The sequence below is a fragment of the Echeneis naucrates genome, chromosome 11, assembly GCF_900963305.1.
Source record: "Echeneis naucrates chromosome 11, fEcheNa1.1, whole genome shotgun sequence".
NCBI classification, from domain to species: Eukaryota; Metazoa; Chordata; class Actinopteri; order Carangiformes; family Echeneidae; genus Echeneis; species Echeneis naucrates.
Window position 1 is genome coordinate 19,859,155 of NC_042521.1, and position 234,434 is coordinate 20,093,588.

The 234,434-nt window shown below is 40.8% G+C and overlaps 2 protein-coding genes across 3 annotated transcripts; both read left to right on the top strand.

Moving 5' to 3' along the window:
* The first annotated feature begins 14,038 nt into the window (after nucleotides 1-14,038).
* On the top strand, nucleotides 14,039-17,236 carry ssr2 (signal sequence receptor, beta). 2 transcript variants are annotated; one of them, XM_029514298.1, is made up of 6 exons: nucleotides 14,039-14,126; nucleotides 14,789-14,949; nucleotides 15,247-15,345; nucleotides 15,747-15,855; nucleotides 15,954-16,031; nucleotides 16,814-17,236. In XM_029514298.1, the coding sequence occupies exons 2-6, from the start codon at nucleotides 14,789-14,791 to the stop codon at nucleotides 16,922-16,924; spliced, it is 558 nt and encodes a 185-aa protein (XP_029370158.1). In that variant the 5' UTR covers nucleotides 14,039-14,126; the 3' UTR covers nucleotides 16,925-17,236. The 2 variants fall into 2 exon arrangements, with proteins under 2 accessions (XP_029370158.1, XP_029370157.1); XM_029514297.1 differs by lacking the exon at nucleotides 14,039-14,126 and adding an exon at nucleotides 14,596-14,688.
* A 41,244-nt stretch (nucleotides 17,237-58,480) lies between these two features.
* On the top strand, nucleotides 58,481-218,550 carry thsd7aa (thrombospondin, type I, domain containing 7Aa). The gene is made up of 28 exons (XM_029514874.1): nucleotides 58,481-58,571; nucleotides 114,243-115,419; nucleotides 118,173-118,421; nucleotides 123,089-123,270; nucleotides 140,052-140,207; nucleotides 146,484-146,684; nucleotides 151,292-151,486; nucleotides 155,980-156,220; nucleotides 160,977-161,092; nucleotides 162,079-162,211; nucleotides 163,228-163,331; nucleotides 164,839-165,033; nucleotides 168,222-168,488; nucleotides 177,154-177,332; nucleotides 177,474-177,479; nucleotides 177,667-177,800; nucleotides 179,009-179,162; nucleotides 182,459-182,600; nucleotides 182,682-182,797; nucleotides 182,899-183,016; nucleotides 186,192-186,337; nucleotides 187,458-187,632; nucleotides 199,728-199,901; nucleotides 200,569-200,664; nucleotides 202,729-202,811; nucleotides 203,401-203,614; nucleotides 206,483-206,570; nucleotides 218,342-218,550. Exons 1-28 carry the CDS (start codon nucleotides 58,481-58,483, stop codon nucleotides 218,427-218,429), a joined length of 5,220 nt encoding a protein of 1,739 aa, XP_029370734.1. The 3' UTR covers nucleotides 218,430-218,550.
* Nucleotides 218,551-234,434: the final 15,884 nt, after the last annotated feature.

Sequence of the window (234,434 nt, forward strand, 5' to 3'; positions counted from 1 at the left end):
AAAGCCAGGTTCAAGATGAATTTGAAACAGGGGGACACGGTGAGAATATCCCGACTGAGGGGAAAGTTTGATAAAAAAATACGAACAGAGCTTTACGGACGAGCTATTTACAGTGTCTGGTGTATAAACGCAAAGACTACGATTACGAACCTATTGAGGGCACTTTTTAGCCGAAGCCGAGTTACAAAAAGTAAAGACGGTTCCCAATAAGCTCTATAGAGTGGAGAAAATTTTAGCCAGGAGGGTGAAAGGCAAGCCTTGGTGCAATGGAAAAATTGGCCCGAAAAATTCAACAGTTGGATCAGAACTGACGATCTGAAAAATATATAAACAAATCCCGCAAGCCGTCCGTGTACTCACTTCATCTTATCCCTCGATTGTACAAAAAAATCATGAACGGGACAGATAGCGAGGGTTTTTACATCACCCTTCCCTCCAACGCCAGCCACAACGTCTTTAAAAATAATACGGCCTCCATTTTCCAGGTGGGTTTACATCAACACATTGATTTAGAGGGCCCGTGGCATGTGGCCTTGACGGCAATTTCATACCCGCACACCTGGTTTAACGTACCAAAAATGCGGGGTACTTTGATTGGAAAAAGAAACCTAAAGAGGCTGAGGAAGTGGTGGAAGAGGTGAAGGCCGTTCTTCTCGTAACGAGAAAAGGCGATGTGCAGGTAGCGGCGGTTGCGAGCGCGTCCAAGAAAGAGACGGGGGGTCGTCGTCAAAGATTTACGGAAGGTTATTACAGAAGCGAATTTTGGGAAGGCCGAGGGTAAAAAAAACACAAAGGAGGCCTCAAGAAGAAATCAGTCGGAAGAAACTGTCCTAAATGGAGGAACTCGCGCTCCAGAGAAAATAAATAAATATATACAAAGGATGGTCTTATTACACCACAAGTCGAGCGAATGCAGTATGGCGGAGCTGGATTTATTTTCAGCGCCCATGACCCAGCTGTCTATTGATGTGGATAACGGAAAAATACGGAGGTTTTGCCTTTATCTGCGATTACAGACGGCGGCCCCATAGAGTTTTTTTATACTGGGAGACACAACACCTTGCTGCACCCAGGGTAAAAATCACCAACGCTGATGGTACGGGCTTGGCCAACGATGCCCACGTGAGCCTGATCAATTACCCCTTGAATACAATTTTAGTCAATGCGACGTTATTCTGGGAGACAGATTGATATCGCAATCCAGCGCCACTCACCCGTACAGGGCCATGATAGAAACCTTACTAAACTATTTGGAAGACGCCTTAAAAAGTAAGTTCAGCGCTGGGTTATTCTACAAAGACAGGGCCGGTGCTATTGACTCGGTGGTTGTCACCAACGGGCCCAACAAAGGCCTGTGCGAGAGGGCCGCTTTTACCTCCGAGTCCAAAGAGGTCCACCTGCTGGGACTTCTCCACGCTGACATATTTTTCAGCAAGAGGCTTCTTTTGAACGCGGTGGATTTGAGAGTCAAGCTCACCAGAGCCAGCGACGCCTTCAGCCTCATGTGCGTCGGTGACACCACCTATTGTTTAAAAGTGCTGGGAGCCTCTCTGTTTGTGAAAAAAGCGACCGTGTCCCCCATGGTGCGTTTAGGACACGCCGCGGCCTTAGCAAAGGGAAACGCTCTCTATCCTTTGGCCCGGGTGAACGTGAAAACTTATTCCATCCCGGAGAATTCTCAAATGAACTTCATGCAACAACATGTTCCTGCCTACACCCCCCCCCCTCCAATGCCTGCCTCTCTCTCTCTCTCTCTCTCTCTCTCTCTCTCTCTCTCTCTCTCTCTCTCTCTCTCTCTCTCTCTCTCTCTCTCTCTCTCTCTCTCTCTCTCTCTCTCTCTCTCTCTCTCTCTCTCTCTCTCAACCCAATCGGTCGAGGCAGATGGCCGCCCCCCCTGAGCCTGGTTCTGCTCGAGGTTTCTGCCTCTTAAAGGAAGTTTTTCCTTGCCACTGTTGCCAAGTGCTTGCTCATCAGGGGATCTGTTTAAATAAATTTATAAAGAGTTTGGTCTAGACTTGCTCTATATGTAAAGTGCCTTGATGTAACTTTGTTATGATTTGGCGCAATACAAATAAATCTGATTTGATTTGATTTGATTTGATTCAAATATGTAACCAAGAGAATCTATTTCTGGGGAGAATGCCCAAAATACGTTGTTTTGGCAATGGTGCACCACAAAGCTTTCACAGGTAGAAGAGACTTGTCTCCGTTCAATTTTATCCACAACGACGTGGAATACATGGCCCTGTGTTGTGATGGGAGACAAATTCCGGGCAAAGCTTTTCAACCTCAATTTAACCGAGGTGTGTCCGTCAGAGAGTTTTACAACATGTTTACTGCCACAGGGAGACATTTGAAAGATTTACCTCTAAGCATCAACAGGGTAGAATTTGAGCAGGGCTAATTTCTGTTTGTCTTTAACCTCAATGCCACTGAAGATGCCGACGCCTTATCGCCTGTTTCCAACGGAAATTTAAGGCTGGAAATGAGATTCAGGGTACCGTTACCTTATACCACCACCCTGATCGTTTACGCTTGCTACGAATCTATTTTGGAAATCAACTCCAAGCGACAAGTGTTGGTGGATTACTACTAAAAGTCAAACCAACGCAAAAAAAATCAATAACCTTCAGCTGGAAAGTCTCATGCATCATTTACTGGGAAATGTTTTATGCGGGGTTTGGGCCTCGGATCAGTTGCCTTGACTGACGTAATCTTTCACACTCCCCGTCTACATGATTGTGAACACACATCCGGAACACAAGCCCAGAGAACAGTGATTGGTCCTTACTCTGGAAGAAGACGGAACAGGGACTTTCTTCGACTCTTTTGGATTCCCTCCTGATTTTATATACTACCCTAAAAAATTTTAACATTTCAACGGCGTGGCTCAACTCAAGGCCCTCAGTAGAGGAGCGTTTATTGTTTATACGCACCGACATACTGTTTTTCCAAATATGTAAATGAGTTCACTTTGTTTTAGGCACATAAACCACTGGCCACTGGCGAGGTAGTATTCCCAACCTGAGTCTGAATCTTTCTGGACAGGCGGGTGTGAGGTCCACCAATAAATAACCGAAAGGTTCTCGAGTAGCGTCTTCAAAACTTTGAATAAAAAAATCTTTTTGACCAGGACATATTTGTTGAGCCAATACGTTGATTTGCAATTTATCCCGTGGGTTTTTAAACAGCACCAGGTAATTACTGTTTAAGCTGATGGTGCGACTGTATTTACCTTTGTAAAATACATTTTGGGTCAACAGCATCACGCTCATATTTTTAATGGTGTCTGTATTGCGTGAAAATTCTTACCACTTCTGGATGATCGGCCGCTTGTAATAACACGTCGTCTAATATAATGAGATGGTTTTGTTGAGGGGGAAATAATTGAACGTCTTCAAAAGAATCCGGCAGTCCTTCAACAAATTTTATATTTTTATTTTTTTTTAGCAGTTCAACAAGGTGTGACATTTTTTAAATTCCAAAAGGCAAAGTACGACTGGTAGGCAGCAACTGTCTCTGGTCAAACAACGCAAAACCTTTTCTGAAATGAAGAATTTTTTTAAGAGAAATCCCCTTTTATCCCTTACAATGTTCTGCTGAGGGGATTGAATGAACCCCTCCCCCTCCTGCTCCTCCCCCTCTCACCACGCTGTCTCACATAGCTCTCCACCAGTCGTTTGACGCTGTCAAAGTTGACTCTTTAACAGCTGTCATGCGTCTGCGTAATACCTTTGACTTTGAGCACCGCTTTTTTCTTGTTCCTGGTTTGATAAGCGTAACTTTTAGGACCGGCTGCACCAAATTCTTGCATGCTGTCCCTGTCTAATTCGTCGGTCAATTCTCCCAGGTAGTTGCCCAGAGGCAGTGTGTTTTGGCCCTCTCTAGTGGTGTTGTGGTGACTATTCAAAAAACAAAACTTGTCACCTGTGGTGGTTTGGGATGGTTGTTCTTGACTCGACTCCAGGAAAAAAAAAAAAAAAAAAAAAATCCCATTTATTTGAACCAAAAAAGGATAAGGTAAATTGACAGAACAAAAAAGGGATTCTACTGTTTCTCTGGCTGCTGTGTAAAAACTGTGTGTGTCCCACCACCACTCAACTCAAACTAATCAACACTTCTGATCAACAGCAGCTGGGGCACGGCTTGAGGTAAAAGAAAATAACTGAAATATACTGCACCCCATTGGAAAAGCAAATACCTGCACAACACAAAAAAAATGGCTCCTACACACCGGCCCCATAATTGTGTTGGTGTGCACTTACAATTATATAAAAAAACATATTTCCAAAAGGAGCCAAAAGAGTCCATGATAATAACAATGTCGCCCACAGAAAAATTCCTTCGTGGCTTTGTCCACTTTTGTCTTTCTTGGAGCAGTGGAGGGTATTCTCTTACCCACCGCTTCCAAAATAAATCTGACAGGTACTGTACCTGTCTCCATCTTTGTTTGATGTATACATCACTATCATCAAACAGTCCAGGAGGAAGAAGAGGTTTGGCTTTCAGCAGAAGAATGTGGTTGGGTGTAAGTGTTTCCAGGTCATTAGGGTCATTGGATAGTTTGGTTATTGGGCGACTGTTGAGAATGGCTTCAATTTCACAAAGCAGAGTGCAAAAGCTTTCATCATCCATAGTTTGCTGTTTGACAATGGAATACAGCACCTTTCTTATGAGGCGAATAATCCGCTCCCATGTTCCGCCATAGTGAGATCCAGCAGGAGGGTTGAATATCCATGCTATTCCTCTTTTTGCCAAGGCACTTTGAATTTTGTTGTAATCTAGGGCTTTAAGAGCTTCCCTTAACTCTCTTTCAGCTCCAACAAAATTGGTGCCATTGCCTGACCTGAGGTTGGAGACTTGCCCACGTCGACACATGAACCATCGGATGGCATTTATGCATGAATCTGTTGTTAGTGAGTGGGCTGCTTCAAGGTGTACTGCCCGACTAGTCATGCATGTGAAGATTACACCATACCTTTTGACCATGCTGCGACCTCTTTTGATGTCAATAGGGCCGAAATAATCCACACCTGCATTAGTAAATGGTGGTAAATCTGGCAGGAGTCTTTCAGCTGGAAGGTCAGACATTTTTTGTTCTCCAACTCTCCCTTGAAGACGACGACAGGTAACACAATCAGCAATGATTTTTCTGCAGGCTGAGTTTGCATTTGTTATCCAGTAGGTTTTTCGAAGTGTAGATATCATGTGATTGCGTCCAGCGTGACCCACTTGCTTGTGAATGTGTTGTAAGATAAGTTTGGATATGTGTTGATCTTTAGACAGAATTATTGAATGTTTTACTGTCTCAGGCATGGATGCTTTTCTCAGACAACCTCCTACTCTCAACAGCCCATCTTGGAGTATGGGATCCAACCTGTAGATGTCACTGTTGGTTGGCATAGATGATGCTCCTTTCTCCAAGAGAGAGATTTCCCTGTGAAATCTTTGCTGTTGGCGGAGGCGTGCAATTTCCAGTTCTGCAGTATGTAAGTCATCCCGTGTCAATGATTGAACATTCATTTTTGCTTTGTGTTGCTGATGTCCTTTATTGCATGTTTTACCTTTTTTCCTTAGCTGTTGAAGCAGATCTTTAAACTTCAAAAACCAGGCGACTGAAGTTTTGAGTTTTTCCCAGTCTGAAAAGTAGGTCAAGAGCTTGTTCATGGTATTGGATGCATCATCAACAACACAAGCATTAACTGTGAGGTCTTGTTTAACCTCAGGGTCATCCAAGGTGACGGCGGGTTTGTTTACCTCCTGTTTTGGCCATGTTCTTTCCTTAGTCAGCAGAAACTCTGGTCCTTTGAGCCATCGTTCACATTTCAGAAAATCATCAGCTGACAGTCCTCTTGAAGCCTCATCAGCGGGGTTCTGCTTAGAGCCAACGTACCTCCACTGGGCCACCTCTGTGGCTTCTCTTATGACAGCCACTCTGTTCGCCACAAATGTGTGGAATCTCTTTGTTTCACTTGAAATGTAATTAAGCACAGTCGTGCTATCGGTCCAGAACACTGACTGGTCCAATTCCAGTTGAAGCTCCTTTATAATCATCTTGTCCAGTCTGACAGCTAATACAGCAGCAGTGAGTTCAAGCCTTGGTATTGTGGTTTGTTTCATGGGAGTGACTCTGGCTTTTCCAATCATGAAAGCAATGTTAACTTCATCAGAGATGCCTTTCAATCTCAGATAAGAAACAGCGCCATATCCATGTTCACTAGCATCTGAGAAGTGATGCAGCTGTGCATTGTTTACCTTTCCAAAGTTCTTTGGCTTGATGCACCGTTCCACCTTTAACAGTGACAATTTATGCATATTTGTCAGCCACTGTGTCCACTTCTGCAGAAAGGTTTGTGGTATTGTGTCATCCCAACCAATTTTTCTTTTGCACAGCTCTTGCAGCATCAGCTTGGGAGGCAGTGTGAACGGTGACAAGAAACCAAGAGGGTCATAGATAGAATTAACCACTGACAAGATTCCACGCCGGGTACATGGACGACTTTCCAGTGCAATCTTGAACATGACTGATTCCGCACACCAGTGCAATCCAAGAGCTCTTTCAACAGGTAAGTTGTCTTTATCCAAATTGAGCTCTTTGGTTGCTTTGGAACGATTTTCTTCAGGGATGCTTGCAATAACTGCTCGACTGTTGCTCATCCACTTTGAGAGCCGAAAGCCTCCTTTGGCACATGCAGCAGTGAGATCCTGTACCATTTGCAAAGCTTCCTCTTCTGATGACACAGACTTTAAACAATCGTCCACGTAAAAGTTTTGCTTGATGGTCTTTAACACTTCGTCACTGTACTGAGCCGTGTTGTCGTCAGCAACTCTTTTCAAGGCATAATTGGCGCAGCTCGGTGATGAAGTTGCTCCAAAAATGTGAATCTTCATGCTGAAGTCCACCAAAGGTTGCGTCACATCTCCATTATGCCACCACAAAAATCAAAGGAAATCAACGTGTTTCTGAGAAACATGAACCTGGTGAAACATAGCCTGCACATCGGTCATGATGGCAACTGCTTCTTGTCTAAATCTCAGAAGAACGCCAAAAAGGGAATTTGTGAGATCAGGACCTTGCAACAGCTGGCTGTTCAAAGATGTGCCCTTGAAACTTGCTCCACAGTCAAATACAACTCTCAAGGTTTTTTTTTGGGATGATAGACCCCATGATGTGGTATGTACCAAATTTTACCTTCAGTTCCATTCAGTTGCTGTTGAGGCACCTGCTCCGCATAACCATTTTTGATGACATCATTTAGGAAGTGCACATACTCTTGATGATACTCTGTGTTCCTCTGAAACTTCCTTTTCAAACTCATAACATGTTGTTCAGCAATGCAACGATTGTTTGGCATAATGACGTTATCAACTTTAAAGGGTAAATCAACACAGTAGTGGTTGTTTTCAAGACGAATTGTTTTTTTCCATTATGTGAAGAAATCTCATGTCTTCTCTTGACATTAAAGTGTCATCACATGACCTTTCATTGAAGTCCTGGTTGTATTGCGTGATTAACAACTGTTCCACTTTATCAATGGAGATCCTATTGACAGTGACAGTAGGGCAGCCCTTCTTCCCTGCATCACTTCCACTTCCTTTAAGTGGGCTGTTCACTACCCACCCCAATAGGGTCCGAACAGCGTAGGGTCCATCGTTACACCTATTAATAATTTCCCACGGTTCCAAAAGCTTTGAGGCATTTGTGCCAATCAACAAATCCACTCCAACCTCGAGCTCGGGAACTTTAATCTTTTCCAGGTAAGGCCATTTTCTCAGATCCTTTTCTGTTACAATATTGTGTCTTGTAACCGGCAAGGTTTGCTGAGTGTAAACCTCAGGTAGGTCTAGAAACCTGTTCTCATCATAACCAGCTACTTCCAGTCCAGTCAGAACATGAGTCTTTACAGTATGTGCTTGTCCCATTGTTCGCAGGAAGATGTGTGTTTGGATGCTGTCCATGTGCAGCTGTCTCATCAGGCGTTCTGTACAAAAGGTAGCTGAGCTTCCTGGTTCAAGAAAAGCGTAAGTGGTCAAAATTTTGTTTCCATTCTTAGCCTTTACTTGTACAGGTACAATTGAGAGAACACATTTCTGCGTACCGGACCCAGTGTGAGCACAGGTCTGCTGAGGGACAACAGTGTTGCTTGATTGCTCAACTGTTCTGAATTTAGCTGGGTTGTGAAGCATTGTGGGATGTCTGAAGTTACATACATCACACGTTAGACGTTTCTTGCAATTTTTGCTGATATGACCTGGTTTTAGACAACCAAAACAAACACCACTTTGTCTTAAAAGATCAAGTTTCTCACGATGCACTTTGTTCTTAAGATGTACACAATCTTCTATTGCGTGATCCTCTTTACATATGCAACATGATGTGCTCTTGCTTTTTGATAGAGACAAGGCATGGAAGAACGGTGTTTGTGCAGACTTTATACCTGCTGAAGTGCTTACAGCTGCCACAGTTGCTAGATTTTTATTCCTGAGTGAAAATCTTGTGGGAGCGTTTCCTTTAAATGTAGCAGTTTGCGTGTCTTGCAAGTTACCAAAGACAGGATCAGAGAGAATTTTGATCTGATGTTCCAGAAAGTTGACCAAATCAGAGAACAAAACTCTACTTCCACGTCTCTCCTGTAGGTCACAAACAGCTGCTCTCCATCTTTCTCTTAATTTATAGGGCAGTTTCATCACAAGCTGTTTCAGGTTTGATGGTACATTCATTTCTGCCATATACTGTAGACTTTCCATCATGTTACATCATCCTCTCAAAAACAACATGTATGTTTGAAGAGAACCAACATCTTCAGCTTTTATTGGTGGCCAACTTAAAGCTTTTTCCATGTAAGCAGCCCCAATCTTCATTTCATTGCCAAAGTGTTCCTTTAACAAGTATTTGGCTCTGTGATAGCCTTGATCATTTGACATGTGATAGCAGCTTCTGATCAGTTTCAAGTTGTTCCTTTTGTCTTTTTAATCGTTCCTGTTCTGCATGCAGTTTCTCCTCCTGAGCCTCCAGTGCATGTTTTTTCTCCAAAGCAGCAATGTGTTGGATCAGTGCTGCCTTTTCAGCCTTTGCTCGTAAGCATGCAGAACTTGTGATGAAAGATTTGGATGAAGATTTAGACTTTGATGAGACCCGTGTTTTTCCAGGGGGGAGAACATTTGAAACACTGTCATTGGGTTGAATCTCATCCTCCTGGTCAGCATTTAGTTGAATCTCATCGTCCTGCATTACAGACTGTTTGTCACAATATTCTGTTGCGTCCTTCAACCATTTATGCACATCACACGAGAATTTTTCATTTGCTTTAAACTTTTGTTCAAACCACGTTTGCTGCCTTTTGTATTCTTCTTCAGGCAGTGGCATTTCCATCAATGCACCATGAGTTTCAGCAGCAGCTTCACACAATTTGTTAAACTCATTTAAAAGGGTTTCAACACTGCACAAGGTATCACTTGTTATTTTGTCACGTAACAGATTATCGATCTGCAACTTGATTTTGGATGCTTGATTCAAGGTTAACTTCCGGTTCCTTTGCAGGTTTTCAATGAGAAGTGAAACACCTTTTGCAGTTAATTTTCTTTCTCTTTTTTCAATATCACTTTTTACAGCACGCTCCTCAATTTTTGCAACATCACCTTTAGCAGTTGGAACATCACTTTTTGCAACACGCTCCTCAAGAACATTTTCCACATCAGCATTTTCATCCATTTCCACACTGTAAATATGTCAACTTGTGACGTCAGCAGCAGAACAATTGCAGTCACTCACAGGTGCTGATTATTTCCTCCTTTTTCCAATTAACTTTCATTTCATCAACATCCATGACATCCAGTTCCACAATCCAATGCATCAAAACTGTCCAGTTCCATTAAATCACTCTAACAGGCTCAGTTTCTTCAATCATGCAGTTTTATTGTCTGCTGCATCCTTTACCTCTCTCATCTGGCTCTGTCTGATGAACAGGGGGGAGGGATTGCAGGCTCCGTGGCCTCCTCTTGATCCAAGCAGCCTCTTTCCAACAATGCTGTTTCCTCCACCCAGGGCAAAGCTCACTTGTCCTCCATCCAGGAAACACAGTTTTTACTTGTGTGGTGACTATTCAAAAAACAAAACTTGTCACCTGTGGTGGTTTGGGATGGTTGTTCTTGACTCGACTCCAGAAAAAAAAAAAAAAAAAATTCCCGTTTATTTGAACCAAAAAAGGATAAGGTAAATTGACAGAACAAAAAGGGATTCTACTGTTTCTCTGGCTGCCGTGTAAAAACTGTGTGTGTCCCACCACCACTCAACTCAAACTAATCAACACTTCTGATCAACAGCAGCTGGGGCACGGCTTGAGGTAAAAGAAAATAACTGAAATATACTGCACCCTAGTGGAAAAGCAAATACCTGCACAACACAAAAAAATGGCTCCTACAGGTGTAAATGAGGCTGTCTGTGTGTTTTGTACTCCCTCTTTGTAGAAACTCTGTGAATATCATCCGTTTTTTAAATACCTACTCAATCTGCTCCTTTCACTCTAGCAAAACACGTCCTCCCTCTTTGCCTGTCAACCTGGAAATTAATTTGCCGCCATTCTGCTCGTCCCTGCCCTCGAATGATCTGATTGGTTGTGACCTCATCGCCAGAGGCATGGAAACACTAGGGGAGTGGTTATGAGAAGTTTGACGAGAAGGTGTACATATAACTCTATAACATCAATCATACATCTAACTGCTACTGTTCTGTCCTCCGACGTTGTGTGTAGAGGTTATGGATGCCAGAAACCAATCAAAATAAAATTCAGATATGCTACAGTTTTGTAAATGAATAATCAAGTCTCTCACTGTGTGTGTCTGAGAGACCAGAGGAGGGGGGAGGTGTGCAAGAAAGAGAGGGAGTGCATGTGAGTGATGTATTACAATTACACATAGGGGAAACCCTGCATTGACATGTGTTGCAGTTGTGCGTATCAATTCTCTATCTGTGCGCTTTCAGATAAATGCGGTGTGCAAGAGGATAACCACCATGCTACTCCAGTCCAGATTGCTCTCCCAGCTGGATATCCACACAAGCCAGCGCAGATCAAGTTATTTATGAAACGAGGGAGACTGGTTGGAACCAAACTGAAAACCATCCTGGAAGAGTTTGAGAAGGAAAGTAATGACTTACATTACCAGTCAGTATATTTATTATGTAATATCCTTCCAACATCCAATTCTAAAACCTAATACGTGCTACAATTTGTTTGTAACTCGTTCCCAAGCCAAAGTCCAAAACCTGTTAATAAGGTAACTGTCTCTTTCCAGAGTGAGGACACTGAGTTTGTCAGAGAATCAATCATCAAGGGATTGTGCATATATCTTCAAGAAGACCCAGCACACCTATTTAGGGAATATGTGGTGAGTCCAATTAATGTATTGTTGAGAGCAGTGTTGGCAGTACAGGGCCTCACCTCACCTGCCCAACTATGGCCAACTAATAGCTTAGCAATAACAACTATTGGGCTTGTGCAGAATTAAAAAGATTTTAGCTGCATGCAGATAAGTCAGTAATTCAACTAACTGAGCAGAGAAGTTACCATAAAATTAAAACTTGCTTCCTAGTCTTAATCACAACACAGGGAACTAAAGTAAAAATAAAGTTGAATGAAGCGGCTTTGGGTGTTGCCTAGAAGTCTGTCATGGGAGTGGCAGTTGCCATGCTGTTTGGTCTCATTTATAACTTGAACCTGGACTACCCTCCTCAACTCAAATACACCTTTGAGGTGATACAGAAAGTCATAATGGAGTTGGAAGGAAAAGTACTGTCAAAAAGGGCTCAGGTTCTGAAGATCTGATTCTTTGAGTAGAGACTGTGCCCGAGAGAAGGTCTTAGTTGTTTTTTTTTTTTTTACATATTCTTTTGGGTTTGTTATGTTTATATTTGTGAGAGCCCCTTAGTCTCTCACCTCACCTTAGTTGTATGATTTTGACATTTTTATTGTTACAGGGCACCTAAGAGAGCACTGAAAAGAGACCGCTATAAAGAGGGAACCTTAGAAAAAGCGCCACAGACACACAGACAGAAGAATTGTCCTTTAAGAGAGGGTGTGCCTTCTAGTCCTATTTTTTGGGGGGGTCTATTTTGACTTTGCTGAGCAGTTTGGCTCAGGTTACTGTGGTTACTGTTACTGTGAATGTATTTCTAATTGTTCTAATGGTTTCTAATTGTTTTCTACTTTGCATTTAATTGCATGTACAAATGGAAGACATTCAGGATTTTGCACTTGCCAAGATGTATTTTTATTGCTGAAAATTAAATAAAAGGGGTGAAGAGCCTTAACTGTGTTGTGTTGAAGTGTCTTGTGTTAGAGGAAATTTGATTTGATGAATCAGTTGGCAAATGTACATCATAGCACTAAATTATGCATTTTATTTGTAAATTTGGTAAATTCTAAAGTAATTAATAATGTATAATAAACATTCAAAACACAAATTATCTAGCAGAAAATATAGGGAGATTACATTTGTTGGACACAAAAATAAAGGGCTGAAATTGAATAAGACAAATGCAATTATAATTGTGTAAAATTCTGTTTATTTCAATTAAATAAACATGATTCTATTGTTTGTTAAATGTGAACAAACTGGGGGTAAGTTGCATGATGAAATCATGTTTGTCTAAAGTAAAATTCTTAGGTGTATTAAAGAAATATTCATGTTAGTGTAATGATTTTATTATGTGCAACTGATGTCCATACTTATCCAAGAGACTTATTTTTTTTTTTCAGTGTAACTGCCTAGCTTGAACTAACTGCCCCCTAGTCTTCATGTGCGTACTGACGGTGGGTATTGATGCACCTACAAACCTCCTAAGACAACTGCTGCTACCCGCACAGACCCCACACAAAAATAACAAACAGCCCTGAAAAATAACAAATTGGCAATGTCTCCTTGCGAGATGACTTCTACTACAGCCTACCAATGAATGAAGGCCCCGGCCTTCCCAGGGAGAGGGAGAGAGACAGCCATCTTGGAACCTCCAAACTTTTGCAGGCTTCAGGCAGGTGAATCCAATCACTAAACGAGGCGCAAGGCGCCAGACAGGCTGGAGGAGCCTGAAAGAAAGAGACAGAGGCAGGCCAGACATACGATCCTCCCAGTCAGGGCCCACACATAGGGTACAAGATGTAATTCATATCTTTTTGATGGTTTAGTTTGAGATATTTATTTATTGAAATCACACCCTCTAACTAAAAGTCATGGGAGAGAAAGTGACAAAAAAATTATTTTTAAAGTTCCTCAAATTAAACCTCAAATTTGTTTTAAAAGTGATTTGCTATGAAGTTTGATGTATCAATTATTTTATCTTGGTGTATTATGAGGGGTGAAATTGTTGTTGTATAAGAGTTTCCAATAGAAGGACTATTTGGTGAAAGAGGAATAATTTGATTGGGAGTCTTTGAAGTTATTGTAAAGACTGATATAAATGTGTACTTCCATCCATCTTCTACTGCATTTCCGTTTCCAGGTTGTGGGGCTGCTGGAGCCAATCCCAGCCAACGTTCCAGGCAAGGGGCGGGGTACACCTAGGACAGGTTGCCAGTCCATAAAAGGAACACAAAGACAAATAGACGACTTACATTCACACCTACGGACAATTTAAAACCACCAGTTAGTGACTCTACTCATACATGAATGAAACCGGAGTATCTGGAGGAAACCCTCGAAGACACGGGGAAGAACATATACAGGAAGGACAGGAACCGAACCCACGACTTTCTTATTGTGGGGGTGACAGCGCTAACCACTATACCGCCGTTTTGCACTTAAAAGTGCAAAAAAAAAATAAAATAAATAAATAAATAAAATAAAATAAAAAAATAAAAAAAATAAATAAACATATATATATACCTTTCATAACAATTATTTGTATGTGTATAAATATAATTGTTAATAAACGCTTTAAAAAACATTGAAGGCGCAGCTGACAACTCCCAGCTTACAGGGATGGTGCACTGGCCCTCCCAGACTCCAGGGGCGCTGCGCTACCGGGCTTTCTACGTGGGCTCCACGGACACGTCATGCAATAGCAGCTGGAAGCTTCTGCACATGCGCTAGTCAAAGCCGTTCATTCACAACGGTTGCAGCGTTACAGAACGGTAAGACGCTACTACTAAATAATACATAGCACCAAAATATTGTAGTACACATAGGTACAAAATATTTTCAGCACAGACTGTAGCCTCACGCCGAAGCTACAGACCTAGTTATTCGGCCTTTGTCTGGTCTAAGGCAGTCCACGTAAGCGTCGGTAACTGTGTTTCCAGTTCTGTCACAAGCTGAAGTGTCGGAATTTCGATCGTGAACGTTTTTGCCTCTATCTGGAGAAGCGCTACAGACGTATTAGTGAGTACATGTCAGAATAAAAAACAGTGGGCCGGTGTATAAAACCCGTAAATAACTGTTAGTATTGAGCTTCTTCCAGCCGCGGCTTCACACTCAGAATTGCTGACGTGTTCTAGTGTCATCTCCACGTAGATGTGCTTCTAACTCTTTTTGATCACATGGCTGATTTCAAATTTTGGTCCCATTTTCACTTTAAATCCAAAAGTATGTATGAACAACAATGGTCGAACAACCATCATGGCGGAACAGGCTCTTCACAGGACATTGCACCCAAACTACAGTTTTTGCCGTATCCACATGCTCTGGACATTGACGGTGATGCCGCATCATTCTAGATCTTTGCATCTGTAACGTCTGTAACCTTTCAAATAGTTTCAGACTTTAATTGCCTTATTATGGCCTGTATTTCCTCCAGATGTTGAAGATGCTGCCCTTGTTTGTGCTCCTGGGCTTGTTCTGTCTGGGCTCAGGAGAAGAGGGAGCCCGTCTGCTGGCTTCTAAGTCCCTGTTGAACCGCTATGCTGTGGAAGGCCGCGATCTAACCTTGCAGTATAACCTCTACAACGTGGGCTCCAGGTGCATGTTAGAGATATAGCCACTGGTTACTGTCTTTGTGACATAGTTTAGATTAGCAAAGTGCTTGAAGACAGGATTTCTATCACACAAGTTCAATGTAATTTGATGGTGGGTGATTAAATTAATGTTAATGTTAATGTGCAGATAAGGTAGCAGGAGAGTTGATTTCCTCATCCACATGGGACTAACATAATCAATTGTAAGACTATCTGTAAGTGTGTATCAGCAGCCAGAAGGATGCAGATGCTGCTCTGACCATTTACAGTAGTTTGAGTGTACTCTTGTCTTTCTCTGCAGTGCTGCATTGGAGGTGGAACTGTCAGATGATTCCTTTCCTCCCGAAGACTTTGGAATTGTTTCAGGCATGCTGAACGTCAAATGGGACAGGATCGCACCGTATCCTTGATTTTAAATGTCCTCTAATCCTGCACTCATGGTAAAGGGAAGAAAGGAAGACAACCAGTCTAACAAAACTCTTTACTCTAGGCCACTCACAGACTGAGTTTGTCAGCCATGGACAAGTGAAATGATGACTAGTTAGTATCACACAGAGTTGTTGAGACAGGTTCATAGTTGAATTTAGATTAGTGGAGAATTTCCAGGTTGACATATTTTTCTGCTAGTTGTTTGACTTCTTGTCACAGTGCTGCTAGACAGCAAGTTCAAACACATATCTGATCCCACTTAGCTGAAAAAGTCAATGTGGTTGGTTTTTGGCGATTGATATCCAAAATTCTGGTTTGCGTGGTTGGACTCTTTATATTTTCCAAATTGTCACACTTAACTCAAACATTCAGAGCCAGCAATGTCTCGCACACAGTAGTGCTGCGTCCACTGAAGGCTGGGTACTTTAACTTCACCTCTGCCTCCGTCAGCTACCTAGCCCAAGAAGGAGGACAAGTTGTGGTAAACACTTGATTGTCCTCAGGGATCATAACAATTAAATTAAAATAAATAACAATTAATTGAAGTAAATAAGGCTAAACTTTATGTCTGTTCTGCAGGTTGGCTTCACGAGTGCACCTGGTCAGGGAGGCATCCTGGCACAAAGGGAGTTTGACCGCCGTTTCTCTCCACACTACGTAAGTGTTGAGTTCAGCTCCTGAGTGGATTTCAGTCAGTGCAAGGCAAACTTGTGCTGAGTAGACTCGTCATGTGATTTTGATAGAAACCTGGCTCTTTTCAGCATAGTATGTCCATCCATCCATCTTCTACAGCTTTTCCATTTGCGGGTTGCGGGGTTGCTGGAGCCAATCCTAGCCAACGTAGCATAGTATGTAGAAAAGCTTATTTTAAAAATACCAAGATGCAGGTTTGCATTTAGCTTGGACATATGGTCTTAACTTATGAATTCAACATTTATATCACCTGTGGGGTGAGGCAGGCACAGTTGACTCTCTCTGTTTAATGGGTGTTCTGTCTAGACTCATATTCATCATGATGATGTTTAACATCTCCAACAACCCCTGCAGTTTAATTTAGACACTGGTATCAGGCATCAGGCAGAGAAGCTTCAGGAAATCAGGAATGTGGTACTTCTTAGACTTCTCTTGAGCTGGTGTTATGACTGACATAATTTTAAGCCATCAAACAAAAACATGTAATTGTTTCATATTTCATACTCTTAGGTGTCAAAAAGACTTGATCCAGCAGAAAAAAAAAATCAGACAAAACCTGAATATTACAGCCTTAATGAAGGAGGTGGTGTCAGCAGGCCTTCCTAATAAACTGGGAACTGTGCCTGCTTTAAACAGCAGAAGACAGAGTTTCTTAAATTATTTATATTCAAACACCTCTTCAATCTAATAAATAGAAAATGTTTGTCTCTTTTTTGACCCTTGAATAATCTCTTCTTGTTCTCTAGCTGGATTGGGCTGCATTTGGTGTGATGACTCTGCCTTCCATCGGCATCCCTCTGCTCCTCTGGTACTCTAGCAAAAGGAAGTATGACTCACCAAAGGTGAAGAAGAACTAAGAAGACATCACTGGGGATCAAGCTGGAGGGTTGGGTGAAGGTGCTGTGTAGTGGGAAAAGAATCTCAGAATGACTTAATAACCCATATTGGGGGTGAAAGGTGAAAGTACAGTGACCAAGATGTGTAAACAGCATTGAATGAGCGATCTGGGGATGAGGAAGTAAAAGCAACTTCTGGTCTCCCCCTGTCTGTGACAATGATGACACTGGCAGCTCTCAAAGGTTTTTGCAGTTTTCTAATTGTCTATGTAATGAACTGAATTTAGGTTTGTAGCCAGTTGTGAACCGCCAAATAAACCAATTAAAAACAGACTGTTTTTCTAAAGATGTCTGATTTCCGAACTGTTACTGTGCAAAAAAAAAAAAAAAACAAAACACGGATGTTAAGGTTTTCCTTCATAAACTGCCAACTGTATTAGAAAAAAGAATATGAATATAAAAGAATATAGCCACAGTGTATAATGTTCATCATACCTGGGATGATTTCTCCATAATCATCGGCTCATTCTACATCATACATCGTGGCCGTATTATTACCTGGAACAAGCTCACCTCCTGTATTTCAGATGACCACACACTAGCTTGTAGCCAGTGTTTGGATGTCTTCTGTGGACATTACTTAAACATGGTCCAACTTGGCATCACTCACAGCTGAATACGGGTCTATCATTCTGCACAAAAAACCCCAAGCATTAATGAATAATGTTGGACTAGGCGCAGGGGCGTTGCTAGGCCTGTAGCTTTGGGGGACTCCCCACATACACGCACACACACAGTCTCACTGTATTAATGCCAATCACACTTACAAATGCAATTGATACATTTGAGGGGATTTTTCCTGTTTCATTGTGTGTGTTCACTTGTGCCAATACTACAGTGAATGCACATTATTTCTATTTTCACTCACATTTTGGTAGATAATTCAAATACCGGAATAATTTTATTATAATCTGCTATAAGTTTTGTTCATTGTTCCAGTTTGATGTTAAAAGACAGGAAGAACCCTAACCCTAACCCTAACTCCAGCCGACAGAGTAACGTATGTCAGTGTGTTAACGTCCTGTGGATAAGCTAGCTACTTTAGCTGGATTCTCTCCCGATATATAATTATTAATATCATAATTTCCATTAACATCTGGCACAGTGCACAAGAAAAAACAACTTAATCTACCTCTCTTCATCTCATTTCCATTCCTCCTCCCTGCTGCTTCTCTGTCCTGGTCGTCTCTGTTTTTGAAGAACTTTCTTATGCAGGCCTGTAGGATAGCTGTCCGCTGACAAGTGTACGTCCAGTCCAGTGTTGTCAACTCCTCAGTAAGGAAAGTAGCTATTGGCTGTCCTAAAAGTTGCTAGAAGTCGCTAAATGACGCCATTACCTAATTTGCATAATTGGCCAAATTGTAATGGACGCTGTAAGGGAGAGCAACAACGTTGTGGGAGAGACAAAAAGTGAGTAAAAACACCCCAAATATGTTTAGAACTACAAATGAACTTACTTCTGTCGATTCTTTTTTTAAAAAATGTCACAATACCAACCCTCCTCCTTTATCCGGGCTTGAGACCTCCAAAAATGACCCAATTGAGACAATTTGGCAGAGTTACTGAGGTTTTTTTTTCTTTTTTAAAAAGTTTTGTTAGGTTTTAAACAACAACAAATCACAGTAAAATCACAGTAAAACATTAACATTTTAACTATAACATTTTAAACAGTTAACAGTACAATCTAAATCTAAATGGACCAAAAAGAGACAATAGAAAAAAACTGTCAGTGGCAATGTGAGACAATGATGTTAGTCTGGCCCTAACGCAGGTTCATTGTGGTTTTTTTTTCCCAGACCCCCATTCACACACACACACACACAGGCTGTGCTGGCTCACAGAAAAAGTGAATCATTGTCATTTTGGTCAAGGCTCTCAATTCAGCTCTCAATTCTCAGTTCAGCAACTGAGGGAGCTGACTTAAATGAGTAAGCAGCTGATTTGCCAAAAAGCTGCAAAACATTATCAGGCAGCTGGTACTCACAGCAAGCCTCACCAAATAGCTTCAGTCCATGTCGGATGTACAGGATGGAGTTAAGGGTCTGCAAGGGCATCCGATTTCTGAGTTTACTTTTTACCACACTCATCTGGCTAAATACTCTCTCGACTTCAGCATTTGAGTGTGGCAACAACAACTCAGACACAGCAGCCATGGCAAGTTCTTGGAACGGGTTGGTATCAGCTGCATCCCTGAACTTCCAAATCTCACTCCAGAAGCCCAGTGTGTGTTTTGTATCATTCCATTTACAAAGATGGATGACTGACATTGCTAGACAATCTTGTCTATCTTTGCAGGGTAGTAGCCAAGGAGTTTGCTAATTTTTACAATTTCTCCACTGCTCTTACTGTGCTTCACATTCGAAAATGACATGTACTGCAATGTTTCGATGTTGTCTGGCAGTCTCACCCTGAACTCATTAGTGAGGGTGATGGTGAAGGCTACACACCGATTTCTGACATTGTTCTCATCCTCAGGCGCAAGGTGGAGCTCAGCTGCCTTGGACTCAAAAAGGTAACCAAAGTATGGTTTGGAACTGATGTGTCCATCTATTGGCCCTTTGAGCACATCAACATTTGCCAGTGGATTTGGCACCCTGCTGCTCACAGACTTTATCTGGCTCACCAAGCTGTCAAGTAGCTTAAGAGGATTAACCTGCTCTCCCTCAAAAGCCTTGATGGCAAATGGTACCTCAGCCAGCACTGACTTTAAAAATGTTAGATACAAGATGTTTTGAGGATCCTTTTACATGTTGTATAAAACCTCAGCCAAGCAGCGTTCACTGGACTTTGTGACTGAGAAATGCAGCCTAAGCTCCTCCCACTGGTCCAAAATGCGTGAAAACCGCAGGTTCAATGGAGAGCCAACGTGTGGCACACACCTTAGTTACCTGTAAGGGTTTCTCACCTCAGTTGATAGTCTCATATATGGCCTTATAGGCCTCCCTGCACTTTGGAGACACTGAAGACCAATTGTAAGTCTCTCTTACCAAGTATTCCACACTACGAGGGATGGTGTCTTTTGAAGCACAACTAACAGCAAGCTGCAGAGAGTGACACACACAACGAATAAGCACAAGATCTTTGAGGCCATATTCTTCCTTCAGCACTTTATGGACACTATTGTTAATCCCTGTCATAACAGAAGCATTGTCAGTCCCTATCCCGAGGAGTTTTTCTTTTTTAAGGCTACACTTCTTGAGGAAAGCCACAACAGCACGGGCTATAGATCTGGCATCTCCTCCCTCCAACTCAACAAGCCCCAGAAATGGAGACACAGTTGTCTGCTTGCTGTCACTAAAGTACCTTATTATAACCCCCAGGTACTTTGAAACACTGATATCTGTGGATTCATTGAGGAGGAGGCTGAAACGTTGGTCACCTACATCTGCAAAAAAACTTTTTTAAAAGTAAGGTGCTAGAACACCATTGATCATTTCTGTGCACTTTGTGCTGTGCATTTTGAAGTGGGTAGCAGCAGATGAGTCTAAGAAAGCCACTCTACATGCTTCTCCAATGAGGTCACATCCCAGCTGAACAGTGTTCAGCGATAGCTAATGCCAAGGTGGCCTCAGACTTTTTTGTAAAATTTATATTTTTAACCATAAATGGCAGCTTGTTTTGTGTGGAAGTGTTATATGGCTTTGCCTTTTGAATGTGTTTTTGTCTTGTCATGTGTTTTACATCGCACAGTTTGACATAGAAATCAGCCTTACAATACATACAGTATGCCCATGTATCATCACCAATGGCTTCAACCAGCCTTTGAACTCTGGGTTTGATTCCCACTCCTTCCTGTATTTTTGACTGTACAGTTTAGACTGAGGCTCCTCTGACTGCAGCTGGGAGGGACTGGGCCGCCTGTGAGTGCTGTGGGACAGGGAGAGGCTCACGGTAGCACACGTTGCTTGTTGAGAAAAGTAGGTGATGCGTGCTTTAATGTCAGAGTCTCCAAAAGTCTTCAATGACACCACAAGAAGTCGCTAGATTTGTCGCTAGTCACTTTTTTGAAAATTAGTCACTAAAGGGGTCTGAAAACTCGCTAAATATAGCGACAAAGTTGCTAAATTGGCAACACTTGTCCAGTCCACTCACAGTGACAGCATAGCAATAGCAGTGTATTTAAATTTCACGCTTGGTGTCGCCCGTTCCATTCAGTGATTATACAGCATAGAAGCACCCTGCGCCTGCGCATGCAACGCAATCTCTATTCGAAGTGATTTTGTTGCAGCCCTGTTAGGCTGGGCGCTGTCACGGGAGCTGTCCACTACTCCTAGACGCGTCAGTCATAGCGCAGGGATATGGATATTATTCTGTGATGGAAAAAAAGACTTGTGAAATTTCATTGAGAATTTTACAGTTTTACGGTTAGCATATTGTGTTCCCACACAATATGCTAACCGGTGCATGTGCTCCAGTAAAAAGTGTCTGGCGACTTGCCTGACTAGGCATAATAACCTGACGAGACTGACAATTCATAAACTGAAAACTCATGAATTTAGTGTAAATACCTTCGACCGCTTTATTGCATGCGCCTCCTGATAGTCTTCATTGACACTCCGAACAAGCTGGTTTAGGAGAAAGAACTTGGTGCTCCAGAACTCCAGTCTCTTCTCCAATACTTCACAAGGACCCACCCAGTGACAGTCCAACTTCCTTCTTCCTTCCTTCTTGGACTACCCATACCAGGTCCCCGGCCTTGAAGTCCCCCCCTCTAGCCCTCATGTCATAGTTTCTTTTCTGTTTCATGCCTGCCTTCCGAAGATGGTCGCAGGCAAAGGAATGTGCTGACTCCAATTGATCCTGGAGCCTCCTGGCATATTTCAGCCCCGGTGGAACCGCTCTGGGGAGCTACCAAAAGCCATTTCTACCAGCATCCGCAGCTCTTGCCCCAGCATGAGCAAGGCCGGTGTACATGAGGTGGAATCCTGCACAGCCAGCCAGCAGGTCCATAGGACGCGAGGGAGGTGCATGTCCCAATTGCGCTGATGTTCCGCGGTGTGGATTTGCAAGTTGTTTCACTAGGGTCCCTTTGAACCATTCGATCAGGTTGTCACTCTGCAGATACAGAGGAGTAGTCCACGCCTTTTGCATGCCCAGCCTGTCACACATAGCAGCGGATACACTCGACTCAAAGTTTCTTCCTTGGTCACTATGGATGACCTCGGCCGCTCCAAATCTGGCAAACATGCCCTCCACCAGAGCATCTGCGATGGTCACAGCCTCCTGGTCTGATATGGCGTATGCCTCTGGTGATTTTGTAAAATAGTCCATGGCGGCCAGAACATAACTGTTTCCCTTCTCTGTGCGTGGGAATGGGCCCATTATGTCCACCGCCACCCTCTCCATCGGGGCCCCCACCGCAAGTTGCTGAAGCTGGGCGCCCTGCAACCTCATTCCACAGTGGCTTTTGTCCTGACTCCACTCAGCAATGTTGTCTGCTTTTGGGGGGAGTGGAGCCCCGCTCCCCCATCCGTGTGGCTGAGCTCCGTCGAAGGAGAATAGGCAGGGTGGGACACAGGGATGGGGGTCTGTGTTGTCCCATCTACAGAGACCCCGAGCTCTTTCCCTGAATATCAGCCCGCTTGGGGCACCTCACGCTAATATAGCCAGCCTGGCCACACAGCCAACACATGAGAGGGCCCTGGCGAAGGCTGGTGCTGCTCTGCGGTGATTGCAGCGACACAGCACGGATTAGTTCAGTCAACTCAGCCTCCCATGCTGGCTTTTCTTGTCCTGGGCCCTCCTGTATCACAGTTCTCACAACAGGGCTGTCCCCCACGTGGGCGCTTTCTGCAGCCCCACCCACAACCTCTCTCTCCAACGCCAGGTCCAATGCTTCCTGCAGAGAATGGAGGTGTGCCAGTTGCGTCTGGACGTGCAGCTCCCTGGGGGTCATAGCCTGGATGAACTGGTCCCTGGCCAGCTCGCTCTGCATCTCAGTGGACATGTGGGCGTATGCTCTTCTCACCAGGGTTTCAATGTCATTAGCCAAAATGCGGAGCGGCTCACCTGGCCGTCTCCACCTGCTTGACAGCTCTGAACGTAGCACACCAGGCTGGCTGCATTGTCCAAACCGCTGCTTGTAACATTGTGTCTATTTCATTTGTGCTCAGTAAAGCAACCTAAGTCAAATATACTGAGTCTCTCCAATTTGTTCGTTATCTACCACCCAGGACAGAATAGCCACCACCAAATCGAAGACAGTATGTATATAAAAAAAAGGCCAAGGGTGCTTTTGTCAGGTCTTTTTTTTTTTTTACTTAGAAAAAAGGAATTACGAACAGTTGCGTCTAAGCAAACTCAAAATTAATGATCTTATATGTGATGAATGCTTTGAAAGACAATAAATCACCTGGAAATGAAGGTTAAGAGGAGAATTCTATACAGACCATAGCAAGACATTAGCCCAGTTTTTAGCCGCAATGTTTGAAGAAGCTCTAGAAAAAGGAGTTACATCCAACCCTGAAATAAGGTCTACTTAAAGTAATTCCAAAACATAACAAAAACAAATGTAGTATTGAGAACTGGAGACCGCTCAGTCTGCTGAACAATGATGCCAAAATATTTGTTTACATTTTTGCCAAAAGGTTAAAATTGGATTCAATGATATTGATGAGGAGCAATCTGGTTTGATCCCTAGAAGAAACATAGTTAATAATATTAGATTAATACCGGACATGATTGTGATTTTTTTTTTCTGTGAACATGCAAAATACAAAGAGAAAGCATTAAAAAAAAAGACATGCATCAATCAGAAGAAAGAGTAAAAAAACAAAACCATATCATCATCAATCATCATTGTTTTTAGCAACAGTGTCATTGTCATGGTTGTAGTTTTGTTGTGGGTTTCTTTTTCTGTTCTCTCTCCCTACCCCTCCTCTTTCTGTTTTTCAGGCAGAGTGAGTGTGCTGTGGAGGGTGTGGCTGGTTGTGCAGCTCTGTGACGAGGCTCACCTGTTTCACATCCACCAATAAGTCCTGCCATAAAAGCCTGGTCAAGTCTCCGCTCCTGTGCTGAATTATTCCCGTTGCTTTCTCCGATGGGCCTCCAGTACCTCTGCGTCCTCCAGTGCAGCCTCTACTCCAGCCGTCTACAGCCACCACCAGCCCTGTTTTTCCTTTTTTGGCTTACAATAAACGTGTCTCTGCACCTTCTTGGGGTCCAATCTAAAACTCAGACCTAACAGTCATTTCCATACTGTTACCTATAATCATAACAATCATCAAAAGAGTGTAATTAAATTTCATGCCCCATTGATGAGAATCACTAAATACCCAATGATAGTTGGTTAGTTAGTTTTTGTTTTTTATTGTTAACTTCACATTCACAGAAAAATCTCCTTGGCCATACAAGCCTAAAAACACAAAATTATACGTGTACATATACGTTTCATTTAAGCCTTTGCATTTGACACAATTAGCCACTTAACGTGTGGCACCCTAACCCTTTCATTATGGGAAAGTATCACATACATAAGAATAAATGGAGGAACAGCAAACCCATAGTCTTCTTTAAAAATGAATTAAAAAAGTATACGACTATATCTGTAAAGGCACTCACAGAAGGAACTCAGTCTATAAATGTTTTATACAAATCTCTGTCAAAGTCTCTTGCTCTTTAAGTTAAAACCCTGGCTGCTGCTTGAGTTAAAGCACTTTTATTTAATGTCAACCCCACCATGTCTTTTCATTATTTAGTGCCACGGGCTATAAGCACAGAGGCCACTACTTCTACACAGTAGAAGTAAGTGGCCTCTGTGCATAGCACGAGGCACTACTTAATCTTGTCCATACTTATTATTTAGTGCCACGGGCTATAAGCACAGGGGCCACTACTTCTACACAGTAGAAGTAAGTGGCCTCTGTGCATAGCACGAGGCACTACTTAATATTGTCCATACTTATTTAGTGCCACGGGCTATAAGCACAGAGGGCACTACTTCTACACAGTAGAAGTAGTGGCCTCTGTGCATAGCACGAGGCACTACTTATTCTTCGCCCATACTTATTATTTAGTGCCACGGGCTATAAGCACAGAGGGCACTACTTCTACACAGTAGAAGTAGTGGCCTCTGTGCATAGCACGAGGCACTACTTATTCTTCGCCCATACTTATTTAGTGCCACGGGCTATAAGCACAGAGGGCACTACTTCTACACAGTAGAAGTAGTGGCCTCTGTGCATAGCACGAGGCACTACTTAATCTTCTCCATACTTATTTAGTGCCACGGGCTATAAGCACAGAGGGCACTACTTCTACACAGTAGAAGTAGTGGCCTCTGTGCATAGCACGAGGCACTACTTAATCTTCTCCATACTTATTATTTAGTGCCACGGGCTATAAGCACAGGGGCCACTACTTCTACACAGTAGAAGTAAGTGGCCTCTGTGCATAGCACACGTTCGGTTTTCGAACTACGAGCGTTCAAAGGAGCAGTCCGATTCACTTTTTCCTCCAAGTTAGAGTGGAGAGGGTCGTTAACTAGAGTGAGAGCACTGTGAAAATTTCACCCACATTTTCATTTTTAACTCGAGCTCACGGCCAAACCGTGAAAGGGAGGCAAATGATTTTTTGGGAAAACGTAGACACAGGTCTTGGGATTCATAAAATCTAAGTTTGACAGCTCTACTCCTCACCAAATTTACACAGTTGCGCTCAGAGCGCCAGCAACACCTGCTTTTGCCCCAATTGACTGCAATGCAAATCAAGGTTTCACTAAAAACAATTTCACTCTGACTTCGCACTGTCCCTACACGCTCATTTTAAGGACTTTTCAAATCAAACAAAGACTGCTGGAATCCCCAGACTCTTCTGCCTCTCACGGTGTTTTCGCTTTTGGGAACGGAGCTACGGTTTGCTCGCAATTCGAAGCAGTTCGGGAGGTGGTCAAAAGCCAATTTTGAGAGAGTTTTGGAGGGAGTCTGAGCTCTGACCAGACTGAATTCTCAAATCACCGTGGCAACCGCAGGTCCCTCAGCACAGGTCTGTGTGCAGCTGTTGCTGTAGATTAAACCCACCTCACTTTGGAGCCTCGCTGCTTCGTCATACTTTGTCACAGAAACGCTGTTCAAAGTTTAAACGGCTCAGAAGACCTTGACCTCTGACCTTGAGCACTCACACATATAAACAGACACACACAGAGACACATATAAACAGACACACACAGAGACACAATCGCACATATACACAGACAGAAATAGAGAGATATAGACACACGCTCACACATATACACAGACATACACACAGAGACAGATGTACAGACGCACTCACACATATACACAGACACACACAGAGACACGCACTCGCACATATACAGAGACACACTCGCACATATACACAGACAGAAATAGAGAGATATAGACACACGCTCACACATATACACAGACATACACACAGAGACAGATATAGACACGCGCTCACACATATACACAGACACACACAGACACACACAGAGACACGCACTCGCACATATACAGAGACACAATCGCACATATACACAGACAGAAATAGAGAGATATAGACACACGCTCACACATATACACAGACATACACACAGAGACAGGTATAGACACGCACTCACACATATACACAGACACACACAGAGACACGCACTCGCACATATACAGAGACACAATCGCACATATACACAGACAGAAATAGAGAGATATAGACACGCTCACACATATACACAGACATACACACAGAGACAGATATAGACACGCGCTCACACATATACACAGACACACACAGACACACACAGAGACACGCACTCGCACATATACAGAGACACAATCGCACATATACACAGACAGAAATAGAGAGATATAGACACACGCTCACACATATACACAGACATACACACAGAGACAGGTATAGACACGCACTCACACATATACACAGACACACACAGAGACACGCACTCGCACATATACAGAGACACAATCGCACATATACACAGACAGAAATAGAGAGATATAGACACACGCTCACACATATACACAGACATACACACAGAGACAGATATAGACACGCGCTCACACATATACACAGACACAAATAGAGTCGTATATACAGACGTACTCACACATTTACACAGACATACACAGAGACAGATATACAGATGCACTCACACATATACACAGACACACAAAGAGACAGATATACAGACACACTGACTGAATCAAGGTCAATCGGTTCTCCGAACGGAAATTTCAGCAGGATTGCTTTGACGGGCGAGGGGACGACGGGCGAGGGGACGACGGGCGAGGGGACGACGGGCGAGGGGACGCCGACCCGTGGCACTTCAAAATTTCTTGGAATTTTCTAGTTTTATATGTGCTTTACCTTGCCTGCCGTCCCCACAAAAGTACATCCAGATACTGCTACATTATCTCCTCACCCAAGTTAATACAGCTGTGCATAGATGCTGTCTGAATGTGGAGTGAATATTTGTATTTGTCTCCGTGAATGGAGACTAATGCAGACAAAAAAAGAAGTGAAAATGTTTTAAAATATAATATACATGTCTATGTTCCTTTAACTATGCCCCTTACCTTTTCTCTATTTCAGCCCCTGAGGTAATCATGTATGAAGTGCTTAGCACTGCAGCAGATATGTGGTGAGTGTTTAGTACTGACACAATGGTCTACATAATCATACTCACACACACACACACCTACTTTAAGGGCTATTTTCTCTGCACTCTCGTTTCAGAAGGGGGGCATTCCTGTCATTGGCATGTCTGAGCTTGATCTTAGCCTAGCTCATAGACTTCAGGACTGAACCTCACACTGTTACTGACACTGTGTTCTTTCTTTCTCCTTTAGGAGCATTGGCGTTATCACCTACATTTTGTAAGTTCAGATGTGTGTTTGTGTGTGTTGGGAGATGTGAGCATGTGTGGTCTTCCACTGACGATCAAAGTGAGCAGCAGTTGTTTTGCAGTGACAGAATGACAGCTGAAGAGTGTCTGCTTCATTCATGGATTAAGGTAACTACACACACTACATTGTGTCTAGCTTTTGACTGTTTACTGCATCGTGTTGTTCTGTCTCTGGTTATTCACACCATTAAGTCATTTCCCACATGATGGTGTTTGAAGGAGTGTGCCATTTACAGAATTGTTACATTTACTGTATCATGTCATTTACAACATCAGAAAGTTCAATGAACCTGTTTTTAAAGCATTGTGTTGTTGATAGTCAAAATAGATGTCTCTGTTTCAGCCCATCACATGTAAACAGGTGGCCAATAGGAATCGATCCTCAATCAATATGAAGAACTTCAAGAAGTTCAATGCCAGGAGGAAGTGGAAGGTTGGTCTGTACAGGGCAGATTTTATATAACAAACATTCACTGTGTGTAGTAGTATTACACACAGCTGGACCTCCGCTGATTGTGATTTTATTTATAAGTGGAAGGACCTTGATTATAACATTTTCTATTTTCAATTTGAGAATAAGTTTTACATGATTGAAGAAAGTCTTAATTTTCTGTCACCCCTACATTATCTTGATGTCTTTAGTAGTCTATGTTTTAAAATATCCAGATGTTCTCTTTGGTTATAAGCTGAAAACCCTACCCTCTAGATGTCCTACAACATGGTGTCAGTGTGTAATCGCCTTCTCCAGTCGAAGCTGGTGTGTAAGAACGCAGATCCATGCCCTCTGCAGGTAAGATCACTTTATTTTAATTATCACTGCAAAAGTTTGTTTTTTAAATCATTGTCTTTCGTTAGTATCAGAATTTACAAGATAGTGGTCCTGATGAACATACGGTTGTAATACAGCAGTCCTAAAAAGTCTTTTTAACCTAGTGTTCATACCAGAGCCTCTCAGAACTGAACTGAGCAGATCTCCCTAGTTCCGCCACACATAGAATAAAATATTGATTTGTTGTCATTGTATTTGGGCGGCATTTCAACAGAAGTGACACGCAACCCTAATCAGTGCAAAAAGATGCATAAAAGAGATCAACAGATACATGGGACTAAATTCTAAAAATAAAAAAATAAAAAAATAAAAAAAAAATATATATATTTGCAGCTTTAGAAACAGTAAAATAAATTTAAATAAAATAAAATAAGGACAACACATCCAAAAGAAAATGAGCCTGATCCACCAGCAAAAATATGTAGAATGTCTACAGTCCAAGATTACCCAGGTTTAGTAGCAGCTAAAATAATGCAATCAACATGGTTGAACCTGAAAACAGCCCAAGTTACAATTGCAATCTAATCCAGTAAAAGATGGCTTTAGTATGACTGTCACAATCACCAGAGAGGTTTCAACACAAACCCCTAAACAGCCAGAAGAACAAGGTATATGTGCTTTTTAGCTTGCAGTTTAAATTAAATCAGACAAGGTCAGCACAGGTCAGTCCAGGGTTAGATAGGTTGAACCAGAGTTATACAGGCATTAGTTTAGGTTTGTATCTATAGTCACAGGTTAATTTAACAGCTGACATGGCTGGATGGAAACCATGGATCTGATTCATGGTCCGAATCAAATCCATGTGTTAAACCAATTATACATCTCTGACCTGCATTTGATCATCAGATCTAAATCCACCTTCTCTCCAGAGACAATGTGAAAGTGACATTGAGGACACAGAAAGCAAACCAGCCTCTCTCCTGCGTCGAAGACTCAGCAGTAGTTCATAGAATTGACTAACTGTTATTACCTTAACAGTTCAGATGATTAATGTCTGAAATGCTCTGAGACAACAGATAAAAAGGTGTGAAGGTAAAAGTAAAGGAATACACATGAGCTGAAAATCAATTGACAGATAATATAATCTGAGACTCAAGCAGATGTCAGTTTTTCTTCTACTCTGACACTCTCAGTCCATGCAGACCCACACTGAGTCCCCACTGGACCAGGACCTGAAAAATTAACAAGAAAAACTGTTGTGTCTCATAACAACATGGAACATGTATACAGTTGCAATTGGAACTATTCAAACCCCTGACCTCAAATGACATTATATTGATTTGAATCAAAGTTAATTGGAATGTATGATAAGAACCCTTGAATTATTTTGGCAAGTGCTTACAAGGCTCTTATACCTCTCAGTTGTAATATTACTGCCCACTTTTCATGTTATGAAGTGACAGTATTTAATAGTAGCCTAGCAGCCAATGGAGGGCATCAGTTCACAATCCACATGCAATTTTACAGGTTTTCATGCTACAACTGCCAAACCAACAATGATTATTAATAAGATGTAAATTGGCAGACTTAGAAGGTCATTCCAGGATGTTCCAACATCTATCTCTTAACCAAGGTTTGGTTGATTTGAGGTACATTTGTGATCATTGTCTTGGTGGAGAGTCACTAAGGTTCAAATCCAATTTCCGAACAGCAGGCATTTTGTGCTATTTAAAATTGCCTTGTATTTTTGGGAGGGTAGCACGGTGGCATAGTGTTGCCTCACAACAAGAATGTTGTGGGTTCCGTTCTCCGGGACTGGGGCTTTCTTGTGCGGCATTTGCATGTTCTCACCGTACTTGTATGGGTTTCCACTGTGTACTCTGGTTTCCTCCCACCGTCCAAAGACATGCAGGTTTAGGTTAGTTGGAGATTCCTAACTGCCCGTAGGTACGAAGGTGAGTGTAAATGGTTGTTTTCCTATGTCTGTCTCTTTATGTTGGCCCTGTGTTAGACTGGCATCTTGTCTACGGTGTACCCCAACCTTGCCCAAGGTAAACTGCGAATGGCTCTGGTCCCCCTGCAACCTGGAAATGGATAAGCAATAGAAGATGGATGGGGGAATCAATATTTTTGGAAATCCGTCATGCCAGGTGCATGGTTCTCCTGGTCCTAAACCTGGATTTTGTGGTGCGAGACATACTACTGGTCATGGGTGCATATTGTTCTAATTTAATTTAATTCATTAGCTACTGAAGTGCTTATCCCTGCCGCAGTCTGTTTCATCCTGCAGGTCTTTCACAGCGAAACAGGCATTTTTCTTAGTTGTCCTGATTAAATTGTCAAGGGCTTTAGATGGATTCTTTTTTTCTCCTCAGCTATACGGCTTGACAAATTTGCAACTGTAATGTTATAGACCAGGAACATGTTGGGATCCTTTGCAAAGCAGAGTACTAACCACACTGTAAAATGTTCCTTTATTTAAATTTGCCAAGCTGAAATTGTATCTTCAATGAAACTACTGAAGTATCACCAGAAAATATAAGTTAAACATGAAATGTAAAAGTATTATGTCAATGTATTTTATCATTAAAATCATTACTCATGAATTGATATTTGCCAATTATTTTCTGTGAATCTGTTATGAGAAATGCCCCACAACTACGTTTAGAGTCCAAGGTAACACCATCACTATGCAAGTCAATTATCCTGAACTCAAAGTGATTGAAATAAATAAAAACATGATCACTTAAAAAGGGGAAAAGCAAATAAAGTAAACTCTCACTTTGCAGAAGCTGGAACTATGACATCCTGAACGTTTACTTTATTATTAATATATATAATTATCAAAAAGTAGCCATTTGATTTTTCTGTTGCTGGACTGATGGTTTCATCTCAAGTTGTAGGAACATACTGGTGGTTGGTCTGTTTGGTCTTCACTTAAACAAGGTTTTTTCATGTTCTTATTTTTTTTAACCTGTCGTGTTCATCAGCTGGGGCAGGCAGTATGAAAGATTCTCGTGCCTTGTGCTTTTTCTTTTTATTTTAAGAAGGAGTCTGACAGATTCCTCCTGTTGCTCTCTGCATTTAACTTTGTTGGTAAATCCACTCCTGAGCTACTGGGCTGAGGATCAGGAGTGGACATGAAGTGGGAGGGAGGGAGACTGGCCCCGCTGGCCATCCCTACAGCTGCCCACAAGAAGCTCAACTGAGGGCCACCGTCCAGTAGGGTTGGGTACCGGTTCTGACATAAACGGACAGGACCGAATAAGAATGAAAATTTCAGTGGCTGACCTTTTATTTTTAATTTTTTTCCCACACTTCAATAAAGATGCCGAAGGCAAAACGCTCAAAATTCTGGCTGCATTCCACAGCCAAGGATGCAGACTCAGCGACATGTAACAGATGCAACAAAATAATAGCATGCAAGGGAGGTAACACTTAAAATTTATTTAAACACCTGGCCACGCATGGGATTTATTTGAAAGCTGAACAATGCACTGTATTTGACAAAATACCTGACGAGAGAGAGAGACCAAGCACCTCAACAACAGCAGCAGCCACTGTCGGCCTGGCTGCTGAGGAGAGTCCCAGCCCTGACAGTGTGGTGGTGGACATCACAGATGAGGAGGATGCCAGCAGCCTTTCCTCTTCAGTTAAGTCTAGTAATTTAATTTAATTAAGTAACTTAGGCTAGCAAACACCAGGTAAGGTATTGTTTTTTGACAAAGTCTGTGTGGTTTAATTTTTTAACTACCGGTTCAAGAACCGTTCAAGCACTGAAACTGTTTAAAAAAAAAAAAAAATACAGAGTAGGCACCGCTATTGGATAAAACCCAACTGATACCCAACCCTACCATCTAGAGACCCGAAGAAAGGGCCCACCACTCCATCACATGGGGGCAGGGAAGACCCAGGCCCACATAACATGAAAATGTTATTAAAATAGTGATGCATGAAAAAGAATAAAGAACAATACAAGTTTCACTATGAAAATCACAATGATAACTTAGAAACATGACGATGAGCATGTAGAAATCAGAGTATCACTATCACTCTACCTTTTTATTCGTATAAAGATGTTGTTGCTTATTTCTAGAACACCAAAACAAAGCGACATTGCTTGAATGGAGTTAAAAAAAAAAACAAAACATAAATAATAGTGTATATATATGCATTTATTTATATACACACAAATACATATATACATACATGTACACGCACATAACAATAAAACCTCTCAGTGAGCATTTTCTCTTCTCTAGCTTTAGGAAGCACGTGGTATCACTAAGCCACTGTGTGTTGGAAGGAACCTTCGTAGATTTCCAGTGAAGAAGGAGACGCTATAGTTATTGAGAGTATTTTTGGAATTGAATCAAAATAGGCTTGCCAAAAACAATATAATAAAGGACAGGAGTAGAATGTATGAGTTAGATTACAGCTGTCAGTAATGTCCTGGTAAATTTGTGACAACTGAGCTTTAGAAAAGTGGATCCAAAATAATACTTTAAACTCTATTAATGTGAGACAAGCATAAATTGAACTTTTATGGATTAGATTGAGAGCAGCATCCCACCAGTGATCATCCAGGTTCAAATCCAGCTCACTTTCCCAGGCAGCCCTAACTTTGATGTGTGATGAACTGCTATCCATCAGATGTTTGTTATAAACTCTAGAAATGAATGATTTTTGAAGGGGTTTTCAGTTGAGAGGGGGTACAAAAAATACTGTCCTTACACAAATCTTGAAAAATCTGTAGACCTTTTTCATGCCATACAGAGATGGTGGAGTCTGTAAGTGACGGTTGAAATAAGTCATTCCTCAACAAAGGGGCTAGAATGGATGCTGAAGTACATTTGAAATGTCTCCAAACTGGCACCAAATTTTGAGGGTGGAGATCAAAACTTGGTATTTGTAAAGCCGGAGGGGTTAGTTAGACGGGGGAGGTAAGCAGAGCTCTTGGGGAAGATGAAACACAAGACTGTACCTCTAATTTACACCATGAATGAACCAGAATGAAATTTTATGGATGTGAGCAGCCCAATAATACAGTTGAAAATTTGGCAGTGAATCGTTGAATTTACAGTGCATCCGGAAAGTACCCCATCTTCAAAAGTGATTTTGCCTTATCGCCATGCTCATAATATGTAGAGCGAGAACGTAACAGAAGGTGCTCAGAATCAGCAGTCGTGATAAGATTGAATTCAGCCTGCAATTCAACACGCTGTTTGAGTAAACTAGGTGTAGAATGAGTAGCCAGTTGTAGATGTAAATTGCTAATTTCGGTAGAGAGCTGTGGCAATTTATTTTATTTTGGATCCCCATTAGCAGACATAACATGCCAGCTAGTCTTCCTGGGGTCCACACAGACAAAATACAGCGAATCCACACAAAAACTCATACATCTGCACAAATACATCACAGAATACAGCACACCATACCCCACACATAAATTAATACAATTACATCGATCAAACTCCCACCGCTCCACCCCCACACACCTTATTGCATTAAGAAAATCACATCAATGACATTTATCATGAAATCTAACCACTATGGCTTTATATTACATTCATCACAAATGTTACTACAAAGCATTGTGTATGTCTGTACACAAAAAGAACCTTTTAAGTTGCTTTTTTAAAACATTCTTTACTTGTTGCTTGGGTCATGGCATATAGCAACCTATTCCACTGTGAAATAGCCCTGTACATAGCAGTTCTTTTCATCATATTTGATCTTGGTAGTGGAATGGAAACATGGCCCCTGCTTACTTTTCTGTGATTATGTATGTCCTGAGTGAAGGTTATTCTAGAGTATGGACATTTAGGTTGCTTTGACACAATATTTCTAAATAACGTTCGTATACTACGTGTTATCTCTCTTCTAATTTCAGCCAAGCAAGCTCACGATGCATTTGGTCTACATCCTTTCTCACAGGGCAGCCCAGTGCTAAGCGAGCTGCTCTATTCTGCACTATCTGTAGTTTATTTAAATCTTTTTTTGCTGCACTAGACGAGATGGCTGGGCAGTAGTCAAGGTGTGATAGTACCAATGTTTGAATAACCTGTAAGTGTGTAAATGGTGTTAGTAGAGAGGAATGTCTTCTTATCATAGATATTCCTTTCCTCATTTTACCAGTTGTCTATGTGCTTTTGCCATGACAGATGTTCATCAAGTAGGACTCCTAGAAGTTTAACCTCGTTAACTTGTTCTATTAAACTTAATGGACCCTTAATGGATATTTTTAGTTTGTTCTGACTTCTTAATGCATAGTTTGAACCAAATGTAATCCATTAAGTCTGCTACATTCACAATCAATTTGTTTTTAGTTATCCATTCCAGAAATGAGTTCAGGTAATTTTCCAGTAACAAATTTAAATAATCCATATTGTGTGGCGACATATACACTGGAATCATCAGCAAACATTGCTACACTAGCTCTATTCAGGACAAGTGGCATATCATTTGTAAAAATAGAGTAGAGCAATGGACCTAAACAACTTCCCTGTGGGACTCCACATTGTATTGCTCTTACTGTAGATAAACTGCCATTACAAAAAACAGTTTGAGTTCTATTTGATAAGTAACTCCTCATCCAATTAAGAGTCAGGTCATTAAAACCATAAGCAGCAAGTTTCATTCAGAGCATATTGTGATCAATCAAGTCAAATGCTACTCTAGAATCAAGTAGAACAGCACCCACAACCATTTTCCTGTCTATGTCATTCATCCACTGATCTGCCATCTGCATTAAAGCAGTACTCGTTGAGTGATCTTTTTTGTAAACATACTGATATTCAGAATAGTTTCTTAAAAGAAAAATGAAGATAAAATCTGGTCAAATGCACTGGAAGAATGCTGATGGGACGACTATTAGCAGCTGAGAATCTGTCCTTCTTGTTTTTAAGTCGTGGCAAAACTTTTGCAGTTTTCCATGCCTTTGGACATACACCCTTCAGAAAATTTAAATTAAATATATGGCATATTTTTAGTGCAATAGAGCTAGAAACCATACCTAGGAGTTTCCCATCTAGTTGTCTAATCCTGATGGCTTTTCACCATTTATACTCCTGAGCAGTGCTTCTACTTCATTCTGTGCAGTTTGAAAGACAAACTCACAGTCCTTACCTTTCATGATTTGGTTGTTAATCAGTTTAGTTGAAAGATTGTTACTGTCAGAGCTGATGAGAGTGAACCCAGGTGCAAAAAGGGGAAGCGAGGCAGAGGTAGTGAGTCCAGTAGGGCAAGAGTTTTTAATCCAAATGGAGGCAGGGGTCATACACAAAAAGGCCGGCAGGATCAGGCAGAAAAAACAGGCAAGGAGTAGGCAGGAGAATCAAACATCAAAAAACAGTCCGGTCATACACTGGGAGCAAACAACTGGGAACACGAGCGAGCTTAGCACACGGGAGGTAACAAAGAGTCTGACAGTACCCCCCCCCTTCAATGGACGTCCCTAGACATCCCAGGAACGTCTGGATTGAGTCTATGAAAGTTTGAAATAAGAGTCTTGTCAATAATGTTTTGAGCAGGAACCCAGGATCTCTCCTCAGGGCCATACCCCTCCCAATCAACAAGATACTGCCGACCCCTGCCCCTCCGGCGAACGGCCAACAGTCTCTTCACTGTGTAGATGGGGCCACCAGCGACGAACCGGGGTGGAGGAAGAGGGTCGGAGGAAGGGACCAGATGGCTGGTCCTGACAGGTTTCACCCTGGATACATGAAACGTGGGATGGATCTTCATAGTGCGAGGGAGGTGAAGATGAACAGCAGCTGGGCTGATGATCCTGGAGATCGGGAAAGGGCCCACAAATCTGGGACCCAGTTTATGGCACTCCCCCCGAATAGTTAAGTCACGGGTGGAGAGCCAGACCTTTTATACCACACGATAGGGAGGAGCTGGAGTACGATGCCGGTCAGCTGCTCTTTGGTATCCTGCAATGGTGTGCAGCAGGGTTGCCCGGGCTCTCTTCCAGGTGAGGTGGCAACGGCGAACCAGAGCTTGGGCTGATGGGACGGAAACCTGTCCTTCAACATCAGGAAATAGCAGCAGCTGGTAGCCGTAGACACACTGGAATGGTGACATGCCCGTGGATGCCACTGGGAGCGAGTTGTGGGCATACTTCACCCAGAGGAGCTGCCGGGACCAACTGGAAGGATTCTGGGAGGTGATACACCGCAGAGCTGTCTCCATCTCCTGGTTGTATCTCTTTGTCTGGCCATTGGTCTATGGGTGGAAGCCAGAAGAGAGACTAACAGATGCGCCGAGGGAGCACCTGGGCCCGGTGCTCCAGATGATAAAAACGCCAGTTGCCGACAGCCAGTTCTTAATCTTCCTCCTCGCCAGTGCCACACTTTTGATTCCTTTGACTGTTTCTTCATTTTTCGCACCACAACACCACATTTTACATGATCACATGATCCCTTGGTAAAATCATTCTCACAAAAAAATGTAAAAGACCTTTGGACCAGAACTTTAGGTCCAACTTTTGGTACTTTGGCTTTCCTGACAACTGCCACCAAATTGTGGAAACCCACTGAAACTGACAGAGCATTGGAGCACATTTCTTTAGCATTTGTGGAAATGTGGTCAATACAAGTTGTTGATTTCTGTCTTGCACAGTTGATAAATACCTGAGTAGGTACTGTGATTATCTGACATAAATTACGCACCTTTGCAATATAATATGCTTATCTCACTCTCTCTCTCCCCCACTCTCAACTCAACTGGTCGAGGAAGATGGCCGCCCCCCCTGAGCCTGGTTCTGCCTGAGGTTTCTGCCTCTTAAAGGAGGTTTCTCCTTGCCACTGTTGCCAAGTGCTTGCTCATCGGGGGATCTGTTGGGTCTCTTTAAATAATTTTATAAAGAGTTTGGTCTAGACCTGCTCTATATGTAAAGGGCCTTGATGTAACTTTGTTATGATTTGGCGCTATACAAATAAATCTGACTTGATTTGATTTGAATATCACTCAGCTTTCTCTTCAATGAACAATGTGCAGAGAGCCAGTCTATATTTAAATTTCCTAGAAAATAGGCTTCTCTATCACAGTCTGTAACTTTCTGCAGCAATAAACATGGCAAGTATGTGCAGATTATCATTCATTAATAAGGATGACACTTCATGGACCTTGTGTTTATGACTGCATATATTAAGATGAGCAATCTTTAATCCTTTTTTTCCGTAGCCTAAGAGTTCCAGTGCTGAAAAATCAATTTCTTGGCACAGAGAAGACCATAAGACAGTAAGTGATTTGTGTTTTTTACATTTTCTGAGGCGCCAAATAAAAATTATAGCAGGATCCGGCTTCATTTACACTTTCACAACTTTTGGACATAATTCAAAAATCTCCAACCAGAACCTTTGTAATATTGGACACAAATCGAAACTGTGCAGTAAATCAGCTTCTGCGTAGTTGCATTAATCACAGATGGGTGACAGATCTGGGTAGATTTTGTTCAGTTTCACCTTTGAATAATGCAATCTATGAATGATTTTGAAATGTATTACATAGTGTCTTACATTACGAATACAATAGTTAACAAACTGTAATGCCCTTCCACCTATCTCTCACAATATCTCGAAACCCCAGCTCCTCCCCCCAACTTCATTTTAATTGGTTCTGTATTCACTTGGTCGTGATCTTGTAACATACCATATAAATATAGTAGTCTGTCAAATCTTTGGGAGCTAATTTAAATGGAATCTGTGCTAGGACATCCAGGTCTTAGCAACATATTGGCACAAGTACACATTTGTTCCAGTTGATTTTGTATCCTGTGAAGGAACTGAACAATTCAATTATGTCTAGCAAAGCGAGGATTGACTATTTGGACTGTGTTACATATACTAAAATGTCATCTGCATAAAGTACAATTTTATTTGATGTAAATACAGTGTTGTAACCATGACCTGACTATTTTCTAATTGTTTCAGCCAGGGGTTCTAGGGCCAATGCAAACAACAGTGGGCAGTAGTGCAATAGGAATAGACTGGATCTCACCTGGAACTAAAACATATATCCCTTCTTTATCTGCAATAGTAGCATGATGTCAAATCAAATCAAATCAGATTTATTTGTATAGCGCCCTAATCATAACAAAGTTACATCAAGGCACTTTACATATAGAGCAGGTCTAGACAAAACTCTTTATAAATTTATTTAAAGAGACCCAACAGATCCCCCGATGAGCAAGCACTTGGCAACAGTGGCAAGGAAAAACTTCCTTTAAGAGGCAGAAACCTCGAGCAGAACCAGGCTCAGGGGGGGCGGCCATCTGCCTCGACCTGTTGGGTTGAGAGAGAGAGAGAAAGGGAGAGAGGGAGGGAGAGAGAGAGAGAGAGAGATAGGCATTGGGGGGGTGTAGGCAGGAACATGTTGCTGTATGAAGTTCATGGAGTTGAGCTGTAGTACAGAATTCATGAAATATGGGACCAGCAGGTGTTGCAGGAACATGGGATGGAGATGAGTTACCACCTGCAGGATGAGGACAGGGAGAGAGAGGAGAGGAACTGGCAGAGACAGAGACTTTGGCAGAACATGGTTAGTAAATGCAGTATAAATGCTTAGAACTGGGTGAAACTGTGTTTTTTTAAGAAGGATGGTTCTTATCAACGCATGCAAGGGGGGAGGAAAGGAGAGCGAGCGAGACGGAGGGAGAGAGAAAGAGGGAGGGGGGAGAGAGAGTGACAGGGAGAGACAGGGAGAGACAGAGAGAGAGAGAGAGAGAGAGAGAGAGAAGCTCAGTCCTTCCCCCAGCAGCCTAGGCCTATAGCAGCATAGCTAAAGAGTAGAGGACTTGAACTTTTTAACTATAAGCTCTGTCATACAGGAAAGTTTTAAGCCTGGTCTTGAAAATTACTAAAGAGTCGGCCCCCCGGACCGATGCTGGAAGTTGGTTCCAGAGAAGAGGAGCCTGATAACTGAACGATCTGCCTCCAGGAACCACAAGTAAACCTCCATCTAGAGAGCGGAGTGGCCTGCTAGGACAGTAAGGAACTATGAGCTCTCTGAGATACGATGGAGCTTGGCCATTAAGAGCTTTATATGTTAAAAGAAGGATTTGGAATTCTACTCTATATTTTACCGGCAGCCAATGAAGAGCAGCTAACACAGGAGAGATATGATCTCTTTTTCTAGTTCCTGTTAATATTCGTGCAGCAGCGTTCTGAATTAACTGAAGGCCTTTTAGAGATTTGTTTGGACATCCAGATAGTAATGAGTTACAGTAGTCCAGCCTAGAAGTTACAAATGCATGGACTAGTTTTTCTGCATCATCCTGAGAAAGGATGTTTCTGATTTTCCTAATGTTTCTCAGGTGGAAGAAAGCTGCCCGACTAACTTGTTTTATGTGAGGGACAAAGGACATGTCCTGGTCAAAAATTACTCCAAGGTTTCTTACAGTGGAGCTGGAAGCCAAAGTGATGCCGTCCAGACTGATTAGATGATTAGATAGTATTTTTCTGAGGTGCTTAGGACCGAGTACAATAACTTCTGTTTTGTCAGAGTTGAGAAGTAAAAAATTTTCAGTCATCCAGACTTTTATGTCTTCAAGTCTGCAGTCTGACTATCTGAGTGACTTCATTTGGCTTCATTGATAGGTACAGCTGAGTATCGTCTGCATAGCAGTGGAAGTTGATGCTGTGTTTCCTGATAATGTTGCCTAGAGGAAGCAAATAAAGCGTAAAGAGGAGTGGTCCAAGTACCGAACCCTGCGGGACTCCATGACTGACTACAGTACATGAGGAGGAGCTGTTGTTAACATGAACAAACTGATGTCTATCTGATAAGTAGGATTTGAACCACCTTAGTGCAGTTCCTTTAATTCCAATTTCATGTTCCAGTCTCTGTAGTAAAATATTATGATCTATGGTATCGAATGCAGCACTGAGATCTAGAATGAGAAGTATGGAGGCTGATCCATTGTCTGAAGCCATTAGAATATCATTGGAGACTTTAAACAGCACTGTTTCTGTGCTATGATGGGCTCTAAATCCTGACTGAAACTCTTCAAACAAACTGTTCCCATCCAGATGGTCGTGTAGTTGTTTTGCTACAGCTTTCTCAATGATTTTAGAAATAAATGGAAAGTTTGATATGGGTCTATAGTTTACCAAAACATCTGGATCAAGATTAGGCTTTTTAAACTGGGGTTTGATGACCGCGGTCTTAAGTGCCTGAGGTACATAACCCAGAAATAAAGTCAGATTAATCAAATCTAGAATGAACGGCTCAATTAAATAAAAGATCTCTTTAAAGAGGCTAGTTGGTACTGGGTCTAATAGACAGGTTGACAGTCTGGATGATGAAACTATAGAAGCTAGCTCTGAGAGATTCAGAGGTGAGAATTGTCAGGTTTAAACCACCTAGAACATTATTAAACACACAGGGAAGAAAGACAAAGGACAACAGCACTGATTTTACTTGCAAGGAGAACAGACAGAGATGTGCTCAGTGACACTCTCTACCCGCTCTGGAGTATCTCTTCTGTTCTCCCCCTTTTTATTTCCTTAGGGTGGTCCCTAGTTACAAAATCTTGCAGCTCTAAAGGTGAGAATACACAGCTGCAAGTAGTGAATGAATAGACGCTTGTTGTTTGATTTATATTCAAGTTATAAGTCACAAGAAACACAAACACATTGAGGGTTAGTTTATGAACGAAGTAATCTCGCTTCGACATCCTCCCTTTCTTCATAAATCTTCTTCGAAGGTCATTGCTTCTTCTTCGGAGGTATGACCTCTGCTCCTGCTAATAAAAACACAGGTTTCTGCATTCTTGCAGGGTCAGTAAAAGTTGAGCAGTACTGTGATAATCACTTTATGTACATTTATTCTAACAAGAATGATTCCAGATGTAAAAGAGGCGTTGCAGTAGATTCAGGAGTTGCTGTATTCAGTAGGGGATTTTTATCTAACGTAGGCAAGAGCTGATAAATTCTTTCTCTGATCGTGAGAATTTTATCTGTAAAAAAGTTAATAAAATCATCACTGCTTATAGCTAAGGGGATCACTGGTTCAACTGAGCTATGGCTCTCTGTCAGCCTGGCTACAGTGCTGAAGAGAAACCTGGACTTGTTCTTGTTTTCTTCTATTAGTGCTGAGTAATATGAACTTCTAGCACTGCGGAGAGCTTTTTTATATGTTTTTAGGCTATCTTTCCAGGCTCTGTGAGACTCTTCTGACTTACTGGAATGCCAATTTCTTTCTAATTTCCTTGATGTCTGCTTTAAGGCACGGATTTGGTAATTATACCAGGGAGCCAGCCTCCTCAGATTGAATACTTTCTTTTTGAGTGGGGCAGCATTGTCGAGATTCGAACGCAGTGTGGCCATAGTGCTAGTCACAAGGTCATCAACCTATGTATGGGAGAAATCCTCATTTGAATTTAGATATGGCATTGTTGGGAATGATGACCAAATGTTCTCTTTAAATTTAGCCACAGCAACTTCAGATAAACATCTTCTATCGCTGAATTTATTCCTCAATGCTGTGCAGCCTATTAAAGTAAACTCAAATGTAATGAGGTAATGGTCAGACAGGAGAGAGTTTTGGGGAAGAATTGTTAGCTTGTCAATTTCAATGCCATATGTTAGAACAAGATCAAGGATATGATTGTAAAAGTGAGTGGGTTCATTCACATGCTGGGAAAAGCCAATTGAGTCTAGTTGGGAAAGAAACCCAGAACTAAGGCTGTCACTTTCTATATCAACATGTATATTGAAATCTCCCAGTATAATGATTTTATCTGTACTGAGTACTAACTCTGATATAAACTCAGAAAACTCTGATAGGAATTCTGAGTACGGACCAGGTGGACGGTATACTGTAACTAACAGAACTGGTTTTTCAGTGGGAAAGACTAAGAGTGAGGCTTTCAAAAGACCTGCAGCCAGATTTTGGTCTAGGGTTGATTAATAAGCTTGACTGAAATATTGCAGCCCCCCCCCCTCCCCGACCTGTGGTACGAGGGATATGAAAGTTAACATGAGTTGGGGGTGTAGCTTCATTAATGCTAACATACTCATCCTGCTGCAGCCACGTTTCAGTTATACAAAATAAATCAATATGGTGATCAGCTATGAGATCGTTTGATCGCAGTGTTATTTGAGACTGAATTTGTGGCTGTTTTAATTTCAGTTAGGTTTTTGTTTTTAGCTCCTCTTCTGTTTAACTTGGGTTTATTAACTTTTCTAAATTTAGGTGGTCGGGGGACAGACACAGTTTCTATAGACCTAAACATAGGCAGAGACTCTATTCTATTCTCGGCAGGTGACAGCTCTGACTGAGGCGCAGAGGAGCGTGTTAAACTGCGGCTCTGCCTCCTGGTCTCGACTCGGGATTGTCAGAGTTTTCGATTTCTAATAAAATCGGCCATATTCCTAGAAATGAGAGCGGCCCCGTCCACGGTGGGATGGACACCATCTCTCCTAATTAGACCAGGTCTCCCCCAGAAAGACTTCCAGTTATCTATGTAGCCCACGTTGTTTTCGGGACACTACCTCGACAGCCAGCGGTTAAATGACGACATGCGGCTGTACATGTCATCACTGGTCCGATTGGGGAGGGGGCCGGAGAAAACTACAGTGTCCGACATCGTTTTAGCAAAAGTACACACCGATTCCACATTAATTTTTGTGACTTCAGACTGGCGAAGTCGGGTGTCGTTACTGCATGAATAATAATATTAGCATATTTATGTTTACCCTTAGCCAGCAGTTTCAGATAAGACTGGATGTCGCCTACTCTGGCCCCCGGGATACACTTCACTATGGCCGCCGGTGTCGCTAACTTCACGTTCCTCAGAATAGAATCACCAATCACTAGAGTCGGCTTTTCAGCAGGTGTGTAGCTGAGAGGGGAGAACCTGTTGGAAACGTGAACTGGTCGGTGGTGAACCGGGGGCTGCTGCCTACGACTATGCCTCTTGTCTCGAACAGTCACCCAGCCACCCTGACTAGATCGCGGCTGCTCGGGAGCCACTGGGGGGAGGAAACTATCTTGGCTGCTGTATGAACTCGTCTAGGTTGGCCCACACCGGCTACGGGGGGGCTAGCTACACTAGCATAGGTTGGGCTAGCTAATGTGCGGAGCCGTGATTCTAACTCATTAATTTTCGCCTCCATTTCTACCATCATCCTACATCTATGACAAGAGGTGCTATCATAAAAGGAGGCAGAAGAATAACTACACATGAGGCACACAGAACAGGAGAGGAGAGGAGGAGGAGAAGGAGGAACAGAGAGTGGAGACAGAGAGCTAGAGGACATTGCTAATCGGGTAGTTTGATTAGCGGAGAAAGGGGGGAGAAACCTTTGGAGAAAGGGGAGATATTGACTTTTAAACCTAGTGTTGGTGTGAAAATAATTTGCTGTCAGATTAATCGAGTGAATTAGGAAATAATAGCAGAAGAACAGTGGAAACAACACACGAGATGACAGAGCACAGCAGAGAGCACAACCGCCAGTGACCGGAAATGAACATTACAAAGGAAATTTTGTATGACTATACCCACCCCTCTGGCCTTGGAGGCAAAATTTGAGTGATAAACCTGAAAACAAAGCCCACTTTCTGGTGGGCTTTGTTTGTCAAGTGAGTTCCCTGTAAAAAGATCCCAGTGTCTGCATTTCTGCTAAGATAGGAGAGTACTTTGACTCATTTTATAGGCTCATTAATGCCATAAACATTACAGGTACAAAAAGTTCCTTCTTGCAGTTATGTCTTCTGGTATCTTACCTGTCATTCTCATAACTACTCATATTTCTGAAATGTCCGCATTTCTGAATTAGTGTTAGAACAGTGCACTCTGGGCAGCAATCCCCCCCTTTCACCTATAGAACCCCACAGAAAAGACATAAAAGTAAAAACATTCAAAAGACACCACAAGTCCTGTAAGCCCACCACTGATCTTGATCCAGTAAAACCAGTAAACACAAATAATGTGTCTTTGGAGATTCCCTAGTGGTTTAAATTTGCTAAAGTATAACATATGAAACAATCTAAGCTCTAATAATATGTTTTTAAAAAGAAAAAAAAAGAGTAAGTTCAATATTTCAACAATTATTCAGAGCATAACTATTCATGGTAAACAACAACTTTGTATGGATGTACAGAACCGGTTCCATTCAAATCGTCATTTTCTGAACTACTTGTGTGTCGAAGCTTAAATTTGGTGTAACCCTTTAAATTCCTGCATGTTTATGACAGAGGGTCAGAGTCAGAATCAGAATCAGTTGTACTGGCCAAGTATGTGAACGCACAAGGAATTAGATTCCATTTTTTCTTTGCTTGCTGTACTTAAATGTTAACATGAACAAAAATAATTAGACATAACATAACAAACATTCAACAAAGAACAACAAGAACAATAAGTTAAGGAATAGTTTGAAATAAAAACAATTTGTGCATATATATTGTATTAATTACGGTGAAGATTATGTTGTTCAATTATGTGCAGGTATAATAATGACATTGTGAGACATATAAAGTGCAAGTCAGTGATTTGTTTCGGGGTCAGGGGGTTACTGATCAGGTATTTATCAGTGTGATGGCCTGGTTGAAGGAACTGTTCCTGTGTCTGGATGTTTTGGTGTACAGTGTTCTGTAATGCCTGCCAGAGGGTAGAAGTTCAAACAGGTTGTGTCCAGGGTGTGATGGGTCTGCAGAGATGTTTCCTGCCCGTTTCCTGACTCTGGATGTGTATAAGTCATGGATGGAGGGCAGGTTAACACCAACAATTCTCTCTGCAGTCCTGATTGTCTGTTTCAATCTGTTCCTGACCTGTTTGGTGGCTGATCCAGACCAAACGATGATGGAGGTGCAGAGAACAAACTGGACTATTACATTGTAGAACTGGATCAGCAGTTCATGGGGCAGGATGAACTTCTTCAGCTGATGCAGGAAGTACATCCTCTGCTGGGCTTTTTTGATTATGGAGTCAATGTTGGGTGCCCACTTTAAGTCCTGGGAGGTGGTAGACCCCAGAAACCCGAATGTTTCCACAGCAGACACAGACTTATTGAGAATGGTGGGGGGGAAATTAGGAAATCAGGAAATTTGTGATACACTGACAGGTGGAGGTTGGAACAGTGAGTTGGGTGAGTTTGGAGTGGAGCATGTGTGAGGAGTGGTGAATGATGGTGTTGAAACCTGATGTCCTTCAGGTGGCTCAATACCAGTCTCTCAAAGGACTTCATGACCACAGATGTCAGGGCCCCGGGCCTGTAGTCATTTAGTCCAGAGATAGCAGGTTTCTTTGGCACCGAGATTTTTGTGGAGCGTTTAAAGCAGGAGGGGACTTCACACAGCTCCAGTGAGCAGGAGGGTGACACGCCTTCAGGGCCTGGAGCTTTCCTGGTCTTCTGTTGCTTGAAGAGCTGACACACATCCTCTTCACAGATCCTGAGTGTTGGTGGGGGGTCAGGTGGGAAGGGGAGGGTGGTGAGGGTTGTTTGATGGTGGAGTGGGTGATGGGTGTGAATGTTGGCTTCTCAAACCTGCAGTAGAAGACATTTAGGTCGTCAGCCAGTTCACAGTCCACTGCAATGTGGGGGGATGGTCTCCTGGAGTTGGTGATCTCTTGTAGACCTCTCCACACTGACGCTGGCTTATTAGCTGAGAACCTGTTTTTCAGCTTCTCAGTGTAGCACCTCTTTGCCACTTTGATCTCCTTTGTCTGCGTGTTCCTAGTTGTGTTGTACTGAATTTCTGCCTGCATTTTGGGAGAAGATGAGCCATGCAGTGATGAGAGAACCCCAAGGCTGCATGGGGGACTGAGTGATATGCATCCTTTAATACAGTGTAACAGTGGTCCAGAGTGTTTTTGTCCCTGGTGGGACACTTAACCTGCTGTCTGTATCTTGGCAGTTCACAGCTGAGGTTTGCTCTGTTAAAGTCCCCAAGAACAATGGGCAGGGAGTCAGAATATTTCGTCTCCACAGCCGTTATCTGGTCGGCCAGGTGTTGTAACGCCTCATTTACAGAGGCCTGAGGTGGGATGTAAACACCAACCAGGATGAACGAGGAGAACTCCCGTGGTGAATAAAACAGCTTACAGTTTATGAAACATGACATTCAGCTATCCGTGGCACCATCTTGGATTAGATCTCTTAGGTCTCCATCGCTGTGATGCCCTTCGTGAATAATGGTGCCTTTCAGAACTCCTCAGATGGTTCAACCTGACGCTCCACATAGCATCGGGCCTCCTCTGGGTTTGTGAATAGGGTACAATAGTCCAAACCTGACCTCAGGTCTGTCATGCAGCAGTCTAAGCAGGCTGAATGCAACAAAGAGTAACTACCTCTGGGGTGAGATCCCTGATGATCTATATCTGATGCTCCTGGAATGTTAAATCCTTAGCAGATGTTAGGGCTCTTTGTTTCTCCGTAGTGTTCTGTGAGCTCTGTCAATCAGTGGCAGCTTGTCTAAGCCCAACACATCCATCAACAGCTGAGCTGCTTTATGTCCAGCTTCTTTGCCCTCTGCAACTCTGACTAACCTTAAGTTCTGTGTCTTGGAATGCCACTCAAGGTCAAGTGATTTTTTCCGATAGGGTTTCGACTTGCCCGCTGAGTTTGTTGACTTTGTCTTCTAGTCGCTGTATAGTATCGGATGCACCGTCACTTCGGAAATCTCCACTTCAATCTTTTTGCAGATATCCGACTTAAAAAGGACCAGCTCTGACTGTAGCGACGACCAAGCACTTCACTGATGTCTGCTTTCTGAGCTGCCTCTCCCACATGGCTATCTGAGTCAGTGCCCGGGTCGTCATTCAGGCCTATTCATCTGTGTTTGTCTTCCATTTAAATTTTTTCAGCATTTTCCACTGGTGTTCAGTGTTATAGGTTGCAAAGGTTTTTATCTTTTTTCGGTGAGATGAAAGAGTTGGTTTTGCAAAAATGAAGTTTTAAATTGAAATTGGCAGAGCTACAAAGGAGTGTGTCTTACCAATACCTCATTGTCAGTGTAAAAAGGTGAAAAAGCCCCAGCTACAGGAGATATTTGTCCTTCAATATAATATATGACTTATGTATTTTAATTGCTTAAATTTGTCCAAAATATCAGGATATAGTGTTTTTTTACATTGGGCAGCTTTGCGTTATCCTTGAGCACATTCAGCATTGTGTCTATTGTGTTCTTGTCCACTTTGACATTGGAGTCAACTAAAGAAATAGCTGTTTTGTGTACCTGTCTGCATCTAGAATGCCAGTGTGAGGAGGACAAAGTCTGCTGTCATCCCTAATGTTCCTGCTCTCTGATTGGTTCTTTATTAACTTTAGTACATATTTCCAAATGACTGCTGTTGAGTTAGATATTCAGATTGAGTGCTGATTAACTAATAAACAGTAGGGCTACTGTACAAAATTCAACTCTGAACAGTGTTTACGAGTTGTCCTCTATGTCAGCAGTTAATTTGTTTTAGTTAGCAATATTGTATTATAGCATCAGTAATAAATACCCAGTACCACAGAATATAAATAAAGACGAACAAAGACACTGAGTTAAGCAAAGCTAGAGAATGAACAGCTATAGATAGCCACTCTTAATCTGTTTTCCGTAACATTTCATGGTAGGCATGGCTGCATTGACTCTCACTGGTAAAAGTAGTATAAAGTGTATAGTATAACTTTGGTCTGTTGCAGTAGATATATGCCCAGAACAACACTCACACACATTGTTTAACACATTCTAAGAGCAAGGTATGGACAGTGGTTGGCCTGTCCATGTCACTGGTAGCTGGCCAATTATATTTGGTTGCGTGAAAGTCCAAATTCTGAACAGAGCAGGTGAAGGCTAAGAAGACAAATGTGACATTTTTCCAGATATCGGGGCTCTTGCTGGCTGAGTTACTGTGGGAACTCTATTCGAGCCCAGCGCCACCTTACTTTACCTGTGACCATCATAAATGTTTCAGCTGTGAACTGAAGATTTCTCTGGCTCGTTCTTGGGCTTCCAACAAAAGAATCGGGTTAACATCAAGTTCTTGGATGAGCAGTTGTCCTTCCTTGTGCTTTGTCCAAGTCCATAAATACATACATTCAAGTGAGCAGTTCATCATTTACATCCTCAGCTGTTATTGGCTGTTTCATAATTAATCAAATTTGACACAATTAATAACAATTTTTGTTTTTGCCGCTATTTGAAAATAGACATCGATGCAGACTTTAACAGTTGTTTTCCACTCGTGTTCATGAGTGGGAAAATAAATTGTAATGAGAAGACAGAGTCTGTCATTGAGTCTGAATATTGCACTATACATTACACAGGCATTATGAAAAGCTTCTTCTGTAAGCTTCAGAATTTTAGAACCATAAAAAAGAGGGTCAGAAGGAGCATTAAAATTGCTCCATTATCTAACTCGTATTACTTTCTTTTGTGAGATCTATAATTTCTCAACATAACTTGGATATGTATTACACCATAAAACATTACAATAATTTAAATGAGTCTCAAATAGAGACTGATCCAAAACTTCGAGAGGATGGCTTATATATTTTTTTTATGTTTTAAAAAAATGTAAAAAACGTCTTTGTTCTTCAATATATTTCCTGAAGTTCAAAAAGTCTTCAATGTATATTTCCAAAATTTAATAAATTCTACTCTCTCGATAGCTCTACCATTTATCTCAATTTGTCTCAATATTATTTTGTTTTCTATTTGAGTGAAGTACGATGTAATTAGTTTCACTGATATTTAGAGATAAGAGTCCAGCTTGGACAATTCTTCATTTGTAGCATTTTAGATATTCCATGTTTTTGTGATAAAAAAAATAAGTTGTGTCAGCTGCAAAAACAACTTCATGCAGGATCCTAGAGGAATTCTCAAAATCATTTACAAAAAAGATGAAAAGAAGCAGTCGGTTGTGGGACCCCATGTTTAATAATCTTACACTACGATTTACTATTACTTACATTAACTTATTGCTTCCTTTCATATATATAACTTCTGAACCAACTGAGTGTGATTCCTCTGACACCATCATGCTGCAGTTTGCCTAAAAGAATTTTAAAATGGATGGTTTCAAACACTTCTGATAAATCAAGAAAAACTCCAATCCCACACTCACCATTATCAATAGCGTCATTTATTTTTTCATTAAGATTTAAAATTGCCATACTGGTTGTGTTATTCTTTCTAAAGCCATCTTGTGATGGGATGAGTATATTCAATTTATGTAAGTAATCATTCAGTCTACAATGTACTGTTTTTTCTAAAACTTTGGAAAGAGTGGGTAGTATTGATATAGGTCTATAATTATTCATGTCTCCAGACAGACTTAAATATAGGGATAATTTTGCTATCTTTGTCATTTTGGGTACATCATCACAAAGCAGAGAAAGATTCATACAAAAGACAAGTGCATCGACAATTTCATTAACAATGGCTTTTATACTGCATATACCATCCACACCTGCCGTATGGGAGCTTTTCATGCTCATAATGATTGTAGTAACTTCTATTTTATTAGTTGGTGCAAGAAAAAAATAAGTTGCATAATTTCCCTGAAGCTGTTGTTGATAGGTAGCTCCCTCTGGTGGACTGATGGTTTTAGAGAGATTTTCTCCTATAGAGTTAATCATTAAATAATCATTATAACTGTTTGCAAGGTCAACATCATTGAAATTATTTCTGGCATCTTGCACGTCTCTGGTGTCAGGAAGAACTGTAGTTTTATGTTTATGGCTGAGGACCTCATTTCGCACCTTACAGCATTGCTACTGATCACCTTGAGAAGCCTTGAGAAGCTCATTGTAGTGTTTCTGTTTACTTATTCTTGTGACATGTGTTAACTTGTTTTTGTATTTTGTATACTTTTCTTTGTTTTCATCAGTTGAATTTTATATATAAAGTCTGTTTTTCTCTTTTATTGATTTCAGTATGCCCCTCGTAAGCTATACTTTCTGATCCCCTACAGCACTTTTTGTGATCTATGGTCGAGTTTATAAAATCAGTTATGTCTTCAATAATAACATTACATGCCGCATCTGGAGTTTTGTAGCTATATAGAATCCCATGTTTTATATCTAAGGTTTTTTGATAGTTTCATTCAAGTTCTTTTAATTCAATACGCTCACTTGAGGGTACCTATTAATCTTTTTAGTGCTATCAATGAACAGTGCTACAGGAAAATGATTTATGAAAACTGACAAAATTACACCTGAGTCATAACAAGCATTGCCAATATTCGTGATGATATTATCGATGACTGACTTGGATTCTGTTTCTGCAGTTGAAGAGTACAGGGCATTTATGGAATCATTTTTTACACTACTCTTTTTGGATAAATTTATGTTAAAATTGCCAAGAATTAAAAAAATATATTTGTTTTATTTATGCAATTTAATAATTCATCCAATTTGATCTTAAAGCTGTTAAAATCTGAATTTGGAGGTCGGTAGATCACTCCTATAATTAGGATTCATATCAGTATTACCAGTATACATTTATCTCAGCAAATAAAGAATCTAAATATCCATCATCAATAAATAAGTCATCACAGACATGCACAGAATGCAGTGAATTTATATACATGCACACACCACCACTGAGTCTGCCAGATATGTTTCTATTATATAATGCATATCCATCCAAGCTGAGTGTATTCAGATGCAATATTTCCTTGATCCAGGTTAGACTGCACCCAATCAAACCTATGGTCTATATTGGCCAAGAGGGATAATAAATCATCATGAGGCCTATTCAGGCTTCTAGTGTTTAAATGTAGCAAGGAGTATGAATAATTATTTTTGTTGTTGATATTTTAATTCACCCGGTATAGCGCTTACAATTCAGCTTTTCAAAGCAATACTGTTCAAGGACTTCACAATTTCTCTCACTGATTGTATCATTAAAATCCATTCAATGCAGATGCTAAAGAGTGACTTATACTGAAGAGGAAGTCATGTAGAACTATATTAACAAAATATTTTCTCTGGGAGCCCTATCATCTCAAATCTGAATCCGATTAAGCCCTAAGTACCCAAAATATTAGAACTGTGCAAAAAAAGAAGACCAGAGAGGAAACAAAAAAAAAAAAAAAAAAGAGATAAGAGGAAGGGGGGAAATCCATGAAGATAGTTTTGGTAACCTTGATGCTTCCATCCTGAGATCATCTGTTTGCAGGACAATAATAATCCAAGTTTTAGTGGAAATTCAGCTTCTTGGTATTAGACAGTTTGTTTCTCACATGCCGCTGATTAGAGTTTGTGAGTAGGTGGAGGCGTCCATCCTGAGTCCAGCTAGCTGTGAGCTGTCTTTAAATTTTTTTATGCAGGTCCTCCAGCAGTTTCACCCTCTTTGCAGTTAGGCTCTCCAGAATATGCATCCTTGGCGCTGATCCCTTGAGCAATTTTTTTGCTTGATAGATCTTGTATCTGGTATTATACTGGGCAAACTTGACGATGATTCCCCTTGGTTTGTCCTTTTTGTTGTATTTAGGTCCAAGGCAATGGCTTCTGTCAATTTCTCCAGGCTGTACTTGGATGTTGATGTTTGCTTTTAGTTATGCCCATTATAACTTCATCACTATGTTCACTGTCATTTTCTGGAACACCAAAAACGACTGGAAAGTTTTGTCTTGAATAGTTAGTTGGAGCCCAACCCAGTGAATTGTCAGGCTCAGGCAACTCTTGTAACTCTGGGACAGGAGGGCGGTCACTTGTGTTAAAAAAACCTCCATTAATATTTTTTCAACTTCTGTCCTGAAGAGGTGAGAGTGATGTAAAATCTAAGTCCAGAGGTAAGGGCATGAGAGGGATATTGGTCAAGAAGGGCAAAAGACTGATATCCTTTGCTCTCGCTTTTGTGGACTGCTTAGCAGAGATGTAACAGCAACTACAATTCATTCGATGAAGACCATTGAAACTGGAGTTGAGTTAAGGCTATAGTATGGCACTTCTTGGTAAATTCCGTGTAAATCTGTAAAAATATAAAATAACAGCATGACAGATTGTTCAGAGATATATACAATTCATTACAGTATACACAGACGATAGAAAAATAATATGATCTCTTTACTAGTTCCTGATACATTCCTGTTCACAGTTCCTATTTTGTTTGAGATAGTTGTCTTTGTGTGAGGAGCGGTGATGGCTGGCATTCGGGGGGTGACTGGGATGCCAGTGACGCCTCCTAGACGAAACACCGGTGAAAGGATGTTCCCACCTGATGACCCCAAGGACATGTTAGCTATCACTGCTCACTGGCCTAGTTAGAGGGCACATAGGGCAGGGCGACAGTTTGTTGTTAGGGAGTTAGACACTGAATCTGCTCCATTTTTTTTGTTGCAAAAGTTTCTTGTGTTTACTCTAAATGCAGCAACATTGCAAATTAGTTCAAGGCTTTTTACAGATTTGTTGAAAATTTCTGATGTTTAACTACTCTAATGAATTACAGTTGCCCAGTGTAGAGATAAAAAAATGCACAGACTTCCTTATGAATTCCTCTGCATTCTCTTGAGACAGGACATTTCGAAAATAAAACAACCAGTGACCTGGCTACCTGCTAGTGCTAGCTAGTTTGAGTTACAGGCCAATGCCAAAGATAGACCAATCACCTCTACGGGCCATCATTTGGGTCATTTGGGTACCACCATTCTTAGACATTTTGCTCCTTTGACCATGATTTCTCCCTGCCACTCCCTGGTGATATCAAAGGTGCTATTTGGCCCCCAACTCTTCTGAAAGAATATGCTGTGCATTTTGTTGATTAATTTAATTTTTTTTTTCTCTACAGTATTTGTTTTCCTGGACAAATTTCTGTACACAGTTTAGATAAATAAATGAACTGATGATATGCATTCACTGTTCAACAAATGAATGCTGCAATTCTCCACTTAAATCACTGTTGTGGTATAGTTGTCATGGAAGAAATTTACTAGAACATTAGGTGATTGTAACAATCCACAATACTTCAAAATCCATACAAATAAATGATTAAAACCGCTATACAGACAGATCACACTAACAGCTGTATTTTGTGCGCTATGATGGAGGAGGTCCAGGAGGTCATCTTGGCCCTGCTTCTGTGAGTCAAGGTGAAGAGGATATTTGCTACGGTAGCACTTTTTGTACCACTCAGTATGTGGCAAGGACAAATCTCAAATCTCTGAGGGCTGCTTTACCAAGAGACTTCCTGATGCAATCACCACCTACTTGTGTAGTTAATAGAAATGGTAGCGTTTTAGTCAGAATAATCAGAGGCTAATCAGGAGAGTGTCTGATTTGAACTGCATGCTGAAGCTAATCAGAGACACTCAGAATAACAATGTTTGCAGTAAAGAAGGTCAGTGCGAATATGGAGCCACAATATAATTTCAATCAGGTTTGGACTGGATAACAAGATGCAACACTGCAGCAATTTTTGCAACCTCTCGCTGGTTCTTGCACAGAAATGACACATGGCACTTCCAGTGACAGTGTTGCTGATACAGACAATACCCTAGATGCTGTCTCCTCACAGGAAGAAGATGCGGGGTCCAAATTCCAGACCTCAGGACTCTTCTCTGCAGAATTTGCATGTTTTCCCTGTGCCTTAATGGGTTCTCTTAAATCTTTCTTTTTTTTTTTAACTGCAACATAATCAAAACAAATTAAATACAGACTGAGCTGTGATTTCAGTTTGAAATGTATTTGGATTTAAAGTTGGAAGAGACACTGTAGGGATTTTTTAAGAAACATTTTCCAGCTTCTGTCTTAGTTACAGTTACAGCGATCATATCCTTGATCTTGTTCTACCATATGGCATTGAAATTGACAAGCTAACAATTCTTCCCCAAAACTCTCTCCTGTCTGACCATTACCTCATTACATTTGAGTTTACTTTAATAGGCTCCACAGCATTGAGGAATAAATTCAGCTATAGAAGATGTTTATCTGAAGCTGCTGTGGCTAAATTTAAAGAGAACATTTGGTCATCATTCCCAACAATGCCATATCTAAATTCAAATGAGGATTTCTCCCATACGCAGGTTGATGACCTTGTGACTAGCACTATGGCCACACTGCGTTCGAATCTCGACAATGCAGCCCCTCTCAAAAAGAAAGTATGCAATCTGAGGAGGCTGGCTCCCTGGTATAATTCCCAAATCCCAAATTAAAGCAGACATCAAGGAAATTAGAAAGAAATTGGCGTTCCAGTAAATCAGAAAGGTCTCACAGAGCCTGGAAAGATAGCCTAAAACATATAAAAAAGCTCTCTGCAGTGCTAGAAGTTCATATTACTCAGCACTCATAGAAGAAAACAAAAACAACCCCAGGTTTCTCTTCAGCACTGTAGCCAGGCTGACAGAGAGCCAGGTCTCGAGAATTGCTAAGAAGTCCACCCCTGGACCGATACTGGAAGTTGGTTCCAAAAAAGGGGAGCCTGATAACTGAAAGATCTGCCTGCCAATTTTCTCTTGGAGACTCTAGAAACCACAAGTAAACCTCCATTCAGGGAGCAGAGTAGCCTACTAGGACTGTTACGGCTAAGCTGCCTGCATCGTACACCCCAGACACCGCATCACTGATGCTCCGCCTCCCCTGTCCTGATTGATGCGGCCTCCCAGCTCCTGGAAACTCAGCCCTAAGCTCATCTGGGTTCCTGATTGGTGCGGTCTGTATGCAGCTGGCCAATTCCAGCCGCCCACCTAGGAGCCCATCGGCACAAAGCCAGTGTCAGCCTGTCAGTTCGGGCAGCTGACTGATAGTGGCAGCTTGCCTCTGAGAAACCCCCTGTGACATTTAATATTGTGACACACAGAAATGATTGAGCTGTGGTTTAGGGGTTAGTTACCATCATACGTGGTATAGGTGCGGCTGGTTTTCTTGTGTTATTAAGTACAGAGGGTGCTGGTTCGTGTGTATTTTGGGTTTTAGTTAGTACTGGTAGCCAGCATTTGTTTTCCTTTTTTTTTTTAGTTAGTCAGACAAGGACAATGTATAACTCTTAGAGAGTCCTCCTTTCGTTTTATTTTAAATTCTACTCTGTATTTTACCGGTAGCCAATGAAGAGCAGCTAACACAGGAGAAATGTGATCTCTTTTCTTAGTTCCTGTTAATATTTGTGCAGCAGCATTCTGAATCAACTGAAGGCCTTTCAGAGATTTGTTTGGACACCCAGATAGTAATGAGTTACAGTCGTCCAGCCTAAAAGTTACAAATGCATGGACTAGTTTTTCTGCCTCATCTTGAGAGAGGATGTTTCTGATTTTCCAAAGTTTCTCAGGTGGAGGAAAGCTGCCCTACTGACTTGTTTTATGTGAGGGACAAAGGACATGTCCTGGTCAAAAGTTACTCCAAGGTTTCTTACAGTGGAGCTGGAAGTAATGCCGTCCAGACTGAGTAGATGATTAGATAGCGTTTCTCTGAGGTGCTTAGGGCCGAGTAAAATAACTTCAGTTTTGTCAGAGTTAAGGAGTAAAAAAATTTGGGTGATCCAGACTTTTATGTCTTCAAGACATGTCTGCATTTTGAGGATCTGACTGACTTTGTTTGGCTTCATTGATAAGTACAGCTGAGTGTCATCTGCATAACAGTGAAAGTTCACATCTCCTGTAGCTGAATTTATTCATCAGTGCTGTGCAGTCAATCAAAATAAACTCAAATGTAACGAGGTAATGGTCGGTCAAAAGAGAGTTTTTAGGAAAAATTGTCAACTTGTCAATTTCAATGCCTTTTGTTTGAACAAGATCAAGGATATGATTGAAGCGGTGAGTTGGTTCATTCACATGCTGGGAAAAGCCAATTGAGTCTAGTAGGGAAAGAAACCCAGAACTAAGGCTATCACTTTTTACATCTACATGTATTTTGAAATCTCCCAGTATAATGATTTTATCTGTACTAACTCTGATATAAACTCAGAAAACTCTGATAGGAATTCTATCCTAGAGTATGGACCAGGTGGACGGTATACTGTAACTAGGGTTGCTTAATAGGCTTGATTGAAATATTGCAGCCACCCCTCCTTCCTCAAACTGTGGTACAAGGGATATGAAAGTTAACATGAGTGGGGGGTGTTGCTTCGTTAAGACTAACACACTCATCCTGCTACAGCCACGTTTCTGCTATGGAAAATAAATCAATACGATGATCAGCAATGAGATTAACTAGTAGGGATTTTTATGATAGTGATCGAATATTCAACAGTCCACATTTAATTGCAATGTTATTTGAGACCGAATTTGTGGCTGTTTTGATTTCAGTTAAGTTTGTTAAGTTTTTAGCTCCTCTTCTGTTTAATTTGGGTTTAACTTTTCTAAATTTAGGTGGTTGGGGGACAGACACAGTTTCTATAGACCTAAACACAGACAGAAACTCTATTCTAGTCTTGGCAGGTGACCGCTCTGACTGAGGTGCAGAGGAGCGTATTAAACTGTGGCTCTGTCTCCTGGTCTTGACTCGGGGCTGTCAGGGTTTTGGCTTTCTAATAACATTGGCCATATCCCTAAACATAAGAGCGGCCCCACCCACGGTGGGATGGACACCATCTCTGCTAATCAGTTCAGTTCCCTCAGAAAGTCTTCCAGTTATCTATGTAGCAGACATTGTTTTCGGCACACCACCTCAACAGCCAGCGGTTAAATGACGAAATGCGGCTGGCTGTACATGTCATCACTGGCCCGATTGGGGAGGGGGCCAGAGACTTTCAACTGACGGAGTAGGGTGTCATTGCTGCCGATGTGAATAACAAGATTACCATATTTATGTTTATCCTTAAGACTGGATGTCGCCTGCTCTGGCTACACTTCACTTTGGCCGCCAGTGTTGCTAACTTCACGTTGTTCAGAATAGAATCGCCAATCACCAGAGTAGGCTTTTCAGCGGGTGTGTCACTGAGTGGGGAGAACCTATTGGAAACATGAACTGGTTGGTGGTGAACCGGGGGCTGCTGCCTATGAGTATGCCTCGTCTCAGATAGTCTCGGCTACCGTAGGAGCTGGTGTAGGTCAGCCCATACTGGCTACAGGGAGGCGGCTAGCTACACTAGCATAGGGTAGGCTAGCTAAGGTGTGGAGCTGTGACTCCAACTTGCTAATTTTCATTATCCTGCATCTATGGCAAGTGCTGCTATTATAAAAGGAGGTAGAAGAATAGCTAGACATGAGGCACACAGGACAGGAAAGGAGAGGAGAAGAGAGGGAGATGGATTGAGAGAGAGCTACAGCCCATTGCTAATTGTGTAGTTTGATTAGCGGAGCAACAGTATTGGATATAAGCTTAGGAAAGTTAGGAGATATCGAGTTCTATACCAGTGCAAGTGTGACAATAGTTTGCTATTGCGAGGTGACACAGAGCATAGCCACCAGTGACCGGAAATGACGCAACACGCTTACCGCAACCAGCCAGGACCTACATTTTAGCTGAACTTCCTTCGGCCAGTCAATCTGTCTGCATTGTAGGGTGTTTTTAACGTACAACAGTACGTACAACTAAGTACATTTTTGACATATTCTTTGAACTGTATGGTGACAACACAAATGTTATGATTTGGCACTATACAAATAAATCTGATTTGATTTGATTTGAAACACAGAGCCTATCCATGAAAGGTTGAGACCAGTACCTCCTACTCTTCATAAAGAGATCCGTAGTCTAATCAAAGGCATGCACTTACAATCATATCAACTTATCAATAAATTTTTATAGTGTATCTGCAGGTTGAAGTCCTGCAGAAAGAGTGACCAGAGCTTGATCTGCTGGTTGGAACTACGCATCTGGGCTAAGAATATCAGAGGGTTTTGATCAGCAAAAACTTGCACAGGGTTTGAACTCAAGCCGATATACACTTTGAAATGTTATTATGCAGGCAAAAGAGAAAGAGCCTCTTTTTTTACTGTACTGTAATTTACTTGATGTTTGTTAAACTTCTTGGATAAGTAACAGATTGGATGCTTGATACTCTGCTCATCTTCATCAAGACTGCACCTGCACCCCACGCTCTGGCATCCACCTCCAGTTTGAAGGGCCAGGAGAAATCAGGTGCAGCAAGAACAGGGACACAGTACAAAGCTTTAGCAGACTCAAATGCAACTTGGCAAGCATCTGACCAAACGAAAATTTTCAAGGGGCTAACAAGAGCATTGGGCAGAGCCACCACATCGGAAAAATTACAACAGAAACTTTGATAGTACCCACACATACCTAAGAAACGATGCAGAGCTCTTTTGTTTCTGTGCAACTGGGAAATCAGTGATTCCTTGCACTTTTGCCACTACGGGATGAAGTGGGCCTTGTCCCACCTGCTTACCAAGATAGGTAACTGTCGCCCTGCCAAATTTGCGTTTTGCAAAGTTCAGATGACTGAAAATGACAGAAAGAGTGTTAAGCCACTCAAACCAAGCGGAAGAATAGACAATCACATCATCTAGGTATGCCTCACAATTTTCCACTCCAGCTAAAACAGTATGTATCAGTCACTAGAATGTGGTGAGAGCATTATGCAACCCAAAAGGCATAACTGTATACTGGAGGAAATTATCAGGTGTAACAAACACAGAGAGTCAAGATCAGGCATAAAAATCTTCTGTATGACAGAGCTTACAGTTAAAAAGATAAAGCTCATTTAGTCTTTAGCTATGCTGCCATAGGCCTAGACTGCTGGGGGAAGCACTGAGCACCTCTCCCTGTCCTTCCCCCTTGCATGCGCTGATACCAATAACCGTGCTTCTCCAAAATGCCTGTTTCTCCCAGTTCTAAGCATGTGTACCAACAAGGAAGTTTTTCCTTGCCACTGTCGCCAAGTGCTTGCTCATTGGGGGATCTGTTGGGTCTCTTTAAATAATTTTATAAAGAGTTTGGTCTAGACCTGCTCTATATGTAAAGTGCCTTGATGTAACTTTGTTATGATTTGGTGATAAAAAATAAATCTGATTTGATTTGATGTTGCTACTAAACTTTTAGCTGTAACTCAGGAACTTCCGGGTAACCCGACACTAGTAACGTCACATCTGTTTTATCAATGGGCTGTGGTACTCACTCTTACGGGCCAAGGCTCCAGCCTCCACCCAGCAACTGCAAATCTGGCCATAGAGACAACGGTAGACCCAACTTCCTTTCGACCGGCGTCCAGTAGCTCGTCCAATAGCTTTCTCCAGCCCAGCACCAGCGGCAGCACGTGTTTCTGGCTCCTAACTGTCCTATTTGATGTCCTCGGCGCCTTCGAAAGCACTTGCAGTTCCACTTCTCCTCATCCACTGGTTCTCCCAGTGCCTGCCCCGACTTCCCATTAACCAAGTTGCTGTCAGTCTTCATGTTCAATCAGGAAATTGTTCAATACCATCCCCTGTGGGGTACAATAAAGCAGGAACTACATGCACAACCTATACAACCTGCAATCAGCGTTAAAAAAAAAAAAAAAAAAAAAAAAGCACTGTAACCAATGTACAAATCAAATCAAATCAGATATATTTGTATAGCGCCAAATCATAACAAAGTTACATCAAGGCACTTTACATATACAGCAGGTCTAGACCAAACTCTTTATAAATTTATTTAAAGAGACCCAACAGATCCCCCGATGAGCAAGCACTTGGCAACAGTGGCAAGGAAAAACTTCCTTTAAGAGGCAGAAACCTCGAGCAGAACCAGGCTCAGGGGGGGCGGCCATCTGCCTCGACCGGTTGGGTTGAGAGAGAGAGAGAGAGAGAGAGAGAGAGTGACAGACATGTACATGCAAAACAATCAAAGTAAAATAATCTAAATTAGGAAAAAATATTAATAAATATACATGCAGAATTCAAATCAAATTCAAATACGCTATCCATTTTCCCCCTTCTGCTTTCCTTTTGCTTCATCAGAGACGTTTCTGTGTGGCAAAAGTGCACATCAATGTTGCACTTGTCACAGTTGACGTGTTTTGCTTGTGCATTGTGGCCTCTTGCATCTGGTGGCCTCTTTCCTTTCATCAGACTTTGGCATGTGGTCCATCATGTTGAACTGCACTTCAGGTAAGGGCCTGATGTCCTGAACCTTTTGTATAGAATAATGGAGACAGGGTTAGGGTTAGCGTTATGTGCTTTTTTTTGCAGGGGCTTGGATGTGCAACAGTAAAAGAGAAACGACAATGACAAATCAGAAAACATGACAAAATTAAAGTGACAACGACAAATTAAAAAACACAATGCCATTAACAAAACCGGAATTTGTAGGTCACCTTCGGACAACACAAATTGTTGCTGATTAGACAAAGGAATGGGTCTTCTTCTTTGAACCTGAAGGACAGCACTTCACGGCACACCAGACAAACAGAAACAAATGAACACATGAAGATTGTGGCAAACCCAGCTTTTGCAGTGATTGTGAGTAAAGGCTGCAAGAAGTTGACGGTGGCCAAACTCATGCACTCATGAGTGGGCTAATTTGGGATGTTTGACATTTAGCTAACTTCCATCTGTTTCCCAACCTTGCTTAGCAATTCCTTACAGAAGCTACAGTATAAAATTATTACATTAGGGATAATGTTGCGTGAGAAGGTTGTTGTGGAGAATGTGTTTGTTGTGTGTCATTCACCCTTAAGGCCTTACGAGTGCAATAATTAACTAAAGACATAATGTTGTTTAAAAGAACAACTTTTATTCATTTATAAATAGCATTATTTAGTGTTGCTATCTGCAAGTCTGGTCACTTTTCCTCTATTTTGCTAACCCTCTGGGCCATGTGCATTTGTTTTCAATGAATCCTTTGATAAATCAGTGATTGATTGATTATATATACGTTATTTGTGTAGGGATGTTCATGGCTGCCATATAAAAGTCCAGAGTCTCTCAGGTCTCCAAACAAATCCATCCAAAACTGAGACCTGGGGATCCATTAGACATAAAGTGGCTTATTTCACACAGATCACAGAGAAATCAGAGTGGAAACCAACTATGATTATCCAAAAGTAATCAACCACTGATGTGATTCAATTTCGGGATAGAATAATTCCTATGGATTCATATATTCATATTAAACAGGTGAAGAACACTTATTCGAAACAGTGACATTAAGCAAATGACAAAGCTGTTATTGTCATTTAATGTGAATAATAATCACAACGACAAACAAGAAAGGGTTTGAATAATCAGCACTGGTCAGTTTACCACAGACAGAGGCGATCACTACACCGTTTCCACTGTACTTTTCATCCACCAAACACCAACCTTCCTCTTCTGAAATAAGACCACCATGACTCGATATGCTGATTCCCTGTTGATGAGCTGTAACTGTGACTAGACAAGTCTGCATAGTAGTATAACCATGGTGATGGGTACATTGTATTGCTGCCATAGTTCCATTTTCTGTTCTGAGGTCAGTTCCAATTCTCATTGGAACCATGCCAGTATTCTTGGCACAGTTTATATAATTGTGCGCAATGACAGATGGATTACTGTTTGATGGTCCACAAACAAGCCACATGATTCTTCTTGAAAATCTATCTATACATCCGAAGAGAGCCACGCCAAATGGTTTCAGTTTATCATATCCATCGACATGCTGTATGTAGTTTGGACCCATGGAGTGATACATATGTCTTGTAAACCTCCTGCATCTTCTCAAAGCTGTCCCTTGTGGATTCAGTTGTCTCAACAACCTCATTACCATTTCAAGTTTAACGCAAAGTCTATATTTCTATTGAAGAACCTGCCACATTGTCCGATAGCAGAACAGCTGTTGTGGTCTGTTTGAGCTTAATGAACTACTTATGATGAAGTGACATTTACATGAATAAAGAAAGTAACAACTGCACAATGTAATGAGGATAGAATGGACAGACATGAATGAAAAACATCTTTTATAAAATATCCATATACGGTATATGATGCAACTTTGACATTCTACTAATTTCTGACTGAATGCAGAAGATACACTGGGCTTGTGGGAGTTGTAGTTTGTCTGTTCCTCTTTTTGCACAGAAACCAGGGACCATCAACAGCTGCTAGGGGCTGATCACGAGAATGGAGTCAGATAACACAAGGTCAAAGTGTGCAACCCGAAGAAGTCACACCCACATACCTCACTTCCTTTGTGTAACCATAACATAAACTGGACCAGGGAAAGATAGAGCATCAGATTTCGTGAACTGACGCTGAAGTTGCTGGTCAGGGAAACGTAGTCTGGTCCAGAGCTCTGTAAACAATCTCTTTTTCTACTTTACTGTTAGGTTTGATAATAAAACATGTGAAACTGATTTGGACGTCTCCTGCATTCTTCATCAAATTTATATGCAAGTTCACTTTTGGAACTCAACAGGTCCTTCCAGCTCGATGAAAATTGCACACCTCACCTCAAGAAGTGGGGAGTAGTTCCGACATCCGAATAACCCTGCTTCTTTCAAATGGGTCTTAAGCGTTAATACTCATCATAATGTTGTGAATAGTCGAACGCATGTCAACTATCATGTCATATTTATGTCCGGCATCATAGTATTGTTTCATCATAGCAAGTAAGTAGGCTATCACTAGTGCCGCTCATGTTTTAAAAAACACGTCCTTTGGGTTCAAAGGATGGACCAGTTCCTTCGTCCATTTAGCAACGATTCATGTCGCCCAAAGGTACCTAGCCTTTCCGGTTTGGTTAATATCGTTTGTGTGTGTTTTCTGTGTGTTGATTCTCTTTTGCTGTTGTGATTTGCACTTCCAGGCCAGGTATGTTGGTGCCACTGGCTGTTGCATTTTCACCAAGCAGAGGACTATATATATTTTGAAATGGAGGAAAACCAAGATATCTTTTCTTAGGATCTTCACCCTCTCAGTTGTCATGCTGTACTCAGACAGGCTGTCTCTGTGTGTAGCTGGAGGCTGTTTGCCTCCGTGCCACTATGTGGCACTGTGCCCAGTGCCTGCCACGGGCCAGCCTTTCTCTTGCTCTTCGCTCGTTCCCATTGTGGCTGTGGTGTGGCATCCCAGCCTTTGTTGGGTCGGGTGGCCAAGCGTTCATCTGAATGCATGATTTCCTTCATCCAGTGCGGCAGACTGTGACAGGAGTCATCAGCTGTAGCCCTGCTTAGTACAGCAACCTTTCACTTTCCTTTTAATGGTAGGTTGTTTGTCTGCTTGTCTGTGCCATTTGGCTCCGATCTGATTTATGCTTGTGCGTACTTTTCAGGCTTCTTAAGCTGCGGTGGAATGAAATTCTGTGGCCAGTCCACTTCGGCCATCGCTCCCTGACTGCTGCTGCTGTTTTGGCTCTCTTTAACAGAATTCGGATCAGCTGGCACAGCTGTTCACTCTTTGAAGGCTGGGGGACTGCTCCTGTTTTCGGAATCAATGTCTGAGAGGCTAAGACCCAGTGAGATTTTGAATCCCTACATTGGGTTGCTAGATCATATCAATAACAAGAAATCCTCTTCACACAGAAGTTACCACACAAAACTTAAAATGAAATTTAAAATCATAAAATTTTGCCACAGTGGACGAACTGGAAAGCTTACTGGGAGTGACCACTTACTGTTTAATTTTGATAGTTTCTCCCCTTGTAATGTCTCTGTCCTTACTTCCTCCCTTTCTTCCTTTCCTCCTGTAGTGATTACCCAAATGTGTTTCACCTGTGTCTAGTTGTCTCCCTGCCCTCATGTGTATTTAAGCTGTGCTTTTTTTCCCTCTAAGGCCAGTTCGTTTTGTGTTTGCCGCTGCTTTATCTGAGCAGCGGCCCAGCAATTTATGCCCTAGTTCCTTGTGTATGACCTCCATTCTTAGTTTACCAGTTCCCGAGTTTTGCCTGCTGATTTTGTACTTTGGCCTTGAGCTCTTGTTTAAGGTGTAACAAAATTGCACTACATTAAAGACCCAGAAACTGCCCATCCCTGTGAACTGCCTCCGCCTTATTGTGTCCTCCTGTCTGAGCCCTTGACAGTTTGTTTGTTGTGTAAGAAAGACACGGGCATCCTGTATTACATGTGAAATATTTTGTTTTGTGTTCAATACTTTATTAATATAAAAGAAACAGAAATACACTTGGAGGAATTTATGTTTATTCTTAGTAGGATTTTCATTTTATTCTATTTCATGTTCTACGTGGAGGTACCAAAAACAACAAAAAAAAAGAAAAAGAAAAGAAAAAAGAAAAGAAAGAAAAAAAACCCCAAAACGTATGCACTTTATCTCTGAAAGAAAGGAAAAGGGAATTTTCTCATTTGTTAGAGCACCATACAATAACAATTAAGGAAACAGAGCCCGCCCTAATATTAAAGGTTAGTCAGAATAAGGGGTTATTCCTCATTTTACAGGGCGTGTTCTACATTAAATTATTTAAAGAGACCCAACAGATCCCCCACTTCTGACATCAACACAGGACCAATTGTTGTATCACTCAATACTGAAAAGGCCTTTTAAAGTTAACTGGTCCTTCCTTTTTGCAACCCTTCAACAATTGGACTTTGGAGAGTCATTTATTCACTGGCTACTTGCACTGTATAGCTAACCCTATATACCCTATAGCTAACTAAGGCTACAGTCACTGCAAACGGGATCACATCACAAAGCTTCACTCTGCAGAGGGGAACCAGACAAGGATGCACCCTCTATCCCTTACCGTTTGCTATATTCATCGAACCACAAGCATCAGCAATACGTCAAAGCGCCAATACCAAAGGTATCCACTCGGCTGTTTCCGAACACAGAATCAATTTATATTCTGATGATGTATTACTCTACTTGCAACAACCTCAAAGATCATTACAGGAAGCATATAACTGTATCTTAAATTCTCAGCCCTCTCTGACTACTTGATTAACTGGCCCAAGTCAACAATACTTCAAGTATCGGAACTGGATTTTGGGTCATCACACTCAAAAAACTCACCCAGGGCATGTGTTCGATTAACAAACCAGAAATATGTTCTCTCTAAATTAATTCATTGAGTTTATGTACATTAAATGATTCATTCTTGTTGGCTTAACATGAATTAAAGAAAAATCAGATGATTTAGATTCATTCATTTCAATCCAATGAGAATGAGGTCCTTCAAATCAATGACTCTGACAGGGATAGCTACTGCGCATGCGCCACGCCCACCGCCGTCAGAGAAAGTACTGGAAGTCGGAGTGGAAAGGTTGACGGAGTCTATCGAGCGATAGAGCGATTGCTATCCGTGATATTAAAGGTAAGTAATTCAGATATATATACAGGAATGTATTTATTTGAAAAGCGTGAGTGATAAATTGTACACATTAGACATTTGTGAGACATATTTTAGTCACTGTTTCTCACCGTTAATGCTAGCTTAACTTAGCTTAACATTAGCTTTTATTTACATGAGGCACTGGGTCAGGGTCATCCTGTGGCCGAAAAACGAGTTGAGAAAAGAAAAAAAAATGTCCGCAACATGTTTTCTATTAGAGTTTTCGGAGTCTGTTTAGCATGTTTGTCTGTGTGTGTGTGGGTGGGGAGGGTGTATGTGCGCGGTCGGTTGTGGGATTTGGCTCGGATTTGGCGCGAGAGCGTCGCTCTGCCGGCGTTTGTAATGGCTCCTCATTTTTCAGCGAAGAGCCAGGCTAAATAACTGATAGACGATCATGAGTTGGAGCTGCAGTTCTGGGAAGGTAGCAAACGGCTGTGTAAATTTGTTAAAACTATTAAGCTTTGAAAGCTGCGGTGCAGTAACTTATGTGTGATCTCGATAAAGACATATGTCCTCGCCAACAGAAATTGTTTCATTAAGGTAAGTAATAGTCTTAACATTTCAGTGTACGCAATTATAGATATTGTAATTTGCCCTATTCACTATAGAAACAGTGTGTTGCATTTCTCTTTTTACCAGGTCCCCTTGCCCTGAGATTTGTATGCACCTCAAAAATACATGGTAAGTTGTTAATATTATTATTATCATTGTGTACCAGTTATCTAGTCGGCATGTAGCACTGTACCGGTAGTTTATTAGGCCTTGCCCCCCACCCCCCTCTCACCCCCTCGCCCTGTAATTAGGTATTTTCTATTTGAGGAAATATTTATTTATTTATTTATTTATTTATTTATTTATCATATACTAATGTTTTTGATTTTTTTTTTTCTTTTCTTTTCTTTCAGTGACATGTATGTGGCAGTGCAAGCACTGTGACACCAGAGAGAGTAGCGGGTACAAATTACTTAAACATTATAAACTATATCATCATTATGGAAGAAGCCAACATTTTCTGTGTATATATGTAAATTGTCCATGCACGTTCAACACGTGGAGTGGACTGAACACCCATGTCTATAAAGCTCATTCATCACAGGTTACACAGATAACTTCCAATTCAGTAACTCTTAAATGTGAGTTATGTGAATGCAGTGACCTCTCCACTGAGAGAGATTTTTTCGTTCATATTGGAACACATCTGCGAAGTAACAAGACAGTTGTGTGTTTCTTGGTTGCCCTTTCAAGACAAATGTTTACAGTACATTTTACACACACAAAAACAGGAAGCATCATCCACACACACTGAAAGATCTCAAAGCCAGTGTAGTTACATTTGTGGACCCGTTGCAAGTGTCAGATATCTCTGATAATGTGAGGGCTGGTTGTTCTGCAGATGTATTATATGGTGATGTTGAAACTGAGTCAGTGACAGAAAGTGATGACGGTGCTGTTGAAAATCTTCCAGAACTAATTGAGAGAAAATTTGCAGTTATATTGTTGAAATTGGAGCATATATTTCATATTCCAGCAAAAGGAGTAGATGAGTTATTGGAGGAGTTGCATTTTTTGTTAAGTTCAGCTAGTGCACCTGTCACAAAACGTACAGTTACAGATATTTTCAATAGCCATAATCTCCATATCGATCAGGCTGTTATTGAAGAACTTGCCAATTCTGTCTGTGCTTCTAATCCTGTGGCTAAAATTTTGGGCAAGTGCGGCTCTCTTGCCACATCTTATAAAAGAAAACAATACTACAAGCTAAATTTTAAGGTTGTAGAGCCTGTTGAGTATATTTTATCTGTAGACCGAAGGAGGTCATTTCAGTACATCCCTTTATTGCAGTCATTGCAGGTAATACTGAGTCACAATAAATTACTGAATAGAGTGATTGAAGAACACATAGCTCAAGAAAACAGAAAGGATTGGCATGGTAATCAGCGGGTTTACATGTCTTTTCGAGATGGTGAGCATTATAAAACAAATAGCTTTCTAGCAGTTGAAGAGTTGAGAATTTCCATAAAACTTTATATTGATGATTTTGAGGTTTGTAATCCTCTTGGGACCTCATGCAAAAAGCATAAGCTTTGTGGCGTATACTGTGGCTTGGACAATTTGCCTCCTGGCTCTCATTCTGTACTGTCATCCATTTATTTGGCTGTTGTTTGTAAAAGTGAAGATTTGAGGAAATTTGGGTACGAAACAGTATTGGATCCGCTTTTGAAAGATCTGGTCATTTTGGAGCAGCGTGGTGTGTTCATCAGTCAGTTGAACAGGTGTATCAAAGGCACTGTGAACGGTGTAATAGCTGATAATCTAGGAGCCCATGGGCTGGCAGGTTTTGTCGAAAGTTTTTCTGGGGAATACATCTGTAGATTCTGCACTGCCAAGAAATCTGAAATCCAATCATTGACTGCTGGTGTGTTTGAGCGTAGAACGCGGGAACTTCATGAAGCCCATTTGAAGTGTGCACTAGAAACGGCAAATTCGTGCTGTGGAGTTAGACGGGATTGTATTTTGAGTAAGAATCTCACCCATTTTCATGTCACTGCAGGCTATCCTCCAGATGTAGCACATGATCTGTTCGAGGGCATAATACCTGTGGAGCTTGCTCATTGTTTTTCTCTTTTGATCTCTAAAAAGTATTTCAACTTAGAAAAACTTAACAATTTAATCCAAAATTTTGAGTACAAATGGGGAGATAAAACCAATCAGCCTCACACAATACCACAGACTCTCAGTTAAAAAAAGCATTGGTGGAAATGCACATGAAAATTGGTCTCTGCTTAGATTGTTGCCTCTGATTATTGGTCCACTTGTTCCCGAGGATGAACCTATATGGCATGTTCTTTTGGATCTCAAAGACATAGTGGAGCTTGCCGTAGCCCCTGTCCACTCTGATTAGTCGATTGCATATCTTGAGTGTAAAATCAGTGAACATCGCCAGAGATACCAAGAACTTTTTCCAAACAACCGTGTTCTCCCTAAACATCATTATTCGGAGCACTACCCTGCTTTGATTCGCCTCTTTGGGCCTCTTATCCATAAATGGACAATGAGATTTGAGGCGAAACATAGTTTCTTCAAACAGATTGCCCGCCATACCAACTGTTTTAAAAACATACCTCTCACGCTTGCCAGAAAACACCAGCTCACAATTGCCTCAGACTTGCACTCTTCTGACCATAGGACACCTTTGGTGGTAACTAGTGTGTCATCAGTATCAGTTGATGTTTTGCAAAGTGACATTGCAAGTGCCATTAAGCAAAGATTACCGGATGAGACTGATGTCCATATTACAAAAAGTGTGTCATACAATGGTATGAACTACAACAAAGGAATGATTGTAGTCCATGGGCAATTATTTGGTCTTCCTGAGTTTGCCGAAATTCTGCAGATTTGTGTTTTGCAAGGCAAGATATATTTTATTGTGAAAAAGTGCTCCGCTTGGTATAGAGAGCACTTTAGATCTTTTGAACTTGACATGTCACATGTGAGAGACGTGTCTCTGATTGAGCATGGGGAACTACTTGATGACTATCCGTTAGCTGTCTATTCAGTGGGAGGCCTGCGTCTGGTTACTCTGAAGAGACACATAAACTTACTGGAAAGACAGAAGTAATGTTTGTAAGTATTTTCTCCCCCACATCACATGGCACAGTAAGTTGTAAAATCATGCAAGGTATGATTTTAATGATGAGTGTATTCATTTATTATTTTTAAGTAATCAGTCAAGTAATGAAGTCCACAACCAAAATATATTAATTTATGTTATAAGACAGAAAATGATCAAATTTGAGGAGCTTGGAGCAGAGAATGTTCAGAATTTCTACCTGATAATTTAATTCATTGCCTAAATGTGTACAAGCAAAACCCATACACGCCCTTCATACCTGGATTTAATTTAATTTAAATGTTAATTTGAAAGGGACAATGCATAATGAACATCAGGAAGAATACAGATATAAATATGTCAGCAGATATGTCAGTCAAATATTTCAGAGTTAGCAGCACTGCTAATTTATATCCTTAGTGCCTTGGCAGATCATGTACAATTCGATTTTCACTATGTATAATTTAAATTGGATTAAGGTAAATTTGGACCCAAAGCCACACCAAAAAGCAATTGGGGCTTGGAGTTTTGAACTTTATACACATTGGCTTACTGACTGAATCAAATGTGTTTAGTTAAAAATCAAATGGTACTTAAAAGAATGCTATTTAAGTTAAATCAGAATAGCTGTAAAGCAGAGTAATACATAAGATAAGATCCTAGTTTTAATAAAAAATAAATATCAACACTTGTCTAATTATCATTTATTGTAAGAGACTCTGTTTTTCATTGTGAAATATTCAACCAGTGTTTTTTTTTTTTCTGTTCAGAAAGTCTGCAGGTCTTTAAACTGGTTAACATTCATCCTCTTCTCTGTCCTGCTCCCTCGAATCTCTGTCCTCCTCTCTCTTCTCTGTCTCCTTCTTCTCTGTCCTCCTACCTTGTCTCTGTCCCTTTTTCATTGTAAAATATACAACCAGTGTTTTTTTTTTTTTGTTTTGTTTTGTTTAGGTCCACACAATGGCCCAGCCCATAAGACTGAGAGTTATCCTCGGTGAAGATGATGCCAGGAAACTAGTTCTGCCAGCAGGGATACCGGACTCCATACAGGAATTGTGCCAGACAATGAAGACAAGTTTTGGACTGCAAGAAGATTTTCGGCTTCAATATCAAGATGCTGATTTTGGAAATCAGTTTGTGAACCTGTCAGTGACCTCCGAAATACAAGATAAAGCAACTATAAAGATTGTATACTTATGTCCTCACAACAATGATGACACAATGACATGTCAACCTCTAGCAGTCCAAGGCTTATTAGATACATCGTCAGTCTCCTCAGTTGAAACGGATAATACAGACCCCATTTCATCTTCAGGTTCATCATCATCTACAAGGCTGTCAGTTTGGCCAAGTGTCTTCACAATCCCTAGTTTCAACTATGATGCTGAACTGCAACTTGATAAGGCCAATGTCGAGTGCAGTGTTAGTGGAAGTCATTTTAGCCCCTCACCAAAACTGAAATCACACATTTTGGAACGGCTGGCTGAAGAAATCATTAAATTCAAAGCCTACCCAACTGACAATGATCTGAATAATGTTGCAGAAGCTCTTGTGAAAAAGCATCCTTGTCTGAAGGAGCAGGGATCCTTTAATGGCTGTTACGGGTGGAAGATTAGCCTCAAGTATAAAATGGCCAACTTTAGGACCAAACTAAGAGGCCTTGGATGTCACGAGGTGACCATAAATTCTCTGAAGAACAAGGCCCAAGACAAAGCAGCCTTGAATGTGAAAAAGCCCAGAAGAGCGGAAGTTAATTACTGTCCGCAGCATCCAAAAGGAGAAACGACTGACACTCTGGAAAACGAGAGAATTGTGCTGCTTTCAGAGATTAAGAAGAGAAACAATGACCATGTAGTGGCACTGAAAATGGAAAAGACTTTCTCATATAGAAGGCAAGAAGTTCTTCAAGGACAGCCCCTCGTTGTAGACTTCAAAAGCAGATGGCCGGCTCTGTTTACTCAGAAAGAGGTGAATGTCCTATATGTGCTCAGGTTTTATGTATACCTCAGAGTGTGTGCACACAAGTACAGGAGGATAATGGCAAATCAAATGACCAGTTGGTTGAAGCTATTTAGAAAGGCTTCAGGTCAGGTCTTAACATTCATTCTCTCTCTGTCCTCCTACCTCTTCTCCTCTCACGTCCTCCCTCTTCTCTCTCCTCCTCCCTCTTCTCTCCTCCTCTCTCCTCCTCCCTCTTCTCTCCTCCTCCCTTTTCTCTGTCTTCCTACCTCTTCTCTGCCCTCCTCCCTCTTCTCTCCTCCTCTCTCCTCCTCCCTTGTCTGTCCTCCTACCTCTTCTCTCCTCCCATGTCTCTGTCCTCCTACCTTGCGAAACTCTGAAGCATTTTAATTTTAGAAAAATCTTAAATCGTATTAAATGTTTTCCTTCCACCACAATATCATGATTGAACAGCTACAGTAGTAATTCACTGTTCATTCCTCCTGTGCTGCATATTGTTGTGATGTTCAAATAGGATGAGTGACAAGTGTATTGTTGGTGTTTTTCAGATCGACAACGAGTTCATGCGCATATCAACTGTACCCCTCCTATCCACATTCTTTGCTGAGCTCGACCAATACTCTCCACGCATGATGGAGCTCTTTAAAGGGAAAGGTGGAGCAGCTGGGAAAAAAATTAGACAGATAATGGTGGCCATTTCCAAGGTTTGTATTAAATTGTGTAGACCTATGCTTATGAAATACTTTTTATGTCCCTGTCATGACTATTACAGAAGCATAAATCTCTATGTATGTAAGCTAAAGTTCCAAGAATCCTGGTTCCCTTTTTTCCACAGGATGACACAATACATACACGACGAGCATGCATCCTGAAGTCGTTGTGTGTCTACCTGAACGAAGACCATGAAAAACGCATTAAGCAATATATGGTGAGTTACATACACCAAGTGTAACAAAGTAGCCAGTCAGAGAAAGCACATATTTACTTGCTGGATGTGTTAAATTTGAAGCTAAAATTAAGGGTGATAAATATTGCATATTTAAACATTAAAACTCTGTACAACTAAAGTACATTATGCTTTGCCCTTGTTTTTAATAATCTGCTATTTCAAAACGTTTTTGCAAGGTTGAAAACTAGAGATATAGAATTGCCTGAATTCATGTTTTAAATTTCTTAAAATGATGTTATTAACAATTTTAATATATTTAGTACAAAGGCAGGACAGGCCTTCCAACCTTAGATTTCACTTTGTACCATGTTTGTAATGTACGCATCTGTATTACTTCTGTACATCTCCAAATGTACAACTTAATTTGTACTTCTTTTCTTCATAAAATTATATTTCCATACTTTGTCTAGACTCATAGCAAATGTATTTATTGTCATATTTTACTCCATAGAGCACAGACACTGAGGCCAACTCCTCAATGGAACAAACTGTGATGGGAGTGTACATCATACAGACTGAGGGTGCAGAGCCTGGAGATGATCCAGAGGACATTGGTGTCCTGATTGAAGGTGTGGAGGTCCTCAGTGGTTTGGGGGACCCTGCGATGGCTTGTGCACTGTTATTCGGACTGATATACTGTCTGAACCTGAGCTACCCACCCGAGCTCAAATGCACTTTCGAAGTCCTGCAGAAGATTCTGCTCAAGCTGAATGGGCAGAGGTTGTCATCCAAGGCACAGTTCCTAAAAAACAAGCTTATAGGGTAAATAAGCCTGATGAAGACTGATTCAAGCATGGCATTAATCCACGTCTGCCAATGCAGATTTTTGTTTTGAAAGTTCAAAATTAGAAGAAAAATGTTCCACCAGACAATTTAGTTTGCACAATGACTGAGATTAAGATTTTCATCTTGTTGAAGGCTCCTATTTTTATTTAAAGATTTTTATGACGTTTCTTTTACAGTATTTTTTCACCATTTCTGATTTTCTTTTAAAAAGAAAAGGGTGCACATGTGTTGATTGTAATAATTCAGTGTTTAAAGTGATAAAATGCATATTTTTATAGTTATGCAAACATTGTATTGCATTGTTAAGATTGTTTGAGGCTGTTTTTTTTTTACTGAGTCTCAATTATATTGTTTGGAAAATATTCTACAAGCATTTTTGATAATGGTTGAAAGTGAATATTGCATCTTGAATATTAAACGTTAAATGACAGAAGTGCACATATTTTTGTAAGACTGTAAACACAAACTCCTAATACAGCATTCCCAAATGCATCATTTAGTTAATATCTGACAAAAACATCATGAGTCCTGGAGAAAATTTATTTAATTAATTTTTTCAAGGATTTGAGACATGCATTAAAGACAAAGATCGGGTGTTGGTTCTGTGTCGCACCCAAGTGCTAAAACTGTTTTTGCATGTTCTTTATGTATATTAGTGGATCTTTGGTAATTTAATTAAACATAATGCTTACACTAACAGTGAAAACAACACTAAAACAAGATATTAGTATAACAGAACATATATTAGTTCATCCAACAAGATTTACAATAGGTTAATGGACAAAACTTGTATTAGTTCATCCAACAAGATTTACAATAGTGTAACAGACAAAACCTATATTAGTTCATCCAACATGATTGAATTATGTTGTACTAACTTAATTTACTTTAATCAGACTAACACAATCAAGATAGACTGACTTAACATGATTCGTTTAGATGGAATATAGGTGGCAAGGTAAAATTATGTTCATCCAATGAATTATTTTTTTGAGTGCAGGGTCCATTTCATCTGTCTCCATGGGCTGTGGGTGGCCCTAGCCTGGGCAAACAATATAATTTCTGTAGCAAACCTCCGGAAGGAGAGGACCCCTTCCGTAAACTCTCCAGCCCCTGATGATTTTAGATTAGATTAGATTTTTTTCCTTCCTCTTTTATTTCACTGTTTCAGTTTCTTTTCTCCAGTTCCTGTAAAAAAAAATACATATTTTAGCTTCATTATGTGCGATTTTAAGAAAGTAAATGGCTGAATTATCCAATTGAATGAATGATTCAATTATTGAAACTGAATTATTTCTTATGCTTTAAGTTTTTCCACCCCAAGTTAAATTTGTTTGTTCCTCCAATTTTTGTACTCTTTATCAAGCTCCAATCTTTTTTGGAAAGTGCTGTCACAGTGTAAGCACCCACCTGAAACGAATGAAATACATAATACAGTAGTTTTAGCATAATACGTACTTAGTCTTTTGTATGGTTCACTTTAAAATAATGGCAATGACTATCCTTATGAAATAAAGTTATTTACATCTTGTGACTGTCTCTTTTTTCCCAAATGTATTATCAGCTGCAACAGATTGTATGTAAATGTGTATGATTGATTTTATGGTTGAATTTACTGTTACTTTTACTGTTACTAAGGACAGCATTTTCGTGAGTGGGGGTAGCAGTCTTACCCTTTGTACAGAGGGTAATATCCACTGTGCAAAAAATACATCTTACTTTCACAGTAAATACATAATAGGTATGATTCAGCGAGCCAATGATAAAGCACTGCAGAAACACAACCTCCATTGAGAGGGACCCTCATTGTTTTTTATTTTTAATTTTTTATGACAAATGTCTGCATCAGTCCTCATAGTTTAGTACCACATAGTGTCAACATTATATGAGACTGATGAGTCTTGCAGCTAAATATTTTATTATTTCAGTACATGTGTATGACCATCACCAGAACCTCCCTGGAAGCTAGTTTGCTGATCTTTATTGAGTGAAATGACCTTAGTGTGGCAGGGAGGGCAGTGCTACACCTCAGTGAATATAGGGGGAAAAAAGGACAGAGAAGATGTTGAAGAATGAACAGGGGAAGGGAAGCAGGTGGTGCTGTTAAGAACTGGTGGAGAGACCATCATGCACTGATGAGCAAGACCGTCAGCAGGACCCTGAGTCGGGTCCTGGCTCCCCATGCCCGCCACCCTATGTGTGGGAGAATATAAGGTACCAAGCCCAGAGAGCCACCGCAGCCCCCAGTGTTCCAGGCGGGTGATGGTGAGCACCGCCAGACCGCCCAAGCAAGTGCATGCTGGAGCAGAACAGGAGGGCCCTCATTATTTTAAAGGACAAGCTCCTCTGCAGGAGTGTAATCCTGAATAAGACCAACCACCGCTGTCTTTTTAGTATCAATTTTTTTCCTGTGGGTTGCAAACAATATAAAATCATAACCATTGCAATAATCCTAAAATAAAGACACAGGATAAAAGAACTCCAGCTTTATACATGTTGGTTATAGGCCACAACATGAATATATAGACAGCCTATACTATATTATAGGAGCATTACTGACCACTTTGAACTATGTACTTATATTTGCTTTTCATTTGCTCACCAGTCCTTCTGCCCTACTGGAGTTGTAACTGAAATAATGATGTTCAAATTGACAAATGCGCAATATAAAACAAAACAAAAACAAAAACACAGGCACATATATTTATGGGGAACATACATCAATTTTGAGAATTAATATTATAATCACAGTAATTTTGAATTTACAGACATTGACAGAGTCACCGATATTTCCATGGTGATATTGGTTAAATACAGCAAATCCCGCCCTTTTATGTGAACGCTCAATGCTCTAGATAGGAAAATGTCTGGGTTCAATAAAGAATTGATAATCAGCTTCGTCACACTGATAATCCAGATGCAGATGTTTGGGTAAGTGAAACTAGGCATCGATAAGAGATCCCTGGCGTGTTAATCCATCTTTATAATACAGGCCTCAGGTGTTTAAGCATCCTGGGCATGTTTAACTTTTTGTTTCCTTTGTTGGTGCAGGTGCTGTGGGCTGACGGTGGCGGTTTAATCCCTGGTGGTGGTCTACTCTTCATGTCCCCCATTGGTTTTGTGTATTTGTGTGCAAGTGCAGTTTCACAGGTGACTTATTTGGGGACCCTTCTCCCTTTTGGTTTTTCCTGCCGCATGGTAAGCCCTAGCCTTGTCCTTTATTTCCCATTCCCCTGCCCAAATGCCTAATTTACCTTGTGTGTGTTCTGGTGTGTGACTGCATTAGATAGTTGTTCTTTTAATAACATTGGTTCATTTCTACTGAAAATCGTCTCTTTCCCATGGTATCACAAACCTGTGTAGCCTTAGTTATTACCAAGCCATAGGAGTTTTTGCGGTGCTATGTAATGGTAATTTCAGTTCCTTACATTTGATCAACTTGAGCCACCCCCAGAGGTGGGTAGAGTAGCCAAAAATTGTACTCAAATAAAAGTATTATTACTTCAGAATAATAATAATAGTAAGAGTAAAGTACTTGGTGAAAAAAAAACAAAAAACTACTCAAGTATTGAGTAACTGTTGAGAAACATCTGATCTAACACGCTCCTCTGCGTCTCAGTCAGAGCGGTCACCTGCCAAGAATAGAATAGAGACTCTGTCTATATTTTGGCCTATAGAAACTGTGTCTGTCCCCCGACCACCTAAATTTAGAAAAGTTAATAAACCCAAATTAAACAGAAGAGGAGCTAAAAACAAAAACTTAACTGAAATCAGAACAGCCACAAATTCGATCTCAAATAACACTGCAATTAAATGGGGACTGTTGAATATCACTTTGATCAAAATCTCTCCTAGTCGCTGATCTCATAGCTCATCGTATTGATTTATTTTCCATAGCAGAAATGTGGCTGCAGCAGGATGAGTATGTTAGTCTTAATGAGGCAACACCCCCCACTCATGTAAACTTTCATATCCCTCATACCCTAGACCAAAATCTGGCCGTAGGACTTTTGAAAGCCTCACTCCCACTCAGACTGGAAAGATAAAAAAACAGTTCTGTTAATTACAGTATACCATCCACCTGGTCTGTGCTCAGAATTCCTATCAGAGATTTTTGAGTTTATATCAGAGTTAATACTCAGTACAGATAAAATCATTATACTCAATATACATGTTTATATAGAAAGCGACAGCCTTAGTTCTGGGTTTCTTTCCCTACTAGACTCAACTGGCTTTTCCCAGCATGTGAATGAACCAACTCACCGCTTTAATCATATCCTATCTTGTTCAAACAAAAGGCATTGAAATTGACAAGTTGACAATTTTTCCTCAAAAGTCTCTTTTGACCGACCATTACCTCATTACATTTGAGTTTATGTTGATTGAATTCACAGCATCAAGGAATAAATTCAGCTATAGAAGAAGTGAACTTTCACTGTTATGCAGATGACACTCAGCTGTACTTATCAATGAAGCCAAACAAAGTCAGTCAAATCGTCAAAATGCAGACATGTCTTGAAGACATAAAAGTTTCCTTAACTCTGACAAAACTGAAGTTATTTTACTCGGCACTAAGCACCTCAGAGAAACGCTATCTAATGATCTACTCAGTCTGGACGGCATTACTTCCAGCTCCACTGGAAGAAACCTTGTAGTAACCTTTGACCAGGACATGTCCTTTGTCCCTCACATAAAACAAGTCAGTAGGGCAGCTTTCTTCCTCCAGAGTAAGCATTTTCCAGAGTAAGGAAAATCAGAAATATCCTCTCTCAAGATGATGCAGAAAAACTAGTCCATGCATTTGTAACTTCTAGGCTGGACTACTGTAACTCATTACTATCTGGATGTCCAAACAAATCTCTGAAAGGCCTTCAGTTGATTGAGAATGCTGCTGCACGAATATTAACAGGAACTAGGAAAGGAGACCACATCTCTTCCATGTTAGCTTCTCTTCATTGACTGCTGGTAAAATACAGAGTAGAATTTAAAATACTGCTAACATATAAAGCTCTTAATGGTCAAGCTCCATCATATCTCAGAGAGCTCATAGTTCCTTACTGTCCTAGTAGGCCACTCCGCTCTCTAGATGGAGGTTTACTTGTGGTTCCCAAAGTCTCCAAGAGTAAATCGGGAGGCAGATCTCTCAGTGATCAGGCTCCGGGGGCATCTGTTGTGTTTCTAAATAATTTTATAAAGAGTTTGGTCTAGACCTATATGCGACCTATATCCATACCTATATGCAAAGTGACTTGATTTAACTTTGTTATGATTTGGCGCTATACAAATAAATCTGATTTGATTTGATGAGAAGCCATACAGTGGATTAAATCATATCTGTCACATTTGTGTGCTAGGGTGAGGGCCCTAGTGCAGGAGCAGGCGGTAGCAGGTTGAAGGTGGTTGCAAAATACTTTTAATGAAAAATCCAAAAACTAGGCGTAGATACAATCATACGATTAACAGGACTCAAAACAGGAATGACTACACTGCAGCAAATACAAAAAAAAACATGGCAGGGCTCTCAGGAATACAGAGGCGAACAGGACAAGAAGAACAAGAGGACAAAGGATCCAACAAGGAATGGACAGAAACCAAGACTTAAATACAAACTGAACTTAATAAGACAACAAGGGGCAGGTCTGGAGACAGGGGCAGGCAGGGAACAGATTGGTTGTGCAGCCACAAGGAGGGGGGAGACAACAAGACACAGCCATATTGGACTCAACCCTGACTTTTGAAAATCACATTAATCACAATCTACAAAATTTTAAATGAATAAGACAATTTCTGACAGCTGGCGCTGTTAAGATGTATCTGCATTGCATGATTTTAACTCACATGAACTATTGCTTTCCAAACTGGTCTTTCACAGGAGTCGTGACACTTAAACCCTTTGAACTATTATACAAGAGAGCACTAAAGGTACTTGATAAAAAAAACACGTTTGCACCATCACTGCAACATCCTGGAAAAATATATGTTTTTTATTTTTGATAATTAAAAATTTTTTAAACAGACGTGTCATCTATAAAGTATTACATCGACTTTGCCCACCACTGAAGAATTTATAAAAAGAAAGCCCGATAGGGGCATCAGGACAAGGGCTGCTACAAGAGGGGTTTGTGAGGTGCAGTTTAGACAGACAACATTCGCACAAAATTTACTGTCAGTTCAGGGGAGTATAAACTGGAAGAAGCTACCCACCAGTATCCATCTTTTAGGTCTTTTAAAGCGCAACTTAGAAATTGGATCCTGGACAAACAAACTATTTATACAAGTTTTGTATTGGTCCCGTGTATTTCTGTGGTTTTGTAATGTATATTGTTCTGTTAGCTCTTCTATGTTCATTGTTGGGGACTACGGGTGAAATTTAGCATTCTTGCTAGTTACGGTGTATTTACACTACAATTTGTATGTGTTGTCCATTAATATACACTATCCCGATGAAATAAACCAATAAAGTAAAGTATCTTGGCCCTGCAATGGACTGGCGACCTGTTTAGGGCGTACCCTGCCCTCGCCCAGAGGGAGCTGTGATTGACTCCAGCACCACACACAACCCGGAAACAGAAAAATGGCAGAAACTGGATTGATAGATAGATATAGAGTTTTGCTGAAAACATTCAGATGTAAAACACTGTTCCAAAATGTTGAAAACAGTACCTTCTTTGTCTTTGAACAGTACCTTTAGCAGGATATCTTTAAAAATTTTTTGTCTATTTTATCACAGATTCTGAAAAAAGCAGAGCCCCAGGAGGAGAGTGGGAGGGAGGGATAGAGAGGCTGGGCGTGTGTGCATGTGTCTCCTGTATGAAAGAGAGAGAGAGAGAGAGAGAGAGAGAGAGGGAGAAAGGGAGGTGCTGCATCAAGCTGGTGTACAGCAGCAGCAGCAGGCTGGGCTTAGGGATCTATTGTTCCTGTTTTATTACTGCCAGATCTTGTTTTCTCTCATTAAGGAGCTAAGAGAGACAGAGAAAGAGAAAGGAATCAGAGAGCGAGAAAAGATATTAGCCCTGTTCACTAGGGGTTATTTGCTCTTGGACGCCCTGGCGTGGACAAAGCAATTACAGAAAATATACTGAAAACCAGCTCTATACCGCGTGGCCAGGCTAGCCTTTTTCCTCCTGACTGCATTGGGAACTACAGTTCTTGCTGTGTGGTGGCCATGGTGCTGGCCAGCAGAGCTCTAGGGACATTAGGGGTCCCTGCTCTCTGGACATTAGCACTACTCTTTTTCTCCTTCTGGAAGCTGGATGCACAAACTGCAGCTGAAAATAAACCCTCGTATATCTGGCAAACAGGTACCGTCCACCTTCTCTACTATATCACCACCTCCCCTTTGGGTTCAGGGGAGGAGAGGTCTTGTTGATGCTCAGATGTTGGATGTTTGTCCCATTCATGACTATGATATGATGACTCTGATATACTGGATGAAATAATGTAATAGTTGTGTACATAACGGGTTGCAGTTATGTGGGTGAATTGCAGCAGGTGTTCTTCATGTGATTTTGTTATTATTGTTTTTTTTCACTTTGCTTACTTGCCTTTTATGATTTAATCAAATAATCCCACAAATTAAGAGAAACTTCATTAATGCAAAGGTTCTTTCCTGAATGTTTTTCAATATATGCACTACACCTAGATTAATACATTGGAGCCATCTTGCTATACTGTAGAGGGGTACTGCATTTACTGCAGTCCCTGAGGTGAATGTTTCTTTACCCCCTGACTGGTGCTGTGAGAAATGGCCTGTGCTTGCTTTCTTTAGGGAGTGCTTCTTCTGCTATGGAATGAAACGTTTGGGATTCCTTGATTGCCTGGTGCTGCAGTTAGACTCATTTATCACAGTTTGGCATGTGTACAATTAATGAGAAATGGTGTGTGTGCTGTAGCTGCACGTGGCTCTTTTTTGAGTGAGGGGAAATGTTAGCACACAAAAAAATTGTCAGTGAAAACAGTGCGTAGAGATCAAATAGCTATGGAATAAGGAACCCATAGACAATGCTGATAAATTAAACCAGAGTGTTGTACATGTACAGTGTAGGCAGCTGTACATTACAAAGCTAATGTTATTGCGGGTGGTGCCCTCCCAATGATGAGTATAAAAGCAGCACATGGTCAGAGGAACACAATACAAATGCATGGTCCAACAAGCACTGCGTAATAATAGGAGAGGCAGGGGAGGAGGGTAAAGAAGGAGTGACAGGAGAAAGAGAAGGGGGATGGATCTCATCTTAACTCATCAGGACAGGAGTGTCCTTTGAATGCAGCAGGATACCAGTGCTTTCTTTCACGATTGTGTTATCTGTCTTTATTGCTCACGTTTGAGATTCTGGTTTTATTGGGACTCTGGGACACTGATCAATGAGTTTAGTCATGGCAATGCAACTCAAAAAACTCAGATCTTAAATATATCTATTAATAGTAGTATGTGACAGAGCAGAGTTGAGCTTAGTTTAAAGTGAAGTAGAATTTTTGAGCAATATAGGATTTCTGTTGCAGACCACAAATGTGAATGATGAATGAATGAAAAGTGTGCTTTTAATTTGATTGCTTCAAATTTCCTAAAAAAATCTGTTCTATGCTTTCATTATTGAAAACAATTAGAAATATATATGGTTATATATAATTGTACATTAATATACATTAATTTCTCAAAAATTTGTTTTTTTTAATAGTTTTACTCACCAGCCTCATTGTTTACAACCTGTGCATGAGAATGGAAATCCTATGGTATTATGTGCTGTACCTCCCACCGTGGTAGGGAGGAGATTAACGAAAGAGAAGCCAGAGCAGATTGGCCAGACAAAGTTAACCTAGATACTGTAGAGAAATGTTTATCCGAATGTGTCCTGTCAGTTTGGCTCCTAGATTCTAGTTTGACTCATTGACTGTCTCACAGTAAGATGAATGACAAATTTTTCTCATTGTGTTGTTGTCTTAATGTGACATTTTTCATCATACCCCAGTTTAAAGATTGGATACCACCTTCATTCCAACCCTTCCCCACATTATCAGCTTGACCAATTGCTGTCCTGCACCAATGCACCCAATGCACAATCTCTCTATTATTTCACTGACCTCACCAAATTGCAACTCTCCACTCTTTGCCTGCCACTGTTACTCTCCTGTGGGTAATATTAAATGATAGGTACTAATGACCAAACTGTCGTTTGGGTCACAGGATCTTTTTCAAAGAAAACATGAGGTTACTTATGATCTGTCTTTTGTCTATGATCAACATTCAGACCCGGAACAAAATAATTTTTCAAGATCCATATAATGCTGTAATTTTTTCTTATCTTTTTCCAGGACACTGTGTTTTGTACAGGGACAACATACACATTTTTCACATCGGTGGTAGAATTATTCTAATAGATTCTTAGAAAAAAAAAATTTGGATAGTGTCTTTAGTTTCATGTAGCGATGTTGTGTACAAAAATAAAAGCAGGGATCATGTATGTTTTCATCATAATAAAATTAGCTATGCACCCTTCATGTACACAGTGTAGTCATAATGTCAAAGATTTTGCTTGAACGGTATATCTTACTACTTATCTTATTGCTTACCCTCGTGCATGCATTAAATTCCAACTTAAAACCATCAGATTCAGTGTCAGTGTATCTGAAGACACTGGTTTGGTGCAGGACAACAATTGGTCTCTGTAGAGTCGAACAAACCAAAAACAGTGACTTATGGTAATTAGAGGGGCAGTTGTCCTGTCAGGACCTATTCAGCTTTAGAGAGAGAAAAAGAATTGTGGTTGTTTAACCCAACCCACAGAAAATAACAGTGTGTCCTCATTGTCCTCATAGAGCATATGGCTCATTTCAGGCCTTCTATTCAAAATGCTCCTGTCCATGTGGCACACAAAAGAAAGAAGAGGCTTTCCCTCCAGTCACATGGCTCTCTCTTTGTTCTTCCTCCAATATCCCCATAGAATAACCCTCCTCCCATCCCAAACCCCAGGCGCACACTGCCATGCCCCTCTCATCCTCTCCCTCTCTCAAGGTGACCTTTAACCTCAAAGCTCAGACGTCAGAGAATCTGCTTTATTTCACCTTCCCCTGGTGCCTTTTCACTCTAAGTGTTGAGTGCTTCATTCAGCTGTTTACACCGGTAAATTTAATAAGGTCTGGATGAGCTGAAGGTCCACCAGATTAAGTATGATCTATAGTTTCTGACGCTCTGGTTGAATTAGATATTATAGTCAATGTGAGTGTAATGTAATTATTATTGGACAAATATCCTAATGTTCACTTTTCAAAGAAGACTCTTTTTACAAGATCTCATTGCTAGATTTTTTAAAGCTTTAACTAGCACTCATGAATCACACAGTTTTAGAATAGTATTGCAGAATAGCTGCAAAGCCTCTTCATCAAGACAAATGTTTCCTGTCCTTTCTCTCTGAAAAGTACAGCAAGTAACGTCTGAAGGTATGGAGCTCAACATAGGTATATATCACTATTCACATCCCATCATAACTATTCAGAATCAAAAGCCATGACCCAGCCAACCGTAATGGGGTTTACAGTGAACTCAGATCACAGTTTTCTGAGCTCTGTCTTTATGCTAAGACAGCCCAAGCTTATCTCTACAGAGCTATGAATAGGACTCTGTAATAAAACTGATAGTATGTTGTGTTAACATCTGACTTTGACAGGAACCAATCTTGTTTTCTGAGATGTTTGACTTCATCACATAACTATGGTGTGTAACAGCAATGTGCACAAAGGATGAAAACATCTTTTTACCCTTCATTGAAAGAATATTGGTGTTAACAAATAATTAAAATGCATTTGTTGTTTTGAACACATACTTGATTGTCAGATGGGCCTGATGGGCAGATGAAGTGTTATCAGTACATTATGGAGGAAGGTGGAATCATTTTTATTTTCTGGCATAATCAAAATTCAAATTCAAGCCATGGTTTTTTCTGGGGTTTGAATTATCTAAATATAGGTCAGTTCTGTAAGGCAGACTGGCCCAGGTGGTGCGTATGTGCACATGCAAGCAAAGACCCATGTACACAGCACGACTCCACTCCAGTGCTTTGTCTGTGTCTTTCTCTTAGGAGTCTGCTGGCTCAATCAACCCTGTAATCCCCATTAACATTAACAAATCAATTTCTACTCTCCCTGTCTTGACAAGTGAAAAACGCAAAGTAGTTAAAAAATCTCACCACCCGGACAAAAGCAGAGAGACGATGCTGTTCTTTCCACCTCCATCTGCTTTTTAATATTTTTTTTTAATTTTTCACGCATGTACAGCTGCAGCAACACCCGTTAATTTTAAATCACACACATGGGAAACAGCACTTTGTGTGTGGCATACCTCATTACTTCCAGTGAGACTGCTGACAGAGGAGTGTTTCCATCAGTGTGCCCCCAACAGGCAGTAGACAAGTAGCAATTACATGAGAATTGAGTTTGTTCAATCAGGGCCCCACCTTGTCTCTAATCTCACAAAAGGCCAGTGCTTAAGAAATATATATTCAGGTTTGAATGATAAGTGGGTTCACAGCTGTAAACAGATGTTTTAAACTGACTCCAGCCAATTGTTAACCAGAGAACAGGTCTAAAGCGTGATCCCTAAAGAAGCCCTTAGTGATCATTGATAATATCATAGAGTGAGGATGGACCAGCACCTGAAAGCTATAAAATAGATATCCTTTGAGCTTCTCTATTTATCATATTTAGAAGGACCCATCAGTAAGTATCGATGCTCAGAGGAACATTTTTTTTTTTTTTCAAAATAAATAAATAAATAATATTATATTATAAATAAATATTTTTCATACAATTAATTTCTGGAACTAATGACTTATCAAAACTAACAAGAATTTTACTGGCCAACATCTTAGGATCATGTCTATAAACATGAGCAAAAAAATTTGTCTGTTTTTTTGTCTGTTTGTCTGTTTGGAACCAAAGTATTGGATTGACAGATGTGTCAATCCAATACTTGCAACAGCTTTTTCAAGAATTTTAGAAAAATGATCTACAATTGCCCAAAACATCTGAATCAAGATCATTTTTTTTGAGGAAAGTTTCAGTAACTGCACTCTTAGAAGGCTACGATACATAACCTAAAGATAAACCCACACTGATCAGATCCAAAATGTATGTATTAATTTGAGGAGGAACATCTCTAAATAGCCTTATAGGTGTCAGGACTAAATACAAGTTGATGGTTTGGCTCATATATGTCAAACTCAGGTCTGTGAGCCATATAGTTGGCCCGCCAGATAATTTCAAATGTCTATTAGAGCTGGCCTGCCTATACATAGCGCATGTATAGTGCACCGCTAAAACTGCAAATCTCAGAATGCTTTGCTAGTCCATTGGTCAATTGTCAATCGAGACCTGCAAGCACCTTCTGTTGACATTCATTAGCAACATCATGTAAGGCAGATTATCTGTTCCTCAATGTAAAGGACCTGTTTGTCTTGTGTGTGGAGTAAAAGTGGCTGTAATGAAAGAATATAACATAAGAAGACAATGTGAAACGAAACACCCAGACAAGTACAAGGTCTTGGACATGAAGCTACAGAAGGTAGAGGAGATGAAAAGAAGTCTGGTTTCAAGGTAGACAATGTCCACGAAAATAAAATCACAAAGTGAGGCTGCTGTAAAGGCAATTTTTATTGTGGTAGCAGTTATAGCGAAATCAGCCCAGTCCTTTAGTGAGGATGAGTTTATCAAAAAGCATGTGATTAAAAAGTTTGTGATGTCGTGTGCCCAGATAAAAGGCAAGCATTTTTAAATGTGAGGCTGGGTAGAAACACTGTAGCTGAATGTGCAAGTGAACTTGCCACCAATCTTCACAAACAGCTGATAGAAGAGAGAAAAGATTTTATTGCATACTGCCTTGCTCTAGATGAGAGCAGTGACACATCTGAGTTAGAATAACATACCTCCATTCTTCTTTGCTTGCATGCTTTCTATTCCATGCTTTTTAAGAACCTTTGTTGTAAGAACCCAAGTATGAAGTAGAACTTGATCAAATGGTGCCATATTCCTTCTCTGTTCCCTCATTTAAACACAAAACCTTTCACGTGATACCAATATAAATTATCACGTTATAACGTGAAAGGTTTTTTGTTCTAACAATAAAATATCATGTTATAACATGACATTTTTTTTTGTTCTAACAATAAACTTATTACACATTATAACGTGATACTGATATTTTTTTTTTTCTTTTACTGACAGTACTATGCTACGGAATAAAGTTGTGCTGTATCACACATAGGTAAGATGGCTAAGCTGAGGAAAAGCACTGAACAGATGTTTCGAACTGTGTGAGGAAATATGTTAGTTTATGGAAAGAAAAGAGAAAGACATAACAGAGCTCTGGGATGAACATTTTCTGTGTGAGCTGGCATTTCTGTGTGTCATCCTGTGCCATCTCGATGTGCTCTACCTGCAGCTTCAGGGGTGGGGCCATATAATCAGAGACATGTATGCTGCTTTTAAACCCAAGTTGTGCCTGTGGAAGACTCATATGCTGCAAGGAAACTTGGGGCATTTTCCCTGGTGCCAAAACATTATAGAGCAGGGGCCTCATTTATAAAACTGTGCATAGGATCATTAATAAAAGTGTGTGTACGCCCAAAAGCCAAAGTTACAAAAGCGTACTCATTATAAATTCTGATTTATAAAACCTTGTGTTCGCACACTTAAAGCAAACTTTCCTTTAGACTTGACAACAACTGTGCGCAGCTGTTTTGGCTTCATGTCAAGCCCTGTTCACGCCCATTTTTAACCATAAATGGCCAATGCAAAGCACCTCATGAGTGCAGCCTGCATATAAAATAAGACTCAGATACAAGTGTTATGTCTTCTTGGAACTGATGGCGGATACAGGAAGTAAAGACAGAAGTGGACACGCTTGTCGGTGAAGTGGAGGCCTGAAAAACCATCCTATCTGGAGGTCACAGCTCTGCAATCATCTGAGTGGCAATAGGTTGCTGCAGCTGTGGCAGTCAGGTGTTCAGTGATACCGTCCTGTAGCTACAAAGGGAGACAACAAGCAATCAACAACCCGATGGAGGAGTTGAGAAATGTAATGGTTGAATTTGCAGAAATATTAAAAGGCAATGTACAAAAATTAACCTTTAGTTGTCTTTATAAATGCTGCATGACATCCTCATGGAGTCTTGCACCCTGTTTATATCCCTCTTGTCTTGAAGGGGGCTCTGCCTCTAGGTCATAATGTTGGGGGGGGTACCATTCCTTTGTGCCACACTGTAACATGCCACACGCTCTTATAATGCAGCACACTTTGGCAGGATGCTAAAGAATCCTGCCCTCCAACGCATCCAAAACACCGGCGCTTCAGGAGGCTGATGGCGCACTCCACCACTGATCGCACATGCGCACGGACCTCACTGAAGACGGTTTCCTCTGCACTTTTCTCATTTGAAAATGGGGTGAGGACCTGTGTCTCAATCGGGATGGCATGGTTCCGGCATGTTGTACCCTCAAATGCTGGACAGCTCATAAGACAGTTATCATCATGAACCAACAAGTCTTTATGGTCCCTGAAGACCTTCTCCCTCCTAATTCTGCCATTGGCATAGTCCTCCAGCAGTACCGTGGTGCAACATTACGCACTGGGCTCACAACTGTATTTATAGGTTCACAACAATCAGACTGATAACCAGTTAGTGCTAATCCCCACCACGAAAAATATTCTTTAGACTGAAGTGTGTGAATGTTACCCTTTTCTTTATGCCTGGTTTGTTATAAAAAGCATCAAGTAGAGCTGACAAAACGAGAACAGGAAAGTACAAGTATATTGTTAATGGCTTTGTTGTCCAGACTTAGGATCTCATTGGCATTTGATTATGTGTTCACAGTATCACAGAAAAATATGTTATTTACACATGATTCTGGAATTCAAACAACTACTCAGTGCAATGCCGTTGAATTAAATTATTCTGATGACATGGCTCTAACGCATGATATGAGTTGAAATTAAATGTGTCAAGGTCTCTGATGAAGATGAACAAAACATCACCCTTAAGTCATCTCACTGATGAACATCTTCACTCAATCCTGAGGATTTCCTCAGCTCAGAGCCTGACCCCAGACAATGATGGACTGGCCTCAAATAAAAGATGCAAGGTGTCTGGCTTGGACCAGTGTGCATCGGAGTAATCAGAATGTAGCAAACTGAGCTTGAATTATGAGTTGGGTTTACTTTATGCACTTTTTCCTTGCTACTGCAAGGCATGCACTGTTAATAGCTGAATTGTTGAATTTCATTGAAGGAAATAATTTTTTGGGGTAATTTTGTTGTTGGCCTGTGAAAAGGGGTTTACACTGAAAAATATCTCAGATAATAACCACAGACCGAGAGGCATAATAATGTATTTTATTCATATTTTATTTAAATAAAAATTAGAACTGAATGCCACTGATATGTTTTTATTTGAAATTTGATTTCTCAAATATAATATTAAGCTTTGCTTGCTCCAGATTCAATGTTTAAACTACTTAAGTTTGTTTCCACATTAAAAAAATATATATCATATCTGGAGAGAAGGGAAAACATGCTCAATTTTCAAAGTTCAAATGAGCTTAACAGATGGACCAACTTCCTTACCATTTTGAATAAAGTAGGTGATGGTTGAATGTGGCATCTAAATCAAATCAAATTTATTTCTATAGCACCAAATCATACCAGAGTTAAATCAAGGCACAAAACTTCCTTGAGGAGACAGAAAACCTTGGGCTCAAACTTCAATATATATCGAGTCTGGCCTGCAACTTTGTCCAAAAATATTCAACCAATTGCTAGACAACTAGAACCATCGCAAAACTCTATGAAGCCTTGTAACCTTTTCTATAAACTTCTGAATCAAAAAGATCTAAGATTTTTAAGAGAAGGCTTTGGATATAAAGATTGAGCCAGAATTGTGGACTAAATTCAAGATATAGGTCAATTTAATTTTCATTTAAAATGTATTGTAATTCTTTCAAATTGGATTGTTTTAACTATATTAACAAAAGGGGGAACTTCTGCCTTTCTGCATACTATTACAGTAAACTACAAGCTTATTGGCAGGGGATTAATGATGCTTTATCACTTACTTGCCAATGGATCCTAAGATACGTTTTATGGAAAACCTCTCAAAGTTTCTTACAGTATGGCCAGTACAATACAGTATGCATACAGTCTTATAGTATGATTTCTTACTGAAATGAGTAAGAATACTGGCCATTGAAAAAAAAAAAAAAAAATCAATGAAATGGTATTCAGAGGTGGTGTTTTCATGAAAACAAATCCAAACATCTGGAAAAGATGACCTACTCACTATGGTAAAACATATTTGTTTCGCCACATTAATGTTTTAAAAGAGCATTGGACCAGGGGCGTAGCTTAGGGGTAGAATTGAACCCAAGCAACAAAGCAAACCAGTGGACCCAAGCCAAGAGAAATGGCGGGGGGGGTACAACAGGATGGGCATCCAGTGTAAAAACTGTGACCAAATCAATAATGCAAGTCAAAAAGCTGACTTGCTGTGACGACCCCAGATTGAGAAAAAGAGGAAAAAACACACTGTTCTTTTGATATTTGTTTATGAATGTGAAACTAGAGAAATAAACTGCAAATTTGGATTTTTTTGTGATCAAACTTCTTTGTGTATGTGCTTCGTGAGCTTGCAGCACGTTTGCCGAGAGTTTAATGTGAAAGGATGAAAAACATGGTTATGACAACTAGGTCTATTGTGGACCCTTCTTGTTGTTGAAACTAACAAAAGTAACAATAAATAAAATTTTATTGAAAATTAACTAATGAAAATCAGAAATTGCTTTTGAATTATGGCTCAAAAGAATTATCTGAACAAGTGAACCAATGAAAAGGGCTTGGACAACAAATGATGGTACCCTTAACTTAATATTACTTTGCACAACCTTTTGAGGCAATCGCTGCAATCAAGGAGGTTCAACTGGCTTTATAACCGGGCTCATAAAGAGCCACTTCAGAACAGTCCAATGTCTTGTTCTTAGCCATTCTTGGGTATTATTAGCTGTGTGCTTTGGGTTATTATCCTGTTGGACAACCCATGACCTGCGACAGAGGACAGACTGAGTCACAGGAACATCAAGCTGCTTAGAGATGGTCTTATAGCCTTTACCTTGAACAAGCTTGTCTGTAATTTTCTTTCCAATCTCCTGAGACAACTGTCTCCTTAGCTTTCTGTGGTCCATTGCAGTGTGGCATACACCAAGATACCAAACAGCACAGTGACTAATTACAAGTTTGACAACACCTGTGAGGTTAATTACTTACTTTTTTTTTGTCTGCATTTGTCCTCATAGTTTAACACCAAAGGGTGTCAACATTGTGTTATGAGATTGATGCAATTATAGTCTTGCAACTAAATATTTTATTATTTCAGTCCATGTGTGTGACCATCACCAGCCCTCCCTGGGAGCTAGTTTGTGATGTTTATTGAATGGAATGACCTTAGTGTGGCAGGGAGGGCAGTGCTACATCTCAATGAATACAGGGGGGCAATAAAGGACAGAGAAGTTGCTGAAGGATGGACAGGGGAAGGGGAGTAGCTGGTGCTGATCGGAACTGGTGGGGTGCAGGATGCTGTGCTTTTCCTGTTTCCTCACACAGGATTAAGGGTTAGGGTTAGGGTTAGGGATTATGTGGAGAACTGCGGAGAGATGGGAGTACAGGTAGATGAAGGTGTCCCAACACAGGAGCTGAGTCAAAGATGGGGTACATAGTGATTGAATGAAAGAATAGCTCAACCCATTTTAGGCAGGATTAATCAAGTCTTCATGATGTGACCCAACGCAAGATGGCAAGTGGCACCACACATGCAAGTGGTCAATCCCTAAATATGAGTGAGACTGTCACCAGGGCCCAGAGTTCAGTCAGAGGTCCCGGGTCACCATAGCTATCACCCTGATGTGGGAGTTTGTGAGGTATCAAGGCCAGAGAGCCATCACAGCCAGGTGGCACGCTGCAGTCACCATTGTTCTAGGCGGCCAAGAGCAACCACCCCCAGACCAAGCAAGCAAGTGCAAGGAGGGCCCCATGCCTCCCCCGGCACCACCACCATCACCCCGCCATCCGCATCCGTCACCGACCTCACACACTTCGGACCTTACTTCCCATCCCCCAGATGAGCCTGAGGTACCCCACCAACTGAAGAGGCCCACCCAGGAGCCCCAGCAGGCATTTATTACTACTTTTGTCAGTATAAGTTATTTCAGTGACCATTTTGGGTTTTAATTTCTTTACTGGGAGGGCACCAAATGTTTTTTCCAAATGTGTATGTTTTTGTTTATAGATTAAACATTGAAAGACAAGTACAACACACAACAAGCAAATTATATCTTACTTTTACCAAACTGTATCCTTTTAGCAGTTACAATAAATGCTACCACATAACATTGTCAATTGTCAATCTTGCCAAACAGTGAGGGGAGGGGTTCATCACACCCTAATCCCTAACCCTAACCCTTACCCAATTAACAATGTTATGTGGTTGCATTTATTTTAACTGCTAAAAGGATACTGTTCAGCACCATTAGTAATCGACGTGCAGTTTTACAAAAGTAAATCTAATTGTGAGCAAAATTTTTTAGACAAAACTACCTAGAATTATTTTATTATTTTCATGTCATGTTCCCTGAGAGTTATGCATTTACTGTCTCAAACAATAGAAAACCCCATAATAGCCTAATAGCATTTTCACCCAAAAATGGCTGCTCATTGACAGCCCTAGTTTGAAAAAGCCAACATAAGAAAAGTATGTGGAGTTAGAGGTGATTATCTGAAGGATACCATTGAACGCCAAGCAGCTGTTAGTGCGAGGATACCACTTGTGGTCCAGAACAAAACCATTCCAACCAACCATATTAGTTTGATCAACAATGTCTTCCTTGCACTGAGATAAACCCTTGTTTTCGGCAGGCTAACCACTAACCCCCTGTGTACCTTGATTAACTTGGAAAACGTGCTGAAGGATTGGCCTAAGCAGCATTAAGAGCTCTTCATCAACATGCTTATTCATCTCAATGTCACTCCCTATTAGCAGACACATCCACCTAACCCTCACATAATCTAAATGACTAGCCTGCAGATATTACTTTCCGAAAGAACAGGCATAGTCTTCAATCGTTCTCATTGGTGAAAATACAGTTTACAAGTTTAATTGTAGGTATTTCAAGCTGCTTAAAGTGAAACTGCTTAGTAAATATAGAATAATTACAATTATTCAGTAGAGGGACCACACATATAGCAACAGAAAGCTTATAGCATTGCATTCTTTTTGACCTTGTGGCTTTACTATATTGCCTGGAGAGCAGCAATCAAGCAGCAATTTGTCTAAATTGAATTATTATTTTATACACAGGGAAACAACGTATGTGTGTGAAAACACCCTAAAATGGTGCAACAATATTTTCATTAATGTTGCCATTAATTAATGCCAAGATAATTGTAGAAGTTGTATCTTTATAAATTTGTTTTAAATTTGTTTTAAACATTTGCGGGGTTACTGGTAATGAAATCAATAGATTTATAATGAATTCATTCAATAATTATTCAAGGGGTGCACTTTTTTTTTCTTTTTTGGCATGAATACTGCTTTGCACACTCAGGGTTTAGATTGAACTGAATAAAGATGAGACAGACAAAAAGCTATGGGGCATGAAATATTTATTCTCTACACAGAGAAGTACCATAAAATAGGCATATGAATGAATGAATGAATTCTTCTTCTACTTATTTGTTTCACATTCGGTGAGGGCAGGGTACACCCTGGGTAGGTCGCCAGTCCATTGCAGGGACAACATAGAAGACAGAGATGAACAACCACTAACACTCATACCAACAGGCAATTTAAACTCAACAAACATGGGCAGAACATACAAACTCCACACTGAAAAGCCCTGGGCCTGGGAACCAAACACGTGACCAGAGGTGTCATTTTTGTGGAGTGGGGAGAGTTGTTGGGGTAAGGAGCATTTCTGGCGGTTGAACCCAGGACCTTCTTGCTGCAAGTTAGTAGCATTAACCACCATACTACGGCTCAACCCAACAATAGAAGATGCCCCACATTAAAAATATTTCAGACACTGGACATCTTTATTACCTAGCTGTTGTTACCCTTTTAAAATGAGTGTGTCGCCAGCGGCCACTGCACTTTGAATTTCTTCAAGTTCGCAAATGTTTCTTTATTGGACACATGCCAGCGGTTTCTGAAAGCTGAGAAGTTGCCCTTCACAGCCATTATAGGGTCATAATGGTGATTTCTACTCGTGCTTTTGCCTGAAATTGCAGATTCTGTTCCTTTGTTGTTAACTATTAATACATTCTTTCAATACATGGTAAACTGCTGGATTTGTAAGGTTCTAAGTGTTTTGGAAAAATGGGCAAAAGCACTTACTGACAGGACACTTCCTGGCCTGCTTATGGTTAAAATAAGCAAAAAGTCCAGGTGGACAATAGGAATCTTTGGTGAAGAAGGGTTTCTTTGTTGGTGATGCATTTGCTGAAAGATACTCATGCCAGCGGAAGAACACGATCTGACAAGATTTTGGCAACCCCTCAATGGTTTGAGGGGCTAACTAATAGGCTGTTAATTCATTAATTTATTATTTTGTCTTTCAGCTTTTCACTATTTGTGGTTGCCACAGTAAGTCAGCTCTTTGACTTGATTGACTGGGCCACACTTTTTACTGCCCTTCCAGCTGCAACCCTCCCTATTTATCTGGGCTTAGTACTGGTACAAGCCTACCACTGTTTTGCTTTGTGGCTGGGTTTTTCAGCCCAGGGCCTATGCATGCAAAGTATGCACTCTACTACTAAGCTATGTCCCAACTAATAAGTTTATTGGCTGACCACTTTGAAGCAGTTCTATAGATATTCTTTCTCTAAAGGTGTTCAGAGGGATTCAAGGGACAAAAAGACAGCCTTATGGAAGAAGTTAGCTTAATTTTTCAAGCCGCAGTGTTGAATGTAAGAAATTGTGCTTCACAGCCAATATAGGGCCATTCCAGTAATTCTTCTGACACTGTTGCCCGAAGTTGGCAAATCTGCTCCTTCGTTTTTAACCATTAACCAAGTGTAATGGAAAAAAAAAAAACATTTATTCACAGGACACTTTATGGCTCATTTACATTTCCTTGGTGTTAAAGGGTTAATAGTCTGCATGTAGCCTAAATAAAAATATGCATTAGATAGGAGGTTGAGATAAAAATGGAAACTGGAACCACAGAGATAAAATAAATAAATAAATAAATATATATATATATATATATATATTAGCATAATTTCAGCAGAAGAATGAACAGAATAAAGAATAAACGGAAGAATAAACAAACGTTAATACAGTGGGGCGGCAGGCAGTTGTGGGCTATGATATCATAAAATAAATACATTGTTCATTTCTCTCTCTCTGTCCCTCCCTCTCTCTCTCTCTCTCTCTCTCTCTATATATATATATATATATATATATATATTATGTGTGTGTGTGTATGTGACCAAGTGATAGTAGGTACCTACAGTAAAACCCAGAATAAACTGGAACCAGAGCCAAAGCTAAGCTTAAATTAGTGTGAGTCAGTTAGCCAACAAAATAGGACAAATAAATGAAACAATGTGTGGCCAGCTGCACATTTTATAAGAATTTGGTTGAGATCTGCTCTATATGTAAAGTACCTTGATGTAACTCTGTTACGATTTGGCACTATACAAATAAATCTGATTTGATTTGTGTTCAAACCAAATCAAACCAAATCATAACTATGCCACACTCAAATAAGTATCAACAACAAGCAAGGGTGACTCAAACCACATACTTAAGCACATATGCAAAAGTGGCTACTCTCCCACTCAGTCCCCCTTTAATAAATCAAGAAACCCCACAAAAACTAAATTGCATTGAAAATAAAACAAAAGATGGCCCATTCATTGACTACCTAAAGACGCACTGTACTAAACTAAGAAAACCAGGTCGCGGAAAAACAGTGCTTGCTTCTAATTGTGGTCTTTGATTAAACTTGCTAGACTCAAGCACAGCCTTCTTCCCCAGTCAGGATCATGACAGGGACGTTTTTTAGTCATTCACCAACATGAGGAAATCAAATCAAACACCAAACAAAAGGCTGCCCTCAGATGCTCTCTCAGGCGTGTGTCTACAGTGCAAGAAGAAAAAAGGCCCAGGTTAGCTTTCCGTCCTCTCTTATAGACTACCCCTTGCCTGGATCTTAATGGATCTTAACTTCCACGCACACACACACACACACACACACACATACATAGACCATTTATGAAATAATTTATTTATATTAAGCCAGAATCCTTCACAACTTACTTGCCACTACATATGCCTCTTGTAAGTAGCAACTGGCAGCATCACTGCTACATGTTTGGAGAGTTCTCACAGGAACTCAGCTGAAGTGTATATGCATTAGGTTAGGGCTTAGATGAACTACTGTTCAATGTCTACATGTGTCTTAAGTGTACACGTGGGTCTTGCATTGAATTCCAAATGGTTGCAGATTTTGAGTATTGAATTTTCTAATTTACAAAACATATAGTATTTTTGTATACAGGCAAGTTCTATGAGTCATCGTGATTCATAATGTAAAGTGGCTGATAAAACTAGAAAAATTATTTATAAATTCTGTCCTATTTTAAGGAGGAAAGGGAATATTATTTTCTTTTACAAGAGCCAAAACTTTAAGTGGTTCAGATGTGCACTCAATAATACGATATGTTATGACAAACTTTAGAAACTGTGTGAATTGTAATGGTCGTCTACTAGCACCAAAGAGGTTGCTATTCCCTTTCTCATTCTTTTTCAGTAGTTAATGTTTTAAGAGAAATTAGCATCACATTTAAGACAAGATAAAATGATGAGACGTGAATTTCTTTAAGTGTTAGACCAGGTTATCTTTCAAACACTTTAACATTGATTGATAAGTACATTCTTTGCATGCATCAGTGTGCCATGCATGTATCTGATGAATATATATATTTGCATTTGGACATTTTAGAAATTATAAGCTGCTATTTGACAGTGTAGCTGAGGGGTTGTGACATGCAGAAAAAGGTTTCGCTGGCAGGGATTCTAACTGGGGATTGCTGCTCCGATCTAATATGCCATAATCATTCAGCTATTTGATTGCCCAAACAAATCTATACACTAATAGATAATGCCATCCTCACATACACAAAACAAACATACCTTGCTCTGTCCAGCCACAATCTCAAAGACTATGTGAAGACACATTGTGTGTTTTTATTCCAATAATGGAATATTTTTTCTCAATAAGCAGAGTGACAGTTACAGTGGCGGAAATAAGTATTGAACATGTCCAAATTTCTTTTCAGTAAATATATTTCCAATGAGGCCATTCATGTGGAATATTCACCAGAGTTTTGTATTAACTCAAGAAATCCACACATATAAATGAATCAAAACATTAAAGTCCATAAAAAAAGAAGGTACTGAACATGCTAACAGAAACATATTCAATACGTAGTGGAGAATTGCGATTTTGGCCGATTTCTCTAGATAGATTGTCCTTAAATCTTTAGGATTCCAAGGGGCTTCTTCAGATCTTTACATAAATGCACCATTGCATTTAAGTCAGGTGATTGACTAGGCCATTTTAACAACTTCTAGTTCTCTAAAACCAATTGAGAGTTTCCCATTGTTATATGCTGGAAGGTCCATCCATGTCTCAACTTCAACATCCTGGTGGGGGGCACTAGAGCCTTTTTCAAGAATCTGCTAGTATATCCCCCCATTTATTTATTAATTCAATCATTCATCTTCTAACATTTATCCGTTTCTGGGTTGTGGAGCCAATCCTAGCTCACACTGGGCAAGAGCAGGGTTAGGGTTAGGTCCATTGCAGGGCCAACACATTTGACAGACAGACAGGCAGACACGAACAACCACTTAAACTCACCCTCATTCCTAGGGGTAATATAGTTGTGTTACCAGTTATCCTAAACATGCATGTCTTTGGACTGTTGGAGGAAAACGCAGTACCTATAGGAAACATGCAAGCACACAGAAAGGCCAAAGGCTGGAATCAAACCTACGACCTTCTTGCTGGGAGGCAACAGCATTAACCACTACTCTGCCGTGCTGCCCCTACTTCTGCATTGTTTAATTTCAAATCCATTATGGTGATGCACAGAGCCAAAATGCTGAAAATTGTATCAATTGAAAAATGTGTGGATCCAACTGTAGGTTTAGCTCCAGTCCTGCTGCAACCCTGCACTGAAAAACACGTTAGATAAAAGATGGACATCTGTCTTTGAGCCTGTTTGATGCTCTGCATTCTGTTGGGTTTTTAGCTTTGAATGAATTTATGATGCAATTTGAATATTTAAGAACAAATAGGCAGTCATTAACTCATGTGACCAGCAGATAGAGATTCCCACTTAAAGATGGATTCAGACTGATGCTATTTACTTCTAAAGGCTATACTCCATCATGCTCGTAGCTTCGGTAGATTATTTGCTGTTTTAGAAACTACCTACAGTTGCACATTAGTCTGCCTGCCACATAAGTCTGGCATCTGTTTGTTCATTCATTTTTGTTATATGCATTTTATCTTTTTGACTTTTGAGAAAAGATTTGACTGTCCACAGAATATCCTGAAAACTGACCTTTATTATCACTTTCTAAATTAAAAATGAGCAAGCGAGTTTTAAGACATTGGTGGCAAACAAAACTAAATTAACATGGTGGCTTGCTATCATCAAAAACATCATGTAGCTATGACATTTTGTGTTTATTTGGTGATAATTAGCAAAATTAAATCACGCAGACATCACATCCCTTCAGGCTAATGGCTGTTTACTAACACCCATGTGACACCCATGTGTACCATGTGATGAGCATCTAACATGTCAGTCGTTGTAAATAATAACCCAGGACATTTGGTTAGGTTACTTTATCTGTAGTTGCTGTTAATTTTGGTTTGCAATAAAAGGAGTCAAAGTAATCAGTGATCAACAAAATAAAAAACTAATAATGGCTGCTGCAACAAGACTGTGTAAGACTGTACACACTATGAATCACTGTAGTTTAGGTCCAGCTGCACATCAAACAGTTAGTCACATGAAAATTACTAAGCAAAACTTTCAAGTCCTGTTTCATTCAGCCATGTCCTCCATGTTCCTACATTCTTTACATTTCTTTAACAAAATAAAAAAAATCCAATTATGAATTGAAATGTAAAATTTCACATTAAGCTGCACATTAGCAGATTCTGGGACATACTTAAGGTGGCTGTACACAAGGTCAACTTTATTCTGTTTATTTATAGTGAGGCCTTTGGTGTTTGAGTGTTCGCAAGCAAGTGACATAAAATGTTTGATAGCTTCATACATATTGATTTATCTGCTAACAAAATAATCTCATTCATGTGTCGAACACTATTCCAATAATTTTGAAAAGAGCTCTCATAAATGATGACAAGACACCAATGCCACCTGGTCGCTGGTTCCGGCCACCAGTTCTCTCCAGGGTGGCACTAGCTTCCTTCCAGACTTGGCGGAATTGGTGAAACTGGGTCTGTACAGATAATACTGTAACCTCGGTTTCCTAACTGAGGAATAGAGGAGGCTGGAACCTATGGGTGATCATGAACGGTGACGTTCCTTTAGCAGAGCTGACCAGGGAGTTGCAGGCATACTGCACCCAGGGTTGGTGGGCAGACCTGGAGGCCAGGAGATGGGAGGCTACACATAGAAGCGAGGACAAATTTTGTTTAGCCCGCTCCATCTGGCCATTAGGTTGTGGGGAGTATCCTGATGTGAGACGTGAGATGGTTCCAAATGCGTGGCAGAAAGCCTTCCACACCTGTGAAGTGAACTGCGGCCCTCTGTCTGAAACAATATCTTGGGGTATGCCATTTAGGCAAAAAACATGCTGGATGAGTAATTTAGCAGTTTGAAGGGCTGAATGGAGCTTGGGGAGAGGGACAAAATGCATTGCTTTTGAAAATCGGTCTACAATGATTAAGATGGTGTCATTACAGTTAGGTTGGGGAAATCTTGTGATGAAGTCAACTGCTATGTGCAATGAGGGGTGGTGGGAAATGGGTAGGGGGTGCAACAGACCCACAGAGGCATGGTAAATTCTCTGTAATCAGCATACTGGAAAACTGGCTGGCTGCACTGACATTGGTTGAGCAATTGGTTTTCTGCTTCCCTACCTTTTACTGGATGGTCAAAAACCTTCATCTCGTCAGAAAAACTGATTGGAACAGAGCTCAGGGTTCTGGCTGGAGAAAGCCAAGGCCCAAGTTTCGGGTTGGCCAGACAACAGGCTCATAATAAATGCTATTTTATGCTGTTGTTGAGTTGTTATAGAAAATCCATGACCTGCTTTAAGGCTGTTTCGTGTTGACCAACCAGGGTTCCTTGTTTTTAGAGCGCTTGCCTCATGCATTTGGTCTCTGCTGGGTCCATTGTTGGCCAGAAGTTTTTGTTATGGCCTGGTGAACTAATGAACCCAAAAAGCAGGAGACCCTGTTGGAAGTTTCCACAAAAGATTATTTCTTAGCAACAAACCCCAAAAAAGACAAACAAAGAAGAGCTGGCTTGGTTCTGCAGGTGTAGGCTTGGAGACTCAAAGCTGGAAAAAAACAAAAATGGATGTTACAGAAATACCTGCGGCAAAAACTGGAAATAATGGTGAAAGGGTCTGAGAAAGACTCTGGAGAGAGTGTGACCCAGCTCTGCTGAACAAGACAGAAAACATCTGGCACTGGAGTGCAGTCTGAGATGGCTTTTGAAGTGAGGGTGAGAGTTGATTGAAGCCAGGTGTGCCTGCTGCTCCTCAGAGAAAAGTAGCCAGCCCCACCTCAAGCACTTTCCAGCCCTGCAGGTAAATGCAAGAAGTGAGAACAATACAAAAACAGCCAGCACATGCAAAACAAAATTCAGGCAATAAGGGAGAGATTGTTAGTAATAGTAATAGTAGTTATTTTATTTATTTATTTTTGGTTGTTTGTATATATGAGAGGAAGTACATTTTTAATGGGTCTCAAGATCGCAATGGAAAGCTATTTACATGTCTGCTAGTTTCCCATCGTCATTAGGCCATGAAAACATTTATATTTCAATGAAGTCAAATGCTAATTTTAATATATAACACTCAACATGGCTTGTTTGAAGACTTTTATATGCTGCGCCAACATGGAGAAGTGAGCAATAAAGAGAAAAACTATACATTCATTCATTCATCTTCTACCAATTATCTGTTTCCGTTCACGGGCGGTGCTGGAGCCAATCCCAGCTAACATTTGGCGAGGGCGGGGTACACCTGGACGTGTCGCTGGTCCATTGCAGCACCAACATACAGAGATAAAGATGAACAACCTTCACACTTAGACTCATACCTACAGGCAATTTAGAGTTACCAATTAACCATGACATGCATGTTTTGGACTGTGGCAGGAAACTTACATAAACACAAGGAGAACATGCAAACACAAAACACAGAAATGCCCCAGGCCAAGGAACCGAACTCACAACCTTTTTGTTGTGGGGCAACAGCGGAAACTACTATGCTGCTGTGCTGCAACAATACAGATAAACTAGGAAATGTTTACACAAATTTTACACAAACTGTGGTGTGTAGAATGCATTTTAATAACTTACAAAGACATGTCATCTCATATCTTTATGTTTAGAGAAAGAAAATGTTTGTATCTAGAGAGCTCAAATATGTTCTGTTCATTTAATAATATTCAATGTTATTAGAGTTTAAGAAAGATTTAATTGGAATCCTGTTCTCAGTGGCAGCAGTGCAGATAGGCTCTACTGAAAGCTTCTGTATGTGGTAAAGACAGAAGATGAAAATGGATTCCAGTCTGCGAATTAATATATTTTTTGAGAATGTGAGAAAACTTAATTTTTAAATCTTGGAATGGTCAAAAAGCGTGGCAGCAAATTTGTGTGAAAGGAAAGGAATAAACCGAGTCTTGGAATCATGTGCAACACCACTACACACACATATGCACTATCATGTTTCAATAAGTGAGAAAGGTTCCTGACTGTGAGTGATGACACTAAAGATTTGCTTGCAACATGTCACAGCTGTGACTCAAGTGAGTCTATGGTAGGCTAATCAACACTTCCTCCATCCATCCATCAATTCTACCACCCCTCTACCATTTGTCTACCAACCCCCCTCCCTCTCATCCTCCTACCATTTCTTCTTCGGACTAGCCCCGCCTCAGGTACCAGTGTACCCCATCTTCTCTGTTTACTAGCATTCAATTGAGGGAGAGGAGATAATTACCTCAGTACTTTATTACTGAGAAAACATAGACTTGATTTCAAGCTGACTTATTTTTATGACCAGTGGACTCCCCACTCAGTCATCATCAGATAGAGAGCAGGCTTAAGACTCTTCATGTTCAAAATCTATCTAGTCTATGTCAAATCTATGATTAGGAACCACTGGAGTTAGTAATTCCATCTTCACCTTCAACTGCTTGTTGGAGGTTTGAAGCCAATACTTTCTCTCGTTGCTGTGGAGCTTTGTTTATGGCAATTTAAAAAAGAAAAAGCTTGAAATGCTCATCCAGAAATGATTACTTTGTGGGTGATGAGCATCTAAATCCTGTTTGATACTAGGTACCATGACCTCACAACTTGACTGCTGTATACACTGGAAAAAGGGAAAAAGTAAAAAACAAAATAAACAAACAAACAAAATAACCCTATGAACAAACAAACAAAAAACGAACCCATTTCAGACAAATAGTCTTTTTACATAATTTTATTTTTTATTATTATTAAATACTTGTATACAGCCTTTGATGTGAGGAGCATTTTTCGTGAAAAGCGGTCTGTTCTGTAGTTCTGTAACTTTCATCCTTCTTTGAACCAATACTTCCTTCAACGTCAATATATGTCTATTTTCTAGACTGCTTATTTTCCCATGACATCATATTTGACATCAGCATCGGTCCAGAAACTTTTAAAATAACTTCTACAGTAAAATGGGGAGAGCTCAGAGTGATCAGATATTGGTCTTCTATCACCTGTCTTTATTCTTGTCTAGTGACAGAATAAAGACAGAGCGACATGAACAATAAGAGTTTTTGAGCATTAGAGTCATTGGAATAGATTTAGATTTAGATAAAGCTTTTACCTTACTGGACTCTCTACCTCTGCCTTGCTTCCCCTTTTTTTCACCTGGGTTCACCTTCGACAGCCCTGACACAGGTAGATTTAGCTGCATATGAATCAGCACAGGCAAAACTATTAATATATAACTACATTTTTTTTATATTTAGCATGACTTAAAATCATTGGTTGCCACTGATATGTAGATCAGTGTTTAATTTTAAACCGCCAGTCATTTTTCCAGACTTTACCCTATTGGCAAGTGGCAGGACTGTCAGGTACTCCTACCTTATTGTTTGTTCTCTGGATTTGATTTTCTGACTACACTGTTCATACACTATTTCAGTCTGTGATGATCACATTTAACTTTATCTATATAATGCTTTTTATAGGGTCTTCAGGTGCATGTACGCATACTTACAAAGAATCTATGATCAGAGAATCTATTGCTCCGATCATTGATTCTTTGCTCTTTGATTCTTTGCTTCATACATACATGCACCTAAAGACCCTATAAAACAAAGTCCGGGTCCTCCAAAGTTCAATTTTAGGTCCAATCTCAAAAAGACATAATCAGGAGGTGCAGCATAAATTTTCATTGCTATGCGGATGATACACAGCTTTTCATTGCTGTGTTCCCTGATTATACAGTTACGATCTTTTAAATTATGTCTCCAATACACAAGAACAGTAGCTGAGAGGTCTACCAGGTTTCCAAACCTGTGTAAGATAATGTGGTGATCTACTAAACCAAAAGTTCCACTTATGTCCAGTAACACCAGGACCAAAAGTGTTGATGATTCCATGTTACACCTGATGTCATTAACAATTTTTTAAAGGGCTTTCTCAGTACTATGATTTGTCTTAAAACCTGATTGATATTTCTCTAAAATATTGTTCTTATTTAAACTTTTTAACACTTTTTTAAACATTTTGCAAAGAATTGGTAAGCTGGATACAGGTCAGTAGTCCCTAACGATGTGAGGTTCCGAGTTGCTCTCTTCACAATGGGCCTCTCCACCACTGTTTTTAAGGCAGCAGGGAACACTTGTCTGAACAAAGCAACTGACACTATTTCAAAGCTCATACTCAAAGAATCTATAAAATTGTTTTAGAGGTGATGGAGGTATTGTATCCCAGGTAAAATCAGTAAGTAAGATGTAACATTTTGAGGGGTTTAAAGACTGGATCTAACCAATTTTACCTCTGAAGTGGTCTGCAAAGTCCTCACATAGAACATCATTAGGCATCGGGGGACTTATTAAAATAGTAGTTTATTGCTAATAGCAGTTTATAAAAGATTGATTGGGTTGAAAAGAAATTTGGGATCTATTTGTTGACTGGAAATTTGTTTTCTGAATTTGGAGGTTCTTGCTAGTGATGTACATCTATAATTAGTATCACTGCAGCTGAAAGCGTCTTTACGAGACATCTTTAATTATTATTATTATTATTCACTCCCTGATGAACTCTGTTTTGGAGAAATTGTGTTTTGAATAATTTTTAATGAATTTAACACTAATTACAGTATAAATGGCTGTTTCATGTGTCATATATGAGTCCATGGGTGCTATTTGGTTTATTAGTATGATACTCACCAGGTACAGATAAATATTCAGAGATATTTAGCAGGGGTTTAATGTTGAATCAGATAAAGCACAGCAGACATTCTTCTAATTTTGTTGTACCCTACTGATCATTAGTATTCCACACACAGAGCCCAGTCAGTCACAAAGGAAAACAGGAAAAAGAAAAAGCACACAAGCGAGGCAAGTGTAATTGATAGTGATGGGAATTAGAGTTTTTGTTGCTTAACCCCTTTACGCAAAGGCACTTTTTGGCAATTTCCGCCTGTTTTGGTATCACTGCAAATAAAGCTTTATATGTACTAATCCAAGAACTATGCCTGATGGCCTAAATGAAAGAAGACATCTGTACCTTTACGTCCATTGACTTAAAATTTTGAATTGAGTCATTCCCTAAAAATAGGGCCATTGGAAAAACTATATTCTGGGGAAAAATAAAAAAAACAAGTTATAATTTTTTTGTGAAAACTGTGATATCTCAAAATTTTCACTATGAAACAGTTTGAATTTTACATATATGGTTCACACACTCCCTGTCCACATGTGTACCAAATTAGGTACATGGTAAAACTACTGAGGAACGATAGAGTTTTTACCAAACAGTACCCTTTGGCGATCTCCAGTGTGCCAAACCTATCCAAAATGGTCCATTTTGGCTAAAATTCACACTGCAAGATTTCAGTGATATATACTTTTTTTTTTTTTTAAACAGATGACTTTTTGGGGCCAATCACAGACATGACTGCTTTTAGGAACACCAGTTACAAAAGTAAAATTTCATTTGAAAATTGCATTTATAGGGCTGAATATATGGTGTCCAAAACCTTACCAAAGACAAATTTGACCTATTTTTGCCTGTTTTATGTTGTTATTTTGAAGCTTTATAACTCCAGACATAAACCCACAACTATCAGGGATGGCTGAAATTAAGAAAGACCTTCGAAATATGAATTTATGAAATTTCCTGTACTGTCTTTTATTATAAATTTCATAATTACATTAAAACTTGGGGCAGCAAAAACACACTTTTAGTCGAAATGTCCATTGTTTACTTGTTGACACGGCGCGGAGAGTAAACAATGGGACTAGCTGGCTGCAGGTGGCCGTCGTCGCCGTCCTTTTCGTCCTTACTGTACAACATTTGCAGCAGCTCTGTCGGTGTAAACGCCATATTCGCCATGTTGGTGTAAAAAAGAGTCAAACTTCTCCACAACAGTAACAAGAATGACGGTAAAATCCGATTAAAAACCTAGTTAAAGGGACATCCGGGCTGTCTGGGTGCGTCACTGGGTGCATCGACGCGTGTGTGCGTCAGTGCCTCTATGTCCCGTGCGAGTCTGGTCCCGTTACGCAGCCCTTATTTGAGGGGAAAAAACGGCCCAATCAGGGATTGTTATACGTCAGAGGAAACCTCAGGGCCTCTGCTAATGGAGGGAAAGATTGTTTTCATCATAACTTTGATTGACAGGAAACGCTGCCTGCGCGTAGTAGATGTGCTGTCTGACGGACCTTTAAATTAGCGTTAGCTCAGAGGGGAAAAAAGACAAAATGTCCGATTAAATGTATTTATCATAAAAACAATTTAAAATGGATTACTAACATAAATAACATAATAATCAACTGATATCCATTATATCAAATGTTTATTATTTATATGCATTTATTTATATATTTGACAAACTGAACTTGAAGCATAATGCTACAAATAACAAATTACAAGTACCAAAACCCAAGGATCCAACTCAAAAAACGCACAAAAAACAAACAAAGCAATGCCTATGATGGAGCTTTCTAGGCGATCGATTTGGCGAAAAGGCGAAATCTTTCTGTGTAACATAATTGCTGCCATATTTCCAACACCTGCGGCTTATAAACAAGTGCGTCCAATATACGTACACAACTGTTTTTCTATTTACATTTAGTGAGTGTGGCTTATATTCATGTGCACTCTATAGTCCGGAAATTATGGTATATCATTTATAAATGTAACTATTTACATTGAAACAACATAGACAAGTATAAAGAATCACAGAACAGAACACAAAATTAAATGTGTACAGTAAAAATAAAAATGTAGCCTCCAGGTAACAGTTGAAGATAGTCTTTGGTGAAGATTGGTGCTCACCATTCTGGTTGTGTCTGTAACCCTTCCCCTTCCTCTGCTCAGCATAGACACACAGCTGCCACCACATATCTTGACTAGTCATGCCTGGCTTTAAGAGATAAAAGTTGTTGAATCATAGAGCTTCATAGAGCTGGTACTATGGCCGGATCATTTCCGAACGACACATCACTAGTAACTGAACAGAGGTGAAACACATTCGGGTGGCAGGCAGGCAGGTAGGTATTCGTTTTCCAAAAAATAAGTAGAAGTCTTTTGTACATCATATAGAAAACTTTAGTGTATTTAATGGTCAATTCAAGAAATTGAAATTCAAAAAGTTTGAGAGTGCTTTGGGGGTGTTTGTCGCACAGGAATATATGAACAAAGTGAACAACATTGACCGTAGCTCTGTGTGTGTGTGAATATTTATGTGTGTATGTGTATGTTATTTTGTGTATGTCTGTCTGTCTGTGTATTTCTGTTTATATCTAAGTGTGTATGTCCATGTTTGTGTGTTTCTGTTTGTGATACAGGGATTCAACCCTCTCTGGGTGTGTTTGTCTGCATGTGTGAGTCGGTATGTGTCGGTGTGTTTGTATATGGATCTATCTTTTCTTGTGTGTGTGTGTGTGTGTGTGTGTGTGTGTATACCTGTGAGAGTTAATCAACTGCTCTCATATCAGAAATCAAATCAAATCAAATCAGATTTATTTGTATAGCGCCAAATCATAACAAACTTACATCAAGGCACTTTACATATAGAGCAGGTCTAGACCAAACTCTTCATAAAATGATTTAAAGAGACCCAACAGATCACCCGATGAGCAAGCACTTGGCAACAGTGTCAAGGAAAAACTTCCTTTAAGAGGCAGAAACCTCGAGCAGAACCAGGCTCAGGGGGGGCGGCCATCTGCCTCGACCGGTTGGGTTGAGAGTGGGAGAGAGAGAGAGATAGGCATTGGGGGGGTGTAGGCAGGAACATGTTGCTGCATGAAGTTCATGGAGTTGAGCTGTAGTACAGAATTCATGAAATATGGGACCAGCAGGTGTTGCAGGAACATGGGATGGAGATGAGTTACCACCTGCAGGATGAGGACAGGGAGAGAGAGGAGAGGAACTGGGAGAGACAGAGACTTTGGCAGAACATGGTTAGTAAATGCAGTATAAATGCTTAGAACTGGGTGAAACTGTGTTTTTTAAGAAGGATGGTTCTTATCAGTGCATGCAAGAGGGGAGGAAAGGAGAGCGAGCGAGAGAGAGGGAGGGAGAGGGGGAGAGAGGGTGACAGGGAGAGACAGAGAGAGAGAGAGAGAGAGAGAGAAGCTCAGTCCTTCCCCCAGCAGCCTCGGCCTATAGCAGCATAGCTAAAGAGTAGAGGACTTTAACTTTTTAACTATAAGCTTTTAACTATAAGTCATACAGGAAAGTTTTAAGCCTGGTCTTGAAAATTAGAGTCCGCCCCCGGACCGATACTGGAAGTTGGTTCCATAGAAGAGGAGCCTGATAACTGAACGATCTGCCTCCAGATTTACTCTTGGAGACTCTAGGAACCACAAGTAAACCTCCATCTAGAGAGCGGAGTGGCCTGCTAGGACAGGAAGGAACTATGAGCTCTCTGAGATACGATGGAGCTTGGCCATTAAGAGCTTTATATGTTAAAAGAAGGATTTTGAATTCTACTCTATATTTTACTGGCAGCCAATGAAGAGCAGCTAACACAGGAGAGATATGATCTCTTTTCCTAGTTCCTGTTAATATTCGTGCAGCAGCGTTCTGAATTAACTGAAGGCCTTTTAGACATTTGTTTGGACATCCAGATAGTCATGAGTTACAGTAGTCCAGCCTAGAAGTTACAAATGCATGGACTAGTTTTTCTGCATCATCCTGAGAAAGGATGTTTCTGATTTTCCTGATGTTTCTCAGGTGGAAGAAAGCTGCCCGACTAACTTGTTTGATGTGAGGGACAAAGGACATGTCCTGGTCAAAAATTACTCCAAGGTTTCTTACAGTGGCGCTGGAAGTCAAAGTGATGCCGTCCAGACTGATGAGATGATTAGATAGTATTTTTCTGAGGTGCTTAGGACTGAGTACAATAACTTCTGTTTTGTCAGAGTTGAGAAGTAAAAAATTTACAGTCATCCAGACTTTTATGTCTTCAAGACATGTCTGCAGTCTGGCTATCTGAGGGACTTCATTTGGCTTCATTGATAGGTACAGCTGAGTATCGTCTGCATAGCAGTGGAAGTTGATGCTGTGTTTCCTGATAATGTTGCCTAGAGGAAGCAGATAAAGCGTAAAGAGGATTGGTCCAAGTACCGAACCCTGCGGGATTCCATGACTGACTACAGTACATGAGGAGGAGCTGTTAACATGAACAAACTGATGTCTGTCTGATAAGTAGGATTTGAACCATCTTATTGCAGTTCCTTAATTCCAATTTCATGTTCCAGTCTCTGTCGTAAAATATTATGATCTATGGTGCCGAATGCAGCACTAAGATCTAGAAGGAGAAGTATGGAGGCTGATCCATTGTCTGAAGCCATTAGAATGTCATTGGAGACTTTAACCAGCGCTGTTTCTGTGCTATGATGGGCTCTAAATCCTGACTGAAACTCTTCAAACAAACTGTTCCCATCCAGATGGTCGTGTAGTTGTTTTGCTGCAGCTTTCTCAATGATTTTAGAAATAAATGGAAGGTTCGATATGGGTCTATAGTTTGCCAAAACATCTAGATCAAGATTAGGCTTTTTAAGCTGGGGTTTGATGACCGCGGTCTTAAGTGCCTGAGGTACATAACCCAGAAATAAAGTCAAATTAATCAAATCTAGAATGAATGGCTCAATTAAATAAAAGATCTCTTTAAAGAGGCTAGTTGGTACTAGGTCTAATAGACAGGTTGACGGTCTGGATGATGAAACTATAGAAGCTAGCTCTGAGAGATTCAGAGGTGAGAATGATTCCAGATGTAAAAGAGCTGCAGCTGATTCAGGAGTTGCTGTATTCAGTAGGATATTTTTATCTAACGTAGGCAAGAGCTGATAAATTCTTTATCTGATCATGAGAATTTTATCTGTAAAAAAGTTCATAAAATCATCACTGCTTAGAGCTAAGGGGATCACTGGTTCAACTGAGCTATGGCTCTCTGTCAGCCTGGTTACAGTGCTGAAGAGAAACCTGGGTTGTTGTTTTCTTCTATGAGTGCTGAGTAATATGAACTTCTAGCACTGCGGAGAGCTTTTTTATATGTTTTTAGGCTGTCTTTCCAGGCTCTGTGAGACTCTTCTGACTTACTAGAACGCCAATTTCTTTCTAATTTCCTTGATGTCTGCTTTAAGGCACGGATTTGGTAATTATACCAGGGAGCCAGCCTCCTAAGATTGAATACTTTCTTTTTGAGAGGGGCGGCATTGTTGAGTTGGGGGTGTAGCTTCATTAATGCTCACATACTCATCCTGCTGCAGCCACGTTTCAGTTATACAAAATAAATCAATACGATGATCAGCTATGAGATAATTTACTAGCAGAGATTTTGATGATAATGATCGAATGTTCAACAGTCCACATTTGATCGCAGTGTTATTTGAGACTGAATTTGTGGCTGTTTTAATTTCAGTTCAGTTTTTTTTTTTTAGCTCCTCTTCTGTTTATTTTGGGTTTATTAACTTTTCCAAATTTAGGTGGTCGGGGGACAGACACAGTTTCTATAGACCTAAACATAGACAGAGACTCTATTCTATTCTCGGCAGGTGACCACTCTGACTGAGGCGCAGAGGAGCGTGTTAAACTGCGGCTCTGCCTCCTGGTCTGGACTCGGGACTGTCAGGGTTTTGGATTTCTAATAAAATCGGCCATATTCCTAGAAATGAGAGCGGCCCCATCCACGGTGGGATGGACACCATCTCTCCTAATTAGACCAGGTCTCCCCCAGAAAGACTTCCAGTTATCTATGTAGCCCACATTGTTTTCGGGACCACACCTCGACAGCCAGCGGTTAAATGACGACATGCGGCTGTACATGTCATCACTGGTCCGATTGGGGAGGGGGCCAGAGAAAACTACAGTGTCCAACATCGTTGTAGCAAAAGTACACACCGATTCCACATTAATTTTTGTGACTTCCAACTGGTGAAGTCGGGTGTCGTTACTGCCGATGTGAATAACAATATTAGCATATTTACGTTTACCCTTAGCCAGCAGTTTCAGATAAGACTGGATGTCGCGTGCTCTGGCCCCCAGGATACACTTCACTATGGCCGCCGGTGTTGCTAACTTCATGTTCCTCAGAATAGACTCACCAATCACTAGAGTCAGCTTTTCAGCGGGTGTGTCACTGAGAGGGGAGAACCTGTTGGAAATGTGAACTGGTCGGTGGTGAACCGGGGGCTGCTGCCTACGACTATGCCTCTTGTCTCGGACAGTCATGTTCCCCAAATAATGCATCCTAACATGACTGGATTCAGAGACATGCTGGTGCTTCAATGTCCCCCCAATGTCTCAAATTCCATTGGTGTTATCTTGTCCACCAAAATATCTACATCTATCTACAAAATATCTCAACATCTACAATTTGGATTTCTCTTGAAACGCTACTGATATCTTTGGCTCAACATCATGTCTGGACAGATATTTGATGATATGCCATGGTATTTGTAATTTTTCACACAGCTTGACAACCAAGTTAACATATTGAAATGATGTGATAAAAAAAGCCAAAGATATTCAAATCAAATCAAATCAGATTTATTTGTATCGCGCCAAATCATAACAAAGTTACATCAAGGCACTTTACATATAGAGCAGGTCTAGACCAAACTCTAGACCCAACAGATCTCCCGATGAGCAAGCACTTGGCAACAGTGGAAAGGAACACTTGTACGCTATCTTAGGTTAAAGAGTCAAATAAGATAACTATAGCCCATTGTGCTCTTTAACTGCAGGGCCCAAATATTGCTATTGGAAGAATTTACCAACTTTAACCTCTTCAAATCAAATCAAATGTGTTTATATAGAGCTAAATCATAGCATAGCGATTCCTTTTAGAATTTATTTATGGAGATCAAAGTAATCCCTCCATGAGCAAGTACTGGTGACAACTGAGCTAAAAACGTCCTTTAAGAAACCTGGTTCTTGGGGAGAACCAGGCTCAGGGTGGATGGATCCATCAGCACAGACTGGTTGGGTTAAGAGACAGCGAGAGGGGGGAGACAAGGTGAAAGAAGGAGAGAGAGAGTGATAGAGAGGAAACCAGAAAAGGAGGAAAGAAAGCACCATTCAAATACAAGCCAAAAGAAATGCTTGCACAAGCCTTTTCTGAATTCTCTTGACACAGGATGTTGCTGATATCCGCAATATTGTGCAGGCAAAGATTCCTTACAATGAAACGAGAAGCCAAAATTATACCACCAGAATGGGTTAGGGTTACCTTCATAGATAAGTACTGTACAGCTGAGTGTAATCAGTGTTCCAATGACAATTCATTTGGTGCTTCCTGATGGTATTGCCTAAAGAAAGTATATAGAGGGTGAAAAGGATTGGTCTAAATACTGAACCCTGTGAAGGTCCATGATTAACTTCAGTGTGTAAAGAAGAGCCATTGTAAACAAAAACAAACTGGAATCAATGTGATAAATATAACTCAAACCATCTTAGTGCTGTTTCTCCATTCATCCATCCATCTTCAACCAAAGTTGGGTTGCGAGAGTAACAGCTTTAGCAAGGAGTCTCATGCTTCTTTTCTCCCGGCAACCTCGACAAACTCTGACTGGGGGATCCCGTGGTGCTCCCAGGTCAGTGAGGGGATATAATCTCTCTACCTGGACCTAGGTCTGCCTCGAGGTATCCTCACAGTTGGACATTCCAGGAGAACCTCACAAGGAATACACCCTGGTGGCATCCTTATCAGATCCCCAAACCACCTTGGTCAATCTCACATTCGAAAAAGACCCAAAGATACTTGTACTCCTTCACTTGGGAGAAGGACTCATTCCCCACCTGGAGTCATCCGCAAAAAGCAGCAATTCCTCTGGCTACCAACCTGCAACCTCTCCTAACCATTGCTGCATCCTGAAATCCTGTCCATGAATATCATGAATAAATGAAGGGCAACACCTACCAGAAATGAGTCCGAGTCATTGCAGAGTATCCATAAACAGCTCTCGCTTTGGGCATATAGGGATCGGATGGCCCCTCAAACGTGACCCTCTCACCCTATACTCCTGCAGCACCCGAGAACCGGTCCTACGCCTTCTATAGACCCACAAAGCACATGTGGACTGGGAGAATGTATTCCCAGGCCCCCTCATGGATCCCAGCAAGTGTAAATAGCTGGCCCGTTGTTCCAAATTCAGGAGAGAAGCCACATTATTCCTCTTCAGTCTGGGGTTTCCATTACCTCAGAATAGTCTTTTCCACTGAGTGATATGATGCCCCTGCAATTAGCACACACCCTCTGGTCGGGCCACCACCCTGGTAAGTCACTACTGCGGCACTGTCACCAACCTCCATGCAATGTTGAAAAGGCGCGTCAACCAAGACAGCCCCTAAACACCCAGAATTCAGTATTTTGGGCACCCAAGACCCTCAGACCTCAGGACGCCTCTGCAGTTTCAACAACAGAAGCTTTGAACATGGGCCATTCAGATTAGATGCCCCCAGCTTCCACTTGGATGTGGGAAAAACTCAACTCATAACCAGATGGTAATCAGTCAACAGTTCTGCCCCACTATTTACCCGAGTGTCGGGTAAACACAGGGTCTCAGGTCAGATTATATGATTACTAAATCGATCATTCTGCCTATGGTAGTCTAGTACCACGCAAATTTATGAGCATGTTTGTGTTTGAGCATGGTGTTCATTATTGCAAATTGTGACCCTGTGGTCCACTGGGGTAAAGCCTGACACAGTGGTGCTCAGCTGGGGAATTGTGAGTAACTCCACACCTGCCTGGTGCCTTGGGCCCTTGGGAAATCTGGAGAAGAATAGCGTCCAGTCCCTATCCAGGAGTTTGGATCCAGGGCCAAGGCTGTGCATGGAGGTAAGCCCCACCTGGTCAAACCAGTAGCGTTCCACCTTGCACACAAGCTCCAGCTCCTTCCCCACCAGAGAGGTGACATTCTATGACCCCAGACCCAGCCTCTTTGACCAGGATTGTGTCACTGACGCTCCTCACTATCACCGCCACCAATATAGCAGCACACCTGACCCTAGCAGTTTCTCATGCAGGTGGTGGGTCAATGTTATGGAGAAGGATGAGTGTCCACATTGCTCTTTTGGGAAGACCTGGTGCTCCTTCCAGGCCAGGCTACAGCCATTGGCCACTGGCTTCCTCTGGGCAGGGTAACCTTCCTCCTTCCTCTATCTTCTATGGAGTCTTGGTGTCATTCTCTGTATGGCCCTTTGTCTGCAACCAATTTGCCTTGAGAGACCATACCAGGAGCACATGGCAAACACACAAACATCTCCGCCATGATAAGGTTCCTGGGGAGGAGTGCGGTTTCTTCAATCCATTTTTCATGTTCCAGTCGCTGTAATAAACTATTCTGTTCAATGGTGTCTAATGCAGCACTAAGATGTAACAGGACGAGTATTTGTTGCAGTTTATCTTTGTTACTTTACATTTCAGGACTTGCTTTTTTGTATTGGCCCTAACCCTTATCATTGGATTGTCCTTGCACAGCATTTCCCAGAGATCTCATGGTAAAATAACATAAAGAAGAATGGACAATTTTTTTCCATTGAAGTTATCTTGAAAAGTAATGTCATAACAGGAAAGCAATGCTTACAATGTACACAACACAGCATATTTTACCAGGTTTCATTAGAAAGACACATAAATAGAAAAGAAAATTGTTTTTAAAGTCTTTCAAACTGTTAAAGTCAACAACGTTGTGTTCTCCAGCTGTTTATCATTTTGAGAGATGATACTTGAGCAAAACCTTGTATATATCTCCATGTAGTTTTAGGGCTGAACCTTTTGCTTTAAACAGTCATCCAGCTGCCCTGATTTTCAAACTGAGAAAGCTGTTGGGAGACAAATTTGTGCTTCCAATTCATTCAGTATTGGCTCAATTATAGCAAATAATTAGCATTTATTACATGGATCATGCATAAAAATGTTGAAAAGTTTAAAGTTTATGGTCTCATAGTCTAGTTCCAAGTCATCTTCAGTGGATTACAATATTCATCTATGATTGATGGTTCCATTTTGAGTAAAATAGACCAGAGGCATAGCTTGTATTGGAGTATGACTACTGTGTGACTGACAGATTTTACCACCCAATCTGAATAAAATGAATGTCCGATAGGCCACTCAACAGGTCTATTACCCCACTTCATCAACAGTTATGATTTTATGTATTTCAGTCTCATGTTGACCTTTCCCTGACCATGGTATTGTCTTACTATTTACAGGTCCATGGGGTCGGTGTATGGGTAGTGAATGTGGTCCTGGAGGCAGCCAGAGCAGGGCGGTATGGTGTGCCCACGCTGAAGGCTGGACCACCCTGCAAACCAATTGCGATCAGATAAAGAGGCCAGTCAACCAGCAGAGCTGTTTCAGAGTGTGTGACTGGCACAAAGACCTATATGACTGGCAGCTGGGTGCTTGGAACCAGTGTGTCCCAGTGTCAATGCGCAGTGCTGGGGTTCAGCGCCCTGCTGTTTGCACACGAGGAGAGGAGGGCATCCAAACTCGTGAGGTGGGCTGTGTTCAGAAAATGAACGGAGAGCCTGCAGAGGATGCAATCTGTGAATACTTTGAACCGAAGCCACGCTTAGAGCAGGCCTGCCTTATTCCCTGTCCTCAGGACTGTGTGGTGTCGGAATTTAGCCTGTGGACGCCCTGTTCAAAAACCTGTGGGTTGGGCTTACAGAACCGTATTCGCTATATCCTTGCTCCGCCACTGTTTGGTGGGTCAGCCTGCCCAAACCTGACTGAGTTTCAGACATGCCATCCATGGTCCTGTGAGGGAGAGGAGATGCTGTATAGCCTGAGATTGGGACCTTGGGGGCCCTGCTCTATCCTCCCTTCAAGGCAAGCCAGAGAAGCTACCAAACCACTCTTGGAAAGTGATATACTTCACATAGAGGGAGGCAAATCAAAAAAGATCAAAAAAGCATCCACACTAGTTGATAAGCAGTCCAAGGAGGTTATTAAACAGTCTGGTGAGGGTGATATGCAGTTAAAAAGAGGAGACAAACAGATCAGCGAGGATGGCAAACAGAACAAAGGAGACAGATGGTCCAAAGATGGAGATAAATTGTCCAGAGATGGTGACAAGCCATTAAAACCAAACAAAAAACTGAGGGCAAATTGGAATCCAGACTGGCCTTCCCGACAGGCAGAAAGGCCCAAAGGCCGTAAAAAGGCTAAGAACAAGGAGAAAAGAGAGAAAATGAGAGAGAAAGTTCGACAAAGGGTAAAGGAAAGGGGCAAGCCAAAGGATCCTCAAAAGAAAGAACTGATGAAGAGGAAGGGGAACAGGAATCGTCAGAATCGCCCAGGAGGAAAATTCTGGAACTTGGAGGTTGGCTACCAGACCAGAGAGGTTGCATGTGTCCACAAGAGCGGGAATGTTGAAGCACTCAGGTAAGAATAAATTAAACATGTTTCTTCATTCGTCACCTTACAGATATATTTCACCTACATGTCTGGTTTCATTTACAATCATATGTTCCAATGACGTAAATTTTTATTTCTATATTTTTTTTTTATTTAAGAATGATAGCTTGTAGACTAACTATACTAATGAAGGAAATCTGACAACCTTCACTTGACCTCATATAAAACAGTTTCGATCTCATTATTTCTTTTGAGTTTTTTTGTAGCAGTATTCTGATTTGATAGTTGATTTGCAGCTCTATTGTGATATTAGGTGCAACTTTTTTGTGACTGGCTGGTGGTTTTTCTAATGTATTTTGATTGGTTGACCTTTAGCTGTGCTTTGATACATTAATTTGTAGCTGTATTTTAACAATATAAATATATAAATATAAATTCTAGACATATTCTAGTTGGTCAATTGACAGATTAAACTTCAGTCCGATTGGGGTCTTTGTAAATAGATTTTAATTGGTTGATTTGTAGCTGTATTTTAAGTGGTTGATGTTAGGTGTGTTGCACTCAGTATTCTGATTAGTATTCAATGGGATGATATGTAGATATATTCGTATATCTGTTGTGTTAGGTTAGTTTTTGCAGTTTTTAGCAGTAGCAGCCAGCACTACTGGATGCATGTCTTTTGACTGTCTTGTGCTGTACCTCACTGGTTTTAAGATCATGACATATTCATCCTACGTGAATGTATGAGGTTTATTAGTGAATTTTCATTGTAATAAAATTGTATAAACTTTTTAGAGACATAATAATTATCTTAAAACAGTGTGGGACCATTAGGAATAAACAAGCTTTCAGTTTCAATTACTGATCTTTCTATATCAGTTTGTCTCCTCAGGGAACATATAGCTTCTCAACAACTTTGAACACACTCATCAAAGCTCCACTGTGACATTCATTGTAAGATGTAGTCTTTATCCAATTAATTGGCCAGCATAGTACATAGGTGTCTCAGAGCCATGGAGGGAATTAGAGTCCTGGGGGGTGGAATGACCTTATTCTGTCTCTCTGTTCTTGCTCTGCTGAGCCCACTAAACAGTGTCCATTGCTGTGTGAAAAAATCAATGATCTTGTGATACATTCGCTTTTAATGCCTGGGAGGTGAATATTTATAACTTTTATTTCCATGCAAATCTCACTTAGCACATTACAGTGATCAAATTAGAGTACAATACCTGAGTAAGTATGTCCACTTTATAAACTTGATGCTGGACTCTGTTTTGGATAAATATAAATAGACAGTTAGAGCCGTTGTTCTCACACTGTGGGACGCACCCAGCTGGTGGGGAATAGAGACACGGCAGGTGGCGTGTAACAAATCGGAGGAAATTTTCCTTTTCATGCCTTTTCACAGGGCCAAGACATAGAGTAAGACAGGCACTAACATGCGTACCTATGGACAATTTAGAGTAGAACATGTTGACTTCGGGTATGGGCCGTGTTACCTTGGGGGGCCCACTTGGCATGGGGAGGTTGTGCAGGCTCCACAGAGAGGGAACCCAGGTCCAGGAATCTGAGTTAAAGGCTGATATTCTAATTGTATGTGGTAGCTAAAACTGACAGTTATACCCTAGTGTCCAGGACATGAATTGACACTGAACTGCAACTTCCACTGGGCCTTTATCAACTTTTTTTGAAAGGAAGCACCTCATGCAATAGCTAGAAATACTGTAGTATGGACACAACCCTCTTGATGGTGACACTGGGTTAGCTATAACCTGTTTATAACCTGATTTGTTTTTGCCAATTGCAACATATGATGAAATTTTAAACAATTGAGCATTTGATCATTTCCTGCATGTGTGCAAAAAATAGCTTGATTCCCCTGGTTGTGTTCTATCTTCTTATTAATTCAGCGATTTAGTTTTTGTACTTTTTTTGTTCTCAGAATATGTTTGCTGCCCCATCTCATATATCATAAGATGCAGTGCAAAATATAGGTATATATTTAGGGTATCATATAGGTACCCTATCATATAGGGTATCATTTTCAAATGTAGACACAAATACTAAACTTGGTATAAGTATCTTCATTAAGTATTGTTCTTTTGCTAAAATATTTTAACCACTGGAAAATCCAAGATGGTCTCCATTTCCTTGATGGCCAACATTTCTGACAAAGAAACGTCACATTTCAATAAAGTCACTGTTTTTGTTCTCACATGAATGATCTAAGTATCAGGACACACACACACAAAAATCAGCCCACAAGGTCTTAATTGACAAGAGTTACTAGTTTGGAACGCTGGCAGTTATAAGCACAGAATTCAATTCTAAAACAATCAAAAATCTTTCCAGTCAGTCCAAATGACATGGTGGTTTTTACATTTAATGGCCTCAGAAACATACACATTTTAGGGCTTATATCCTCTTTTGAAAGCTTAGTTACATACTGCATTATTAAACCTATTGCTTAGTTGAAGGGTTTGTGGAAAGGGAATAGATTTTTGATGACTCTAAAATACCGCAATCCACAAAATGCCAACACCACCCCCCCCAACCCAACCCCCACCTTCAGCGAAGTTTGTAGGAACCCTAAATTTCCTATTCAGAGTGACAAAAATATAAGAACAAAGTATTTATAATTACCAAATGGAAACATTTGTCCTTTAATTGTGAAATGATGTCTGAATATAATTATTAACACAGATCTGTTTATCTGTCTCCTCAATTAATCAGCAACCAAAGTTTCAACTTGGCCAATGGTGTCCAATACTCTTTTACAGCTTGTGCTCTCAGGAGACATTGCCAATGACCTTCCAGGCCTGTGTCATGACCAGAGACTGTGATGTGACCGAATGGTCTGAATGGTCAGCTTGTTCCAAGGAGTGCATTGACCCCAACAGTTCCGAAGGTGAACGTACTCGAACCAGAAAGATTAGTCAATTTCCAATTGGTGGAGGAGGGGATTGCCCAGAGCTAGAGGAGAAGCAGCCCTGCGCCCCCCAAGGAGATGGAGTGCCACCCTGCCTTATGTGAGTATAAGGGAAGACTCTGCTGATTCTGCTGGGGATGAATACAAAACTTCTAAAGAGAGAAAATTAAAGCTAAAATTAAAACTTGAATGGAGCTGAGATGGAGATGATGATATACAAAAAAAATAAAATCAAACATTAAGTACTGCTGTTTTGAATCAGAGACAATTACAAATGGAGAAGGAAGAAGCCACTGTAGGTTGGTGAAGCGTTCATTCATAGGTGACACATTCTGTTGTGATCTGTGATGTCAGTGTGGATAATGTAGATTTGTGTCACCACCACCAACAAAAACGGCCTTCACACTGTAACATACTTCAGTACAGTCTATTAATTTTTTTTCATCTTTGAATTAACATAAACATTCCTCTCACAATGAAGGATCAGTATGTGGATCAGTGACTACACATTGTAAACCTTAAACATTGCACACTAGCTTGCACACTCAGGGCACAGTGACCATAAGGCTTTAAGAAAAATACTGTAGAATTAAATGGAAATGTTGAAAGTATAACTCAGCAAGCCACCTTTATTCTGGAAGTAGCTGAACAACAGCAACGTTCCTCTTGGGAAAAATCCATATGCAAAAGGCATAGTCAGGTAATGCACACAAGACACTCTACCCTGTACAAAAGCCAGGGGGCATTGCTCATGTTGCCCTGCCACGTCATTATCGTAATGGATAAACTTTCTGAATCGGAGCCTGAGGAACACTCACCATGGCGATATTGAAGCAGTGACTTTAGATATTAACCAATGAAAAGGTAGATATCAGGCTTGCTGAGGCAGACAGGACCCATAAATAAAAACATGGGGAGTATAAGAGAGGTTGTTTGATCAGTCCAAGGTTGCCAAAAATCCAAAACAGGTTGATACACAAAAACTCACTGGGAAAACTGGGGGAAAACGCTGGACCAAAGGACTTTTGGACAGACTTGACCCACTTGACGTGGAAGGTGGAGTGGACCTGGGAGGATCTGGGGAGAGTGAGTCTGACAGCAGTCATTCATAACACAGGACACAGGGAATGGTCAAATAAATTTTGATGCCAGCTTATGTGAATCATTTCAAAGGGGTAGATCCTCTGTGGACAACCAGACCTGCTGGCCCATCTGGTAGGTTGGAGCTGGGCGCTGTCTGTGATCTGCTGCCAATTATTAGAGCAGGGTGTTTCTGGCTCGGGTCCACATTCGCCTACATCACTGAACCATTGTGGCAGAGGTGGGAAGACGGACCTCCTTCTCTAGGTCTGGGAACAGAGGGGGCTGGTAATCAAAGACACACTGGAAGGGGGTAAGAAGAAGAAGGGAGGGTGTTATGGGCAAGTTTCTGTTGTAGGGAATCTGGTAACAAAATTAAGGGAGATTTTGATGCAGAACAGGGAGGGACTAGAGGAGACCTGCTGGGGAAGCATTGGAGTTCCTGTTCCTGGAGCAGGTAGGGCAGGCCACTATGTGCTCCTCCACGTCCCTCCTGGCAGCTGGCCATCAGTCTCTCATGGGGCCTAAACAGTGAAGACAAAACAGGTGTAGGCAGGAACATGATGCTGCATGAAGTTCATGGAGATGATGCTGTGATATGGAATTCGTGAGGATAAGTAGGCATTCACCTGCAGAACATGGGGTGGCGATGAGTCACCACCTGCGAGATGAGGACAGGGAGAGAGAGGAGAGGGTATGGGAGAGACAGAGACTTCGGGAAAACATGGTTAGTACATGTGGTACACATGCTTAGAACTGGGAGAAACAGGACTTTCTAAGCAGCATGGTTATCGAGGAGAGAGACAGGGAGAGAGAGAGAGAAAAGATGCTCAGTCCTTCCCCCAGCAGCCTCGGCCTACAGCAGCATAGAAAAAGAGTAGATTGGACTTGAACTTTTTAACTATAAGCTCTGTCCTACAGAGTTTTAAGCCTGGTCTTGAAAATTGCTAGGGAGTCTGCCCCCTGGACCAATACTGAAAGTTGGTTCCATAGAAGAGGAGCCTGATAACTGAACCATCTGCCTCCAGATTTACTCTTGGAGACTCTAGGAACCACAAGTAAACCTCCATCTAGAGAGCGGAGTGGCCTGCTAGGACAGTAAGGAACTATGAGCTCTCTGAGATATGATGGAGCTTGGCCATTAAGAGCTTTATATGTTAACAGAAGGATTTGAAATTCTACTCTGTATTTTACCAGCAGCCAATGAAGAGCAGCTAACAGGAGAGATATGATCTTATTTCCTAGTAATTTTCAAAACCAGGCTTAAAACTTTCCTGTATGACAGAGCTTATAGTTAAAAAGGTCTAGGCCGCTGGGGGAAGGACTGAGCTTATCTCTCTCTCTCTCTCTCGCTGTCTGTCTCTCCCTGTCACCCTCTCTCCCTCTTTCTCTCTCCCTCCGTCTCGCTCGCTCTCCTTTCCTCCCCTCTTGCATGCACTGATAAGAACCATCCTTCTTAAAAAACACAGTTTCACCCAGTTCTAAGCAATTATACTGCATTTACTAACCATGTTCTGCCAAAGTCTCTGTCTCTCCCAGTTCCTCTCCTCTCTCTCCCTGTCCTCATCCTGCAGGTGGTGACTCATCTCCATCCCATGTTCCTGCAACACCTGCTGGTCCCATATTTAATGAATTCTGTACTACAGCTCAACTCCATGAACTTCATGCAACAACATGTTCCTGCCTACACCCCCCCCCCCTCCAATGCCTGTCTCTCTCTCTCTCTCTCTCCCACTCTCAACCCAACCGGTCGAGGCAGATGGCCGCCCCCCCTGAGCCTGGTTCTGCTCGAGGTTTCTGCCTCTTAAAGGAAGTTTTTCCTTGCCACTGTCGCCAAGTGCTTGCTCATTGGGGGATCTGTTGGGTCTCTTTAAATAATTTTATAAAGACTTTGGTCTAGACCTGCTCTATATGTAAAGTGCCTTGATGTAACTTTGTTATGATTTGGCGCTATACAAATAAATCTGATTTGATTTGATTTGATTTAAGTAGGCAAATGAGGCGGCCATCAAGGGCTGTAGCAGACAGGGGTTCATCCAGGGGTCTAGGGGTGAGCTGGAGCCTCTCGACTAGCTCATAGCTCACCAGGTTAACATCAGTTATCATCTGCTTGTCGACGCGTGACGCCAGGGACACCAGAGCCTCCAGTTCTGCAGCTAGGTCAAGTGGCGTCAGATGGTCCTTTAGAGTCCACCAGGGTGACCTGGTTCCAACCACTGTCTGTATTGCAGAATTTTAAGGCATAGTCCAAAACGGTCTTTTTACCTTGCTTCAGGGCCACTGGTGCTTTCTTTGCATCTCGACCTTAAGTTGCCAAGTGAAAACGGTTTCAAAAACCTTTGCGAAACAGGGCATTGAGTCACCTATGGCTGACTGGCGACTCCATTCTGCCGTTACCCAAGCTTTAGTCCAGCCTATTAAATGGGAGATAACATAGGCTATTTTAGCTCGATTAGAACGAGAGGTGGATGTCTGAAACTCCAGTTGGAGGGCACACTGAGTGAGGAACGAACATCTGCTTTAAGGCACGAATACCTTGTTTTTGAGAGGGGCAGCATCATCAAGATTTGAACACAGTGTGACCATAGTGCTAATCACAAGATCATCAACCTGTGTATGAGAGAAATCCTCATTTGAATTTAGATATGGCATTGTTGGAAATGATGACTGAATGTTCTCTTTAAATTTAGCCACAGCATCTTCAGATAAACATTTTCTATAGCGGAATTTATTCCTTGATGCTGTGCAGTCCATTAAAGTAAACTCAAATGTAATGAGGTAATGGTCAGACAGGAGAGAGTTTTGAGGAAAAATTGTTAACTTGTCAATTTCAATGCCATATGTTAGAACAAGATCAAGGATATGATTGTAGAAGTGAGTGGGTTCATCTACATGCTCTGAAAAGTCAACTGAGTCTATAAAATCGGTATACAATAGCTATGCTGTGTTTAAGTTTCATTCATTGAGTTAATAGTTAACATTTCAAGAACATGCAGAGAAACAACATGCTTGGGAAACAAAACAAATACATTTTCAAAAGGAAACAATTTGTCTGCAGAATCAAATAGATGAGGAAAAAAATAAATTAGAACCAACCAATCAGATTAGTTGTTTTAACAGGATCTTATATAGATCCCAGTAAAGAGTAAATCTGTTTTGTCATCTAACTGGTTGACATTTTGGCAGAATAACAAAGTTGTAAATGGTCCAGGAAACACAGAGAAAGTTCTAAAATATAATCAGAATCAACAACTTCATTCCAGAAATGTATCAAGTAAATTGTCATTGTCAATTGGTGAGGGCGTTGCCGGAATGAGGACCCAAATGCAGGAGCCACAGACCGGGTGTAGAGGTGAAGATTGAACTTTAATAGCAAAAAACCAAAAACTACATAATAACAGAGAGGCAGGCAGGCAGACCAAACAGGAAAACATATGCCAAGGGACCACAAACATATCCAAGAGACAACCTGTGATCAAGGGACAAGCGAGACATGGGCAGAGAGACACTGGCCAAGGGACAAGGATCCAACACGGACTAACACGGACTAACCGGAAGGATTTAAATAATACGGATTGAAAACTTTTACATTTTTTTTTACAACATCTGAACAAAAGAAAATATGTTGAATTCGGACAAAACTCTTTTGTCTGTTGTCTGAACTTTTTCTTCCACCTTTGTCCTCAGTTACAGCTGGAAGACCACAGAGTGGACAGAGTGTAGGGCGGACGTGCTGCTGAGCCAACAGGACCGACGGCGCGGAAACCAAACAGGGCTGTGTGGGGGTGGGATGCAGACCCGCGAGGTCTACTGTGTCCAAACCAGTGCTGATACACCAAGCAACCTCAGCTCTCTCAGGAGTAAAGAAGGTAGGTTTCATTTCCTGTACTTATCACTTAGTGTTATTATCATGTCATTAATTAACATCTTACATGCACACATGTATAAACAAACCAAATAAAGTCAAAATTATTTGTAAAGTGCCGTATCATAACAGAGTTACTTTAAAGCAGTTATCACATGGAGCAGGTCTACACCAAACTTTTTATAGTTATTAAAACAAACCGAACTCAGGGAGGATAACCATTTGCCTTGACCAATTGGGTTGAGAGAGAAGGGCAAAGACAGAGAAAGTGACTGAGAGGAAAGGAATTAAATATTCATCTGTCATGAAACATGAAATATGAGTTCTTGTGTAAATTGGTGCCATTACTGAGCAGACAGACCTGAAATTCCTAGGGTGCAGGAAATCAAATGCTGATGATGTCAGTTTCATATTATGCTGAGAATATTCTACAGTGACAGTTTTGTTAGCACCCAATTTTTTTTTTTGAGTGGATGTTGGGAAATGAGGGTGGTGGTGACAGTGATTTTAAGCAATAATACACAAGTAAACAACTATTATCCATGTATTTTATGTATCTGTGTGTTTTACAAGTCTCTCTGTTTTAATTTTTTGTAACTGGCCTGAGAACTGGGATGTTTTCCCTTTTAGCCTTCTTTTAAACCTTGCTCATTCTCAAGGTGCATAAGTGACCTTCCTGAATTAACTCCACACAAAAGACCCAAATGTGGGACAAAATGGCTCACCCATGGCTTTTCCTTTATGTTTTGCTGTTGTTTGGTGAAATTAAGCAATTCACAGCCCTTTCAAAGTCCAAAAGCTTCTTTTCAAAGAGGCGCTGCTCTGCTGGGTCCTTTTCTGGTCGGATCCTTCTGCTACGTTTGTATGCAGGGAAGGAATCAAATGCAGGAGCAGGCGGATTGAAGGTTGAATGAGGTGGCAAAAATACTTTTAATAAAAAAAACAAAAACTACAAACATAAATAGCCATACAATTAGCAGGACTCAAAACCGGAGCAAATACAAAAAAACATGGCAGGGCTCTCAGGAAAACAGAGGCGAACAGGACAAAGATAACAAGGATAACAAGTATAATGAAAGGACAAGAGGACAGAGGATCAGAAGGTCAGAAACCAAGACTTAAATACAAACTGTTAACAAGACAACAAGGGGCAGGTCTGGAGACAGGGGCAGGCAGGGAGTGGATTGGTTGTGCAGGCACAAGAGGAGGTAGACACCACGACACAAGGAAGAGGGGGACAACAAGATACAGGTGAAACACATTAGGACAGGGAAGGCAATCAACAGGGCTTGACAGGACGAGGGAAGACACAATGACTTCAAAATAAAACAGGACGTGACGACCAAAATAAAACTGAGTCAAAACAGAAACTAACTAACAGAACTGACGGACCCTGACAGTATGTTCTAAACCAGGCAACGCTCTCCGACAAAAACTAGTACACCCCAAAGACAGGGTACCACACACTCAGAAAAGTAACCTGGTATATGCAATCCAGTGCAGTGAGGGATGCAAGGACCTATACGTTGGTGAAACTAAACAACTGTTAAACGCATGGCCTAACACAGCTCCTCAGGTCCAGTTTCAGCTGTCTATTTACACCTAAAGGGAAAAGCACACTCCTTTGCCGACAGCAATGTTAAAATCCTGGACAGGGATGACAGATGGTTTGAAAGACTGGTAAAAGAAGCCACTTATGTAAAAGTGGAGAAACCTTCTCTAAACAGGGGAGGGGGTCTCCGACACCACCTATCTCCCATCTAATATGCTGCCTTGTCAACATTACCCAGGACAATTAACAACTCAGCCTGCAAAAATGGCTGCCCGAAACTGACTTCATGCATTTCCACCGACCACAATGATTGTCGTTCACAATTGAGCTCACAAGACTCCTAACAATGGCCGTTCAGTGGAGGCCTCACATGACTATCAATGGTCAGTGAAATTCCACAAGTGATATGTGTGAACACTCCCACAGAGGTTAAATACCCGGGTCCAACTGCACTGTTTGTCAGACTAGTGAGGACTAGTCAGATCTATGCGTTCCAAACTGATGAAGCCCCTGGGATAAGAAGGCAAAATGTCTTTGACAAACCTGAGTCCAGTTGTTGGCCGGATATGACTATGACCTGGATGAATGACAATATGCACAGACATAATCAAAGAAAGGTCTCACTTGGGAACCAAGAGAGAGGAGCCCAAGAGGGCGCGAGGGAAGCAAGAGCCTTGGAAGAAGAGAGATCGAGGAGGAACAGAGATTTTTGTAGAGCTGGGTCACATGCTATACATTGACCAATAGCAGCTGGACTTATAGTTTGTGGCTGAAAAGATTATTATTGCAGCAGGCTTTGTCTGTGGAACAAAGGAGAATGTCTTGAGAATGTCCCTCTCTTGTATGGGCTGTTACTTCAGACTGCTATAACCTGGAATAGCTATTCCACATTGTCCAGAATTCCAGAAATGTACCTCTACATTTTTTGACAAAATATTTCCATAAGTGAGAGAATATTAGTTTTTGCTTGTGATTTTAATCCATTTTATGTTAAGCCAAAGCAAATAACTGAAGCCACAATGTAGACATACAGGTAGATAGCAGTTTGACGTTTTGTTTTTTTTTTTCATTTTTGTTTGCACTTGTTTGTTCATAGTTTAACGCCAAAGGATGTCAGCTTTTTGAGACTGATGCACTTTCAATCTTTCAGCTGAACCTTTTATTATTTTTGTGTGTGTCTCTTACCATCACCAGCCCTCCCTGAAAGATAGTTTGTTGATCTTTTTGTTGAGTGAAATGTTCTTTATGAGACAGGGAATTGAGCGCTATAACACAGTGGATCTAGGGAGAAACAAAGGACAGAAAGATTGAGCAGGATAGATAGGGGAAGGGAAGCAGGTGGTAAAGGTAAAATATAGTAGCGTTTAGGATGCTGTTGCCATCTCACTCAGAATTATGAGAGTCCAAAGATTTTCTCTGTAGATCTGTATGGAGATGGAAGACCAGATGTGTGAAATAGTCTTAACAGAGGAACCCAGCCAAAGATAGGGTACATAGTGATATATAGAAGGAAGCTCAGCCCATTTATGGCAGCATTCAAAAATTCTTTATGATATGACCCAACAAGAGCTGGTAAGTGAAGCCATACATGCATGTGGGGATTCCCTAAATATGAGTGACACTATCACAAGGACCAAGAATTGGGTTAGAGGCCCAGGCTCCCCTGGCCCACCAAGAGATGCCAAACCCAGTGCTGCTAACTCCAGAGATCCAGGGAGGCAATGGGCAGGAATCCCAGAAACACCTGATTTAATGTACATAGGAGAGGCCCACCCAACCCCTTAGTGGCCCTCTCATTCAGCAACCAGCCACTCACTGCTGCCAACAGATACCCCAAGGCCCACAATTCATCCCCACAACCCAGGGGGCCCAAACAATGGCCCCACCAGCGGATGTCACTGGGATGCTTGACAGGAAGAGGGAGGGAGGAGTGGGGAGATCTGGTGGAATTCTCCACTACACTCCTTGGGTTTTTGAAACATTTTTGATGTTCGAAAGCCATGGTAATGAAAGGAAAGTCAGAGATTCTGATGTTGTAACAGGCTGCTTGTTCAAGCTCAAGCCAAAAGTTAGAAACTTCATCTGGGTGTATCCATTTAGTGATCTGTATATTGCCGTTGATTTTCCAAGTAATACTTCATTAAATGTAGTGCATGGAAACCTGGATGGAGATGGAAAGATTGTTCCAGCGCCCCAGGTCACCAGAGATGCTCTCTAGGAGTGGGTCAAACTTCAGGTGGCGTAAATCTGATAATTTGGGTCAGACATTCATACCAAAGTATTTAATCTTACCTGCGGAGAGTGTTGGGAACTTGGGAACTTTGGTCTGCAGGATCCCAAGCTGATCCAATTAGTAGTGACTGTAACCTTGGGTGAGCTATAAATAAAAAAAAAATTGTCTGGGGAACATAAAAAAAATATGGAAAGTACTTTTACAGGTTAGTTCAACATGTTTGATTTAAGTGTAGGTGACCCAATTTAATGGAATAGGTACAACTATATTTAAAATGATACACTCAACAAAATAATTTTAGCATTTAATAGCATTTAGCAATTAATTAGCATACTATAATTTGGTGGAAATATTTTCCATAATTTTTTTATGTTCACCCAACAAATGATTTTTTTGAGGGTCCAACACAACTAATTAATCATGCTGATCAGACAAGACTTATGTCATCTCATCTCATCTTCAACCGCTTATCCGGGGCCGGGTCGCGGAGGTAGCAGCTCAAGCAGACGACCCCAAACTTTCCTTTCCCCGGCCACATTGGGCAGCTCTGACTGGGGGATCCCAAGGCGCTCCCAGGCCAGAGTGGAGATATAATCTCCCCAGCTGGTCCTTGGCCTGCCCCATGGCCTCCTCCCAGCTGAACATGCCAGGAACACCTCCTTTGGGAGGCGTCCCAGTGACATCCTTAACAGATGCCCGAACCACCTCAACTGGCTCCTTTCCACGCGAAGTAGTGGCCCAACTTCTCACCCTATCTCTAAAGGTGACTCCAGCCACCCTCCTGAGGAAACCTGTTTCAGCCACTTGTAACCGCGATCTCATTCTTTCTGTCATGACCCATGGCTCATGACCATAGGTCAGGGTAGGAACAAAGACTGGCCAATAGATGGAGAGCTTTGCCTTCTGGCTCAGCTCCCTCTTCATCACAACAGTGCGGTATAGTGAACGCAACACCGCCCCCGCTGCTCCGATTCTCCGGCCGATCTCATGCTCCATCTTACCCTCACTCGTGAACAAGACCCCAAGATACTTAAACTCCTTCACTTGAGGTAAGGACTCATTTCCTACCCGGCGTTTGCATGCCACCAGTTTCCTGCTGAGAACCATGGCCTCCGATTTAGAGGTGCTGATCCTCATCCCTGCTGCTTCACACTTGGCTGCGAACTTGTTTTCACAGTCAGTCACAGACTGACTTATGTCAGTCATATGAAAATCAAGAGTAATAACGCAATAAAAGTCAATTCTGACATCAGTATTTACCTTAAAAAAATGTCAAAATTTCTCATCCTAGTTCATGACAGTTGATATCAAGTTAGGAAACACCTAAAAGCAAACAGGATTTCTTGAGATTGAACTATTGCCCATGAAGAACATCTGGCTCTGCAAAAAATTAAATACAATAAAAAAATAAAAGTGCATTCTTGTGCAGCCTTGCATTTTAAATAAAAATAAATAAATATTTGCCATCTTTGCTTTTGCATGGAAAAATACAGTGAAATACTCATACACATGTCCTTGAAACTGAAACAGGGCAACATTTTGAAGCACTGTTAAGACAGAAATAGGTTAACAAAGAACAAGTGGTTTCTCCACATTTCTGCAACAATTGGGAGCAATGTAACATAAAAACAGGTTGTTATTTTAAAACTAAACACTAGACTAAACACTAAACACTAATACTGATTGAACAGCTCCCTCCCTCCTTCCCCAACATGCCTCTGGGATACCTTCATTATTGAAAACCCCTCACAGTTACCCTACAAAATATTTACGTGCAAGCAGGGTTTTCAGCACCTCCAGTTTCTTAGACAACCTCTGTCCATCAAGCCCCATGATGAGTTTCAGCAGAGCTTTGAAAGTGTATTTCCATTCGGGAGGGTAGCTGAGATTGAGTGCATAAACTAAAGCAAACAGCATTGCAACCGCTACTGGTACATTACCCAGCTCTCGACCATCATCAAGCTCTGCACCTTCTCTGCGAATCACAAATACACCAAAGATTTCTCCATTTCAGCTTGACTGTTGTCAACATCAGAGTCCTGAAAAAAGTAAATACAACCATAAATATCATACAGATTAAACAATGGGGCACATGGCTAATACAACGCAACGACTTAATTAACATAATGTGTGATCTATGATATAAGAACTAGAGAATAAAAGCTAAATTACATACCATGCGTTCTTTCACCACTTTGTCTGGCTCTTCATTCAGGTAAACCGATAGCGCCTTGACGATGCACTCTCTTTTCACATCAGTGTTGTCAGTCTGAGTATGTGGGCCGCACAATGTATGCCAGGAAACAAAAACGTGAGGAAAACCATTTTAACCAACAGGGAGACTTAATGTCACGCACATAATGCCACATTAAACAAAGGGCAATTTTTTTCTTCCAAATGTGACCCATTTCATCTTTATCAGTCATTTTTATGATAGATATATGCATGACAGGTAGTGGAAACCCTCTCAAAATCTAGTAGAGTAGGCACTGGCAGTGGAAAGTCAATAAGTGGCACAGCCTGGATTGTTAAGGGATAAAGTTATTTGAGTTCACTTGGTCAAATCTACCAAAAGTCTGAATTATAATCAAATCACTCTTAAAGTGAAAAGGTTTCCCCTCTTTCCAAGTTGTCTTACTTCCCTCTTCTCCCCATGACATTTCCTCCTAAAATGTCAACATTACAGTGGTAGTTTGGCAGTGTGTCCCCTTTGTTTTACCTGTGTCATGGGTATCAGGATACTCTATCTTTCTTCCCTGAGCACCACCCTTCTTGCCAAAGACCTGGAGCAGTTTTGATTGAGTGAAAAACTACAATCATGAGTGCATCTCAAATAACTTCTTGCCTTCTATGAACAAAGGTCTTGGTCATCATTGCTGAGACTGTGTCCTCATTTTTCCTTTTCTTAGCTTCTGTAAAAAAAGTTCTCCCTTATCTTTTCAAGTGTCCGCAGATTCACCTGATGGGTAGGAGGGGCAGTAGTTCACCTCAGCTTTTCTGGGCTTCTTCACACCATAAGCAAGACTGCTCTTTTCTGCAGGTTTATTTGTTAAGGAATTTAGTTCAACCTCTGGGCATCCAAACCACTTGAGCTTCCTTCTGTAGTTGGCGAGATTACACTAATTTTACAGCCACCATATCCAGTGGCAGAGCCTGGTTCTCTCAAACATGGATGTGATGATACAAGGGCTTCTGCTACCTCTTCAAACTCACTTTCAGTGGGGTACACTTTGTACTGCACAACTGCTTCAGCTAAACCGTCAAGAATATCAGTTTTAAGTCTGATGTCAGGGTCGAGCAAAGTTCCAGTTGCTTTGAATGTGGCATTGGCATTTTCCAGCTGCAGCTCACAATCATATGGGAATTTGGGAACAACAAAAACAACTGGCCATCCAGATGATCTTGATGTGGCAGAATCAGGAGATGACAAAATGTTGGTGTCACATGAGCCACATGAAAGTAATGAGTCATCACTACAGCGAGATGTAGCAGCAGTTGAGTAAGAAGGGGTGGAGTGCCAGGCAGGCCAGAATCTTTATGATACTTTTGTCCTCGATGTCTGATAGAGAAGTCAAGTTGGTAAATTCATTGCCAAACTCAGCTTCCATGAATTGATACATGAAGTCACACTGGACTCCACACTGCCTCCTAATGTGCTCAACAAGTTCAGGAACAGTCGCTGGAAGCCCATCCAGTAAGATCAGTGGCTGGGAATCGTTTTCCCCAAGTATAATTCTGTGCTTTACTGAAGCAGCCATTTCACATCACTCTGAAAATCAGAAAAAAATAAAACATTTAATGCATCACTCATTAAATATGGGAAACAAGTGTCATGGAAATAAAACCCTAAGCTTTTCATCAATTACTTTGTAATTAGGCAATTAAAACAGACATAAATATGAATATCATATATATACTACCAGTCAAAAGTTTGGAACTAAACTTATGGCTGGTAGTGTGTATATTTACACGCGTTATGTTCATTGATATGTAAATTTTAATGTTAGCACACCTTAAATACTTATGTGTCTTTTGAGTGTCACCATTCTCCGAGATCTAACAAGGTAGTCCACTGCCAGATTACTAAATTCAATCAGATCTGTCCCAGTGATTGGACATGCCATGAGCTCAAAGGCTCTGTGGTGCTCACTATAACCCAGAAAGTCTCTTGACCACAAAAATCTGTCTCTTGTAAGACAAAAATGTGATCAATCTGTCTGAACTCAGGTAGCCAACTTGTAGACCAATGAGCTAGAATCATGCCCTTTCTGAAATGTACACCGTTGGTTGACACAAATTTAGTCATGTGTACCTCTCTTGTGCCAGGAAACATCTGCTCAATGTTCTAAATCAAATCAAAATCAAATCAGATATATTTGTATAGCGCCAAATCATAACAAAGTTACATCAAAGCACTTTACATATAGAGCAGGTCTAGACCAAACTCTTGATAAAATTATTTAAAGAGACCCAACAGATCCCCTGATGAGCAAGCACTTGGCGACAGTGGCAAGGAAAAACTTCCTTTAAGAGGCAGAAACCTTGAGCAGAACCAGGCTCAGGGGGGGCGGCCATCTGCCTCGACCGATTGGGTTGAGAATGGGAGAGAGAGAGAGAAAGAGAGAGGGAAAGAGCGAGAGAGTGAGAGAGGCATGGGGGGTGTAGGCAGGAACATGATGCTGCATGAAGTTCATGGAGTTGAGCTATAGTACAGAATTCATGAAGATATGGGACCAGCAGGTGTTGAAGGAACATGGGATGGTGATGAGTCACCACCTGCAGGATGAGGACAGGGGGAGACAGAGACTTTGGGAGAATACGTTAGTAAATGCAGTACACATGCTTAGAACTGGGAGAAACAGTGGTTTTTAGGAAGCATGGTTCTTATCAGCGTATGCAGGGGGGAGGAAGGGGGGGGGGGGGGTGGAGAGAGAGAGAAGCTCAGTCCTTCCCCCAGCAGCCTCGGCCTATAGCAGCATAGCTAAAGAGTAGAGGACTTTAACTTTTTAACTATAAGCTCTGTCATACAGGAAAGTTTTAAGCCTGGTCCTGAAAATATTAAAGAGTCTAAGAGTCCGCCCCCCGGACCGATGCTGGAAGTTGGTTCCATAGAAGAGGAGCCTGATAACTGAAAGATCTGCCTCCAGATTTACTCTTGGAGACTCTAGGAACCACAAGTAAACCTCCATCTAGATAGTGGAGTGGCTCTCTGAGATATGATGGAGCTTGGCCATTAAGAGCTTTATATGTTATGTTATGTTATATATGAAGGATTTTAAATTGTACTCTGTGTTTTACTGGCAGCCAATGAAGAGCAGCTAACACGGGCGAGATATGATCTCTTTTCCTAGTTCCTGTTAATATTCGTTCTCCATTATTTATTTTTTTACAACATCAACAGCAACAGTTGAGACACCTGTGATCTTTTCAAAATTGATGCTCTCATGTGATCATGTGATCATGAGCTGGTGCTTGACAGCTAGCGTGAGGGGCGCATTTTTCAAGCAGTTTGAATGTCGAATGACCTGCTTCGAGAAACTGTGCTTGGCCTCAAATCGCATGATCCAGAGACTAAATAGGGGACCAAACATCCTGATGAGCAGAGGATAGTGCTCCAAGTAATGATGCTTGGGTAGAAGCTGCATATGAGGAAAGAGTTCTTGGTATCTTTTGTGATGCTCTGAAATTTTGCACTCAAGGTAAGCAATGGATTCCTCAGTGTGTGTTGGAGCAACCAAAAGCTCTGCATCATCTTCTAAATCCATTAGAATTTGCCAAGCCTTGTCACCCTGTGGCACCAAATGCCCAATGATGAATGGGAGAAATCTTAGCAGGGCCAGGTTCTCATGGGAATTCGCCCCAATTGTTTTAGAGAATGTGTGTGGAATTGCATGAGGCTTGTTAGTCTTGTCTGACCACTTGTACGGAAAACCAGAGATGGGTTGGTTGAGATGCTCAAGATTAAAATAATTATTGGATATTAACACTGACAAACAGTGTGCAAGCTCTACAGGCACAACACCCTCAAACACATTGTACACGATATCAGGGGGATAACCTGAGAGAACATTAAAGTAAGCAAGGGTCTTTTGACCCCCAAACAGTTTGACCCATCCTTCTGGACAGAGTCCACATTTGTTTCATGTAGCTCTTTGGTTCTCGGAATTAATGAACCTGATCTTAAATCTTTTGTTTGGATCTCTTTTCGTGTTGCAGTGCAGAACCAGCATATGTGCCCTGAAGTAAAACTTTCATTAAAACCTGCAATAGTGTGAGCACCAAGGTTATCAGCAAGAACATCTTACTCAAGGGGTTTTAAATCTTGTAGAAGTGGTTGCAAGACTTGGTCAAACCATACTTCTTCACATCATCAGATTTTCTCAAGACTGCCAAGTAAATCAAGGAAAGTACTGAATGAGAGCCTGGAGGCAAATTACTGAGTGTCCAGTAGATTCCACAGAGCTTGTTTTTTCTATGAGATGTACCCAAAGGATTGCATACCTTGACGTCATCTATGTACGTGAGCAAAATTCTCAACTCATCCCCTGAAAGGAAACTGTTCTCCTTAAAGTGAGACTCATCCTGAAATGACTTCAAAGTATGCTGTTCTCCAGTTATCCCATTACTCTGATAGGCTCTATGGTTCTCAATCTTATCCACAACATCCTTTCTATGTAAGAGCTGTTGCAACCTCTTCAGTAGAGGCACATACTTGCAGCTTTTATTTTCCTTTTCATCAAGTACATACTCAACGGGCTAAATGACATTAAAGTTCTCTCTGTAAAACTTGTTGCGGAGATATGGTGTGTTCAAACAGCCACCCTCACCTATAGCTTTAAGCAAGGGGTGAGAGGCTGAGAGGATGGTGGCTATTTCAGTTGTCCCTGACCTATCAGATGTGGAACCATGTTTCCTGAGTACATCTTCAATAAGGTTTACAGAGAGGGGAAATGTGCCTGCACTAAACAATAAGTGCAATTCCTTGGGAAACTCATCCATTTTTGTGGCTGACACATGAGCAAAATCAAGTTTGAATAAAGCTGCATCTAAATTTCGCTGAATTGTGTTAGGTAGAGTCTTCCACATCTTCACTTGGAAAAGCGCTTTTTATTTCCTTTGCAGAGTCAACCGAGTTAAGTGCATCTTGCTCTGCATTGTCAGACAACTCCAGTTGTAGTCACTATGCCTGGTTTGAAATCATTTAGCATATGGGGCTTGTGTTTCCTGTTTTTGTGATATGTTCCGTGGATATTCGTTTTGTAATTATGATCCCTGAAAACACAGGTAACAGTTTCATTGCTATTGAAAAGAATGCCTAAATGTGAGAAAAAATCTCTTTCAGTAGAAAGACTACCACAAAGGACAACTAAATGTTGTCAATTCCAGAGGCTTCTGAGAATCAGGTTTGGGATGAACTCTTGATATGTGGATGTGCATGGCATTCAGCGTATTGAAATTACACAGGCAATTTCAATACAGGTATGAGTAGAGTAGCATATTGCAGTGCATTAGTCATGTTTGAGAAGCTCATTCCTACTCTGAAAACACACACTGCACTCCTTGCATCTCCACATGACTCTAGAGTAAGGCTTAGCCAATCCTATCTTGATATACCATAGCTTCCCCTTTTCATGTCATCCTTACTTATCTATACGCTCGGGCCTGTCACTGGCAGACGACCACCTTTTCCGGGACACTTCTGCGAAAGGGTGGCAGTTGAGGTGAATAACGCAACAAACTTGGTCTTAAATTTCTGTGATGACCAGAGAAAGAAAGCAATTAATGAGGGTGAAGGAGAGATCTAGAGAGAGAGAGAGAGAGAGAGAGACAAAATGTGAAGTAATTGAATGAGTAATGTGAAGCTGAGTGTATTTTGTCTGGCCATTTAACTAACTCTGCCACAAATCTTAATTCTTGCAAGTACTAGGGCAACCAGCCTCTCCCCTTGCAGTCTTAGCATGATAAAAGGAGAAGATCAAAATACAAGTAATTTTAATATTTTGATCATTGGAAACAAAAAAGCCAAATTAAATCATATTCCTGACATTAAAATACAGAGTGAGATTGTTTCAGAGTTTGTAAGATTTTAGATTCGTGGCAAAGTAAGTTAAATGGTTGGATGACAACATATCGGTGATTCTATAATTATTGGTACATATCAGATAATAAAGGGAAACTTCACAGGCGTGCTTAAGCTTTAACTGTTTTTTTTAGATATTTACATGACAACAAACGCTTAAGCTCTAACGTTCTTTATATACTTAAACGAAAACAGACATCTGCTTCACGATTTTGTTAACCGCGTTACCGACAAAAGGTGTGTATGTGTCTGTCTGCGTGCGTGCTTAACCGCTAATGTGAGCTAACACTAACACGACACTAAGCACACGTGGAATAAATGAGCGCAGTACAAAAACAGTGAAATTAATTGTTGAAAATCATAAAGCTGAAAATAACAAGTTCACATTGAGTGCAGTGGTTTATTTTGAATTTACTGTCCGCTCTCCTGTCTCTTCCAGATGCTCCATGCACTCCCTGCTCGCACACTACTGCCACCTTCTGTTCCGGAGTTGTACATGCGATTTGCTATCTTACCCAAAAAGCATTAGGTTCTGTCAGCATAACTGAATTTAGGAAATTCTAAGTTATTGCACATCATGCTAAAATAGCATATCTTAATTATGTTAATCCCAAACATGACTATATATGGTAGAAGCTACATTCCGTTTTTTTTTTTTTGTTTTTTTTTGTACAGTCGAGATATCCAGTGGATAAATGACTCTTCAAAGGTAGGGTTAGGGTTAGGGTTAACGACACCAATCAACAACAGAGGGTGGTAGTTTGAAGGGAGTGTTGCATTATTATCTCTATGTGGTTTTTATGAGTAATTAAATTCCAGCTGCATTTGATTGGGCTCTATTCTATTTCAGAGAATAGAGGCACCTACACTGAAATGTTTTAAAAATTAATCAGGGAAGCCATCTGGAGCTGGAGCCTTCTCTGCTGGCATACTTTCTAAAGCAGTTAATAGTTCATTAAGGGTTAGGGGCACATCTAAGATGTTTCTTTGTTCTTCAGCTAGTTGAAGCAGATGTACATTTTCGAGAACTGAACATCTTCTAGGTTTGGGTTGTTTATTGTTGAATACAGGTTTTGATAAAAGTTACAGCATATATGATTGATTTCCTGGGGTGATTGAGATAAATTTACCTGACTTATTGTGTTCAAAATGTTGGTATCTGAGTTGTTGTAATATTAACTCAGTTGTTTTTTTTTTTGTTTGTTTGTTGTTGTTGTTTTTTTAAGATATAGTCATTTTAATTTTGAATTTTGTAGTTGAGTCTTCTTTATACACAGAGAGGCATAGATGAAAGAGGCAAAATGTCTTCAAACAAGATAAAGAAGTCCAGTTGCTTCCTACTAAACACTCCAAGGCAAATTTTGCATCTGATTACAGCCTTCCCAGTTTCCCAAATTAGAGACGGAGATAAATTTGGATAGTCATTTGTTTCCAAAGAGTTTGCCCATTCCTTCTCTATTAACAAGACAAATCCTGGATCCTTTTGTAATGAGGTGTTGAAGTGCCAAGTGGAGGATAGTTTCAGGGTGGATTCTATTTGGAAGTGGAGGGACGCTGGTGCATGATCAGTGATTATAAATTGGTGTATATTGCTGTTCAATTATACCCCTAATTGTTCATGTGTCTGAGCAAACACACAAACTCAATGAGCAACATCAGCCACCCTGGTCCAAAAAACCTGGGATGTTAACAAGTTTCGGAATAAATTGTAATGTGTTATGCTTATGTGCAGTTCAGGTTTGATTTTAATTTATGCGCTGCATAGAATTTGCTGTGTGAGGAGTACGTGAGAGCAGTGCATGATTGCACAACCATGCATCTTAGCGGGAACATTGCTGGTGTTGATTCTTTGGGCTATGTAACAGTTTGAGAGGAAAAAGTTCATTACTGAAAAAGAGTGTTGCACTGGGGAGAAAAAGATATATTCCAGCCATCACCAATTCCAAAGTCATCCATATACTTTGGCTGATTGTGATTCCTCTATGTACATTGAGTTATGAGAACGATCTATAGAAATATTTAGGACTGTGTTAAAGTCCCCTCCAATGCTCATTGTTGGGTCAGCTGATATGTCGGACAATTGCAAGAAAACTGTGTGGAAGAAAGTTGGATCATCATTAATAGGATCATAATTCACAATTGTATATATTTAATCAAATCAAATCAAATCAGATTTATTTGTATAGCGCCAAATCATAACAAAGTTACATCAAGGCACTTTACATATAGAGCAGGTCTAGACCAACTCTTTATAAATTTATTTAAAGAGACCCAACAGATCCCCCGATGAGCAAGCACTTGGCAAGAGTGGCAAGGAAAAACTTCCTTTAAGAGGCAGAAACCTCGAGCAGAACCAGGCTCAGGGGGGGCGGCCATCTGCCTCGACCGGTTGGGTTGAGAGTGGGAGAGAGAGAGAGAGAGAGAGAGAGAGACAGGCATTGGAGGGGGGGGGGGGTGTAGGCAGGAACATGTTGTTGCATGAAGTTCATGGAGTTGAGCTGTAGTACAGAATTCATTAAATATGGGACCAGCAGGTGTTGCAGGAACATGGGATGGTGATGAGTCACCACCTGCAGGATGAGGACAGGGAGAGAGAGGAGAGGAACTGGGAGAGACAGAGACTTTGGCAGAACATGGTTAGTAAATGCAGTATAATTGCTTAGAACTGGGTGAAACAGTTTTTTTTTTTTTTTTTTATTTTTTTAAGAAGGATGGTTTTTATCAGTGCATGCAAGGAGGGAGTTAGAGAGAATGAGGGAGAGGGGGAGAGAGGGTGACAGGGAGAGACAGAGAGAGAGAAGCTCAGTCCTTCCCCCAGCAGCCTAGGCCTATAGCAGCATACCTAAAGAGTAGAGGACTTTTTAACTGTACGCTCTGTCATATAGGAAAGTTTTAAGCCTGGTCTTGAAAGTTACTAAAGAGTCCGTCCCCCGGACCGATGCTGGGAGTTGGTTCCATAGAAGAGGAGCCTGATAACTGAACGATCTGCCTCCAGATTTACTCTTGGAGACTCTAGGAACCACAAGTAAACCTCCTTCTAGAGAGTGGAGTGGCCTGCTAGGACAGTAAGGAACTATGAGCTCTCTGAGATACGATGGAGCTTGGCCATAAAGAGCTTTATATGTTAAAAGAAGGATTTTGAATTCTACTCTATATTTTACTGGCAGCCAATGAAGAGCAGCTAACACAGGAGAGATATGATCTCTTTTCCTAGTTCCTGTTAATATTCGTGCAGCAGCGTTCTGAATCAACTGAAGGCCTTTTAGAGATTTGTTTGGACATCCAGATAGTAATGAGTTACAGTAGTCCAGCCTAGAAATTACAAATGCATGGACTAGTTTTTCTGCATCATCCTGAGAAAGGATGTTTCTGATTCTCCTAATGTTTCTCAGGTGGAAGAAAGCTGCCCGACTAACTTGTTTTAATAACAATTGATGCCTGTATAATGACCTATTAGCCTTCTGTGTCTATTAATATACTGAAGTATATCTAATGTTAATCTCCAATAGACCAAAATGGAGACTCATCTTTGTCGACTATTGTAACAACAATCTAGTAAATGGGTTTTTTGTACAAGGAAAATATACATCCATCCATCTTCTACTGCTTTTTCCATTTACGGGTCAAGGGGCTGCTGGAGCCAATCCCAGCCAACGTTCCAGGCGAGGGCGGGGTACACCTTGGACAGATTGCCACTCCATCACAGGGCCAACACACAAAGACAGGTCCTGGTGACCTGCCTCTCATACTGACACATGAACAGAGACAAGGCCTCTGGACCCTGTCCCTCTCCTACACTATCTGTCAACATTACAAGTGACGTATCTGCCAGGACAGAATAATGTCTGAAATGCACATTCATGACCTACAGTTCTACTTACTTTTTTAAAATAAGTGCTGTTTGACTGAAATTGGGTTTAGTCATTGACACTAACAGATGATGTGGACTCTGGGGCTGTGAATTGAGGCCAGCGTTGAAGAGCCTTAAACCTGCTTTCTATCTAATGACCATCAGCGAGTGACTTGTAAAAAGAAGTTAGATTGTAATGAAGTCCATGTGAACTTCTCAATAGATTTCTTACCTCAGGTAACAATTTTTGAATAAGCTTCAAATGAGCTTTTAAAATGAAGGTGTTATTTAAAGGCAACAGACCATAAAGGAGGATATATATTGTTAACTATCCAGACTGTGGATCCCGAACTGTTAGTAAGAGGTCTCTGGTTTAAATTGAAAACACAAAACAAAACTGGGACTGGTACATTTGAACAAGGAGATTGCATTTATTTCCTCTTCTGCAGAGTTACGGTCATCATACAATACAGCAACAAAACTCTCTTCACTGTGGCTGCTACACAAAAACTTTTTGTATCACTTGGATGTACTCCTTCACCATCATGGCCTACTGTACTTTCTTCTCGTCGCACACATACTGATGTCACACATACACACAGTGCCCATCTCCCACGTCACAGGTATATACAACATCAGGCTAGGCCTGTAACAATATATATTTAGGTGTGGCAACTGCTTTCTCCAAACGTAATTTCTTCCAATTTCAAGAAACCAAGATGGCCATTAGTCAAATTCTAAACACATATTATAAAGCTTCAAAAGAAATACTTATTTTAACACAAAATAATGACCATAAATAAATCCTTGTCCTTTTTACTGTCTATCATTGCAACAGTGGTCTAGTACACTTGACACTAGCACCTCTGTATTGGCTCCATCCAGTTGACAAACTACAAGTGCGGCTGTTGACGTTGGAGTATTTATCGCAAATGATAAGAACTGAGGAACATGTTCATATTTTTTTCTGTTCATGTTTCTTTTCTGACCATGTAATGTATTCAGTTACATTTTTCTTAGATGAGACACTTTTCATCAAATCATAATTGATCCTGTCCATATCTCCACAGCATGGCGGCCAGTGGACAGTAATCTGTGCCAGGATCCTCTGCCAAACACCACCCAGCTCTGCCATATAAGCTGTCCTGAAGATTGTGAGGTGTCTATATGGACCACCTGGGGACCCTGCACCTATGAAAACTGTCAAGACCAAGCAGCCAAGAAAGGTAAGCGTTTTAAATGTTTGAAGCACTTCAAAAATGAATAATAGAAATCATAATAATCAATAATACTGGGTCACAAAATAGTAAATGGAAGCTCTGTCTTCTGAAATTTGGTGTGAGCACAAACAGAGGTGTGATTTCAAATTAAAAAATTATCATTACAAAATACAAAAAAATACAAAAAAGAATAGTCTTTTATCATCAGAAATTCTGGTTCATGATTTCACATTTTTATAAAAGATTCATTATAAAAAACAGATTTGAATATAAATTGCTCCTCAACACAGTCCTGCAATACCTACATAGCACATTTGTATCCTGAATGAATTTATAGAGTTTGTTCTGGAATGTTAGACAGTTGCTTTGATGATGTCAAAGGAGTGGGAGGAGTGGACCAAAACACTCCTATGAGAGGGATGGACACCCCCACTTTCTGGTAATATGTCCACAAAGTGGGCATATGTATGTGGGGTAGGAGATTCCATAGTTGGCCAATACATGGATTCATGTGAGGAAGACTTAGGGAACGGATACTAATCCTGCTCAGCCCGATTTGAATCCTGAAACATAAAGTGGAACAGCTTTTGCAGCTTTGAGAGATAGGTTGACCTTTGAATAAGCTGACCACCCCATTTCAGACTACAGTAGTGTAGTCATAGCATTTACATATAATAATGCACAGGTCGAATTACATAATATATCTATGTTGACAAAAGTAGTGTTGGGAGATGGAGGCTGAAAACAAGTTGATTACAAGATGAACAATTTGCTACAAGACTTGGTGAATAGATTAAACAAGTTTAAGACATCAACAGGGGAACTGTTTGGGGTGTACTTAAAGTGTTTACTAAAGGGAAATGTATAGCTTACAGCTCACAGAGGAAAAAATAAAGAAAGGTAAACGTGCAATTACTGGAAAAGGAAATGGGTAAAACATTTAGCCGAACAATATGAATATGAAGAGAAATTTGAGTTAAATAAAATATCTACAAAAGGCAGAATATTAGTTACATTATGTATAGATATAGAAATAGATATAGAAATGTATAGATACATTTTGGTGAAAAGACAAGTGGCAAACATCTGAAACACCTGGATTCAAATAATACCATCACAGCAATTAGAAAAGATGATAAACGGATTACATAAAAAAATAATCACAGTTTTCAAAAAACTTTTATGAAGACTCCTATTGGTATAGTTAGCTGTGAAGACATGAACTCCTTTTTCCAGAAGGCAAAACTCAAAAGAAGTTTGGACGAAGGAGAGGTACAATCTACAATTAAGCGTATGAAAACTGAAAGGTATAGATGGTTTCCCAGCAGAATATTATAAGAAATATGTAGGTATTTAAATCCATTACTGTCAGGACTGGGGGGGCAGAACGCGGTGAGCGTGTTGCGGGTAGGACCCAGATGCAGGAGCCGGAAACCAGGTAGGTGGAAAAAAGGACTTTACTCAAGAACGGACAGGGCAAAAAATCTACAGGGCATGGGCAAGACAACTAGGCAGGGCATGGACAAGGCAACAACACAGTGACCCGACAATGACAACGACACAGCGAAACGACAACGACAATGATCCAACAAGGACAAGACTGAAAACAGGACTTAAATACACAGTGGTAAACGAGACACAGGTGATCCACATCAGGGCAGGGGAGACAGTCAACATGGGACACAACCAGGAAGTAACATAACCGGGAACACGAAGGGACCAGGACTACAAAATAAAACAGGAAGTGACATGGACAGAACACTAACACCAGCTTTAACCCAAAACCTGACAATTACTTAGAGAAATCTTCTGTGAAACATTTCATTTTACTTCCAGACTGCTTTAATGAAGCCATTGTATTGTACATATCAAAAAAAGGATGTAAATGCAAATACTGTCCTAAACAAAGTCAGGTTTTACCAAACATTATTTATAAAGAACAAAGAATTGTATAATGTATGAATAGCCCCTTTTATTCATGATCCTGACAAATTTTCTTCTCGTTGCGGACCATATTTTGGTAGTCGTGATCCACTATTTCCATACCAATGTTACTTGAACTTATCAATCTTATCGTTCTAAAGTTTCTGGTTACTGTCAATTGGCACAGAAGCTGTGCCAATCCATGTTCCATAATTTGCTATCCACATTTTGTTTGAAATGGTCCTTGTAGGTATGAAATATTTAAGGCTAGAACTAAAACTCAGAATTTGAAACCACTAATATGTAAATGGCAGTATGGTACAAAATTGACTTTATGATACAAAATTGACATTACATTTCATATTTGGAGAAAATTATGCCTGATATTATGTGGTGAAGTGAATAAAATTGGTTGTGGTTCCACAGATAAATTACTTAACATGGATGATACCTGTGTGCATTCTGCAACAATATATTACAGATATAAAATATTTTCTTTGGAATGGAGTGGATAAGAAAATTATATTAACCAAAGAAAAGAGGGGATTTGTCCATATAGTTTTTCTTTTGAAATATCAAAGCTTTCAAGACACCAATGTGGAACAAACACTGAAAAAAAAAAAAAAACAGGCAGTAAAGCAGAATAGTGGTCAGCGCTGTTGCCCCACAACAAGAAGGTTGTGGGTTCAGTTCCACAGACTGGGACCATTCTGTGCGGAGTTTGTGTGTTCTCTCTGTGCTTGTGGGGGTTTCTGACATGCACTCCAGCTTCCTCCCACAGTCTAAAGACATGCATTTTTGGTGACTCTAAATTGCCCCTGAGGTCTGAGTGTGAGTGATTCTTCATCTCTGTGTTGGACCAGCGATAGACTAGCAACCTGTCCAGGGTGTACCCTGCCCTTGGCTAATGTGAGATTGGCAGAGGTGGCAAAAATACTCATATTCTGTACTTAAGTAGAAGCAGAGGTACATGTGTAAAAAAATACTCTGGTAAAAGTAGAAGTACTGATTCAACGCCTTTACTCAAGTAAAAGTAAGAAAGTCTCTGAAATGTACTTTCAAAATAAAAATTAATGTTTGTAATTCATGAAACAATACATCTTTCGATCATTTCTGCTCCAGTACAAGTTCTTGGTTCTCTCTCTACCGTCCCCTCACTCACTCGACTTCCTGCGGTTACCCGTCCCTCTCTCCCCTCTCTAGTTCGTTACATCTTTTATGTATGCTTTTACGTCATGTCGTCTGTGGAGGTTTCAAAAAAAAAAAAAGAAAAATTAACGAGCCTGTTTTTACAATGTAAGGAGTAGAAAGTACATATTTTTGTGTATAAATGTAGGGAGTAAAGGTAAAAAGTCATCAGAAAAATAAATATTCAAGTACAGATGCCTGAAAAATATACTTAACTACAGGAACAAAGTACTTGTACTTCATTACCTAGTCACCTACCCCACCACCTCTCACACCTCCACCTCCCTCTCAACACTCAGCTTAGATCCACCCCAGACCTCCATACCTCACAAATCCCACCAAAATGCCAATTTGATCCTCAACAATTTGATCCTCAAAGCACCCAAAGTGAGGAATCCACTGAGGAAGTTGAAGTTGAAGAAGGCTGCCAAGACAGGAATGGGAGAAGGGTGTGTCTGGTGGCTGGTGGCTAGCAGGCTGGACGGGTGGCCAGTGGCTAGCAGGCTGAGCAGGTGGAACCACGGCCTTGAAGGCTCTATTAATAGAGCAAGGGCCTCCCAGGACCAGACAGGTTTCCCAGAGAGGGTTGCAAGCAGGAGCGGGTTCCAAGCTATGGGGCTGGAGACCCACAAAACCAAGTCTAGAAAGGCGTTGCTCCACTGGATCCATATTCTGGTTGGATCCTTCTGTCACGGTTTGGGGTGCTGGGGTGAGGACCCAATTGCAGGAGCAAAAAGGGAAACAGGGCAAGGTATCAAGTCCAAAAAAGCAGGGTCTTTTAATCAGATGGAGGCAGGTGGTCATACACGGAAAATCAGGCAGGTACAGGCAACCAAAACAGCCAGGGGGCAGGGAGGAAAAACCATGACAAAAAGGGCAAACTGCTCTTACATAAAACAAAGCAAACACGATGAGATTAGTACACAGGGTAATCAAGGAAAACAAGATGGACAAAAGGATAGCAAGAGGCCCACAGACAAAGGATAAGAGGACAAAGGATCCAACACTGACTAGACAGATATCCAGACTTAAATACAAACTGAGCTGTTCTCCAGTGCTTTCAACATAATCCAACCTGCTCTACTCAGGGGCAAGCTGGAACACACAGCAGTTGTCCTTCTCCTCACATCGTGGATGCTGGACTACCTCACAAACCATCCACAGTATGTAAGGGGAATAGGACTGTGTGTCTGACATAGTCATCTGCAGTACAGGGGCAAGGAACAGTCATTGTTCTGCAGAGTTCTCTCACAACTCTCCCAGCTGGTATCGACAGCAGTTCTCTGATGACCCTGCCATTGTTGGCCTCACGGCAGATGGGGACGACAAAGAGAACTGATACAGAACTTTGTGGACTGGTGTATGCAGAACCAGCTCCAGATCAATGCTGTGAAAATAAATGGTGGTTGATTTTTGCAGGCGGGCGCAATATCCCCCAATACCTTAATAACAAACTTTAATGGTCAAATCACACATCTGAAATTTACAGGAAAAGCCAGAGCAGACTATCTGCTCATGAGACTGGGATCTTTTGGAGTGAAGGGGTTAAGACCTTCTATGTCACTCTGGTGGCATCAGCCATCTTCTATGGAGTTGTCAGCTGGAGAAGCAGCATCTCAGCAGTAGACAGGAAGAGACTGAACAAACTGATCAAGAAGGCCAGCTCTTTCCTTGCATGCCCTCTTGACTCACTGGAGGGATAGTGTGAGAGGAGGATAAGGCCCAAGCTCTCATCTATGTTGTCGAATGACTCTCACCCCCTATGGGGCACTCTGACAGCACTGGGGAGCTCCTTCAGTGAGAGGATGCCCCACCCAGGGTGTGTCAAGCAATGCTACCCCAGGTCCTTCCTGCTACAACAATCAGTGCAACCAGTAGACTGCACACCGCAAACCCCCTCTGCTCATCAAAATAATTCTCTTGTACAATTCTCTTGTACATATCTGGTGGCTTTTTACATATATTTTCGCTTGTACATAGCTGTTAGTGAATTCTTCTTTCATATATTTGTCTTATATTGTGGTGTACCCTAGGGGGCCTGCATCTCACCCAGCAGGATTGTGGGTTGTGGGTGTGCTTTATGTTCCCGGGTTTCCTGGTGCATTGTTGTTCCTGAGTCAGTTTGGTTTGGAAGTTGAGGAATAAAGTTCAAAGTTGGGACAGGCTCCTGTGTGCTTCTTATTCCTGCTACATTATTTTTATTTATTTATTCTGCTTATCCCTGTGTGCTATATTCCTTCCCTCTGATGTTTGATGTTGATGAAATTTTCCCACTGAGGTACTAATAAAGGACAATATTATCTTATTTGCCACTGGTTGGACTCTCTGCTACCCCATCAGCAGGAAAAATTTGGTTGCTGCTGCTGCCAAACCAGAACTGCAGTGTCTGACATAACTTCTCCATGTTGACTAACTTAATGAAGCTCCTGACATGAGGGGTGGTTGTTGGAAATTGCTCTCCTTAACTTAATGCATCCAATACACTCACTTCTGCCCATGAAAGCACTTCTGCTCTTGCTGTCTTCTTGCACATTCAAAACTTAGTGCAGCGTTACTTCTCATTATCTGGAGAGATTTGGACTCAGAATGAATTCTGGCTTTATATCTTTATATCTCTGACAGTGAAATGGAAATGAGTTGGCTTTGATTCCAGAGCAGAACATTAGTTTGTACTGTATGTTCTGCACAATATTTATGGTTTGAACATAAACCATCATTTTTTTCTGCCCAGCACTGTAAGAATAGTTTGAAGGCTTACATTCCTTTATCTGTTATTTAGAAATTGGGTATATAGCATAAAATTTTATTAATATATAGTTACAAATGAATCCCCCCCCCCCAAAAAAAAAAAAAAAAAAAAAATAATAATAATAATAATAAATATAAACTAAAAACATTCCTACCTACCAGTTGAAAAATACCAGAGATTTTTAATTCCTCTGGCTGTTTTGCCAGACATGTTATAATACTTCTGGATTACATGATGATGCCATGATGTTAAATGGAGGATTTTGTCCACTCCAGGCTTCTTAGTCTCATGTTAATTGTAATATCACAACAGCTATGAACATAAGTTGCTGTCATTTTTACTCAGCAGATCATACTGGCAATGCAATTAGTGTGGCTGTAGTTCCCGTTCAGTTACATTAGGTTCCTCTTCTTTTTGGACAGGCTTCAAACTCAGAAAGCGGAAGATTCTTAATGAGCTGACTGGCTGGACTGGGAATTGCCCCCACCTGGTGGAGGCAATACCTTGTGAGGACCCCAGCTGCTATGACTGGCTTGTCACTAAACTGGAGGATTGTATCCCTGATGACAAGGAATGCGGGCCAGGAACACAGATCCCACAAGCACAGTGTGTCAACAGTGATGGTAAGTAGATGCATGAAACTCTATTATTGATTAAGCCTTAGCTTAAAAAAACTATTTCATAAAAACTGCTCTGAGTCAGATGTAATTATAACTTAAATTGGGCTAGTATGAAAATCAAGCCTAGTAAGTCTAGAAGTATCTCAATAATTAGAGGGAGATTAAGTGATCAAAAGTTTGTAATAGATGAAGAGGAGGTTCCACTAATTAGGGAAAAACCAGTAAGGAGTCTAGGTAGGTCGTAAAAGGCAGATTTGCATGACGGAGAACAGTTAGTGCAGTTTAGGAAGGATGTTGCTGAGGAACTAGATAGAATAGACAAATCAGGACTTCCAGGAAAGTTGAAGCTGTGGTGTTTGCAGTTTGGATTATTTCCCAGGTTGATGTGGCCACTGTCAGTATATGAAATTCCAATATCTGCTGCAGAGAAAATGGAGAAAAAGAGTAGTTAGCTTTTACATTAGGAAGTGGCTCAGTGCTCCGAGATGTTTAAGCACTGTGGGACTGTATGGGAAAGGCATACTTCAGCTCCCAGTATCTAGTCTAGTGGAGGAGTTTAAATGTACTAAGGTTAGGACAAAGCTCCTGTTATCTGGGAGTAAAGATGTGGTAGTTTGTAAGGTGGTTCCAAACCCAACCAAGGGGAGAAAATGGAATCCAAGAATGGCAGTGCAGGAAGCAAAAGCAGCTCTTAGGCATACAAAGATTGTGGGTAATGTACAGATAGGCTGGGGAAGTTTGGGGCTTGGCCCAGGCAAACCGGTGTGCAGTAGAGCAGGTCCCAAAGAGAAGAGGAGGCTAGTTCAGGTGCAGGTTCGTAGACAGGAGGAACTATTAAGGGGTGCGAGGGCAGTGGCTTAGGCTAAGCAGGGAAAGTGGTTGAACTGGGAAGGTGTAGAGAAGAAAAAGCTTAGTTGGAAAGAGCTGTGGAGTATGGAGGAAAGTAGTATTAGATTTTTGATAGGGGTAACATATGAAACATATGAAAACTCTGGGTAAATGGAGATCCACTATGGTCGTTGTGTTCAGGTACTGCAACTCTAAAGCACACCTTGTCAGGTTGTAAGGTTAGTCTGTCCCACGAGGACGGTATACGTGGTGACATAGCCAGGTTTTAAACAGCTTAGCTGCAGGCATTGAAGATATACGGAGGCAGGCTAACTTACAAAGGTCTAAGGCAAAGAGAGTGGCCATTCATTTTGTTCAAAAAGAAAGGAAAGTTAATAACATAACAAGGAGGCAAGGCACAGCTTAGAGGATGCCAATGACTGGGAGATGCAGGTAGATTTAGGAGGAAAGCTTGTTGTTCCCCAGGAAATAGCCTGTACAAAGCTAAGGCCTGATATAATTTTATTTTATTTTTATTATCTCTAGAAGTAGAATGAGAGTATATTTCATAGAGCTGACTGTGCCTTGGGAGGATTCAGTTGAAGAAGCATATGAAAGGAAAAAGCTCAGGTATGCAGATCTAGGTAAGGATGCTGAGCAGCGAGGATGGAAGGTTAGCATTTGTCCAGTGGAAGTAGGATGTAGAGGGTTTGTAGCCAGATCTGTTGTTGCTTTGTTGAGTGAGTTAGGAGGAAGGGGACAGAGTGTGAGGAAAATAGTCAAAGAAATGTCGGATGAGGCAGTAAGATCCAGTCAGTGGATTTGGATTAGAAGAAGTAATAGTAGCTGGGGCCCAGCAGGGGGAGCTCTTAAGATAGACAGATTCTAGGGAGAAGCAGAGGAAGAAATCCAGGAAGGGGAAGTGTATTCCCCCCCAGATTGTTTTCAAGTGGGACCTCGGGGGGCCAAATTACCGGTACAATTTTGGCCTGGCAAGACCAAACACTAAACAAATAGACATGCTATTTGATATCATTAGGAAGGCCTGCTACATTAAAAATGAAATGCAATACAATAGCCTCACAATGAAGCCTACAATTATATGGCAGCCAAAAGCAATTTACCCTCTATAACTGTGTAACATCAACCTCTGCATGCCAGTAACTTATATTTAAAATATTTTAAAAACAGCAAAATGCACTAGGTCACATAAATACCACAAGTAAACTGTAAATTACTTTGATCAGATTTATTGACAACTTGCACATAAAATCATCTCGATGTACAGGCCTAATTAGGCCAATGCTAAGTAGGCCTAAAGAAGTCAAAAGATGTACCAAGGTTAAGTACTCCAACAAGCCAAGTGACTAAATATTCAGTAGAAATGAATAAAAAAGACCTAACATTACAACAAACAACTGATAGCACATTAACTTTGTCAATCAACTCCTACAAACATTTCCACATACCTATCTCCTTTATTCCCTCCCCATCATTACTTCCCTGCACTATGAAACATGAGGAGATAAGCCACCTACATTTTACATGTGGAAGCCAGAAGCCTTTTAGTGTTGACACCTGGGCGGGCTTTAAAGTGGATTGGAGGAGGATGTATGTTTTCTGGGACGTGTACTGTGTGCTCTCACACAATCATTTTCACAGCTGTGCTGCCAAACGCTTTGGAAAACCAGATCGATAATTTTAAATTAATTTTATGTTTTCGAAAATAGAACTGTGTTAACAGGCTTTGAATCCTGAACATTTTTCCATACAAAAGTCTTGATTTTCCATACTTTTCCATACTTGCGTAGGAACCCTGAAGACTTTGAGAAGATATACAATTAAAACGAACCTTCATATGTCTCTCGGCATTTCGAGAAAGCGGCTTGCTGTTTTTGGAGGGATGAGGCTAGCTTGTTTAGCTTCTGTGTCCTACGTTGCCCTGTGTACTGTACTTCTCCTGATGGGTCTCGTAATGTCGTCTGATGTTGTAGTCCTTTGGCACAGCCACTTGTTGCGAACAAATTAAACATACTGGTTTACCCCCCACTTCCCAAATGAAATACTTTTCTTTCCATCTCTCCTGAAAGATGCGACATTCAGCGTCAACCTTCCGCTTTTTAGATAACATCCTGACTGATATCGAGCGGGAGAGACTCGTCCCTTAGTACCTTGGTCAACGCTCGCGCTGCAACAGAGACGGGCACGAGCGAGAGACAAACGGTTGGATTACATGGAAATGAATTAAAAATGAATATTATACTTAAAACCATTAAGAATCAGAAAAGAAAAGTAGATTTAAATGTGTTGATATTGTATCATATTATTATTTATATATAAAAAAAAACTTCTCAACCACTGTTGTAACCATGCCGGATGTGATGTCCATTCGGGCCGGTTCCGGCCCGCGGGCCGTCACCATGGCATCACTGGTTTATATCTTTGTGTATGAAAATTTACAAAACTTGTTACTTCCTTGTTAATGTGTACACCCGCGAGTGAGTGTGGGTTAGTCTATTTGTAAGTGTCATAATGGCTAGCGCTGTTGCCCCACAGTAAAAAAAGTTGCAGGTTCGATTTCTGTAAATGTTCTCCCCGCACCTGGGTTTCCTCTGTGTACTCCGATTTTCTTCCACTATTGACAGACATGAATTTTTGAGGTTAATTGGTGACTCTAAATTTTTCGTAGGTCTGAGTGTGAGTGGTTGTTAGTCTCTGTCTCTGTGTGTGTTTGCCCTGCGATGGACTGGTGACGTGTCCAGGGTGTTCCCTGCCCTTGCCAACTGTGAGCTGGGATTGGCTCCAGCATCCCCGCGACCTGGAATTGTATAAGTTAAAGATGAACGAATGAATAATAATCACCTGCAAATGGACTACAAACCACATTATTCATACAGACATTGTGATCCCTGTTGGACCTTTAAAAATGACCAATAATAAAATTAAATTCCATTGAGTCAAAATTTTTGATCTACCTCTATCAAGGTCAGATTTCGTCGCACGTTTCTGGCCATTTGTTTACTTGACATTTCCATTACAGTAATATGATTATTGTATGTACTGTTAATTGTCTTCCTTTTTGGCGGGCTGCCATTTTTGGTTGAAGAACTAGTGCGTTTATGAACACTATCACTCTCATACAGAATGGTTTCCACCCGCATCTATTCTATTGAATTCTTCTAATGCTTGTCACAGTCGCCTCTCACCAACAACACCCAACTCACAAAGCCATGAAACATCCTCCAGTTTCTCCTGAATAGCTTTTTAGTGATTTTTTGTTGTCCGTTAGATGAAAATGAGTTTATGTCCACCCTGGGGTCAAAGATATGTAATTTCACTCAGCAGATGCCGCCTTTTTTCCTTTACACTAAGATTTTCACAGATACGGACTGTTCCCAAAACAATGGGCTGGCTGGAGTCAAGGACAGTAAAGATAGCCACCAGATATTGATTCGTATGCCACAAATTAGCCTTTAATTCCCTTCCCTAAAAATAACAAATTCTTGAAGACCTCTAATACAAATACTTCTGAATTATCACATAACTGTTTAACTCAAGTCATTAAGGTATTTAGGGAGGCTTACTCAGAATGGTGCCTTTTGACATCCTTTTGATTCCAGTGAATTGTTCTTACTTCTAATATTGATGTAAAATGTAATGAAATAAAGCAGCTTAGGCCACGTTGTTTTCTATTTAATTTTCACATTACATACACACACACAAGCAGTGTTAACAGGTAAACACTTATTATTAATATTCTCTTCTTTTGTTGCATCATCCAGGTAAATATGTGGAGAGGCAGCTCTGCCGTGATGCCATCCTACCCATGCCTGTCATCTGTAAGGTGCCTTGTCCAAAGGACTGTGTCCTGAGCCCTTGGACTCCCTGGTCGCTTTGCTCTCATACCTGCTCGGGAAAAAACACTGAGGGCAAGCAGACCCGAGCTCGCTCTATCCTGGCCTATAACGCAGGAGAAGGTAGGAACTCCAAATGGAAAATAGCTGTAGTTGAATTGAGACTGGTAAAAGGTATGTCAATGTGGGACTAATATTAACCTTTACATAATAATCCGTGTTATGTGATAGGACCTGAGATATTACCACTAATCCTGACAAACATATTCACAAAGATCTGTAGCCTTCTTCACAAACTTATCATATATGTGGTAAGTAATATATACCATCCCATATAATGTGCCGCTTGTGCTTCATATCCTACACTCTGACTCTATAGTTCTACTAAGTATTATTTAAATTAAATGTCAAAGTGAAATTAATTATTCTGTGTGTTGCTTCACAGCGACTGCAAAGGTTGTGGCGTGGGTTACTGTGATGCAGGGTAAGACTAGGAAGAAAGTAACCCAAAGAATTATCCCAAGAATTAAATGTTTTTACTGTACTATACTGTACTGTTAAACTCTATATGACAATATATTCCCACATTTAAAAATTCACACAATTTTTGCATTTACTTTCTTCAAGGTCCCTCCTTGCTTTCGTTGGTGCGTCCAATCTTCGGTACATTTATATTTTATGTTGTTAGAGAACAGCAACTGTGTTTTTGGTGATGTAGTATTTAGTCTCCATGTTTAACATGTGGGAAATGAATATATCCACCTTCATGTCATCTCTTCCACCAGTTTACTGGCTCTGCAAAATCCCAGTGATTTCAGAATGGCTGACTCATAGTAGTATCGGCTGTTGCATTTTAGAATTAAACATTTCAAACCCCAATGTCAGTGGTGTATATCTCAATGGTGCCTCTGGCCTAAAGCTTAGGCCTTTAGTGACCCGTTCTTACCAAACCTTACCAAAATGGCAGAGTGCATGGTTACCATCTAACTTGGCAGCAAGCTAGCTACACCCTAGCTATTGTTTTAATAGCTCTTGATTTCTGGCCTCTGGATCACATTGGCCATGCTTTGTTGGCATATGCCGAAAAAAAATGGTACCCATGCAGCAGTAGCAAGACAAGGATTACATGTAGATGGATATTCCTATTCAATGATTCTCATGCTGGGCTTAAGGGCTATAACCATGATATGACACAGTGCAGGCTACGTGCTGTGTACTAGGCTGACCAAACATCCTTTTTTCCCTGGACATGTCCACTTTTTATGTTTTTATGGGGGTTTTTATTAATTGATGATGTCTGGTTTTCCTTCTGTGTGTGTAGATGTGTGTGTGCCCCCCCCTCCCCCGGGTTGTCATTGTTTGGGTTAGCATATGTGACATCATCCCAGAGAGGCTGCCCTGTGGGCAGATCTCCAAAACTCACAACAAGAAAGCAGCAGACACCGGCGGTGCATCTGGTACATATGTGTTTGTGTCTAATAATGGACACACATTTTTATGAGAAACATTAAAAAGGCAGTGTGAGATGAGAGTAGTTCAGCAAAGTTGACTGAGTTCTTTGTGAAACATAGATTTTTCCAACACAGAAATGACATAATTTCTATCAATATTTTATTCCAAAGATTATATATATATTTATTTATTTTGCAAAATTTAGGCATGATAAAGAATGTTCAGTAACCTCTGAGAAGCCAGCTTTGAGAGATATTTCATAATATAACAAAATATTCTGTCCATACATATAAACTTTAAATATATTAAAATGATAAGGAAACTGTGAATATCATTAAGGTAAGCGATCTCGTGGCTGGGCCAAGTGTCTTCTTTCTTGGAAATCAAAATAGCGTCACCCTCCTGCACATTTAAACCATCTTTGCATTCAGAAAGCTGAAATATTTTGTGAATGACAAGCATCAAGAACATTGAGCCTGACAGGTCAATGTGTGTACTGAATGAAGTTTCAACTCACCTTGTCCTGGCCATCAGCCAAAGCAAGCTCTGAGACAGAGTTCAGTATTCTGGCTGGTACTTTTTTTCCGTAGCATTTTACTGTCTTCGGTGTAAAGGTCAGCGACAAAAATAAAAATGCCAGATTAGAGAAACATAGCAGATTTCTGAAGGCCAAAAATCTCACTGGGGTCTCAAAATATCAATAATATCAATTTAATATAATATCAATATAATATATATATATATAGAGAGAGATAGAATATAATATCAATTTATCATTATGCAAGCTATAATACATCATTCATTCCTCTTCTACCACTTATCCCCAAGGGCTGCACGAGCCAACCTCAGCTCACATTAGGTGAGATCAGGGTACACCATGGACAGGTCGCCAGTCTATTGCAGGCCCAACACATACAGTAGAGACACAGAGACAAACCACAATTCACACTCATGCCTACAGGCAATCTAGAGTCACCAATTAACCCAAACATGTGGAGATGTTCAGCTACTTAAGTGACTTCACCCAGGGACATTGATGATTCTCCGTCATACTCTTTTCTACCACTTATCTGTAATGGTGATGAGGGGTGTTGGAGCCAATCCTATCCAACATTCTGGGTGAGGGTGGGGCATATCCTGGACGGAGGCTGGCAGTCCAATGCAGGGCCAACACATAAAGTTAGACAGTGATCTGCATAAACAATAATTACCAGACCTGTTTGTAACGGGCTTGTTTAAGAACCCAAATGCAGCACAAATAGCACCTAGGGGTGTAACCAGGGCAGGGGAGCAGAACAGAAAATTAGATGCTGCCTTGAACTAAGTGCAGGATAGAAGAAGGTAAGGCATCCTCAGAAGCAGCTCATCAAGCAGTTCCAAGATGACAGGTCCAGACACCCAGAGGCTGAAGACGTGGTCAGGGACAGGCAAGGTCAGCGACAGCAAGTCACTCTTGGAGTGCTGGAGAGTACTGAGTGAAAGGCGAAGACAATTCTGGCAAAGGACTGAGTGTGGAGCTGTTGAATATATAATGGGCTGAAAGCAGTAGATGAAGAGCACCTGTGTTCCTAGCTGACTAGACTTGGCTTAATGGGGGGTATGGCTTGGCAGGCAGAGTGAGTGGAAAAGTACTGAATCGGTGCTGGGTGGCAGAACTGTGACAGTTTTTGATTGGATAGCTGTTGCAAGTAGTTCAATGAAGATAGTGAATAATGATGGAGGGGGTTCCTCTCCCAGTACACAGTGACATAATCACAGTGACAAACAGTGTAAGTGAGGCCATTGGCGATGTGTGAAATTTTATTTATTATATTCATAGTTATTTTAAGTAGGGGCCAGAATATTTCAGAACTGTCTGACTTAAGCACTGAGGTCCTCTATTCCTGGTTATTGCTTGAGTTTGAGTGCATTATAGATTCATCTGATCTTTTGGTAGGTCTGTATCAAGTAGCAATGTCTCATTGTTTACTTGGTTTGTCTCAATGTCTTGATGAGTATAGGTTGGAAGAGACACTTTGGAAGGTCTCCTTTTAGCTCTGGTTTTTGTACACATATCCCTGCTAATCATGATTGTTGGGATATGTTTTGCTTGATTTAAATTTTTGTTCACAAAGAAACTGCATTTGGACTAATCAGAGTGTAATGTATTTTGGTTATGGAATACAGCACATTTGGGTCATGAAATGCATGAACTCTGGCCAGTGAAGAAATAAGGTGTCTTTCCATGTGTTATTGATCTCCAGACCTGATACACAATTCAAATCAAATTTATGTATATCATGCAAAATCATAAGAGAATAACATCAAGACACTTTCATATAGAGCAGGTCTCCACAAAACTCTTGATGGAGTTGTTAAAGAGATCCAAGAAATCCCTCCAAGAACAAGCAGTTGGCAACAATGGTAACAAAGTTTAATGATAATGTGGGTCACATGATGTGCACATAACACCTGGGTCCATATTCAGACTTTTAGCGCTGTCTAGATTCTTGAAAGCCACTTTATTTCTCTCAAGCCCTGTGGCTGGCAGGTCCCCAAAGACCCTCCAGTTTTTCTTTCATGTTGCTTCAACCTTTTTTGTTGATGAACAAGTCTTGGGAAAGTAAAAGCACAATGTCAATCTCTATCTACATTTAGTGCTAGCTTCTATTATTCTGTCAATAGCACTGTACTGGAAATGAATGAACAAATGAAATAAGTATAAACCAAGGCTCCTCAGACTATAGTGTAGTTGTACATTAAACCTAAAGAATACAGCAAAATTTAACAATGTGGCATTTTCAAATGTTGAGGGCAATTCAGAGACTAAAATGCATTGGTGTTTTTTATAGCCTTCCCTACTTTAGTGTAATTTTCAAATTTTCTATTCTTTTATTAAAGGAGCCCATGCTTGAGTTTCATCACCAGGCTTGAAGGATCAAATCTTGAGTTTCAGATTGCCGTCAGTTGATCATTTCAGCTTGACCTGCCATAAACCCTGGCAAATAAATGAAGGTTAAATGAGTTGATAATTTGTAATGAGTGTTTTACAAGGAAAGGGTGGCTAAACTTTTGTAAATGCCAAAACTTCCGATGAGTTTTTCAATGTCCTGTATGTTATAGTCAGATTTTTCTTTTTGTAAATCAGCTAAAGGATTGACGTTGTCCTGCCCGTTGTTTCTCAGGAGGAATTCTCTGCCCCAACATGAGTGCCTTGCAGCAGGTGAGAAACTGCAATGAACATCCCTGCACTGTATACCACTGGCAAACCAGTCCTTGGGGGCAGTGCATTGAGGACTCCTCCATTCCTGCCACCAACACATCCTTGAGCCGAATACACGGTGAAGATGCCTCCTGCTCAGTGGGGATGCAAACCCGGAAAGTCATCTGCATTCGGGTCAATGTGGGCCAGGTTCCTCCCAAAAAGTAAGACTCCCCATACTTCTCTATGTGGAGTTAATTGCAAAATAAGGTATCTTTACATTTTTTTTTCTGCACTGTGACAGGCTTACAATGCTAATGTCATTTTGAAGCCAGGTTATTGGCATGTTCAGTCTCTAATATCTGGTTAACTACCATAGACCTTATAGGTTAACAACTACATTCAAGTCATTTTTATTGTCCAAATGTATAAGTTTGGCTGACAGGCATTGTCATTGATAGATAAAATACAATAATAAACTAAATTACAAAAAAGCACAAGTAGACAGGTCAACTCCACTTCACTCTTGTCTCTGTCACTCTGTCATTTGACACCAATACCACCAGAGAAAGTTGCCAGAGACAAATAAAAACTTTGTCACATAACTAGCTGGTTATCTGGTTACACTTACTACAATCAACAGGAAAAATCACATAAAAACAGACTTGTGACACAGTATAATAAATAACGTTATTGATACAGCAACTTAGTTATGCTCACAGCAGCATGTTAGAGAAAGTGCAAATTCTAACAGTTTTTGTGAGAGAATCCGGCCTGTGAGTAACATTGTGAACAAAATTAGATAATACAGACATTCCAACTTACTAATAAATTACATTCTGAATGGCCATTCATTTCCTTGTAAGTTGTTTGTTCGTAACACAACATGTCTTCGTGGTAATGCAAGTACAAAGAACTGATGGGTGGCGAAGGCTACATTGCTGTATGGGTAGCAGTGAAGAGGCATGCAGAACAGAATTTGAGTTCATGATCGTAATTGCGACTCTTTCTGTTCGTATCTCTGAATGTTCATAAGTAGAGTAGTTACTGTATAGGTAGCAGTTGGGCAGCATCTTGGTTAGTGCTGTTGCCTCACAGCAAGAAGGTCAAGAAGATGATGGATGTTATTCTCAGGCCTGGGGCTGAGTGTGGATTTTGAATGCTCTCCCTGTGCTTGTGTGGGTTTCCAACCACAGTCCACAGACGTGCATGTTTATGATAATGGGTAACTCTAAATTGCCCATAGGCCTGAGTGTGAGTTTGAGCGTGAGTGATTGTTTGTCTTTGTCCACCTCTATGTTGGCCCTGTGATGGACTGGTGACCTGTCCACAGGGTGTACCCCGCACTTCCCCAGTGTGAGCTGGAATTGCCTCCAGCACCCCCTGAGACCTGGAAATGGAAAAGCGTTAGATGAATAAATGAAGTTAAACATTTGGAGAGCAAGGACCAGGTCATTCAGATCAGAGTGATTGTGTTGGGTAACTTAAACAAAGCAGATCACTCTATTGGGCTGTTATGGACAATGTTAGAAAAGAAAGCCAGACCGTTGATTTTCAGTATGCTCACAAAGTCACGGTATAGCACCTGGATCCTGGCTATGAAACCTGGGCTGAACCCAAAAGCACTGGGCGTCTGCCACAGGTACTGGTGTTTGACCCGGTCAAAAACCCTCTCCTGGTCTATGGAAATAAGACCAGTGTCCTAGTTCAATGGGCTGGAGAGCTCCAAAACATGCCGAATTAAAGTGACATTGTCACTTATGGTCCTGCGGGGCACACAGTAACTCTGGTCCACATGAACAACCTCGGCCATCACCTCTCTGAGCCTCAGGGCCAGAGCCTTGGCCAGGACCTTGTAGTCCCCACACAGTAAGGAGACCGGCCTCCAGTTCAGCCTCAGTTGATGACGGCTCTCCTGCAGCTCTGAGGTTACACTCCAGTTCTCAGGCTCTCCTGTACCACCTCCAGCATGTTTGGTCCCAGCACAGACCATAAGGCCTTTTAGAAGTCCACTGGGAAGACCATTGATTCCTGGAACTTTTCTGCTGGCAAGGGTCATGAGGGCTGCGTTCAGCTTCTCTAAAGTCAGCAGGGCCTAAAATCCTAAATCCTAAAACCTTCTCTAAAAGAGCTATCTGATAAAAGAGCTGTGTTAAAATGCCAGTAAGCGCTGGGGGTATTTACATTCTGGATATAAAAACAGCAAAGAACCAGAGAGTGATCAGACAGACAAACAGGAACAATGTGACAGCTTTTAAAAATGCTAAAATGCTAAAAGTGGTCCACCTGGCCAGAGAGACAGAGTTGTATTTACAGTGAGTCCACGTGAACTGTATGTCCCTTACTTTAAAACCTCTCCACACATCCTTCAGCTCGTGGGCTTCCATCAGGCGTCTGAGCTGAGCAGAGGAAGCAGGATGAGGCTCCAGGTGATTCCTGGCTAACCTGTAGTCTTCAGTGCAGTTAAAATCACCTCCCAGGAATAAATACTCATCAGTACAGGCAGTAAAAGTTGTACATAAAACATCTAAAAACTCCATCCTCTCTGTGCTTAAAACCGGAGCAAAAATACAGATAAGCCATTTTTACATTTTCATACAAAGCCATGATTTTTAAAATGTCTCTTGCCAAAACTTTTTCTACCTTCACGGAGCAAGAACTAAAAGTTCTGGAGAGCAGGACCCTCACCCCGGCACTGTTGGACCTTTTGTGGCTGAGGAAGACCACCCCCTCGGCTATTCCTTCTTCCAGTCCCCCTCATTCTCTGGGGTGCTGTGAGTCTCCTTCAATGACTCTGAGCCGAGTCTCCTTCAATTTAAACCACATCAAGTTTTTTAATCTCAAAGAGTTTAGAAGCAGCAGCTCTCATGGCCTCACTCCGAGCTCCATTAATGTTAAGAGCCTATGTGAATGTTCGCCATGATGGAAGTAATAAAAGATGTACCAAAAGAAGCACAGATGTCTAAAAAGGGTGGAGTTAAAAACAGTCGACATCCTCATCATCATTAGAGAGGGCATATCTCGCCTTGGTAACCATCTGTGTAAGTCTGTACACCTCCAGGTTGCTAAAAACTTGGTCCTTTCTCAGTCGGCTGACAGACTTTATAAAACCGTTGAGGTCAGGAAACTTCTCCAGCTTCACTGCCCTCTGATCTTTTATCTCCACTAAAAAATGAATAGACTGTACATTCTTCTTTTTGGGAAGCAGTCAGATCGCTGTCCTTCTTCCTCATTTGAGGGAGTCAGCAGGATTTTTCTGGTCTTGTCTGCAGTATGACTATTTGACTGACTTCATTTGGCTTCATTGATAGGTACAGCTGAGTGTCGTCTGCATAGCAGTGGAAGTTTAAACTGTTTCCTGATAATGTTGCCAAGAGCAAGCAGATAAAGCGTAAAGAGGATTGGTCCAAGTACCGAACCCTGCGGGACTCCATAATTGACTACAGGGCATGAGGAGGAGCTGTTGTTAACATGAACAAACTGATGTCTATCTGATAAGTAGGATTTGAACCACCTTATTGCAGTTCCTTTAATCCCAATTTCATGTTCAAGTCTCTGTAGTAAAATATTATGATCTATGGTGTCGAATGCAGCACTGAGATCTAGAAGGAGAAGTATGGAGGCTGATCCATTGTCTGAGGCCATTAGAATGGCATTGTAGACTTTAACCAGCGCTGTTTCTGTGCTATGATGGGCTCTAAATCCTGACTGAAACTCTTCAGACAAACTGTTCCCATCCAGATGCTCGTGTAGTTGTTTTGCTACAGCTTTCTCAATGATTTTAGAAATAAATGGAAGGTTCGATATGTGTCTATAGTTTGCCAAAACATCTGGATCAAGATTAGGCTTTTTAAGATGGGGTTTGATGACCGCGGTCTTAAGTGCCTGAGGTACATAATCCAGAAATAAAGTCAGATTAATCAAATCTAGAATGAACAGCTCAATTAAATAAAAGATCTCTTTAAAGAGGCTAGTTGGTACTGGGTCTAATAGACAGGTTGACGGTCTGGATGATGAAACTACAGAAGCTAGCTCTGAGAGATTCAGAGGTGAGAATGATTCCAGATGTAAAAGAGGCATTGCAGCTGATTCAGGAGTTGCTGTATTCAGTAGAAGATTTTTATCTAACGTAGGCAAGAGCTGATAAATTCTTTCTCTGATCGTGAGAATTTTATCTGTAAAAAAGTAACCTAGACATGCATGTTTTTGGACTGTGGGAGGAAACTGGACTAACCGGAGAAAACCCACGGCAGCATGAGAAGAACATGCAAACTCTAAACAGAAAGGCCACTGGCTCAGGAATTGAACCCCTCACCTTTTTGCTGTGAGGCACCAGTTCTAACCACTATGCTCTATGTTTTATAGTAAGTTGGAAAAAAAAAGTTTCACAAAGACTTTGTTGCAATCACAAGGGAAACACACAAGCAGAGTCCGGCAGTCAGTCAAGTCAGTTTATTCAGGCAGGCATCAAAAACAGGCAGTCAGTCAAATCAGGTAAAGGTACAGAATCGGTAGGCAGGGAATCAAGAGAAACATGGTCACAGTCATGAAGGCACACAAAGAGAAGAAGACCATAAACAAGTGCCATTATGGATGAGATGATATGGCACAGAAGGCAAAGAGAGAACAGCTAATTTACAATGGGGAGAGGGCACTTATTAACACAATGGTCATGCACATGTGGGCCTGGCTCAAGAATCACACAAGTGGGAAGCTTAACTGGACAAGAAAGGAAACTCTGGACCTCAAAATAAAACGGGAAGTGACAAGACAAACACCAGAACTAAACTAACATTTTTAATAAAAAAAAAATGGAGTTAAAAAAAGGAGTTACTGAAGAAATGGTTTTCATTATTTCAGTATTCAAGAGTTTTTATTTTTTGTAAAGTATCATATTGTAAAATTGCATTCTTAAGAACCATTTGCCAATAAAACTACTGAAGTCAGATGCACATCTTGTTGCTGTTGATGTACTTTTAGGTGTCCAGAGAGTTTGCGTCCGGACACGGTGAGGCCTTGCTTACTACCATGCAAGAGAGATTGTATTTTCACACCATACAGTGACTGGAGCCCTTGTCCATCAACATGTCAAGCAGGTAGGTTCACCAGTCATCACACTGATGCTAGATAGATAGATAGACTCGATACATAAAATACAGACAGTTCATTAAAAAGATAAATACTTAAAACAAATCTCAAAAAATAATAATGGGCAAATAATCGAAAAGTAACCTGCGTCCTCATTAAGCGTAATGATCAAATCAAATCAGATTTATTTGTATAGCGCCAAATCATAACAAAGTAACATCAAGGCTCTTTACATATAGAGCAGGTCTAGACCAAACTCTTTATAAATTTATTTAAAGAGACCCAACAGACCCCCCGATGAGCAAGCACTTGGCAACAGTGGCAAGGAAAAAGAGAGAGAGAGAGAGAGAGGCTCAGTCCTTCCCCCAGCGCAGTCTAGGCCTATAGCAGCATAGCTAAAGAGTAGATGGACTTTAACTTTTTAACTATAAGCTCTGTCATACAGGAAAGTTTTAAGCCTAAAATTACTAAAGAGTCCGCACCCCGGACCGATGCTGGAAGTTGGTTCCATAGAAGAGGAGCCTGATAACTGAAAAATTATGAAAAATACAAAATCTTTTGATTGGTTAATAAATGCTAAGCATTTTTTTTTTTGTTATTTAGGACTTCTGGGGAATATAGACGGTGATACAGCTGTGAAGAAAACAGGTTTCTTAAATTCTGGGCATGTAGAACAGTGACACATAGATAAGAAACCAGGAGACAAAACATCAAATCATCATCCTGTGTATATATAGCCCTTTTAATATACCACCTGTGCAGGTGTACTAACAGCACATAGCAGTCAATGGGAATGATATTAACAAGGCGTATTACATGTTCTACATTGAATCATTTAATGAACAATTCAAGGGGACACAAATGGCAGCTGTTTTTAAGGATACAACCAAATCAGTTGCTTTTTATCTCTGCTTAAATATTAATGTTCAGCATGCTGTTTTTGTTCCTGAAACTATGTGTTGGACCTAAGGTGTTTTGTTTTGCCTTCATTAAGGAGGTAACACAAAGAAGAAGCAGTATAGGAAACGTATTGTTATCCAGTTACCAGCCAATGGAGGGCAGGACTGTCCTGAAGTGCTGACCCAGGAGAGAGAATGTGACGCTCCATCTGTTTGTCAAGGATACCGGTAATTAATCCTTTTCATAAGATGCAACAACCTGTTGTGATGAATTACTGATCATTTAAATATCTCTAAGAAGGTCTTTAAAAAAAGAATAGCCAACGTTTCCACAAACAGGTATCAAAATGGCAACAAGCACAGAAGTTTAAGCCTCGATTCCTTTCTCAACCATACCCAGCTGACCAATCACTGTGTGAGGGAGGGGTTGGAAAAACTGAGGTTCTCATGCCAATCAGTTGCTTTACAAACAAATCTGATCATGCACACTTGCAAATGTCTTGTTTGATTCATCCAATTCTTTCCAGTAGGAGATGTTTTAAATATTGCAGGACTAACGGTGTATGTAATATTCAGAAAAACCATTAACAATGATAACATGAGCAGGTCCGTTGCTCATGTTATCACAATCTGTAATTAGGCATAATGGATCATTCTGTGTTGGGACGCTTCCAGTGAAAAGAAGTTAAGGTACTTGTGTTAAATGGAGGGCCAGTTAAGGATTACCAGGAGAGGAAGAACAGTCTAACCCCGCTCAGATGAATGACTGAGCGCAACATAATGGTGTGTGCTTAGAGTGAAATTTCTTTGATAGTAATGTGAGACATTGGTTTTTTACAATAGAATACATATACAGCACAGTTTCATATTTCCCGACTGAGAGCAATGAAATTGTGTCTACCAAAGCACACAAGGGTAAATGTACTGTCGCAGCCAAAAATGCACATTTACTGGGATAAATGTGCGCCAACTTCAATATCACAAAAGGACCCCAAAAATAAATGAAACTAAAACAATGTTGATGAAAGTTCTCCAAGCCTCTAGAGGTGCGATAAGTGGAACTGCGTGAGCTGTGACCCAAGAGACCAGCCCCATCAACATAAATTTACAGAAGGCACAAAGGCTTCAAGATTGTAAATCAACATTGCTGTCGAAAATAACTACATTTTTTGTGATTAAATATGACTCCAAGTTGTACCAATTTCAAATCACAAGCCTGATTTTTAGCTCCACTCCTCCTTCAGATGGAAAATTCACAAATGGCGACGATGCCAGTTAGTTCCATGGTCAATTCGTCAGGACACTCCAGGAGCTCAGGAGACTTGTGGGCCAGGCTTGCAGATTCGAGGTGAGTTCAGCCATGCACACAGATTGACATGCATTTTTTTGCCAGAGCCCACAAGTAGAGAGGCAGCATGGCATGTTAATTAATCTGTAAATACTATTTATAAGAATACTATAATAAGTGTTAATAGCGCCAGTGAACATTCATTTATATATTGTTCTGTTTACAGGTAACTATGCTCTATGCCCCCATTGATTTATGGATCTGCACACTGAAAAAACTCATCCAAGCCTATTTTAAATTGCCTTACTTTCATCTTAAAAACATAGAAATTACTGCAGGATGACTGTCTAAATAAGTACTCGTAAAATTAATTGACACATTCATTTCAAAAAGGTGAGACTGCTGAATTCATTTTTCAGGCCTAGGGGGCTGCAGTTCATACACACCTACTGGAGCTCTAACATAGACTGACATAACTGACCTTACACCATTTCCATATTCTCAAATCTCTGGTCATCAGGAGCCATTCTGGTTAGTATTTATATTAAAACAAAACAACTTTTACTTAACATGCTCACTACAGCTGGTGTAAACTTTTGTATTATCTTAGAGATCACCCACATAATGCTTCTTGTTTTACCCTACTAATTTTACTTAGTAGTCATTCATCTTCTATCACTGATCCGTTTCCGGGTCACCAGGGGTGCTGGAGCCAATTTCAGCTCACACAGGGCAAGGGCGGGGTACACCCTGGAGAGGTCGCCAGTCCATCGCAGGGCTTTCTCTCTTGCATTTATATCTTAATGTGAAATACTGTGAAATGCGTCTTTGTAAGAAATGTGGGATAATACCATGCCTCAATACCTGTAATAGCATACTCTGAGCTGGACAGAGAAATTCAATATGAATGTATGGAAGGCCAAGATCATTTTACAATCGTTAATTCTGCCATCCCCCGGAAGTTGTTTGCTTCTGTGGGTGTGCTGTTTATCTTGTGTATAACTGAGGGAGATTAAGGGATGGTTGAATTCTAATAGCTGATGCTGGTGTTTTTTTTTATATGTAGTTATCCTTGGTTTCTCTACTATGGGGCAGTTAAAAGGCAAATAAACCAGCATGAAAGTGAGGTGAAGCGATATTTCGCTTTACTTTTGATCTCAGCTTTGTGTCACATAAAGGAACTTGCATTCAGTGAATGTGCTGCCCCCGTAAAGTGGCAGCAGGGTATTGCAGTGATTGTGTTCATGTCGTATGATAAAAGCAGGAGCTTGTGGAGCAACTGTGCTTGTGACCAGTAAAAATCGCTGCACAACACTAGCACGTTTACGTACTTATGCCTTTTATAAAGGCATAAATAAGGCTCACTGCAAATATTTCTCTATAAAATAAAGCAAAGATACAGCTGAGCTCTAGCTGCCTCAGTTTTCGTGAATGAAGCGGAATCACAGCCAGCAATATCTGTTGGATGCAGAGTACTTTCATGTTTTATCACGAACACAGATGCTGACCATGGTCCAAAGAATGTGTTTTCCCTCATAACATTCCATCATTTCCCTTTTTCCTGCAGCCATTTCATGCCGGAAGCAGGATGGTGGGCAGGCAGACATTGAGTCTTGTTTTAAGTTTGCTGGTTCCATGCCACCTCTCATCCAACCATGCCAGCTGCCCTGCCAGGAGGACTGTCAACTCAGCAGCTGGTCCAAGTTTTCCCCCTGCACAGCTAATTGTGTGGGTGTCAGGACCCGCAAGAGGATGCTCATGGGTGAGTGACTTTCTGTAGCTTCCAGTTGCATTCTAGATTACATAACCATTTAGATTAAAAGCTGGGGTTCTCAAAATGCATTTCTTTGACAACAAAGATCCAAATTCAAAACAAAACATTGATTTTACTTCACTAAATGTGAAAATTGTAAGCCTGGCACATTTCATTAGCATTTTGATGGTGCAGATGGGGCTTGATAATCTATCCTTGCCAAAGTGGGCAATGACTAAAATCACTTTGAACCAAATTATTGTCAAACTTGAGCTTCCACCATGTTGCACAAAGCAACTGAAATTTACTCTTGTACTCTATTTAAATTTACTCTTGAGACTTAATATTGATTTTGTCCTTGATTTTTCTCTTAAAAGGTACCCTTTGTTAAGGAGAAATGTTGGGCATTGTACAGCAATTTGATTTTACAGCTGTTTCTATGGAGACCATTTGTTAGCTTTTCTCACTTGTTTCTCACCTGTTTACATCTGAAGAAGGGATCATGTTGAAATCATAGTTATGATTACAGTCAAATTGACTAATATTGATTGAGATTTTTTTCCCTGTGGACAAACTGAGACCCAAATTCAGGGAGCCCACAGCACACACACACATAGCTAGACACACAGATAGACACTAGCTGAAATATACAGACACACACAGGGTTAAACATGATGTTGTTCACTTTGTTCATACATTACTGTGGGAGAGAGGTGAGAAACACAGATACACACGCATAGCAAAACACAGACAGGATTGAAGTCTATGTCGTTTGCTTTGTTCATAGGCTTTGGGAAACATACACAGGCCAACACAGGCTAAACAAATAAAAATAAATCAATACATTGTACATGAGTTGACAAAGGGATACAACATTTAAAGCATATCATCTAAGGTAGCGAATTCATACAATTTCATGAAATCACAGCAAAATATGGTATTAACAAAAACTCATTTCTAGGATATCTTCAGCTCAAATCTATAATTCACAGTTCACCTTAGCCACTTGGAATTTCACCAAGAAACTACTGTTGAAAATTGACTCAGAACTGTCTGTAAAAGATTTAACAATCTCCCTTCCTACCTCCAAATGGAAGAAAGATCTGATGATCAACCCAGATTTGTAACTTTTGGATACAAATCTGTTCCAACATGTTCAGAATGACTCAAAATGGCAACCTACAAAAAAAAAAAAAAACAAGCTGGCGCCAAGTGTCACTAACCCTCTGTCCCTGCATCCAAGTTTCTAATGTTTGTTGCACTTATAGTGGTGTCTTCACTCTCGCTAAATGTCCAGGCAGTGTTGGTGAACGATCACCAGGCGCTTTTCAATATATTGAATTCATTGTCGCGGAGTTCTTGCGAGTATGGACATGCCTCAGTACCGGATGAACGTTGTGAGCCAGAAACAGAAATGTTTCTAGTACAAGTTGTTTTCCTGGCAGCACGGTAATGTAATTGTTAGTGCTGTTGCCCAACAACAAGTAGGTTGTGGGTTCCATTTCTGAGCCTGGGGCCTTTCTGTACAGAGTTTGCATGATCTCCCCATACCTCCGTGGAATTTCTCCAGGTGCTCCAGTTTCATCCCACAGTCCAAAGACATGCATATCTAGGTTGATTAATGATTCTAAATTGCCTGTAGGTCTGACTTTCAGTGGTTGTTTCTTGTCTCCTGTCTCTGTGTTGGTCATGCAGTGGACTAGTGACCTGTCCAGGGTGTACCCCACCCATTGTGAGTTGGGATTGGCTCCAGCACCCCATGCAACCCGGAAATGGATAAGCATTGGAACATGAATTAATTAATTAAAGTTGTTTTCCTTTGTATGGTTGCTGAGTTCTTCTGTGCAAAGCTTAATTGACTTTCTTTAGCAAAGATCAAGGCGAAAACTTTCAATATTTCGGTTTAAGGGGTCGTGATAGTTGTGGGTATTTGATCTGGTACTGTCAGTTACTTATCTTTGGCCAGTGTGTCATCTGCAATAGATTCAGATTATTGTGCTGCAAGTTAAGAGCATAAGAATTACCATAAATTCATTCATTCATCTGCATCCGTTTCTGGGTCGCGGGTCTGCTGGAGCCAATCCTTGCTCACATTGGGTGAGGTAAACCCTGGAAAGGTTGCCAGTCCATCACAGGGCCAACACACAAAGACAAACAGAGACAAACAACCACTCACGCTCACATTTACGCCTACAATCAACTGAGAGTCACCAGTTAACCTAAACATGCATGTCTTTGCACGGTGGGAGAAATTCATAAAGCAAAGATTAACAAGATTTACCACCTTCAAAAAATGCTCAGTGGCATGGTGATGCAGTGATCAGTACCCTGCTCTTATCTAAAGTGGCATGGGTAAGTAGTATTATATACACAAGTGGTATTTTGTTGAATTGCAAGTTTGCTTTCATCTCTGGGACTCAAAGAGCTGATCTGGGGAGTTAACGCTGTTCACAATCTGTAGTTTGCATTAAAATGCCCTTAGATATTCAGTTGTTTCTGTTGGACTATTTTAAAAAGCATTTTTTCCTTTAGCCCCATACACAGCAGATTGTCATATAGCTTGTCTATTTGTGCTCTTGCTGCTTTTCTACACTGGCAGCTGTCATTATCCTCAGGGAAACACATAAGCAGAGGTACAAAATCAGCAGGCAGGGAACTAACTTCACAAACAATAACACGGTGACAATCACGGAGGCACAAAATAGAGGAAAAAAAATGGACAGGTCAATCTGGCACACATGGGACACATCTTATTTCCACCTGCAAAGAGGGAGATAAGATCCAGGTGAAGCAGGGTGGGGTCAGATAATCACACAAGAGGGAAGCTTGACAGGGGTAAACACAAGACTTCACAATAAAACAGAAAATGACAAACACCAGAAATCAACTAAGAGAGACCAACAACCGTTGGAGAGTCAGCACACTGATCTGAATCAACTGCAGGTAAAATACTGACTACACATCCTCATGTCAAATAACTTCACCTACACTGTAACAGAAAGGTGCCTTGATTTTTATTTCAAGGAAATCTATTAGGTATTTTGTACAACCCACCTCTGAATTGCCAAAATGTATCCTTTCTTAAAGCTATCAGCTATTACAGCCAATGCGCAAACCCAGTATACTATGAAGGGATTTAAAAAATGAATACCCAAGATCTGATAGTTGTTTTTTGTTTGTTTGTTTATTTTTCACAGGCAGAACTAAAAAGCGTTACCAGTGTAAAAACAACCAGGTATATCCCCTGAGTGAGACACAATATTGCCCATGTAACAAATACAATGCACAGCCTGTGGGCAACTGGTCGGATTGTATTCTACTAGAGGGCAGCCGCATGGAAGGCCCACTGGGTATGAAGGTCCAAGGTGATGTTAAAGAGTGCGGCCAAGGATATCGGTACCAGGCCATGGTGTGCTATGACCAGGACAACCGCGTAGTGGAGTCCTCTCGCTGCAATAGCCATGGTGAGTTTCACACACTACGATAGCTCTTTAAGTATTTTAAGAACCTTAGAGAGACAGACATTTGGGGAAAATGTGTTACTTCAAATGGAACATGTGTCATTTAAAGCAAGATTATGGTGACAGTATTGTATTGTAACAAATTAATACATGTTAACTACAATTGTAACAGCCTGCATAAAGACAACCTAACTAAATGTGAAATAATGTGATTTCTCGTCTGGATCTCCATTCATATATTAGGTCTTCACCTAGGATATCCTACAAAAAAACTGATTTTGGCTTTCTTTTGTCCCTGATCTCATTCACCAGGTCATTATCTAAATCTCTTGATTATGCATGCTGGTTTAAATGTAGATCAAAAGAATGAAGTACTCGGCTCCCTTGACCACAGCAGTCAATAAATAATATTATCATTACATTATTATTATTTCTACATTCTCCAAATTACTGGTGACACTTTTTTTTTGAGATATTACCATTATCTCTTATCTGGACTCTTTCTTCCCAACTACAATTGTAGTCTCTGTAAATTCTGTTGTTAAATGAATCTTAACATGCTCAAAAAAATCTACAAAAGCTTGTAATATATTTCACAAGTGTCAAGGCTGAAGCACTTTTAGAAGACAAAAGATAGTGACCAGTAGATATTTATGTCAAACAAGCGGTACATAGGAATATAAGAAGTCATTGCACTGTGATGCAGCATAATGGTGTTCATGGGCACGATGTGATTTGGAAACAATTTCCCATACGTCACATTTATTATGATCAGCGTAAGTTCATGGGTAATTAATAAGAAGACGGGTAAGAATATGAGCCATTATAGCCCATTCTAATTATTTGGAAAACCACATGCCTTACTGTAGCATACCCTCCGAAAAATGGTGAGACTCGACTGATGGTTTTAGGTTTTATTGTTGTCCATAAACCAACGTGAGAACTGATAAAATACAGAAAACAAAACGATTAATAATTTAATAAGATAAATCTAATTTTTACTTTCCATAACTCCGTAACAACCGTAAGTTGTGCAGATATTCTCGTTTCCACCGGCCCCAGAACTGCTCTGTTAGGAACTGTACACGACGCCATCTTTTTGCTCCGTACAAGTCCTCTCTAGGAAATGTGGAGGGAGTGGTGGAGGGAGTGCTACACTGGACTTCATGTTGATCAGGTGATTGGGTGTGAGTGGTTCGAGGCTGTCAGGGCAGTTCAAGTTGTCCACAGTGAGGGGTCGACTGTTGACTATGGCCATGGCTTCATACAGTACAGTCCTTAATGAAGCATCATTGAGTCTGCCTTGAGAAAGAGACAGAGTAGAGCTCAGAACACCTTTGACAGTCCTTATCTGACGCTCCCACACACCCCCTGCGTGACTGGAGTGGGGTGCATTCATAACGAAGTCACACTGTTTCTGTGACAGGAATGTGTTCAATCTGTGTGTGTCAAGCTCTTGTAAAACTGTTTTGAATTCAGTTTTGGCACCAACAAAATTAGTGCCCTGATCACACTGAATCTGACCGACTGCACCTCTGACAGCAATGAAGCATCGCAGGGCATTGATAAAGGTGTCGGTGGACATATCCTCCAACAGCTCAATGTGAATGGCTCGTGAGCAGAAGCAGGTAAAGAGCAGGCCATATCGTTTGTGCTGTTTTCTTCCCTGAGTAGTTGTGAAAGGGCCGAAACAGTCCATACCACAGTATGTGAAAGGAGGGGAGGGTTCAACACGTTCTACAGGTAAGTCACTCATTTTTTGACCCTCTGCAACTCTCCTCTGTTTGCGACAAATCACAAACTGATGGATGTATGATGCCACAGCTCTGCTCATTCCCGGAATCCAATATCCGCTGGCTCTGATTTCATTGATGGTTAATCCCTTTCCTTGATGTTTCGTCTTTTCATGGTTGTGAGCTATTATTAACTTTGTCATATGGTGCTCCTTAGGAATGACAACTGGATGCTTGAAAGAGTCAGTGAGTGACGAGTGGCGTAGTCGTCCTCCCAACTTGAGGAGACCATCTGTGTCAAGAAAAGCATCAATGTGGTTACAGGGCTGTAGTTGATTACCTTTGCTCAACAATTTGATTTCCTTTTCATATGCTTGTTTTTGCAGATCTCGGATTATGACATGCTCAGCACTTTCTCTTTCGCTTACTGTAGAAAGAGTGTGTAATGTGACCCTTTTAGCTCGTCGAAGAAGACGGGCTACGGCTCTGGTGGCTCGGGACCACGATGAGAACTTGGACAGACGGTCAACAAGACTCATTATTTCTGTGGTTTTTGTTTGCAGGACTTGTGCCTTTTTGACTTCTGGATCCTCTATGGATAGGTCTGGTACTGCAGCATTTACAGTTGTTATCTCCTTTTCCCAGAGAAACCTAGGTCCAGTGAACCAGTTGGAGGTAAGTAGTTCATTTACAGTTTTACCTCGGGATGCTCCATCTGCTGGATTCTCATCCGTAGGGACGTAGTGCCATTGCTGGGGGTTTGTGCAGTGGCGGATCTTCTGGACTCGGTTGGCTACAAAGGTGTGAAATCACCGAGCATCATTGTTTATGTATCCTAACACCACCTTTGAATCCGTCCAAAAGTATTCTTTCACATCAACTATTCTTAGTTCTTCTTGAGCATGTTGCTGATGGAGACTGAAACCACTGCTGCGGTTAGTTCAAGCCGTGGTATTGTGGTCACTTTTGTTGGAGCAACACGGGCCTTTCCAATCACCAGTGAGCAGTGAACCTCTCCTTTATTGTTCTTGAATCTTAGATAAGAGCATTGTCCATATCCAGTGGTGCTCGCATCTGAGAAGTGGTGCAATTCAGTTTCTACAACTTCTCCAAAGTTGGCAGGTAAGTAACAGCGAGCAATGTTTATTTTTTGAAGGTTGGCAAAATCATGTTGCCAATTGTCCCACCGTGGTTTTAGATTCTCTGATAAGAGTTCATCCCAACCGATGCCCTGATTACACATCTCTTGGAGGATTCTCTTCCCGCTGAGGACATATGGTGCGAGAAAGCCGAGGGGGTCATATATGGAAGCAACGGTCGATATTATGCCTCTGCGCGTGGCTGGTTGGTCCTTTAGGAGGGTGTTGAATCTGAAGCTGTCCTCCTTTATACTCCATTGAATTCCTAGAGCTCGCTCCAGCATGTCAGTGAAGGTCAAGTCCTTTGTCTTTGTCTCTGTTGCACACTCTGATGAGGGAAGGCTCTGTAAAACAGCATGGTTATTTGACACAAATTTGTGGAGACGGAGACCACCTTTGCTGCATATCTCCCTTGCCTCATGTGCCAACTGAATGGCTCTTTCCACACTGTCAGTACTTGTCACTCCGTCATCCACATAAAAGTCCTTTGCCACAATTTGGGCGCCCACTGGATGTGAGTGACTGTGTTCTTTGGCTAAATATTTCAATCCATAGTTCGCACACCCAGGGGATGAGACTGCACCGAAAAGGTGTACTTTCATACGGTACTCCTTAGGCTGTGTGGTTGTATCTCCATTCTTCCACCAGAGGAACCGAAGGTAGTTGCGGTCTTCTTCCTGGACGTGAAACTGGTGAAACATTTTTTCTATATCACACAGAAGAGCAATGGGATGCTGCCTGAACCTTATGAGAATGCCTGTTAGGTTATTGATCATGTCTGGCCCTGGGAGCAGGTGTTCATTTAGGCTTGTGCTACAGAATTTTGCAGAGCAATCGAACACAACACGAAGTTTGTCAGGCTTCTGAGGGTGATATACGCCATGATGTGGAATATACCACCGTTCACCTTGAGTTCCATCCGTAGGCACCTCTTCCACGTCCCCCCTCTCAATGATTTCCTTCATGTATGTTGTGTAGTCCTTTTTGTATTTCTCATCTCTGCTGAACTTTCGCTGTAGATGACTGAGCCTGATTTCCGCGAGCCTTTTGTTGTCAGGTAGGGAGGGCCGTTTCTTAAATGGAAGAGGCATCTCATAATGTCCCTGGGCATTTTTCTTTATACCATCTTTGAGTTTGCTTAAGAACATGAGGTCCTCTTGTGAGACAGTTTTGTCATCTCCTTTGAGTTTGCTTAAGAACATGAGGTCCTCTTGTGAGACAGTTTTGTCATCTCCTTTGGTGTCTTTAAAGTCTGACTCTAGGACACTTATCACATCCATTGACGTTACTGAAGGAAGTTCCTTTACCGTGACTCTGTGACACAAGCGGGACTGTCTTTCATCCAAGCCAGGTGCAGAGCAGCCCACAATGCTCCACCCTAAATCTGTAAGCATGGCGTAGGGCTCATTGTCCTTTCCATCAATTATTTGTCTGGGTTTTATAGCTCTGGGACAGTTATAACCGATGAGGAGTCCTACATCACAGCTGAGGAGGGGTGGCATCTGATCTGCAAGTGCCGCCAGGTGAGGCCATTGTTTCGCTGTTTGATGGGTAGGTATGTGATCACGGTTTATGGGGATGCAGTCCTTTGTGTATGAAGGAGGAAGGTCAATGTAAACACCTGAGTTGTAGCCTCTGTGTCCATGAGTCCATCCACTCTTTCACTTTTCATTATCATGCCCTCTCCCAACATAGTAGTGAGTTTCAGTTGCACAGGGAATGTGTTTGTTTGTAATTCATCACTTACTTCTCTTTCAATGAAGGTGCTGTCGCTCTGGGTGTCCAACAGTGCATAGACGAGCTTCTCTTTGGATGGCTGTGAGGCAGAGGAGACCCATACAGGAACAATCATGGAGGTGCTGCGTGACCGACCTTCTTTGGAAACACAGAGTGGGCTGGTTGTCACGATTTCATTTGCACAGTTTGACGTTGCATTCGCATTGATAGATCTGTCTCTTTCCTCATGCCTTCTGTAATTTTCATCATGCAGACAGGTGGGATGCCTTCCTTTACACAGCTCGCAGGTGTGACGGTGACGACATTCTTTGGCACTGTGACCTGGTTTGACACATCCATAGCACAGCTTATTGTCTTTTATGAATGTCCGTCGTTCTCTTTGAACTTTGTGCATTTGGACAGTTGATGCTTGTCGTCTTTGCACCACATGCAGGGAGGCCTTTCCTTTCCATAGTTTGACTTTGTATTTTCAGTGTTTGCATTTGTTTGAGTGCTGAAGACACTTACTTTGCTTCCCTTTGTTACATTTGTGCTTCTTTTGACATAGGATGAGCTAGATGAGTGTAGAGCATGCAGGGAAGTGATTGGGTTACATGCTATCTCTGCTTCTACTGACAAAAATGTGGCAAAATCTTCAAAAGAAGGGAAGCCTCTACCTTCCATGAGGGCTATTGAGACCTGACGGTTCCAGCGTGCTGCTAGCCAATCTGGGACTTTCTGTGTCAGCTTTTGATTCTCTTCACAATCATTCAGTATTTCTAAACCTTTCACGTGAGGTATGGCTTGGAGACAAGCATTTAGGAAATCAGAGAAGGCTCTTAATCCTTCAGTGTCTTTGGTTTGGCCATTTTGACAGCTTGTCCCTGAAGGCCCTTTGGATGAAAAACGGCTGCCCGTAACGTTGGTTGAGTTTATTCCACGCGTCTCTGTACGCTTCATCATCATCTCGATAAAAGGTGCCTTCAATACATTTGTGAGCAGAGCCACAGACATGTTTCTTCAAATAGTAGAGCTTGTCGGCTGATGAGATGCCTCTTCTATCTATCAGTGATGTGAACGAGGCTCTCCATTCAATGTAGTGGATAGGGTCTCCACCAAACACTGAGGGCATTGGCATGGGAAGTCTGTTAATGGTTATGCTATCTTGTAGCGCTTGGGCTAGAGAGATGTCAGTGGGGGGATTTGGTGGGGCGATGGAAGGGTTGTGGTGATGTACAAAAGGAATGGCAGGGTTATGTCTGTTGTGTCTACTGTCTAGTTGCTGTAAGGGCTGACTGTCAGTTTCCTGTCTGATTTCTCTGTCGTAGCTTTCCAGTCTGACACGTGCCACCTCAATGTCTCTTTGTGCTTGTAAACGCTCCAATTCAGACTCCATCATCCTTATTTTTTCTTTCTGCTTCCTTTCTTCCTCCATCAGTTTACATTGAGCCTCCTTTGCAGCTCGCTCTGCAACTGCTTCAGCCCTCTTTGCAGCCATGACTGATGTTTCAGAGAAGTAACTGTTAGCTGACTGAGAAGCAGTCCCATATATGGAGTGGGCATAGTCATGAGCATGGAGTCCAAGGAGTTTGTGCCTTTCACGCTCAGCATCAAAGTCATCGTCTATTCCAGACAAGCGTTCATTGATTATTTTCATAATGTCTCTGGTGACTGCCTCACAAGCATCTATTTTACGTCTTAGATCCGTGGATGGTGTGGTACCCTGTCTTATTTCATTGTAAACTTTCATGATGTCTTCTTTTCCATTTTCAATGGTGTCTGCCATTTTACTCAGTTCCATATCTGATGCGTTTCTTTAAATTTTCTTTGGTTGATCTGATTTGAACTTTCCATTGTTCATAAAGACTAAGCAGTCTCTTTCTCTTTTTACTCTGTTCCTCATTTTGATAGGCAAGGAATTTCTCAGTGGGTACACTTTTGCGTTCTGAATGACGTACTGTCTTTAATTCCTCAGTGTCATCCATTTCATGTTGAAGCTCAACTAGCTGTTTTCCTTTTATTTCAGTTAGCTCCTTCAATTCCTGCCTTGACAAGCCTTCTCCATCTCCTTGATTTAATAATCTTCTATTTTCTTCAATTTCTGCCTGTAGACTATTTATCTGTTCCTTTAAGGCATCCATTTTTACCGTAGTTGTAGTCCTTACCGTCCCTTGAGCCATCACTTTATCATACAATGGTGCGACACCGCTCCGTGCCTTGCTGTGCTATTTGACCATGGAGTTCACAGGCAGCGTGGCGATGCATGGTAAAGTTGTCACTGGTCCCTCGCTGGGTGAAGTTCTCACTGTAGCATACCCTCCGAAAAATGGTGAGACTCGACTGATGGTTTTAGGTTTTATTGTTGTCCATAAACCAACGTGAGAACTGATAAAATACAGAAAACAAAACGATTAATAATTTAATAAGATAAATCTAATTTTTACTTTCCATAACTCCGTAACACATCAAGCAATATACCGTCGTGCCGCCGAACACATAAGCAAAAGCTAGCATAAGTGACACACACACAAAAAAAAACAACAATAATAATAATAACAAGCACGAACCTTGTGCCTCTTCGGGGGGTTGCCTCAATATGTACAGTTTACGATGTTCTCTCGCCAAGCCAATTTCTCCTTAAGTGTCTTATTTTTATTTGATTACTTTGTCCTTTTCCCGGCAAAATAAACCAGCAGGAAGTAGGAAGTAGTGATTTTCAAAATAAGACGTTATTAACAAAACAAAACTCCAAAAAACGGCGCTATGCAGTTGAAAGAAGCAAAATCACACTTTACGCTAAACACAATTCAAGAGAAACATGTACATGCTGACAACATGCCAAAAAATGCATTTAACTGAAATAACCCCTTAATTTACTACTCTTTATAGAATATATATATATCCATCACAATGCAAGCTGCCCTCTGGTGGACAAAGCGAGAGACAGCACTCACTAACCAAAAATGGGTTTGCTACACTTACCATGAATGAAGTAAAAGGTAGACAATTGCATACAGTACTCTTGTGCTTGCACACATGCATACTCTGTAATTCACATTTTGTGTAATGTTCTATTGTTCAGAATGAAAATTAAGTGTAACATTCTGGGCCATCTCCTTATGAACTTTTGGTCTTTTCTGACCATATGATTGATCAGCAAAGTACTGACCAGTTAGGACACTTCAAAGAAAGCTTCTACTAATATCTCCAAATAACTGCTTGGTAGATTATTAATAGATTCTATCAGTGTTTTTTTTCTAAGCTGGAGACAAACAGAGATTCGAAGTGGGTCTGTAGGGGATATTACATCTCAGAATTATGTCCCTGGCTACTGGATGGCTCAGTATGGTTGAGCCATATGAACCCATATGACCCAAAAATGGTGGGTCACATTTCTTCGTGAATTTTTCACTGTGGACAGAACTATCAATCATGAATCCCGCTCTTTACTTAACTCGCAATATGACATATGGGTTTCTATATCATAATGATGTTGTTGATGTTTATATTATGTAGATACACAATGATAATGAATTAAGTAGATATATTAAAAACTCCACTCAACTCTTCTTTATGTGTTAGTTCTCCATAAGCAAAACTTCAAGGTGGAAAATTGCAGTTGGTTATTGCATTTGACATCCGGTCGAGGCAGATGCCCCCCCCAGCATGGTTCAGCCTCTTAAAAGAAATTTTCCTTGCCTCTGTTGTTAAGTGCTTGCTCATTGGGGGATCTGTTGGGTCTCTTTAAATAATTTCATAAAGAGTTTGGTCTAGACCTGCTCTATATGTAAAGTGCCTTGATGTAACTCTGTTATGATTTGTCGCTATGAAAATAAATCTGATTTGATTTGGTTAAATCCAGGACAGCAAATTTAACCAAATGCAAGTGTCCAGCTATTGCTAAGTTTAATATTTGCTGAGTCAATTTTTGGAGATAAAATCAGAGAGATACACATTACAAAATACTGAAATATATTCCTTCCAATGCAGATATGTTACTTATCGAGTAACATGTTAGTGACAGTTCTCTCACGATCACCAATCTTTATTGATGAATCTAATGTTATTGACTGGTTACAGGATATATCGAAGAGGCTTGCATCATTCCCTGTCCATCCGACTGCAAGTTAAGTGAGTGGTCCAATTGGTCACGCTGTAGCAAATCCTGCGGTAGTGGTGTCAAAGTTCGCTCAAAGTGGCTCAGAGAAAAGCCCTATAACGGTGGGAGACCATGTCCAAAACTGGATCATGTCAACCAGGTGAGAAGCAGTTCACTTTAAATTGAATGATTAATGTTATAATGTAATGGCTATGGTGTTAATCATAATTCCCCAAATCACTGAAATGACTTCTGTTCTGTTGCTATTTTCTATTTTTTGGTGAATGGATTCCATCCACAGGCTCAGGTAACTCCAGTGATTCCAGTTTCTTTTCCTTTCTTTTTTTCTGTCTTTTTTATCTAACAATAGTAATTATAATTAACCCAACATTATTTGTAAATCAAGACACATTTAATATTCAGTAAAAGGAGTTCTTTTTGCTGAAATATACTTTTGCAATCAGGCAACTGACTGTGGTGTTTGTATGTGTAAGGTCTATGAAGTGGTGCCTTGCCTCAGTGACTGTGTTCAGTATGTGTGGGTGGCAGAACCCTGGAGTGTATGGAAAGTTAGTAATGTGGATCTGAAGGACAATTGCGGTGAAGGTGTGCAGACCAGGAAAGTCAGGTGAGATTATCCAGAGCATTTCCACACAGCCAGCTTCTTCATTTTTCAGCAGTGAATGAAACAAGCACGTTGCACAGTTAAATCAAACTATGGTTATATCTCGATAAAGCCATCTCATCTGACTTCTGTCCTTGTCCCAGTATACATGCACGGGAGTGAAATCGATTTTATTTGTTGAAATCATGACGCCTCCACCTATGATAGGTGGTGATTATTATTGCATTTTCTGAGTGTGTTAGTCTGACAATTTTAAATGTGATTTCAGTCGAGCTACCATGTTTTCATTAACTCTAAAAGTCCAGTTTTGGTCAGACTAAAGCAATAAATCGTTTTGTTTTGTTTTTTTTATATATATTTTTTAGGTGTCATGTAAATGTGCTTAATGACCAATTTAAAGCTGCACATTAGGCAGCTGTGCCATGAACATGTACTTTGCACCAACCCATGATGACAAAGTACAGTTCACATCTGTTATCATTCAGGCTATTAGTATTAGATTTATTCAGGTGAAAAACTAGATCATTTTATGTGAAAGATTTATCCACAACAACTGTTGTCAAAGTGTGGTCTGAGCACTATCAGTGGTCTGCAAGTAGCCCCAGGTAAATAAGTCCAAATAACCTTTTTAATACTGTGTTTCTCAAAGTTTCTTAGAACAACCACATAAACCATTGAGTAGTGCTTGGCTGCAGATAGTTTTCAATTAATGGACTTCAACCTTGATCATGATTTGTTCTGTCTGTTTTACAGTGTTGCTGGATTCTGTGTCATCGACTGTTTTGCAACATTCTCATGTAGCTTTCTTCACATAGGCCAGAATAACTAAGTTTAAACACAGCTTCTCCCCAAAGCTGTTGGACTAGTGAACTCAACTTGACAATTGTGTAGCTATAATTATGATAGATTATTTTTAAATTATTATAACATACACTTCCTGACCTGAATATAAATTTAATTTCATTCTACAGTTCATGTTTTACCATATAGGTCAATAATGATTATCTGATGTTAGAGAGGAAATATGGATGAATTAATTATCTCCACTGATTAGCAGTCTGTTAACTGTCAAATGCTGACAACGGACACGGTCACTGACCATATGACCACTGCCATCGCTTGTATATCCTATAGGCCGATAGCATCCATGGGTGTAACATTGCTGGTTTTTGTGGAAACAGATCGAGTGTTATTGAAGCATTTCTGTCCAGGTGCATGCTAAACACCGTCGATGGACCTTCTGAGCAAGTGGAAGAGTACCTGTGTGACCCTGAGGAGATGCCTCCTGGGGCCCGCAACAGTAGGCTGCCCTGCCCAGAGGACTGTGTTTTGTCAGACTGGGAAGCCTGGAGCCCATGTGCACTGGTAAAGATGGGGTTTTAATCTAACACTTTCTCTCTATAGAGCACTCTGTGTTTACAGGGAAGGTAACATGTTTTCAAAAGGTACGTGTAATTATGTTTTCTCCTCTTTCTGGATTTAATCCTTCTTTCTTGGGTTCCATTCTGGAAAAGCTTCTTATTTGCTTATGTGTTATTGAGTTTGTGGACAATTTTGGCAATGTGATAACATCAGAAAAGAGCTGTGGTATGTCATAAACTACTACTACTAATGAAACTTTTTGAGCATACAGCAGTTACTGGGGATCCAAATGCCCAAAGCTGGTATAACTGGAGTTGAGGTTGCCTCTGTCCCTCTGCTGGTTCTTGGTTTTTATCCACAAGGACTGTAACCACGGTGCTCGTTGAATCAAAGCTCTCCATACTCCACCCAAGGAAGCATTTAGGACCACGCAGCAGGATTGTCCGTGGTGGCGGTACCCCACAGGCGGTACCCCAATGACAAGCTCACTGTGGCCCCCACCAGCTGGCAGAAGGCCCCCCATGAACTGTTGCACCCGGTCGGATATGATGTCCCTGGGAAACCCAAAGTCTTGAATACTTGGGTTAACATAAGTTTGGCTGATGGAAGTTTAGGCATGGGGATGAATTGGCCATTTTTGAGAATCTGTCTACTACAGTGAGAATGGTTGTGTTGCATTCCGAAGGGGGAAGTCCGGTGACAAAGTCCAGTGAGATGATAGAGCAGGTGTGCTGTGGCACAGGTAGTGGTTGAAGGAGACTGGCTGGTGGGGCATGGGACGCCTTTTGCTGCAAAAAGACTAAGTAGGCAGATGCATACGAGGCAACGTCTGTGTGGGCTTTGGGCCACCAGAACCGCTCTAACACTCTGACGAGGGTTCGGCACACACCCAGATGACATGCAACATTGCTTTTATGAGCCCATTTTAACCTATTATAACCCATTATACCTCTCCCCGGAGGGAAGGTACATACATACAGTCTGTTAGGGGGCCCCCCGGGAGGGACAACCAGGGACTCGTTGGCCTGTTTAGCTTTTGGTTCAATGCTGAACCAACTGAACCCTCCCACAACACAGCCCTCTGGGAGGATGGGAGCGGGCTCACTGGGATCTGTTCCTGGGCCGCGAAGCCAGGACAGAATGTGTGGTTCATGTTCTTCTTACCCGGGCAATATGACAATGTGAATTGGAAACGGGAGAAAAACATGGCCCACCTGGCTTGACGTTTGGCCAATCTCAAATATTCTAGGATTTTTAAGGTCTGTCCATACAATGGTTGGCTTGCCCCCTCCAGCTAGTGTCACCACTCCTCCTATGCCACTTTGATGGCCAGTATCTCCCGCTACCCCACTGAATAATTCCGTTGTGCTGGTGTGAGCTTATGGGAGAGGAAAGCACAGGGATGAATTTTGGAATCAATACCTGAGTGCTGGGAGAGGATGGCTTCTACTCCCACATTTGAAGCGAAGGAAGTGCTCTTCAGGTGATGGAAGGCTTTATCGGCGGATGGGGACCACCGGAAGGAGAGGTTAGTTCACATAATGTGGCAGCCACCATCCTGAAATTTCTGATAAATTTCCTGTTAAAAATTAGCAAACCCTAGGAATTTTTGTACATGAAGTGTGGGTCGACCACAGGAAAATGGCCTGGACCTTCTCCTGGTCCATGTCTATGTGGTCGTGGGAGATGATAAACCCCAAGAAACTCACCTTGGGGCAATGAAACACACATTTCTCAGCTTTTACCTAGAGTTGGTGAGTTAGAAGTCTCTGGAGAATGTTTCATACTACCCATACATAGGATTCTAAGTCTGGGGAGAAGATCAGGATGCCATCGAAATACACAAAAACGTTCTTATTCAGCAGGTCCTGAAGGACATCATTTACCAGAGCCTGGAAAACGGCTGGAGCGTTGGTCAGTCCAAAGAGCATCACGAGGTATTTGTAATGTCCCAGCGTGGTGTTGAAGGCCGTCATCCACTCAACCCCCCTTGTGGTAGGCGTTTCACAGGTCCAGCTTGGTAAATACCGAGGCTCCCTTCAGTTGCTTTGAAGGCTGAGGAGATGAAGGAAAGTGGTTGCCGGTTTTTGATAGTTAAGTTGTTGAGGTGGGTGTAATCAATGCAGGAGCGGAGTCTCTGGTCCTTTTTCTGCATGAAGAAGAAGCCGGCTCTGGCGGGAGAGGAAGATGGACAGATTCCTGCCCTGCAGGAGCTCTGGATGGCTTTATTTTCAGGGGCAGATGGGGACGGAGGCACCTGGCAGCAGATCGATGGCACAGTCATAATTGGGATGTACATATGTACATATATAGCATTGAAAAAGCTGTGAAATTGTTTTTTTTTGCTGTTGTTGGTGTTTTGGGTTTTTTGTTGTCGTTGTTAGGCACTTTTTGGTGCCAACACATGGTTTGTGGACAGATTCTTTAAGGGAAAACGACAAAATGCTGTTTTTAGCTTTATTGAGGTTGTGGACAGCTGGGAGAGAATCAGCAGGGGTTCATACACAGAGCAAAGAAAGCCCAAAAAAAGCAACCACACTTTAATAAAAATTGCAACCCGCAATTGACGATAATTGCAAGCGACTTTACATAACAACAAGACCAAAGTCGCTTATAACAAGTGGACCTGGCAGCACTGCCCGGGAATTGACATGACTTATGGCACACAAGGCCAGTGGGGGCATTTGGGGTGGGTTGTCAGGTACCTCAACAGATGAAACACCAATTTCACTCTCATCACTTTGAAATCAGGGAAAGTGGGGAAAAATTATAGGGAGCAGAGCGGGAGAAAGGGTTTAAAAAATGGGAGACTACCACATAAATTGGGAGAGTTGGCAGGTCTGATATACCTCAATTTTAGAGATTTTTGCTGTTAATATTTCCCTTCCTGGGTATGTTCCTAGTTTAACAGTACAGATTATTCTACACTGTCAAGGGCTACTAGTACCAGATTCTTCAATATAGTACAGTGCATTCACTTTATAATCATTTGTTGCACAAATATGCATAAATTAAATGTATGCTTGTTTTTCAAATGTCTGTGAGGGCTCAAGGTCAGACCAGCTCACTGTTTAGTCAACTCCCAAAGCTCCATCTCTCTTTACAAGGCAATAAACTCTAAGCCATATTTTTGGAGAGGGAATGTTTTCATTCCGTTTGCATCTTCCTCTGGGTTTTGCTAAATTGTATCCTGAAAAGTGTTAAAGGAGGAAAAAACAAGTAAATTGAGATCTTGTGAAATTTGCACACTGTGAAAAACAATGTAAAAAAAAATACAAATAATTTTCTCTTGTTCTCAGCCATGTAATGCGAACAATACACGGGAGAGAAAAGCTTACCCACTTCGCCAGCCTGGAAAAGAGAAGAAGTGTCCTCCAACTAAAGAGACAGAGCCATGTAAACTTAACAGCAACTGTTACCACTACTCCTTCAACATCACTGGTAAGACATGCAGCTCTAATACGGTTTTATAGTACAGGGTCACAAATACATTGGCCTTTAACCAGTGAAAACCTTCCGCAGATTGGAGCACCTGTCAGCTGAGTGACAGAGCAGTGTGTGGGAACGGCATCAAAACGCGCATGCTGGACTGTGTACGTAGTGATGGCAAATCTGTTGATATCAAGTTTTGCAAAGAGGTGAGATGTATGAAACTCCTTGTTTTCAAAGTTTACTCAATACATATGATTTGAAACAAATAAGAGAGATGAGATGAAGACCGCCAGTATTGTCTTTGCAGCTGGGTCTGGAGAAGAAGTGTCAGATGAATGCTTCCTGTGTGGTGGAGTGCCCTGTCAACTGCCAGCTGTCTGACTGGTCACCATGGTCGAAATGCTCTCACACCTGTGGGCTGGCAGGTATGCCAGTGACCTTTACTCGTAAAGCCTGGTTTATGGTCCTGCGTTAAATCACTGTCGTACCTATGCTGTTGCTGTGATGTGTGAAGTCTTCAAACTTCTCTGTTACTCCATTTTGTCATGGTGCAATTCACCACCACAGCAGTAGGAGCTGTGATCCTTTCCTGCATGGGTATCACTGTCTCTAGTTTATTCTTTGTTTAGCTTCCAGCTTGATGAGTTGTAAAGGTGCTCATATTTTCTGACTTTCTTCATGAGTTACTCCTCGACTTGATCCATGCTCCATCTGTGTACAAAAACAAGATGTTTAAAATTAAATGTGTTGCTACCAAGCAAACCAATCACAGCCCTCTTGGTCTGAGCTGGTCCTGCATCACCTCGACATGTAGTTGTAGTTTTTTTGGGGGGTGCACGTCACGCTACACCGGGGACTACAGCGAGCTTCCCTACCCTACGATGTAGGTATGGCGGTAATGGTAATGCATTAAAGGTAATGCAGGACCATGAACCAGGCTTAAGAGTGGTCCAAACCCCATTATTATTCAGCTGAAGTTTTCAGGCACTATTTCCAAAGTCACATGCCATGTAGCATCATCTACCTCTCTCTAGCAGCTCCTCTTTGTTATTTGCACTGTGACAGTTAAAGTTGAAGGTATGTCTGGTCTGAGGCTCAAGCACTTTTTGTTCATTATCACTCAGCCAACCAGAGAGAATACATAAGATAACGTAACTGTAAAAGCTTTTGTAATAATCAAAACTCTGAATATAATTCTAGGTTTGATCCAAACCAGTGGTAGGCTTGTGCCGGTCCCAAGCCCAGAGAAATGTGGACAGTTGTGACAGAAAGAGCAACGGTCATAAAAAAAAAAACAAAACAAATCTATCATGTAAGTCACACAGCTGACTTGCTGTGGCAACCTCAAATATATGGGAAAAGCCAAAAGAGGGGGGAAAAAAAACGCTAACCCTGCTTTATGGTCTATTTCCCTCTAAATGGGGTGATTATTTAAAAATTAACATGATGTTGTATTAAAGATCCAAAATGAGAGACTGAGACCATAAACGTAAAATGTTTACTGAGAAAATAAATGAGGGGAGAGGTAGGGGAAGTCAATAGTCTTCCATACAATGACTTTAATAACCAGCACAGTTGCCTTTTGATGGTCATGAGAGAATATAGATTTAAGGCATCAGCTTGACTTTTCACACCTGGCGTTTACTTCCATTTTAAAATCCAGTTCATGTATGAGACAATATAATGTTGGATTCATAATGCTTTAATAGGTGCTGCTTTTGAATTTTTCTCCTAAAGTCATCTGAAAGTGAACAACCACACTGATCATTTACCCCAACTCTGTAATACAACACATAGTGTTTTTGGAAAAAATGTCCCTTAGTTGGCATACTGGCAGCAACTTGGTTAGATGATTCAATAATCTTTGTTGTCAAAGTTACAAGAGTCACAGTTAGAGTAAGTTAACAACAGAAATTATTATTTTGACATAGGAAAGGAACAATGGTCTGCTGTGTCATATTATTGTTTTCTTGACCTTCCCCAGCCCTAAGTAAATGGCTGGGTGTTTGGGTGACTTGTTATGAGGGTAATGCAAGATTAATTAATTTTCAAATGACCTAATTAACTAGTAAATTAGCGATGAATGAAAATCAGTTCAGTAATTCTGTAATCCCGCTGACAAACAAACAAGCCGAAGTAGAAACATTAAAGTTTAGTTGAGATAGTAATACAAGTATTTCACAGTAATTTTAATATGTTCTCAGGAGTTTGGTGTTTCAACTCTTTAGGTATGCACTTCCATAAAATTAGGGGGTTAGAGTTTCAATTTATTCTTATACTACAACCTGCGATTGACGAAAATCATTGAAGGACTCGGGAAAGTAGAATTTTTCTTTGCTCTCATCTGTTTAACTTATTTTCAACTGCTGTTGCTAAGGTTAAGATTTGCACATAATTTTCACATAATTTTAATTTTCTCTTTTTAGTGAGCCGTGCCAAAAGAACCAGCTCTCTAAACAGAGCTGGAATTCCCATCACTAAAGCTCTGGGGCTCAGAGAGTGCTCTGCTTAAAGATAAGTGGTCTGAGACAAAAAAAAGCAAATAATAAGCAAACTTTAGCTAATGTAGTAGCCTTAATCTGTCCCCAGGCAGAGACAAATTATGTAGATCATAAAGACAGAGAAGGCTTTCTTGCTTTCCTTCCTGTGTGTTTTTATTCCTTACCTGCTGTGAAGACATTTCCCCCATTTCCAGCTTACTGTTGCAGCAATGACCAGGTTTTGTTATTTCAAACAAATGAACATACCTAGAAGCAGCAAGATGCTGTTATCAGTAATGTGGTGTGAAAGCACAGCTATACAACTCCACCCGTGTGGACACAATTGAACAAAGCAGAAATCAGATGTGAGAAACGGGGAACTTCGTAAAGAAAATTGGGATGCAGAGGTTTCTGCAGAATGCTGGTATGCCTTGTTGTTTTAAAATTTTCTTTTGGAGTGAATTTGGAGTATTTTGACAGCATAGAAACATATGTGCATCTGTAAATCTGGCTTGTCTTTGCTACCGCCTGCTCATTCTGTTATATAGTCCCTGGATCACAATATGCAGCTGCAATATTGCAGGCAGCGTTGGCCTAAATTGTTAACATAGCCACCACACACACACGATGCATCCAGTGTCTCTGGAATCAGAATCACCTCTTGTCTTCATTGAAGTGCATTTTGAATGTGAATCAATTCTGAAATGCTGCAAAAATATAAAGTCCTGTCTTATTTTGAAAACTTACATTTTAGTTGTGCGTTGCTGTTGCTTTCCTGCATTAATTATAAGTTTTAAGTGGTGTGTGATTTACTCATGAGTCAGCAGCTAATTGAGAAAGCTCTCGCATCTCTCTCCAGTGGGGCACTACTGTATGCTGTCTTTGAAGAGAACTTTTAACCTCTTTTTTTATTCAATCTAAGAAAGTCACTTGTTTTGTTAACACAATTTAGAAATGTGCCTGTTTAGAGCGAATACACATTGATGTTGGAAGCTTGTTAATTGGCTTCTATGCGTGTGTGTCAGTTGGGTCGCGTTGCCTCTCCCATTAAAACATGATTGTCTTTCTAGTCTTAAAGCTTGGACATAGTTGTTTTTTTTTTTTGTTTTTTTTTCTGCAGGCAAGCTGTGGAGGAGACGAACAGTAGTACAGGTTCCTCAGGGTGATGGGAGACCGTGCCCATCACAGACCACACAGTGGAAGCCTTGCTTAGTGAAGCCCTGCTACAGCTGGAGATACAGCACCTGGTCAGAGTGCAAATCTGAGGTCAGTCTCTTAGTATTAAAAGGCACAATTAATTTGTACTATATTTTTTTCTGCATTTGTCCTCATGGTTTAACACCACAGGGTGTGTCCCCTTTTTATTGATGCACTTTTAGTCTTGCAGCCAAATATTTTATTGTTTTAGTGTGTGTACGTGACCATCACCAGCCTTGCCTAGAAGCTAGTTTGTTGATCATTATTTAATGACCTTTGTGAGGTAGAGGACACAGTGAAAATAGGGGGCAACAAAGGACAGAAAAGATGCAGCAGGTTGGACAGGGGAAGGGAAGCAGGTGGTGGAGCTAGTGTAGTGAAGGATGCTGTGCTTTTCCTGTTACCTCACTCAGGATTATGAAAGTCCAGAGGATTTTTGTGACGATCTTTGTGGAGATGGGAGTCCAGATACAGTGCAGGCCAAAAGTTTGGACACACTTTCCTATTCATTTGAATGAGAAGGTCAACTTTTGGCCTGTACTGTAGGTGAAGGTGTCCCAACAGAGGAGTTGATTTTCTTTCTTTTAATACCAGGTGCTAGTGTCGTTCATTGATATTTAATCACCAATATGGTTTACCAGAGATTCAACAGATCATTAATTCATTCATCTTCTACTGCTTATCTGTTTATGGGTTGTGGGGGGCACTGGAGCCAATCCAAGCTTATATTGGGCAAGGGAAAGGTATGCCCTGGACAGGTAGCCAGTCGATCATTGGGCCAGACAAAGATGAGAGAAAGTCGAGCAACCACTCACAACTACAGGCAATTTAGAATCACAGATTAACCTAAACGTGCATGTTTTTGGATTGTGGGAGGAAACCAACACAAGCACAGGGAGGACATGCAAACTCTGCACAGAAAGGGGCCCGGGAACTAAACCCACAACCTTCTTGTTGTGAGGCAAATATTCCTCTGAACTGCTTTCACCAGACCACAAACAAGATTAAGCGAATAAGTTTCACTTTAGAGCCTCACCAATGTAGGGGAGAGAAACACACTATATAGTGTACACAGAGGGTGATATTAGGTGACAGGTGATGAGGACATTAAGAGTGATTAAAAATCTAAATTATCAAACACGCCAAATGAAAAGGTGTGTTTAATCTGCACGTCTTTCCCTCTCATCAGGGGGCAAGGTGTGGCGAAGGCCTGCGTTTCAGGAACATATCATGCTTTGTGTCAGATGGTTCGGGAAATCAGGACAGCATGCTGGTGGATGATGAGCTGTGTGGAGATTTGGAGCCATCCGTGGATGGAGACACACACATAATCTTGCAGGAAACCTGTACTGTACCCTGTCCAGGTAGGTCACCCCCAGGCACTGTGGCACTACAGACTCCACCTACACTTCTTGGTAACAATGAATAGTTCACTGGCAGCTGAGAAAAATGTGTAGAGCAATTGATTAGTGAATTGACAGTAGAATATTGACAAAGGTGATGACCAAAAATATAAAGTAAAAATTTATTCTTAAATTTTAGCTGGTGGTAAGCTACAGCCAAAGTAACTTTCCATGACTGAGTTTCTTCTGTTTTTGTTCAGTTCTAATATGGTTGACATGAGCATGACCAGACGTGCAGAAATTAAGTTGTGCTTTAAATGTTCCTGTAAGTGGTGGCAGCTGCAAGGTAACAAAATCTATAAAAATCTGAAAGTGATTATAACAATTTTAGCAGCAAGTTTGAGCAACCCTTTTCAGTAATAGCTGAGTACATTACCTGTGTGTGCAGAGGGAGGGGGAGAGAAAGTGGTGGTGCTGCTGATTTGTAAACCACCAGCTAATGCCAGTAAGTAAACTGCCTCCATGACAACAGATTTTATCATGTTACAAGACATTTTAACAACTTCATCACTATACATAAGTAAATGAAGCTCAAGCCATTTTGTTCATTTTTCTCTCATGACTTCAGGACTTTGCCCGTTAAAACTGTTGATGTTGTTAACATGTTTAAAAAAACATGACAGTACTCTGTCACACACACACAGTGCGCGTGCGTGCGTGCGTGTACTACCAAACGTACTACCAAAGTACTACCAAACTTGCTTAGTACAGTTTTGAAGCAACTGAAGCAGTCAGGCCCTATTGTACTTGAGAGAAAGCATTCTAGTTATTACAAATTTTCTGAAAGTGTATAGATATTTGTATACTTTATATTACATTGTTTACAGAGTTGCATAGACATGAAAGTGCAATTCTCACTCTCTTTTTGACTGAAATACAAATCACAACTGTTCTGTAATCACTTATTTTTTCTATCATTGTCTATCAATGTTTATTATTCATAGTGTCATCTTTTAGTTTTTAAATTAAATGCCTTTGAAGACTCTTTGCTTCAAAAGCTATGCTTCTGCTTTGGCAAGTTCTACATTTCTATTTTTATTAAAATCTACACTTTTATTTCATCAAATGTTTATATTGGAATTGAAAGCTGAATAGACTTTGTTACAATGAATATAAATATCATTTAGAAATTTTCATATTTGAATAAAATCATGCAGCAGTTAATCAACCCAAAAGGGCAAATATCGCTTTGCTACTAATTGACCTGTAGTTGCCTAACTCAAGCTTGTTACTCATATTTACCTTTAGTAAGACTTATGGGTCTACATCACCTACTATCACCTGAAAGAAGTTATTTTTGGGCCTTTTTTTTTTTTGCACACTTAATACTGTTAGAAATCCAGATGGTCAAAAAGAAAAACAAGAAATGTGACAGGAGAGAGTCAAGAAGCCATAGGCCTATAGAAAGACCTGCCCTACACTTGAGCAGAAAAGCAAATAACAAAAAGAAGTGACAACAAACAAACAGAAGACTAAACTAAATACAAATACAAAAAAAATCTTACCAATCAGTAGACAAACAGCAAAGTAACGCAAATACAGAAGAAAGCAAAACAAAAAAAAGTATAATAATGAAATGGAAAAAAAATGCATACACATCAAAAAAATAACTAGACATTATTAATTAAATGTGATGGCAGTTTCGTTTTAAGATTTTCCAGTGATAAGGAGCTCTTGATGACGTGTACTTTGGAGTTTCATAACTGCACACAAACTGATTCATTTTGTACAAAAGGAGGTGAAGATGATCTAATATTGTCTAATATTGTATGAATGATGATGATGGTAGAGAAAATAGGCAAAAACAAATGTGTATATATAACACATCTGAAAAATATTGATGACATTTAGAGAAAACACAAGAAACTTGTGCGACAAAAAATGGACCAGACTCAGTGATCACCTTCTTCGCAACAAACTTTCGCCCTGCTCTATGTGCACTACAGATAATATCCAACTAGGCCAGTGAGTGGTGATAGCTATCATGTCTTTGGGGTCATCAGGTGGGAACCTCCTTTCATCGGTGTTTCGTCTAGTTAGGCCCACAACACCTCCAGAAGGCTAGACCGTGAACACTGGCGTCCCAGAGTCACCCCCTAATTCCAGCCATCACCACTTGTCACACAAAGACAACTATCTCAAACAGCACGACTATCAACTACTCTGACCTCTCACCAACTGCACCAGTGAAAGCGGGGTGGGGATAGAGACCCTGGTTAGGGTAGGGGGGAGAAATAGAAGAGGTGGAGATAAAAGTTGGGATGGGATACAGACCTTGGTTTGGGTAGGGGGCATGAAAGTATAGAGGGTGCAGGAGATGGAGGCAATACACGCTACACTAGCAGATTCAGCAACTAAACTCAGCTGAACAGCCATATATTCAAACAAAACCAACCCAGGCCAACTCACCTGGACTAACCACATGGTGTCAAAGAGGCACAACCACAAAGACAACTATTTCAAGCAACGCTACTGTCAACTACTCTAAACTCTCGCCAACTGCACCAGTGAAAGCGAGGTGGGGATACAGACCCTGGTTCAGGTAGGGGGGAGAAATAGAAGAGGTGGAGATAAAAGTAGGGATGGGATACAGACCCTGGTTCAGGTAGGGGACATGAAAGTATAGAGGGTGCAGGAGGTGGAGGTAATACAAGCTACACTAGCAGATTCAGCAACTAAACTCACCTGAACAGTCCTATAATCAAACAAAACCCGCCCAGGCCAACTCACCTGGACTAACCGCATGGTGACAAAGAGGCTCAAACAGGCCACACCCACCACTTAAATACACTCAGTCTGTCTAGCTTAAGAGCTCCCCCTGCTGGTCCGCCAGCTACTATTACGTCTTCTAACCCAAATCCACTGACTGGATCTTACTGCCTCATCTGACATTTCCTTCACTATTTTCCTCACACTCTGTCCCCTTCCTCCTAACTCCTTCAACAAAGCAACAGCAGATCTTGCTACAAACCCTCTACATCCTACTTCCACTGGACAAATGCTAACCTTCCATCCTCACTGCTCTGAAGCTCCTTCTCCTTAGGAATAAGAACACCTCCTGCCCTATGCCATGCTCTGGGAATAGACTGTTTCTTCCAAACCATTCTTAATTGCCTCCACAAAAACTTTAGGATATCAGGTGCGCTTTTATAGACCCAGTAGGGGACTCCATTTGGCCCTGGGGCCGAAGAAGCCTTCGCACGCCTGACTACCTCCTCTACCTCCTTCCACCTAGGTGGTCTAACATCCATTTCTTGATCTATCTCCCCTAATGGTGGCATGTCAGGTGGAAGTCCTACTACTCTATTCTGCTCAGAATCTGAACATGTATTTCTCAGGTACTCTTCTACTTCTATCTTTGTCGCTTTAAGCTGCCCTCCCTTTTCCTGGCTAAACAATCCTTTAACAAACTTGAATGGATCCCTGTAAAATGCTGTTCTTACATATTCTTTCTTTTTCCTCTTTTTCCTAAGATGTTCGGTCCTTCTGAGTACAGCTAGCCTACTTCTCAACCCCTCTTGCAAAACATTAATTCCGTCTCGCTCTTCCTCTGTAGCTCTTTTCCACTGCTTTCTTAATTGTCTTCTTTCTTTAACTAATTTCTCAATTTCTCTTTGCCGTCTAGACTTAGCTACCTGTACTCTTTCAACCCTCTTTCTATCTTGCACCCCAAATCTTTCGACACCATAGGAGTAAATTATGTCTCCCATTTTCTCTAATCTATCACTTCCGTCTCCTCCTAGTCTACTCAGAATTATTGACAAGTCCCTGTTGACTGTCTCCCATTCCTTGCTACTATTTGCCCTCGGCCATTTAACTCTAGCTTTCTGCTCCATATTTCTCTCTCTGACTGGCCTGTTCACCTCAATATCAGCTGCATCCCTTCTTATAACCTCCTCCTCCACCTCTGGGGCTGTGTTGTTGATATCCTTCGAACTGTGGTTTTCTACCTGTCACTGGATTTCATCCGACTTTCTCAATTGACTTCTTAAAAAGTTCTGATCGATGCGGCCTTTCCCACACATCTCATTCTTCCCTGATGCACTCTAAGGCCTCTAACTGATGTTACTTTCTGCCAACCACAAGGACAAACCTGGAGCATATTTCCCTCTAATCTATCATTTTTATTCTCTCCAGCCACACTCACTATACCCTTCAAACTATTCTGCCCACTTCTAATCCGAGAGAATAGGTCCGTGCCCCTAACATTCACTGAGTCACATATCCAACTCGTAGTCTTATCCGTTCTAGTATCTGTTACCATGTACCATTTCCACTGCTACCTTGGATTGCTAGCCCACGGCAGCACCTGTGGGGTCTTCGCCTCCTGTCTGCTGTCTATCCAAGCTGTCACACAAAGAATATCCAATTTTCTGAATAGGGGGAGAGAGGCCACCTTAGATTTTGAGAGAGTTGCCAATTTTACAGTTTGTTTTTGCAGCAAATAAAGTTTATGAAGATTGGAGGGGTATGTACAGTATTAATCCAAATAATATTACAATAAATCATGGAATAGTATAAAGTTAATAAACATGAAACAATTACAAAACTTTGTAGTTTGCCGATGATCCCCAGTGACTTCATATATATTTTTTTATGAATGAATTTAATGTTTTTTTGTTTTTTTTTTCCAATTCAATTTCTCATGAACTAAGATACCCAAAAAACAAGTGTGGGAAACTTGAGAAATTCCTTTTCCATCTACTGACACAACCATAATCCCTAGCATACCTCCTGCTCTTTCCCACTGTTACGGCCTCATAAAATTTACCAAAACAAAAAAAAAAAAAAAACATGTCTGGGCTGAAATGAGACTATGACATAAAGGACGCCACACAAGAATTTCTAGATTTTTAGTTCCTATAATTCTTTATTTATAATTTGAGCACTGAGGAGGGAAGAATAAAATGAGAAAGAAGAATATTCATCCAAAAGTAATGAACCAAGCAGCAGAAGACATACCTTGATGTGTGACAAGCCAATACCTGGCCACATGTAACACCCACAAATCTTATGCAATATAACTTTTTAATATTTAATGCAAGCTTATTCAGTTGAAACCATCTTGCAACTATCATAATTTCCTCATTTGTATTATTTATTCGAGAATATATGTCATTGTGTGATTAAAATCATATTGGTATCATCAGCAAACAAAATGGGAAAAGAACATTTACAAGCTAATGAAAAATCAGTAATGTTAATTAGAAATAATAAGGGTCCTAGGATAGATCCTTGTGGTACACCACATAATATATGAATTGTGTTTGAAGTACAACCATTTATTAATACACATTGCTTTCTTTCACTAATGTAATTAGTTAATCTCAATATTTTGTTGGCCAAATTAAAACATTATGGTTTCCAAGGTGATAAATTAAAGTGGTTAACGGTGTTGAATCCTTTAGAAAGATCTGAAAAAATTCGTAGTGCAAATTTATTATCATTCAAAGGTGCGTGTAATTTGTCTACAAGCTGTAAAAGTATCATATAGGGAGAATTATTGTTATAACACTATTCTCATTGAGATGTTTTAATTCTGGTGTAGATAAAGTTTTTTTCAAAATTTTTGAAAAGCAAGAGAGATAGGAAAATAGTTCAGTCTTGTAACGCTTTTTCCGTTTTCAGGTCGTGGGGCATGCCAGAGCCAATCCCAGCAGACTCTGGGCGAGGGCAGGGTACACCCTGCAAGTCCATCACAGGGCCAGCGCACAGAGACACACAGAGAAGAACAACCACTCGCACTCACATTCAGACCTACGGACAATTTAAGCGTCACCAGTTAACCTATGAAGGAAACTGGAGTACCCAGAGGAAACGCATGCAAACTAATTTAGGAGAATAAAAAAAATAAATAAAAATAAAAAATAAATGCTGAAATAAATACTTATGTTCATCAAAAAAAACAAAAAACAAAACATATTTCAGCTTCTCAGTTTCAAAATGGACATAAACTAATTAGTGACCCGTATGAAATTTCATGCAGCTTATTTTTGCAACCATAGATGCTTCTCTTTCTAATAAAAATCAATATCAACAAGAAAGGGAAACTAATAAGGATGCGGGCATCGTTCTTATTGTCTGCCCTAAATAAAGGTATAACTTTTGCTATTTTAAGATCGTTGGGAACAATACCGGTTTTCATAGATCAGCCTAAAATTATGATTTGAATTATGAGAGGTCCAAGAATGTAATTACATACCTCTTTTACTAATAAACTACTAATATCATCATGGCTAGCAGAAGCATTTTTTTTAGTCTTTTAGTGATATCTCTGATTTCATTTATTTGCGGTGGCTCAAATTCTACCTTACATGGATATTGTTGTTCTGAGAGCTCCAAAATTGGTACCCAAGGTGTTACCAATTTTTATATTTCTTTAAGAAATATGTTTTTATGCTGAACGTGAAATACGCACACATTTATTTTTATTTCATTTCTTTTAAATTAGTTCTCCTCATGTCTGTGTGCTGCGTGCGTCCAAAGACATCCAAAGACATGCATGTCTAGGTTAACTGGTGACTCAAAACTGTCCGTAGGTCTGAATGTGAGTGCGAGTGGTTGTTCGTCTCTGTGTGTTGGCCCTGTGATGGACTGGTGACCTGTCCAGGGTGTGCCCCGCCCTGGGAGCTGGGATTGGCTCCAGCACCCCCTGCAACCTGGAAATGGCTTTGCTAGTGAGACAGCTTTCCTTTTCCGTATTAGCAAGTACAATGTCTGATTAAAATGAGGTGTGATCTCCAGAAGAAACCTAGAGGCTTGACCACCACCTGGAGGATCTTTGCTTGCAGAAGTGTTCAACTTCAGATCAGATCATGGTCTTCTTCCTGGCTAGTTCCCTTATTGAGGCGTTGATACTCTGATCCCCTTTCTCGAGTAGAACCAACCTTGTCTTGAACTATGTCTGTGTATTTCCAGAGTGACATCTTGGCTTTAACTTCAGGAGCAGCTGGGCCGACTTACAAACTTTGATAATTTAAAAACATTGGTACATACTGCTAAGCCTGATGCCTGAGCTATCTCTGAATTCAAGCTTGAGAAAAGAAACACTGATTTTGATATTTTGATACCAGGCTGCAATGTATTTTGTCAGGACAGTCACCAAGGGAGGTGATTTAGTTATAGTATATTAGAGACCATCTGCACTGTTCTGTTGCTATTTCTAAGTCCCTAAGCAGTTTGAGTTACTGTTGTTAATGCTTAAACTCTCAACAAGTTTCTCTCTCACTGTTGTTGTCTGTCATTGAGCACCTTCTGCCCCAGCCTTTGTGCTAATAGCATTAAGTGAACCTCTCATACCTCATCCTCGTAATTTATTCTTCTGCACAATCTAAACAGGGATATGATCAACCCCCGAGACACAGTTTTGCAGCATGCTCTAAACCTTTTCCAAATTATCTTGGAATGTACCAGACCCAACCCAAATATCTTTCCTTCCCCATGCTGCTCATTCTTGCCAATGCCCAATCGAGTTATGAATTAGGAATCTTCAGCCAAGTGAGTGGTCACTGCACCATTGTATGCACATGCTCTGGCTGTTCAGAAAAATGGCCGCCATGACACCTACAAAAAAAAACTAATTATAGTGTCAGTCTGACCAAAACTGGACTTTTCAAGTACATGTTAACATGTTAGCTCGGCTATTATTGAACAGAAGTCAGACTAACACACCCAAATAATGTGATTGAAGGTCGTTCTACTGCTGCATGTATATGGACAATTGGACTGGAGTTGGAGGAGGTGATCTGCGCATGTGCTTAAGTTTCACGCCAAGCTATGACCCAGAAGTTGAACAGCATTTAAAACGCAAACGTAGGAGGTCAGACAAAAGCAGCCGGCTAACGTGGCAAAGTTATGTACAAATTTACAAGATGTTATCCATCGTCGTGCCAGTTTACCTCAGAGTCGCTAACTTGCTAGCTCACCGGTCTTTGTTTCTTTCCACCTCTGTTGTGGTCTAATATGTCATGAGTCAATCGGAAGTGACCCATTACCCATAAGTCAAAAGAGTGCGTATCGCCAGGAATCGTAGCTGAGGCGACATGATTTCAACAAATAAATCGATTTCACTCCCGTGCGTGTATACTGGGACAAGGGCAGAAGTCCGATGAGAAGGGTTTATCGAGCTATAACCATAGCTCGGTTTAACTGTGCATGTAAATATGCTTATTGTGATCAAACGCTCTCTGAAGAACTTTGACATGCAGGCCTTTCTTCTTGGTGTTGCAGCAGTGTCTTGGGTCAGAATCAATTTTATCCTTTCCTTAGATGATGCCTGGTCTAATTTCAAAAATACATTCACTATTATCAAACATCACCCTCTGAAAAAGATTCAGGACCAAGAATCAATACCGTCCTTGGCTCTCCAAAGAGATGGCGAAGCTTATCCATCAAACGAAAACCCTTTGTTGGAAAGCCAGTTCTTTCCAGTCTCCTGTCAATTGGCTTGCCTTCAGGCAATGCAGGAAAAAAAACACTCAAGCGATCCCAAATTCTCCTACTTGAAGGAAAACCTCACCACTTGTGGTTCTGATGCAAGACAGTTTCAACAGTCAAGTGGCTGGAAAACAAATACCAAACTCTATGGTATTCAACAGCACTGTTAACACCGATAAACCTTGTGTGGCCTCTCTCCTCAACCATCTCTTTGTGAACTCAAACAAAGAACCTCACTACTCTAGACCCCGTTAAGACCTCTTCTGTTACTCAGCCATTCCCCATCCATCAATACTGGCTCAGAAGTGCAGGACAAACTGGATCCTTAAGCTGGATCCGAATAACTCTGCTGGTTTTGATGGATTTGAGCCAATGTTCTTAAAAGCATCTGCTCATATTAATACTGTTCCCATCACAACAATATTTAAACTGCCTCTACAGCTCTCTTTTTTCCATCCTGACCGGAAATTGGACATGATTTCTCCCCTCTTCAAATAACTAAGCCACTTCCTTGTTTCAAACCATATTCTGTCTGACCTGCAAGCTGATTTCCACCATAACAGTTTTTTTACCCAAACCTGTTGGATCCAGGATCCATTTGTATGCTAATGACTCCATCCTATATTGAGTTTGCCCTTCTTTCCACGCCACCAGGTCTGTCCTTCAAGTGAGCCTCACCTCTGTTAAACAGTCCTTTTGCAACCTCTATCTCTGACGCTAATGAGAAAAAATGCATCGCTTTTAGTCAGAAATATGATGCCTCCAGCCTTCCCAAAATCAATTATGCTGATGGTTCGGATTTGGATTATGTCAAATCCTGCAAATACTGCACCTAGGAATCTGGTTGGATTCATCAGTCTTTTGCCACATGCATTAACAGCCTTCAGACAAAAGTCAAAGCCAGACTGCCTTTTATCTTCTGCAATAAAACCTCTTTCACTCACACTGCCAAGCAGACTCTTGTTGAGATGACAATACTCCCAATTCTGGATTACAGTGACATCGTGTACAAAATGGCACCAAGTACTGCTCTCAAAACACAGGACACGCATCATCACTCAGCCATCTGCTTTGCTACTAATGCACCTTTCTGTATGCACCATTGAGATTTCCATAAACTGGTAGGCTGGCGTTCCCTTCATACCTGGCAGCTTCACTGCTTTCCCTTTGTCTATATGGCAATCCTGGGAAAGACACCACCCAATCTGTTATCTCTTTTTCACTTTGCCCTTAACAAACATCGCACTTTCGAGCATGTGTCTTGACAGCGCAATTTGGTGAGCTTCAAGTGAATACATCAAATCAAATCAAATCGGATTTATTTGTATAGCACCAAATCAAAGTTACATCAAGGCACTTTACATAAAGAGCAGGTCTAGACCAAACTCTTTATAAAATTATTTAAAGAGACCCAACAGATCCCCCGATGAGCAAGCACTTGGCGACAGTGGCAAGGAAAAACTTCCTTTAAGAGGCAGAAACCTCGAGCAGAACCACGCTCAGGGGAGGCGGCCATCTGCCTTGACCGGTTGGGTTGAGAGAGGGAGAGGGAGAGAGAGAGAGAGAGAGAGGCATTGGAGGAGGGGTGTAGGCAGGAACATGTTGCTGCATGAAGTTCATGGAGTTGAGCTGTAGTACAGAATTCATGAAATATGGGACCAGCAGGTGTTGTAGGAACATGGGATGGTGATGAGTCACCACCTGCAGGATGAGGACAGGGAGAGAGAGGAGAGGAACTGGGAGAGACAGAGACTTTGGCAGAACATGGTTAGTAAATGCAGTATAATTGCTTAGAACTGGGTTAAACTGTGTTTTTTAAGAAGCTCAGAACATCAAGCTCACCATTCCCAGGACCTCTATTTTTAGCCACTATTCCTTTTGCTTTGCAGTAGCAAATGATTGGAACACTTTGCAAAACAGCCTCAAACTTTCATCTTTTATATGTTATACCACTTTCAAGCTTAAAGCCCAACAGATAACTGATTGTTACTCTTGCTGATCACCCCAGATCACACCTACACACATACATTCATACTGGCACACATTACTTCTCCCTTCTTTCCTGTCATTGCTTGCTGATTTATCCTTGATCTTTTGAGGTTTCTCCAGTTATTATTTAACATGCTTGCTCCTATGCTCTTCTTTTCCTCTTTTTTGCATGCTTCGTATGATATATATATATATATATATATATATTTTTTTTTTTTTTTTTTTTTTCCCCCCCACTTGGGTCTCTTGGCCAGGGGATGGGGGAGTGACCTTCAGCTTAGGTCCTGGGTTAGAATCAAACCCGGGATGTTATGTTAATGTGGCATACACTTAAACAACCTGACTACCAGTGCTGCCAACATTTTCTGTTTTACACACCCCAGTATAAAAGAATGGAAGCTAAACTACCATGCTGATGAGGACAATCGTGTCCCCAACTCAGAGGCTGTGGTCTATTGAGGTGTTACCCAGTTGGTTCTACAGGCTATTTATGGCTTTTCCCACCAGCTCTTACTCACTCTAGCTCTAACCTCACTTTTCCATAGCAAAGACATTGCTAAACAAAAGCTCCAGCTAGAAACCTATTAGCAACCTTTACACCAAGTAAATCTTAAAAAAAAAAAAAAAAAAACTTCAAGCCTCTTCGCTTTAACAGTTGCACCCTTACCTAATGCGTACATTAAATGGTGTAATCCTGAGTCCCTTTATCTGTGCTTTTTGCTACCATCTTATTTTCATTACCAGTATACAATGAATCTTGGCATAGGCTATGTATGCTATGAAGGATCCAGCTATTGGAGCCCTTGTTTCCTAGGAAAAAGAAGGCAGTTGTTGGCTAGATAAAATGGAGTGGGGCAGCATGGCGCTGAAGTCATTAGCAGGTTGGACTCCCAGGCCTGGAGCCTTTCTGTCCAGTGTTTGCATGTTCTTCCCATGCCCACATTGTTTTATTCTGGGTGTTACAGTTTCCTCCCACAGTCCAAAGACATGCAGATGTAGTTTAATCAGTGTCACTAAATAGCCAGTAGGTGTGAGTTTGAGTGTAAGTGGTTGTTCATCTTTGTCTCTCTCTGTGTTGGCTCTGCCATATCCAGGCGACCTGTCCAGGGTGTACTTGACCCTTGGCCGCAGCATTGGCTGGGATTGGCTCCAGCAGCCCTTGAAACCAGGAAATAGATGGTAGAAAATGAGTGAGCGAGTGAGTGATCAGAAGGGGCCTTCAGGCTGGAACAGTCTCGGAAAGCACAATCCATCTTGGAACCAAACCATTAACCATTAACATATTTTCTGGAATTACCTAAAACATGCATTTTGTTCTGTATTCTATTTATAGGGTTACACAGTCCGTCACAGCATTGCTTACAAAAGCAGTAATATATAAGGCTAGTTTTGCCTCCACTATCATAATCAACTGCTGTTTGGCAATCTGAAGGAATAAAAAAGTTAGATTTTTAACTAAGATTTCTTAGTCATAACTTGAATATTTTAACATAATTATGCTACAATCAAATTAAAAATGATGTAAACACATTTGTTTAGGGAAGAAGAGCTTTAATTATGCCCCTTCTAAAAGTGCTTTCCCTAAAGAACATTTCTTTGGTTATCATTGTTGAGCTCTATATATTCTGCAGGAGAGTGCTACTTGAAGGAATGGACTGTTTGGAGCCCGTGCCAGCTTAGCTGTGTCAGTGGGGATGACCTGGGCTTTGGCTCAGTCCAGGTCCGATCCAGAGCCGTGGTGGCCCAGGATCCAGAGAACTTGCTTGAGTGTCCAGAACAGGAACTGGAGGCACGGCCATGCACAGGTTAGTCCAGCAGAGTTCTGAGTCTAACTTTATTTTAAATAAACTGTCTATTTCTTCAGAGACTCAAAGTCAATCACAACACAGTGTTACGACAAGCTCGTTTGGGGAAAAGGAAGTAACATAAAAACTCGGTGATAAGGAGGTAAAATAAAAGGTGTTTATTAATAAAAGTAAGCAGTTAACAAAAGAAGGTGGCCAACGGGGAACACAAAAGGGCCACAGTCAAAACATCAGCACAAAATGAAAAGACGAAACCAACTAAAAGCGTACAACAAAATGTCTAAGAAGGTAGATCTTAGTTAAGCACAAGGATTCGGGGCAAAAGCAAATGGCCACAGCGCGACGGGGAGTCAGAGTATGGGGAAACCCAGCTGGCCCAGAAAAAAGGATTGACAGTTGTCTTATACTCGGGGGTGGAGTCAACAGGCGGGCCCAGCTGATCAGCTGTTCGGCTACAACTGGAGCAGCGAGGGCGCAAGGTAGGTGGAGCCGCTCCCGGGGAATTCCTGATGACGTTGGTATCCCCCCCTCTCGCAGGATCCGCCAGGTGGTCTGCTTGAAACAACCACTGAGAGAGACAGACAGACAGATCCCCAATATTACGGCAGCAGCCGTAACACACAGTTTACATTGTTATTGTCTCTGAAGCTAGGGTTTTTTCTTGCAGATGGCAAGTGTTTTGAATACAAATGGAGGACTGGACCATGGAGAGGCTCATCTCGCCAGGTCTGGTGTCAACGCTCAGATGGACTAAATGTCACAGGTAAGCTGCATGACTCAGACATTTGTACCTCCCCGTAGTTATGGTTGGTATTATGTTATATTTAGCACTTCCAATATAAATGATTATTGTGTGACAGCAACTTATGAATATTGAATGTTATTTAGAGTGATTTTAAATTGATTAAATGTTCATCAGGGTGACAGCCTGTCAAACTGTTCTTGTGTTTTTGTTATGCAGAAGAACTGTAATAGGTGTGGCCACGTTTAAAGCTATACTGTCTGCCTATTTCCTCAGTCTACAAGGCCTAAACAGAGGTCCATTGCAGTATATTGCTGTGTTGTATTGTGCATAAAAGCGATTGGATGGTGTTGTTAAGCTGAATCAGCAGCTGTTGTGACAGGTTGAACTTCATAAGCTTGAGAGAGTTCAGCAGGAGGTTGAGGAGGTCATCATCTAATTAGAAGGTCCATGGTTTGATATCCTCCAGTCCACATGTCATAGTGTCCTATCAGCATGTCACATTGAATTCATAGCAGTTCAGCACATAGATCCAAGAGCATAGCTGGAGGGAATCTAAAACGGCTCATAAGACAGTTATCATCATGAACCAACAAGTCTTTATGGCCCCTGAAGACCTTCTCCCTCCTAATTCTGCCATTGGCATAGTCCTCCAGCAGTACCGTGGTGCAACATTACGCACTGGGCTCACAACTGTATTTATAGGTTCACAACAATCAGACTGATAACCAGTTAGTGCTAATCCCCACCACGAAAAATATTCTTTAGACTGAAGTGTGTGAATGTTACCCTTTTCTTTATGCCTGGCTTGTTATAAAAAGCATCAAGTAGAGCTGACAAACTGAGAACAGGAAAGTATAACGATTGTTAATGGCTTTGCTTTCCAAATTTTCATTAGCATTTGATTGTGTTCACAGTATACAGGAAAATATGTTATTTACATGTTAGGCATATAATTTATGAGCCATCCTCTCCTCCTCCTGTATTCTGGGAGTGGACAATATGAAGGAGAGACGGTGGTGATGAAATAGAGAAGGGATTTTGATTAGAGAGATGTTCTGCAGATTGTTAACTGCAAATGTCAACACTTTGACGAGTCTCTTGTGATGCAGTTGCTTGGCATGGAGAGAGCAAGTCGGAAGACACACAACACTGGGGGGGCTCCAAATCTGATGGGTTGGGTTGGCACCAGCCTCACCTTCCTCCAAAAAGAGAGATTGTTTTATGGGGATAGCTCTGATAATATCAAGACAATTTTTAGTTTAAATATTTTCAATATCAATGCGGCCTACATAAATCCCACAGATGTCCTGACAGCTCTACTACATGACTTGTGCTGTGCGTAGAGGGATGATAATTTGGATCAAGGTCCTCAAATCATCAAGCCTGTTAGAATACCAGATAGTGTCTGAAACCTTCCTTGACAGTAAATTCTTGGAGGGTGCAATCAGATGAGTTGTAATCCATATAATATCTACAGTTAAAGCTTAATCCCAATGTCACTCATATGTCAGTATGGTCTCAAGTTACATCAAGCATTTATCAGCTAGTAGTTGATCTGTGTGGACAAATGAATGAATCTTTTCAAGGCACTTGGTTTAATCAAGCTGAGAGACATGTAATTTCTGGTTTAAGCAAATGTAGTGAATAAGGAATGTCATCATGCACAGGACTCCAGATGGTGTGCCTGTTTGTAGCTTCTCTGTTGGCATCCTGCATTTTATCCTGTTTTTATCCTATTTGGATCCAATGTTGATACAACTGTGTATTCTTGGAAGTTGTTTCTATTTTTCATAGAGGAATTTGGTTTGGGTATTAGAATTCAATTGGAATTTGTAGTTTTTAAGAAAATATTTGGATTTGATTGTAAATGAGGGTTCTGCTGCTGGTTATTGGTTATGCTATTTATGTGTATTTGCCTTGCAGGAACCAGGGTTTAGTTACTTTACATTTGATGTCCAGTGCATTTGCTATAGGACAATATGCTACTGTTAACAACAGAATTTTCTTCTCCCATCTTGAAATAAAATAACTTTTTCTCCACCTCTGGCACCTTTGTTTGACCTTTTGGCCTTTGCTCTCTAGGTGGATGCCTGCTGACTGCCAAGCCGATTGCTGACCGATCCTGTGACCCACCCTGCACCAAGCCACGTTCCGTTTGCACAGAGGTCAGAGATTACATATATTGCGTACATTTGTGCATATATTCAGTCACATCCATAGTATTGCTGCCTTACTGTCATAAGTTGTATTTTTAGTAAAACTCAGCTCAAAACAAACTGCTGAATCATTTTGAAGCACAAAAGAGAAGGTGTGCAATATTAGTTGGATAGTCAAAAGTTCAGGTTTGAGGTAGATTCTAAGAGTCTGAACACCTTATTTTTCTAGATGAAACAGGTGAAAAAGCACTCTTCAGCTACACACCTACAGGAGTCCTGAGATACTGTGCCTGAACACCATCTTAAATAAGTACAGCGGTGGATATATATATATATATATATATATATATATATATATATATATATAGTACAGTACCTCTTCCTTTAGTGGACTCTCCACGTGTTTTTCTAAAAAGTACCTTACATCATCTTGGAAACAATGGTGCCATAACTCTTTACTTAATTCCTTTCAGGTTGTATACCAATAATTCTTTCTAACAAGAGATGGCTCACAAAATTTTCTAAGCATGCAAATCCAACTGTGAGTTATGAGTACAGTTGATGCTGTTGTGTTAAACCTGCCTCCTTCATATATCAGGTGGGTGTGTGTGGCTGTGAAGAAGGCTACACAGAAGTGATGACATCTGATGGGCTGCTTGACCAATGCACTGTCATCCCTGTGCTGGAGATCCCAACTGCAGGAGACAGCAAGCCTGATGTCAAGACCATCCGAGCTTTTTATCCCACCCAGCCTGCAGCCAGCACACCAAACAGAGTGGGACGCATGTGGTTCCTGCAGCCCTTTGGTCCAGGTAACACAACTCAACAGACTGTGATATCCCACTCCTGTATCATAATACCATCACCTTTACTAAAAACAAGAGAGAATACATCATCAAATACACCAAACGTATTAAGTACTTTGAAACACTGGGAGTCTGGGCAGTACCACATTGGCATCACAGGTGTGTGGCTTTGAACGCTGTTTGGTTCATGTACAGCTTTATTCTGGTACTTTATAACCACATGTTCATTTATACAGTGCTGTGAAAAAGTATTTGCCCCCTCACCGATTTCTTACTTTTCTTGCACCTTTGTCACTTTTAGCCATTGCAGATCAAGCAAACATAAATATAAGTTTATAAAATAACTCACAAGCAAACACAAAATGTCAATTTTATTTATTAAGGGAAAAAAGACATCTGAACCTACATGGCCCATGTGAAAAAGTATGTGCCCCCTAAACCTAATAACTGATTGAACCACCGTTAGCAGCAACAACTGCAGTCAAGCTTTTGCGATAACTGGCAATGAGTCTTTCATATTGCTGTGGAGGAATTTTGGCCCACTTTTCTTTGCAGAAATGTTTTAAATCAGCCACATTGGAGGGTTTCTGAGCATGAACCGCCTTTTTTAGGTCATACCACAGCATTTCAGTTGGGTTCAGGTCTGGCCTTTGTCTAGGCCACTCCAAAACCCTCATTTTTTTTTAAGCTATTCAGAAGTGGACTTGCTGGTGTGCTTTGGATCATTGTCCTGCTGCAGAATCCAAGTGCGCTTCAGCTTGAAGTCACGAAAAATTCTCCTTCAGGATTCATTGGTAGAGAGCAGAGCTCATGGTTCCCTCAGTCGCAACAAGTTGTCCAGGTCCTATAGCCGGAAAGCAGCCCCAAACCATGACACTATCACCACCATGTTTCACTGTTGGAATTATGTTCTTTTTATCAAATGCTGTCTTCATTGTACGCCAGATGTAACGGGATGCCCTCCTTCCAAAAAGTTCAACTTTTGTTTAATCGGTCCACAGAATATTTTCCCACAAGCTTTGGGGATCATCAAGATGTTTTTTGGCAAAAGTGATATGAACCTTTATGTTCTTTTTTTGTCAGCAGTGGCTTTTGCCTTGGAACTCTGCCACGCATGCTATTTTTGCCCTGTCTCTTTCTTATGGTTGAGTCATGAACACTGACCTTTACTGAGGGAAGTGAGGCCTGCAGTTGTTTAGATGTTGTTCTGGGTTCCTTTGTGACCTCTTGGATCAGTCATTGCTGTGCTCGTGGGGTAATTTTTGTAGGCCGGCCACTCCTGGAAAGGTTCACCACTGCAACATGCTTTCTCCATTTGTGGATAATGGCTCTCACCGTGGTTCACTGGAGTCCCAAAGGTTTAGAAATGGCTTTGTAACCTTTCCCAGACTGAGATATGCCAATTACTTTTCTTCTTATCTGCTGAATTTCTTTGGATCGTGGAATGATGTCTTATTTCAATATGGCCTACTTCACCTTGTCAGACAGGTTCTGGTAGGTCTGGCAGCAATCAGGCCTGGGTGTGGCTATGAAATGAAACTCAGCTTTCCGCAATAATATGATGAATCACAGTTACTTTTTGTTTAGTTTTCACACAGGAACATGTAGGTTTGGACAGTATTTTTCTCTTAACAAATAAAATCCTTAGAGAAAAACAGCATTTTATGATCTGAAACAGGTGTGTGACACACATGCAAAAGTAAGAAATCAGGAAGGGGGCAAATTTATTTAGAGAAAACACAAGAAACTTGTGCGACAAAAAATGGACCAGACTCAGTGATCACCTTCCTTAGCAACAAACTTTCGCCCTGCTCTATGTTCCCTACAGATAATATCCAACTAGGCCAGTGAGTGGTGATAACTGTCATGTCTTTGGGGTCATCAGGTGGGAACCTCCTTTTGTCTGTGTTTCGTCTAGTTAGGCCCACAACACCTCCAGGAGGCTAGAGAGTGAACGCTGGCGTCCCAGAGTCACCCCCTAATGCCAGCCATCACCACTCCTCACACAGACATCTATCTCAAATGGCACGACTATCACCTACTCTGACCACCAACTGCTACAGTGAAAGCGGGGGGGGGGGGGGGGGGGGGGGGGTACAGACCCTGGTTCAGGTAGGGGACATGAAAGTATAGAGGGTGCAGGAGGTGGAGGCAATACAAGCTACACTAGCAAATTCAGCAACTAAACAGTCCTATACTCAAACAAAACCAACACACCAACACAGGCCAACTCCCCTGGGCTAACCGAATGGTGTTTAAGAGGCACAACCACAAAGAGAACTATCTCAAGCAGCACCACTGTCAACTACTCTAACCTCTCACAAACTGCACCAGTGAAAGGGGGGTGGGGATACAGACCCTGGTTCGGGTAGGGGGGAGAAATACAAGTAAAGAAATACTTTTTCACAGCACTGTACCTTTATGTTGGATTTACACTTCCATTGGACCTTATATCACAATTATCCAAGTTAATTGTGCAGTATAGTTAAGGTATCTGTTCATGTTGCCCAGTATGTTGTGGACTGTTGATCTTTGAAGCTTTGTGTCAAGAAATGTCGGCAGTTTGCAGTTTATTAGATACCTCTAAATGCTGATACTCTGTTAACCAATTCTATGAGCTGTTGATTCATCTGTATGCTCATAACTCAGATAGTAAAATATTTTATTTTGTCCAACTAATTAATGTTAATGAGTATGGACTAAATATCTAATAACCCTCGATATAAAACAGTACTGTTCAACAGCACCGCAGCACATACTCAAATCTGAGGATTATAAACTGCAATTGCTTTAACTACATGTGCCTAATCAATAGCTAACTGACTATCTATTGATTGTATGTAACAATCAGCATATGTGCGATTCTCCATGCAGATGGAAAGCTGAAGACCTGGGTGTATGGAGTGGCAACGGGAGCATTTGTTCTGCTCATATTCATAATCTCCATGACATACTTAGCATGGTAATGTACCAGCACTTTAAGGTTATTCTTGTGTTTCTCTCATATTTTTTAACTTCAATGTCATTTTAGTCAATATCATTATGTTCAATTACGTAATGAAATCAATCAGACAGGAAAAAAGCCATATCCAAAAACGGTATTGGTGCTTTTCAGTTATGGTCCAGCCACACATGAACAGAACAGCTGATGAAAGTAAAATGTTCTAAATCAAACTTGGTAAAATTACCAACTCATGTGATAAAACAATAATGCTGTGTTTACAAGAGACCTTATTTTGATTCAATTATTATCAACATAGTACGTAGACTTTAAAGAGATGGAATTAAAAAAAGATATCAATCAGATATCAGTCAAGTACAGATCCTCTAATTGTTGTAATCCAACTCGATAACATTTTTGAAACACAAAGTTTATTTAACCTGACTAGTTTGTGAAAATCATTGGAGTGCTGCTTGAACAAGTGATAGTTAATCACCATAATGCTTGGGAAAAAGGGGTTGTTGTACTGTAATTTTGATAGAAATTTTAAGAAATTGAAAATGAAGATTTAATGCTTAATTTGATTGCAGTGCAATAGCATATCTTCTGTACTGAAGTCAGTGGTAAGATCAAGTGCAGTGCTACCCTTATATACGGACAACACAAACAACGAGACTTTGTCATATGAAAAAACTGCCAAACTCAAAAGACTGCAACAATCATCCCCAACTGATATGTTTAATGTCATGGTAACATCCAAGTAAAAAAATTATAAACTTAATCTCAATCAGACTTTCAACTCTTTGTTCAGATTTTATATTACGGTATGGTTGTAACGCTTTCTTCACCACCTGGAACTCACTCACATTTTTTGAGCTACAGCTCTCAAACTTTTATACAGGGCTAGGGTTGCCCACATATGTTTACTACAAATGGCACCTATCCAAAACCCTGCAAGAATATCACAGACCTCATGTGTTAATGTGAAATACATGTGAAAAAAGAAGCAAAACAAGTATGATGAATGCAGTATGAATGCTTAATAAACACACCATACTTAATACAACATAACTGAATGAAAAACAAATATATACATCACCATTTTTCTCAGTAAATATATTTCTAAAGGCACAACTGACATGAAATTTTCACCAGATGTCGGTAGCAACCCATGCAACCCACACATGCAAGGAAATCAAACCTTAGATGTCCATAAATTATGTGTAATAAATGGAATGACACAGGGAAAAAAATATTGAACACATGAAGAAATTGAGGTTCAAAAGGCACCAAAAGGCAAGAAACCTATCGGTAATCAGAAAGAAATCCTGCCCCTTGTCAGTGCAAATTAATATCAGCTGGTTCAGTCCCAACTGATGGCCTCTAAAAAGGTGTCTCATTGCCAAGGTGTCGTGACATCATCTCATGATGGGTAAAAGCAAAGAACTCCCTCAAGACCGTTGCAACCTTATTGTTGCAAAGCATACTGATCATTGGTTACAGAAGGATTTCTAAACTTCTGAATGTTCCAGTGAGCACTGTTGGGGCCATAATCCGGAAACATAATTTCACCATGAACTGGCCGTGACCAGGTGCTCCTCGCAAGTTTTCTGATATAGGAGTCAAAAGAATTATCAGAAGAGTTGTCCAAGAGCTGAGGACCACTTGTGGAGAGCTTCAGAAAGACCTGAAATTAGCAGGTACAATTGTTTCAAAGAAAATAATAAGTAACACACTCAACAGCCATGGCCTGTATGCACACTCATCATGCAAGACTCCAGTGCTGGAAAAGAAAAAAAAAAAAATAAAACATGTTGAAGCTCGTTCAAAGTTTGCTGCACATTTAGACAAGCCTATGGGAGAATATAGTCTGGTCAGATGAGACCAAAATTGAACCCTTTGGATGCCATAATACACACCATGTTTGGAGGTCAAATGGCACAGAACACACAGCACACCTCAAAAACACCATTCCAACAGTGAAGTTTGGAGGTGGGAACGTCATTGTGTGGAGCTATTTTTCAGCACTTTTTCGACACTGGAAAACTTCATGCAAGGAATTTAAAGGAAGGATGAATGGAAAATCTACCATTCTTGATTAAAAAAAAAATCTGCTGCCCTCTGCTGCCATCTACCAGGATGATGAAGATGAAATGAGGATGGACATTTCAGCAAGACAATGATCCCAAACACACAGCCAAGGAAACTCTCACTTGGTTTCAGATAAAGAAAATAAAGCTGCTAGAATGGCCCAGCCAATCACCTGACTTGAATCAAATAGAAAATCTATGGAAAGAACTTAAGATTAGAATTCATAGGAAAGGCCCACAGAACCTTCAAGATTTGAAAACTGTGCAAAAGAATGGGCCAAAATCCCACCTGAGCAATGCATGCAACTAGTTTAGGAGGCATCTTGAACACATGCGTATATAAGAGTATTAATAAATTTAAGTAAGTGTGTTCAATATTTGTTTTTCCTGTCATTCCATTTTATTACACACTACCTAATTTATGGACATTTAAGGTTTGATTTTCTTGCATGTGTGAGTTGCATGGGTTGCTCCCGACATCTAGAAAAAATTTCATGTCAGTAGCACCTTTAGAAATATATTTACTGAGAAAAATGGTGACGTGTTCAACACTTATTTTTCCTGAGAGAGAGAGAGACAAATTTATGTCTTTAAAAAATGCCTGTGTGCATGTGTTTCTGCATGTGTGACTGTGTGTATAATTTTTTATCACAATTACAATGTTGATGAATGATGTTGGCAGCCCAGGAGTGCAGGCTTGGCTGGCCCAAAGACTGCATAGGGCACATTTTATCCTCACTTTTTTTGGTGTTGAGTTGCCAATTGGCTCGTTGAAGAAAACACAAATGTTTTCGCCACCTGAAGTTCCAGAATCTTGAGTGTTGGCTTTCAACATTATTTTGGCATGTTTTCCAATTTTTTCCCCTCTGTTTGCCTTTATTCTTTCCTAAGATATTATTTCCTGCATTTTTGCTTCAACTTTTCTGTTCCTCTTCCATCAGTGCTTGTTTTACTGGTGTATCAGTGAGTATTTCAGACTGCCTCTTCCTCCTGATCCTGCCAGTTGTTTCCCTTGGCCCTGCTTTTTTTTTAATTTGCCGTATAGGCAAAGGAATGAATGTCTGAGCTGGAGACAACCTTATGTGGCTTACCCCAGTGAGTTGGAGGTTAGTATGGCTGGAAAGTTGCAGATGTCAGTGATGTACCTGGGTCAGGGCAGTCAGTGACTTGTGAGGCTGCATAGTCACACTCTGTGAAAATGCCAGGATTGAAAGTACCTGTGATCTGGAAACCGGCTTGAATTTTTTTGGGTGTTGCTGCTATAGGCAGAGCCGTCAGCACGGCTATATATATATTCACCAAGGAGGTCCAACCACTGGAAGATGTTAAGAGACTGTTTATTTTTCCAGTTAACTACGATTGTTTTCTTGGCAATGGCTACAGCTACAACAACAGAGTCGGACAGATGGTTTGGTGAGTTGGTTGTCATCAGTTCACTGATAAGGCAGACGTAAAAATGCAACGGTTAGGATTTAGTGGGATTCTGCAGTCTAAGATGGAGGACAGTTTCTGTGTTACCACTGAGCAGAAGTGCTGTACAGGTGAACAGAGCCAGAGAGCATGGATATAGTAGTCTGATGTGTTCTGAGTGCATTGCGTTCATATATCAGAGTGAGAGAAACCCATTCTATGCATCTTGTATTGAGTTGTGTATGATCTGTGAAGTACCTTGAACGGGATTAGTTGTAAATTAGATTTTTATTTACTTATTTTTTTGTCATTTTAAATGTATTTTGGCAGATTTGAGTCCAGAAGTCAAAGTCAGCAGACAGAGACAGATCTGCTTCCCATTTTGATATTGGTAGATGCATAGAATGGGTGCCTGAGAGTAACCTATTTACTTTGGAGAGGTTTTTTTTTTTTTTCCTCTCTTTCTTTTTTATAGAACGTTTTATGATGTTAATGGAAAATTCTGGAGGTTGTAAGGCATTCTGGAGCATCAGAATTTTCTTCTTAATTGTCTTTAACACTTGCAGGTACTGGAGAAAGTTTACATTTCTTATTACAAAAGTCTCAAATCTGTGGGTTTTAAAAGTAAGTTGTCCTGGAAGATGTGATGGAGGTGGGCGATTCCTTTCTGCTGTTAAGTGCTAAAATGAAGGGGGACTTTGTTATTTTCAAAGTCAGGATTGTGCCAGATCAGAGAGTTCAGAGGGTTCCAGTTGGGAATCTGTGGTCTGTAGAGTTTTCCACCAGACACACAGGGTAGAGGCAATCATGGGATTTTAACAGTTATGATGCTTGAAAGTCATGGCAATGGAGGGGGAGGTACTGATGTGATAGCAGTCTACCTGTTCAAATTCAAGCCAAGAGTTGGAATGTGCATTTGGATTTATCCAAATTTTTTGGATGAAAATGAAATTTGTTGCATCTAATCCTCCTTTGAAGGGTAGACGAGCAATTTTTTTTTTCCTTATTGTTCTTTGAGTAGAATTTTATATTAATGTAGTCAAAATATTGGAACCACTTTGCTGGGGGTTTGAATGGGATCATGGAGATGAGCAATTTTTCTGACCTAAGAACTGGAATAACACCTCAGTATATACAAATAAAAAGTTTTTCCAATTTGCCAGGCACTACAGATTGCTTAAAACCTTTACAGACTCTCAGATCTTTTTCTAGGGGTGTGAAAAAAAATATTGATTTGGCAATATGGGATACTCTGCTGCCCAATATAATAGATTTTTAAGCTTCTAATATTGATTTTTTTTTTTTTTCTTATGAGAATGATTCATTGTGAATACAGTACAGTGTTAGTACCTCCACTCTAGTGGATGGTGTCAAAGAGCCAGTCTGCTGTGTGGTGCAGCAGCTACCACAGCAGCATGAATTTGAAGTGGCTGAGGCCCTGCCAACCTGGCTAAGAAAATAATGCCTCTACAGTTTAAAACCAATGTTTGGAATTATTTTGGCTTCCAAGGTAAATAGGAAAGTAAAAACAATGTTAGATAAAGAAAATGCTGTTTGAAAGCTTTGTCTCGCAGGAATGATATATTGTGGGAACATGAACAACTTGCAAGTTCATCTAACAAGACACCCCGCCGAGGTATACCATGCAGGGCCAACATAGAGAGATAAACAACCACTCACATTCAGACAATTTAGAGAGTCACCAGGCTGTTCATGGTGGTCACGGTGAAAGTCAGTGATGAGGGTTCGATCCATAATGAACCGTGAAGGAACCCATTGTCTTTCCTCCGGGCCATACCCCTGCCAGTCCACCAGATACTATCTGCCCCGGCCCCTCTTGTGGACAGCCAACAGCCGTTTGACCTTGTAGACGGGGCCCCTGTCAATCACCTCAGGAGGAGGGGGTGGGAGGGGCGGGACCAAGGAACTCTCCTTGGCTGGTTTGACCTGGCTGACATGGAATGTGGGGTGGACATGGAGGGAGCGAGGTAGGCACAGACGGACCGCTGCAGGACCAATGACTTTGGTGATGGGGAAGGGACCCACTAAATGTGGAGCCAGTTTCTTGGAGGGGACCTGGAGATGTAAATTCTTGGCTGAGAGCCATACTCTCTGGCCTGGCTGGTAAGCGGGTGTGGGTCGTCGTTTGTGATCCGCAGCTTTCTTGGTGTGGTCCCCTTGGCGGATCAACACCTGACGTGCAGCAGCCCAGATGCGTCAGCAGCAGCAGATCATGGCATGGGCAGAGGGGACCATCAGTTCAGGTTCCTGGGCAGCAAAAATAGGTGGGTCATACCCGTAGACACACTTGAAGGGGGAGAACCCTGTGGCAGAGGTGGGTAAGGAGTTGTGGGCGTACTCGACCCAGACTAGGCGGTTGCTCCATGTAGAGGGGTTCTGGGACACTCGGCAATGGAGGCCAGTTTCCAGCTGTTGGTTGAGGCATTCGGTCTGGCCATTGGCCTCCGGGTGATAGCCGAGGTCAGGCTGGCTTTGGCTCCGATGAGCCGGCAAAATTCCTTCCAGAAATGTGACACGAACTGGGGCCCCCGGTCTGAAACAATGTCCCTGGGAAAGCCATGAATCTTGAACACTTGATTAATCATTATTTCAGCCATCTCCTTGGCTGAAGGCAGCTTCGGCATAGCAATGAATCTGGTCATTTTAGAAAATCTATCGACCACCGTGAGGACGGTGGTGTCTTGTGAGACTGGGAGCCCTGTGACGAAGTCCATAGATATATCCGACCATGGTCTGGAAGGAATGGGCAGAGGTTGAAGCAGTCCCATACGTGACCTGGAGGACATCTTATTCCTGGCACAGACCGGACACGACTCGACGTACTCCTGGACCTCCGATTCCATGGATGGCCACCAGAACCTCCGGGAGATGACGAATATCGTCCGCCAGACTCCCGGATGACAGGAAAGCAGCAAGGAGTGGGCCCAATGAATCAACTGTGGGCACAGATGGACAGGGACGAACAATCAATTCTCGGGGCACCCAGTAGGTGACGGAGCCTCTCCATTAGCTTGCTTAACCTCATTTTCTATCTGCCAAGTCACAGCTCCAACCACACAGGTCAGTGGAAGGATAGGTTCTGGTTCCTTGGCAACAGGCTCAGGGTCGTAGAGATGTGACAGGGCGTCCGGTTTAATGTTCCGGGACCCCGGCCTGTAAGAGATGGAGAAGGAGAAACGGTTAAAGAAGAGCGCCCACCTGGCCTGACGGGAATTGAGTCTCTTGGCCTTGCGTATATATTCCAGATTCTTGTGATCTGTCCAGACGATGAATGGATGTTCAGCTCCCTCCAACCAGTGTCTCCACTCTTCCAGAGCCACCTTGACTGCTAACAACTCCCAGTTGCCGACGTCATAGTTGTGCTCCGCTTTAGACAACCTTCGTGATAGGAAGGCGCATGGATGCATCTTCCCATCCTGCTCGGACCGCTGTGAGAGGACGGCCCCCGATTCCCTCGTTGGAGGCATCCACCTCTACTGTGAACTGTTGCCTGGGGTCCAGCATCGTGAGGATGGGGGCTGTGGTGAAGCGGGACTTCAGGGTCTGGAAGGCCACCTCTGCCTCTGGAGACCAGGAGAACCGTACCTTTGACGAGGTGAGTGCATGCAGGGGAGCCGCTATGGCGCTGAAGCCTCTGAGGAATGGTCTGTAAAAGTTAGCAAACCTGAGGAACTGCTGAACTTTCTTGCGGCTATCAGGTGTGGGCCAGTTGGTCACATCGCTAACTTCAGCCGGATCCATCTGAACTCTCCCAGGGGCTACAATGAAACCCAGGAAGGAGATGGTGTTGGCGTGGAATTCGCTCTTTTTGGCTTTGACATATAATTTGTGACTTAATAACTGTTGAAGAACTGCGGTTACATGCTTTCTGTGGGAGTCTACATCTCGGGGGTAGATGAGAATGTCATCTAAGAATACGTACACAAACTGGTCGAGGAAGTCCCTGAGCACATCATTAATCATGGCCTGAAAAACTGCTGGTGCATTAGTGAGTCCGAAGGGCATGACCAGGTATTCATAGTGGCCACTCGGGGTGTTGAACCCAGTTTTCCATTCGTCCCCCTCCCTGATTCTTACGAGATGATAAGCGTTATGGAAATCTAATTTCGTGAATATTTTGGCCTGTTGAAGCTGGTCAAAAACGGACGACATGAGGGCCAATGGATAACGTTTTTTTATTGTAATGTCATTGAGGGGGCTGTAATCAATGCATGGTCTTAGGGACCCATCTTTTTTAGCCACAAAGAAGAACCCAGCTCCAGCAGCTGACAAAGAAGGGCCTTCAGTGAAGTCTTGATGTACTCCTTCATGGCCGCCTTGTCTGGTCCGGAGACCGAGTATAGATAGCCCTTGGGGACGCTGGAGCCAGGGATCAGGTCGATGGCGCAGTCGTAGGGTCTATGAGGAGGCAGCAACAAGGCCTTGGATTTGCTGAACACCTCCCGGAGGTGGTGGTAACAGGAAGGGACGGATGTTAGGTCTAATTCTGAGTCTGTGGTGGCATGGAGAGAAACATGGTTAATGTTTGACACATCATCTTCAGGGATTTGGATGTACTCTGTGTTCCGCACATTCCTCCCCCTACCCTATGATCTCTCCAGTCTTCCAGTTAATGTGGGGGTTATGGATGTACAACCAGGGATGGCCAAGGATTAGTATCTGTGATGGAGAGTGGCAGAGAAAAAAAACAATGTGCTCTTTATGTCCGTGAATGTGTAGTTTTAGGGTTTCAGTGACATGGGTTATCGTCAACAGCTCCTTGCCATTGAGAGCACAAGCTCTAATGGGCCTGGGCTCGGGATTGAGTCCTAATTTGGCTGCCAACCCCCAGTCCATCAGACTCTCATCAGCCCCTGAGTCTATGAGCACTTTAAGGCTCGTGGTAGTGTCGTGGTGAGAGACCCTCGCTGCTGTGAGGACACGTGAAGCACGGCCCTGAACTGCGAGTGAACTCACCCATTTGGTCCCTTTGGCGGGGCACGTGGCGATGAGGTGGCTGGACTCCCCGCAGTAGAAGCATCTGCCCTCCTGCTGTCGTCGTTGTCGCTCCTCAGATGTCAGTTGTGTCCTGCCAAGTTGCATGGGTTCGGGCTCCCTAGTCGATCTTTCTGCAGTTGAACCCCGGGCTGCCAGAGTATCCTGCACCTGAAAACACCGGTACATTTCCGACGATGGTCGGTGTTCCCGATGTTGGCGGAGCTCTTTAATCCGGTTGTCAGTCCGGATGGCTAGGGCAATGAGGAAGTCCAGGTCCTTTGGTAGGTCCACCGGAGCAAGCCGTTCCCGTATGGGTGTGGACAGCCCCTTGAGGAATACGTCGTACAGTGCAGCGGAATTCCATCCGGTCTCCGCCGCCAGGGTGCGAAAGCGGATGGCGTAGTCACAAACCGACCCACCAGCCTGTGTCAGCCCGCTTAGCTCCCTGGCCTTTTCTCGGTCTGTGGTTACAGGGTCCAAAGTTCTCTGGAGAGCCGCTTGAAAATCCCTGAGCGAGTGACAAAGTGTGGAGTCACGGCCCCATTCCAGTGGCCCATGCCCTTGCTCTCCTGGTCAGATGGGAAACCATAAACGCAATCTTCGCTCGGTCATTAGAAAAGGCGTGGGTGGAATGGTCAAAGTGGATGGAGCAGTCTATCAAAAACGCCATGCAAAGTCTGGGCTTCCCGAAGAATCGCTCTGGGGAACATTAATCTATCAAAAGGATCTACAAACAAATCACTCATACAGAGGATACACAAAGGCTATGAAAAAAGGCTAAACTGAGATATAGAAAATACAATAGAAATTCACTCAATCGAGGACCAAAAGCTTACACAAGGAATCGAGGACTGTGGCATGGACGTAACGCTGGTGTGGGGCATCAATCGATGGCACAAGACAAGGGGAAGACAGACTATTTGAGCTGTGGGGGAAATGGGGAACAGGTGGAGACAATTGGTAATCAAGAAGACGCACAGGATACATGAGGAAGGGCAAGTGTTCTGAAACGAGAGGAGAGTTAGGAATTCCAAAATAAAACAGGAAATGAGAAGACAATAAAACCAAGACGAGACAACCTCACCACGGTGTGACAGAAATCTTGAATCTTGACTTTTAAAATTCAGTTTTTTCCTTAATCAGATCTCCATGTAACTATTTCCAGCCTTGACAACCACCATGTGAGATTGGAGGGGAAGTGGGTACACCCTGAATTGATCATATGACTCCTATCTCTTTCCTAATTAGATGAATGAAATAGATGTTACAACTCTCCCCATGTTACAACCATACCCGGTCTCCCCTGCATTTATTGTTGATATTGTGTACACATATTAAAGTCCTCTGTCAAAGAGCTTTCCAAGAAATTACTTGGCATGAGACTTCTGATACTAATTCTGGGCATTTCTGCACCACGTACTTAATAGCTGCATTAATTTAAGGGATTATAACCAACCCTTTTCTTTCCTACTGTTGGCCAGTGTGAGGCCTATTTAAAAAAAGGTTGATTCAGATGGATGAACAAAAATTTAATCTTCATTACATAACTTTTCATGATTATTCATTCATTCACTCATTGTTTTTTCTTTCGTTTTTTTTTTTCATCCACCTTCATCCTCATACTCCCTGTTCAGTTATTGTGGTAGTAACCGTTGCTGCACGTCAAGGTCCAAGTCCCCTTCAGATGGGGCTGACCGAATGGACCCAGTGCCTTACACCTGTCCTGACTGCCAGAGACAAGAGCAAGATGAGCTAAGGTGGCACAGCCAAAAACATCAGCAGCAGCAGCAACAATATGAGGCACAGCTTCAACAGCCACCACCATCACAACAACAACCAGAGCTGCAGCAGGCACAGCCACACCCACCACCTCACTTTGAAACCCTTATCACGTAGTCATGTCCTAACCTCACATCAGTATGAATCACTCCATCTCACTGCCATTTGAATCAAAACACCAGGGGTTCCTGTTCACTCATTTCTATGGATTACGTCTGGAGGTGAGCTGTCTAACTTCCATCAAACACACAATTGACCATTGGGATTCACTGCAAAAACAAACTATATTTTATAAACAACAAATATGCTTTGCTCGTTTTTTGTACATACACTTTGTACACATGCAGAATTATAAGAAAGAAAGCAATAAATAGAAATGCTGAAGGTATGGTAGAATTCCTTGAGGGGCTGAAAGGATTAAAGACTAAACTTAATAGTTTTTTTTTTTTTTTTAGTCTCTGAAAATCTTTAAGGCAGTTTATCAGTGTTTAAAAAAAATTTGACTTCTTGTCTAGATATATACAGAAGTACAGTATATGTAAATATAATTGAAACCCACTATCACTGCCATTAACTATCTGTTTGTATTTAGTTGTGTTACAACAGTTCTTATTTACTCACAATGCTTTAGGAACAACCACACATGCTTTTTGAAGGGAACAGGTGGACAATTTGTGTTGTTCAAACTTTCCTACACACTTACGATGAAGTAAAGGTTTTAAAATAAATTCCCCCTGTTAATAGACATTTTGTAACAACTACACTTCTGTGTGCATCTCTAAAGTAGGCCCAGAATACCGCAAAACAGTCCAATCAGTCAACCCTCAAACCCCGTAGGCCTCAATTGTCTGTCTGCATAGATCTCAATGAAATGACAATGACAATAATAAGATCAGCAACAATAGTTTACAATCAGACCCCAGCAGGACATTTTTTCAAACATGAGGGAACGAAATTGGAACTTAAACAAACATTACAATGTTAAGAAAATGTGTAATTGCAGTGTTTTAGGTTACATTGAATCTTACACTTTGGATAGGGCTGTGTTGAAAACTGTTCCATATACATATTTCTCCTTACTATAACCACAAATAATCTGTAAGAAGATATCTCTGCCTCACATCTGGTACCATCTTGTGGTGGTTCAGTCATATTTGATAATCAGCCATGTCTTCATCACATACAAGGGTGTAAAAATGTATCTGTCATGCTTTAAAATGCCCCTTAGTCCCATCTGACACAGTAAAATGTCTGTATATGTAGTGTTGCGTTGCAGACTAAATCCATTTGGACATATGGACGTGGAACAGTGGTGCAGCTGTTAGCACTGTCACCTCCTAGGGAGAAGAAGCAGCATTTTGTGGATGCTTTCATATTGAGGACAATCTTTTTGTGGTCACCAGCTACAGCTGATCTGCACACAAGTCAAGAATGTGAAATGTTAAGCAAAGGTGTTGTTAGGAGCAGTGTTTAGCTTCTCTCATCTTGTTTTCTTACTTTGTGTTTGTTCTGTAGCAAAAAGCCAAAGAAGCCACAGCGACGACAGATGAACAACAGACTGAAGCCACTGACTCTAGCTTACGATGGAGATGCGGATATGTAGAAATCTTCCTTCTGCAGGTCAAACGGGGTTACTATGGACACCCCTTGATGTCAGGATTGTTGCTGGGCATTCTTCATTCATCACCCACTGTGGGAAGATGATTGTGATGGAAAGAGTAACCTCAGAGATGAAAACACTGAATTTGTGTTCTCTAGCAGCCTTGATGTTTGTATCTTTTTTTTTTTAAATCTATTTTTATCATTTCAATTGAGCCTTGATGAATTCTTTATCTTCTTATGGGAAGTATGTCTTTGCTTCTCTGCCATCTATTACTGCCATTAACATCCAAACTTTGGTTGTTGGACAGGGTATTTTGCTCTGAAAGCATAATCCTCATGTCTTTTCAATGATTTCATCACAGCTAGGGGGGATAATATCTGTAGGACATTCAACACTTGTAGGACAGATGACGAACATTTACAACTAAGTGTTATTATGGCCTGGGTGCATCACAAAAAAAAAAGAAAAAACTATGGAAAAAGTGTAATGAATCCCAGAGCTATTGCCTGCCTCTTCTTTCTTAGTTTTTTCAGGAATAATTTTGCACTATATTAGTGCAGCATGATATGGTCTAATGTCTACCTTTTCACCATAGGAAACTGCCTCTCTCAACAAGATGATGTACAGTCTTGTGCTAGAAAAGTAAAAAAAAAATTTTGCAAACAGAACTCACTAATGTTTACTATTTTCTTTTATTACCTCCTGTATGTGACTCTTGTATGGGACTCGATGTAAATAGGATTTTTCGCTGTCTCAACTTTACCTTTCTAATTATGTATGTGTCACAAATCTCTGAGTTTGTTAATTCTCTGACAACTTGACTGTGACTTAACATCAAGATTTTTACTTTTGTAAGCTGATATCCATAACAATTATAAATTCAAAATACAAGAGATACATAGAAACCCCTCTCATCATAAAACTTTGTAGCTGTGACATGGAAAGAAGAAAAGAGGAGACATAACTAAAACTGCAAGTTAATGGTACTTCATTCCTTAATCTGCTACTGCTGATCTGTTTCCGGGTCACGGAGGGTGCTGAAGCTAATCCCAGCTCACATTGGGCAAGGGCAGGGTACACCCCAAACAGGTTGCCAGTCCTTATAGATGAACAGCCACTCACACTCACTGTCAGACCTACAGGCCATTTAGGAGTATTCAGAGGAAACCTACACAAGCATGGAGAGAACGCAGGAATCCAGCCCACGACCTTCTTGCTGTGAAGCAACAGCAATAATGACTGTGCCACCGTGGTGCCCCACCCGTACTTATGTAGCTAAAAAATATGTGTTCTTTTTCCTGGGAAACAAAGGGTCTATCAGGTGGCTCCTTCATAGCGTAGCCTAAGATTGATTGTACACAGGTAATAAAAATAACATGGCAGCAAAAAGCACAGTTAAAGACACTCAGGATTACACTGTTTAGTGTACGTATTGGGTAAGGGTACAACTGTTAAAGCCAAGAGGCTTAAAACCCACAACCTTCGCCCTGTGAGGCAACAGCGCCAACCACTGTGCCACCGTGCTGCCCAATATTGCACTTCAGGTATTCAAATCAGTGAAGACAATTTGGGCCTGTGACATTTAGTCTGGCACCTAATTTAGAAAGGCAGTTAAAGTGCATACTGAGATCAAAAGTAAATTCTAACAAAAACAAGCTTCACATTTGTAGATTTAGGGAAAACCTCAGTATGTTTCTTATGATTTTTTGTGATAATGTCTGAATGTGAAAGTATTTAATCCTGCATGTTTTTTAAAACCTTCCATCATAATTTGTTCAGGGCTGCATCTCTCCACCCCTCACCTTCTCTCCAAGAACTCTGTTCTCTGTGTTTGAAATAATTTTGTCAGTTTTTCTGTGAACAACCAAAGTTGTTCATTCAACATTGTTAGTTTCAGATAGTTACATGGGAATCCTTGTTCGTTCCTGTTGGTCCTTTGAAAGCAGGCACACGTTTACTAAGAAAATATAAACATTCCAAGGATCCCTAAAATCAGTCACTCACCAATTAACTACTTTCACATTCTGGTCTTAGTTCTCCCACCCTTCACCAGTGTTGAGGTAAGACTTGAGTTTTTTCATATGCAGCGTTAACAGGACAGGAGAAACTTTAGTTACAACTAATGGCTTAACTGAGCATCATGAATTGATCTTAATAAATTGTTTCATGTAAATCATTTACCAATCCTAAATCACAGTGATGAGAGCTTTAAGGCTGGTCATAACTTGTAGGTCAGTTATTAATGTATTACCCTCCAATATGTATGTGACTAATAGATTACTTTATTTAATTAAATTAATTAATTATTTGCCGCTGATGAAGACATCAAATTATCTTTGAAAAAAAAGGTTTCCTGACTTTTGTGCCCTAATCCTTTTCTATATGAATTGATTTATTTTGAATTGAGACAAGCCTCGAAGAATTTCAATAGTGTATGCCAATATACTGACATCAAATGATGTCTTGTGCATAGCACACTAAGGAATTGTATATACTTGTGTTAAAGGGTCTCCCTGTTCACAACTAGAGAAAAACATCCTGAAAAAACTGAAAGGTTAATTTCCGACTTGTGGGTTTTATTCCTCTGACAGACAGCTTAATATTCTGTGAAGTTTGTTGCAAGTAAGTTAAAAGAATGTTTTAATTTATATTTTTTAGACTATGAGTTGTAAAGAAAGTGCAAAATATTTCTTCTTTTATTTATTCATGTATACTTTTAATTTTTTTACTGCACAAAATGTTATGCATACATAAAACAAAAAAGAAAAAAAAGATGAAATCTGATGAGCCTGTCCTTTTCCTACTGTTTGTTTATAAGTATCTGACTAATTGCTGATAATAAAAAACTGAAATATTTCAAACTTCTTTCTTGATTTTGCCATGAAATTTCATCTTTTTCTTATCGATTCGTTTTTCACATATTTGCATGAAACAATACTGTGATATGAAATATTATTTTACCCTGTAGTTTATAGAAATAAAGTATACTATGCAGTTTCAAATCTGAATTTTCAAACTGATCCAAAGGAATTGTTCTTAAGAATGTGACTTACATAGAGATCAAAGGGAAGGTCCAGTATTTAGATCAAACGAGCCAGACTTTGATGTACAAGTTCCTGTATATCAGACTTCAAAAAAGATAAATAAAAAGATGAGAGCTTAATCAAGCTTTATTAGCTGGGATCAATGTTTTTTATATTAACTTTTTATTTTTATCAGAATGAAAACATTCTACTTCTGCAGTGATTTTCCATTCACAGATTTATTTTTATTCTATCACAGTGTGATTTAGTGTAGAAAAAAGTGACAGCTAGGCCAGTTGATGAGATAAAGTAAAATGGAATCAAATGTCCATTTAATTCTGTTATACCTATAGGCACCCTTTTAAAATATTCTGTATCCCTTCACTATTAATGTATCCACATAATACATCATCCCATGGAAATAAATTACTCTACCCTCAAATGTAAAAATCTCAGATGTTTTGTTTTCTGAAAAATTGTAGACGATATGTACAACAAAACCTCCAACTCTAATGTTCTACCGCAAAACTTTGAGTCAAACACAAAATAGATGGCGAAGAGATGATGTTTAATTACCCCGTCCAAGTCCATACACAGGGAGGCAGACAAAGAAGGTAACCAGATCCAGTCAGACAAAAAACAAACTCCAATGATACAATGAAAAACCTCAATAATCATAAAATTATTTGAATTTTCTTCATGTTATATATATAAAGAGTTTGTATTCACTGGTCAGGAAGCCAAGCATGTTCACTATAAAATGCAATTGTACATCTTAGAATAGAAAGTGCCCTTAACTCATTTCAGCTTACTCTGTTGACTTTCCTCACTTAAACTTAATAAAGACAACTTTCTACTGAGGCAAGTAAACAAACTTGTCAGCTGCAAGTTACCTATACCTATACTTTCAGCAGCATTTGGCATCTCTTGTTGAATACACTAGTGATGGGAATTCCGGTTCTGTTTAGACAGCCGGTTCTCAACATGGAGCAGAGTGCGCCAAAAAATAAATATATATAACTCAGCACAAAAACAAAGACCCTTCTCAATTAGAGAAAAGGTCCAATTTCTGACTGTATACTTATTTATTCATCAACTTTTAACTATTTAGTTTGTTAAAAACAAAAAGAAAACCAGGTAACAGTTTCAGTCTTTAAAGAAGATTGGCCTCAGCTTTGAGGGGCTGCTTCTGTTACACAGTCTCCGTGCCATCACATGTGCAAGGCGTGGGTAGACTGAAGCCTTGGTCACCCTTTCTGCCTTTGCTTGATCAATGAAACTGAAATGCATCAAAATTTTGATTCTTTTCCTGCCACTCATTTTCAATTCCCACCTGTTTCCAGCCTCTCTGTGTGGGTGTGCTGGTGACTGTTCTCTCTCTGAGCGGTGTGTAGCCCCCGCCTCTCCCCCTCCTGCTCAATGCTCATGTAGCTGACAAATCATGTGCGGCTTGAACAGAAAAAAAAATAAAAATAAATGAAGCGTCGGTCGCGAACGACACATCGCTAGAATACACAGTCAACCCTCAGTGATCGGGAAGAGACATGAGAGATGGTTGCTGCAGTGTCACGGTAAGTTTAACTGGTTTTATATGTAGCAAAGTACAGTCAATATTTTTGTCATGTAATTTATTCGTTAGTCCAAGTTTGGAGGTGAACTTTATGTTTAGCTAAAGTGTAAAGATTAATGTTAGCATGTTTAGCTAAAGTTAACCAGCCCTTCACGTAGAGATAACGGGAGTTTTAGTAAACACAGCGCGCTTTTTAATGGCTGAAATTTTTCAGGGCCACTTTTCAACTCGGCAAGCATGTAGGCCTAATTCATTTCTCAGCATACTGAAACAAAAAATGACTTTGTCATTGTCCATGTCTCCTTTTTTTTTTTTTTTTTTTAAACACGGCGGAGATTTTTTTAGTTAACTACAGTTGTTCCTTTTTATACCTACTGCTCACATATGTAGCACATATGTTAGTTACCAGTTCTACCATTTCCCTAAATAATAAAGAACACAACAGTAAACTAATGTTAACTGAGAGGTTTCCAGTTTCCAGTTTCCAGGCCCTGGAATTGACTATTGAGTTTATCTATAGTTCACACCATAGTGAATAGAGATATGTAAGCAGGGACTCTCAGAGATTCTTTCAGATTTTTAACGACTGAGGGATGTTTCAGGGAGTCAGTATTAGATTGAAGGCTGCCCAAGAAAAAAGTCGTGTGTCACTTTTTTCTGAAAAAGTTAGTTTTTTATATTAAATACTTATGAATGTAATATAAATATTAACTTTCTCATAATTTTACATGTTATTCTAACTTTTGGGCAACTTCCTGCAATTTTTGCCTCATGGTGTGATTTGGCCTTTTTTCCCTTTTACCACTTTTTCTCTAAAAAGGGTCCCATGTGACTTGTGACATACAGTGGGGTTACAAGCCAAAAAAATGTTGTTTTAACTGTTAGTTAAAGACATTTTTGGAACCAGAACTAATATGATGCATGCATTTCATGTCACCTGTACTCGCCAGAAAAGTCTCTGAGGGCCACCATTGACCCACAGACACAGTACTTTCAGAAACCCTGTATGTTTTCCATGTGTTCTGAAAAAAAAAAGTTAAATTATTAAAATGTGTTTTCCATTTAAACTGTTGTCTGTCTTTGTTTCAATAGCTTATCACTTTTCAGAATAAAAATAACAATAATAATAAAATTAAAATAAAAAAATCATTTTGCTGCACTGTTTTGTTTTGACTTAGAAAATCAGGTGCAACTTAAGAAACAGGTTTAAGATATTTTCACCAGACAATATTTTTTCAGTCTGGTACGTTTAGGGGTAGTCTAGCGTTTTCAATATTCTTTTGGATACACAGAACCTGTTATCTCTGTGACCCAAAGTTATGCTAATCCATGGAGAGGCACAAACTAGGGCCAAACCCTGGGATGTGCTTTGCTCCACATAGGACATAAAAACAAACAAGTAGGCTATACTGTATTCAGTGTAGAGGAAAAATGTGAGATTGGAGTAGGTTTTTGAATCCAAAAAAAACAATCTTCAGAAACTGGGCAAAAACATTGACATAAATGAATAACTGGAATAAGGTTAAGTGTTTGTTTTTTAAACATTTCAGATACAGCACCGGTCATGTATATTAATGCCAATCTAAGTTAATGAATTTTAAGCCCCCCCTCATACAAATATAAGTTAGTTTATTATTTTACAGAACAGAGACATTTAATACGGTCTGAATAATAATAATAAAGTCACAAATTTTCAGAATTTGCCTGATAGTCTTTGATGAGCTGATCTGCAGTTTCTCCAAGGAACTCCATCAAGTAGTGGATGAGGAAATCTCTTCTGCCTTCAGCATGTTGCTGTTAGACAGACAGAAGTGGATTTATTGCTGAGAACAAATATGTTAACTTTGTTCAAATTAGGTGAAGTGTCAACAGTTATCCCAATAGTCTATGAGCTCAACATAAGACAACAACAATTATATTCTTAAACTTTACCTGGCGGAGTGAATCCAGCATAGGCCTTATTTTTGTGCCTGCGACCCCACCCTTATTCTGAAACATCTCCACGAGTTTAGTAGAGTAACTGTCCAATTTCAACCAAAACATTCGCTCCAAACGAATTGTTGTGATCCTTCTGAACTCCTCTTTGATCTGAGACTTTGACAATAAAAACACAACATGATCATGACAACCCATGTTGCTGAAACAATGCAGTAGTCCTCTATAGCCTTCAAAATGACCATGCATTTTAAGCAATACTTAAAACTGTTTCAGACTGTTTCAACTATTTTTGCAAGTTTCACAGAACAGAGCAGGCCATCTCTCCATGAGGTCTTGGACTGCAGGGCATTGCCGGACAACTTCCATTCTTTGATGGGAGAAAGACTTCCATTTTCTCACCAATGATCTTTTCATTGTTTTTCAAGTGGCAAGTGGCAGTGGTGGTAGGTAATTAACTTCAACTTTCTTTGGCTTTTTGATGCCTTTGGATGAACCCTCTTCAGAGATTCTTGTTTTCAGGGAGTTAACCCCGAGCTCTGGAAAGGCTAGTTGACGACCTCTTAATTTACCCCAGGGAGATATGCCCATTTTATATTTAATCCTCCATAATCCAACCATATAAGCTGTTAAAAAACCCTTGCTCTTTAAGGCATGGGCACAACCAAGGCTTCTACCACAGCTAAAACCTGAAGACCTGTTGGGTATGCTGTATATGAAAATATGGTCTCTGCTAGCCTCTCAAGTATGCTACGTGTCACTTTTGGATTGTTCAACAGTGTGCCATCCTTTCTATAGGCTTGGTTTCCTGCTTCCAGCATAAGGTCTACATCATAAGAAAATGCAGGTACTGGAAACTTTGCTGGCCATGGCTGAGACCTGAAAGATGTGTCCACTTTCATCCGAGGAGGACAGCAGAATTGTGTCCAGAGATCCAGATGAGCCAGAGCTTGTATCAGAAGACTGTTCTGGTACTGAGGATTCAACATCTGATCCACAGGACTGAGACTTAGGCAAATTGGTTGAGTAAATACAAGCTTCAGTGTATCCTTGTCTTGTACATCTTCAATGGAGTTTAAAGCAAGAAACTGGCCACCAAAATCCATGTCTTGATACATCACACTAAATGCCATTGGAATATGAAATGTTGCTTGAATAACATGAAGGTCCTGAAGTGCCTAGAGGTAGAACCAGTTTGCGAATGTCTTCATCTTCCAAAATGATCCGCAGCTTTGCTGGAGTACCCATCTCAACAGAAGAAGCTGCATCAGAAATACAGAAAAGAGGAATGAATCAACATGAAATAAAACATACTCGAATAAGTGCAACAACTTTTGCCCTCCTGTGATTTTTCTCTCATTGAGTCAGGATGCTTATGTGTTCAACAAAGAAATGTCCTCCCTTTATCCTTATAATGCCTGTACTGCTACGTTTAGTGTAAAAGGAGGCTCTTCTGGTCTGTGCGCTGTAAATAATTTCACAGGGAATCCAACCTGGTGGCAGACATTTAGAAAAACTAGCCAATCGTCTCTTTACTAGAGTGTATGCAGCCTAAGGATAAAAATCTTTTAGATCTTTATGCTCAAGTAACTGCACACTGTCTGGGTTCTCTAACTCATAGCTCCTGAGGTGTTCCTGGTACCATCCGTTTTGTATTCTGACAAGAAAGGTCAGTTTATCACAAATCAACATTTGTGACCCTAACCCTAACCCTAACACCTCTGCAAAATCAGGTAATCCTGTAGTGGAACCAATACACACCAACATTCTGTAGTTGGTGCCTAAAAAGCTCACATTATTAGCAACATGCACTGTTATGAAAGCTGGGAATCTGCACTTCACCAAGTCTTTTAGGTCATCCCGAAGAACATCTAAAGGGACCTCTGTTGCTTTTGTGACAGAGATTGGTGATCTGACAGGATGTGATTCATAGTATGCAATCATGAGCTGATGCTTGTTTGCAGGGGACAGCAAACAGCCTGTTTGCCTGACAACTCTCTTAAAGAAGCTGTGTTTCGTCTCAAACCTCATTGTCCACATAGCAGCCATAGGGCCAAATTCTCGAATGAGCTGGGGATAGAGTTCCAGGAAGTGGGGCTTTGGGAGGAGCTTTTATTGTGGGAAAGCCTCAAGGAATCTGCTTTGGTGCTCTGAAATCAAGCTCTCGAGGTAACAAATGTTTTCCTCAGTATGTACTTGAGACATAGCAAGGTCCACAATGTCTTTCAGTGTCATCAGCATCTGCCAGACAGGCTCATGGTCAGGTACTTTTAAACCTATTCTCAGAGGCAGCAGACGCAAAAAGCACTAATTGAATGTCAGATTGGTCCCCAAGACAAAATTGGCAGATGTAGGATCTTGTGAAGTTTTTGACAAATCCTGCCACCGAATAGGCCCCCAAATTATCAGCTACCACACTGACCACCGTCCCTTTTGTAACTTTTCCTAAACCTGGAACCAAAAGACCATCTTTCTCCAAGCTTTGAAGATAATACTTAATAGTGGCTCAAAAACTCTCTGTAATCCAAACTGCTTAGTGTCTTCTGCCTTACACAGAATAGCTAGATAAATAGATGCCAGTGTTGATCGTAACTGTGCAGGAATGTTTCCCAACACCCAATACACAGCGGTGACTTAGTCTCATTTTGCAATCCTCCTGGGGCATTGCAAAAAAAGCACAAACTCTGTCCTCCTCTACTGAGAAAAAAAAAAATTCTGATAGTGAGATCCATCATGAAATGTCTGGTATTGTGAAGCATTTTCCAAATTTCTTTCATATCCAAGTGCCCTCACTTGAATGGTCTCATTATTTAAGACTTGCACCAATGATTACAATATTGGGACATACTGGAATGTATTCCCCTGTTTTTGATCGAGTGTGTGCTCTTCTGGTTCAACAACTGCAAAAAGTTTCTTCATGAATTGTCTTTTCTTGCATGAAGTAGTGAAAGTGAAACTCATCTGTCCCTGTTGTGAAGTGATCTTGGAGATGTTGTTATACTCCATACCCAGTAGGGGGCATAAACACTAGGTGTTGGGGCACCTGCCCTTTTCTCGTTACGCTGCCTTCCGCCATGACTAGTTGCTGGGACCTGTGTTAACAATAAAGCAGTTCCTGATGAAGAAACATGCCCAGTCAAATTTAGAAGCTGTGATTCCATAAGGTCCAGCATTAGATCGATGGTAAAGGTTGACAGGAAATTTGAAAATATGGGTTAGGGTTAGGGTTAGGGTAATCATGTAATCATGTAATCATGTGTTATTATATTATTGAACATACTTAAATGCCATGTATAGCAGAGTCTTACAAGAAGACATACTCTTGAAATTAAGTTTTAATCACCACAAAAAATTCACATCATTCACAATCTGTATTTTATATAACACAAATGAACTCATTTACCTTAATAAGGCACTATTTATATTGTTAACGGCTCGTTTTAATTGTAATATATTCCACTTTCAAACGTACATACGTAACATACTTATTTTAATATATTTCCCTTTCAAAACATTTAATGAACTGTTTTGCCATTGCTGGTTTAAATAAACATGCAAGCTTTAATAACCAAATGTAAATAAATCAGTGAGTGAATGTTCTCATAACATACTGACTTCAGTCTGTCAATTGTGCCATCACAGCTTCATTAACAAACTGCATTTGACATTAACCCAGTGTGGCAACTTTGCTTGGCTAGCTTCAATGTTAAAAAATGCCTGGGTTAGCATGACGGCTAACGCCATTAGTGATTAGCCTCAAACGATCTTATAAACGTTTTAAACCAATTGCAATGATATATTCTGTGCCACATCAGTGCTAAAAGTTCAACACAACGCAAAAGTGTCTCCTTACGTTCAGTATCACACACTCTGGACAGTTACCACACTGCAGTCCTTACTTATGCTCAGAAACGTGTCTGTGTCTGCAGACCTCCAAAAAGTATCAATGTCCAAGTCCAAAGCAGTCCACGGACGCAGGAAGAGCCCTTAGCTAGCTAGCAGGCTAAGATTCTCTGACACTGACATTAGCTGATGAGCCAATGGAAAAATAAAATGTTCATTAAGCATATAACCTACCCCAAGGCTCCACATCAATCGTCTCATCAAATGAGCAGCCAAATAACCCTGCAGCCGAAGTATGTCTCCAGAAGTCCTGATGGTGCTGTGAAGCGTTCTGAAGTCAAAAATACATACTCTGATGTAACCCACTGAGCATGCGTAAGGCTGCAAGCTTACCTTAGATTAGTCAAGTAACTTTTGCTTGCTTTTATTTGGTTGTGCTCTCAATACAGTTAAGTTATTACTCGGAGTGATGGATGATATTTACATATCGAAATGAAGATACATAATTACAAATAAACATCAAGTAACACATTAATTAAAAGGTGACATTTTAAAGTAAAAGTGCTGGTATAATATTTCCCTGTAAAATGTAAACACATAATCAAGATAATATTTACAAGACCAAAAAATCTTTTTTTTCAGTGCAGTAAGATTAGATGCAGGAGCTGGGGACAAGTGATGCAATGACTTGATGTGTCTGGAACAGAACTAGTGAGTGCTGGTGGAGCTTAGGACAGGCATGCTCAAACATGGATCAAAGACCTGACAGAGATAAAAGGCAAAAGTGATGGTTGGATGTTACATATGTAGCATCATTAACAAAGCTGGCATGGACTGGCGGGGAAGACTAGGTATTTATACTGGTATTTATACAAGAGGAATTTACATGTGGAACCACCAAGATGAGCAACTCGTAAGTTAACAAGAAACTGAAAGTTAGCCACACCTAGCCAGAGACAGACAGACTAAGGGTGAACTGGGGCAAACTCAAAACAGAGATGTGGAAAACACTAGACAAATTATGTATATGATGATTACTGTATTGACAATAAATATTTTTATATTCTAGTTGTTTACTTTAGTTGTCACAACGAGCGACAACTAAAGAGGCTGGTTTTGGCAGTGTGCTGACAATAACAGGTTGACTGGATAGTCTAAATGCTTTTACTCCTCAGTGTACAGCTGCAGCACACTTCAATGTCAACATGCTGTCGCAATATTCTACCACCAGATGTCAGCATAAGACAGCTAAATGTGTGCAGCCTGCCCAGCTGCCCTGTACTTTGGCTTCAGGCTGCCTCTTCCTACCACGTGTGCTCTTTAATTAATGTCTCACACTTTAGAGGACTGATAGTTTTTGTTAGAGGTGGGATGATATTCATTCTCAATTTTATAAAAAAAGAAAAGTCTTTGTGTATATATTTATATAGGCTAAGCAAAATTTATTTTGTAAAGAAGTGCTTTATAAAAGAAATAGTTCAATAACAGAGCAATTAGCCTCTGTAAAATTTCTAGTTCTGCCTCTTCAAGGGAGTGGCCAGTGAGCTCTATCACAGCAAATGGAGAGAGAAGAGAAGAGAATAGCTGTGACATAAAAGCTGGAGACACAAACTAAAGTCACATATTCTGAATGAGCAGAGATATAGCTATTATGTCTTATTTTGCTATATTTTTTGACCCCAATGTGTTTTTGGATGTGGCTGGATCCTGCATGTTCTGATGTGTACTACTTAGGTAGCCCTTGCTGTCCTCTACTTGTGCAAATAATGTAGGTGCCTTTATCATCAGACCATGATTATGATGTTGCGAAGTTAAACAGAGACAGGCCATATAGTCTGGGTCCTTTTATTTAATCTGCATTTCTTGTAATGGTGTCTTGGTCTTTCAATTAAATTCCCTATGCCAAAAAACTCCTACAGTCTGCCTCAAATCTAACATTATAAAATCCACTTCACATGGGTGCCTTCCCTGTGGCTTCAGAGACTTTCTCTCTGGCATTCTTAGGTCTATTCCCAGGAACCCAAAGATTCAGAATAATCACTGACTCAGTGATGGCAAAGATGCTGATCGGTAAAGATAAAAATGTTGCTCTCAATCAAGTGAAGTAGTGATCTGTCTTTAAAATCCTTTTGGAAAAGGCTGCAAATACTGTGAGACAGTGGTCTGCAAGATGGAAAAACTTCTTTTTTAGTGTAGGAATGATATTTGTGTACTTTATCCTCAGTCAATGACTTATGCTCACCTCAAAAAGGATAAAATAACGTTCAAATTAACTTGTACAATGCCTAGAAGTTCGAATTCCTCTGACAGTCACTTGATAACCCAATGACTTGCTGTGTAAGGTGATGGGTCGACAATGGAGGGGTCTTGTCATGAATGTCAAATCTGCACTCATTGCTGTGTCTCACCTTGGAACTGCTACACTCTCAAAAAAAATATTTCCAAATGACATGAACATTAATGTTCACACAAGTTGTTGCTGGCAGAAATTTATGGGCAAAAAACACAGGCAAATGTTAGGATACTGTGTGCACAATATCGGCTACAATGAAACAGGCTATCTGATTTGAGACATAGAGAGTAGTCCCTGGATTGGGATTTCAATCTGCTGCAGCAACACTGGTAACTATAGACCTTTACTACAGCTCATCCCCAGACTTTGTTTATCTTCAGAAATATTCACTCATTTTCTCTTTTCACTTGTTTTGCAGAATCAGAATTCTGTCCCAATGCATTCCGTGTAGGCCTTGCTAAAAATAGGGAAAGCTATCGGCTCAAATTTAACATTGACACAAGGCTAGTATAATTATAGTGTCATAATATAGTATTATAATTTCAGCACACAATCATATAAAAAACATTTTGGGTTTCTGTTTTGAGGCAGCTGTTATTTATCATTTCCTTATAATGTCTTAAAATGCAATTTTTTTTCTCGACCATGCTTGCCTTGATGATTTAGCAAAATAAATGATAGAAACAAGAGATGTACAGATTCTTCTGAATTTATTTTTTTTTAGCAGATACCAAATTGTCTATATTCTCTAAATCTAATTTCAGTTTACGAGACCCGTGGAAAGGTCTGTCAAAGTATCTGTATTACAAAAAAAAAATAAACCCAAAACAATCTCACAAACTATTCATTATAAGCATCAATCCCAGTTTAGAGACACACTTTGCTAGTGTTTGTGGACAAATGCATTATGTGTTATTAGCAAGTGGAAAAACACTCCAACAGCACCTGTTTGCTTGTAAATTATTATTTTAAAGCCTTCGGTTTGTAATTTGCCTGTCCGTTGTCTTGGATATATAAAACAAGAAGAAATTACTGATACCACTGATTTCCTTTCTGATCTGATACCAAGTAAAATTGATGAAGGCATCGGTAATACCGATCTAATAAAAAACTTCGAACTAAATTTGAACAAATTTTTGAAAATCTACATAAATCTGTATGTGTTATTCTATTTAAATGATAGCCTTATAATGAATGCAAGAGAACAGATTGCTTGTTATTATTGTTTAATTATGAAAAACTGTCATACAAGAAAAACAACATGATATGATTTGAACATGTATATGCCTGAATGCTTGCCTGAACATTTTAACACAAATGCTCAATTGAACAACTGAAATAACTCAATGCATGACTGCATTTGTGTTCGGCCATTATTGATAATCGGACAACATGGGACTCAAGCACTGATTGAGAGTGAGAGGCAGGTCCATGCCCTACTGCATCCACTCACCTTTATGGCCTATTTTCCTTTAAATGGGACCATTATTTAAAAATTAATATGATGTTTTGAAGAGCAGCATTCCTCCCACTGTCCAAAGACATGCATAGGCTATGTCATGTCTACGTTAATTGGTGACTCCATATTGCAAAGTGAGCTGGGAGTGGCTCCATCATCCCCCTCCCCCAGGACCCAGAGATGGGTAAGCAGGAGAGAATGAATTGAATGTTTTGAAGAAGATTTTAAAGATCATAAAGAGACCATAAACTTGTCAGAGCATTTACTGAGTAAAAATTGTATTAAAGTTGGACAGTTTTCAAATAGACTGCATTGTAATCTGACATTTTCTTTTAATAATATTTTTTTGCAGACTCTTAACATTTTAAAGCAGTATAAGGAAAGGCAGCTTTTCACTAAAGTTAAGTTGTGAAACTTTTCATCAAAAACTAGTCCCAAAACTCTGGGTGTCTTTCACTTTAAGATTTGTATTCACACCCTTCAATAAGCCAAATGGAAACTTCAGATTCCATCCCCGCTCCTCCAAGCTGAAGCTGGCATTCATTCTAATTGTGATGAGGAGGCGATTGATGTGAAGCAGCTGCATCCTGTGACCGACACTCTGCTCAGCCATTTGTCTCTGTCAGCTCCCACTCAGTCCGCCCACCCTCCACATTCTCCTGAAAAGCACTGGCAGCATTGACCGTGACTGCAGACTTCAGGCCTTTTGTCACCACACATGGCGGGAAGCATGCTCTCGGTCGTTCTGGTCAAGCCCAGTTTGACTCCTATTCCTTGCTGCTGGATTTGAAGTGACAACTAAGATGGCAGCTGGTACAGCAGCAGCCATGGCAAACCTGCTTCTATTGCGTCACGGCCATGCCTGAGGGCTTGTAGCAACATCTGCCCTCACAATTGGTAATGGAGCTGAGCCAGCCAGGCATATTCATGCGACCGAATGCCACTGTCACTCAGCTGAGCAATCATCCGCTCCCTTCCTCTTGTCTTTATCCTCTTCTTTGCAGCCCAATAGTAAGCTATTAGGAAGAGACTACTCTATAATTTCTCCCCCACCACTGAATGGGCACCAAAAGGTATTTTTGCAAAATTAGTAATCTGACCTCCTGATTATACTCTTTGAGAGACAATCTTCCAGACCAGGTGTTTGATTTAAAACTAAAAGAGATTTTCCCCCTCTTTGCAGAGGTTGCTGGGTCTCAACACTGAAAAACTGAGCGACTTGGTTTTGACTATGTGCTTCACTATTGCTTCACAGTGCCCTTTGAAATGCAGTTGGACTTCCCCAATGACACAAAGCAGATGAAAGCGTGCAAACAGTCTTTAATGCAGCAGTGTTGGTTTGTAGTTTTTGTATAGATAATTCATATTATGAACATGATTATTTATGCAATTCCACACTACAATCAGTCCTCATGCAGCATATAAATGTCAATTAAGTTAGCGTTTGACATTTAGGATGTCTACACATCTCACTATTTTCGTCCAATTATAATATTCGTTGTCAATAGGATCTAACAGCTGTTATTAATTTTATTCTAAAAACCCAACTCATTTTGTGTTTTCAATTTGTGCTATAGTCGACTATTCAAAGCCATGTTTTAAGCGCAGTTTAACCCTTCACAATACTACTGTAGCCATTCAGATATTATTGAAAAATAAACAATTTGAATGTTAAAAATAGATAAATATTTTATCATATATCTTTGGGTCCATTTTATTCCATTAATTGATGGGAACAGTAAAGAAGGACTGGGAATGCAGAGAGAGAGTGGTGGGTTCACATGTTCACACAGTGAAACTCTTCTATTATCACTACATTTGGCTGGGGATAAGGCAGGTATTTGACTTCAACAGCCTTTAAGTATATAATCACTTCTGTATG

Bases quoted from the DNA above. Each gene is read 5' to 3' on its own strand.
- ssr2 (XM_029514297.1), top strand. From the start codon at position 14,611: ATGGCGGAACAGGCTCTTCACAGGACATTGCACCCAAACTACAGTTTT. The intron at 14,689-14,788 runs GTGATGCCGCAT...TATTTCCTCCAG, and splicing joins ACATGCTCTGGACATTGACG to ATGTTGAAGATGCTGCCCTT. The intron at 15,346-15,746 runs GTATCCTTGATT...TCAAACATTCAG, and splicing joins AAATGGGACAGGATCGCACC to AGCCAGCAATGTCTCGCACA.
- thsd7aa (XM_029514874.1), top strand. From the start codon at position 58,481: ATGCTTGATACTCTGCTCATCTTCATCAAGACTGCACCTGCACCCCAC. The intron at 140,208-146,483 runs GTAAGCGTTTTA...CTTTTTGGACAG, and splicing joins AGACCAAGCAGCCAAGAAAG to GCTTCAAACTCAGAAAGCGG. The intron at 199,902-200,568 runs GTTAGTCCAGCA...TTTTTCTTGCAG, and splicing joins GGAGGCACGGCCATGCACAG to ATGGCAAGTGTTTTGAATAC.